The following is a 288358-nucleotide window of genomic DNA, read 5'->3' as shown; positions in this document are numbered from 1 at the left end:
GCCTACCTTCATGCAGCAGAGAGAACCTCATTCAGGTCTTCAACAAGCCAGCCTTTATTTTTATTTTATATTTAAGCCAATTCTTGTCAAGATCAATAACATCTTGGTCAATAGAGTTATTTGAAACCCTTAAGATATATAATTTTGAGTAGTCTTTGGAATAATGCACTTTAGAAACATCTTAAGGGCATTATTCTCACTGGAGCATCATTTCAGGGAGGACATTCAGCAGTTCAGAGTCATTCGGGCGAGCGATTCATTCTCAGCAGACCACAAACATCCCCTAGCCCTTCCCCCCTCTGTGTCCCAAACCTAACAAGCCTGTTCTTCTCTTGGGAAACATTAATCTGACTAATGGCCTCAATCCCTATCTCATACCCTTTCTGGGAAGACTGGATCAGTATTAGCAAACCCCCGGTCTTTCAGAACGCCCCTCTGACCGACGCACACTCATGTCCTGACATATGGACTACTTCCTCACATGCCCGCTAACTCTGTTTCTCCTGCACCCCAACAGATCAGCTCTCCCCTTGGCTGGAGGCAAGTGGATTGTTCAGGGGACAAGGGGAGTGACACCCTCTACAGAAACTTCCCGGCAGCCTCAGCCTTTCTGCTACCCAGATGCCCCTCACACCCTGCAGGGCCATGCTGCCAAAGGTCATGGCCTCCTGTGAAATCAGTAGTCCTGGAAACACTGTAAATCGACCCACGGCCTTTCCCAGCATCTTCCTTGGGCAGAGGAGGAAAGAACCCTGCTGTGAACAGTGTGGTCATGGGCCAGCTGTCCAGGAACAAGAGAAAGCACCCCCATGCCTGCATTCCACAGAGGGCAGCTTCACTGGCCCTGGGCCTGCTTTCTGTCATGCAGATGGCACTGGGTTTCAGAGTTTCTGAGGGGTGTTTTCTTTTGTTCTTATCCCCTCTGAATGCAAATCTACTATGCAGGATCAAATCCGTAGCATCTGTGGACCCCTCAAATTGAGGATTGCCTAAGCTCTTTCTAAAAAACAAAAACATCAAGCGGGCCGAGGCAATGAAAACCACTGCTTCAGAGTGTGTCTGCCTCAGGCCCATCTCCTAGGGTACCGGGCTGTGTAGACAGCATGACCACTGAGCATGGGCAGGAGCTGCGGGGTGGTTCTGCAAGGTGTGTGTCATAGCGGAGGTGAGGAAGGGTACAAAATGAAGGCTGTCTGTGAGTCCCCTGAAACTCACACCATAATTTCAAGTCTTCATATGCACGAAACAACCCATGTGAAAACTTCCAAATTAACTGCAAGGAATCTTTAAGAGGTTGTGGGGGAACTTTTTACAGGAGCGTATGATGGGAAATGCTTTGAGGGCATCTTATTTCCCCCAAGACTGTTAGAATTTTAAATACACAGATCTCTCAGCAGGCTGCCTCCATTCTAAAATGCTGAAAATTCTATAAATTCTCACTGCGCTGTTATGAAGAGATTGTGTCATAGCTCTTTAAAACTACTGAACCTTATTCTGAGGGGCTTAAAAAGTTGAGAGGGAGAGCTTCATGAGGAAAGAGAAAGAAAAAGAGAGAAAAAGAGAAATTGGTTCCTTTTAAGAAGTTTCTGGCGGAAAATCAGTTTTAAAACTAAATTGCTCAATTCAAGAGAACAAAAATCTCTGCAGAATGAACGTCGGTAAGGGGAGAGAGAGAGGTGGGGGGATAGGCAGAATTCCAGGATGGCTCCTGGGGTCTCCCACTGGTGTGTTCCCCCATGTGATCCCTTCTCCTTGATGTGGTAAGGACCTGTGACCCACCCAGTGGGATCTGGCGAGGTGATGGGCCGCCCCTTGCGAGATGAGGCTGCAGTATGTACATATCCTGTATGAGGTTTTGTCTTGCTGTATACACAGGGAGACACTGGCACGGCCCTCGAGGAAGCAAATGCCATTTTGTGACTAAGGACAGGGCCACGCGGTGTGTCTGGGAAACGCAGAAGGCCTTGGGCTTCAATCCTACTGTCACAAGGAACCGCATTTTGCCAGCAGTCCATGAGCTTCGAAGGGAACCCCAAGCTTCAGCTAATGACATGGCCTGATGGACCCCAACCTTATGAGTCCCTGGGCAGAGGACTCAAGTAAGCTATGCCCAGACTTCTGGCTCATGGACACTGTAAGATAATAGATAAGTAGTTGTGTGTGTGTGTGTGTGTGTGTGTGCATGCGCATGTGTGTGTGTATGTGTTTAAAAAATAGCTATATTTTATGCACATACAATTCACCCATTAAAAGTATACAATCCAACATGTTATGTTTTAATATATTCCGAGTTATGCAATCATCAACACTATCTTATTTTAGACCATTTTCACGTCTCTTGAAAACACCCCGCTCCTCACTAGCGAACTCCATATTTCACTCTCTCTCCTGCCCAGCCCTAAGTAACCACTAATCCAGTTTCTGTCACCATAGACTTGTCTATTTTGGACATTTTATATCAATGGAATAATAGATGAGGTCCTTAGTGGCTACATATTTTTACTTACCATATTGTTTTCAGGGTTTATGCATGTTGGAGTATGTATTATGGCTTCATTCCTTTTTTTGTAGATAATATTACAGTGTATAGTATAGCACATTTTATTTATTAATTTATAAGTTGGTGAACATTTGTCTATCTCCTTTGGAGAAATATTTGTTCAAATCATTTGCTCATTTTGAAATGGGGTCATTTATCTTTTTAATATTGAGTTGTAAGAACTCTTTATATATTCTAAAAACAAGTTCCTTGTCAGATACGTAATTTGCAAATGCTTCCACCCATTCTTTTCACTTTCTTGATGCATATTTGGGAGCACAAAAAGCTTTTAGTTTGGATAAAGTCTAATTTATCTGTTTTTCTTTTGTAACATATGCTTTTGGTGTCATTGTCAACTAACAGTTAACTACTGCTGATAGTTAAGAAATTATTGCCTCACCCAACATCAGGAGGATTTACTGTTACATTTTCTTCTAATAGTTTTATAGATTTAGCACTTACATTTAGATAGACAGTCCATTTTCACTTGCCTTTTCTGTACTGTGTGAGGTAGGAGGCCAACTTCATTTTTTTGGTTTGTTTTGCATGCTGATATTCATTTCTCCTAGTACCATTTTCTGAAAAGACAATGTTTTCTCCCATTGAATTGTCTTTGCAGCCTTGTCAAAAACAAGTTGACTGTAAATGTAAAGATTTATTTTTTTAACTCTCAATTCTACTCCTTTGATCTATGTTTATCCATACACCTGTGCCACACAGTCTTGATTACTGCAACTTTGTAGTAAGTTCTGAAATCAGAATGTGAGTTCTTCAACTTAGTTTTTTTTTACTACCAAGATTGTTTTGGTTATTCTGGGTTCCTTGCATTTCTATGTGTATTATAAGATCAGCTTGTCAATTTCTTGGAAAAAAAAAGTCAACTGGGATTTTGATATAGATTGCATTGAATTTGTAGATGATTTGGGGGGAGAACGACAATCTTGCCAATATTAACTCTTACAAGCAATGAACATGGAATAGTTTCCCATGTACTTAGATCTACTGTAATTACTTTCAATAGTATTTTATAGTTTCAGTATAAAAGTTTTGCACTTTTTTGTTAAATTTATTCCTATGTCTCTTATTCTTCTGATGCTGTTAAAAATTGAATTGTTTCCTTTAATTTATTTTTCAAAGGATTCATTGCTAATGTATAGCGATCTAATGTACTTTGTACATTGATCTTGTATTTTGAGATCTTGCTGAACTTATTTAGTAGTTCTCATGGTGGATTTTTATAGCGGATTCCTTAGGACTTTTTTTATATGCAATGTCATGCCATCTGTGAGTGTAGTTTTGCTGCTTCTCCAAACTGGCTTCTTTTTATTCTATTTTCTTGCCTAATTACCCTACCTGGAACTTCCAGTACGAGGTTGAATAGAAGTGATAATAACATTTTTGTCTGTTCTTGATGTTAGGGGAAAAGCGTTCAGTGTTTAATATTAAATATAATGTTAACTGTGATGTTTTCATTGATGGCCTTCAATAGGTTGGAAGAAAAAGATGTCCTTTTTCTTGTTCGTAGAGTGGTTTTATAATGAAAAGATTTTAGATTTTGTCAAGTGATTTTTTTCTTGCATCTATTGATGTGGTCACATTTTTTTTTTTTTGGTCTCTTATTCCATTAATATATTGCATTACCCAAATTGATTTTGAATGATTAAACCAACTTTGCATTCTTGGAATAAATCCCATGTGGTCATGGTATAATACTATTTATATGTTGCCCAATTCAGTTTGCTTGTGTTTTGTTTGGGAGTTCTACATCTGTATTCATAAGGGATACTGCTCTGCAGAACTGTTTCTTTGTGTATCTTTTTGTGGTTTTAGTATTAGGATAATTAATACTGGCCTTTCATTGGCTGTTGACTATGTCTGCTATTTTGCTTTGTTTTCTGGTGTCATGCTTTTTTGTTTTTCTTTCTTTGCTTTCTTTGCATGTAGTGAACATTTTGTGGTGTAACATTTTAATTTCTTTATTTTTAAAAGTTTTTAATATTTGTTGTTCTAGAACTTACAATACACATACTAATGTATTATAATATTTCAGATTAATTCTAAAGTATTGTGAAACTTAACTACAGTAGGATTTATATATTGCCTTTTTCTGTGCAATGATTGTTATATATGGCACATCTGTAGATGTTACAAACCCAATAATACATTGCTATAATTTTTACTTTATATAATTTTTTATCTTTTAAAGAAGTTTGGAGAAAAAAGATTAGTAAGTATAGTATTTTTAGAGTTGATTCAACAACCTCATTTTTGTTGTCATTGTCAAATATATTTTATTTCATGTATTAATAGGACCTGAAATACAGATAGATAATAGATAAAGAATTTTTATACAATTGTTTCTCAAATCAGTTAAGAGAAATAAAGAGAAGAAATATAATATTTTAGTGTCTTTTAAATTATGTGTATAGTTACCTCTACTGGCACACTGTTTTTTCATGTGGATTTGAGTTACTGTCTGGTGCCTTTCAGCATAAAGAACTTCCTTTAGTATGAGGTTGGTCTTCAACCAATACATTTTCTCAGCCATTTTTTTTTTTAAATCTGAGAATCTCCTTCTCTCCTAACGGATAGTTTTTGCCAGATATGATATTCTGATTTGGTAGTTGTTTGTTTTTTCTTTCAGCATTTTGAGTACATTATCCCACAACCTTTGGGCCACCATTATTTCTGCTAAGAAGCCAGCTATTAATTTTGTACATCGTGATTCATTTTTCTTTTTTTTCTTTTTCTTTTTCTTTTTTTTTTTTTTTTTGCTTTTTTGAGACTGAGTCAGACTTTGTTGAGTGCAGTGGTGTGATCAACAAAGTGAGCTGAAGTGCAGTGGTGCAATCACAGCTCACTGCAACCTCCGCCTCCCTGGTTCAAGTGATTCTCCAGCCTCAGCCTCCTGAATATCTGGGATTACAGGTGCCCACCACTATGCCCAGCTAATTTTTTTTTTTAAGTAGAGACAGGGTTTCACCATGTTGGCCAGGTTGGTGTCGAACTCTTGACCTCATGATTTGCCCACTTTGGACCTCCAAAGTCCTGGGATTACAGGCATGAGCCACCATGCCCAGCCACGACTCATTTTTCTTTTGCTGCTTGGAAAATTTTCTCTTCCCTTTGTCTTTCAACATCTTTAGTATGATCTATGTGTCTTGGTGTAGATATCTTTGTGTTTATCAAACTTAGAGTTTGTTGAGCTTCCCGGATATAAAATAAAATGGTTTTCATCAAATATAGCAAGTTTTCAGCAATATTTTTCTTTCATACGGTTTTTCTCCTTCTTTCTCACTCTCCTCTCCTTCTGCTACTCCCTTTGCTTGTGTGTTGGTATGTTTAGTGGTGCCCTGCCTTTTTTACACCTCTGTTCATTTTACTGTGTCTTAGAGCTACCCACCTTCTGCTCTCTACTCACAAACATGTAAACTGTTTCCCCAACATCCCCCAGCCATGGATTCTCTACTTGCTGTTCCAAATAAAGCCAGTCCTCTCCAGCAAGACTGCAGAGATACCTTGTGATCTACTTGTCCCTCAGGACAAAACCCCTGCATCTCTGCACCACAGCCAAAGAGCTTGGTCCTGCTTCTCCAAGAGTGAGCTTCCCACTTTATAAGGGAAGTTATAAAGTGGGGCTGGGGGTACCTTTTGGCCTTCACTGCCTGACCCTCCCAGCATGACACTTCTATCCTACAGGTAAGTTGGGACAGGGAGTGATTGAGACCCCTGCCCACTCGGCCTGTCACATATGGAGTAGAGTTTCTATTGTATAAGTGGAGGTTGAGTAGAGGAAGCAAGACATAGCCCCTTCAGCTCTGCTGGTCTGAAATAGAGCTTCCATAGCATAGGGTTGAGGGCATGAGAAATGCTACTGCCTGCCCATCCAAGGATGGAACTTAACCCTATACTAGGATGTAGGGGACAAGAGACCCCTGACTTCTTGGCTGCATACATCCTGGGTAGAGGTTAACAGAGAAGGCCATAGCTTAAATGCATCCAACTCTCACTGTTCTTACCAAGCATTCATAGATTTCTGAAATAAATGTTTCTCCATTTGCTGTATGGCCTTAGAACAATTTCCAGAGACTTTAAGTGATCTTTTAAAGTGATATCACTGGGTAAATTATTTTGTTAGAGAGAGGGTTTGTGGAGCGCCTTACTCCATCATTTTGGAAGTCTCACTGTCTAGGTTTCTTCACAAAGTTCTTTGATGTGTGGTAATGTGTTACATGATAATAGGAAACTGAACAAATGTAATTTGTGTTCTGGTTGCTATACTACGGATGCATTGACGGAGAGGGGATCAGCCTCTGCAAAGACATGCTGTAGGAGCAACACCTCTCCAGAAGAGTGTCTCATATGTGCCACTGCCCAGGAGCAGGTGGCTGAGGGTGTGCCTCTCTGGAGATGTGAGCACACAAGGACCTGCTCAAAGCACAGGAGCAGTGTGAACCCAGAGTGCTGTAAAGGCCCTCTCTGGTCCTGCCTGGCACCCAGGAGGGTTGAGAAACACCAGGGCGCAATTCCTAAAGCCTAAGTCACCCTAAAGCCCAGCTCCTAAAGTACCTCTAACCAAAGCAGTTTATCTCCAACTTCTGACCAGGAAAAAAATTCAGGGACAAGTGATATTTTAGACAAAGGTAATCTGAGACATCAAATGCAGTTCAGCTTTAACAAAAACTGGATAACAGTTAGATTTTTTTAAATGTTCTTAGTGAATAAGGGAATTTATTTATCACCTGTTTAGGGTGATTGGCAAATCATAATAGCCATGATTAGATTCAGTAAATACTTGTGTCTTATTTTAGAAAAAGGATTACATTTATGGAAGTAAAATTGACTTCTTCCAGTAATCCAACCAGTGGAAAAGACTCATGTAGCCCAGAATCCCGTGCCAACCGGCAGGTCTAGTAATTGTGGTCGTCCAGCTGAAGGGGAGCCTTTAACTTATTCTGGAGAGGTGGTGAGAATCAAAACTTTCAGGTGAAGCAAATGTCACAAAGGATGGAGACAAGCAAAATGAGAGGCACAGGTAAGGCACGGAAGTACATGACATGGGTCTTGCTATGTTGCTCAGCCTACCTCAAACTCCTGGGCTCAAGTAATCCTCCCACCTCACCCTTCCAACCATAGGCATGAACTACTAAAAAGTTAAAACTGTCTTTTAGCAAAAGTTAAAACTCTCTTTTACTGAGTGCCTGTTGTATGTCCTGTCATGCACACTGCTAGGTGCTTTGGAACAAGCATCTCATTTATTTCTTGGGACAACTCTATGAGGAAGGAATATACTAAGTTGAATTGATGTCCCCAAAATTCATGCCTACCGAGATCTGTGACTATGACTTGACTTGGTGTCATAGTCACAGGTCGGGGTAGACATTAATTTTGACCCCTAAATGGGGTCTTTGAAAAAGCAATCAAGTTAAGTTCATGCTGGATTAGAGAACGGGTCCTAACCTGATAACTGGTATGCTTAAAAGAAGAGGGAAATTTGGACACAGGCACATAGGGGACAGGGCCGTGTGAAGATGGAGACATGGTTGGGGTGATGATTCCACAAGACAAGGCACACCAAGCCTTGCTAACAGACACCAGAAGCTAGCAAAGAAGGAAGGCAGGATTCTACCCTAGAGCCTTCAGACCTGTGGACTCTAGAAAGAATAAACTGTGAAAGAATCAACTCCTGTTCTTCTGAGCCACCCAGTTTGTGGTACTTTCTTGCAGCAGCTCTGGAAAACTAATACACAGTATATGTATCCCTGTTTGATACATCAAGACAATTAGGATTAGTAGAATTAAGAAAACTACCTAAGGCCACGCAGTTCCTCACTGAAGAAACACAGTTCGAACACAGCAAGGTGGTCCCCAAGGACACCTGGAACCACAGGCTGTACTACCTCCTGGGTTTTGAAAAATTCCACAGGAAAAAAATTTTTAAGTATTTCAGCATTTATTTTGAGTAGTTGAACAATAGATGACTTTTATATTCTTCATGATTTTTTTTGTTCCTTGTTTTTCATAGTGAACATTAAAACTTGGGGTTATAAGGTTTATAACCCAAAGAAAAATAGCTGTTCTTAAAGAACTATGGCTCCAGTCAAGGTGGGACCATGGTCCCAAGTACGGGCAACCACTACACCTGTCCCTTCCATCAGCTCCCTCAGGACAGTTGGGTTGAACCTAAATCCAAAAAAGAGTAGTAGCTTTCCCTCCTATGAAAGAGCCTTACAGCACAGCAGAGTCAGGTAATGAAACCACTAGTTGCTTAATCATCCAAGACAGTTTGGAATAAGACTGGGTGGAATTTCCAAGAGAGTGGGGACCCTCTTTCAAGACTCAGATTCTCCAGGGGCATTCTTTTATCAGGGTTTCCCCTGCCTCATCGCACACCATCCTGTGACCCAACACCACTGTTGTGTGACTCAAAAAGACAGGGAGCACAAGTAGAATTATTTCCACCAAAATTGATAAACATTTCCATTTACCAGATGGGGCTTTGGAAGGGTCACCCAGCTGAGAACTTGGGCACAGGTCTGTCGATCCTCTTCCTTCTAATTCCACTGGAGTAACCACTGGAGGCAATAGCAGGTGTGGGCTTTTCTTTTCTGGACTTCGTTTTCCTAAAATCTGAGTGTATTAAAGAAGTTATCCTGAGAGCGTTTTTTGGCAACACGAGGAAAGAGAGGGATTTCTCAGAGGCTACATAAGTAGGTGGAGACAGGGAGAAGGGTGGTTGGGACTGAAATCGAAGAGCCCAGAGGTGGAGTGAGAACAGACCATGAATAGAGGGTGAACTCAGCTAAAATTCCTGTATCCCTCTTGGGTCATGGGAGCAGAGAGCTTCCAGGTCCACTGGGTCACTGCCAGCTGAGACAGAGAGGAAGCCTGTAGCCTCCATGATGAATCTCAGTTTAGCAGCCCTTCCTATCACCTGGATGGCCCTCAGGATGTAATCTGGGAGAGCAGGAGATTACAAAACTGCCTGAGATCCAGTTTTCCACCATCCTGAAAGCACAAAGATTTCGTCATATTTCAAGAAAAATAAAGAACTAGGTATGTCTTGCTTAATGGAGGCTGGGGTCTGAAGTTTGCCTCTACTGTTTATCAAAACAAATACAAGTTTTTGTTGTGGTTTCGTCTTTTCTTGACTTCAGGAAACCAAGTCTGAAACAAAAGAAAATGTGAGAAAAATCATTTGTATGAATATATACATATATATTATATAAATATAATACATGTATGTTTACACTCACATACACATATGTGGTATATAAGTGTGTGTGTGTGTGTGTGTGTATAATTTCTAAATCCAACTACAATTTAAATAGACTGATGATGGAATGAAGTGGAAACTTTGGTATGAATTAATGCTTATTTTACTATGGACAGGGATAGACAGATACTGAAATAAATGTCAGTGTGTGGACATTCCAGGGTGACTGCACACACACATGAATGTATTCACTAGCTCTGTCTGCCGAGACGGTCTGGAAGCACAACATTCCAGGGCAGCAAGTGCATCCAGCACCCAGATCTTATTATCTAAAAACCATTTTCCAATAAATGGACCCACAATTCCCCAGAGAACTGGCTGATTCTAGGACAGTGGCAGAGAAACTTCAAAACGAGCCTGGAAAATCTTACAGTGCCAACAATTGAGAAAGTGCTCAAAAAAAAAAAAAAAAAAAGGAACAAAAATAAGTTGGAGGCATTTTGAAAGAGCATAAAGGCCAACCTTAAAAAAAAATCCCAATGGTCAAAATCAGAACAAATTGAGCAACAAAATAAATAAGGAGAGTATTTACAATCCAGGGAGTAAAATAAATGTCTGTGATTACTTATGGATTGGAACAAAATGATCAAAAAATAAAATGATTGAAATCAAAATGATTGAAAAGTAAATAAATGAGAAAATAGAACAAAGATTCCTTAATAATTTCTAAATAATCAATGTAGAAAGAATGAGTGAATAGAAAATCACCATTAGAACAACACAGTAGTAATTGCTTCGGGCAAAAATCCATGGATGGATGCTAAAACTAGGGAGTAAAACTTGAAAAAGAAACAGATTATTGGCATGGCCTCAAAGTATCTGCCCCAAAATAATTCTTAATTACTGTGGTGGTTTTAATATGGATCCACAAATGCTTTGGTCCACTTCCAGAAGTGGATCTTACTTCCCCTCCCCTCAGTATGAGTTGGACTTGGTGACTCTCATCTAATCAATTGGGTGATGAAAAAGAAAAATAACAGCTTCATGGAGGAGGAATCTGGCAGGCACTTCCTCAACCAGGTGGTCCAGGTTTCCATCAACAAGGACGTTATCTGGCATCATGCTCCCACTGATGTAAGGTGGTGAGGATGCTTCGCCTCTGTCCCATTCTCCTGCAAATCCACAATCCCAGTGTAACCAGGAGAAAACATGAGATGGACTCAAATGGAGGGACACGCTTCCAAATGCCTGGCCAGTGCTCTTCAAAACCATCAAAGTCATGACAGCAAGAAAAGGGGTTGAAAACTGCCACAGATGGGAGGAGAGGAAGAAGTCATGAAGACTAAATGCAGTGTGGAAGCCTGGATTGGATTCTGGAACAGAAGGAGTACATTCATAGATAAAACGGGTCACAGCTAGATAGTCTGCAGTTTAATTAATAGTGTAGTGCAAATGCTATTTTGTTTTGCTTTGTTTTGTTTTACCTTGAGACAGGTTCTCACTCTGTCTCCCAGGCTGGAGTGCAGTGGCATGAACTCGGCTCACTGTAGCCTCTGCCTCCTAGGCTCAAGTGATCCTCCTGCCTCAGCCCCCTGAATAGCTGGGACCACAGATGTTGAGGTGCAATGGAATATTGTTCAGCCTTAAAAAGACAGGAAATTCTGACATATGCTACAACATGGGTGAAACCTGAGGACATTCTGCTAAGTGAAATAAGCCAGTCACAAAAAGGGAAATATTGCATGAGTCCACTCATATGAGACACCTAGAGCAGTCCCATTCATAGAGAAAAAAAGTAGAATGGTGGTTGCCAGGGGCAGAGTGAGGGGAAAAGGGAGCTGCTTCACGGGTCTAGTTTCAGATTTGAAAGATAGAGTTCTGGAGATTGTTGGTGGTGATAGCTGTATAATACGAATGCATAATTATTTAAAGCAACTGAACAGTACACTTAAAAATGATAATAGATTTTATTTTATGTGTGTTTCACCACAATAAAAAGAAAGATGTCTAAGAACACAACATTACATGGAAACATGTAATAGTATGCTGTTAAATGGAAAAAGCAAGTTGCAAAAATTACTTAAAATATGCCATTTTGTAAACACACACATTCACACACCCCACAGAGAAAAATGTTGGAAAAAGGAAGATACTAACAAATTCCCAGATCCGGGTAGTGGAAACAAAAGTGATTGCTATTGCGTTCTTTTTGTTCATCCGTATTTTCAAATCTTCCAGTAACTTAGTAGTCTTAAAAATTACCGCAAATGTTGTGTTTGTAAGAGTGACATGGAAGGCTCCTAAGCTATTCTGAGCTTCAGGTTTGAGGTGTCCTGGGAATGGAGAATGAGAAGGCGTATGGACAGGGATGCACAGAGGAAGTCCAGCCTCCCTAGGGGCAGCTCTAGTGAGACGGTGGCAGAGGCTGCGGGGATCCCATGCTACACTTAAACATCAGTCCAAGGGGCCCCTTGCCTTGGGCTGGAAGGAGGAGGCCACCAAGCCCGGAGCCTCCAGGAATTCTCTTTTTCCTTGGTGACTTCATCTCTTACAGACATTTCTGGAGCTTTTCCCTCCCACTTCCTTAACTTTTAGAAATAATTTAATTTAATTTTTTTTCTCCATAGGTTATTGGAGTACAGGTGGTATTTGGTTATATGAGTTCTTTAGCGCTTATTTGTGAGATTTGGGGCACCCATCACCTGAGCAGCACACACTGCACCCTATTTGTTGTCTTTTATCCCTCATACCCCTCCCACTCTTCCCGTCAAGTCTTCAAAGTCCATTGTATCATTTTTACACGTTTATGTCCTTGTAGCTTAGCTCCCACATACCAGTGAGAACATACAATGTTTAGTTTTCCATTTCTGAGTACTTCGTTTAGAATAATAGTCTCCAGTCTCATCCAGGTGGCTGCAAATGCCGTCAGTTTATTTCCTTTTATGCTGAGTAGTATGCCATCATATATACATACCACGTCTTCCTTATCCACTCATTGATTAATGGGCATTTGGGTTGGTTCCACGATTTTGCAATTGTGAATTATTCCACTATAAACATGCATGTACAAGCATCTTTTTCATATAATAACTTCTTTTCCTCTGGTTAGATACCCAGTAGGCAATTGCTGGATCAAATGGTAGTTCTATCTTTAGTTGTTTAAGGAATCTCCACACTGTTTTCCATAGTGGCTATACTAGTTTCCATTCCCACCAGCGGTGTAGAAGTGTTCCCTGTTCACTGCATCCACGTCAAAATCTGCTGTTTCTTAATTTTTTGATTATGCAGCAGTGAGGTGGTATCGCATTGTGGTTTTGATTTGCATTTCCCTGATAGTATGTTTGTTAGCCATTTTTAGATCTTCTTTTGAGAAGTGTCTATTCATGCCCTTAGCCCACTTTTTGATGGGATTATTTGTTTTTTTCTTACTGATTTGAGTTCGTTGTAGATTCTAGATATTAGTCCTTTGTCAGATGTATAGATTGTGAAGATTTTCTACCACTCTGTCAGTTGTCTGTTTACTCTGTTGACTGTTCCTTTTACTGTACAAAAGCTCTTTAGTTTAATTAGGTCCCAGCTACTGATCTTTATTTTTGCTGCATTTGCTTTTGGATTCTTGGTCATGAAATCTTTGCCTAAACCAATGTCTTCAAGGGTTTCTTCAATGTTATCCTCCAGAATTTGAATAGTTTCAGGTCTCCACTTCCTTCACTTTTTAACTGACCCTATGAGAGTTAATCATTGTACCTCACTGAGCATCCTCAGCGTCAGAACATTTGCTCAGAGAAGGTCATAGTGTGAGATTTAACTCACAGTTGCGCCTGCTGCCTAAAACGGTGTCCCCAGAAGAAAGAGCACTCGGTACACAAAGATCTTCGAACTTCTGCTAACGTTATTTTCCATCTCTGCTTTTATTCTTGTTTTTCGTGATGATTTGATCATGCACATAATATGTCAGTCATGTAGTCTCGACATTATAAAAAGATAAATAGACGGTATATAGTGAGAGAGTGTACTCAAAATATTGTTCCAGTGGGATGCTGGATCAAAATCCACTGGGGACCACCGGACAACTGGAAGCTGCCCGTGCCACACATATAAATACTGGAGCCCTCTCCAGTTTGGAACTCACTGCACACCCGCCTTCTATTCTCTGATCAAGTACATTTACTGTTCTATCCATATGTTTCCATTTTTCCCACCTAAGGACCATTGCTCATGGTGGTTCTTCTTACTAGAAATTTCCCCACATTTCTTTCCTTCTTAGATTGCAAGTTTCTGGAGCATGATGTCAACACCTGCTCTGTCATGACTGCCTTCAAAGTTTTACACAGAGTAAATGTGAAATGATTTATAAGATAAGCAACTGAATTATTGAACAAATTGGATGTTAATTATTCCCATAAGCAATTAAACCCACCTGATAACCACTGCAGTCAGGGCAGGAAAGTGAAGCATGCACATCACAAAGTTATAGCAAAAGAACTGACAGGAAATATTGGGATGATGGTGAAATGCTTGGAGCATTTTGTTCGAGTCACTGAGAGAAATTAACCAAAAAATCCTTTGGTTACTTCGTGTATATTGTGTCTATCAGTTACAATCAGCTTTCACTGTGAACTGCTCTGAGACTGAGATGGCTGAGAGCCCCTGCCCTGCCAATACTTTGTCCTGGAGTGGGAGGGGGCTGCTGTGCTTGAGCATGGAGGAGGCTGGCACCTGCTCCCCACAGTGCGGAGTCATGATGGATCCATCGAAGAGTTTACTGGGCACACAAAGGCACTGAGCATTAAGACAAAAAAAAATCTGTCATTAGATTGATTGTTTATTCTGATATGGTGATCTTTGTTTTCTGCCAAAACATACTAAACTAAAACAAAATTATGTTTGATGACAGACTGTAGACACAAATAGAAGCCCACAAGACCAAACAAAAATAGCTGATAAACAATAAAACGTTCCCCAAAAAGAACTCCTTGTGTAAACTTTTGATTATTTGGAGGAGAATAAAACAGGTCAGGGATCATGCAAAGTTATACCCATCATAGTCTTCAGGGAGGTTGTGCTTTTCAAAGAAAATGGAGGTGGGAGTGGACTTAGAGGAAACCTGAAATCGTATGAAATCCTTATTCAAACAGGGGTTGATTGTTCTCTGAAAGTCAAACATAGGTTTCCTAAGAAAATGCTGAAGAAACCACATTGATCTCAGCAAATATTTCCTGTTCATTTCCTTGTGAGAGCTGCCTGGGCAGCTGCCTCTAGTATTCCTTGAAGGACAGGACCTCCATATGCTCAGGGGCTCCTTGACCCACATTGGAAAGCAGGGAAGCCTGAATCACCAGGCACTCCTAAACACAGAGTACAGGGGCATACAGAGCTCTTTCCAGGTAAGTGGGGCCCACTTCACAGTCCAGCTTATTTCTACACTGCCTTGGAATCCTGACATCCCATGGGCCACCTAAGGAATGAAAACCAATCAACTGAAAGGCAAATTCCGGGGATTCACTGTCTGGACAGGAAGAGCATAGGTGAGGCAAACACCACCCTAACACCAGCAATCACCTTCCCTTCCAGCGGGATGACTAGTGAGTCTTCTTTTTTTTTTTCCAGAACATAACATTGTGTTCATTTAACATTCATGACTTGTGTAGAAAAATTAATATTTGTAGTACACGTTGCCTCTTTTGATTTTTAATTATTTATTTATTGTATTTATGGCCATATAACACCATAATTATACATATTTGTTATTATTAAATGTTGCAGGAATATGAAAATGAGTAACAGATAATAAAATTAGCATCCGAACTCCACCTCCCCGGCAGAATCTTTCTCTGTGCTCCACAAAAGTCACTTGTGTCCCCATCATCAGGTTCCTCATTTCCACCCATTTTTTCATGCTGCATTTCCAATGAAATTTCCTAGAAGGTTCTACATGTTTTCTTCGTAAGTCTTCAATGCTTTATAAATTGTGTCATAACATAGGTGTTCCTCAGCAACTTGCTTTTATCCTTGAGCCTTCTGTGTGAGAGACTTATCTACATTATTAGAGGTAAATCTAAGACCTTGTGTTTTTACTTCTTTGCAACCAGACCACCACCTCTTTATCCAGTCCCCTGTTGATGGACATTTGGCTTGTTTCTAACCTTTTGCATTTAAAAATTGCTGCTACAATTCTCCTTGCGCATGTCTCCTGCTTAGTCGTAGACTTTCTCTAGGACGTAGACCTGAGAGGAGAACAAAGGGCTTATATGTTAAGTAAGTTTTTTTTCAAGTTTGTTTATAATAAGAGTTCCCTGGGTGTACCACAGATGAGAAGGCAAAGATGCATTCACAACTCCCAAACTCACCTGCCCCTGCAGTTTTCCCACATGTCCTTAGGAGGGTATTTGAAAAAGCATCATATGAAGATGCAACGACTACAGGGCTCAGAGATTTGCAGCTTTATAACAAATGATGAAAGTCTTACTTGGTTTCAGACAAAATGAGCCCCTCATTAGGCACAGGTCAGCAGGAGTAAGTGAAGGAGGTAGGAGACAGTGGGGCTGGGGGGAACAGTTTCTCCTGGTCCTGAAATCATTATGGGTAGACAGTCATCAACCCTGTCCCATGGGCAGACAGGGCAAGATGAGCAAACAGAACTGTGGAGCTGTTGCCATAAGATGTGTGCTCATGTGTGTGCCTGTGTGTGTGTGTGCATGTGCATGTGTGTCTGTGTGTCTCTGTGTGCATGAGTATGAGCACATGTTTGCAAGCATGTTTGCAGACATGTACATGTGTGTATGTGTGCATACAGGTGTACGGGTGTGCATGTGTGCATATGTGTGCCTGGATATGCGTGCATGTATGCAGACATGTGCATGTGTGTCTGTGTGTGCATGAGTATGAGCACATGTTTGCAAGCATGTTTGCAGACATGTACATGTGCATATGTGTGCATACAGGTGTACAGGTGTGCATGTGTGCATATGTGTGCCTGGGTATGCGTGCATGTATGCAGACACGTGCATGTGTGTCTGTGTGTGCATGAGTATGTGGGCGTGTGTGAAGACATGTACTTGGGGTATGTGTACACATGTGTGTGTGTGTGGGTGTGTGTAGGTGTCCATAGGCATACATGTGTGTGCATGCATATACATGTGGGTCTCTGTGTGTATGTGTCCGTGTCTGTGCCCATGGTGTAGGGGAGGGGCAGGGTGTCATTTGCTGTATCTCTTCCTATCAAAACTTACCTTCTATTTGGCTGAATAGTCTTCTAGCTACCTTTTGCAACATTAAATTTTTTTAAATTTTTGTTAGATTTTGGAAAGGAGGGGACAGGATGTCACTTTGTCACGCAAATGCAGTAGCACAATAATGGCTCACTGCATCATCAAACTCCTGTGCTCAAGCAGTTCTGCCTCGTCAGCCTCCCAACTAGCCGGGACAACAGGCACTTGCCACCATGCCTAGCTATTTAAAAAAATTTTTGGTAGAGATGGGTTCTCACTATATTGCCTACGCCTTACCTTACCTCAAGTGATCCGCCACTTCAGCCTCCCAGAGTGCTGGGATTACAGACGTGAGCCACCACACATGACCTCTTTCAACATTTTTAAGTTACTTTTAAAGTTACTTCTTAAGTTACTTCTTTGTAAAGGGAGAGGAGTGTTAGTTGATTTCCTCTAACTTTGGGTAATCCCTGCTAATCTCAATTCATCAGAAATAATGATCAAAATAGTCTAATGCTATCAAACCCACTGCTACAGAGCTGGCCTCCTCTCAAGCTGTGATATTGTCTCTTCTGGGTGAAGGCTTGGGCGGGGGGGAATAGAATCAGATGATGAATATGAGCATCTCCATAAAATGAAGTTTGCCAGAGAAGAATCCTTGAGTTTATGGAACAGAAAACAAGAGAAGTTACAATGTGGTGCTGACACGACGTTGATGCTGTTTTGAGTGTGAGCCTTCCGCAGTGGAGCCGGGCACAGAATGCCGAGGGTCCCGACGGCCCGACAGCCAGGAGACATGCCTTCTGGAAATGGGCCACCTCCTCAACCAAGACAGAGCATCACTTCCTGAGGGGCTTTTGCTTCAGTCTCCCCCGTGCTGGCAGGTTCTTGTTCGGCATCTGGAATCTGACCCTGGAGACACAGGAACAGTTTATTTTGAGACTCAGCTAATCACCCACCTGACAGAGAAAGTGCGAAGGTGGGAGAGGGAGAGACTGCTCCCAGAATAGAAGCATTTGCTGCTAGTCCTTCCAGCAACGCTGCCAAGTACGGAGCTGAGCGCAGACTAGATTTCCACAGTGGCTTCACCTACACCCCACAAATCGCTTGTCACTTCCTTTCCCAGTGCTCATAAAAATACACCATATTTTATAACGTGTATATGAATTCCCCAGAGAAATCTAGTTCAGACTTTATGTTGCCAACGTGCCTGGCCAACACTTTGGCACCCTGTGCACTCGAGTGTGCTCATGCTAAAATGCCTACTATTAAGGGGTTACTCTGCCCCTTTTTGATCTTACAGATATGCAAACTTGAGTGCTAAGTGGCAGGTCCAAATTAGTGCCAGCTCATTTGGCCAATAAAAGCTGGGAATCAATCTCATTGCTGTGCTTGCCCGGTCCTGAATAAGCTTCCAGCCACCAACCTGGCGGCTCAACCAGCAACTGAGAATCTTCACGCATCATCCACACCCGGTGGGGCTGTTTCCACGCTCCTGCCTCCACCACAAGGCCCTGCCATCCCAACTTGATCACACTCCAGCAAAACACCCAAACGGAGAGGGTCGCAGACCTCTTTGAAACTTTGATGAAAGCAGCCAAGAGCAAAGCCACTTGCTCACGGAAGCATTTGACATACTTGCCTAGAAAGGTCAGTGGCATCGTTGCAGCTAAGCCTAGCAGCTGCAGCTGCCCCTTCCTTCCCAACCAGAGCGGCTCCATGACCTCACTCTGCTCAGGATATGTGCCCTGTTCCCAGAGAGGCTCAGCCTTTCCAGCAAAGTCCACAGGGCTCCCTGCATCCCCTGCGTGGGGCTGAGCGGGTCCCCTCCTCCACTCACTGCTTCACCCACAGTTATAAGCCACTGGACCATAAAATCTTCTTCGCATGTCTTCATTGTTTATGTCTTTCACAACAGCACGGTTGTGAAACGGTTCTGTGCAAACACATCACAGACAAAGACAAATGAGAAAAAAACAGTTTCAAAAAATTTTGCTTAAATGTGCTTACCATCGTCAGTTTAAAATTATCGAAAACGTGATGAATTTAAAGCCCAGGAAAATAAAGTCTCCTATTACTTTGCCTGCAAGAAACACACATCGGTGAGATCGTGCAGTGAGTCAGAGTATCTCAGGGGTAGCTCTTTGATCACTTCGATGGTGATCCCCATTGTTTTTAAGAATAGAGAGAAATGGATTGTGGTAAAAAGACGTCACTGTCCGCTCAAGGGCAAAATACCGCATTTAAACTCCTCACGGCAGGCACAGATTACTTAGAATAACTTCTGTGAGGTAAACACCATGGCGAAAAAATTAATGAGTCATACCAACTAGGGATGATAAACATGGCTAGATTAGCTGCAGATACTGAGAATTTCATTCCTCATAAATTAAGGGCCTAGAGACGAGGGTCAAACAGAAACCAGTAAAAGTCCTTGGGTTGGGAGTTACAGACCTGGCATCTGGGTGATGGGCTGTGGGCAGATGCAGAGTGGCTTTTGACCTGCTTTGTGTTGCATAGAAATGTCTCCCACTAAACCCTCTCCAGATAGTCGCACCGTTGCGCTGCTCCCGCGGTATCACTGATGTGACGGTTAACTTTAGGTGGTGGCTGGGCTAGGCTATGGTGCCCACATGTTTGGTCAAACACACGCGGTATTTTTAAGCGTTGATTAACATTTCAATCAGTAGACTTCCAGTGAAGCAGGCTCCCTTCTGTAATGTGGGTGGATCTCATGCAGTCTGCTGAAGGCCTAAGGTGAAAAGCTGACCTTACCAGAGGAGGAGGGAATTCTGCCCGCAGACTGCCTTCGCCTTTGGACTCCAGCTACCACATCGAGCCTTCTACTGTTCCCTGGTTCCCAATCTGCTGGCCTGCTCTGCAGATTTTGGACTTATCAGCTTCATGATCACGTGACCCAATTCTTTAAAATAAATCAGTATCTCTGTCTACACACACACACACACACACACACACACACACACACACACACCCTATTAGTTCTGCTCCTCTGGAGGACCCTAATATACCTTTCCATGGGTGGAAGTCAAGCAGTGCTGCTGGCGGTGATGTTTAGCCAGCTTCATGGTCATCGTGAAGACCGTCATGGGAGGGTCATCCCCTTGATCCCCCGCCTGTGCTGTGATGCACGAGGCTTGCTCTCAGGGGTCTGCTAGTGAAAGAAGGAGCCCTGGGAGCTGAGACAAGGCATTTCTCAACCAGCCTTGGAGAAGGAGGTCAGAGAAAGTTTCTGGCAGGAGACAAGCCAGCTTGGAAAGAGACAGAGAGAGGGGATGGCTTCTGGTTTCCCTGGAAAACGGGCATCAACATGATGGTGGAACAAGGCCACCAGTTCTGGTGTTGGCAAACATGAGCTTTACTTTCCCTCAGGTGGTCTGTATTGATGCAAAACATATTGTTCTTCATTGCAGTGGTTCCCATACAGCTGAATCCCCTGGAGGACTTTTAAAAATGTCTTAACCCAGACACCCTGACTCAGCAGATCTAGGGTGGGGTTCCAGAATTTGCATTTCTCAACTGATGCTGGCCCTGCTGATCCTGAGGCCACACTTTGAGAGCCACTGTCCTATCAGGGTAGATTTTTAAGGACGCATGGTCCTCATAGATTGAGGGTTGGGTGAACCATCACAGGCCATTGGAAGGCCAGAGCATTGCCTTGATAGTACCCAGAACCCAAAAGAGAGGTGCCCAAAAAAGACTGGGTTGTTAGTACCAGCCTTTCATAGAGGAGAGCAGTAAGCCACAAGCAAGCTCTTTCTCATTTCCCGCGGCCTTCACCGCCACACCAGGATGGAGTGGGCAGACAGGGCAAAGGAATCCCTCAGTTATCACACCAGGGTGAGGCTGCTCAGTTAAGCATTAAGCATCCATTCCTTTGTCCACCCTCCGCCCAAAACTTAAGAAGCTCTTGCTTCTCAGGGCATTGTGCATACACCGCCTGGGAGTATTAATGTAAAACACAAATAAAAAGCTAAGAGCACCAAATGCAAAGTTTGGGAACCAGAGCCTGAGAACCTACATTTACAGTGTCCCATTCACATCAAGCAGGCTGAAGTTGCGATCCAGCCCTACTCAGCCTTTGTAAGTTTGGTGCCCACAGCTCCCCACCACTCTGCACCAGGCTGCTACACACATCCCTTCAATTCTCCAGCCACACTCTGCTCAGCGCACCTCTCACCTCACCCAGCCCACCTCTCACGTCACCCAGTTCCTTTAAGGGACACACTGTAAGCCCACAGTCCTGAGTTAGTGGGATCATTGGGCATCAGGAGATTGGGACCTGCCTGCAGGGGACAGAGGTGCCCTGGCCAGTGAAGTCGGGGCCGCACAAGAGCAGCCCCTGAGGGTAGAAACACCACCCAATTTCACACTCACAATTAACCATGTTCATCTGGTGATTTGGGAAGAGTGGGAGCAAATTACGTCTCTCAGTGTTCAGCTTCAACCACAGATTCGCCACAGCATGAGGGACCCACAGTCCCTCATTTGCTACATATCAGAGGGAAGGAGGGGTGTGAGTCCTGCCCAGCGATGTCCCATTCTGACTTCCTGGGATTTCTGGCCTCTGTCAGAACAGGAAACCGGCTTGTGTTGTGTTGAGGATGCCGCCCTTGCTGTGTGGACTCTTTAGGAAGGAAGGAAAAGAATTTCCCCAGAGGATCGGCAGTTCCACATCTGACCCTCGTTTCTCCCAGGGGCGGGAATCGGCCTCTGTGCTTAGGGAAAATGAACACTGGGCCTTGTGTTTGGAGCATCTACTAAACTCATCCGAGAACTAAACTCTGCCCAGAAAGTTGAACGATAGAGCCTCTGTGTTAGAGAGTTTGGAAGTGAAAGTGGTCATGGCGTTGAACTTTTGGAGACAAGATTCTGGTTTCCTGGGAGTCAGGGATTAAAGCCTGGGTGGCACACCACCCTCAGGGGCCTTGCCAAGGTAGCTGGGTCCCAGGGCTGCCATTCAAGAAGTTGAGGTCTGGGGAGGGAGAGTTCCCCTCATCCATCTCCACCGGGACAGAGAGCTGGATGCACGGGAGAGTCCAGCTCATGCAGGTGCCAGCCGTGGAGAGCCACAGCCTGTGGCCCCCCAGGAAGCAGCCACAACAGCTGCAACCTGGCTGAGTCAGCAGGGCTTTTCCCAGTGGAGAGCAAAAACATGGTAGACACATCTTCAGGACTGCAGAGAGATGCTCTTGACGTATGAGCATCTTCCACAGGAAGGGACCACAGCCCTTCAAAGTTAGTGCTAATGGCTTCCTACCAAGTTTGGCTAGTAGTGCCTCAAGCCAACTCTAATTAAATCCAAGCAAAGAAAGAAATGTGGCATTGCTCTCAGGCTGCTGGGTAGCATGCCACAGATTCTGTGGGATTCAGCTTTCTCAACCACACACAGCAAGACAAGGCTCTGAGAAGCTGGTGGGAGTCCAGAGGTAAGGATGCTGGCAGGCAGGTGGGTTCGTGGCCTGGAGTTGTTGTAATGAATGACCACAGAGAGGGCACCGAAAACAACTAGTCTCATACCTCGGGAGGCCAAAAGTGCAAAATCAAGGAGTCAGCAATGTTGGCTTCCCCTGGAGGCTCAGAGTGAAATCTGTTCCATGCTTCTCTCCTCCAGTCAGTCCCTGGTGCCGCCAGCAACCCTTGGCTTGGAGGCGCCTCACTCCCATTGCTGCCTGCATGGTCACATGCCTTCTTTCTCTGGGTCTCTCCTTGTCTCATAAGGACACCAGTCATATTAGATCAGGGCCCACCCTACTCAACTCTAATTAATTCCAAGAAAAGAAGGAAATATGCCATTACCTCACATGAGCACCCCACGCTTCAGGGATGTTTGGGAAAGATGACGTTACCTTAAAACTTTTGCAGGTCTACATCAATCCAACCAGAGGTGGTTTTTGCCTCCTGGGGACACATGGCAATCTCTGGAGACATTTTTGTTTGTCACGAGTGGAAGAGTCTCTACTGGTAACTAAAGGATCCAGGCCAGGGATGCTGCCCAACCTCCCACAGCACCCAGGACAGCCCCACAGGAGAGAATTCTCCAGCCCAAAATGTCAATAGTGCCAGGGATAGAAAACCCCACTCTAGATGATTTTTTAAAACTGGGATTTTTTTTCTTAATTCAACTAAGAAGATTTCCCAAAAATGCCGTGCTTCCTCCTGTCTCCACATTTTTGGAAGCTCTAGCCCAGCACGAGTGACATTTCCCTGCTCTAGGCTACGGAGGCTTGTCTTAGTTTGGATTTTTCCAACAGCAGACACTAAGACAAAGTTCTGTTGCACTGGTTTATTTGGAAGATGATTCCAGGAAGTACGTCTAGGGGAGAAAGGAAGTGAACCAGGGAAGGGAGGAGAACAGGGAAGCGTGTGCTGATGAGATGCTGTGGACATGCGGGGCTCAGGGCTCAGTCCTGCTGAGGACCTCTGTAGGTCACCTGGCCTCCCAAGGAGCAAGGACACCTCAGGTCGTCACTGTCAGTCCCTCTTTGATGAAAGCTGATCCCGGGCATTGACTCCCCAGCTGTTCTGCGGCCCAGAGAGACCCTGAGGTTACAGACTGGGCCTTTTCAGGGGCTGTTTGGGGGAGGCCACTGGAGAGGCCTTGGGGTAAAGGCTGGAAGCAGTTGACAGCGGCCCCAGCTGACCTACCTGAGCAATGTGAGCTCGAAGCACCCTGAGCAAACCTCTATGTCACAGGGTCATGTCACACTGCAATGATCACTGTTCTCTCTAAATTCCTTATAAGCAGTGTTCTTGTCATTAAGCTCTGTATTCCCAGACCCTGACGCCTGGTAAGCCTCAAAAAATACCTGTTACTGACAAAGATGTCAGTTACTCAGTTTTCACTGCCCCTCATTGTTTGCCAACATAGTGAGAAATATACCCACACAATAGACAATTAGCCAGAGCACTCAAAAAGTAGTATTTGAAAATGCCCTCTGTGCTCAGCATTGATCCAGACAGACAGGAAGACAAAAAAGAAAAGAGCTTGACCCCTGCCCAAGAGCGTGGGTATCAACTGAGAAGACTCAACCACACAACTGCCAGCTTGAGAAAGCAGCCAGCTCTGGCCAGAGCAGTGAGCATTCTCTGGCTCAGTGGTCCCCAACTTTTTTGGCACCAGGAACCAGTTTCACAGAAGACAGTCTTCCCACAGAGGCTGTGTGAGGTGGGGGCGTTTGGTTTTTGGATGAAACTGTTTCACCTCGGATCATCAGGCATTAGATTTTCAGAGGAAGCTCACAATCTAGACTTCTCGCATGTGCAGTTCGTAATAGGATTCCTGCTTCTGTGAGAATCTAATGCTGCTGCTTATGTGAAGGAGCTGAAGCTCAGGGGGTAATGCTTCCTTACCCGCTGCTCACCTCCTGCTGTGCAGCCCAGTTCCTAACACGCCATGGACCAGTACCAGTTTGTGGCGCAGGGGCTGGGGACCACTGCTTCAGCTGAACTTGGTTGCTCTTTGCACGGAAGTCACCAGCAGGAAATCAGAATCATAGGGATTCCAAAGATCTTGAGCCATCATCCCATCTACCTCTGTCTCCCCACCACCCCCCACTGTAACATTTTATTGTATTTTCAAACATACAGAAAAGCCAAAAGAATTTTACAGTGAGCACCAACAGACACAACCCCCAGATCCTACCATCCAGATTTTCCTCTGGTTGCCTTCCCTACACACACCTGCCATCCACCCAGCTACCCCCCACTTTGGGTTCCACCACAGATGTCAAAGGCGGTGAAAGCAGGCAAAGAGACTTGAAGAAAACTGGCCTTTTTTGATAAAGATACTAATGTATAAAGTTATAAATTGCTTAAAACGTTTTCTAGAGCCAACCACAGTCAAGCCTTCCTCATGTCCCTGCTCAAAGCCTTGAGGGTCGGTCCTACCAGTGAGAACAATGTAGGCAGTGTGGTTCTAGCAGAACCCTGTTTCACGACTTTCAGGCTTATACAGGTTGGTGGGAAAACAAGGTGCGTCCCTGCTGTGGACTTCCGGGCAAAGCCTGCTGTCCCATGCATCAGGAGGCAATGCCCACAAAAGCGGTACTGAAAACTCACCAGTGTGGACATCTTCTGGGAATTTACTTGCTTGCTATTTTGGAAGTTCAACTTTTCATTTCTGTAGGTATTATTAAACATGTATCACTATTTTGAACACAGTAAGATGATTAAGGCTGTATAAACAGCTTGTGCTTTTTGAACATTTCTTAAATAAGTTTGTGAATATTTAGCAATTGTTTAGCTAATCAAAGGTCTGAAAGTGGAATGCCTGAAATGCAAAAGATTAAAACGGGAAGAAAATAGTGGAGGACAAATACACAAGACCAACATGACATTTTAAAATGACAGAAGTAGATGAATAAATAAATAAAAATAAAAAGAACCATTTAAAACCAGAAGAACATAGGTCAAAAGTAAAACAAGGCTGGGCGCGGTGGCTCAAGCCTGTAATCCCAGCACTTTGGGAGGCCGAGGCGGGCGGATCACGAGGTCAAGAGATGGAGACCATCCTGGTCAACATGGTGAAACCCCGTCTCTACTAAAAATACAAAAAATTAGCTGGGCATGGTGGCGCGTGCCTGTAATCCCAGCTACTCAGGAGGCTGAGGCAGGAGAATTGCCTGAAACCGGGAGGCGGAGGTTGCGGTGAGCCGAGATCGCGCCATTGCACTCCAGCCTGGGTAACAAGCGAAACTCCGTCTCAAAAAAAAAAAAAAAAGAAAGAAAGAAAAAGTAAAACAAAAATGTAAATCGGCAGCAAATTATCAGTCATGCAAAAGAGCAGAACAAAGGAAATGTGTATTAAACTATCAGCGCTGCAAACGTAAATGGGTAGAGAAGAGTAAAGATATTTTATTATTCATCTTTGCAGTCAGCAGGTGAGACCTCCTCTTCCAATTTAACAAACAGTAATTCCTGTTTATTTCCATCGTGACGACATAAAACCAAGGCCCCAGGAGGGCTTGCTGTGAGCATTGTTGCCAGGGAGAAGCGAGAATCCCAAATCACAGCCCCAAACCTCTCCCCTTTTGCACTGTCCTTGAGGCATCATGACTGTCTGACACCGTGAGCCCCCAGGGTGGTCCGCCCACTGCTGGTGTCTGAGGGGAGTCCTGTCCACAGTTGCTCCACTATCTGCCACTTGGCGCATAATCAGAATAAATTTGTCTCTTGAGAGACCAGTCTATTACAATGCTCAAGGAATACACATTAGGCCAGGTGTGGTGGCTCATGCCTGTAATCCCAGCGTTTTGGAAGACTGAGTCAGGCAAATTACCTGAGGTCAGAAGTTCAAGACCAGCCTGCTCAACAGAATGAAACCCTATCTCTACTAAAAATATAAAAACTAGCCGGGGTGGTGGTAGGCGCCTATAATCCCAGCTACTCGGGAGGCTGAGGCACAGAATCACTTGAACCCAGGAAGTAGAGGTTGCAGTGAGCCGAGATCGCACCATTGCACTCCAGCCTGGGCAACAGACTGAGACTCTGTCTAAACAAACAAACAAACAAAGAAATACACATTAGTGAGTGTTTTCAGGTGTGTCCAAACCAGCAAGTTTATCTTCCACTCCTGAAAACACTGAAGAGATATTCACTAGGGTTAACGCTCCATCTCAAGCCCCTGGCCACTTGGGAAGAGCCCTGCTTCCCTCACTCTTCCTGGTCTGAAGTGGCTGTCAAGTGCTGTAATCGCTTCTACAGAATAAATCGGGCAGTCTTGTAGGTAACTGGAAGCAAACTGTTAAAGAGCTAATTTTCAGGCTTTCATGAAGTTTATCCATGAAACAAAGATTTTCTAATTTCACCAGTTTTACTAACTTGTGCTAATTTACACAATTTACTATGATTATAGTCATTTCCTGGCACTTTCTATGCTAGCCTACATAAACAGTTAAATAGGACGGCATCTCCACTTCCCTCCTAAAGATTGTTATGTAAGAATGTTGATCACAGCACGTAGATCACTTACCATGAATGATTAAAAAACTTAGGGATGACATTGCAGATGACTATTTAAATGAGCGGGAAAGCAAGTGAGACAGACAGGGTTATCAAAAATAAAGATGGGAGTCTCAAAACTACTGTTTCTCTCTTTCGATATGAAGGGGGCTTAACTCCTAATCACTTCTAAGGTACTTTGGTTTCTCTTCTTATTTAAAAATCCCCAAAAGGTGGACATTTCACTACATCACTTTCTTGTCGAACAAATAACTCAGATACTCTGGAATGCAGGCGAGGCTGAATCAGGGAGAGGCCTTGGCCAGGAGCAGCTGGATGACAGACAGCAGCCTCTCAACTCTCCTTCCCCACGTGGAGGGACACATAGGGGGCAGCCGTGGCTTGAGATGAGCCCCAGGGAGGGTCTGGCACCCAAGGGGCTGCTCCTGTGACAGGAGCCATGGCAGGCACTAGGATCACCCTGAGGGTCCCCTGAATACTTTCCTATGTAAATCTCTTCAATAGCATCTTGCCACACAGAGGATAAAAACCTACACTCCTGACTGGGCTAGCAATGGCAAAATAAGGGCTCCTCAAAGATGTCTACATCCTAAGCCCCAGAAGCCATGAATATGTTCTCTTATATAGCAAAGGTTGCAGATGGAATTAAGGTCGCTCATCAACTGACTTTAAAAAAGGATGATCATCCCAGATTATCCATGTAGGCCCTGGGTCCTCACAGAGTCATTGAAGGCGAAGGGGAAACAGGAGAGATGGCAGCCTGAGAAAGGCTTGGACTGACATGGACATCGCTGGTTTGGAGCTGGAGGATGGAGGAAGGGGCTATAAGCTGCAGAAGGCGGGAGTCCTCCGGTAACTGGGGAAGGCAAGGAACACAAAGCCTGCCTAAGAGCCTCCAGAAAGGACCCAGCGCTGCAGACACCTTGGTCCTCGTCCAGTGAGACCTGTGTCAGACATTTGGTCTACAGAACTATAAGGTAACACATTTGTATTGTTTTATTCACTAAGTTTGTGGTCATCTGTTACAGCAGCCCTAGGAAGTCCATACAAAGCATATAGGATTTGCTTCTGACCTTGGCTTGAGCCCTTCTCACCCTGGCTTCCCCTGCTCTGGACAGACTGATTTTCTCACTTTTCCTCAATATGCCAGGCTGGTTGCTCTCTCAGGACCCTTGCACTGGCTGTTCTTTCTGCCTGCACCACTTAACCATCCCTCATCTTTGCATGGCCCAACCTCCTAGCCAATCCACCAATCGCAGGTGAACACATCTTCAGACATGTCTTCCTTGACCTCCCAGCTAAGGCGCCACCCAATTGCTTTCTTCATGCCATGATGATCTGTTCGACAAGCTGGCAGGGGGAGAAGAATGGAGGCAGCAGTGGCTTAAGACTGGCATCAGTACATTTCAGGTGCTTTTCTCTGTCTCCCTCACCTGGATGTGCTCTTGTTGATTCCATCTTTTATTTGGTTTCTATTTTGTTTGTTCTTCCCTGACAGTCTGTACACAACCTTATGTACAGACTGGTGGAGAGGCACTTAATAAATGGTTATGGAATAAATGGATCATCCTGCCAGAATTAAGTGAAAAGGCAGAACAGACTCAGGGTGACTTCTAGCTCTACAGGTGCACGATTCATGTCATGAGCAGTCATATACTTTCATCTCCCTTTGCTTGTGAAAAAAAATACCTACCGCCCTTGGGAACCAATGGCTTAAAATAACGTCTCTGCTGAGGCAGGGTTTTGTCCTGCAGGAGTGAGGTAAGGTGTGGAAGAAGAAGGTAGGGAGGGAAGGACTGCGGGTCTCAGAGCTCCAGTTCTGACTTGATATGACTTTGGGGAAAGGCACCTGCCCAGGCACACCCACTCCACATGTCACACAGACATGAGCATGCACAGATATAAACACTGTCATTCCTGGTTACTTTTATTTCTATCTTCCATCCTTGTTGCCATAGTCACTATTTTCTTCTTTGTATATTTTCCTTTTTACTCTGATGGTTTGAAACTCAAGCCTAAGCATAGTTTCATCAGCTCCCTCACACCTGAGGCTGATAAACACAGAAGCCCCTCAGCTCCCAGGTACATTGTAACATGCCAAGTATTCAGCATGGCTGCAACATGGGCTGAGAGAAACCCTCCAGGACAACGTCCAAGACAATGGATCCCTGGAGGTCCCCAGTGGTCCCCACAGACCTCACTTTACCAGAAGCAGAAGGGCAGTAAACATCTCAAGGGTATAGTTTTAGAAACACAATCGTTTTACTGCCCAGAGATGGTTACTCTTGTAACAACCATATTTGAGATTGCTGTCTTGCCATTAATGCTTTAAAAATGCATTTAACAATATTAATTCTTCCAATTCATTAAGAAAGGATATCTTCCCATTTGTGTGTGTCTTCTTCAATTTCTTTAGTCAATGTCTTATAGTTTTTAGTTATAGATCTTTCACCTCCTTGGTTAAATTCGTTCCAAAGTATTTTTTGTTGCTGTTGCTATTGTAAATGCGATTGTTTTCTTGATTTCTTTTTTGAATGATTTATTCTTAGTGTGTAAGAAATGGTACCGATTTTTGTATGCTGATTTTTTAAATTCTAAGCTTTTAGATGGCATCTTTATGGTTTTCTATATGCAAGATCATGTCATCTGCAAGCAAAAACAATTTTATTTCTTTATATTTCTAGTTTGGATGCCTTTTTCCTTGTCTAATTGCTCTGGTTAGGACTTCCAGTACTATATCGAATAGAAGTGATGAGAATGAGCATCCTTGTCTTATTTCTGATCTTATAAGAGATTCAATGCAATCCCTATCAAAATTCTAATAGCATTTTTTCACAGAAATAAAAAAAAAATTCTATAACTTGTATGGAACTATAAAACACTTCAAATAGCCAAAGCAATCTTGAGCAAAAAGAATGAAGCTGTAAGCATCATACTACCTAGTTGTAAAATACACTGCAAAGCTGTTGAGGAGTAAAGAATATTGCACCCCAAAATATGCTGCTCTGGCCTGTCGACTATGTAGACGCAAAGACACTTTTTAAAACAGGAGGTACTAGAAGATCATTCTGACCTCCTTTCTGTTTCTGAAAAGCAGGAGATAGAATTTCTACATAAAAATATCCTCCCTATACCAAAAGGAAAGTAAAATTCTTCTCATCTAAGACAGGAAGTTGAAGCCAAGGAATTCTGTACAAACAAATCTTTTTAAACTAACCCTTATCTTTCTAGTCACTTCTCTACCCAATTGACTCAATTTACCATCCTTTGTCCAATTCAGTAGATAAGTGTTTGACTCTAACTGCTTCTTTCAGTCTTCATTTCTTTATGAAGTTTCCTCATATGCTTGTATGCTTTTCTCCTGTTAGTCTGTCTTGTGTCAATTTAATTCTAAGACCTAGCCAAAAATAAAATCCTAAATGGGAAAAGGTAAAATTTTGTCTCCCCTAACCTCTCATAATCAAAGCAGCATGGTACCGACCTAAAGACAGACACATAGACCAGCGAAACAGAATAGAGAGCCCAGGAATAAATCCACAGATTGATAGTCGATTCTCTTCAACAGAAGTCCCAAGAACACACAATGGGAAGGAATCGTCTCTTCTGTATATGGTGTTGGGACAACTGGGCATCCACATGCAGAGAGATGAAATTGGACCCTTATCTCACAACATGTTCAAAATCAACTGAAAATGGATTAAAGACTGATATGGTTTGGCTCTGTGTTTCCCCACCCAAATCTCATTTCAAATTGTAATCCCCATGTGTTGAGAAAGGGACCCCGTGGGAGGGGATTAGATCGTGAGGGAAGTTTCCCCCATGCTGTTCTCGTGATACTGAGGAAGTTCTCACGAGACCTGATGGCTTTACAGTGAGGCTCTTCCTTGCTGTCTCTCTCTCTCACCATCATGTAAAATATGCCTTGCCTCCCCTTTCCCTTTTCCCCTGATTGTGAGTTTCCTGAGGCCTCCTCAGCCATATGAAAGTGTGAGTCAATTAAACCTCTTCATAAATTTCTCAGTCTCCGATAGTATCTTTATAACAACTTGAGAAGAGACTAATACAGAGATTTAAAGACAAGACCCAAAACCATGAAATTACTAGAAGAAAATACAGGTTAATAGGCTGGGTGCAGTGGCTCATGCCTTTAATCCCAGCACTTTGGGAGGCCGAGGCAGGCAGATCACGAGGTCAAGAGACGGAGACCATCCTGGCCAACATGGTGGAACACCGTCTCTACTAAAAATACAAAAATTAGCTGGGCATGGTGGTGCATGCCTGTAGTCCCAGCTACTCGGGAGGCTGAGGCAGGAGAAATGCTTGAACCCAGGAGGCGGAGGTTGCAGTGAGCCAAGATTGTGCCACTGCACTGCAGCCTTGCACCTGGTGATGGAGCGAGACTCTGAAAAAAGAAAATACAGGGGAAAAGCTTCTTTACATTGGGTGGCAATGAGCTTTTGGATGACTCCAAAAGCACAAAGACGTATCACCTCACACCTATTACAGAGGCTACAATCAAACAGACAAAAGATAACAAGCGTTTGTTGGAATGTGGAGAGTAGGCAGCCCTCGACCACTCTCGATGGGATTGTAAATTAGTATGGCCAGTGTGGAAAATAGCCTGGAAGTTCCTCAGAAAATCAAAGCTAGAACTGCCATACAATCCAGCAATTCTAATTCTGAGTGTATATTGAAAGGAAATGAAATCAGCACCTCAAAGACGTATCTGCACTTCCATCTTCATGGCACCTTCATTCACAACAGCCAAGATAAGGAATCAACTTAATTGTCCACTACCGGATGAATGGATAAAGAAATGTGGCACCTGCATAAAAGGAAATACGATTTCACCTTAAAAAAGGCAACATGGCCGAGCGCGGTGTCTCAAGCCTGTAATCCCAGCACTTTGGGAGGCCAAGGCGGGTGGATCACGAGGTCAAGAGATCGAGACCATCCTGGTCAACATGGTGAAATCCCGTCTCTACTAAAGGTGCAAAAAATTAGCGGGGCATGGTGGTGCGTGCCTGTAATCCCAGCTACTCAGGAGGCTGAGGCAGGAGAATTGCCTGAACCCAGGAGGCGGAGGTTGCGGTGAGCCGAGATTGCGCCATTGCACTTCAGCCTGGGCAACAACAGCAAAACTCCATCTCAAAAAAAAAAAAAAAAGACAACATGAACGAACCTGGAGGACATTATGGTAAGTGAAATAAGTCAGTCACAGAAAGACAAATACTACATGATCTCACTGATATGTGGAATCTAAAAAAGTTAAACTCGTAGAAGTAGAGAGTCAAGTGGAGATACCAGGGTCTGGGGAGTGAGGAAAATGGGGAGATGTTGGTCAAAGGGTACACAGTTTCAGTTAGACAAGAGGAGTAAGTTGTGAGGATTTATCATATAGCGTGGTGGCCATAGTGTATATTAATGTAGCATATACCTGAAAATTTCTAAGACATTAGATCTTAAGTGTTCTCACCACAAAAATGCGATAAGTAGATGAGGTGATAGATATAGTCATTAGCTAGATTTGATTGTTTCACAATGTATAAATATACCCAAACATCATGTTGTATACCATAAATATATACAATTTTTATTTGACTGTTATTTCTTAATAAAGCTGGGAGCAAAATATGTTATGAAGTTAACACCAATCCTGGATGTTAGAGCTTCTCTGTTGGGCTCAGTTACACCTGGCTCGGGAATACTGTCCCCTTCAGTCCCAGAGATGGGGAAGCCCTGGCTTCAACCCAGGCAAGTGACAGGTCGAACTTCCCCACCCGACCCTCCAAAGCATTTGGCACTAATGTCTTTTTTTTTTTTTTCGAGACAGAGTTTTTGCTCTGTTGCCCAGACTGGAGTGCAATGGCAGGATCTCAGCCCACTGCAAACTCCGCCTACTGGGTTCAAATAATTCTCCTGCCTCAGCCTCCTGAGTAGCTGGGATTATAGGTGCCCACCACCATGCCCGGCTAATTTCTGCATTTTTAGTAGAGATGAGGTTTCACCATGTTGGTCAGGCTGGTCTCGAACTCTTGACCTCAGGTGATCCACTTCCTGAAGTGCTAGAATTACAGGTGTGAGCCACCGTAGCCCGGCCCCACTGATGTCTTTAGTCAAAAGCAGAATCAACCTAAAAAAAAAAAAAAAAAACCCAAGGAAAGAAGCCCAAGGCCCCGTAGTAACAATGAGAAATGTTTTACAAAATCAAGTTGGATTATAAATATGAGTCTCTGGAATACAATGGGGAAATGGAAAGGACTTTCATAAATAATGAGTGATAAACTGTAGCCTACCAGAGGTCTTTCAGCTGGCAAGATCAAATTAGACCAGAACGTGTTCCCCTTCTGCAGTGGGCTTCAGGAACTCTGCCTTTCTAAGGAGCTCCCAGGTGCTGTCTGCTGTGGGTACTTTGAGAAGCAAGGCCTTAGAGAGCGTGTTCTTTTTTTTTTTTTAATTTTGAACTCTCATTTATTAGTGTATCTCTCAATCTTTAAAAAAAAATAATTAAATAAATAAAGCTGCTTCCAAAATGTCTTAGACCATTTTTGTTGTTGTTTGTTTTGACACAGAGTTTCAGCAGCACCTACTCTCTACGGCATCTACTGTCTACAGCATCTACTGTCTACAGCATCCACTGTCTATAGAGTGTCGCTCTGTCACCCAGACCGGAATGCAATGGTGTGATCTCAGCTCTCTGCAACCTCCACCTCCTGGGTTCAAGTGATTCTCCTGTCTCAGCCTCCCTAGTAGTTGGGATTACAGGCACCTGCCAGCACGTCTGGCTAATTTTTGTATTTTTTGTAGAGATGGGGTTTTGCCATGTCAGGCAGGCTGGTCTCGAACTCCTGGCCTCAAGTGATTTGCCCACCTTGGCCTCCCACAGTGCTGGGATTGCAGGTGGCTCACGCCTATAAGCGTGCTGGGAGGCCAAGGCGGGTGGATCACCTCATGTCAGGAGGTTTAGACCAGCCTGGCCAACATGGTGAAACCCCATCTCTACTGAAAATACAAAAACTAGCTGGGTACAATGATGGGTGCCTGTAGCCCCAGCTACCAGGGAGGCTGAGGCAGAAGAATCACTTGAACCCGGGAAGTGGAGGTTGTAGTAAGCCAAGATTGCACCACTGCACTCCAGCCTGGGCGACAGAGTGAGACCCTGTCTCAAACAAAAAAAAAGCAAATTGTCCTCTGCAGTCCCAGGGGCACCGAGGGGCCTTTGTTGCTGCCACTTTCAGGTAAGAAGCAGGACCCCAGGGCCCAGTGGGCTATTGTGTGTCCTGGAACGTCCTGGCCAATCGAATGACGGTTTTCTCCTCAGCGGATCTTCCCTGACCAGCCAGCTCTTTCCTCTCCAGCTCTTGTCCTGCAGACACTCTGCAAGTTTGTTGTTCCGTTTACTGTTGACACTCATTTTATTTCATAGAGGAAAAGGTGTCAAAGCTACGTTTTTGCTGGTTGCCATCAGCTACCCCTGTATTCTCTCACCATGCCTTCGGCATGGAGAAGCCGGAAACTAAACTAAACATGGGAAGTGAACATCAAAATACATTCCAAGTGTTTGGACTTTGAAAAGTCATTAGCGCCCATGGTGAAGGCTCTGTTTATTTGCTTTGAAAATGATAATCATCCGTTCACATGTCTGCAAAGAATCATGGGCAGGAAAAAATCGTTATAAATACAGCTGGGTTTTAATAAAATAAACAAAAGAATTCCTACAATCTTCACTCAGTAAGCAGAATTTTTAGGACTGAAATAGACAGATGTATGTACCTATGTATGAAGCTTATTTACCTAAGTAAATTGATACATATTTGGTTTGAGAGGACCGTGTTGAATTTACAAGTATGTACTCATGCATACCTGTGTCATATGGGTGTGCTGAATGCATATGCTGTGGTCTGTTCAGTTTGGGATGCCCATTGGACATGTAGAGCCTAGAGTTCAGGGAGGGTTGAGGCTGGGGGTCTCCAGGCAGCATTTGGCAGGACACAGGTGGGCTTTAAGGCCCGAGGATGAAAGTGGAGGAGAGAAATGTGGAGGTTGAGCCCTGGGGGCTGCAGGGTGGAATAGCCAGATGAGGGATGGATCCCGCCAAGGAGTCCAGAAGCAGCTGCAGTGAGGCAGGGCAGGGGAGGGAGGGCCCCTTCATCCATGAGGAGTTTTTCCAGAAGCAGGACGTGGCCACCCATGTTAAACCCTCTGACAGGTCAGATAGTCTAGTAGGATGGTGGGAGCCAAAGCCTGACCCCAGCGGGTCCCAGGGAGAATGGAGGAGAAGCAGCAGGAGTTTCGGCAGCATCTACTGTCTACAGACGGTCGGAGGGACAACCCCCCGCATGCTGAGCACTGATGGGATTCCAGCCAGGAGAAAGGGAGCCGGCGACCTTGCCTGGGAGGAGGGGTTGTGCAGCAGCCAGGCCATTGACCAGGAGTGATGGATGGTTCGGGAGTCCATGGTGAGCCTGGCCAAGGAAGCTTTGGGAGAGTTTCTCCACTTGAGCAGGGAGGAAGGTAACGTTTGGGACAGAGCCAGCGGTGGGTGGACAAGATGTGGGAGCCTGGTCCCTTTTGTCATCTTCTAAAGGAGTCAGGCTCTCAGCTGCAAGTGATAAGAAGGGCGAGGACATAGGGCATTCGAGTACAACAGAGGTGCGAAGTGATTGTGTCTGGGTGGGATGAACAAAGGGACCGGGGAAAGTCGCCACCTCTCAGGGCTATACCAACTTGGGAGCACAACACAAGACTAATTAGCAAGAATTCTGGAATTTCCTCCACTGCACTGGGCTGCCTGGAGGCAGGAATGAAGTAAGCACAGAGTTTGATTAAACCAAGCTCAAATGTTTGCCAAACACCCCACAGGTGACACGAGAAGGGAGGGTGAAAGTTGTCACAGGGACAGGCAACAGGGGTTTATAATAATGCACAATGCACTCTTCCCTGGAAAGAAGGCAGGTGAGGATGTGTGGGGAGGTGGACGGCACTGGCTGGTGCACGTGGAGTGGCCTGAGCGTGGTATATGCAGGAGAGTTTCAAGATGCAGCCCTGTTGAGAGTTGCAGAGGCCATGCAGGAGAGTGAGGGCAGAGTGGAAGGTTCTGGATCCACAAGGTCCAGAGATAAAGGTCAGGCAAGGACCATGATTAGCAGCGATGCAGGTAGATAGATGGAGAGGCAGGCTCAGGTGAGCTAAAGCTGGGGGTAAGCCTGGAGCAGATGCTCAGCCCTGGCTGCCTAGAGAAAAATGAACAGATGCCCATGCAACCCGTCTGCCCCTACACCCCCGGGCACACTGGCTCCACTGCTCTAGGCTGTGTCCTGGACCTGGGATCGTGAAAAGTTCGCCAGGTGTTTCTGCACACAGGCTGAGGACAGCTCCAGCTCATAGCTTCTTGCCTCAACGTTCCCGGGACACTCCTGTGGGTCTCCTTAAAATGTCGATTCTGGTGCAGGAGGTCCAGGTGCATGGGTTCAGGGACTCTGCCTTTCTAAGGAGCTCCCAAGTGCTGTCTGCTGTGGGTACTTTGACGAGCAAGACCTTAGAGAGAGTGTTCTTTTTTTTTTTTTTAATTTTGAACTCTCATTTATTAGTGTACCTCTCAATCTTTAAAAAAAAAAAAGATAATTAAATAAATAAAGCTGCATCCAAAATGTCTTAGACCATTTTTTTGTTGTTTGCTTTGACATAGAGTTTCAGCAGCACCTACTGTCTACAGCATCTACTGTCTACAGCATCCACTGTCTATAGAGTGTCGCTCTGTCACCCAGACCGGAATGCAATGGTGTGATCTCAGCTCTCTGCAACCTCCACCTCCTGGGTTCAAGTGATTCTCCTGTCTCAGCCTCCCTAGTAGTTGGGATTACAGGCACCTGCCAGCATGTCTGGCTAATTTTTGTATTTTTTGTAGAGATGGGGTTTTACCATGTCAGGCAGGCTGGTCTCGAACTCCTGGCCTCAAGTGATTTGCCCACCTTGGCCTCCCACAGTGCTGGGATTGCAGGTGTGAGCCACCATGCCTGGCCTTATACTATTCTTTAAAAAAGGAAACTGTTTATTTTAACTTTACACTCACCCCCATCCCAATTTCAAAACACATTATTTAATTGTCTTATTCACAGACATTTTCATGATGAGATGTTATATTTTGCTCCCATGACTTCTGGTTATCGGAAAACCCATGCTCTCCTTTACTGAAGGAGTTTGATCCGGCTGATGTTGGTGTATCCGCTCCAAAATTCTTCACCCTAATTTTTGCTTCTGGAGGCATTTCCTCTGGTCCATTCCCTGACTCAGATGTGACGGCCACGGCTGATGCTTCTTTGTCATCTGACCACCTGTGGCGAATCCAGCGTGGAGATCTTCGCAGGCTTCGTTAGGTCTGCAGCTTCTTCAGCTGACCCTTCTCAGTGCTGCGACTGGAACTTTCCCCTCCATCACGAGAAGAAACAGGCTTCGTTTTCACAGGTTTTTCTGCGGCTTCTTCAGGTGCTCTGGCGGCTCCAGCTCGCTGTGACTTTTCAGGCTTCTCCTCTCCCACCCTTCCCTCCACCATTTCCCCACGGTGTCCCCCCACTTCTGTGTTCCTGACAAAGCTTGTTTCTGCCTGACCGCCTGTGCCAGCCCACACAAATCGGCCTCCATGTATGCTTGCCATTGATGGACAACATACACGTTTATAGAGAGCTACGATTTCTAACACGTTACCCACGAGCAGGCACAGTGTTGTCCACCCATCATGGTCTGCCTCCCTTCCCGGCTCAGGCTCCAGCGACCCAGAGGGTGGCGTTTCTTGCAGCCTCAGTGATCAGCCCAGGCCAGGCCTCCCCAGACCTCTGCCTTCCTTCCCTTTGGAGGCTGTGGAGGAAGCACCTCTTCACTGTGGGCATGACGGGGTCCCAGGGAGAGGCTGCCTGGTAACATCAGAGTGAAGTAACTGACCAAACTCAGCAGAGAGGCAACAGGAAGCCCAGAACTAACCCGTGCCTGCCATTCCTGACTCCCCGCGGCTCTCACACAGCTCCTTCGCTTCTGAACCCCTGAAGTCAGCTTCTGGGACATTAGTTTGCTTTGCGGGAAGCTCTGGTGGGGACCAGGCTTCTGCATGGAGGGTGCTAAGGGCCAGAGGTAGCAGCAACAGCTTTTCCCCAGAGCGTCTCTCTGGATGTCACTGGTGGTTTCAGGGCTCCTTGATTCCTGGCTGGGCAGTGTCCAGGCTGGGTCTCTGTTTCAGAACTTGTGGAAGCCACCTAATACAATTTAATTTACTAATTTAATTTAGTGATATAATTTACTAAGACCCATACAGCTTTTTTCTTTTTTTTTTTTTTTTAAAGTGGATTATGTTGTCAGCAGCCGAGAACTCTGACCCATGTTTTCATCCTTCAGGTTCTGAGACATCACTACACTTGGGAGATGCCAGCACATACATCAGTGCCAGGGCTCAATGCCATGAAGCATCTGCACCCGGCATGGCACATGCAGCATTTACACCCTGCATCACACACGCAGCAGGTACACACTGCATTTCACTGGCATCACTCACACCCGGGGTGATACACCCTGCAGCACGCATGTACCATTTCCCCCTGCACTGCACAGGCAGCGTTTCTGCACAGGCAGTACACACGTTGTTGTACGTGTTCGTTAGGCTGTCTGCCTCCCACGTGTGTTTGACAGCAGAGCCCGCTCTTTTCACGCTGTACCCCACAGGGCCAGGCTTATGCCTGCCACGTGTTTCATGCTTATTGCGGCCACCTGTCTTTACTTTTCCCTTGCCCACTCTGGTTTGACCGGGATATAACCAAGTATCTCCTGGTAAATGCATTGTCATACAGGTTCCCAGGCCCGTCCCACAGCCTAGACCTCAAGTCTGGGTTAGGTCTGAGAATATAGATCTGTAACTAGGACAGTCTAGACACAGGTGATCCCAGGACCACTAGGAACCAGGCAGATCCAGGTCTTCAACCTTGATCACAAACCTAATTACCTGGGGATCAAAACCACAAAGCCTGAAATTCAAGTTCCTTTGGGCTGAGTGTGGTCCAGTGCTGCTTTAAGTTCCTCTGGATTTCAATGTGCAGCCACATTGAACCACTGCGTGGCTTCCAGAGGTCTCACTGCTCCCCGCAGCCCCTCCTCAGCCGCCTACCCAGGGGAGCCTCCAAGATCAGCAGTCAGCCTCCAGCCTCTCTTCTCAGCCTCCTCAGATACCTATTAGGTCCTGTTTGGCCTTTTCTTAGGCCATGGGCGCTTGGAAAATGAGGACGCTGCAACAGCATCAAGGCAGGGACACTTTCCAATAAATGCAGAAGTGGAGGTGATTGGGCTGTTTCCAACAAGCTCCCTGTGCCTGCCTAGGAACCTTAACCACCCGCCTTAAAGAAACTGTCCACTTGGGATCCTCCCGCCTGCTCCTTCCAGGTGCCACTGCTCAGGGTGAGCTAAGTCTCACAGAGCCACCTTAGGAAGCTAGGGTCCCCAGCTTCCCTGATTCCACGTGGTCCGATGCTCCAGCCTCATCATTGCAGCCTTGCCGGTCTGATGCCCCCAGCCAGGACATCCACCAGCTGTGAAGCCTGCAAAGGCTGGGATACCTCCAGGAGCCAGGCGGAGATCCTCAGAATCTCTGCCTTCCCACTCCTTGCCCCTGCGACACAGACACACACTCATGCTCTCACATGCCACACAGTCACACACACCACACACACAAATGTAGACAACACAACACATTCACACACACCACACACAAACACATGCACACAACACATCATACACAGCACACAAACACGTACAGATTACACAACACAGAGCACACACACACCAGGCAAACACATGCAGACTATACAACACACACTACACAATGCACACACCACGCAAGCACATGCAGACTACATAATACACACTACACACACTACACAACACACACAACACACAAGCAGACTATACAACACACACACACCACACACAAACACATGCATACTAAGCAATACACAACAAACACACCACACAAACACATGCAGACTACACAATACACACACCACATACACTACATACCACATACACACACCCTGCACACCACACAAGCACATGTATACTACATGACACACAACACACACACTACAAAACTACACACACACACCAGACAACACTACACTATACATACCACACACAGTACATGCCATATACACACACCACACAAACAGACACTACACAACAAAAAACCACACACACCCCATAGAAACACACACACAATACACACACTACACAACACATACATACATGCACTGCACACACACATTACATACCACCATACATGTACCACACACACACTACACACCACACAAAAAGTACACACATTTTACACACATTCTTACTATGCCCACACATACTCACATATGCACAAACATGCACACACGTGTAAATACAGAGAGAGACATCCAAGCATACGCACTCTCACACACACACACGGATGGCAATGCTCAGAGAGCTGGAGCTCTCCAGGCTGGCTCCATTTCCCAGCTCCCCTGAGCCAGGGGCTGGGGGTCTGTGCAGGCACACATGTGTGTGTGTGTGTGCGTGTGTCCTGCAAGCTGGAGGGTGAGCCCCTCCCTGTCAGGCGGCCTTTGCCCCACCCTGCATGCTTGCAGTCGTGCTGCCCCTCTGTGACAGCAGCTATCATACTTTTCACCACTTCTATCTTCTGTTCTTCCCTCTCTCCTAGATTATAGGCTTTCTAAGGACAGACATTTGGTCCCATTCATCACTGTGCCCCTGGTGGCAGTTCCGGGCCTGGCACAGCAACGTTTGTTAATGGAATAAGTAAAGAAAGGAATGAATGATAGATGGGAGGAACAGAGACAGGGCGAAACAGCAGAAAGTACTTCCTTGCCCAAACCCTGCAGTATAGTTTCTTTTTAAAGGACCCTAGAATTTATTCTCTGTATGACAGAGTGCATGGCAGAAGGAACTGATAAACATAGCAAATTTATGTTGAAAATTTCGTTAAAAGTGACAAGAATATCAAGGACCTAGAAATAGAAATACCATTTGACCCAGCAGTCCCCGTTACTGGGTATATACCCAAAGAATTAAAATTGTTCTATTATAAAGACACATGCACACGTGTGTTCACAGCAGCACTGTTTACAATAGCAAAGACCTGGAACCAACCCAAATGTCCATCAGCGATAGACTGGACAAAGAAAATGTGGCACATATACACCATGGAATACTATGCAGCCATAAAAAACGATGAGTTCGTGTCCTTCATAGGGACGTGGATGAATCTGGAAACCATCATTCTCAGCAAACTGACACAAGAACAGAAAGCCAAACACCACATGTTATCACTCATAGGCAAGCGTTGAACAATTAGAACACATAGACACAGGGAGGGGAGCATCACACACTGCGGTCAGTTGTGGGGGCCCTAGGGGAGGGACAGCAGAGGTTGGGGAGAGTGGGGAGGGGTAAGGAGGGGAGAAATGCCAGATATAGGTGATGGGGGATGAAGGCAGCAAACCACCTTGCCATGTATGTATCTATGCAACAACCCTGCATGATCTGCACATGTACCCCAGAACCTAAAGTACAATTAAAAAATGAAGATTAATTCGTTGGAAATGACAAAATTAATGGATAATGAAAATTTGATTTTATTTCTGGATTCTCTATTTTGATTTGCTAATATATTTTTCTATCTTTAGGAGATATATATATATTGCTTGAATAATGAATGGATCTAATCTTCTACTTTGTGGAGGCTCACAGCATGGCTACTATCCTGCAAATTTAGGTGCGAATAATATAATACCAGCAGCAATATTTTTAAATCCTAGGTTAACACAGAAAACACCTTGCTTTCTTGTCATCTGAATCGAATAAGATTGACAGTGGGAGAAAAATAAGAGTGTTTTTATCTTAAATTTTCTTCCAACATAGTAGAAAATGGTTTGAAAATACTAGTAACTGCCAGGTGTGGTGGCTTACACCTGTAATCCCAGCACTTTGGGAGGCTGCGGTGGATGGGTGGGTAGATAACCTGAGGTCAGGAGTTCAAGACCAGCCTGACCAACATGGTAAAAACCCATATCTACTAAAAATAAAAAAATTAGCTGGGCATGGTGGCAGGCACCTGTAATCCCAGCTACTCGGGAGGCTGAAGCGGGAGAATTGCTTGACCCCGGGAGGTGGAGGTTGTAATGAGCATTCCAGCCCGGACAGCAAAGTGAGACTGTCTCAAAAAGAAAAGAAAAGAAATATTAGTAACCAAAGTGGTTAATTGGAGTAAAACATACTAAATATGTTGTCAGCTCCCCCAGGCATCAGAAACAGCTGACCAGCAAGGAACCTGAGGGAGGTAAACAGGGCAACCACTTCAAATCATCCTGTCCTGGCTGCGGAAAACTGCCTTGTGAGGCTCTGAGACCCCTGCTGCATGGCTCGTGTACACACACACACACACACACACACACACACACACACACAGAGTCTCTCTCTCTCTCTCTCTCTCTCTCTCTCTCTCTCTCTCTCTCTCTCTCTCTCTTTTTCTCCATCCTTTTCTCAGGGGCCTGCTGAGCTTCAGGACCACAGAACTGCTGAGCCTACATTTCTACTGTCTCTGGGTTTTGGAATCTACCCGAAGTGGCTGTCTATTCTCCCAGGGCCCTGGTCCCTCCTGCCTGCTTATATTAAGCAACCAGCAATCAAACACTGTAATTTGGTGAATAAAAACCTCTTGGTCTTGGAAGACTGTAAGTTAGATGAAATCTTGTTCTTTCTCTGCATTGTGGCTCTGCTGGACACTTCTGGCCACCTCCGCGTCTCCGGCCCCGACCAGGAGGGTCATCAAGCTGATACCCCCAGATAAGCAGGCAGGTCTGGATTTGGACTCTCCAGGAGACCTTCTAGGGCTCTTGAGTGCCAGGTCCTGGCATGGGGGTATCTGTGGCATGCCAGGGTGAAACTGAAAATAGTCTACACATCCTGAATGTTCATGGCTTTACATGTGAATTTTAATTACCTGAATTTTAAAAATAAAAAGATCAGTTTATGTAAGTAACTGGAAAAAAGATAAACTGCCGTCATTTCAAAGCAGGCAGAATGAATACAAATTATGTTTTTACCATTTCATATTGCTCCATATTACCTCCAGCCCACTGAAGCATTTACCTCTTCAATGGCCTGGAGGTAACATAGAGCAAATCAGACATATCACAGAAGGCTTCCTGCAGGAAGGGCCACTTGTCTGGAACATGTGTGGGATTTAATGTGGTAAGCGAGGAGGCAAACACTTGAGGTGAGGGGGACAGCAAAGGCCCTGGGGCAGGAGGCAACATGACAAGAATGAAGGTGGGGAGGAGACAGTCGAGAGAGTACAGATGCGACAAGGGAGAGGTGGCTGGAGCCAGGATACACAGGGCACTAGGCTGTGCAAGAGTGTGGACTGCACCGAAGACCTGGGGAGCTATGGAGGGGCATTTTGTAAAGATCCCTTTGGCTACAGTGTGAGGCGTGAATTGGGAGGAGTGAAATTGTGAACAATACATGACTCTTAGGGAAATTAAAAAGAATATTAAAAATGAGAAGGCCCTGGGTACAGCCCTGAATAAAACCAGAGGCATCTGCAAAGTAGAGTAAAGGAGTAGCAGACAGGAGAGTCAAGAGAGGATCTAGGGAAGAGGAACTGCCCAAAGAAGGACCCATGCCGGCAGTCGGCTGGACGGTCACAACGGAGGAGGTGGCACTGGCAATAGGCACGGAGGAACTTGGGCAGCGGCAGCAGGAGGGGCTGCTCTTGCAGCAATACATTCAAGCTAAATGGGAGAGAGCTGAGGAGAAAGAGAGGAAATAGTAATTTTCTAGGAAGGAGAGGAAAGAGGCAGGATAGTAGCTGTGGGCAGGAGGAAGTTGTCTAGTGAAGGGTTCTGCTGTTGTTATTATTGTTTAGAATGAGCTGATTTCCTTGTGCTTAAAACCCAACGGGCTTTCCACCTGAGTATATTGCGTCCACCAGACTTATCTTCTCGCACTCCTGAAACGCCACTCTAGTGGCGATAGATTTATCAGATCTGAAGTCCAAAGGGATGAAGAAAGCTGGACCAGAGACATCAGGGAGAAAGACAGCTCAGCAAACGTTTGGGAGAGGAGAAGTGGATGAAGGGATGGAACCCGGCTTAGCGAAGTGGAAGAGGCTGAGCTGGACCTGGAGAGGAGGATGCTGACAATGAGCTTGCCGGATTATCCTCCAGAGCCAAAACAGAACTGCATGGGCCCTGGGTGCAAGAAACCTGACTCAGGAGCACAGGAGAGCCAATCCCTGGGTGTCTGAGCTGGAATCTCAGGATGAAGCTGTGCAGGAGGCTCATTCATGGTCATCTCCCCTTCTCCTCCTCCTTTTACTGCTACTGGGAAGCCTGAAGGTTCACACCAGGAGACTTATCTCCCATCAGCTTCTGGTGGAGTCCATTCCTACTTGGTCTACAATACTGACGTTTGCAAACCACGTCAAATACTGTTGTCTCCTGGGAACCGGTAAATATTGTGGTTGGTTAGAATGGAAGCACTGGGATGAGAGGAGGCTTGTTGGAAGAGGGCATGGAGGGACAAGAAGTGGAAAGACGTCTGTGTGTTTTCGGTAGGGAAAGGCTGTTTCCCAGGAGAATGTGTTACGTTGAACCATGCGAAATGACCACCTGCACCACCATGTTGAACCATTAAAATGGAATTTTATAGTCACACTAATAAGAATTTTACTTAAGAAACATTAAATCTCTCCTGTATAAATGCCCTCAGTCTTTCATAAACCAAGCACACAAACCCATCAACACCATCTCAGCCTCCCTTCCTCCCTGACTCTCTTATCTCTGGCTGTCCCAAACAATAAGGGAAGAAACAAAATGACCAGAGTCCTTCGACTCCAGGAGTCTAAGACAGCTTCTGATCATTGCTTTAGGACTGCAATCTCTCATTAGACAGGCCTCCAGATGCAAGATCCTACTTGTAGCCTTAGGATCTTACAAAACCAGAGGTAAATCATAAACCCCAAAAAACTGCCTGCCTGCAGGACCTAACCTGTTGTCTGAAGCCCCACAGGTAATTTTCAGAATCCTCTATAATCACTTGAAAATAGATGCCACTGTGCTAGAAAGAATCATCTGTAATTCATAAAGGATAGAGTTAATTTCATTCAATAAAAGTTGTGGGAGCTGTGGGATGTACTAGGTTTTCATTGAGTGTAATGGGTATGTAGGCATTTAAGGATAAATAAAAGGGAAGAAAGGAAGGAAAAAATGTTGGAGCATTATGCTTTTAAGTTGAGATCCTCTGGCTAACTGAGAGGAGATAAGTGGATATATTCAGGAAAAATCAAGACTCTAGCTGGGAGCCATGCGGTCATCTAAAAGTCAGAGTTAAGGGCGATGAGCCACTTGAGAAATGGCAAGAAGGGCTGGAGCCAAGCTTAGGTCCATGAAGCAGGAAATGGCCAAGGCAGCGGCCAGAATCGAGCACGTCTCTCCAGGCGCAGAGAGCCTGCAGCCCCCAGCCTTCCTCCAGCTTCCCCAGACACCACCATGGGATCCTGAGATTTGTGGCTGAGGGTTTTGAGTTCCATGTGCTCTACTGCATTGTCTGGAAAAAGAATAGTTTAGGAAAAAACACATTCCTCCTTGAGACCGCAAGCTCCAGGAACAGCAACATGACTCGAAACCAAGTCCGTGGTATTTCTATGTGCAGTTTTCTGCCACCCGACCTGCCTCCTGAGAGGATAACCTGCTTCCTTCTCACGGAGGGGTCTGCACTCCAATTCCTGGGTACGGTCTTTAGAACACATTTACCCTTCACGTTGCCTAGTGGACCATCTCTTGTTAAAGCTTTCACACCCATACACACAAAAGTGGGTTTTCTGATTTTTAATTATTTAAAATTTTAATTTTTTATTTAGAAAGAATTGTAGAATCATGGGAATTTGCAAGTACAAGTACAGAGAGTGCAGAGAGCTCCATGGACCCTTCACTCAGTTCCTCCAATGGTGACATCTTACATAATTGTAATATCAGTACCAGGAAATTGACATTGTGCAGCATGTGTATGTGTGTGTGATGTGTGTAGTTCTGTGCCATTTATCACATGTATAGATTCATGTCACCACTACTGTGAAATTGTTCCCGGATCAAGCTGAGGGTTGGGCTGCTATTTCTCGTGGCCCAATAACAAGATGCCGATGAACTGGGAAGGAAGAGAGTTTTTATTTCTGTAACCAGTTACAGGGAGAAGGCCTGGAAATTATCACCAGACCAACTCAAAATTACAAAGTTTTTCAGAGCTTATGTATCTTCCAAGCTGTATGTCTATGTGTAAGTACTTTCATCTAAAGACATAAGTGATTAACTTCTTTTAATCTGTAACTAAGGTCTGAGTTCTGAAGACCTTCCTCTGGAGCCGCAGTAAATTTACTTCATCTAAATGGGTCCAGGTGCTGGGGTGATTACCCTTTTTTTTGTCTCCTGCTAAATCATGGAGGTTTGAGTAGTTCCTTCAGACCCCCAGTAAACTTGTTTGTGGAGGCCTGGGGAGTTTCTTCAGACCCACAGTAAAACTTGTTTAATCCTGAGTTTGTCCTGTTAAGAATTCCTTCATTATTTTGTCATGCTTTAAGGCCCAGGAAAGGCCTGGGCAAAACTCCTGACGGGCTTTTGTTACATCCCAGCCTTTGTACAAGGGCACTGGCTTTTAATATTTAACTTAACCACCCAGTCAGTTCTGAAACAGTTGTTAGTGAGATCCAGCCTGCCACAAAAATCATACAGCATGTGACCCTTACAGATGGGGTTTTGTCACTCAGTGTAATAATCTTGAGATCCAATAAATTGCTGCATGTATCAACAGTAGATTCTTTTTATTGCTGAGTGAAACTCCTTGGTCGATGTACCACCATTCATTGAATGATTTGTCAAGTGAGAATGTTTTGGCTGTTTCTAGTTTTTGGCTATTAGAAGTAAAGCTGCCTGATCAATCATGTGCAGGTTTACTGTGGACATTCCACGAAATTCCACAGGGATGAATTTATTCTTAATTCCACTGGGATGCGTGTTCAGGAGTGTAATTGCTGGGTTGTTTGGTACTGTATGTTTAATTTTTTTACTTAACTGCTCAACTCTTTTCCAGAGTGGCTGTAGCATTTCACATTCCCACTAGAGTAATCCAGTTTCTTCACATCCTTAGAGACATTTGGCATTGACAGTAGCTTTTGTTCTAGCTATTCTCATAGATCTGTAGTGAAATTTCATCATGACCTTTTTTGCATTTCCCTAGTGGCTGGTCATGTGCCATTATCCACGTGACCTCCTCATATCTTTAGCCCATATTCTATTTGAATTGTCTGATTTTCCTACTGTTAAGTTTTTAATATATTCTTTACAAACTCTAGTTATGAACCCTTTTGTCAGATCTGCACTTTGCCATTGCTTTCTTCCAGTCTACGGCTTGTCTTTTGTCTGCAAAAGACTCTTCATAGTGTCTTTTGCAGGGCTAGGTTTCATTTTAATAAGGTCCTGTTTATTGATTTTTTTTCTTTTATAGATCATGCCTCGCTATCATTTTAAATTACTTTTCACCAAGCCCTAGACCCCAAAGATATTCTCCTATGTTATCCTGTAAAAGTTTTATTTAAATGTAAAGGGATATTTCATTTAAATATAAAAGCTTCATTTAAATGTATAAGGGGTAGAAACCCTTTATATTTAAATGTATGATCCACTTTGAGTTAGCTTTTGTATTAAGCGTAAGGTTTAGGTCAAGGTATATTTTTCTGCTTATGGATAGCCAATTGACCCAGCACCATTCGTTGACAAGACTATCATTTTTTCACTGGACTGCTTTTGCACCTCTGTCAAAAATCTGTTGACCACACCTGTGTGGGGCTATTTCTGGGCTCTCTGTTCTATTCTATTGATAAATGTATCTCTTCCTCTGCCAGTATCACAGAGTCTTCAGTAAAGTACCTGGATATTAAGTATTGGAGTCTGATAAAGTGACAGGTCTCATTTTATCTTCAGAATTGTTTTAGACATTCTGGTTTCTTTGCTTTCAGAATAATCTTATCTATATTCACAAAAAAATCTTAGTGAAATTGTGACAGTAATTATGATAAGCCTGTTGACCAATTTGGAAGAATTGGCACCTTTCTTATTTTGAGTATTCCAATCCACAAACGTGGTATGTCTGTCTTTATTTTTGTTTTTGATTTTTCTTTTCAGCACTTTGTCTTTTTCAGCATACACATCCTGTAAGTATTTTGTTGGATTTACAGGTGAGAATTTTATTTTGTTTTACTGATTGTATGAGATATTAGATTTTCAATTTCAGTTTCCATATGTTCATTGCTAGTATATAAAAATACTATTTATTTGTAGGTGTTGGCCTTGTATCTTGCAACCTTGCTTATTAGTTCTAGGAGGTTTTTGTTCTGGTGTTTGCTTGTTTTGTCTTGTCTTGTTTTATTTTGTTTTGTTTTTATAAATGCCTTGAGATTTTCCATGCAGACTATCATGTCATCTGCAAAGGTGACAACTTTATATCTTTCATTTAGATCTACATGCCTTTATTTTTCTTTAATTCCTTGGCCAGAACTGCCAGTACTATGTTGAATAGAAGCAGTGAAAGGGGACATCTTGTTTTTTCCCAGATCTCAGAGAAATGCATTCAGTCTTTTACCTTTAACTGTGATGATAGCTGTGGCTTTTTGCAGATGCTCTTTACTGTATTAAGAAAGGCCCTTTCTATTTTCAATTTCCTGAGAGTTTTATCATAAATGGGCCTTGCATTTTGTCAAATGTTTTTTCTGTATAAGTTGGTATAATCACATAATTATTTTTCATTAAGCCTGTTAGTATTGTGGACTATAAGGCTTGATTTTTAAAGTTTTAACCCAGCCTTTTATCTTTGGAATAAACCCAACTTGATCATAGTACATAATTATTTTTGTATATTGCTGAATTAGATTTGCTCTATTTTCTTAAGAACATTTGTTTCTCTATTTATGAGGGCTATTGGTCTGTGACATGTTTTGGTACTGTCTCTGTTTGGTTTTAGAGTAAGTATCCTACTTGCTTCATAAAATGAGTTGAGAAGCATCTCTACTTGTTTTCTAGAAGAGCCTGTGTAGAATTGATGTTCAATTTTTACGCGTTTGGTAGCCTTTTTTAGTGACACAATTTGGACCTTGAGTTTTTTTGAGAGTTTATAAATTCTAGTTTCTTGGCAGTTATAGGGTTATTCAAATTGCTTCTTTCACATTGCAAGGACTGTGGTAGCTATGCTTGTCAATGAGTTGGTTCATTTCACCTACATTGTAAAATGTATGTGTGTCAAGTTGTTCACTGTATTCCTTTAGTATCTTTCTGATATCTAGGGGTGTGTAGTGATAGCCTCTGTTCACTCCTTACATTGGTAATCTCGGCCTTCTCTCTTGTTTTTTGTTAGTCTTGCTAGAATGTGACAATTGTTTGATCTTTTCAAAGATGTACCTTTTGTTTTACTGATTTTTTTCTGTTTTAATTTAATTTCTACTTTTGTCTTTATTGTGTCCTTCTCTGCTTGCTCGAAATTTATTTTGCGCTTCTTTTTCAAGTTTCTTGAGGTGAGAGCTTAGATTACTAAGACATTTTCTCTCTTAAACCTCAGCTTTAATTTTTTCTTAATCAAGAAGTAAGGTTTTGCATGGTTTCAATTCAACTAATACGCAAGAAAAAACTTTTCACACATGTGGGTATTGTGTAAAGTTGTAGAATCCTACTATTCTTTTAAATGCCCCCATATTTAACATTGTACCAATGGCTAGAATGCACCATTTTCAGATGAGAACAAATCTAGAGGCTGAGTAGTTGCTTTATGAACCAAACGTCATGGTGAAAGCAAGACAAGAAGCAAGCCTTCTTACCCTCTTCCCACCCCCACAGCAGCATCCGGCTTGTAATAGCTGTCCTGAGGGTCTGCAGCGGGGGCAGTCCAAAAGGGACCGGGTGGGCTCTATCCAGTCTTATCCAAACCAGCACGTGATAGTCCAGCTTTGAGAGTACATGTAAGTAAGGAGTGGCAAGATTGAGGGTCTTTGATGGCATCTGTCATCCCCACTCTGCCCTTGGGTGCCAGTCAGGCCCCCCGGCTCTCCACAGGAGCCCTGGGTGGTGGTCATCCACACAGAAAGTCAGCCTAGTGTCTTTCAGGGGTTGCAACCTCCAAAGGGCTAATATACAGCAAACGTCCACAGAACAAGGCATCCCAGCCGTCTTTACAGTACCCAGGGTCAAACCAGAACTCTGCCACTTACCAGCTGTGTGACTCTGGGCAAATGTATAAAGGTCTCTGTACTTTGGTTTTCCCATCTGAAAAATAGGATGATATTGGTATTGATCTCACAGGGTTGCTATGAGGAGTAGTGAGTCTCTGTGTGTAGAGCTCTCTGAACAGTGCCCAGTATGGCATAAGCTCTAGGTCAGCAGTATTAGCTGGCATTTGCCCTTATTGCCCCATCAAAACTCCTTCAGTCCTCTCTGCTTAAAATCCACTGCCTTTGATGCCAGAAGAGTAAGGAAATTGGCAATGACCCTTTGTATTCATTTCCACCCTCTGTCTTCATTCCCACCATAAAGTAAACCTTTTGGTAGCCAAGAAGAAGAAAAGTTATTCAACAACATTGTTGACACTTGTTCAAAAAGCCAGCGGCAGGGGAGGAATACGCTGAACCAGTCTATGCAGAATGCAAACAGGTTTGTGCGTAACCTCCCCATCCACTGCAGGCCATCGAATGAATGGTTCAAACACAACTGGGCACTTCTGTTGAATTACAGTTTACAGTGTGTATAAACAGTTTGTAAGTGAGGAGCTCTGCTCTGGTAAGCCAGCCCCACTACACCCCCCAGGGGCAATATCCACAGAGACAAGGAAGTTTTTTGGACTAATGTCACTCAGAGCATCAGAGCTGCTAACGATGGCCCTGCCTGTTCGTGGAATTCAGACGCAGGCTTCACTATGAGCCTCCAGTAAGCCTGTTAAAATAGTAGAGAGGGAATCAAGAGGGCTTCCCCCAGCAGTGTGTCTTCCAACCTGTCTTTCTCTGGGCTCTCAGAATGTGAGGCTCTTAACGAAAACATATGCGCAAGAATATATTAGGTCCTCGTCACCTCTGCCAGCTGAGTTCTTATTTCCCTGCCTGCTCCCACTGCATCTGAAAACCCTACATCCTACCCAATGGAAGTCTAGTTCCTCATACCAGAATAATTTGTTAATTTTTGTCTAAATTCTAAAGCGACGCTGCAGGTAGCAAACTCTGAGTTTGACCTGTGTTCTCCGAGAATGCACGGGAGATAGCAATGCCCAGTTCGTAGTGACAAGGCATCGCCGAGCTGGCAGGAGTGCCAGCTATTCGCTGCAGTCTTTTGGATGTTTGCGCCTGTGCCTTTCATGTTGTGGTTAAGCAGCATATTTCCCATCAGGATCACTGGCAAGAGGCTGGGAACAGAATGGAGAGAGGAGACAGGGTGTGGTTCTGTAAGAATCAGTGGCTTTCCTCCTCATGGGCTGTGTAGACTTGAACGAGGTCCCCTCTCCAAGCCTTTGTTTGCTCATGGCTGCAAATGACAGCAGCCTCTCTGCTTCACAAAAGGGCGCATGAAGCAACCCTCGCATGGTCTCCAACAGGCTCAGCGGGCATTCCTCCTCTGCCCCCACCATATCCATATGGCCATTCTGCAACAATTTCTATGTCTGAAAGAGCGAAACCTGCCTGTTTTCACATGTACTATGATTCTTTCACTCATAGGTCTACCTGCACGTTGAGTCCTCACAATTCAGATGGAAAGAGTGAAGGCTTTTCAGAACAGCAACTGATTAAGTGAGGCCCACCCACACTCAAAAGGGCCATCTGCTTTCATCACATGGATATGCTGAAGACAGATTGTTGAAATATTCTTTGTTTTTTATTTAAACTTGTTGCATAATGTTGGTTCTTTTGAGGTGATTTTTAACTCATTTTCAGGTCATTTGAATGTTTCATCTTAAAGATATAATGGTTGAAAATGGAAAGGAAGTCATCACTTATCCAAAGTGGTGGTGAATTCCCATTCTGTTATCAGCCAAGGGAAGGGATGGTGGGGAAATATTTCACCCAGAAAAGTGCTGTGGTTGGTTGACTTTGCCTTTTGGTTGTTAAGGGTATGAATATATTTTTCATCAGCAATGACTTAAGGCCCCTAGAAGTTCATGAACCTGGAGGGGGTGTGTGCTTCCCACTCGGATGTGCCGTTTAACTTGCACCTGAGGGTAACATGAACTCTCCCTGGGCAAGATGTAATCAGGGAAAGGATGGAGAAGGCAGAGCTCAGAGCAAGCAGAAAGCCAAGCAGGAGATCAAAAGAGGCCTCGGGGGCCATGTTTGCATCTTCCACAGAGGGGCAGACACGTTCCCCCTTCTTCAGTAAACACACGCTTGCAAACATGCAGACACACACATGCACACCCAGAGACAGGCACACACATATAGACCATACACACACCACACACACACACACACACACACACACACACACACCATACACACACATCCCACACATACACCAGACACCCCCCCACACACACACACACACGCACACACCCCACACACGTACACACACAACTAGTTATGTTTCTGAATATTACAAACATCCTTATAAAATGTGAAATGTACAAAGAACAGTTCCTGGAGCTTCTGATGGTCCCTGGCTGACCGTGAGGTTGGAGGTGAAGACACATTAAGGGCTAAATGATGGGGAGATGGTGACATAATCACTGTAGAGCCACAGTGGAGGAACTGAGACTCAGCACTGGTAGACATCTCTGTCACCAAATGAACGCACCTCCCTAAAGAGCTCTGGCTATGAGTCCAAGGCTTCATTTGGGTCAAGACAGGGTTACTGTACAAAAGGCCAAGTTTCATTCCGCAAATCCACATCCACGTCAATATTTTAAGGTGATTTCTTCCGAGTTCTGTGTAGAGCAAGCCAACAGAGAGAAAATGGCTCTGGGATATCTGGTGAGGTGCAGACAGACTGACCACAAGCCGCTTGTCCCCAATGTGGCCCCGGGCTCCCTTCTATCACAGTAGCCATATCTGTGAGGTTCTGCTTTTGCCCTGGGGCCATTGCATCAGTCAGAGTTCTTCAGAAAAACAGAACCCATGGGAGGCATTCTTGTAGCACACACAAAGTCTTTATTATATGGAATTGGCTCATGCAATTATGGAGGCTGACACATCCAACATCTGTAGATCCAAGGTCCCAGCTCTAGTCCTGTGAGGATTCTCCTGGTTAGAGATTTTTCTCTAACTAAGGAGAGTGTTGGCTTTTTGTCTTCAGTAACAGTCTACTCATGCCCTCCACTACTTGGGTGAGGCCCAACCCCACCAGGAAGGGCCATCTGCTATCCTCAGTCTACTGACTCACATGTCAATCTCATCCAGAAACTCCCTCACAGACACATTCGGAATAATGTCTGACCACATATGCTCCAGTCAAGTGGACATATACAATTAACCATCATAACTGTCTGCTAGATCCCACTCCTCCTCTGGAAACCTTCAGGGCTTGAGGGGTCAAGCTCATGTGTGCAAACTATGACCAACACACATTTTCCTGAGAAGAGGCCTTAGACTAACAAACAAACAAAAAAAATAGCACGCATGCACATTTACTCAGATATTGACAGCCTGTTGCAGCCTTTGCACTAAATAGAGCTAAGAGTTGAGATAGTGCAGATTAACTCAGACCCAGAAACTTGGGGAGGCACCCTGGGATCCTGGAAGCCGAGGCTGGGAGGGCAGGAGGGAGGGAGAAAGGAGATGCATTTGCTCTGTTCTTCCGAGACAACGCTACTCTTCAGCAGTACACTGGTTCTGCTGGACAAAGGGCTCGCTTTGAGTTAGAATCTTAAAACTGCATGTTCTTTAACTATGTTGCACCTGCTCACCAGGCTGTGGACACTAATTTGTTGGGAAAGTAGAATGCATTTCATTTTTTAAGTTAAAAAAGCTTGTAAGCTCGTATTACATAATTATGATATGTAATACATTGATTCAAATATTTAAGTTTAAGCCACATGATTTTCAAAAGTATACAAATATAACTCATAGTATCTTTTAATTTTATTCCCATAAGCCTAGATTTGATTTAAAGTCTGAGCGCACAGGTAGAGAAATGTTTTAGTTGTTTAGTACCTGCCATTTTATCTTTCTCCAAATTTTCATGATGGAAAAAGTACAGATACAAAGAAGAACAGATTGTACAATCCCTTTCCTGTATCCACCTAGAACCAATCATCACCAACATTTTGTCCTACCAGCTGATGTGCGCGTACTGTGTTGAACCATTTAAAATAAGTTTTAGACATCAAGACATTTTACCCTTTAATACTTCAGCACCTCCTAAAATTAAAGCCATTCTCCTAAATAAACATTGTGCCATTATCACACCTAAAGACATTGCCAAAAATTCTATAATATCATTCAATATCCCCTTTAATTTGTAATTTCCTCCAAAATGTTTGTGTGTGTGTGTGTGTGTGTGTGTGTGTGTGTGTGTGTGTGTGTGTTTGTGCTGGTTTGTCCAGCTGGGAGTCAATCTGGATTTGTGCTTATTATTATGCTTCTTTTCAACTGTTCCCATACCAGAAGAATCCCTCACTCTTTTTCTTGACATTGATTTTTTGGAAGAGGTCAGGCAACTGACTGTAGAACGCCCACACTCTCTAAGAGTCGAGTTGTTTCCCATGGTGTCATTTAACTTGTTGCTCAAGCTCTTCTTTCCTGTAAACTGGAAGTAAAGCCTAGAGGCTTTGCGATTGATTCTGTGGAAACCTCTTTGGCAAGCACACAGTACCAATGATGTTGTGTGTTTCTTTTTGTATCACATAATGCTAGGTTAAGTCAGTACTAGTAACAATGAGTTTGATCTTCCTTTAAGGTACAACCAGATGTCTCCATAAAAAAATGAAAAATGGAAAACCTTTTTTTTTTTTTTTTCTAATTAGCACCAGTTCACCTGCACACTTTCGCCTAAGGGTTTGACACCCACTAGTACACACTGGCTAGCTTAATTATTTCACTAAGCGTTACAAAATAGGGGTTTCCTCATTCTCCCATTTCTAAGTTTATGAGCTGGCATTCTTCTGTGAAATTGCTTTCCCTTGTGAACCAGAATGCAGAGGGGGAGACTTATTCAACAGAATTGTAGAGAGGGCTGTTTCTCTCGAAAGGAGTCATGAGAGGAGATGGTCTCTACGAGGCATGGAGGGCTCCTTGTCAGGGTCTAGTGACTGACCTTTAAGGCTCAGGGAAGGGGCAGTGGATGGGGTGGGGCAGTGGGTAAGTGAAAGGCCTGTGTGTGGGGAGACCCACTGAGGACAGGGATCTTTAGGGAAAGGGCGCCTCAGTGGCTATATTGGGAGGAGACAATGGCAAGAAGAGGGAGCAAGCAGGGTTCTATGGCCCTGGTCAGTTTCTATTTTTGACTGAGGAACTGATTCCTGGGTGTGTTTAGTTCCTGAAAACTAGAAAAGCAGGAAACTGAGGATTTGAGCACTTTTTCTACGTATGTTATACTTCCATAAATGTTTAAGAAATGCATGGCAGGAATTTCTCAGAAATATCAGTCACATTACAGAATGACGCAGGACCCACCTGGAACATTTTGCCAAGCATCTCTTTCGTCAGAATTAGATTTCTATTGATGCTCATAGGTTCATATAAACCATCAAGGATATTCAGAAGCATCAACGTCACTGAGAGAGGAATTTCAGTTGATGCCGTGGTCAGATCCTGGGTCTCTCCTGGGTTTCTCTTTATGGCAGAGAAACCTGCCATAAAGCATGAGAGCCACATTTACTCCTCAGGGCGTCTGGAGGCCAATTTCGGAGACTAGTTTTGGAGGCATGACCACGCCTCAAGGTTACTCTATTATATCAGGTTTATAGACGTTTTCCAGGAACAGAGACCTGGGTGCCAGTTAAAACAACCCTCAACCAGTACCCTAGCAGTGAATTTTTCATCATGGGAAGCAATGAATTGAACAGATTTGTTGATGAACTCACTGACCGTTTGGGTAACTACACACACAGTGGCCACAGTATGCTGTGCTGTTACCTCGACTGTGAGGATGCCACGTGTTCCCTTCTTTTGCTCCCTTCTTCTGTTGACTTGATGCTGTAGGAGTCCAACAAAGGGAAGCACACGTAGGCTCATATGCAACTTGGGACAGAAGTGGCTTCTCAGAGCCGCGCACCGACACTCTGAACACGTTGGAAGGCTACAGTGCCGGAGGGCTCCACAGTAGCACCTGCAACGTGGATTAGGTGAAAACGCTGGGAAGTCCCCCACCTCCCGGGGCCACAGCCTCCACGGGAAGGGTCGCTTGCCTCCTTCAGCTCAGTTGCTGAGGGCTTGCATTTCTCAGCAGGGAACAGGAGCGCAGCCAACTTCCACTCTTGCCTTAGTATGTGAGGGGCCCTTCACGGCTCAAACTGCACGCCAAGTAAGCATATGCACCCTGCTCCAAGGGAAGGATGCGCTGGGTTCCTCCTCTGGAGGCCGGAGGGCAAAAGACAAAAAGTAACCAGCCGCCTTTGTGCGAAGCATCCCCACCTCTGTGCGGCTGAGCTACGGCCCCAATTCTGCCGGCCCAGGAACACGCAGTCCAAAACAGGCCTCTCCTTCCTCCTTCCTTTTGCGTCGTCTTCCTCCACGTCTCTCCTCTCTCCTTTTCCTCCTTCTCCTTTTTCTTTCTTTTTCGTCTTTCTCCCCAAGCTTCTACGGTTGCTTCTGTGTTCGCTCAATCATGGCCTTTGCCATTGACTGAAAATTTGGCAGTTTCCTCCCTGGGATTCTTCTGTTTGAAACCTTCACATGGATTTTTCTTTTTTCCTTTTTTTTTTTTTTTTTTTTTTTTTTTTTTTTTTTTTTTTCCCACACAAAAGAGGCAGATCCGTATGAGGATGGGTGTCGCATGGGGGTCTGCTGAGATCCGCCGGCTGCCGGTCTAGGAGGGACGCTGCTCTGTGCCCGGGTGGGCGCTGGTGCACCAGCAGGGGCTGGGGGGAGAGTGCCGCCCCCGCCTGGAGCCCAAGCGTTTGCGTGCCTGGGGGTCGAGCGCAGAGAGGGACCAGGCAGGCGCCGGAGGGGACCAGGGCCGAGAAGCCCAAACAAAAACACTGTCCGGCGCCAGACGCCCACCTACAACCCCAAGCCGGTGGTCGGACAGTTCCAGAAGGAAATGGTCAGGATCGGGACAACGGTAATGATAGTATTAATCCTATTAAGAATCGGCCCAAACCCTCGCCGTCAGCGCGGCAGGCGCCCGCCCAAGCCCAGTCCTCGGACCCGGTTCGCCGCCTGTTCCTGCTGGGTCTCGGGGCGCCCGGGGTGGGCACCTGGAGCTCGCCGGATGAGGACAGGGTCTGGAGGCCGACCTGAAGACAGGGGGCGAAGGGCGAGCCGGACCCTAGGGGATTGGCGGGGGGCGGGGGAGAAGGGGTGCAGGGTGGCGGCTGGCGGGGCGCGGGAGACCAGGCTGCTTGGGCGGGAGGTGGAGAGCGGGAGGATCGGGGGCGGGAGGCGGGGATGACGGGGGCGGGGACAGGGGCGGGAGTCGGGGACGCTCGGGGGAGGGGCGGGGCGCGGGTCCCGCCCCGGCGGGCCGCTGGAAAAGTTTGGTCTCTGACTCGCTCAGGCAGAGGCCGAGGAAGCCGGTTCTGGGGACAGGGGACGGGGACCCGGGAACCCGAAGGCGGCGGCAGGACGTGTCGGAGCAGGACCCCAGGCCCGGGGACGACTTCGTCGCGAGCCCCGAGATTGCCGAACCTCCAAGCCCAGCGGGCATCCGAGCGCAGGACCGGGCGCCCAGGCACCGCCGCGCGCCCCCCGCCAGGATGCCGGTGGCCCCAGCGCCCTCAGCCGACGGAGGTGAGCGGCGGGCCCGAGCGGGGAGCGCGGACGCAGAACCGGGGTGGGGGGCTGGGGGCCGACGGACCCTGTCCTCATTTCTGACAAAATCCCCACCGATCCCCGGCGCGACAGGCACCTGGGCGCGCCGCGGCGGCCGGAGCGCTCCACATCAGCACCCCTCCCCCAGAGCCGCTGCGGGAACGCGAAGGCGGCCTTTCCGCTGCACCGGCAGCGTCCACACTGGCTGGAGCTGAATACCTGGATGAAAGTGGAGAGGCTGTTGGTGGAGAAATTACATCAGTCGTTTTCCTTGGACCATTAAAAAGTTAGGCGCCCTCAGTGCCAAGGCCTGGGGACGATGGACGTGAGAGAGGGTTGTGGTCGTTCGCCTGAGAAAAATCACTCTTTCAAACAATTTTCGCCAGAAAATTAGTTTTTTACTAACATTTCTCAAACAAGGCAATTAGGGCCGTCAGAATCGATGCTGGAAGACAAGTCCCCACAATGCAACAATGAAGTTCCATGGAAAGTCAGAACGTTGTGTTCAGAACTGAGATAATGGCTAGAGAAGGGGCTTTGGGCTTTTTGAGTCTCTGAATAGTCAGTCTCTCTCTCTCTCTCTCTCTCTCTCTCTCTCTCTCTCTTTCTCTCTCTCTCTCTCTCTTCTCTCTGTCTTTGTGTGTCTCTTCCTCTGACTTTCTGGCTTTGGACACTCCCAATTTCTTTGTGGTGTTTTTATATTTAGAAATAAGAGAGGAACTTCTTGTTGGATTTTTTAAGGGAACACACTTCGTTTTGACCCTTACAATAAGGAAAGGGGAGTTACGGGAACAGAGAGAGCTCTTTGGAAGGTTATTTTAAAGTGGAGACTCACCCTGTACATAGTACCCACTCCTTGCTGTACCTCTGAGACCTCCAGAATTAGGCGTCATTCTAAAATCTGGACATTAGAAGTCACAGACTTTGTATATAACCACATACTCATAATTTATCTTTTCAATATTTTTTATTCATAGACAAAAATCTTGCAAGCATGGTTAAGAAAAATGTAATTCCTAGAAAGTACAAGGGAAGGATTATGTGCTGCAGATATATGGCTAACAAGGATAGCTGGCTATTCCCAGGGCTGATGTTGGTTGAGGAGGTGGTGATGGTGTGGTATGTGTGTGTGCATGTGTGTGTGTCTGGGGGTGGGGGGTGCTTGAGGAGTTGTGGAAGTGTTCATATCTGTAAAGTATTGTTTCATGGATGCAGAGCTCTGGGCTGGGATGAATGACTTTGTTGCCACAGAAGAATCGCACATCAGGCTTTTTTCATCAACAAACCAGTAAACATTCACTCTAGGCCTCCAGAGTCACTCTGTCACCTCACACCAGAGATCCAAACTGAAGCTAGCCCTTAAGAGCCTCCCCTAAGATTTAGAGAGAATGATTTCTCAACCAGTTTTCATTTTTGAAAATGTGATTTTCCTTTTTACCATTGTGCATTTTTGTCAAATGCATGAGTCCCTGATTTTCTACCATATGCAAAGGGTAGAAACTATGGTTTCCTATAGGAGAAACTTTACATAGTTTCTTGTTCCTAAAGATCTTATTTCTCAAAATTCAGGACAGGTTTTCCTCTTTCTGGAAATTATGACACTAATTTGATTTCGTGATATCTCTTTCATCTTCCTCAATACCTATACTGTATGTATATATTTTTATTACCAAACAAAAGAGAGAGAGAGAGAGAATTTGAGCATGCCACAATCTTGGAATATCTGAGGTTGCCCTGTTGTAGAACCGTTCAACTGCCAGGACTTTGTACTGTTTCCCAAATGTTACCAGAGCTGGGCCACCAGCCTTCTGCAGTCTGTTTACCTTAGCCAGAACAAGGGTGCTGCGGGTTCATATTTGACTTCCTAATTCCTCTCTTATCAGTTTTAAAGCCATTTCCTATTATTCCTCTGCCGTATGTTTTCTGCCAAATTAATTGCCTCAAGATTTTCCTTAAGCTTTTGGAGATAATATAATGTTTGAAAGAAAAGGAAAAGAATAGACTGAGTGGAATCGCATCTAGTTTGAGTTAATAACACGTTTCAGCTGTTGTTACTGTTATAGCTACTAGGCATAAAATCTTCTTCTCTTTTTTGAATCTTATTTTTGAGGAATTGAAGCTGTGTCTATAAGGGACATGATGATAGGCCAGTTGGGTCAAATCGTGAAGAGATTGTCCAGTGCAGACTGGTGCCCAGTGAGTGGATCTTCACTGCCCGAAGGCCGGGCTGGGGTCAGCTCACACAGCGACATGAGGGTCTACTCCTCAGGAGGTAGATGGTGATCTTTGGCCTTGAAGATGCCACTCCATTTTCCTGGCTTCAGAATTTTCTAGATATTTCAGTGCCCCTAGAATGGCATTCTAAGATTGTGATGGCATGGGAGCATGAGGCAGTTTGTCTCTAAAACATGCTAGAGAATCTCCTGTCACCATCTAGGCAAAGAACCAGTGTCAAGGTGGCAGCTTCCCAAAGAGCTCATCCCTAATGTGACGTCCTGGAATCAGATGGCAAGGACACCCGCCAGCTCAGTCTCTTCCAAGTTCTGTGACTAAGGACAAGGAATGGACCCCCAACCCCCAGCCTCAGTCTCCTCCTGTGTACATTCAGAAGGCAGATGCTGTTATGGGGGCTATGTGTGCCATGTCCATGGTGCAAGGTGGCACACATGTCGAGTCACCAGGTAAGACTGCCACTTTGGAAAGGGATAGGAAGGATCTCAGATAGACTTTGTGGACAGGATGCCTCTTACTTGAAGGTGCCTTTAGCTGTCTGACAGAACCTGTTTCCACAGCCCTGTGGATTCATCCCTGTGGAAATCTTAAGAGCCATTTAATCCTATGCCATCATGAAGAAACAGCGGAACGGAGAACGTTTAAAAAGAGTCATGGACAGACAAGGGGGTCAGACACCTCCTGGATCAGACGCACTGGCCTCTCCACACACGTCTGGAAGCTCAGGACGGCGTTCACGGAGACAGATACTTGGGGACAGGGACTGAGTTTTCTGGGGCACAGTCTCCATCTCTAGGGTTACCTGGACTGTGCCCATAATGTCCCAGCTTTGTTTGTGACAAAGAAGGACTTATGAAAAAGCCACCGGGAAAAAGTAGGTCTAACCGGAGAAGTGCATTGACTTCCATGCTCTGAAGAAGAAAAGGGAGAAAAGATATGAAGCCCTTACCTGGTTTGTCTGTACAGTTGTTATTTCTCAGGGAAGCTGCATTAATGGGCCGGGCATGTGTGGCAGGGTGTGTGAAGCACGCATTCTGCAGTGGACTATCTCCAAAAGCAGAGTGAGGTCACCCAAGAAATACAGAGCAAGGGAAAATACTCATTAGCAAAGGAATTGCTGGAGCCGTGAACGGCCGACTCACTACTTCCTTTCTAAGTTATTTTAAATGAAATTTTTAAAAATCTTGCTTTCCAAGAAATTTTGCTTGTTGGCGTATGTTTGGTGTCTTAATTCAGTTTGGAGGATGAACTAGTTAATTTCCCTGGGAATACATGCCTATTAAAAACACAGCATCCTGCATCTGACCAAGAGAAGTTTCTAACTATCTTATTGTGCTTTTCTTTTATGTGGAGAGAGAAAGCGGGGGAGGAGGGGGGGTGTTGGGAAGGAGACCAGACTGTGGAAACATTTTCTTCATTTTTTCTCTTTTTCTTCCTTTTATAGTTTGTTTATTTTTCGACTTGACATGGGTAGAGAAAGTGAATCGCTAGTATAGAAAGCACATCTGGAATCCATCCGGCCTCTCTCTGGCTCACGCTCCCCCCAGCCGTGCTTTTCCTTGGAAATGAGGGGAAGGTAGGCACCTCTGATCCTTGGCAGGGTCTGACTCGGGGTCATCCACAGCAGACTCATCTTTCAGAAGTTGTGTTATTCCTTCTCAACAAAAAGAAAACATGTTGGTATGAGAATGCTTTGAGGTAGTCTGGATGATCCCAGCTTAGTGAGGACGACACGGAAACCCTTAGGCAATGGGGTCTTTACTGAGTAGAGCTCAGGGAAGCTCACATGTGAGTGGTGTCTCTCAGTAAGATGCAGAAGATGCAGACAATCAAATACTTAAGTCTCTTGAAGAGCTGGGTGGTGGGCGGGGTCTGCCCAGGTGGTCAGGGAAACGTGTTAGTGCAGCACTTGAAAGAGAGTGGAACGTCCAGGCAAGGATCTGCCGTGGAGACAGGCAGTGGGGGCAGCCCAGCATCCGTGTCTGTATTAGAAGACCACCACTAATGAGGAGGAGCGTCTCTACCCTGCAGCTGTCCACACTCCTGTGTCTTCTGTAATGTGCCCAGCTTTCTGAACATATACAAAACTAGCCTGCAGAGAGCCACAGGTCTCAGCATCTGAGTGTTGTAACTGTTCATGTGGAATTTAAGCAGCAATCAAATTGACAATGTCACGGCCAGCTCTGGACACTTACCTTTTGGAATAAAGCAAAAAGTGAAGACTCATACTGGATCAGTCTTGCCCTCTGTTGGGGGCCACCCTTCCTCCCCACACCAGTTTCACAGGATGGGGTGGCCACGGTCTGGAAAGCTCAGTGCCTCCGAGTCCCAGACACCAACACACCGCTCACAGATCGACGTTGGCCCTGTGGAAACATGGACACGTGTTCACCGAGAGAACACCCTCAGTCAATCCCAGCAGTGCTACCTAATGATAACACATGGGACGTGGAAGAAATTACCCCATGTCCATAAACAAGAATGAAGAGAGGGTAGTGTATCTGCCCACACCATGAGAGCAAGAAGGAAAATTCAGCATGCACGTGCATCTATGTGCATGACTCATGCAAGCATCATGGGGAGGGGACAGCAGCGGACACAATTGTATCCTGCAGGGTTCTGTTCATGTGACGTCAGAAGCGGGCTAAACTCACCTAGGGGAGAGTCCTATCCCAGGGAGGGGTCATGCCTGGGGGCAGGTGGTGACTAGGAGGGGCACAAGGGAGGCTGTAGCCCCATCCTATTGCTGGCCTGGGTGCTGGTCTCACTCATCTCTGTGTGGTGGGGCAGGCCAGCCTCCCAGGCCTGCTGGTGCCTGCAGTGCCTGGCAATGTTAGTACCGACACGCCAGAGTGACTGACTCCCCTCTTGCCCTGAGCAGGGCTCGCTGACTCCAGGAGCCTCAGGCCGCAATCAGCTTTGAGGTTTCTTCTAGCAAACTTGAGATCTGTGGCTGGTACCCCTCAGGAGCAGAGAGGAGATCTTATCCATGAGATGCTTTTAACTGTGTACAATAATGTGTAGACACATCCAAAATCAATCTGGCCTTTAGCCCAGCACTTAACTCGGGATGAGGACTGCTTTGTAAATGCTGATAATCCAGAGAAAATGAGCTTTTAGATTCCAAAGCGAATCAGATATCTTCCACTTATGCAAAATGCGGAGAATCGTATTTAACAAAAGATGTTCTGGACAAAGATGCTTCTTGAGGGATGAATATTTAATTATAAGGGAAATGATAAATCAAACGTTAATGGGAAAATATGTTTGCCCTCAAGATTCATGGTTTTGATGGGTCTCTGGCACATCTTTTTCTGTGTTTCTTGGGGTTATTTTATTGCTGGTTATTAGTTTTTAATTGTTTGCTTGCTTTTCTGCTCTGCGCAATTTTGTATGAGCCTGTGGAGCTGGGGGGTCTGTTCACCCTCTGCTTTCCACTCCCGGGAGCATGGCAAGAGCAAAGGTGTGGAGAAGGTTCAGAGGAGGCAGGACATGTATAAAATGGTAGTGTCAGGTTGTCATGGGGGAAACTGAGACACAGGAGGCAAGCTGAGTTAGTACAAGAACAGTCTGAATTATAACCATATGCCAGTGTTACCTAAAAGGATGAGGAACACGGAGCTGTGCTTGAATCCCTGAGCTGGGGAAAGGGGCCTCAGGCATCTCTGACATTGGAATCAGGGTTTGTCTGCAGCGTGTCAGTTTCTGATACAGAAACCCCACAGAGTGGAGTGGGTATCCCAGCAACGCTGTTGGATAAACCTGGACACTGTGGTGTCATGGACAACTGGCTGCCTGCCAGGTGAAGGCCCCTCCGGTTGCTGTATAAACCGGGCACGTCATCCGTTCAGCAGCATGGCGAGGGCTCTGGCCCCGGCTGCTATGGGAGGGAGGCTGCTGACACAGGGCACTGCTCACAGACTGCCTCTGCTCCATGCCTTTGCCATGAACATGAGTGGCTGTTCATACAGAAAATGGCAGAGCCCACGTGGCGCCGGTGGGCACCGTGCTCTGGTACTGGAGGTGACAGGCGACGGCCAGGGGGCCCCAGGTTGTCCTCACACCTGGCTTCATGCCAGGGTGCATGCCAGGCACAGCACATGTGGCCCTGAGAGGCCCCTGATCAGGGGTGGAAACCAAGCAAACTGAGAATCAGAAATAGTGATTTTCCAGTCTCTGTTCACAGATAAATAAATAAATAAGCAATACAAGGTCGGACGTGGTAGCTCACCTCTGTAATCCCAGCACTTGGGAGGCTGAGGCAGCAGATTACTTGAGGTCAGGAGTTCAAGACCAACCTGGCCAACATGGTAAAACCCCATCTCTACCAAAAATATGAAAATTAGCTGGACGTAGTGGCAGGCGCCTGTAAGGAGAATGGCTTGAACTGTGCACGGAGGTTGCAGTGAGCCGGGATCGCACCACTGCACTCCAGCCTGGGTGCCAGAATGAGACTCCTTCTCAAAAAAAAAACAAAAAACAAAAATACGAAAGGGACAGCATCTTTGGAGCACCCGTCAGTGTACAGAATGCTGGGGAGGGTACCATGAACTTATCCAGGTGAAAGTCCTCCCGTTAATGGATAAGCTCAATGCTCAGAAAATGCTGCTCTCTATGGTATTGTTCCTCTTAAAGGGACAGTTTGCAGTGGTTTTTCCAAAGTGGCATGCAGCCTCAGAGAAAAGTCACCAGGGGCTGGAATGATTCCAAAATGTTACGGAGCAAGTGGAATTTGACTTGAGGCTTGAAGGATGGGCAAGATTTAAATAAAAATCAGAAACAGTAGAGAGGAAAGGTCTGGGGGGAAGGCTGCCCACTGAACTGTCCTGTTCACCTCCAGGAGAATCTTCAGGCAAGCATGGTCTCTGCTCAGGTGAACGGTGAGCCAGGTAGGGCTGGCCGCTGGCGTGAGTGAGCCACAGCTTGTGGAGGCAGGCCCAGGGCCCTGCGCTGCCTGCCACGGCTCGTGAGTGATGGGGAAGACCTGCACAGGCAACCCCTTCTTGTCCTGCATCATCAGCCGGATGTGGAGCTTGACTTCTTCTTTCTGCAGTTAGCAGAGGGCCTTGGCCAACACATCAGCTTTCTGCCAGGACTTGGCATTCCAACTGACCTCACGCCTCTGTGACTTCAGGAGGTGGCAGCTGGGAAGGGTCGGGGCAGTTTTAGGCAGAGCACAGACATCAGCTCAGACATCCCCTCCCGAGGTTTCCAGAACAACCAGCACCTCTACGCTCCAGGACACTGGAAAAAGTCTTTGCAAAGTAGCAAGGGGCCATCTCTGGAAATCCAGGACCCCCAAATTGATGTAGGGAGAGAAGGGCTTTGACAGCTTCCACTACTGTAGAGGGTCACAAGGATATGGAAATCATTTGGAGCCACCTCTGCTTCTCAGCACCAGACAGGCAAGCCCCCGATCTTCAAGGGACTGAACCTGATAATAAACTCATGGCTGGATGAGATTCAGAGTCTATCACACCTTAAAATGAAGAGCCCATAGTATTGGTGAGTGGTTCATGTGTCTCTGAAGCAAATTTAGGGCTGTGGCTTAAACATTGTGAAAGTTAAAAAAAAAAAATTCACTGGATATACACAGTGGGCTATTTTAAATTAGCCTCATTTGAACTTAATTAGCTATTTAAAAACTCAAATAATAAATGATGACTGGGCATGGTGGCTTACACCTGTAATCCTAGCACTTTGGGAGGCCAAAGTGGGCAGATCACAAGGTCAGGAGATTGAGACCATCCTGGCTAACACAGTGAAACCCTGTCTCTACTAAAAATACAGAAAAAAAAAAAAAATAGCCAGGCATGGTGGCACGCACCTGTAGTCCCAGCTACTTGGGATGCTGAGGCAGGAGAATCGCTTGAACGTGGGAGGCAGAGGTTGCAGTGAGCAGAGATGGAGCCACTGCACTTCAGCCTGGGTGACAGAGCAACACTCCATCTCAAAAAAATAATCATAATTAAATAATAATAAAATAAAATAAATGAGTCCACTGAAAGCGGCTTCTACCTTGGTGGTTGGGTGTGCAGCCTCACCGACATCACAGAAGGCTGATCAATATTATCAGTGTGGTTGAATGCAAGTGTTGGAGTTCTGGAGGGGGAAGAGTTGGAATTCAGAACCCACCAAGGCCTTTGCTCACCACTTTCCCTTTCTTGCAGGGAGCACCCTCACCACCGTGCTCTTCTTGGTCATCTGCAGCTTCCCAAATGTGGTGCTTCTGTTGGCTGACATGCACCCATGTGGTTCTCTCTGTACGTAGGGCTCTGAATTTTAAGCCAAACTCAGAGTCGGTGTGACTGGCGTGGCTTTCCTGTCCCTCCTTTATCCTCTGTAGACTTGGGTCCCGTTTTCGCAGGTTGGTGTTCCTTCTTCGCCAGGCTCTGGACTTGTTGCTCACAAGTACAGTGTTCACATGGGCTCTGCCCAGGCTTGCACTGCTAGTCCCTCGGTGGCTGCATCGTCAGGCCTCTGGGCTCTCTCCCAGGCAGACCTACAGCCCATTTCAGACCTGATTTCTGGGCCTGGCTCCAGGGGACGCTATCTGGGAAGTACAGGAACCTCCCACAGTGTCACTGGGAAACTCACTAAGGAGGTCTTAGAAATTGAGCAGGCATCCATCCTTGAGATTCCATCCTGCTTTTTTGTCCTGGGAAAATCCTGTTTCTCCCTGGATGACTCCGATAATTGATCACCAGCTCCCAGGTCCTAGATGAGGATTAATTAGCATTTTCTAGTGCTTGGAGATTTCCAGATGGAAGCTGTATTTGGGTCTGTGTATCTTCGTTACAGGATTCAATAATTCATGCACTAAATTTCCCTTCCCAGCAACTCCAGACACCAAATCACTTCCCATGGTCTCCCTCAATCACTTAGGAACTTAGCCTGTGTCTAAAGACCCTCTCTGCAGCCTGTGGCCAGTCATCCCAATATTTCCACATTTTCCATACCTTTCTCGAACAGTATTGCCGTGCCCCTTGGGCTGCAATGATTTTATCAACGGTCACTCCCTCTTTTTGTCTGTTGGCAGGAGCCCTCCCTGGAGTCTGGCCTGCACGCCTTGCTGAATGAAGCTGGAGCCTTGGCCCTGCTTCTCTTTGAAATGAATGTTCCTCGGGCGCCCTCTCCTGGATTTTGGAGCTAATCGTCTGTGAATGCCAAGTGATGGCTAGTGCCCTCCCGCCACGCCCCCAGCCCGCGCGGGGCAACGAGACCCTGCAGGAGCATTATCAGTACGTGGGGAAGCTGGCAGGCAGGCTGAAGGAGGCCTCCGAGGGCAGCACGCTCACCACTGTGCTCTTCTTGGTCATCTGCAGCTTCATCGTCTTGGAGAACTTGATGGTTTTGATTGCCATTTGGAAAAACAATAAATTTCACAACCGCATGTACTTTTTCATCGGCAACCTGGCTCTCTGCGACCTGCTGGCTGGCATCGCTTACAAGGTCAACATCCTGATGTCTGGCAAGAGGACGTTCAGCTTGTCTCCCACGGTCTGGTTCCTCAGGGAGGGCAGTATGTTCGTGGCCCTCGGGGCGTCCACCTGCAGCTTACTGGCCATCGCTATTGAGCGGCACTTGACCATGATCAAGATGAGGCCTTATGACGCCAACAAGAAGCACCGCGTCTTCCTCCTGATCGGGATGTGCTGGCTCATTGCCTTCACTCTGGGCTCCCTGCCCATTCTGGGCTGGAATTGCCTGCACAACCTCCCCGACTGCTCTACCATCCTGCCCCTCTACTCCAAGAAGTACATCGCCTTCTGCATCAGCATCTTCACGGCCATCCTGGTGACCATCGTGATCCTCTACGCACGCATCTACTTCCTGGTGAAGTCCAGCAGCCGTAAGGTGGCCAACCACAAGAACTCGGAGAGGTCCATGGCGCTGCTGCGGACCGTGGTGATCGTGGTGAGCGTGTTCATCGCCTGCTGGTCCCCACTCTTCATCCTCTTCCTCATTGACGTGGCCTGCAGGGTGCAGGCCTGTCCTGTCCTCTTTAAGGCTCAGTGGTTCATCATGCTGGCTGTGCTCAACTCGGCCATGAACCCGGTCATCTACACGCTGGCCAGCAAGGAGATGCGGCGGGCCTTCTTCCGTCTGATCTGCAACTGCCTGGTCAGGGGACGGGGGGCCCGCGCCTCACCCATCCAGCCAGCACTCGACCCAAGCAGAAGTAAATCGAGCAGCAGCAACAACAGCAGTCACTCCCCGAAGGTCAAGGAAGACCTCCGCCACACAGCCCCCTCATCCTGCATCATGGACAAGAACGCAGCCCTTCAGAACGGGATCCTCTGCAAGTGAACATCTCCATGCGCCCTGCTCTGCAGCTGTGTTCTTATTTATTGCATGCATCGCTTCCACAGGGGCCCCTCGAGACTGTGACTCAGGAGAGCTACCTTACTTTGACCAACAGCCTGCCCGGTGTGGATGTCCCTTACAGAGAAGGCCCGAGGAATCACCACCGCATTTCAGTGTAGACAACGTGCCTTGTCCGCTTTGAGCTCCAGAGTCTTTCAGATGTACTAAGCTGCTGACACCATCCACAGCCTTCTGCTGAATCCTAGACAACCTCCCTGGTGTTCACAGAGAGGGAAGGTCATGGGCCGCACAATGCTGTGTGATTCTCCGTGTGCCTCTGAATGGTGTTTCGATGATTTTACACTACATTTCCTGCGCATAGAATGGATGCTTGTATCTTTGTACCTCTCTATGTTACGCAGAATTTGTGTTCCAGTTGTTTGCCATGTGATACCTACATAGAATCTGCATACAACACACAGGTAACAGGTTATACAGGTGGATTTGGACTGAACCCTTGGTACAAGGACATGGTTGTGAACTAAGTAGACATGCCATCCCTGGTCTCCTTAGACTGACATGAAGTCTCATGTTAATCAAGCTTTTAAAGTTCAAATTCCCAAAAAGGGGCTTGTCCAAGGCTGGCCCCAGATGTGTGGGTCTGACTACACAAGCCCTGTGTCCCTTCAGTCATTTGTCCCTGCATAATTTTAAGCATATCCCAAAGCAAAATTATATGATGGTTTTCAGGTTTCTGCAAATCACAGGAAAGCCAGCCAAGATCACCCAGGAGCTTGTGCCCCAAGACAGGCCAAAGAAAGAGCCCATGAGGGAGCAGCAGAAGCAGATAGCTGGTCTCACCTACCTTCCCATGCCACCTGGGCGGGGCTCTGCCTCAGGAAACGGAAGGTGTCCAGGAAATGAACAGAGATTCACACGACAGCACTTTAATTCCATGTTGAGTTTGTTTCTATATGCAAAAAGCACTAAGTCAGTAATCCCCCGTGGCATCACAGCTGAGTAGCTGTGGCCACCAGTAGTTTCACAGCTTCCTGAAAGCTGGCACTGATCATGACTATCAGTGAAAGAAGTTTAATTGTCAGGTTAGAAAATGTGATCCGGCAGTCTATGCATTCTTCAGAGTGATGTAATAAGAACTACAGGATACTGTAATTTTACTTTTCTACGTAAGTTGAACCCATAGCAGTCTGTTTACCTTGTAAAGGGATTACTTAGAAGACATTTTTGTACATCCTCTTCCCCAAGGATTGCAGGTGTTAAACAAATAAATGGAAAGAAAAGTGAACACGTTTGTAGAACTACCATAAGCACACAGTTGCCTTGTTGAGTTCCCTGTAAAAACAAGGACAAAACCAACCAGCCCTCAAAAGCAGCTCACATCTGAGTCGCCTAAAGTGTTTTATTTAGGTTCAGTGAGGATTTGCCTGAATAAAACCTAAAAGAGTGGTCTTAACGCATTAATTTTTTCTAAGAGAAATTGATTCCTGTTCATCATCTGATGCAAATTGCTCTTGTAAAAAGACATTTTCATGGGTTCAGGGTAACTCACCTCCATGGACTGACCAAAGACTTTTCTAACTTTTGTTACTGATGAGATGAAACCTATCTGTAAAGAGATCTTCCCCAGGAGCATTTCTGTTGCCTCCTTGACATCACTGAAAAGTAGCTTATTCTCTTATCAAACAGCATGAGAAAATCCAGGGCATTTCTAGGAAAGTAAAACATTAAGGTTCTAGATTAAGAAAATGACAATAGGCCGGTTGCAATGGCTTATGCCTTTAATCCCAGCACTTTGGGAGGCCAAGGCCGGTGGATCATCTGAAGTTAGGAGTTCGTGACCAGCCTGGCCAACATGGCGAAACCCCGTCTCTACTAAAAATACAAAAATTAGCCAGACGCAGTGGCACGCACTTGTAGTCCCAGTTACTCAGGAGGCTGAGGCTGGAGAATTGCTTGAACCCAGGAGGCAGAGGTTGCGGTGAGCCGAGGTTGCACCACTGCACTCCAGCCTGGGCAATAGAAAGAGACTCTGTCTCAAAAAATAATCATTATAAATAAAATAAAACAACAACAAAATGCATCGGAGAGCCAAAACTTCAGTATCGCATTTTCACATTGGTAATGAAATGACTTTAGAACTTTATGTTATAGCTGTGAGTTGCTTTGGGAGCTGTGGAGCTCTCTGTAGCTACTGTTCATAACACTTTGTTCCATAACCCTGATGCCCCCGGTCTCTAAGTGTCTCAGCCTTCATCCATTAACTCTACTAGGGAGCCTGCAGCCATCATTCTCACTTGGAGGTATCAATGTCTGTGGTGTGACATGAGGCCCCCTTGAAATAACAAGACTTTTGAGCAATCGGAATTAAAAATACAGCAAAAAAGTAATTGTGCTCGTTTGCTAAATGCAAAAAATAATCATCTTTGATACCAATATGCCTAAGCAGCTAGCCAGCTGGAGGTAATTTAGCAGCTGAATGTTTCAAAGCCCTAACCCTGGAGTTTGGAAACAGGTGGTCTTCTATGCTGCAGAGAAACTATGCATTAGATCTCTTTTCCGTTAGAAACCTTTATTATTTCCAATGTATGGTTGTTAAAAAATAAAACCAAAGGCCTTTGGGTAGACCTGCTCTTGGGAGTCCGTGTGACAGGATTGTTTGACTGTGTTCACCAGGCGCCCTCCCCACTGCAACGATGTGCAGTGTTGCAGGCTTGGTTCTCACCTGTGTTTCTCAGCATTTCAGGAATTAAACCACATTCAGAACCCGGAAGAACCTTCCCCCTTTCTTCTTCCCCATGATCAGAGGTGGTATTTTAGTGAAGCTTCAGTGCACTGGGTACTATTTACACCAATTGTGGTAGGTCATACTGTTCTGCGGATGGCTCTTTTGATAGGGAGAAACTCGTAAGACCCATCGCGATGAAAGCACAGCTCAAGGACATGGGACCTCTGGTCCTGCCCCATTTGCTGTCGTCTGCCCAGCAGGAGAGAGCAGGTGAGAGCCAACCCTTGCACACTAGCTTTCTCCCGTACGCATGGTCCATTTTAGCCTCTGTCCCGCGTCCTCTGTAAAGAGGAAGCCAGTGCTTGGCATAACTGTTCTGGCGGCGATGCTTGTTACAACTCATGATGCAATGCCCCAACACAAGTGAGGATGTAGCTGCCCACCCCCGGCTCTGTCCAAGGCCGACAAGGTGCTAGAAGGTAACATGAGGCCTCTAGAAATACCTCTGCCAGGATACATTTTTATTCCACGGCCTTGATGGATGGGGCAATGCTTTGTTGTGACTGTTTTTTAAGAAGTCTCCCAGGGAGCCACTGAAAATACATCCTTCCTAGATACAAGTTTCAAGCTCCCCTCCTCTCTTTTGTGAGGCAATACAAAATCCATCATCCAAATGAAAGAGACTTTTCACAATAGCCTTTATTGCCCAGACGTACGTGTACAGTCCTTTAAACAATCAACTGTTTAGAAAATGGTTGTTACTCTCAACCCTTGAGCCAGTTATTCCATGCTGGTAAGAGCCTTTCACAGAAATGTAACAAGGTGCATTTTATAGAAAACATCTAATTAAATCACCAATTTCATGCTTTTAAATCGTATCCACAAGTGCAAAACCGAAACACCCAAATGTTTTTAGTATCTAAGTCAGATATCCAAAGGTTAGCTACATAATCAGAAATGCACACACCACTGTTCTGATAATAAAGGCACATTTTCCAATAACCAATTATAACAAGAAGTGCGGCATTACCTAAATTGGGTGTGTCATCTTCCCCTCCTGGGTCACAGGATGACACCGGGGGACGTGATGCCGCGCCTGCACGTGGCGATCCCAGGAGCGCAGAGATGCACCAGACAGCGCATGAAGGGCTCACACCTGGAAACCATTTCCGGACAGAGTGAAGGAATCCCCGCGGATCCGTGGAAAGTGAGGAGGGAATTTAAGCTCATTCTCTTCACCTGCGGTGTTGTCAAATCTCCAAAAGATTGACCAGATAACTTAGGTTTTACCATTTGTCACAGAACAAAGATTAGAGAACTCGACATTCATTTTGGATTTCCACTCCTCAGGGATGTCCAAAAAGCCAATTCTGTTTCAGTACAAAGTAGAAAGTGGTGAACTGGCAAGACGCCGACACGTAGACCCTTACAGTAATTCTTTTTGCTTCACGAAAGTTAATGGAAACAGAACAATTTTCAAATAATGCTCATCTGTCAATATGTCTAATTTGCCATCCAAATGCTTTTTAAAAAGTAACTATCTTATTATTACACATTAAATTTACATGGAGTTGTCTCCTAATCCTGGGATTTTTAACACCAAATGTTTAATTCTGAATACAAAGAAACATTCACATACTTAATTTTACAATATTCTGGAACAAGTTATATTCAAAAGTCAGATGAACAGAGAACATTCCACTTGCAACCAACACATAGTTGTTAAAAAAAAATCAACCCCATTAATATTTAAAGACGGATTTACCTATTAATGTCTTTTAATTGTCACTTGATTTGGTGGTTAGAAACTTTGGTTACGGTAAAAATGTCCACGTGAGTGCCAATTCATTACCTCAAAGCTCAGGACCGCAGCGTTCCTTCCCCACGTGTGTATTTTTCTGTCTGCAATATTTCAAGGTAAGACAAAAAAATAGACACTTAAAATTGTATGAGATTTTATTCCTGGTGCTTTTCAGCAAGAACCATTTTTTCTAGCCCTAGGGAAGGAGCCTGTGTGTTTTCGGCCTGAGGGATTCATCGACTCAGAGCATCTGTGACAGCCAAGAGGGAGGAAAGAAGGAAGGCTGGGGTTGCCTCCGCCTCTTCTAGCATCTCTACCGAGAGTGGCAACTCCAGGCTGTCCCTCCCCATCCGGAGCCTTCCATGCTCTCCTCCATGCCACTAACACTCAATCGCCTGCAGTGCAAAGCCTCCAGAGTCCCCAAACTGACCTGGGCGCTCTGCCCTTGCTGGTTCTAGTGAACCTGGACACACTGGTACCTAAGGCTTGTCACACTCCAACATCGTGTGTGTGTGTGTGTGTGTGTGTGTGTGTGTGTGTGTGTGTCTTCATTTCTTTCTAGGTTATAAACTCAGGCAGAGTTATAATCTCATACATTTGCTTCTCTGTCTCTCGGTCCCAGTACACGGCCAGCCACATATTAACTAATGCATGAATGAGGCCAAGAAGCTGGCTAGAAATGCCAAGAAACGGTGCCAAGTATATGCAGCTGCACCTGGGAATACCCCAAAGCATGACATCACGAGCGCAGCTTCCTCCACCACACCTTCCCTTTCTGCTCCTTCCCCACTGGCCTCGTGGCTATGCATGGCTGCATGAACAAAGATCTAAATCTAGACTTGTTTTATCCTCCCCTTCCCTTCCCACATTTATCTTGCCTCCACCCTCTTCTTTCCCTGTCATTTCCCACAGTGGGTTCCCCCAACCCCTGTCCTCACGTCCTGTTCCTGTTCCCTTTGTACTGGGTCCCACATCTGGCGGCATCCAGGATCGTCTTCCATGGCCAAGAACACAACCTGCCAATTCCCAAATTCTTCACGTTTGTTTGACTTCCTAGTTGTCCTTGTTAGTTATAAAACCAAAGCCCAGGGAGGAGTCCCGAGGTGCACAGCACAGAGCCAGTCAGCATGTGTACACAGAGCTGCAGATCCGTTTTTAATCAATCTAAGTATATGCATGTATGTATATACATATGCAATTCACATTCACAAGTCTTGGTATAAAGTTGCAATTTTTCTGGCTGCTATAAAATGTGCCAGTTTTAAAACTGTGCATTTGTTGCTTGCAAACTTATAAATATGTATAAACCCCATTATAAATAAATTGTGGCTGGCAGATGGCATTTAAGCTGCCAGCAATGGTTGCATGGAGTTATAAATGCTTATTAATTCTCCACTTCTAAATTCACAGCACGGATCCTGGGATCTGTGACATGAAGCGGAGTGAAAACATAATTATAAATTAGAGGGGGGAACCATCAATAGGAGACAGGTAAGGGCTGGAAACTCTCACCAGTGAGTGGTTCTCAAAGTCAAGACTTCAGACCAGCTGCACCAACATCGCTGTGAGATGTTTTTTTGAAATGCAAATTCTCGGGCCCCACTCCAGACCTAGGGAGTCAGGAACTTGGCACGGGCAAGGGCAGGGAGGGGGTTGGGGCTGGGGGTTTGGGAGGTGGGGGGGTAGCAGGCCTGCGGTCTGTGTCTGAACCGGCTCACGAGCTAGTTGTGATGCCTGCCTTCCACTCCAGGTCTGCTTCTCATGCACGCCTGTCTCTCGGCCCAAGGACTTCCCCGGCTTGGGAAGTATGCTCAGGTGTGTGCAGGGCCACTCAGAAATTGTCTCCAGAAACAGCCTTCCATCAGTGATAGACTCGGTGAATAAATACCCCAGCTGTCTCCCCATTTTGCTGGATTAACTCTGGGGTGTCAGCTCTGTGTCTCGGGGTTCCCCGGTGGGATTCAGCTCCAGCTGTGCACATGGCGGTAACTTACTCGATAACGCACGCCTTCCTCGTCAGCTTCCTTCTCACCCTACTCCTGGGATCTTCACTCAAATAAACTACGTGATCCTCAAGTCCTCTCTCAGGATCTCCTTCTGGAGGAAACCCCAACTAAGACAGAGGAAACAGAGACACTGCGTCTCGCATCCGAATAACTCAGGCTTTTATGCATTTTGAGAGGGAGCACAGATGTAGAACCCGGGGAAGGAAGCACTCCTTGCCGTTTGCCCGGGGGGTGAGCTTTACATGCAGGCCCAGGACGCTTTGAGTGCTGGGCTCTTTCCTAAGTCGATCCCCAGCCCCTTGCATGGCTCCAGTTTCACCCGAAAAGTGGGGCCCCAGCTGTGCCGTCTTACCAAGCTCCCTTCCCTGTGATCCTGAGTCAGGGTCAAGAATCAAAGCTGACTTCAACCACAATGAGCACCCCCGTGAGAGGCCCAGCCGGCCTCCGCAGGACAGTTCTAGGAGCTGACAGTTCTAGGTTGGCACTGTGTCCAGGAGTGGGTTTATCCACTTGGTCTTTCTTGGAACCAGCTTTGAAAGTTCCACCGGAGAACCTGAGTGTTACTCTGAAACCCACTGCGAAGGCCTGTCTGGGTCCTGCAATGACCTCTTCGCAATCTTTCCACAATCCTCCCGCCCACCCCCAATCCTATGATCACCGTCCACAGAAAGGGATTTATGGACGGCACGCAAACTTGGACCAGTGAGAGAGAGCCGAGGGGCGCGTTGGGAATGCAGAATTTTAGAAAGTCATTGCGCTTTATAGGTTTCATATACTTGTCAATCCCCAGCACTCTCTCAAGCTGGGAACATGTGTAGCCCTGCGGCGTAGAGCACGCCAAGGCTCAGAGAAATCCAGCAACCAGCCTGAGTCAATGCCACCTGGGTGTGCCAGGGTGGAGGCTGCAGGGAGGTATCTCGTGGCCAGCGCTGCCCCTGTTCCAGGAAGGCCTACAGTCTGAGGCTTCTGCCCAGCTCAGTCCAACGGAACGGACATGTGTGGCAGCCAATAGGGAGGAAACAGGGACCCCGACGTCCATCTTAAAGCACTCCTGATAGAAAGAAGCTAGCCAAGTGTCGGATGTTCCTGAAAAGGAAAGCTTCATTTCGGGAGCTGGGGGCCGTCCTCAGAATGCCAGCACCAGGCATGGAGGCGGGGCTGGACACAGATGTCCACTGTGCCCCCAGCACACGGACCGTGTAGGGTCCATGTTCCCCTGGGCCTGCCTTTCCTTCTAAGTTAGGCCTTTACCGGCACACATGGCTTGTCATTTTCTGTCTTCATTAGAAATTACTCGTGAGCTCCTCCACCTCCAGGAAGCCCTAAAAAGGCCATATGTGGCCCAGTCAGGCCTTTGTCCACTACCCCAACATTAGAGATGGCCTGAGAAAATGGCCACTCGCTCATCAAGGCTGAGTGGACACACAGTCTTTAGACCCCTCAAATACAAAAGCAGCAACGGTGGTGTCCTAAGGACCGGATTTAAGATTGAGTCATTTGACTGTGGTGTTTATCACCTGCCCATCCGATTCTCCAGTGAGCTACTCAGAGGCTACCTTGGAGGGTCAAGAATTAAAGCTGACTTCAACCACAGTGAGCACCCCCATGAGAGGCCCAGCCGGCCTCTGTGGGACAGAGATGTCATTGGAAGCATAGCTGATTCATTCATAGGGAGAGGAAAGCTGGATAGGGGTCTCCGGGGCCACTCTGTAAGGGCAGAGGGGCCGTTTTAGGACTGCCACCCCCCATCTTGTACTCCCAGAAGACACAGAGTTCTGGGTTAAGTGTTGGGGTGCCCGTTGGAGGGGCAGCAGGGCCCAGGTGCACTCTGCAGGCTCAGGGTGGCCCAGCACAGCAGCAGCAACTGTGTCCTGGAAGCCTGAGGCCCTGGAAGGCAGGGCATAGTGCCGCTCCCCTGCGTTCATTGTTCAGCTTCCTGCCTTGCCCAGGCAGAGATGTGGTCTGAGAAAGCAGGGGGAAGAGGGACCCAGGCTACACAAGGAGGAGGCTCCATTGCCTTTACCTTGGAATCCTGAGCTCAAAGCACAGGCTGGCACACAGCAGAGCTCAGGAAATGCTGAGTGAGCAGAAGAGCGCTGCAGCCAGATGACAACATGGCCTCCAGCAAGGTGCAGCATCAGCTCCTGCCTCAGTTTCCCCATGTGTCAATGAGGCTCACAGGAATGGCCCAGCACACGACGCTGGAGGAAAGAGTCGGGATAACTAATGTGCGCTCTAACACACTTTACAAATGGAAGGGAACAAAGATTAGAAAATCGCTGCCATCTGCTATGTCTGAAGCCTGTTCGCTTCACTGGCACTATTCTAGTGTAATCAACCTTATAATCCAAGCTTAAAAATATATATTTTGAATTAATATTAAAAAGAAAAAAATTTGACTCCAATACTTTTTATTTTCTAAATTGATTCTCATGCAAAAAAAAATTATATATATTTTCTGTCACCATTGAACTAGACACTGACTTCACATCAAGAGCTACTAAAGCTGCAGATTACCATTCAAGTCCCCCCAAGAGAAAAATAAAGTAAATGAAATGCTACAGCATTCACAGCTCCTGACTCGTATTTCCTGTTCTGCTATTCTCTCTGAACATTGTAATAGCATTTTGACCTATCACAAGAGGGGAATGCACGAGTGTTAAAAGAAGGTCATTTTGCACATTTTTCTATGTGGTGCACATTTACACGCAGGTGGATCAGAGCTGCGTGTGTGTCTCCAGGGCTCCAGGCCTTCCAGAGGACAGATGCCCAGGGTAGATCTCAGAGCAGCCAAGTCTGCGCCATCTTGGGGCAGGAGGCCGATGCAGCTGCTGCAGGCATCCCCTGCAGCCCTCTGCTTCTGGACCACTGAGCAGAACGTCCACATGACGCCTGAAGCCAAAACCATTTCAGGAAGCAGCAGGGCAGTCTAGATTATGCCAGACTCTCCAGAGTTTCTATCCACTGCAGAACATTCTAGAACACTGACTTCACTGTCATCTCTAACTCATTAGACCCTCAAAGGGCAAAAATCCCCAGCGAAGGCTGGGGCCTGCCCTGACTCATCCTCACTGGCTAGCTGTAACGGGTCCTTCCATCTGGCCACACACACACTCCAGGGCAGAAACGGGGCGCACGCCGAGGGCATTAGAACTTAGCAGTATTATTCTCTGCCAGACTGTTCAGCCTCCTCGTAACTCTCCTTACGGGATCAGATCTATCACTGTCCAGCTCTAAGTGTGTTCGGGGTGTCTTTCTGTTCCACTGACCCATACCGTACAGGGTGCTATACCCTGTGGGGTCTCACCAGAAAGAGAGCCAAGCTGCCAACGAGCAAATGGATCCATCTGTTTTTTAAAGGATATCTGTCAGAATCACGGGTCGGTTTCAGCCCAGATAATATTTAAAAGCTATAAACATTGCCAGCTTTCTAACACCAAATGACTTCTCAGGAAATGACAGTATTTTACCTGGAAGGAAGGGAATCAAGACAAAGAGTGGGCTGGGACGCATGCCCTTCCCTGCAGCGACTGGGAAACCTTGTCTAGGGACAGCAGGCTTTTCCCCCATCCCTCACCCCAGAGGCGGAACGGCAAATGGATTCCAGTGACTCCTGGGGCTGGGTCAGGCCTCTGGCACACACAGCCCCAGAAGCCCCCTTACCTGAGTCTCCGGGACTGAGCTCTGGAATGGGACCTGCTCTTGCTCTCATGCAGCCTTCTCCCGGGCTGAATATAAGGCATGAGGGGAACTTTGCTTGCAACTACCACAAGCAGCCTATAGTCAACCAGCGACCAGAAGGAGACACAGACCAGAAATTCGCCCCGACCACCCCTTCTACAAATACCCATTTTAGCATTAGATGCATGAGAACAGGGAAGCATTTGTCAATCGAGCTTTTGATTGGCGAGGTTTTTTTTGTGCCATTTTTGGCATGAAATGAATTCCCAAGTACTCCTCACATAACTGGGATCAAGGGTGACAAGGTCCTGTGCTCAGCAGGACCCAGAGGAGCTGGAGTGCCACCTGCTCTTTAGTGAAGCGGCAGTGAGCCGTCTGTGGTGTGCAGTGCAGGGGGCACAGGAGGTGTCCTGGGGAGGCCAAGGGAGGATGCCCGCTCCCTCCAGCAAGCACAGCCATGCCTCAGAACCAGTAACTCACAGCTTTCAGTGCTGGGCTAAGCACTTTCTGGGCAGCACGCCTCACGATTCCATCACAATTCTGCGTTTCTAGTCCCCTCCAGTTGTGCTTATCAGGTAAAACTGCAGGCTACACCTTTCTAGTGACATTTCCCAGCAGAATGGGTCAGTTGAATGAAATTTTTGCCTGGACAACTACAGTCAAACTTTTTTCCATTAAAAACATACAGCACAGAACATTAGTCTTACATCTTTCTTAGTCTTAAAAAATATAAATATAGAGGGATAATTTGTACAGGATGTATAAGTATGTACACCTTTAATATGCATATGAGAAATTCAGAACCAAGTTTATGAAACTTGACCTTAGAAGCAGCCTTCCTTCTGGAGCTTTTGAAGAAGACTCTGAGCCACAGGCAGCTGCCCCAGTTCCTACAGCCGCGATTGCAGCCCACTCCGGGTCCTCCTGACCTGGTGCGCAGTGCTGGGAGCAGCGCTGGCCAGGTCACTGCTTCCTCTCCACTGGCTGCTGGAGGCACAGCTCGCTCCCTGCAGAGACGATGGGCAGGCTACTCTCTAGATGGTGGTTGATGAGGTGGCTGATACTGTCGAAGACTCTGTCCTTTGTCCGGATCTATGAAGGAAGCAAAGGAAGTTTAAGCATATCCCACAGGCAGCAAAAAGAGAACACGCTTTGCTCAGAATCAGCCAGACCATCAGAACTGGCCCAGAAGGAGAGGGCGAGGGGACAAGGGGCTTCCCCCACTTTAGAGATGCTGTCTGCAAAAAGACCCTGGTCACTATCAATGGCCAGTCCATTTCATTGGCTGAGCTTACCTCCAAACCACCTGAACACCTTTCAGTAACCATAAGCGTAGGCCTCTGGGACTGAGCTCTGGAATGTCCCAGCCCACTGTCCCATAGGCATGGCCTCCCCAACCTTCACCACTAGGGCCACCTCACCTCCCTCTCCTGCTCCCTCCCTGGCCCTCTCAGGATAGCCCAACACTGGGATCTGCTGGCTCCCATGCCCCTCCCACCTCCAGGCCTTTGCCTGGCCATCTCTCAGCCAAGAATGTGTTTCTTCCACATGAGCCCGGCCCCGCCTCGATGCCAACACCTCCAGGCAGCCTTCCTTCCTCCCTAGGCATGCTGGGCACCCACCAGGGACAAGCACCATAGCTCCCCAGAGGAGCCCCTGTTGCCCCTGCCGTCCCCCACCGGAGGGTGAACCAGGCAGGGTCAGAGGTACAGGCTCCATGTTCCTGGGCTTTCAGTTCTCCAGCCTGCCCATAAACTTTTCCTGAAGAAATGGATGCTGGGGGTCGGGGTGGCGGGGAGAGGAGGCTGAACACTCTGCCCTGCTTGCTGGCCTGCATGTGGTCCATCAGCCGTCTCCACCCCGAGCCGGCACATTCACAGATAAAGCTCACACTTGAAAAAGCTGGGGTGGGGCCTGTCAGGAGCAGTCTTTCGAGAAGTTCAGGATGCAATCCCCTGGGACTTGCACCCTTGAGAAGTAGAAGATGGGAGCAGGAAGCAGACACCTGGCTAGGTCCATTCACCCTCACAGGCCACCATCAAGGCTGTGCTTGAGGGTCAGCGGAACTCCCTGGCTTCACTCTCCAGCCTTCGTGGGGGTCCCCTCTCCATCAGTCTGTGCAAACGAGTTTCCAGGAGCCCGTCCTCTCATGGGAGAGCCAGCTCTCCTCACCCTCCTGCAGGGACTCCCGAGGCAATGTTCATCCTCCTCTCTGTTTTCCCCAATGCTCTCTTTCCTCACATTTTTATTGTCACTCCTGCCTCCACTAATGTGGCCACTCTTTCTTCTCCCCCTCCATCAACCTACCAAAGAAACATCAATCTCTGGACTTTCAACCCCCACTCCCACCCCACCCCTAACCTACACCTCAGCTGTGCATATTAGAAATCCCGACCCAAGGCGCTTTGAGAAGCTCACACCGTCTGCTCATGGCTCTACCGATTCGCAGCTGAAGGAACAGAAAAACTCCGAAGTTAGAATGTTTTCCTCCTGCAGGAACCCTTCCCACCATCTCTGTAAGCACCAGAGGGAGAAGAGATCTCTGGATCAGAGAGTCTCCCGATCCTTGGTCACTAAGCCTCACTAAGGGTGTGACCTGTCGGGCGAGTTCAGAAAGGAAGCTTTTTGCAAGACTTTCCAGCCTCTTTTCACTGGGGTTGTTTAATTCTCGTGGGGCTCCTCAGCCCTCCTACCCCAGAAAGGCCCCCTGAGTAACTCCAGCAGCATACTTATTTGGAAGCTGGGGGGCATCAAGGAACCCAGCTTGAGACCGGTAACGTTGGGCTGTTGCCTTAATGCTGACTCCTTATTCTCATTCCTTAATGACTGACACGCATGTAAGTTCTGGGCGAACTGGACTAAGCGAAGACCAGTTTAGGGCAGGGAAGCGTCTCAGACAATAGACTCTACCTGTTCTCACCTCCAAACCTCCTGGGGACCTTTTAGTAGCCACAGCCCAGGCCCCAGGCCAATTTCATAAGGAGCTCCGGGTGGGGCCTGGGCACCAGGGGTCTTAGGCTCCTCCAATGATTCCAACACGCTGCCAAAGCTGAGAACCACCAGTTAGCATATTCAGTATATAGACTGGCCAACATAAACACACGTCTATGAATTTACTGCCTAAGGAAATAGAGAGGGTACTTCACTTCATGGCCATAAATACTCAAGTCTAGCTCCTGCCCGAAGAACTTATAGCCAAGAGCACTGTTTGTGTGGACTCACCTGTTACGCACTAGAAATGCTGATGGCTGATTAACACTACTAGGCAGCCAGGACAAACCTAGACTCCAGACACATCTGCATTAAGACACATGAAATGTTAAACCTAACCCCAGACAGCCGGGGGAGGCTGTGCATAATAAAGAGGAAACAAAAATCCAGATGAAAGCCTTCCTTCTAGTCAGGCTACAAAGAGACTAAACTGTGCACATACTAGAGATTAGGAAGAGTCTAAAATTAATCATCTACGCTTCCACCTTAGGAAACTGGAAAAAGAAGAACAAGTCAATCTGAAGTAAGCTGGAGGAAAGAAAGAATGATAAAAATTAGGGCAAAAATCCATCAAATTGAAAAAAGGAAATCAGTAGAAAAAAATTAATGAAACCAAAAGCTAGTTCTTTGAAAATATCAACAAAATTGATAAGCCTACAGCCAGGTTAAGAGAAAAGAGATAAGACTCAAATTGTCAATATAAGAAAGAAAAAAGGAGGTAACATAACAGATCCCATGAACATTAAAAACACAATAAAGAAATACAGAAATAACAGAATTCAACTTCATGACAGGTTTATGAGGGTCTTATTTGCATTTGACTTACAATATTCCCAACATATGATATGTTTATTGGGATGTAGGCCCATCCCAACTTGAGGAGCACCTATATTATGAATGACTCTATGCTCATAAATTCGATAATCTAAATAAAAAATTTCTTGAAAGACACAATCTGCAAAAACTCACACAAGAAGAAATAAACAATTGGAATAGGCCTATGTCTATTAAAGAAATTGAACCAATAATTAATAACCTTCCAAAAGAGAAAGCACAAGGCCCAGATGTGTTCACTGGTGAATTCCATCAAGCATTTAAGGAATAATTTATTTCAATTCCCTACAATCTTTCTCAGAAGACAGAATCAGAGAACATACTTCCTAATGCTATGAAGCCAACATCACCTTAATACCAAATCCAGACAAGGACATTAAAAGAAAACTATAGCCCAATATCTCTCATAAACAGAGATGCACAAATGCTCAACAAATATTAGCAAATTGAACCCAACAATGTATAAAAAGAAGTATGCACCACAACCAGGCAGAATTTATTTCAGGTATGCAAAGCTGGTTCAATATTCAGAAATCAATTATTTTTATTCATCATGTTAAAGATGAAAAATCACATAATTATATAAATAAACGCAGACAAAGCATTTGACAAAATCCAACACCTCTTAACAAGAGGTCTCTTTTTAAAAAGGTCTTTTTAAAACAAAACAAAACAAAACAAAAAAAGTCTCTTGATAAAGTAGGAAAGGAAATTCCTCAACTTGATAAAGAATATCTATGGGCTGAGCATGGTGGCTTATGCCTGTAATCCCAGCACTTTGGAAGGCTGAGACAGCTGATCATTTGAGGTCAGGAGTTCAAGATCAGCCTGGCTGACACAGTGAAAGCCATCTCCACTAAAAAAAAATTCAGAAATTAGCTGGACGTCATAGTGGGTACCTGTAATCCCACCTACTGGGGAGACTGAGGCAGGAGAATAGTTTGAGCCCAGGAGATAGAGGCTGAAGTGAGCTGAGTCTGCACCACTGCACTCCAGCCTTTTGACTCTGTCTCAAAAAAAAAAAAAAAAGAATCTACCAAAAAACTCTACAGTTAACATTATATCTGATGGCAAGAAACTCAAAGATCAAGAACAAGACAAGGATGTTCCCTCTCACCACTCCAATTCAATATTGTACTAGAAGTTCCAGTATTCCAATGAAAACCTACAGAATTTCTTCTTTTTATTTCATTTTTGTAAACCATTATTGCTAAAAATGTGCTACCATTTTTAGGTTGTGATCCCCCAAACTCACAGCAGCTTAATTAAAATACGCCTCTTCTCCAGGCTAGGGAAGAAGTGCACACTTGACTCTGTGTGGCCTATGGTCAGCAGGCATCATCCCCAGTGTCCAAAAGTGAGACAGTAAGACAGAAAGGAAATACCAGTTGGGAAGGAAGAAATGAAACTGCCTTTGTTCACAGATGGCATGATTGTCTAGAAGAAAATCTGAAAGAATCAGCAAAAAAATCTCCTTGAACTAATCGTGGTTATAGTAAGGCTGCAGGATATAAGGTAAATATACAAAGTCAATTGCGTTCCTATATATCAGCAATGAACACATGGAATTTAAATTTTTAAATGCAGTACCATCACATTAGCACCCCTGAAAATGAAATACTTCGGTATAAATCTAACAAAATACCTACAATATCTGTATGCTGAAAACTACAAAAGTCCTGTAAAAGAAAGCAAAGAACTAAATAAATAAGGAGGCATTTCATGTTTATGGATAGGATTACTCAATACTGTCAAGATGTCAGTTCTTTACAATATTTACTAAATAATATCAAATAAAGTCTATTTAAAAACAAAAATAATAAATGAATATTCAGCTTGAGAGCATTGGGGGGGACTAGGTTTTCATGGGGAGAAGCTGGAGGAGGTGAGGTTTTACAAAGAAATGAAAGCAACATCTCCTACTTCTAAAACAAGGCCACTTAGGAGCCTCTGGAATCATTCATGGTAAGGAATTTCTTCTTTGATTTGATTTTTGCAGACCATTACTGTTAAAAATGTGTACCATTTGTAGGTAGCGATCCCCAAGCTTTCACAGCAGCTTAATCAAAATTTGTCTCTACACTAGGCTAGGGCAGAAAGGCACACTCAGCTCTGTGTGGCCTGTGGGCAGCAGGCATCACCCCCAGTATCCAGAAGTAAAGAGTGGGGGTCGGGTGGGGGCGAAAGATGGGGAGGTGATAGGGGGCTGGAAGGTGGAAGATAGGAAGGGTGGGGGTGAGAGGTGAAGGTGGAGGGTGAGAAGCAGCAGGGCAGGGAGACGGGGAGCCAGTTGTGGGGCAGGTTTCTTTGTGCCACATTGTGGGTGTGGGGACCTCTGTGGTCTGTGGACAACAGCAGGTCTGGCTTGTCCTTTTCATTCTTTCCTCGGGGCCTCCCTCAGGACTCCCCAGGTGGTGGGTGGGAAGGTGAGGGCTCCTGCTCTGACTGTGACCTATGTTGAAGTCAAAACAGGACAAAACAGGGAGAGTTTCTGGTGCCAGGCTCTAGGGGGACACTAAACTATCACCAGCAACAGAATGAGATGGATAAATCATCCTAACAGAAGCCCTTGCAGGGGCTGGCACAAAACTACCCTCATGTGCAGTGGGAGACACAGACCCAGGAGGAGAGCGAAGTTGGGGGGGGGGGCGGTGACCTCACGATGTGGGTGTTGCGAGTGGAATATACAGGCGTGAGGCGGGGGACACAGAGGATTCCCCCTCACCGACTCTCCGTGTCTCCTCCATCAGTAGTGACTAAGCTGGGTACTAACGTCTGTTTGCAGGGCCGTCACTGGGTCCGGGTGGAGCTTTGCCATTAGGTACTGTAGCTTGGTGATCCTCCAAAGTGCCCAGTGGTGGAAGGATGCAGGGGAGAGCCTCCTGCCCTCTGGTGGCACACATAGGTCTCACGAGGACACTCCGGGCTTGGGGAGGTGCCCAGGGGAGTGGTAGGGATCTGCTGAGCTGCAAGCCCAGTTTGACCTCACAGGGACATTTTGCACTGAGCTTCCATGCGCACACAGGAGATACAGGCCAGCTGCACCAGCCTTCTGGAACACTAATATTCCAGCAGAATCAGGTTGGTAACTTTTGTTCTAACTGTATGGAAAGCATACTCGTTGCTAGTGTTGACTATCACTGCCAGTTCTACCTTAAAAATGATTCTTCAGGAGCTCTGCAGCTGGATAGAGGGGTAGTCTCCTACCCCAGGGAAAAGTCCAGGCTACCTTGGGGACTGTGCCATCTCCATGAGACCTACAGGGCGACATGTAATGAGTCACTGCTCAAGAAACTGCAAAGAAGCCTCCACTCAGCTGCCACAGCGGGGACGATGACGATGTCCTCAGTGACCAAAAACAGCACCAGATCTGCTCACAGCGTAGAGGGCCTAGGCCCAGGTCACTTCTGGAAAAGCACAGCTGTCCCACAAAACTAACCTGATGCCTGTGTAAAAACCCACAAACCAGACGCAAAGCAGGTGGAGAGAAGGCAGTACTGCAGGAAAGTGAGCGGTGCCTCCCGCTGAACCCTGCCTGGATGCCGAGGGCTCACCTGCCTTGGGCCATCCCAGGTGAGGCTCCTCTGTCCTGCACCAAATGGAAACTGAGTATTTCCAGCACCCCTTGGGGCCAGTAGAACACAGAGCCAGAAATTTGAAACTCGGAAGCTGGAGGGCTCCTTCCACATTGCCTGGTGTTGCCCTCTTAAGACATTTCTTTCTCAGCCATGAACAACTGCCACACAGAGCCCTACCTGGATGCCCAGGATATCAGACTCAGGAATCAAATGGGAGGAGGCCGGCCCTGGAGCACTCTCAGGACCCTGCCTGCCCCTGGGGGCTTCCAGAGCAGGACTGTGGGGTGGTCTTTCCCACTCAGAACTTCCACTGGCTGGGTAAGTCACATGACTTACCTGAGCCAGAGGTGACTGAATGGGCTGTGTAATTTTTGTATTTCCTTTGCAGTGAACAAAGGCACAATGCCATTAAGAGAAGTCAGCTGGTCCTCCAGCAAGCACAGCAGAGGTCTCGGTTCATTTTGCTGAACAGGGAACTCCACTCCCCACCACACCCCAACAGGTCTGGACCATGATCTTAGTCAAGGCCCAGGGCAGGAACCAGAAAAGCCTCAAGCATTATTTAACCACTTTGAGGGTCCCCTCAGGGCTCCAGGGGCCTAGAAGGAGATGCAAAGACAGGTAAGTGCAGGAAGGGAGGGTTGGGCTACACAGTGGAGAAAGCTCAGACCACCTATGTCCCTCACCATCATCTGTGGCTTTGAGGCAGGATAGGTAGTCAAGGAAGTAACCACGTCCTTGGGATGTGGCGACTGTGGAACACAGTCAACACGATAAGCCTCAGCATTCACACTGTAGCCCAGATAATTCAAGCACAGCTATCTTCAGTAGGGAATTTCCCCTTCTAGAGAGCATGCACACTTTAATTTTACTTGTCCTCAGACTGAGCCTTTGCTCATTATAACGGCAAAAAAACCCCACATCCCTGGGTGGAGATTTAAGATGCTAATGAGATATGTGACATATACAAGCATGCACAACTTCTGCGTGTCTGCACCAGAGCACCACCCTTATAGCAACCCCTCTGTCCACTTCCTTATGAATAATCATGTCAGATCCCCACAAAGGGAGTCTCCCTAGTGCCTGTCTTGGCTGTTTCATCCTTATGAGCAGCCTGACCTGAATCCTCTCACTTAGGGTGTACTGTCTATTCTGCACCTAATTTTCAAAATATTCTTTTTTCTTTGTAATAAATAGCACTGTTCTGCGTCTGCCTTGCTGTATAACCCTTGCTTAAATTCTTCTAAATCAAGAAGATAAGAACTGAGGTCTCACAATAGCCGTAAAGAGCTTGGAAGGTTTTTGCAGGCATGTGATGGGTTTGAGCAAGTCAGCCACTCCTGGTTTTGTCTTCTTTGGAAGGAAGGGCAGGCACAGGCTTCCTCTCTGAGAAGCAAAAACTTAGGAAAAGAGGTCAGCTGGGGGGCCTCAGGTCCACCCTGATCTTAGCGTGGGAGCTGACTGCCCTTCAGGAGTCAGGAGCCCAGAATAAACTCTGAGGCCAGCTTGATAAGTCTTATCAACGAGGTCTCTTTGAATTGCTTACAATACTTTTAATCATCTGAGAAACTCTAAGAGTAGAATAAAATCAGATCCCATAGATCAAAGCTTCCAGCAGCTCAGTGGGAAGGAATCAAGCTCCATGCCTTCAGAAAGGCTGGGTTTATTTAGGCCCAAGGATGCTCAGGAGCTCCAAAAAGCAACTCAAAATGTGGGAAATTAAAACCATTAAGAAATATGCAGTGTATGCTGATTTCCCAAATCTGCCATTGAGACCATAACCAATCTCATTGTTTCTCTTCTTGGCCACAACCTCCAGAAAACCGCTTGGCTTGGGGGGAGGTGGAAATTCTTCCTGGCTACTTCTTTTACTTCTATTCTTACTTACTTTCCAGAAATTCAGTAGAATATACTTTTTCAAATTTTATTCATCCAAGCATCTAGATGATCCACTTCTGTGTTTAACTGGCCGTAGACAGCGCGACAGAATCAGAAGGTATGACCATCTGGAGGACAAACCACTGATCAAGATATCAAAAGTCATCAGTTCAAATCCTGTTTCTACTGCTAACGTGCTGTGTTCACTTGACAAATTACCTAAGACATCCTTCCTCGTTTTTAAAAGGGTCTGTTGCCTAGACCTGTGGCTCTCAACTCTAGCCCCTGAAGGGCTCGTAAAAGCTCAGACTACTGCCTCATCTCCATCCCACACCCCCAGGCCCCAGACCAAGTTCCTGACCCAGCAGGCCTGGGGTAGGAGCTAAGGATCTCATTTCTAAGGAAGCTCTCTGATGCTGACGCTGCTGGACTAACAACCGGCCTAGAACAGCAGTTTGAGCTGTGGGTCTGATTTGTAGTTCCCTGCAATGCAACAATGCCTTTCCAGTTCACTCAGCTCCCTCTCACTGTCCAATCAGAAACACAGAGCCCTTCTCAGGATGCTCCCCTGATGTGTAAATGGCATGGTCATCCCAAGCCAGTACCCTTGAAGCCCCTTCTCTCCTGGGTACACAAGCAGCATCCTGTGCAACTTATTTATTTCTTTTTATTTATTTATTTATTTAGAGACAGGGTCTTGCTCTGTCACCCAGGCTGGAGGGCAATGGTATGATCATAGCTCACCGTAGCCTCAACCTCCTGGCTTAAGCCTTCCTCCTGCCTCAGCCTCCTGAGTAGCTGAGACGACAGTTGTGCTCTACCACTCTCTGCATGCCTTATTAAGTACTGCCTGTCCTGCCCAGTCCAGTGCAGTGACAAGGGAGGATAAGACAGTTTTGAGCACCTGCCACAACGTGGCCTGTCACCTGCTAATGATACTCCTTAGAGCAAGTTACTGAAAAATGGCTGTCGTGAGTCCTGCTTCAAAGGACTGTTTTCAGAATGAAAGGATTAATACAAGTGAAGTAGTTAGTATAGTGCATGGCATCAAGGACATGCTGAGGAACGTTTGCTCTTCCTGTTTTCTTACCATGCTGCATAGTTTAACCTTACACTCGAGGTGATGTCATCCCAGAAGGATTCTGAGCAGGGAATGGACATCAGCAGAGCCTCCTGCAGGGTGGGCTGGCTGTCACTGGGAGCCCAGGTGGGTCCGGAGGAAGACGCAGCTTGCAGGGATATTTAGGGGGACTTGTTCAGCATCTGAATGCAGAGTATGAGAAGAGAGGTGTGGTGTGGAGGGAAACCCGGGCGGAGGGGGACAGCTGAGGCTGAGGAGGTGGAGACAATGCCTTCCACCGCACACACCATGGGCTTCGATTGCTTGGGAAATGTGTAAGTCGAGTTGCCCTGCGGGCAGTTAGAAATACTGCCCACATGGATCACAAGGTCAAGAGATCAAGACCATCCTGGTCAACATGGTGAAACCCCGTCTCTACTAAAAATACAAAAAATTAGCTGGGCATGGTGGTGCGTGCCTGTAATCCCAGCTATTCAGGAGGCTGAAGCAGACGAATTGGCTGAACCCAGGAGGCGGAGGTTGTGGTGGGCCGAGATCGTGCCATTGCACTCCAGCCTGGGTAACAAGAGCGAAACTCCGTCTCAAAAAAACAAAAAAGAAAAGAAATACTGCCCTTCCCTCCTGAGGCAGAAGGATGGCTGCAGCCCAGGACTTTGAAACTGCAATTTTTTTTTAAAAGTGTTTAAAATTTTTCTATTAGTGAGGACACTTCATCAATGACAAGATGACTACATCTGCCCCTTCTAAAGGGTCACATTCCTAGAAGGGGCAAAGCCATCAGATGGGGGGGACATCTTGTGATTAAAACACAAGTTACCCTGGAACAGGTCAACACACATGCACACACAGAGCAGCTACCCTTTGCCCACTTTCTCAGCTTCTGCTGGATCCACTGAGAGACCCCACCCCACCCCCAGGCTGGTAGGCTCCTGACTGGATCTAGCCTAACCCAGGTGTGACATAGACCTCCCCCAGACACAGACATGCTGCCCAAGCCTCTCCTACGTTTGAAATTAAGATGTGGTCCAGCTCCATCCCAAGCCTGAAGGCAGAGCTACAGAGCTGAGCCCACATCAGTCCCCAGGGCTGCAATGTGTAAACTAAAAATAAAATTTGAAGTTTCCTAACCATCAGAATGAACCCATCCTCTCAGCCAAGGCCATTCCAAAGTTAACCTGAAAAACTAGATCAGGCCATGATGGGAAGTGGGGGTCAGACATGCCTCAATATACACTCCTCCCTTTGGAATTCAGCACAACTGACCGGCAGTAACAGTTAAACAAAGATCTTAAGATTTTTGTAGCAATAAGACACCCAATTCCAGGCTGACTCTAGCATAGCATCACATGACAGATAGCAGGTCCTGAAAGGGACTGAAGTATTTTACCCTAAAAATATATGTCTTTGGCATATTTTGAAATGGCCCTGCAAAGCGGTCTCTTGTGGGGAAAATCTACATTCTGTAGAGAATCCCCTTCCCTTTCCAGGTCATTTCCTTCATCCAGAAGAGAATTAAATAAGAGTCCGGCATCTTTTTTAGTTTGATGAGAAACATCAAACATCAAACTGTGTACAGTGGCTCATGCCCGTAATCCCAGAACTTTTGGGAGGCCAAGGTGTGCAGACCACCTGAGGTCAAAAGTTCAAGACCAGTGTGGCCAACATGGTGAAACCCCATCTCTACTAAAAGCACAAAAAAAAGTTAGCTGGGCATGGTGGTGCATGCCTGTAATCCAGCTACTCAAGAGGCTGAGGCAGGAGAATTGCTTGAACTCAAGAGGCTGAGGTTGCGGTGAGCTGAGACCATGACACTGCATTCTTGCCTGGGTGACAGCAGTGAAATTACATTAAAAAAAAAAAAAGAAAGAAAGAAAGAAAAAGAAACATCTATTATCTTTTATCTCTGAAGCCTGTTACCTGGAGGTTTCATCTGCATGATATAACCTTGGTTTCCACAACCCCTTATCTTAACCCAGACACTGCCTTCTATTGATTCCAGGTCTTTAGATAAATTCTTTCAACCAACTGCCAATAAGAAAATCTTTAAACCTGCCTATGACCTGGAAGCCCACTACTTCACATTGTCCTGCCTTTCCAGACCAAACCAATGTACATCTTACATATATGATTAATGTCTTATGTCTCCTTAAAATATATAAAATCAAGTTTAGATTGACCACCCTGGAGACACATGGTCTCAGGATCTCCTGGGGCTGTGTCCCTCGCATGTCCTTAACCTTGGCTAAATAAACTTCTGAAATGATTGAGATATGTCTCCATTGTTTTTTGGTTTACAAATGCCAAGAGCCCAGCTTGGGATCCTGTTCTCCTAGGGCTTACCCACCCACAAGCAACCCCTTTGCCCAGGCGAGCACTCACTTTCCACCTGAGGAGTGAACCTGACCTTGAGTTCCTGCACACCCGGGGCTTTCGACAAGTCCTCCCTTCTCTGCTCCTGTGGTTTTCTGGACCAGCCTTGTCCAGGGAAAGAAGGAGACTCCCAGTCTTCCCTGGCCCTGTTGCTTCTGGATCTTACTTTCTTTGCTAGTTCTGAGTTACTGAGAAGCTTCTCGTCACCTCCAAGGTTGCTCAAGAGTCAGCAAAGTCTGTTCTTGACAATAGAAATTAAAAAATGGTAGAGAACTGACAATGGTGACCAAACAGGATATGTGTAAGATATTGTTCCTACTCAGGATTTCTTTAGAGCCTTATCGGAGAAGAGTTGAGAAGCTGTGGACACAGCTCTAAGTTCCCCTGGAGCTAGACTCATTGTCCTGGTCATCTGCATATTTACACAGAAAAGAAAGGAAACTTCCTTACCAATTATTAAGTGAACCTGATGCTAAATTTTATCCATGTGTTTTTATTTCTTTAATTTTGCTTGATTTTGAAATTTTTGACAGTAGACAACCAGAGATGGGTGAAGTGCTGATTTTTTATAGCAGTTAGGATGAGTCCAGGAATTGCCCTATTCCACCTTCCCCAAACCCAGAGAAAAGACAGTGCAGGAATTCACTTTTAAAAACAGAAGAGAACGGTATAGTGATCTCAACACATTACAGACTAACAGAAAAGGCGGAAGTGTGTCGAAGGATAAAGACAGTGAGGAGAAAGGCAGCCTGGAACTCATGGCAGGGGGGTCTTGCAGTGGAGGAGAGGTACCCCTGCAACAGTGGGAGGGGGACAGCCAGGCTGCAGAAAGACCACTCCTTAGTAACTGAGCCTGCAGCTCCCACTGCTCCCAACTCCTTATAGCCAAACTAGCATTTCGCCTTCAAGGAAGAATTCCAGGGAATATCTATCCAAAGAAATTAAACACACTGCCTGGGGAGAATTAAGGCAGTAGGAGAAGGATGGTGACCCTAAACAAAGGACCCTTGGGAGGCACCCAGCCTAAAAGTCCAAGCCCCTCCCCTTCTCAACCTAAAGTCTAACCTTCAGATGACAAAACCCCGCCCACACATCATTCCTCTATCCTTTGCCCACACTAACTCCATGCACACTACCTCCATGCACACAATTCACACATGATCTCAGTCAGTCTTCTGATACTGGGAACAGACTACAGGGAAAAAGAACTATATGTATCAAGCAGAAGAGAACAACCCCAGGAAAATACATCCAGCCTCTTGTTCTGAAATGTCATGGTGTAAGAATGCCAGACATCTTAAAAACACCAGCACCATGAAGAGAAAGACCATGATGAGCAAACCAACATCTGCTTCAGAAAATAATCTGGAAAATAGAAAACAAAGTTAAAAAATTTACATTAGTAACATCAAAAAGTCAAAAAGATACTGACTGCATCTATTGAAAAGAATATGTGTGAAAAATAAGACAATTGGAGGACAAGAATCTTTTAGAAATTAAATATATAATTTTTAAAATTATATCTATCTCTATACCTATATCTATATTTATATCTATATCTGTCTAATCTATATCTATAGATTATATCTATCTAATCTATAGGTATATAGGTTAGATATATTGCAGATATAATCTATAAAGTTAGATATAGATATCTATATGTAGATATATAATCTATATATTTATATATAGATTAAATATATATTATACACACATAAGTTTGTATGATAGTCAAGAAAAGCTCCCAGAACATAGAGCATAATTTCAAAGAACTGGAAACTTTTTGGAGAGACAAGAGACAGAAAGTCAATCCAGAAGGCCTATGTCCTTAACCAGGAGTTCCGAGATGAAAAAAATATAGAAGGCAGGAAATTATCAAAAAAAATTACATAAGAAAATTGTTCTGATTTAAAACACAAGTCTTCAGAATGAAAGGGTACATCAAGTCCCCAGAACAATGTATAGAAAAAGGCACACATGTAGATTCATGAGTATGTCATTACAGAACATAAAGATAAAAGAAAAAATTAAAAATTTATAGAAAAAACCACAAGGGATGAAGAATCACACCAGTCATACTACAACTAACCATACTTTTAATCAAATGTGACTGAAAAATGTATTTTCAGACAGGTAAGATGAGAAAATTTATGCTCAAGCACCTCTTCTGAGAGACTTGAGGAAGCAGTCTGGTAAAAGTGAGTAAAAACCAAGAAAGAGGAAGTTATAGGACACAAGTCCAAGAGTTAAATGAAAATATGTCCCTGGGGTGATGAGTTTGCTCTGCAAATGTATTAGTTCACCTTAGAAAAGTAAGTCCATCTGTCCATGTGTCCTAAATAACAGATGAAATGAGCAAGGCACTGGTTAAGGGTAAAGACATTGTGAAGAAAACATAGCTCTCTTCTCTCAAGAATAGGGTAATTTAAAACATAAAGATTAATTGATTTTAAAAGCATTTGTATAAAAAAGTACATATGAAATGTAACGTTGTGCCTAACATATAGAAGTATAATACACATATTACATAAAAAACAAAAAGTCAGATAACAGCTATAAATCATACTACATCATAAATAACATTAAATATGAATGGATTAAAAATGCAATTAAAAGGTAGAGATTTTCAGAGTGGCTAAAATAAAACAAATAGGTTGAAAATAAAGGAAAGAAAAGAATGTGTCATGTACATAGCAAGCATGACACGAAAGCTGGAGTACATATACTAATACCAGACAAAATAGATTTTAAAACAAAAGAAGCAAAAAATGTTACTAGAGATAAAGCAGGACATGTCATACTAATAAAAGATATCTCCCTCAGGAAGATACAACAGTTATAAACACATATGTACTTAATAACAGAACACCAAACTACATGAAACAAAACTGATAGAGAGAAATAGACAATTCAACAATAATAGAGATTTCAATACCTCACTTTTAATAGTGCATAGAACAACTAGACAAAAGACCAACAAGGAAACAGAAGACTTGAGTACCACCACACACCAACTAGACCTAACAGATATCTATAAAGAACTCCGCCCAACTCATTCTTTATACATACTAACCAATTTGAGACTTAGGTAAAATGGACAAATTCCTAGAAAGACACAAAATATCAACACTGACTCATGAAGCAATAGTTAATCTGAACAGACCTATAACAAGTAAAGACAATTAGTAATTTTAAAAACTTATTAAAGAGGGACATTTCACACTAATAAAGGGTCACTCTATCAGGCAGATACAACAGTTATAAATACATACGCACTTAATAACAGAACACCAAATTTTTCTAATTGTCTCAAGGGCATTCTTTTTATTGCCTGTTTGTTGGAATCAGAGCTCAAATAGATGTAGTCTGCATCTACATTTCGTTATTTCTCTTAACATTCTTCTATTCTATTTTCCTTCCATTTTTCCTCCATACCAGTGATTTGTTTAAAAAACTAGATATTTGTCTGTGGCATATCCCACCTTATGATTTGGCTGTTTCTTGTGGCATTGTTTAAGTTGTTCTTCTGTCCCCTGTAATTTTTTTTGAGACAGGGAACAGAGGAACAAGTTAAACCTGTCACCCAAGATGGAGTGCACCTGTATTATCATAGCTCACTGCAGCCTTGAACTCTGCCTCAACCTCTCAGGTAACTGGGATTACAGGTGCATGCCACCATGCCCAGCTAATTTTTTATTTTAGAGATGGGGTCTTACTATGTTGCCCAGGCTGGTCTTGAACCTCCAGGCTCAAGTGATCCTCCCACCTCAGCTTCCCAAAATGCTAGGATTACAAATGTGAACCACCACACCTGACCTGTATTTTCTATAAACTGACAGACGCAGATTCGTTTTATACAGGTATCATCTAGACACCACAGTCATTTAAAGTATACAATTGAGGTATCATCTAGACACCACAGTCATTTAAAGTATACAATTCAATGGGTTACAGTGTAATCACAGACAATGCATCAACACCACTGTCAATCCTAGAACATTTTCATTACCATAAAAAGAAATGCGACATCTTTCAGCTATCACCTCCCTGTCCTCCTATTCTTCTCTCTCACCCAGCCCTTAGGAATCACTCATTTATTTTCTGTCCGTAAATTTTTCCATCCTGGACTTTACCATGAGTAGAATAATATGGGGTCGCTTGTCAGTAGCTTCTTTCACTTAGCATAATGCTTTCAAGGATCAGCCAAGTTGTGGTATATATCAATACTTCACTCCTTTGTATAGCTGAATTATGCTCTATTGTATAGATATACCACATTTTACTTGCTTATTTATCTGTTGATGACACTTGAGTTGTTTCTACCTTTTGACTATTATGAATAATACTACTGTAACTTTGTGTGCACAAGTTTTCATGTGGGAATGGGGTGAGGGCGGAAATGGTTTATGGGAGATCGGTGTTTTTCTTTAAAAGCCTTTCTGTTGTATCTCCTGTGTTTATATTTTTTAGTGTTACTCTGACAAAAATGTAGAAGGCATGTTGCTGAGACAGGCTCTGGAATCGAATGCTCCATATTCCTCAGCATTTCTCAGTCTCCTTGCAGTGAGCCTGGGACTCATGGACTAGAGGGAGCTGATGTGAGTACCCCCCACCCCCGCCACCCACAGCACAGCCATTGAGAGCCCATGGGTTTCCTCCAGCCTCTCTTCCCTTCGAGCTCCCGTGTTGAGAAGGTGGGCCCAGGAGATGGACACCACCTGGATCCCAAGTCACCCAAGGACCTGAAGGACCTGGAGAGCCACGCAACACACACGGGACTTGCCATGACAGGGACTGAGCACGTGTTGGGTGAAGCCACTGAGAATTCAGATTTTATTTGTTATTGCAAAACAGCCTAAACTGGCTGATATGAAGCGAATTTCAAAATAACAACAGGGCATTATAAAGTGAGGATTGGGGACATTTTAAAATTACTCTCCGGATAAAAGAAAAAAACAGTTAATGTCGGGGTGTTGGACTGTCACCAATGTTTTGTGATTTTATAAACAAAATCCCCAGCATGTGCTCTTAAACGTGCAATGACCAAAGACCATGTGAATCACGCCCACAGGAAACCCACCCACTGGCGTGATAGCAGCACATTCAAATGTGAGCGCAGTGCCCACTTCACTTAGCTGGTCCTTCAAGACCAAAGAGATGAATCAATGATAAATGACTCAGGGAATAATTTTAGACACAAGAGGGCTGACTAAACAATTCTGAAGATGTTGAAAAGTAAAGACTCCATCTCTGAGGCTTCTCCTAGAGATCCAGCCACTGGCACTTTCCAGATGCTATTTTAGAGTCAATATTCTTGACACCTTACTAACAAGGCTTGGAAGATGCCCAGGCAGCTTCTCACTATGTTTCCAGTGATCTCAGTGAACGGTAGGAAGGCACAAAGGTTGGTATACTCTGGAGTAAATTTAGATGCAAAACTGTTTTGCATCCTTATTTCTCTGAGTAATCTGTTCCCTGCCAAGTTTTCTCCTTTATAGTCAGGGACCAACCAATTACCATGAAAATCAGATGAATAAATATTGAAGAGAATGTGTTCATTGCCTATTTTGGTGTCCTCACAGAAAGAATGTGATGTTACATTTTTAATTAAGTCTTTCATTTCCATTTTCTTTTTCAGCTAAAGCTGTCCTCCATAGGATCAATTTAACTAAATAATTAGATCCAACAAAAAAGCACCCCCCACCGAAGAAAAGTCATTAGTAGTTATGACTTGACAGATTTTCTCAACAATGCTACAAGTTTCTCCTCCAAAATTAAAATTGTATGGTGCACACAGCTTTGGGCATTGGCTCACTTGGAAACCTGGTTTAATCATATTTCTACCAATTTATACTCTCTTTATCTGCTACAGTATGATACTGATTTTTAATGTATAATAAATGTTATAGTAGTACACAGCTCTTTTTTAAGTCATTCTTTGATCTAAATTTTAGATACAGACTAAGTGATCATACAAACTCAATCATCTTTTCTATAAGATTACATATTTAGCTAGATTTTAGCTTTTTGGTTTTTTAAAAATCTAAAATTTTGAAGTGAAATATTTGTATTCTCATAGAATTGCTTGGGTATCTTCTCCCCAATTTCCTTTTAGATAACCACAACTGAACTATTAGTTTATGCAAACAGGAAGAAGTCTGAGCTGATTCTACCTCGAAAAACCTGTTTCTCATTCTATGTATGCTAGTAGCATGTGACCTTTAGCACCCTGTCACCTCCACAGGCTCTCAACTATGAACCTGTAAAAATGCAGGCCAATCTTGGTGTTCGTTCATCAAATGCTTGTGAAACACCTGCTATGTGCCAGGCAGTATTCCACATGTTGGGCGTGTGGCACTAAACAAATTTGCTACCCTCATGGAAAGTACAGTCTAGTGGAAGAAAGGAGCCAAAGGATGAACAAATTAACAAAGAAACAATGTTTGTTTGTGGTAAGTGCTTTAAGGCAAAAATAAATCAGAACACAGAAACAGGGAGGGTAGAGGGGATCCTATTTGAGATAAAAAGTTTAGGGAAGGCTTCTCTGAAAAGACTTCTCTAATGTGTAGGAAGCACAGCTCCTCTTAAGAGATGAGTATAAACCCCATGAATATATACAAGCAAAGTTAGCAAAGACAATGAAGACGGGTTTTACTCTGAACAGAGACGCAACAAAATCCTAAATAAAACATTCGGTGAAGAAATCCAATCATGTATTTCACAAGAACCAAGGCAAGGAGAAGCAGAGTTTATGAGTATATGACAGGATCACAGCATCAGAAAAATCTAGCTGTGTAATTCTCCATATTAAAAATGTAAACACAACTGTTATCTCAAAAGATGCTGAAGAAGCAGTTGATAAAGTTCAACACCTATATATAATCAAAGTAATTAAATAATGCCTGTAAGTTCCATGAGAGCAGAGATTTTCTTTTTAAACCAATTCATAAACATATTCCAGCTGCCAAAACACAACATCTGGATGTAGCAGGCATCCAGTACATATTTACTGAATGAATGAATAAACGATGAATGAAATCCTTTAGGATAATCACCCAAAAGATAATCTCCCCAAAGTCTACTGCAGCCAGTACAATCATTCCATTTCAGGTTTGGAGTGGACAAGGACACACTCCCCTGGTCAGCCTCTGTAGGCAGCCCTAGTTGGAGCAATGGGCTGAGAATGCCATGTACGGGTGAGGCTTGGAGAGAAGGAGGTGAAACTGTCCATGTCTGCAATGGCAGGACCAACGTTCCAGTAAAACTACTGGAAGAAGTAAAATGTCCAGGCACAAGGTCATACCACATTCCTCTGTCTCTAGCAATAATCACTGAGAAAAAGAAACTCAAAATAATATGTCACTTACAACAGGGACTAAAACTAGGTACTGTAGGAAATAATCTAACAAAGGAGGCAGAAGAACTTTCTGGGAAGAATTTGAAAACTCTACCAAAAGACATCTTAAAAACTGAGTTACTGGAGACTTATGCCATGTTCATGGCTGTGCTGATCTAATACAGAAAAATGTCTGTTCTTCCTCAAATTAATATATATACATTGAATGCAAGCCCTATCAAAATCCCAGTACCTACTGTTGCTGACTTGAAAACTTGATTCTAAAATCAGTATAAAGAATAATATATATCTGAAGCTAGGTAAAAGAGTTTAGAAAAAGGAGAATCAAGAGGAAGGACTCATACCACCAGAGGTTAAGAGAGTTTCAAAGCCATAAGGATGGGAACAGCATGGTACTTACACAAGAACTAAACAGTCAGATCAGTAAAACAGAATCCAGCATCCAGAAACGGACCATGATGCAGGGAACTCAGTATGTTTTAGAGGGAACATCAGGACAGCAGAGAAGAGGTGAATGCTTTAGTAAATGGTGACAGAAAAACTGGCTTACTATCTGGAGATTTAAAAACATGTTGGGTCTTGGCAAAGCGTGGTGGCTTACGCCTGTAATCCCAGCACTTTGGGAGGCCGAGATGGGTGGATCACTGGGGGTCAGGATTTCAAAACCAGCCTGGCCAACATGGTGAAATCCAGTCTCTATTAAAAATACAAAAACAAACATACATATTTAAGTATATATATGTATATATATGTATGTGTGTGTATATATACATGTATATATATATATATATATATATATATATATACACACACACACAGACATATATATATATATTGGGTCTTGATCTCATTTCATATTCAAAAGTACCTTCAGTTGGAATTCAAGCCTACATGTGAAAGATAAAACCATAAAGCTAACAGAAGAAAATATATATTCAAATACAGTATATTTGTGATTTGTGGGGGATAGAAACTTTAGAAGTCAAAACCATCAACCACAAAGGGGAAAACTGATGGATTCAGGTGCATTCCATGAAAGACTTCTATTAGATGAAGAATATCACAGACAAAATTATCAGATAGATGAAAAAAGCAAGAGAATACATATGAAAATTCTATTGCTGGAAACCTCAACAAGAAAGCACAATCAGAAAGTCAAAAGAAAAACATGGAGAAAAGGTAAGAACATAAAATTTACAGGAAGAATCTGCTAATTTGCTAATGAAGTGCAACCAAAGAATTGCAAATCAAACAATGAGATATTCCCTTTCTCCTTACTCCCACAAACTAGCAAAACTAGAGACTCTCTCAAGGAAGATCAAGGATGTCGCTGGTGTGCGTCTCAGTAGCCCAGCCATTCTGAAAGCAAACGCAAGCCCTAGTGAAATTCAGTGTATGTGTACCTTGTGACCAAAAGTCCACTCTTGGCTCCTGTCCCAGAGAGACCATCCCCAGGTACAGATAAAAATCTGCAGGAGAGTTTGTAGCAGCTTAGTCATCCTTCTCAAGAGCACTCAGTGACTGACACGTGGACTGCGTAGGTGTTGGCCCCAGGCAGCCCACTGCAGTAATGAGCTGATAAACAGAAAGCACCATGGACAGATCTCAACAACCTACACGGTGGTAGAAAAGGAAGAAACAAAATGGGATTTGTTGAACAATATCATGTTTGCAAACTTCGTTTTTCTTTTTTTACTTTTCTTTCCTTTTTTTTTTTTTTTTTTTTTAAACAGGGTCTTGCTCCATCACCCAGGCTGGAGTGCAGTGGTGCAATCACAGCTCAGGGCAGCCTTGACCTACTGGACTCAAGTGATCCTCCCACTTCTGCCTCCTGAGTAGCTGGGACCACAGGCAGTCAGCACCGTGTCTGGCTAATTTGCAAATTTCTAAAAGGCACACACACAAAACATATGTTTTCTCAGAAGTATATATATGTTTAAAAAGACACTAAAGAAGGTGGATTGGAAGGATAATCATTACAGTTATGGGGAAGTGGCTGCCTCCGTGGAAAGGGAAGAGGACCTAGCTCCTGGCTGGAGGTGGGAGGTGACTGCTTCCACAGAGACAGAAAGAGGAACTGTTCAGAGTGCCAGGAGTTGAGACGTTCAGGCAACTAAATCTTGGCACCTGAGGTAATAAACCATCTCAGGTAACACCCCCACACCCGACACATGCAGTTTAATTGTGTTCTAGTCCAACTGAAGACAAAGGCTTCATCCCTCTGTCAATCAGAAAATGCCACGTTCTTAACTCCTATTAAATAACTCTACCCCCCTTTGTTGTTTTCACTGAATAAAAGGTTTTAAACAATCCTGGAATTTCACTAAATTGTTAGGTTGATTCAACTGCATGTATTAAACTTAGCAATTCCTGGGCTATGCCCCAGGTAAAGTCGAATGTGTTTATTGACAGGAAGTTGGAAAATTCAGCCAAACCTATAGGATTATTCAGATAGAGCTGTAGTGCCAGGGATGGCCAACATCACTAGGCGTTACTTTTCTAAATGGGAAAAGAGACTAAGCGATGGGGATTCATTTACTGATCATCACATTTTACAGCCTTAGAACAAAATCCTCAGTGATTCAACTTTTCGAGTTAAGTATTTGAGATAAATATTAAAAGCCTAGGAGCGTGTACTTCCTTGTCTACTAGGAATTTGTTTGGAGAGAAAATCCTCTCAGTTTCTATATTTATTTACTTTAAAGGACATAAAAAGGCTGTCAGCCTAGGCCATAAATCTAAAAGTGCCAAAATTCTAAAACAAATCTGGGGCCCTGACTATTGGCTCCTGGCTCCTGGCTCTGGCCTGAAGACAGGAGTCATCTGACCCTGGGCTCCCCTGGATGACTCAGTAGGCACTTGTGGATAGAGGTGGGAATGTGGAGGGCAATTGACAAAGTGGAGGCTGTTTAAGGCAGGTCTGCACCCATCGGCAGGTCCAGCCCCACCACCCTCGGTGCTCACCGTGCCTTCCGGGTCCACGAGCAGCAGGTGCTTGGCCTGGCCGTTGTGCATGCCCGTGAGGACGAAGGAGCCTGGATTAGTGGTGCTCTTCCTGACCAGGAAGTCTCCATCTTTCTCCAGCAGCCCCTCTGCCTCCTTCCTGCTCATCTCTCCTTGGTACCAAGTCTCGGCTCCCAGCTCCTCCAGCATCTTGGCATCCGGGGCTCTGGGTGACACAGGGCTGATACACTCCACAGAGGCTGCCTTGCTCAACATGGGCCCCAAGGGTTGGTTCTTGAGAGCATCTTCAAAAGGTTCTGTCATCAACAACATTGACCAGCAACAAGTCAATCCCAAGAAGAGCAAATGATAAAAATAAAATACAATGAGAGAGATAGAAATGCAAAGGCAACTCCTCTGGAACAGGAAAACAAAGACCACTGGAGAAAAGTAACTGGCTGGTAATATAACAAGAGCCATCATAACAAGCATTGAAAAGCACAGCCCAAATTTTGGCATGACTTTCTGATGAGTCTGCCTTCCCAGGACAGCTGGGAGTTGTGCTGTGTGCCAAGGAGTCAAGCACACCCTTTGTATAGCTGGTTGGACTGACTTCATTTTTGCATGCTGCAAGAGGCCATGAATATCACATGCCGTGTACTTTCTCTGGAACTTCAGCCAGCCTCTTTAACCGATTCTGAACAAAAACCTGCCAATACCAAAGGGAAAGACAAGCTACAAAGCTTTGATTTTATGCAAAACCTGAGCCCAATCCACCAAACATTTATTTCAAAATCTTTACATCAGGCAAATTTTTTAAAGAGAAAACGGACGTGCATTGGGTGCCTCTTGTGTGACTAGCTCCAGGCTAGGAGCTCCCCTTCCCCTTAACCTTCGCTTGTTTCCTTGTGGAATGAGGCTCTCACATGAGTGCCTGAGACCACACCTGATTTCATCCCCTTCGGAGCACACTTTTCAGTGCAAGGCATGCGTGCATTGTGAGACTGCTGCTCTAACAATAAATACCGGCAGCAAAAGAAGTAGCCAGGCATGTCTAATTAAATCTCGATGTTCGATTTTCACATGAGGTGGTGTGTATGCAAGAACTCTGAAAAACGCACACAGTGCTATGCAATGGAAGGTAGTGTGATGATTATTTCAGACTACATTGTCTACCCAGGACAACATAAGCAGCCCAAGAACAGAAATGGTTCTTTCCTGAGCATAGCTACACCCTCAGAGCCCAGCATTGCTCCTGGGACATAGTTCGTTCACCGTAGTCAACAAACGCTGTAAAGTAAGCCAAACTTGTTCAATGTTAATAGAGGGTGGGCAGAAGTGAGGTAAATAAATGAAACTAAAATTAGCTCTTTTTAATGCTCATTAATCTTTGACAGATTTGGAGATAAAAGTAAGTTAGAACCATTAGCAAAAATTAGGTCTGTGGATGTTATTTTTCATCTGAAAAATTTCCTGCTTACCTGGAATTGTCATTTGTATTGTGCTGTTTCTGTACCATCACCACCTTTGCTGTCATCTACCTTAGCAGCAGCAACCTCACCATCCTCACCATCCCCACATTCACTTTTATTGGCACCAACACCACCATCAGCATCCCCACCATCGTCACCATCATCATCATCACCATTATCACCATCATCCCCATTGTTACCAGCATAAGCATCATTATCACCATCACTGTCACCAGCATCACTGTCACCAGCAGCAGCAGCAACAGCAATACCATCAACACCAGCAGCATCATCACTATTAACCCCATTGTCACATCACCATCATCACCATCATCATCACCATCACTGTCACCAGCAGCAGCAGCAGCAGCATCACCACCATCTGCACATCATCACTATCACCACCATCACCACCACCACCACCATTGGCATCACCACCATCATCATTATCACCATCACAACCACCACCTTCACCACCAGCACAATCATCCGTGTCATCACCATGACCATCATCGCCATCACCATCGTCACCACCACCGGGACCATTAGTAGCATTATCACCACTACCATCATCAACATCATCATCGTCACCACCACCACTACCATCAGCAGGATTATCACCACCACCATCATCACCATACCATCACACCATCATGATCACTGTCACCACCACCACCATTATCATCATCAGCAGCAGCAGCAGCATCACCAACACAATCACCACCACCACCATCACCATCAGTACCATCATCACCATCATTACACCACCATCATCATCACCATCACCTCACCATCATCATCACCATCACCACCATCAGCACCATCATCACCTCACCACTATCATCACCATCAGCACCATCATCACTATCTGTACCATCACCATCATTATCATCACCCCCACCATCAAAATCAGCAGCAGCGGCGGCACCATCATTGCCAGCACCATCATCACATCAGCACCAATATTATTTAGATCTACTGTTCAAAATAAAGAACACAGAGTGCTGGCTTTATTTAATTCAATACTTTTCAATAGGCACCAGTCTTTCTAAGGCTCTTTTCACATTCTGTTTCCCCTCCTTAGGTTTTGAAAACAGGAGTAGAAATTAACTGATGAAAAAAGGGTAGCTCTGGTTCTCATTTTTCATCCGAAACACCAGCCAATCTAATCTTCCTTAGGCTCTGGGTCAAGGGGTCGTTGGTAAATTGATTAAGTTAAACAGTAAAAATGCTCTAACGAAATATGCAACTACTAAACGCAGTTCGGAGGTACTATAACAACCCCAGCAGAAGCTGGGAGAGCCATCACTGGGCTTTGCATCTTGAAAAAGTGGCTTCACATTTCTCAAGCTGTTTGAGATTCTATAGTTCCTACTTTTTTTTTTTTTTTTTTTTTGAGACAGTCTCTCGCTGTCACCCAGGCTGGAGTGCAGTGGCGCGATCTTGGCTCAACCTCCACCTCCAGGGTTCAAGCAATTCTCTTGCCTCAGCCTCCTGAGTAGCTGGGATTATAGGTGCCTGCCACCATGCCTGGCTAATTTTTGTATTTTTAGTAGAGATGGAGTTTCACCATGTTAATTAGGCTGGTCTCGAACTCCTGACCTTGTGTTCTACCCTCCTAGGCTTCCCAGTGTGCTGGGATTACAGGCTTTAGCCACCGAGTCCAGTCACTTAGATTATTTTTTTTAAAGTCACAATGGGGGTCCAGGGTGTCTGGGAAGTCAGATTTGCTGGAGAGAAACTAGTGTTGTCATGAGGCTGCCTAATTATAAAGACACTTAACCCTGTCCTTGCTGATACAAAATACCACAAATCACAGGTATTGGACCATCAAGGCTGCCTTTCACAAATGATAAAGTTAGTTGACTTCTAGGATTCTTTATTTCCTCCTCTGTAAAATAAACATAACTCTAGTTATCATAATACTTACCTGTAGAAGTTTAAAAATAGGTGTTTAGCACATGGTAGAAACTCATTCAAAACTCATTCAAAAAACAGGTGTTTAGCACATGGTAGAAACTCATTCAAACTCCATTCCCTCCCTCTTCAGCCTATAAAAATTTCAAGAAATTAACTGACGGGAAAAGGGAAGCTCTGGTTCTCATTTTCTCTCATGAAAAGCAAATTTTAGGATATAAAGCTCTTGTGAGCTCGTGACACTCTTTCAAAATTCTTTAATAAAAATTTTCACTTTCCTTAATCAGTTCATGAATGATTTCATTTCCTCAGCCTGTATGACACACAGAAAGTCTGTGGTACACATCCCACTATATTGCTATCCGTAACAGATTCCCATCGCTGTCTTTATCCTGTTTAGTTTCCATCACTGAGGAGCACTTACCACTATCTGGTAATAAATACAGTTGTTTATTTAAGGTCCACAAGGTACAGCCTTTGCTGGTTTTCTCTTCCTGTGTATCTCCATCAAGTAGAACGGTATTAACAAATGGTAAGTGTTCAGTAAATATTTAGAGAAGGGTAAGAGGTGAGCAAGGGAAGAAAAATCAGAGAAAAAAATGAAAGCAAGTGGGAGAGGGGAGAAAGAGAGAGAAAACCCTCCTAAGAGAGAGGTGTGTTGCAATTTCTTGCCTGTAAGTTACATGTTGGTCTGCCTTATAGACCGAGAGTTCTGTGGAATCACAGGCCATGTCATTTCTTCTTTGCATCCTTAGCAACGAATACAGTAGCTGGCACTTAACAGCCAGTTACTATTAAAATGAATAAATAAACATGTGTGTATGTATGTCATTTGTCTCTATATATTTGCAGGTCTTCAAGAGGAATGTCAGTTCCAAAAAGGGTGGGGAGAAATTGCTCTGTCTCTTGACTACAGAGAGGGCTATAATCCCAAAACCTTAAACAAGCCCAATCGCCACCCAGAAAAGTACAGCTAATCATCACCATTAACCAAAACCCTGCTATCAAAAAATTCAATAATTACACAGATTTCAAATAAAAGGCAGGGTAAAAAGCAACCTCAAAAGAGAAGAAAACCAGGGACAAACGGAAACCCACTCATGTCAAAGAGGTCTTTCCTCGGGCTGCTCTCAGCGCTGCTGACCACAGCTGGCCAGGCCTGCAGTGGGATCTGCTGGGTGTTGACGTAGGTGGGTGCTTCTCCCGTGGAGGCCACGTGCAGTTTTCCTTCTGGCATGCTGTAGATGTCCAAGGACCCTGCAACAGGAAAGTGAACCCATTTTCTTTTATGAGGGTGACACGATTCGAGCCGCCCAGCACTTCACAGAGAAGCTCTTCAGTCTGCAAATGGGAAAACTCCTGCAGATTCCCATCGGTGACATTCTCCTCTTCTGAGCTTGTCACCACACACTGCTGTGACCTGGCTAGGATGTTTTCCAGCCCTGCTTATCAACATGGGATCTGCCAGCCAATGTCAGTGTAGACACCTTGATGGCGTCACTGTGATGGCCTTAGCAAAGATTCTGGCCCTCGCTGCCCCAAGACAGCAGGAGTCTGGCAGGCAGAACATGCCTGGTCTCCTCCTCTCCTTGACAAATGGTCCAAGATCAAATAACCAAGCAGAAGGACCACAAGCCTTATTTTAATTGCTCTTTTTTTTTAATATAAGCAAATGCTTTATAAATTAACTTCATTCAAGCAATACAATAGAAGCTCTGTACATTTGAAGAACAGAGAGAGACTCCTTCCTTACAAAACAGAGCTGCAGCTACTGTCCCTGCATCTGTGAAGGAAGCCTAGGGTGGGTGTGCAAGTGAAAAGGCCCCTCCGCTGCGGCAGTGATGCTGCCTGGATGGGACTTCACAGCTAGGTAATGGGTGTGCTGAGGCTGGGCCCAGGCTGTCTGTCACCCAGACCCTGGGTGAAAGTGTCACCCAGACCTAGTTGCCTGAGAAAGCCTGCTCAGATCCCTCTGGGAGTCTTTTTGCGTGTGTGCCCTGTCTCCAATCCTCTTACGTAATCACGTTCACAAGAACACCCTGTGGTGTTCACATTTCTGGAAAGAGGGTGTCTTTCATAACCTATGGGCGGTGGTGTGTTGAAGCCAGCTCAATCCAGCTGGCAGGAGTTGGTTCAGGGCCTTTTAAAAATCGTTCCCAAGAGCCTGTGGCTGGACGTTTGCCAGCACACCACTGTCTCCCAGCCTGGAGGTGTGAGAATGAAGTGTCGTGCTAATGTTCCCTCACTGGGGAACACCGCCTGCAACATCACGCACTGTGTTTCTGCTCTCCTGTTTCTCAACATGCTTTCTCTGTTGAAGAGTCGATTCAGATTAGGCGTCCTTGCTTAGTGACAGCTATTTGCAGTTTACACCTTTGTGTACATTGCAAACAAATCAGCCTTTAGAAAAGAATTTCACAAACAAAATTTTTAAAGGAGAAGATCAAAAGCCCAAAGGGCATAATCTTCCTGACTGCCCTTTCCCAGGGTGCTAAGCTGGGGCAGAAGGACACGTGCCTTGGTGACACCTGGAGTTCATGTCCACCGGGAAGAGTATCTGCCAGCAAATTAATAAGTGGCATGCGAATTTGTTCTATGAGAAAAGGTCTTTATTTATTTTATTTTTTGAGACAGAGTCTTGCTCTGTCACCCAGGCTGGAATGCAGTGGCACGATCTCAGCTCACAGCCATCTCCACTTCCCAGGTTGAAGTGATTCTCCTTCCTCGGCCGTCCGAGTAGCTAGGATCACAGGTATGTGCCAACATGCCTGGCTAACTTTTTGTGTTTTTAGTAGAGACAGGGTTTCACCATGTTGGCCAGGCTGGCCTTAAACTCCTGACCTCAGGTAATTCATCCGCCTTGGTCCCCCAAAGTGCTGGGGTTATCGGCATGAGCCACCATGCATGGCCTATTTATTGTTTTCAAAGAAAAATTGGAAATTTATCGAGAGCTTGGAGTCTCAAATTCCAGGCCAGGAGCTCATTCTGCTATATCATCTGTTCTCGATCTGGCTGGAATCACTTGAATATACGAAAAACAAGACCTATTTTAAAATAAACCTGACATATTTTACAATAGAGTAAATATCTAACAGAAATAATGTGTCCCCTTTATTCCTTAGCAATTATTGTATGTCTATGTCTTAGCACACATGTTATGGAAGTACACTTTAAATGTATATAGAAAAAAGGATAAATAGCCCATAGTGAAAATGTCCCTCTGGCAAAGTTATGACTCTGATTTGCTATTTCCAGCCTATTCTAAGGCAGAGCATGTGGTGGCTTCTGCCAGGCCTTATGTTTTATTGACTGGGCCAACACTGTGGGTCTTCCTGCATCTGGGGTAGGCGAGACATGAAATTCTCTTACATAGAGGAAATTTTTTAAATGTATTGTCATTTGCTTCCTGGCATAAATAGCTATAATAAAGGAATAGCCATAACATTAAACCAATAAATGTTTAAATTTAGATACATAGAAGCATCAGTTGCATCCCCCTTCAGACTTTGTAGACTTAGTAACCAGTATCCCAGAGCTATTAAAATAGTTATAATTTTTTTTTTGAGAAAGGAAGAAGTTTAAAATTAAAAGACATTCTTAAAGGATTGATAGATTAGGTAGATTGAGAGATGAATACATTCATACATAGTTGTATGTGTATATATAACTGTCTAGAGAATAAAGGCTTATGTGAGCAATTAGCAATTGCTTCCTAGATAGTTGTATCTAAATTATTATAGCTGTACCTGAATATATTTGAACTAGCTATCTGACTTATAGACAGTAATATGGACATGCATGTTTTTTATGTATTTTTTATTTTTTTCATCATCAGGTGGAACATGATGGACAATAATGTATGATGTAGGTGCATGTTATTCCATTTTTAAGATACAGAAGTGTTCTCTAAGAGTATTCAGGGCCTGTGAGAGACTTATATCCCCGATATCACCTCTGCCTCAATCCCCAGCTTAGAGTAGGGGACTTCACAGTTCCCCCAAAGCAGACCCTGAGTAAAGGGAACGAGAACAAGATAAGGAAGGAAAGGCAACAATTTGCTGTAAGAGTCACTGAGGGTCAACCTCAACCTTCGAGTTGCCTCATGAGTTCCTGTGGGAAACTGGCGTGAAGGTGCACCCGAGAAGTCAACTTCTCAGTGCCCTTGGGCACAAAAGCTCTCCCAGCATGGAGGTGTACAGTCTCAGGCACATGAGACAGTAAGCACAGGCACGGTGTGAATTTCCTGAAGTTGCAGGGAGGCACCACCTGATTGGTGCCAGGAGATCAACACCATCGCTTCTTTTTTTAATTTTTAATGAGATGGGGTTTTGGTCTTGTTACCAGGCTGGTGTACAATGGTGCGATCTCAGCTCACTGCAACCTCCACCTCTTGGATTCAAGCAAGTCTCCTGCCTCAGCCTCCCGAGCAGCTGCGATTACAGGCACTTGCGACCACACACAGCTGATTTTTTGTATTTAGTGGAGTTGGGGTTTTAGCATGTTAGTCAAGCTGGTCTCGAACTCCTGACCTCAGGTGATCCTCCTGCTTCAGCCTCCCAAAGTGCTGGGATTACAGGCATGTGCCACTGCGCCCGACCGCATCATTGCTTCCGTTTCTATGGTCTAATCAGGATTCTATAGCAACACACACAGCAACTATTTCCAGGGCTCACTCTGTCAGTCCACAGGAAATAGGTGACCCAGTGGTGAGCATGTTACTTTTGACAAGTGTCTTTTGTGTTTCTCAATCATCTCACCTTGCCTCTCACTTTGCCTGAAAGGCGTTTGCTGCCAGTCTTCGCCAAAGGTGTCTCCTAAGTGTCTTCCCTGGTAATAAGTCTGCTCTTTTCCTGCAAACTATAGACACATGTAAATACAGAGAATGAAAAACTTCTTCTCTTCTCATTTCCCCACTTTTGAAAGCCACAGGACAGTTGGCAGATTGGACCCTCAAGGGGATCACATCCTTTGTTAACACCGAGTTTTCCCTTCATGCCTCATGGTTGGCATTAAGGTTTAGGAAATAAGTTTGTGTGGGTGTGAGGAAAAGGCTGCATCTCCATCAAAACTACACATGCCCTCCCCCCCGTTTTCATTACCCCCACCACCCCTCCCAAAGTGTGACTGCAAATCAAGCTCTTCCATATGTATGTCCTAAAATAAATCTCAATTACAGAGTATCTATGTGTCAGAACACACTTCCCACATAACACATACGCCCATGATCATTCACACTTGGGCAAGTCCACTCTGTAAACCAGGAAATTTCCTCCAAAAAACCGGGAAATTCCCTCTCAGTGTCAGATTCCTGAGCTCAATGTTATTTTGCCATTTTTAGTGGTGTCATTATCATTCCCATAAGGTAGTAATGTTAAAAATTTCCTAGAACAAAACAGAAAAATCATAAGTCCAGAAAGCAATTGGCTTACTATAATTTTGAGTTGGACATAAAACAAGAGAATGAATAAAATAGAAAACTCATAAAATTCTCATCATTTTAGGGGTCTATATTCACTCTCTTTTTAAAGAACCCAATGCCTCCCAAGCCTTTTTAAAATCTTAAATTCTCTCTTTTCCTCACTGAGGTCACAGTATGATGGAATATGTCTGAGGGAAAATATCCCGAGACCCATATCCCAGGAATCGCAACACAGTTCCTAAGCGTTTGGCTAATGCTTTGTGATGTCAACACAAAGCTTTTTCTCATCTGCATGCTTTATGAAATCCAATGAGAGAAAACTCATGATTTTCAAAAATGGGACAGAACATCAGCCTGAAATAAAACCAAAGAAAACAAAAGGAAATAGAGTTGAGTTAGCCTCCAGCCTCCATTCCTTATAAAAGGAAAAAAACCTGTAAGACTTACCTGAGCTGTGTCAGAAGTGTGGGGTCTGGGTTTCAGTCGAGCATCAAGAAAGCCCCCTGGAGGAGGCATCTTGCTTGGGATGCTGTTGTAATACGGGTGGTCTGAGCCATCTCCCTCCTCTTCCGTCCATGGTTCATCCAGACTCTGCATTCTGTTAAAAGAAGATTTCCAAGGGCTTTAGCCAAAAGTTGAGCTTACAGCCAAGACCAACAAATCTAATGTTAGTGCCTGTTATCAAGAAAAGAAAGTTTAGGCAGTGCCTCCTCAACCATCTAGGTCTCGTGCATAGATGAAAAGCAGATGAGTGGTTCAGCAAACTCTCTCTGCCATATTCAGAGTTTCACTCGCTGGAACATTACAGTCATGTTTGAAAGAAGTCCTTTTGTAAGAGTACATTTTACTTAAGAAAGAAATTATGCCTAAGGATAGCCAGCTCCTCAGAGGACAGCCTACATTTTAGTAAGCCATGAAATTTATCCAAAACAAAACCAAGCGCAAAATGGAAATTTAGTGATATGAGGAAAAAATGGTAGAACACAAACTTCTCAGAATTCTCCCTTCTGCTATTTGAAAAAAAAAAAAAAAACTGTTGTGATTCAAAAAACATTATCAAGAAAGTAAAAATACAAACTACAAAATGGGAGAAAATATTTGCTAACATATATCTTAAAAGAGACAAAGAGACATATATCTAGAAAATATAAAGTACTCCTACAACTCAACCATAAAAAGACAAACCGATCTTAAAAGTGAGCTAAGGATTTGAGCAGACGTTTCTCCAACGATACACAAAAGGCCAATAACCGCATGAAAAGATGATCGACATCATTAGTCATCAGGAAAATGCACATCAAAACCACGACCAGAGACCACTTTGTTCCCACTAGGGAAGCTATAATCAAAGAGATGGACGAGAAAAAGTGTTGATGAGAACATGGGGGCATTAGAACCCTCATACATGGCTGATGGGTCTGTAAAATGGTGCAGCCACTTTGGAAAATAGCTTTGCAGTTTCAGCATGAACATGTGACCACAGAATTTCACTCCCAGGTATATACATAAGCATATTGAAACATATGTCCCCAAAGAAACTTGTGTACATCTTCACAACAGCGTTGTTCATAAGAGCTAAAAGGTAGAAGCACCCAATTGTCTATAAACTAATGAATGGATGAACAAAGGGTGATCTATCTATACACTCAAATATTATTAACAGCTCTAAAAAGAAAGAAAACTGACAGATCCGATAACATGAGCGAATCTGGAAAACATTCTAAGTGAAAGAAGCCAGACACATACAGTATGATTCCATTTCTATGAAATGTCCAGAATGGGCAAATCCATAGAGGCAGAAAGCAGATCAGTAGCTGCCTGGAAAGCCGGCGGTGGAGAATGGGGAGTATTGCTGATGGATGTAGTTTCTTTGGGGGGGTAATGAAAATGTTCTGGAATTAATGGTGATAATTGTACAACTTTTGCATATACCAAATCTACTGAATTGTAAACTTTAAAAGGGCAATTTATTATATATGAATTAATGATCAATTTTAAAAATAATAACAAATGGAGTCAGTGGCATTTGATTTGCTTTTCAATGTCTTTTTTGTTTTTGTGTTGAAATGCCCTTGGAATTTCGCAAGGAAAATCCTCCAAGAAAAATCAGACTATACTAAAAAATCCACTGACTGACTGATTGATTGATTGATTTTTTGAGACGGGGTCTCGCTCTGTCATCCAGGCTGGAGTGCAGTGGTGTAATCATGGCTCACTGCAACCTCTGCCTCCCAGGCAAGCCATATTTCCACTTCAGCCTCCTGAGTAGCTGGTACTAGAGGCACACACCACTGAGCCCCGCTAATTTTTGTATTTTTAGTAGAGGTGGGGTTTTGCCATGTTGCCCGGGATGGTCTCACACTCCTGGGCTCAAACATCCACCCACCTCGGCCTCCCAAAATGCTAGGATTATAGGCCTAATCTTGTAATCCACACCTGGGCAAAAATCCATTTATATAAAAGTACTATTTTTTCTGGGCGTGGTGACTCACGCCTGTAATCCCAGCACTTTGGGAAGCCAAGCCGGGCAGATCACCTGAGGTCCAGAGTTCGAGACCAGCCTAACCAACATGGAGAAACCCCGTTTCTACTAAAAATACAGAATTAGTCAGGCGTGGTGGCGCACACCTGTAGTCCCAGCTACATGGGAGGCTGAGGCAGGAGAATTGCTTGACCTGGGGAGGCTGCGGTTGCAGTGAGCCGAGATCACGCCACTGCACTCCAGCCTGGGCAACAAGAGAGAAACTCCATCTCAAAAAAATTTTTTTTAAAAAAGGTGCAGCCGGGCGCGGTGGCTCACGCCTGTAATCCCAACACTTTGGGAAGCCGAGGTGGGCGGATCATGAGGTCAAGAGATCGAGACCATCCTGCACGACACAGTGAAACCCTGTCTCTACTAAAAATACAAAAAAATCAGCCGGACTGGTGGCGCGGGCCTGTGGTCCCAGCTACGAGGGAGGCTGAGGCAGAAGAATCGCTTGCACCCGGGAGGCGGAGGTTGCAGCGGGCCCAGATTGCGCCACTGCACTCCAGCCTGGCGACAGAGCAAGACTCCGTCTCAAAAAAAAAAAAAAAAAAAAGTGCTATTTTTAATTTCCAGTTGGAGCTGGGCAATGGATCTCTCCCCCAAAGCAACAAAGCTGAATGTATCAAATCCTAATACCGCCAGGAAATGTTTTCCACTTTGGAGACTCATGGCCTGAGAGATTGAGTAGAAAACCCAAGAACTTTTCCGAAACAGAAGCTCCTGCCTTGCTGGCCCCTGAGATCCCAGCATCCCAGGAGGAAAACCTGCCAGCTCCGCCACAGATCAGGTCCGCAGAGAACTGGGCTGGAAAGGCTACATGCAAGGCGGGTTCTCATGCTCCCAGGCTGCCCCCAGCTGGAGGAGAGGGGCTGGAATGGAAGGCAGAGCAAGTCCAAGAGATCCCCGTTGCCCCACTGTCAGATAGCAGGCTGCGGACACCAGAGGCCACTGCAGGATAAGGTGAAGGAGGTGTCGGGTCACCGATAGTATGAAGCTACAGGCAGGGCCCCTTGTCACGGTTCTGCTTTAGAAATGATATGCCAATACTTGCATTTGGAGGTGACGTTTTTCTCAGTGCATAAGATCCTGTCTATTACATTTTCTTTCCCCCAAAGACCTTCAAACTTCACTATATAAAAACACATACAGAATTTCATACTTCACGTACACTGCCAGAGGAGTACGGCAGTTTATCTCCCTCCATTCATTTTTTGATGTATTATCTTAATAGCATTTATCTGGCTTTTATGCAACAGTTCAGAAATAAAGGAAAGCACAGTAATTAATATGAAACATGCATTCTCCGTGGAGATTAAGTAAGTGTTAACCTTTTGAACTATTATGTTAAGTCAAGTTTAGCCTAAAGCTGCCTCCTTACGTATTTAAGTTTGGCCTAAAGGTGTCTCTGTGCATCTTGAACGATAACAAGTGGAGGTGTAGACAGACGTTAGTCTACTCGTGTCAATCACCAAGTTTTGGCCAATCAAATGTAACCAGCTGTTTGAGCTGTGTTCAAATAAGGCAAATGCGGAGCTGTAACCAATCCAGCTGTTTCTCAACCCCACTTCAATTTTCTGTAAGTCACTTTCCTTTTGCAATTCATGAATCTTCTTCCACCACGTGGCTGGACTGGAGTCCCCGAGTCTACCCTGGCTGGGAAGGCTGCCCAATGCACTAATTGTTCATTGCTCAATAAAACTCCTTTAAATTCAACCCAGCTGAAATTTTTCTTTTATTATCAATTACACGTTTCCTTTTTAAATAAAATTTGTCACAATTGGATGGATACATAGATATGTGATATTAAAAGTAAAATGTTAATGGTAGATGCTAGATAGTGGCTACACAGTTCTTTGTGTATATTGGAACATTTGTATTATAAATGTTGCTGGGGGTGGGGGATATGCTTGACAAATACAATGAAACACAACCCATACACCTGGACCCCTGCCCTGTCCTCAGATATCCTGGAGATGTGTATAATATTTGTGCATTTTTTGTTGTTGTTTGTGTGTTTGATTTTTTGAAATGGAGTCTCGCTTTGTCGCCCAGGCTGGAGTGCAGTGGCACAATCTTGGTTTACTGCAACCTCTGTCTCCCAAGTTCAAGTGATTCTCCTGCCTCAGCTTCCCAAGTACCTAGGACTACAGACGTGTACCACCATGCCCAACTAATTTTTGTATTTTTAGTAGAGACAGGATTTCATCATGTTGACCAGGCTGGTCTCGAACTTCTGACCTCAGGTGATCCACCCATCTCGGCCTCCCAAAGTGTTAGGATTACAGGCGTAAGCCACTGTGCCCGGCCTTGTGCATGTTTTCATACTGTTCCCACACATGTATTTATCCATATAGTATATGTGCCATCATTTATGTTTTTAAATTTTTCATAAATGGTTTGTATCCTTTTGTAACTTGCTCTTTTTTATTCCATTATAAATTTTAAGATTTACACTGGTAGCACATGTATATTGGTGAATTCTTATTAACTACTATGTCCCATTATACACAAAATAAAACATTTGTTTCCCCTCTCTCCTACCTACTTTTGAGTTGCTGCCACTGTCTGCCTCTAATTCTTCTGTACGCCTCGCCCTGTCCCAGCTTGCTGAAGTTTCTTTCTTCTTATTTTTTCAAATGTGATGGCCATAAGGGAGAATTGAATTCTAGCATTTTCAGCCTCTGGAGTGAAGTTTCTAGCAACGTGAAAAAAGTGGGTCCTTTAGAGGCGCCTCCAAAATGAATGTCTTAAGGGGAATTTTCCAGGGAAACAGGAAAAGAAATGAAAAGTCTCTCTGAAGAAAGGCAAAGATTGAGAAGGGCATGAAAGAAGCCTTCATAATGACAAAAGCAAAGGTAGAGTCTGCCTGTAGGACTAAGGGCATAGATTGTGGCTTTAGAAGTTTGAAAAAAAGTATAGAGTAAATTTAGGTACAGTAAAGTTTTATTTATAGTGAACATACCATTAGAATAGATTTTCATTATGCAAGTTCGATCAAGGACAGAATATTGAACGACCACTATCCCCCATATTACTTTTCTTTTAATGCTTGATGCTGTGTGGAACATTCTTACAACCTAAGACAACTCAGTGATAGAACCTGAACATTTTTATAATAAACTAAACATCTCCCAGTTCCTGTTCACAGTCACTGTTTTGTTGAACACTTAAAACAAACAAACAAACAAACAAAAAAACCTATGATGCCACTCTTATTCCCATTTCACAGATAAAGCTGCGGAGATGCAGAGCGTTTGCAGAACTTGCTCAGGGCCACAGGGAAGGTAAACAAACTACCAAGCTGTTAAGCTGCAAAGGCCAGTGAAGTGGAAACGATGCTGGTAGCCAGCACAGTGCCTCATGGAGGGGACTTCTTGTAGCACGACTTTGGCTAATCATGACGACAAGGACAATGGGACACATAGAACCGGTGGTGACATAGACCCAAAGAGGTAACATATGGAAGCATCACATGGCTGCAGAGGAAACAGAACAAAAAAAATTATAATGAAGTCGCTTTTCGGTAACCTTGGCGACTGTCACTATAGTTTCAAGAAAATGTTTTTCTACACATTCAAAGCATCATCCATATGTTGGCTTCCATCTGTTGGTTTTCTGTGCCATATCCCGGCACCGACCAGGTGTCTCCAAGCCCAGGAAGCCCTGTGATTAATTGTGCCTGTCCAGAGCACGGCTCAGGGACGCGGATTTAAGAGGAAAGGTCATAAAACCCACAGAGGCTATTGCAAATGGTGTCACAGCACTACTCACCGGTCATGGAGAGCAGGAATCTTGGTAGGACACTGCAAATACTGCTTAAATCGGAGCTCAAAGGCTTGTCCTATGGAGCCGATGACATCCTGGGCCAGCCCATCGCAGCATTCCAAAATGTGACAAGCTGGGAAAGGAAGTGACATGGGCCTATTAGAGATAGACACTGGTGCTCCCTGGGCTCCTCTACAAAGAGCCATTGCTGAGGACACAGGGACAGCGAGGTGCATGCTTCTTCCATTATAGGTCCTAGCAGATCCAAGTGCAGCTTTATCCCTGGGTAGAGAATCCTACAGCTAAAACATTTCACAGTAGGCATGCATTTCTTAATAGCTTATGGTCTACAACATTATAGGCTTCATTGTTAAAAAAAAATTAAAGAATTTTCAAGTTTAATTTGATGGCCTTCAATTTCTTTAGAGTCTATTAAGCATCAATTCTGACGTCAATAGAGAAAAATTGTTTAGGAGACTTTAGCATGACAAAGAGCCTAATCTTGGCATGAACCAGGTCCCTTTAAACCCATGAGGCCTTAAAAAATGGGCTGAACCCAGCATCTGTTGAATGAATCTTGATTTATTCAGTGGACTTAGAGCAAGTTGTTCACTTACTTCTTAGTGGGGATAAAGTGTTGACCCCCATATGTGGCCGCTCAAAACAATAAGCAAATCTTCGAAGATGGATATAAAGAGATATTAATGATCAGTTTGCCCATCCCAACAGCATAACACACGCATCTACATAAATTTGAGACTGGACATTCATGCAGATTCTCAGAAAAGTGGTTTGTGTCAAGAGTAGATAGAAGTTAGGGGTGGCGGTGGGTCAAAATGAGGCCACTCCGAGGCCGGGGGTGAGGCCTGGAGCAGTCCTCATGCTGGAAGCAGGCACCAGCTGTTATCACAAGGACATGCTGTCCTAGTGGCGAGGCTGTGGGGTTATCTACGAGAAATCTTCAGAGAGAAGAGGGCCAGCCTCTGCCTCATAACAAAGTAGTACTTTTTCTCCAGGGTACTGGAAAATATCTCTGCTCTCCAGACCCACGTCCCCAGTGCCCTACACAGGCATCCACAGTGCCCTACACAGGCATCCCCAGTGCCCTACACAGGCATCCCCAGTGCCCTACACAGGCGTCCCAGTGCCCTACACAGGCGTCCACATGTCCCTCCTGAAGGAGCCACAGGGCTGTCGCCATGACGAGGCTCGCATGATCTTTTTACTACTGGGATGACGGAATTCTCCCTGGGAAGGATGACAGCTGTCTCTCTCACACCCCACCTTTCTCCTGCGGACAGTCGTATGCCAAGAAGCGTTCCTCCAAGAGCTGCGTGGATCCCTGCGGTGAGGAGGATGCATGGCTAGTTGTTTCCCAGCCCTGGCAGTAATTAGGGAGACACTGAACTGTGCCCTCCCTCTAGGAGAAGCCAGTATATACTGGAAAGAGGAAAGCTGCCAGGGAGGGGACAGAGAGACAGATACTGCTGCCTCTGCAGAGCGTGGAGCCTCTCAGCGGAACACTGCGCTGGGACCTCACCCAGAAGGCAGCCAGCCAGGCCCTGGGGCCTCAGCTTCTTCTCCTCCAGACTCCAGGGCAGGGTGACTTCTGTGGACACACGAAATGGAGTCCCTTGGAAGAGCAAGTACGAATGGATCGCTGCTTTGGGTGGTAATGCAGCTCTGTGGATACAGCAGTCCTATTTCAGATACAGCCAAAAGATTTGTCTGCAAAGTTTCAGGTGTCCTGGTTGTCTTTTGATTATTGATATTATTTTAGTATTGACATTATTATTTAATAAGCATTGGCCCAGGTAGTCACAAAGCAATACTAAGCAGCTGTTACAGCTGTGCGGGTCATCGACTGATAAAAACACAACGTCTTTCCAGCTAAGAAGGAAGGAGTCATCCAGGCCTGAGCGAGGGAAAGCCAGTGACACTTCATCTCCAAGACCCGTCCTGTGGTTCCCAGCCACACCCTCCCGGGCCTGCCATCCAGCATCAGTACCAGCCAATCAGACTGGCTGGTCAGTGTTTTGGAGAACCAGAGGAAAGACTGGAAAAGTGTCGAAAGGGTAGCCTTATTTTTATTTATTTATTTATTTATTTATTTTTGAGGAGAGAGTAGGTACTCTAGCCTTTAAGACGGAGAATGAAGAATATGATTTATTGAGAATGGCTGTAGCATCTCATCCACATGCCACTAGTCTTCTACACAGCTGAGAGCACAAAGCCTGGGTAAGAGGCGTCTGTGGGAAGGGTCCAGAACAATTGGAGCAGGTCAGGGCTCAAGGAAAAAGTGCCGTAGCATGCTGAGAAATGGGCATGTTGCTCTAGGTGACGAATAGGGAAGCAGGCCCTGCAGATTGTGAGCAGACCCATGGATTCTCAGGAATTAACTCACACCTGCAGCTCCTGGAACCTGCCAGAGTCCTCAATGAATGGAGAAAACAAGTCACCTATTGCTTTGGTTTAAGGATTCCTTCTGTAAAATGACGTCTACATGTTCCAGAAACTCACTCCAAATCCAAAATTAAACCTGGACTTCATCTTTCTGGGCCTGGTATTTCTTCTGAGAGTATTGGCCCTTAGCTGAAAGCCACTGTCTTCTAGCCTGCTCTGTGTGATTTGATGTGTGCACCAAATAATGAGGCCTTCCCCAGTGGCAGTCATCAAGGCTGCTGGGCTCTGCTGGGCTTCGCCTCTCCCTGAGGACATAACAGAACCAAAGATATCATTCACAAGAAATGGAGAAGAAACCAACAAGAGAGACGTGCCATGGGTTGGTGCACAGAATCAAGATCCCAAATGATGCAAAGTCTAAAACATAGCTCAATGCAAACAAAGGTTAGCAAAACAGAGAATTCCACCGTCCTCATCCGGGGAAACTGCCCTTTGGAAAAACTCACCGCGACGGCCTGCAATAGTTCGTTTACTTAAAAACAGGGCTCCTTTCCCAACACTACTTTCTCTCTTGCTTAGCACCAACCAATAAAAAAAAAAAAAAAAAAAAAAAAAAAAAAAAAAAAGCTGAAGCCACTCTCTAAGAGGACTAGCCCAAGCTGCCCTGGAGCAGCCACCTGAGCAGTGACATCAGCAAGGGACTCTCAGCAGGTCATGTTGCAAGGACTACTCCATACCCGAGATGGGCAACTTGAGAGCAAACCAATCCCTTAGGAATGTGTTATGGCCCTTCGGTCACACAGTAGGAGCCAGGGACACGGTGGCCTTCTACCATATGGTAGCTCCTGGCCTGTCAACTCACATCTCCCACTCCCTGAAGAACGGCCGACAGTGGTGGATGAGAAGGCGGTGCTTAGCTGCATGCCAATCTGCCAGACTGCCAGTTCTCAGCTTCCTCCTCTCCCCGAATAAGTCCAGAGGCTAGCAGCTGCTCCCAGCTTCTTACTCAGGGCTGCCCCCTTGCCATCTGCCAGCCACAACAGGGCCTCTAGTAACCTGGTGCCAATCTCGTTCATCTGAGCATGCTCTCAACACCCTCCCTGTGACACCTATCCTGTGAGTAGGGGTGGGCAAGTTATGCCCAGCGTTTTTAGCTGAAAACAACTATTTCATTCTGGCTCTCTCATTTCTGGACACCTCTCTAAGGCTGACATCCTCTTGTGGTACCTCAGTGGCCCAGGCTGCTTTGATCCTTTGATCCTGGATTTCAACACAAGGTCTTTCCCACAACCTGGAGGAGAAAGAGACACCAGGGCCTTGCACCAGGACCAAATACACCTTCTGTTCTGCTGTCAGCCCATCACACAGAACTGTCATGGGTTTCTCCCAAGCAGAAGGGGGATGGCAGGTGCTATCTTTTTTTTTTTTTTTTTTTGATAGGGTCTCGCTTTGTTGCCCAGGCTGGAGTGCAGTGGTGCAATCTCGGCTCACTGCAACCTCCGCCTCCTGGGTTCAAACAATTCTGTGCCTCAGTCTCCCAAGTAGCTGGGATTACAGATGCCCACCACTATGCTCGGCTAATTTTTTGTATGTTTAGTAGAGATGGGGTTTCACCATCTTGGCCGGGGTGATCTTGAACTCCTGACCTCATGATCCACCCACCTTGGCCTCCCAAAGTGCTGAGATTACAGGAGTCAGCCATTGCGCCCAGCCTGGCAGGTGCCATCTTCTGCAAGTTTGGAAGGATAAGAGAGCAGGATAGTAGGAATGCCCATCACACCCACTGAACCCCTCTGTAAGTCATAGGTATGCATGTTGCTTCTCACTCATACCCACCACAAAGAACTTTCCAACCATGCATCCCCAATTAGTATCTATTTATAAATTATGAATGTACATTCCTGTATTAATATTATGTGTATTATAAAAATGTCTTTTAAAAGATATCCTTTTATCTTCAAAAAGGATAAAATAAAGAGAATAAAAGTTTAAGCTGTCTCTTTAGCCCTGAAAGCGTTACACTGTCAGTCAGTATCTCAAGATACAAGCACATTAGGTGTGATCCATCATTATTACAGTGTATAAAAATTCATCTTTCCATCTTAGAAATCCATTTCTTAATTGTCTTCAATGGAAGGGCTGATTTCTTACCTTACATGAGTAATGATCAGAGTTTTTACTGTGAAATCAGCCTGTGAAGTTTTTAAAGTGGACGTAAATGTTATCAGCTCTTCCATTCATTTCTTTCTTCTTTCTTGCTTTTTTTTTTCTTTTTTTTTTTTTTTTTTTTTTTACAGAGTTTCAGTCTTGTCATTCAGGCTGCAGTGCAATGGCACGATCTCGGCTCACCGCAACCTTTGCCTCCCAGGTCCAAGCGATTCTCCTGCCTCAGCCTCTCTAGTAGCTGGGATTACAGGCACCCACCACCACACCCAGCTAATTTTTAGTAAAGACAGAGTTTCACCATGTTGGTCAGGCTGGTTTCAAACTCCTGACCTCAAGTGATCTGAAAACCTCGGCCTCCCAAAGGGCTGGGATTGGAGACATGAACCACCATGCCCAGCCAGCTCTTCCGTTTCTTTCCTATTTGTTTGAGTTGCCATGATGAGTAAAATCCCTAATGTACAGTTTCTCTCTGAGAGGTTTAGTTCAGTTAAAACTATTTCACACAAGCTGAGAAACTTCACTTCGCCACTGCACCCTACGTTCCAGCCCATGGGCTGAAAGCAGAGCACCCTGCCCGCTGCGCAGCCATCCTGCCCCTCCTCTGCTATTACGGGCTAAGGACATCCTCAGTTTCCAGATTAGAACTGTGAGCCGATGCTCCAGCCTTCCTGTCCCTCACAGTGGGCTGTTTCCACACGTCTGGCATAGGCCACTGCCTTGGCAAGCTTTGCGTGAACAGCGGGACCCTGCCTGAGCCGGGGCATGCTCCACTTCTCGGTATCCATGCTCCACTTTCAGGAAGCCACACCCCGGCCCCGCGCGTCACTGGTCCCAGGTGCTGTCCATCGGCCTCCCCAGAGTGGCTCGGTTCCTGCAGGAGCCCATCTGGGGTTCTCCAGCAGCCGCTCATCCAGAAACCAGTACCCTCTGATCCAGCCACAGTCCAGAGCAGCTGGCCAGGGCACAGGGAGCCTTGGAGACAGTCGAAGTCACTACTCAGATGAGGAAAAGTCCTGCTGAACAAGGTCGGCTATCTTTTCATCTTAGTGATCTGATAACCCTTCAAAGGAAGACTGAAAACTAATGAATTCTACTGGAGAAGTGAGGGCTCCTCAATCTCAGACTGCTCAGCCAGCCGTAGTCTGTTTATTCAATGTAGCCATGCACTCTGAACTGATACAGTTTTCTTTTCTTTTCTTTTCTTTTCTTTTCTTTTCTTTTCTTTTAATCTGAGATGAGTAAGAAAGCCAACGTTCCACCACCCCGCTATGAAGAGTTCTTTAGTACTTGTCCTAGTCCCAGATAGGGCAAATCACATTAATAAGGATATAACATTTTGTACCCATCAGATTTGTGGGAATCGAAAAGTCTGAAAGTGCCAGTTTGTGAACAAAAAGAGCCCTCGTATACTACTCATAGGATTATAAAGTAACTTGACCATTTCAGAAAAGTTGAAGGTGTCCAAAACAGTGACTTGGCCTCCAGGTACATACCCTAGGGAAATTCTCCCAGGAGAGTACAAAATAAAATGTACAAAATATTTACTGAAGACTTACTTAGCAGACATTGTTTGAGCATCTACTGTGCACAAGGCTCTGCCTCAGGATCTAGGGAGAGTTTCGGTGGACACTGGAAGTAAATAAATAACAATATACCTCTGTAGTGGCTTGAAGGGTGGCCCCCCAAAAGTCATGTCCTTGAGCATCTGGAACCTGTGAAAAGGGCTTTTACAGGTGTGGATCTTGAGATGAGGTCATCCTGGAGTAGAGGATGGTGGTGGAGGATGTGGTGGAGGATGTGGTGGAGGATGTGGTGGAGGACGGTGGTGGAGGACAGTCATGGAGGACGTGGTGGAGGACAGTGGTGGAGGACGGTGGTGGAGGATGTGGAGGAGGATGTGGTGGAGGATGTGGTGGAGGATGTGGTGGAGGACGGTGGTGGAGGACGTGGTGGAGGATGTGGTGGAGGATGTGGTGGAGGACGGTTGGTATAGGATGGTACTCGAGATGACCATGGGAGGTGGCACCAGAGGTGGCACTGGAGAAGATTCTTGAAGGGAGTCAGAGAGAGAAGTCCAGGATGGTTAGTGGGAGAAGGCCCAGGCCCAGGGCCCAGGACGCAAGAGCTTGCTTGGCACAGTCAGGGTCAAGGAAGACCAGGAAGCCAGTGTAGCTGGAGTGGCAGGGAGAGGGGATCACAGGATGAGAGATGAGATGGAGTGGGAGTGAGCTCACAGAGTCCTGTGTGCATTGGGGAAATGGGACATTTTATTTGGAGTGAGCAGAGGAGGAACAAGATTGCACCATTTTAAAAGGATCCTCTGGCTCCTGTGTGAACAAAACACTTTAGAGAGGAAGAGTGGGCACAGAGTGACTTGCTAATGAACTATGGAGCCTGTCAGGGGGCAGCAGGGCAGTAGCAAGGACTGGTAAGATGGAAGCCTTTGCCAGCAGGTGCAGGTGAACAAAAGAAGGCCGAGAACTGGGGAAGTCAGGGAGTGGGTGCTGTTGATAGCGACCAGCGGGTGCCCTGCAGGAGGAAAGTGCTGGACTTATCTGTGACTGCCTACATTTGAGAGGCCTGGGAGACTCCCGAGTGGAGATCCAGAGCTGGCTTTCAGGTAGAGGCCAGGGCTGGAAAAATGTGTTCAGCAGTCTCAGCTCAGGTATGGTATGTACAGCACAGAGCCTGGCTTTGTTTGTAAAAGCACTGCTCATCATAGCCGAATGTGGGAAATATCCATCCATCAGGAAATTCACCTGCTACCATGTCATTTGATGGAATATTTAACCACCTGGTTAAAACACATAATTCATTGCTTTCACCTGTTATACACTTGAGGCTTTCGTGCCAAGGAAAAGAAAAGTTAGAATTAGTGCTGTGTTACTTCCACCAATGAGTTCATGATATGTACGGCCTCTTCAGCAAGTCACCTCTTGGGGGTTACAGCAGTCCAGGGCCAAAGGAAACAGAAATTCCTTTTGTGGAAACCACTGTATTTGAGAAGCCCAGGATAAGTAAGTTTCACTGTGGGAAGCATCGTCTTACCCATGTCGGCTCCTCACTCAAGTCCACTCACTCCTAAGACCTCCTGTTCTTCAGAAAATCTTGGGAAAAGAGCGTCAAGATGTCTTAGGAGCTGGTGTTCAGGCTGGACACGTGGGCTTCTCTCCCACTGGGTCAGCCATCACAGTTTATCAGAGGTTTTTGCCTTCCACAGTTTCAGTTACGCATGGTCAACCTCAGTCAAGACATACTACATGGAAACTTTCTGAAATTTACAATTCATACGTTTTAAATTACGCACCATTCTGAGTAGTGTGATAGAATCTCATGCCATCTTGCCTAATCCCTCTCAGGACATGAATCCTCCCTCTGTCCTGAGCATTTGCACTGCATATGCTATCTGCCTGCCACTCACTTAGCATGTGACTCAGTTATCAGATCAAGAAAACATAGTATGTGTAGGAATCAGTGTTGTTTGTGGTTCCAGGCATCCACTGGGGGGTTTGGATTGAACATACCCCCTCCCAGATAAGGGGGACTAACTGTATAGAAAAGGACTTTCCATATCTCGGTCCAGGGAGTACCAGAGAGCACCTGATCAGGGACACTATTACGATGATAAATTATACGCATTACATGCCTTCTGTAGGTAGTCATATGCCTGATTTCAGCATCATCTATGCCTAATTTGAGCATCATTTGGTAGCTGCTTTTGTGACCCAAACAGTCCATTTGGAACTGTCTAATATATACATAAGGTTGTAGGGGATGGGAGTCACCCAGTAGTAATGAAAGTTCCAATGTAAAAAGAAAATGGTATGTTAGAATGCAGCAAAGCCTGACTTGTTGACAGCTGCATCCCAACAGGTAGCAGTAGTCATCACCTAGGTCTCCCACCGGTCCTGACTGTTAGCTGTAATTTACCAGCTTCATGAAACATGGATCATCTTCCACCCTTATCTCTTTGAGATGGTGGTGGTGGTGGTGGTGACCACCCCACTTAATGACTTGGGTCAGAGAGCTTTTGTCCTTTGATTGGATTAACTATAGAAGCTACGGATTCTTGACACCAGAGAGACAAATATGGATTCTCATTAGAATTATTCTAGATTAAGCACACATACATGCAAGAATGGAGAAGCAGGAATCAGCATAGAAAAAGACAAACAGTAACAGCAGTGAAGGACTCGAACCCGTTACTGTAAAACTTTATAGAAGACTTTCTGGGATGGGTTCTGTCCCTGATGGGCCCCAGGGGCTGTGCCTGCAGCCACAACACTACAAGGCCTGCTCATACACATACATCTAGGATCCTCTGTGTGGGGATTTGGACGTTTAACCGCCCAAATAAGAACATTCGCATCCAGAATTTCTTGCTACTGTGCGCAGTGGTAGAGGCCAATCTTCCTAAATTAACCCCTCTACATGGCCTAGGGGAGGAAGAAGGAAAACAGAGCAGGTGGGAGAAAGCCCTGCCACTGGCTCCTTCGTGGAGAAAGTCGTCCCAGTAGGGACACTAATGAGATGGAGCAGAGCATGCTCACAGCTGGGCTGCTGGAGGGAAGCAGCTTAGACCCTCCATCCCTGCCCACGCTGCCATCCGAGAGGCGGGACCTACTCGCATGTGGTGAAAGGAGGGCTGAGGGATAAAGATGGCTGCAAATTCCTTAACACTCTTTCTTTGATGGGTACATGTGGCTTCCTTCCCCTTGAGTCTGAGCAGGCTGTGACAGCTTTTTTTTTTTTTGAGATAGAGTCTCACTCTGTCACCAGGCTGGAGTGAAGTAGTGCAATCTCCACTCACTGCAACCTCCGCCTCCCGGGTTCAAGTGATTCTCCTGCCTCAGCCTCCTGGGTAGCTAGGATTACAGGTGTGTACCATCACACCCAGCTAATTTTTGTATTTTTAGTAGAGACGGGGTTTCACCGTGTCGGCCAGGCTGTTCTCGATCTCCTCATCATGTGATCTGCCTGCCTTGGCCTCTCAAAGTGCTGGGATTACAGGCATGAGCCACCATGCCTGGCTGACAGCTGGGACTAGCAAATCTATGGTGGAAGCGAAGCTGAGCCTGGTCTTTCAGAGCTCTGGAAGCATCTACTCTGGGTCTCATGGAACCTAAAGCTGCCATGTAGAAAGCCCTACTTCCCTGAGGGATGAAAGGGCCAGTTGGAGAGTCTCTGAGATTCCATGGAGAGGCCTGAGCCTCCAGACATCCTTGCCAAGGTCCGAGGTGTGGCAGCGAAGCCAATTTAAACCTTCTAGGCCAGCCCAGACTCTAGCTAAAAACCACTCGACGACCCTTGCCAGTGCCACTTGGGCAGATGAACTGACAAGCCGAGACTTGCCTGAATTCCTGATCCACATTCTATTACCATAAAATCATGGTTGTTAAGCTGCTAAGCTTGAAGCAGTTTGTTACAGGCAACAGACAGGTGGAAGTAGAGAGCGAGCATCTCCCACTATCTCAAACAAAGGGCTTTAGTCAGCCCAGACTGCTGTAACAACACCACAGGCTGGTGACTTCAACAACAGACATTTGTTTCTCACAGTTCTGGAGACTGGAAGGTGCCAGCAGATTCGGTGTCTATTGAGGGCCCTCTTCCTGGTTTGCAGACGGCGCTTTCTTGCGGCGTCCTCACGTGAGTGGAAGGAGGGTGAGGGAGCTCTCTGAGGTCTCTTTTACAAGAGCACCAAACCCATTCATAAGGCTTCCCCCTCATGACCTAATGACCTCCCAAAGACACCACCTTTCACTGGGGCCTTTAAATTAATGCAATACCATCATATTGTGGGTTTCTATTTGAACATGTACACTTGGGGGTGATGTAGACATTCAGTCCATAAGACGGCCCCTGCGTTGGTGGGACCCTCGAGCACCAAAAGCAGGGCAGAGCCTCTTCTGCATCATAGGTCGGCACTTGTCTTCACAATATCACCGCATGCAGACCTGAGAGAGCCCGGTGCAGCAGCCACGGGACATGTGGAATCCATCCTCATCCCAGGATGCGGGACAGGGACTGTATCGTAGGCAGAAAGCACTCTAGGTTTGCCCCTGAGAAATGAAGTCAAATGGCCCAGGGCTAACCTCCTTCAGGATCTGGACCTAAGTCTTATTTCTCAGATTTGGCGATGCCTTGGAATCACCTGAAGAGCTCTTAGAAAATATTGTTGCCTGGGCCGCATTCTCTGAGGGCTGAGCATTGAGATTTTTTTAAGGTCCCTGGACGGTGATGGGGGGACGGTTCTCCGTGGAGCCACATCATGGAGTGGTTCATCTGCTCTATATGGGCTATCTTAAAAAATATGTCCAAGATACGGCATTGCAGGGTAAGGTAGCAAAACAGAATATTAGAATGTCATTTGTATTAAAATGTTAAAAAGAGAGCGTATGTATATGGATAAAAATTATGCAAAGCAAACTAGAAAATCTTGGTACCTAGGGTAGCAGGGTAGTGTTGTTATTAATTCTGTTTGTTATTTCACCAATGAGTTTTAAATTGCAGCTGTGGTGTGGCGCATCAACAGCTGCCTGGAACCTCAGGGTAGGGCGCCTTGGTCAGTCCCACCCACCCCAGGCATGCTACCATCCAATGGGCTTTGGTTTTATAAATGACTCCTCCCATCCAGCCTGTGCCTGAGGACTCAGCAGCTGGGAGTATAAGCAGACACTGGCCTCCAGGGCTGCCAGGGCAGAGTGAAGTAGCTCAGGGTGGCTTAGTGGGCACTGAGCACACCAGGAGCTGAAGTGGGGCAGGAGGACAGGCAGCAGGCGGAGTGTTCCAGGTGTAACTGAGGCCACTGTGAGAGTATGGGTAGGGGGGCTGCTTGTGTGTAAATCGATTCTGGCAAACTAGCAATCTGGATACAAGTGTGTGTTTGGTGGTCAGAGATGCCCAGGAGATCTACAACCCTTGCAAACCTCATTCATCCTTAGCAATACAAGATAGCACTGCCCATTTGTGGGGAGGAGGCTGAGATCACGAGGACCAGCTCGTATATAATGTGAAGCCTGGCTGTACACAAATGAGAGATGACAGGGGTCAAGCATCACTTACCTCTGCGATTAACAGGGTCCTTAGCCACGTATGCGACATAATCAGTTGTGTCCTGTTAAAGAAAAAAGAAATGTCTATATCACTAATCACAAGTGAAACACCACACAGTTAGGGACACAGGGCACGAACCAGAGACTTTAGAGGGACTCAACTACCACACAGCTAAAGAATCAAATGCTGCCTAAGGAACTGCCCACAAAAGACCCAAGCTATATAATGTGAGTAGCAACCACCCAGAGGCCTTACATTGTAGACTTTGACTCAGCAGGTCTAGGTAGGGTCTGAGGCCCTGCCCTTCTACCCAGCTCCCCTGTATACTGAAGCTGCAGTGTCTCAGTATCCACGGGAGCTGGTTAGAAGGGCATTCACACTTTGAGCAGCAAGGAGAAAAGGCATGTTGGATCGCCTGAGACACTTTAGAAACACGGATACCTGTGTCCCAATGTGCAGATAATCTGATTTAATTGGTTTGGATGTGAGGCCTTTGCATTAGTTTTTAGATACTCCCTAGATGACTGTAATGTGAACCAAAGCAGAGAAGCACTGCTTTCAGCTTTGTCTACACCAGTGGTTCTCCAATTTGAGCTGGTATCAGTATCCCCTGCAGGGCTTGTTCAAATAGAACGCTGAGCCATACCCGAGTTTCCAATTTGGTAGGAGTTCTGGGGTAAGGGCTCAAAATGTGCATTTCTGACAAGTTTCTAGCTGCTGTTGGTCTGGGGGGCCACACTTTGAGAACCACTAGGCTAGAAGAAAACCAGAGTGAATATTTAAAGGCTGACTGCCACCGCTGCCTTCGTGGAGGATGAGATGTGATGGTTCTTTTCTTCTTGGACATAAATCGTGATCTTCATCCTTTAATATGTTTTTAAAATATGAGCCCTATTTAGAAGTCTCATCCTTCTCTATGAAATATGAGTTTCTTTGCCTGCCTTCGCATGTAATCAGTGCGTAGGGGACACCATGACCCCAAAAGCAGAGCAAGGCAGCCATGTCCGCTTTAATTCCTAAACAAATAAGCAGAGGAAACTATAATTCTCTTGAAAGCAGAAAGGACTCCTCTGCAAAGCTGATATTTTCAACATTCAAGTCTCCATGGGGCAGCTGGTAAATGTCTCCCCCATTTAGGCAGGCATTTCCCAGATGCCATTGCTTTGAAGGGTTTTCAGGTTACTGACACACTCCCGATATTGCCAGAACCGAAAAGCCTCTGTCATGACTTCCTCCATTGTTTTTTTCTGTGGGCAAAGGAGACATCCCTTTCTCGCTAAACCGCGCCCTACAAAGCTCTCCAAGGAGAGAGGGATGAGGGAGAGAGTGAGTATGGGATGGGCATGTCACTGTTGTGGGACATCTGCCGTAGGATCAGGTGGGTGGTGCTGGGCACTTCACACACACCATCCTGCTGGATCTTACACAGCCCAAGACCACACCAGTGTAGAATTCTTCCAGTGGTTCTTGAAATAACAGTGCTGTTTCCCGGTCACTCAATAGGGTGTGGCTCAGCTGAGCTGTTTTCTTTTCTGCTCAGGACACTGTTCCCTGGTGTATTCACAGACTCACTAGGGAAAGGAAGTAAAAGATCATCCCCCTGGTCAAACTGGCTTCTGGTCATTTCTGTCAAAGAGAGTCTGGTCAGAATCTGAAGTTATCGGCAAAAACAGGGGTGACAGCTTGTATTCATAGACACTTCCTGAACTCGTGAGATGTGAATGTCAGAAGGATCCTTGGAGGGCATCTAAGAGAGCACCAGCGTTTCTCAAGCTGAAATCCCTGAAACCCTAGGGTTGGACAGGTGTCTTCTCCAGTGTTTGAGATGCTACCAGCATTTTTTAAATTTTTATTTTAATTTCCGTGATTATCTTAAAAGTTAACACAAGAGTATCTGGAACCATTTAGATGATCCCTGTGTTATCAAGTTCTGCACGCAATTTCAATGCCAGGATTTGCAGTCGAGCTTCCAACATTATGAGTGCTAGGTTTCCAAAGAATTTAAAGGAAAAAGACACAGGGAGATTCCTTTGCCCACACAAAGCAAATTGACATTACATTTGTACATGATGTACAACTGAGGTTTTTGCTTGAATAGAAGAACTTAGTGGAAAAATTGAGTCATCCAGGTGCCCATGGTAATGCGGAGACGTTGAACTTAAAAAATTCTGCCCCTTCGTGGCCGGGCCAGCATCACATTGAGAATGGAGACTTAGTTTCAGCGATCTTTGTCCACGATAGCAAAGTAATATTACATTGAATGTCATTGGCCTTTACAATGTTTACTTCTATTTAACTTTCATTTTAAGTAGGGTTTAGAGTTAAATAAAAAGTATAAACATAAGAAGTTTATTTTTAATTTATTTTTGCACATATTCAGGTAATAAAATTAGAGTCAGCATTAGTAACGAGTACAAGGAAATTTTTTTTACATCCTTACTCTGGCTCAAAGTGGGGAAGGAGGGACAATAGAGAGATATAATATGTCTCTGTCTCTCAGATGGTCAACGGCCAAGCTTTTTTGATGCCAATATTCATCTTTTTCTGGCAAAGCAGGCAAATATATTACCATTCAAAACAATGCGTTTGTCATCTTAGCACTCTAATTTCCAAAGACAGAGCGGCAAAGTGCTGTTCTGATCTGTGCTATCCCTGTTCCCACTCCCCAAGACCCTCTGAGCCTGGCCGTTGTTCTGGCATTCCTGTGGTGGTCTTTTAACACTGCCAATTACAGTAGGTTCTAACTACACCATGCCCTTTTTAGAGGGGAATTAATAACATTTTCTCGTCTATCTTGTTTGCCATTTCAAAATACCATTTTCCTGCTGGGTAAACGGAAGCGTTAAGCAGTAAGTGACATGTACACTTAGCAAGAGAACAAAGACTAGAACATAGAATTGTCAGCTTTATTAAAATGTCTACCGGTTATGTGCTAAATTCGTGGTTACAAATCAATTTGGAATGGAATCTCATACACAATACAAAATGCATTTGAATTTGTTTAAATGGAAAGTAACTAAGCTTCCTGTCCTGTGTTATGACATTTTATAAATCAGAAAAAAGAAATCACAGAAAATATAAAAGGCTGTGGATTCTTTAAAGATTACTAAATGTTTCCAATTTTTTTTTAAATAAGAGGTGATGAGGAAATAAAAAAAAAATGTATAGTCCTGTGTACATCCTGAAAATAAAATAGTTTTGATACAAACCAGTGTATTTGGCTTCCAGCAATCTAGATATTTGTGTCTTCACCCATAATATCAACATTAAAACAGGTTTAAGAAAAGCTCTTGAAGGAAGCTATTAATGCAGATATATAAGACGATGTGCCTTTTATCTGTCACACTGGGTTATCCTCCAAATTTAAGAAACAATGGTTCCAAACATCGCAAGGGGCAAGCAATTACACAACCACTGCAAATTAGGTAGCAGACAGGCGGACAAATACATATAGACAGCATCTGAAGAAATGCTCCTTGGGTCAGGTACCGTGGCTCATGCCTATAATCCCAGCACTTTGGGAGGCGGAGGCAGGTGGATCACTTGAGCCCAGGAGTTTGAGACCAGCCTGGGCAACATGGCGAAACCCTATCTCTACTAAAAATACAAAAAATTAGATAAGCGTAGAAGCATATGCCTGTAGTCACAGCTACCCATGAGGCTGAGGTGGAAGATCACTTGAATCCAGGAAGTCAAGGCTGCAGTGAGCTGTGATGATGTCACTGCATTCCAGCCTGGGCAACAGAGTGAGACCTTGTTGGATAAGTTCAACTGAGGGAAGACTTCCACTTTCTAAATATGCATCTCAATGAGGACTTTCATCTTACAATACAATGTAAGAAATTATACAGATTAGAAAGAAAGGAAAGGTATAACAAGGGAAGAGAAGAAAAAAAGAAGGGAAAGGCATTGTGGCTGACTTTTGACAAGAAGACCCTAAGTATGAAAAAGGGCCCAAGTCACTTGACCCTACGGAATGGCACAACTTCAGAGCTAAACAGTGCTCTGACCATCCTTTGACAATTTAGCAGAGATATAAGGGTAAAGAACTGTCTGTTGGGTGGGTAAATCCTTTCCCTGCAGAGGGCCCTTGGCTTAAGGGTCTGAGATGGGATTGCCGGAAAGCCACGGGGCCCCAGCCTCTCATGGCAGCTCATACCGGCCCAGGCAGGAGTGACGCCCAGCATGGCCGTGCTATTCGCCTCTGGCAGCTGCCCCAGCAGAGCAGGGAGAAGTACGGCTTCCCTGGTGCTGAGATTGGTGGCCTGATTGTACTGTTCTTTGGAAATGTCAAGGCTCTGGAGTCTACCTTTGAAGTAGCTCCTTCAATTTGGCTTCCAATATGCCAAGAGCAATTTTCTAATCCAGTTTCCAAAATAGAAGGGATATGAAAAGAAAGGTAGAAAAGTTACAGGGAAAAGCCTCTTCTCGGGCTAGAAAATGACAGGGTCCCCAACACTGAGATGAAGAGATCTTGGACCAGTAAACTTTTATGTAACATCTGAAGATTGTCTACTCATAATCTGGCTAAAGAATGCAAAACACCAGGACATCATTTTATATTAAAAGCCTATTTAACACTAAAAAAGTAAAAAGGATGTCTTCTTAGGATATAAGATAATTTTTCAGTTGAATACATTCAGCTCCAGGAAAAACTCACTCTATTATCTTAATTTTAAAACTTTTCTCCAGACTGGTGGAAACTTTACCTAGACGCATGAAAATTCAGATGAGAACATTCTGGAGGGTGAGCCTTCCTCTCCCTCACTTCTGGAAAGGGCTGACTTTGTTTTCTTCCCTTTCCTTCTGTGCCTCACTCCTTTGTGACCAATTTCCTGCCTGGCTTCTTCGCAGGCCTGGGCTGTCCACAGTGATGGATACCGCCCTGCCCAGGGAGCAGGAGGTGGCTTTCTGAGTTCACCTTCCTAACAGTACAGTTTGTTTGGATGACATGGCCACTCGGAAGCTGAATGCCGATATCCTATTGTCGCGTTCCTGCCCAAACGTGGGAAATGAGTTCCCTTGTTACTCCACCTTCTTCTTTAAAGACATGAAGCAAAAATGGAACATTCACATTCTGTTCTCAAGGCTCCCTCGTACTCTCACTCTGCAACTCCCTCCTTGTTGGCAAAGCAAACTGTCAAAGGCTACGGGATTACACTTGGAAAGAAAAACGCTGATTTTCAGTGGCTGTGAATAAAGCAGACTAAGTAAATTCACGTTCTTCAGGCAGACTTAAAATATTACTGTGGAGGTCAAATAAGCAAAAAAATAGGGCGAGGGCAGAGTGACAGCGTGAGAAGCCCGTGGCAACTCTCAGGCCTGGGGGGGCTGTTTCATCACCTCGTAAGAATGCCAGTGCTTCCAGGATTTTCAATGGCTTTTGGCTAACGAAATGAAAACTAATGTAGGGTCCTTGTCCCAGGTTACCCCTAAAAATAAAATGATGGCCAAGAAGACCATTTATGGAAATCAGGAAGGGGATATTAGTTGGCATCACAATTAACTTTTTTTTTTACAGTGTCTTGCAAGGCACATTTTTGAAGCAGGCAGGGATCCCTTCTCAGAAATTCTCAACAAGAGCAAGCGTATCCCAAGGGTACTTACCGGGTCTCCCCCAGAGGCGAAGGAGATGGACCGCATGTGGTGATTTGCTATGATCTGCCAGGCCCAAAACAAGAAACGAGAATGTGCTGTTATCGCCCTTGCCATATTTTGGAAAAGCAACTGTCTGTTGGCAGGCATTACAAATTGACATGTTTTCCCGAAAATTGGTACCTATATAAAAATAACAATTATAAAAGTAATAACAGTCGATCCCCTTTCACAAGCTGATGGCTGCTGTCCAGCCGTTTTGTCAGAACAGTGCCCGTGAAGCCTCGCTGCAGCCTGGGAGGCGGGAACTCTCGTCCCCCCACTTTACAGGTGAGGAGCCAGAGCCCAGAGGGGCCAGGTGGTTTGCTCAAATTAAGACAGCTGGTGATGAGCAGAGCTATGATCTAACACAGGAGGCACATAGAGCATCCTTAACACAAGTGACTCCATCTTAGAAAAAGACTCCATCTCATATTTTAAAAGGCAACATCCCAACAGGTACCAGATGTTTACCTAACTTATAAAGACAGCACCCAACAAGAGAAGGACAGGAAAAGGCATATTCTTATAATCAGTCCACACCAGAGGACTCTGGTCATAAAAAGCAGGACTTCACCAGCTTGAAACAGTCTTCTTAAGAGACACCACCATGCTGTCACTGTGGTGAGCACCCAGCACCTGCCAACGAAGGCTCTGCCCACATCAAAGACTCTTTTTTGAAAGACATTGTTGTCCATCTGGCTCAAGCCAGGACATTCTCTTTGTCCATGTCATTTGCGTGGATTGGTTTATTAATCCCTGCTCCTATCCCTTTCTCTTGATGTTAAATGTTACGTGGTTTGATGTGGAATGTCCAACCTGCAACATTTATATACTGACTGAGTATACTCTTATGTATGGTTTACAGTATTGACTGACCTGTGGAGTGGCTTGAGCCTATGTATCCACAGCACTGATACGGAGCGAACTCCATGTAGCTCATGGTTTTTACGATTAAAATAGCAGTAATAAAAGTCTGACCTTGTGGAAAGACACAAATGTGCATGGACCTGGTTATGTCTAACCTTGAGTCGCTTATGAGACGGAGGTCCAAGCCGAGGCCAGGGCCTTAACAACCATGCCTCTTCCAGAAGGACACTGTCTCACTCACACACCAAAACATCACACCTTATCAATTCTGTTTCCAAAAACACGCTGGGGTCTCCGATACAGAAACCGCAGCTAGAATGGGAGGAAATGTGGCCCATGTTCCATTTTATCCTATCTGTACCACGTGCATATGAATTGGAAAGCTGGCATCCAAGATTCCAACCCGGCACCATCTAAAGCGCTCTTGTAATTTACCAATTTAAAAACCAGAGCGGACAATCTATGTTAATTTTAAAATGGGAAATTTCCATTAGCTTTATAAACTGCAGAGTACAGTGGAATTCAGTAGACACGGAGTAAATTAGAAGCTGCCCTAAATTTAAAAAGCTACGTAAGTCTGCTGTGCTAATTTTATCTTTTTAAAGACAATGAAATGACATTGAAGTCAATTTTCGGGGGTGGGAACAGAGCTCATTTCTATCCCATCATAACCAGGTTTAGCAGAGCAGAGTTCCCTCGGGCCCTTGTCCTCGGGTAGGCAGTCAGAATGTACACAGCTGTAATCAAACATCCCAGGGATTTGTCCAAACATGCTGCTGTGAAACTTGAAATAAAATATAACTGAATTGTAACAGAAAATAGGACAGTTTTAAATGCCTACTTTGGTTATTGGCACTTACAAAACCTCAGGATCTGAGTTTTTAGAAAACCCTGAATACATAAGTGAATAGAAAATGAGGCTGGCCGCATAGGCTGCACCCAAGCCCCAGCTGAGTTAAACTAAAAATAGTGGCCTTTGCGGCTCTCTGGAATCTTCCCTCTGGCACAAAGGTAAAGGGCTCCTAAGACAGCAATCACCAGAAAATGATAAACTATGGCTCCCAAAGTTTTACATTTTTGCTTATAAGGCAGGTCTAAAACTGGGAGTTTGGAAATTAAATTGGAAACTCTGATTTGGGGAAAAAAAAATAAAAGTCATATTAGGTCGACGTGATGCATGAGCCTTATTGTGTGATGGTATGTTGTCTCGTTGGGTAAGACAGAAATTAGAAGTCAGAGTAAGAAAATTAGAGCTAATTGACCTAAATCACGTGCTTTGCCCTGAGAGCGCTGCGTCTCATTTCAACTCTGCAGAGGGAAGTGGCCGTTGTCTGGCTGCTATCTCTCTGGATGGAGAAGGTATTGTAACCCAGTGAGCGCAAAATCACCACCAAGACAAAGACTAGGCCAAATCACAGGGTCTTTACTGCTGGCGGCCAAGGAGGACTCATGTCTCTCTAACCCATGGCCCCGAAAGGAGGGTGTCAAGACCCTTTATGCCCATAAACCACTTCCTGGGTGAGGGTAAGGGGCTTCAGACATTCCGAGAGCCAGCGGACTTTAGACATTCCATAAACCACCTCCTGGGCAGGAGTGAGGGTGAGGGGCTTTGGACATTCCGATTGTTACTTAAGTGGTTCACAGAAGTCAAGATAAGTGTTAGTTTACACATTGTCTGGGTAGAGTGGGAATTACAGACCTTTGTCACTTATTACAAGTCGCAGGGGCCAAGATGGCGTGGGTTTGGACTGCTTGCCTGTCACATTAGGGTTACAGAGAGCAGTTTCAAAGGAAAGCTGAGGTATGGTCGAGGTATGCAGTTTATGGGGCAATTACCGTGTCACAAAGGGAGTGTCTAGCCAGGCTGTTCTCAATTTGCTACAGTTGGACCAAGAGTCAGCCAGAAGGGAGAGCCGAAACCTTGTGTGCTTGCCCCTCACCTAACCTTCACACACTCATCAACAAAACTTCAAGTCACCTGGGTGTCCCAAACCTGCCACATTGCCCCATCCACCCAAACCAAGGGCAAAAAACAAACTGGACTCTCGCTTCGCCTGCCACGTTCCAGGACAGAGAGGGCCAGCCCAGTGCCTCACCCGACTGCTCTCAGTTTGCTTTCTATTTTACTGAGTGGGGAAAGGCAAGTTCAGGGAGATGATCCCACAGATCTAAGGAGTCTGAGGACCAAACAAAAGGTCCAGGAGACGCAGGAAAGGAACAGCTCGGGGCACGAAGGAGAATGCAGAGGTGAGCCGAGCCCACAGGCCTTCACGAACAGCTCAGCCTCAAACTGTGCCAGAGAAAAGAATCCACAACCTCCAGAGCTGGTGAGCTAGACAAGTTAAGATAAAAAGACAAAAGGAATTACCTATCAGTCCTGTGAAGACAAAAGGAGCCAGAGAGAAGTGGTATCTAGTTATGTCAACCCAAAGCCTGGGTTTTGCTTCCCATTTCTGTGCTAAAGCTAGGATTTATTTCAACATCTTGGGTGGCAAGTGGGGGAACAAATTAAGCTGGAGATGCTGCTCACTAACCTGGGGAATATGGAAGTCAATCGACAGAAATATGTATACTAACATAAAGGTCACTGCAGGCATCCCTGGTGACAGTGTCAGAATCAGGTGGAGTATCATAGAGAGAGGTCCCGTCTGAGCTCCAGCTCCTACTGCCAGCCCCAGAAACTGAGCCAGAGCAGAGCAAGGGAGGGGAGTTCACACTCTACACCCTCCCGGATACTGCACAAGCACAAATGAGATACTCCTATACCTCATTTGACCTTCAAACGTGCCTTTTTGGTAGCTAGAATAGCGACTCAAACACTCATTTTTCCAGCTAAAGAAATTAATGATGACTAGATAAACCTAAAAGATAGACACTATGCAGGAATGAAACCATCCTTAGTAAAATTAGCCTTCATTTAACACTGTGGCTGTGGTGCCTCAGTCAGCCCCAGATGAATTCCACACTGGCTATTCCACAGACAACATCACTTCTCATCACACCCACAACACTGTGTGCCACAAGATTCTCCAAAACGATGAGCCACTAAAGGAGGAAAAACATCATCAGTTAGACCACGACATGCCGTCCATTTCAAAGGTTATAAATAAAATGTGGCCTGTCAGACCGATTCAATATGGTATAAAAGAAAAAAATAAGGGCAAGGACATTAAGAAGAGACTTTGCACAGACAGAATTTTTTTTTACATTGCAAGTACGTCAATTACTTCACGCATTATCCTCCCAAAAAATAAAGAGCAGAGTTAAAGAGAGCCTATTTTATTTATGCTTCTTTTTGGTGACCCTTCAAGTGGCAGAAGTTCATAGACTAGTAAAAATTTGAGGCAAACATATGCTATGTGAGCTCACTAAAGCTACAAGGAGGACACCTGCAAAACACTTATCACCGAGGCTGTGGGCAGGGTCCCTACAGGAGATCTGAGCACCCACGTACCTGTTTGGAGTCCGGAGTTCGCAGGTTCAGACTGGCAGTGGAGATGGTCAGAGAGATGCTCATTCCCGCAAACTGGAGATTGCTCTTTCCCAAGATGCTGGACAGCATTTTGCTTGGAGGCTGTGAAATTAAAGAGCATTATTTTAGCTGTTTGCTTTCCATCTCAGAGGGTGGGTATGCATCACAGAGGATGTAGATGCTTGCCATACCCACAAACTCTCACTGACTGTTCCTCCCTCCTTAGGCACAGGAAGGCAAAATGTGAAATGAGTAAGCGGGGAGTGTCCGAAGCTAATACGCACATTTTAGAATATGCAATATACACATTGTAAATCATATAATATGCAAATGCTGAGGTGAGAACTCTTGCAGGCAGGCAGAGGTATCAGTCTCCCAGGCCTTTTCTCTGACCCTGTTGGGAAGTGTCTCACGGGGAAGCCCTTGTATGTAAACCTGGGGAAAGCCCACTCACATTTTGCAGGCTCAGCAACCTGGTTTTATCACACCTACTTTAGAGGCAGAGTCAAACTAACTTAGAGGAAGATTAAAGCAGGCCAGCTCTAGGGGATTACAGGCATCCCAGAGAGTTGCAAGGTTGTTCCTGGCCGAAGGGAATGGACCACACATTTTTTGCTGCAAATACTCTCCCTGGTCAAGATTCTCAATGGACTGTCCTGTTAGAAACTCATGAGCCTGGAGCCGCCATGAGGATAGATAGACATGGCCTGTCTGCCTGGTGTATCTGTTGCCCTGTCAGAAATGTCCTGGCAGGGAACTGTCAGCTGTGTTTTCGGGCCAGGGACCTTCTTCCCTGGTACCTGGATGGCACTGCCCTTTGGAACCAACCCATCCTTTCTTTCTGGATTAGAACACTCTCTCTTTGGGTATGCTAATTCGCTCCTAACCAGGTTCATACCCTTTTTAATCTCCTAAAGGAGCTATTTAAAAACAGAGATGCTTAGGCCCATGAGATTCTGGGTGGAGTCGGGAAATCGGCATTGTTCCCACCAAAAGAACCACGAGTGTGTCCCAGGATGAGCTGGGACCCGGAAGATGAGACTCCCCATCTCTGTTCTCAGTCGCCGCCCTTGTTCCTGTAGTGGAGACTCTGGAGCCTTGCTTGTTTCCCCATGGACTGGCCAGAACACAAGCTGGCACGTCTGAGTCTTCATTCAGTGTTCTCTGCCAGAAACCCAGCTGCCCTGTGGGTGCATGAAAGTCCCCAAGCTCTGAAGACAGAAACAAGATAGAGCTCTAGGGTCAGCAGAGTCAAGCATGCAGCTACCCAGATGATCTGGAATCAGGAACGTGCAGCCTCAGGGCAGATTCGGAGGGTCTTTGAAGGACATTTTCTCCCCAATTCAGGTTAGGCATAGAAAAGCCTTGCGGATATTTAGTTGAGTATTCACCAGACGCTTAACTGAAGAGGTTTTCATGGTTTCTCCAAATCCAGGCATTTTTCTCCTAATCCCATCTGGCTCAAGTATCTTCAGGATGGGCCGGGCGCGGTGGCTCAAGCCTGTAATCCCAGCACTTTGGGAGGCCGAGGCGGGTGGATCACGAGGTCAAGAGATCGAGACCATCCTGGTCAACATGGTGAAACCCCGTCTCTACTAAAAATACTAAAAATCAGCTGGGCATGGTGGCGCGTGCCTGTAATTCCAGCTACTCAGGAGGCTGAGGCAGGAGAATTGCCTGAACCCAGGAGGCGGAGGTTGCGGTGAGCTGAGGTCGCGCCATTGCACTCCAGCCTGGGTAACAAGAGCGAAACTCTGTCTCAAAAAAAAAAAAAATATCTTCAGGATGCAAAGTCCTGTGCAGTGTTTGAACATGCAGCCTGTGCTCTCAGACACCACCCACCTGCATGTCGCCCTGTCCCCTCCATGACACAGTTGTCCTCATCTGTAACACGGGGATATGCAGTGGTATTCTAGTGCTGGCTTGGCCCAGCTGATGGGAGCCAATTATCAAATGTTTCAGAATTTTATATTCTAGCCATTAATCACAGCTATTATTAAAAATAAATATATCTAAACTTACAATTAAATAAATTACCTTTAAAAAACAGACAATAAATACTCAACACGCATCCATTCCTAATTCTTTTGCTGCATTAACTACTAACTGCTTATCAAGTTATCTGTGCCCATAGTACCTGCGTGGTGGAAACATTTTACAACCATGAGCTACTACACATCTCTTCCCGACTCCATTTTCAAGGGTTATCATTTTGAGAAATTGAAATCGGCCACAATAGAAGTATTGACATCACAGAAATCAGAAAATGTTACAAACTCTATTTCTCATTCCCCTGCCCAACCTGGAGAGCTGGTTGTTAAACATTTACCAGCACACCACTGGGGACATCTACCTCCGTTGTTGTAATTAAGTGAATTGATGTATTGAAAGTGCTTAAAGGAAAGGCTGACCCTGTTTTAAGTGTCTGTTGTTACCATTGTCTTCGGAGTTTAAGCCACAGTGAGTGAGTAACCAGGGTGTCTACTTCTGGGACAGGGACAGCCAACCGTTCTCAACCAAGGGAGCGAGAAAACAATCTAAGCCCTTTCTGCTCTTAGAAGTAGCAAGAGCCAGGCCACAGAAGGAGGACAATGAACAATTCTGTGTGACTGAAAACACGGAGTGTTGAAAAAGAGCAAGTAAAGGAGGAGGCACGGTTAGACACAGAGCGTCGAGGACAGTACCTTTCTCTTCTTGAAGGCTCCCTTGGCACCAGGCACAGCTTCACAGACACGGCTGATGGCTTCCCTTAGGACAGGAAGAAAAAGCCATTTTATCATGTGTCAGTCGGGATTATGGAACCCAGAGATGCTACACTTGCACATCCAAAGAAAATAACTGCCTGTTGATTGCAATATAGAAAAAACACCTGCCAGTTTGGGAGTCAATTAATTTTTTTTCTAAAACACAAAACTAAACAAAACGCAGACAGGGCATCGTAAAACCTCTCCTAGCATTATTCTAGTTCCCTTTGTTGTGGTGGCTGGATGCTAACAGAGTTATCTGTGTCAATCCTACACTTTTTTTTACATTTTGCTAAGATTCTATTTTTGTGAGGCAGCACCCTAAAATGTACTCTTCCTGACATCATGGCGCTCTCTCTATCTCCTTAGCTTTGATCGGGACATCAGGCCCAAACCTAATCAACCACCTTGATTGATCAAGATCCGTCTTAAGTGAGTTAGAATGTAATTAAAAGAAATCTGGTCATCTGAGTTTTATTCCCAGTTTCTGCCGTTAGTGAATCTTACAAAATCAGGAGGGGTTGGAAGGAGAAGAGGAACTGCAGGCTGTATAAAGGAGCCAGCAATGAGGTGAGGTGCAGGACAGTTCCATGGAACAGCACTGGTGAGGCTGCTGGGGTGTGCAGGTGTGGTGTGCAGGTGTGGTCCTGGTGGAGGAGGCAGAGTGCCCTGGTGCTGAGGGGCCAGGGGGCAGGGGTCGAACACCTGGTTCTGCATGGGGGCAGGAGGGCCCCAGAGGGTGAGGAAGCAAGACAGGACGGTAGCAGCTGAGGGCTAGGGGTGGCAGGAAGGGGATGCTGGAGAGGAAACACAGCTCAACCTCATGAACCAGCCTAAGTGAGAAATGCCTGGGAGGTGGGCAAAGGCGGCTCCAAGTCAGGGGTCCAGAAAGGAGCTGGTGACCTTTCCCACTCACACATGGAGGGGAAAATACTAGTGCATGGAGAAAGATCAACAGGGACTTGGAGACACGGTGAATTAGAGAAGAGAACAGGTCCTCAAAACATTCTAGAAACTTTCTAAGCTCTATACTTCAAATTAATTTCTCACATGTGGATGAAAAATAATCACCATAACAACACAGTGTTTTCAGAAGAAATATGTCCATATCAGTTAGTCGAGAGACTATTAGGACAAGCTTCCCATTTGCCACGCAATTCATTGTAGAGAGCAGGGAAGGAAACATTTTCCTAAAAGCTCAGATGCCAGGAAAACCGTAGGCAATGAATCATCATGACATGGAAAAATTGAAGCAAGAAACAAATGTTTTTGATGTTTACGCTTACTCCTATTTATTTTATAATAATATTCTAACTGTGGTTCTATCAAAGTGACCAATCACGTATCATCTAACGTACTTTCTCAAAGCTAATTGCTTATTAAAGAAGCTCAAATTGTTTCTTTACGGAACTATATAAACCCATTATCTAGGTTTTATCTGTTTAATTTTTAGAAAACCAGTTCAGTGAATCTCTGCATTGTATTTCTTATATTAAATGACATACTTAATTGATCAAGGCAGCTAAGCCTCTGATGGTCCCAGCAGGGTACAAAGATACTATACGGGGAAGTGTCTCCCTTTAATCACTCCTTAAAAATCCCTGATAAGCACCATATTTATTTTACATTCCACTAACGTGAAGTCTAAAAGAAAAAATCAGACTCTGAGGACAGTTCTCCAAAAAGACACACAGTTATCAAATGTCTCATCCAGTCAGGCCCCGGAGCTTACAGCAGGACTCTGGGCCTCCTGTGCTCCTTCTGGGGAAGAGAGGTGGAAACTATGCACCCCCAGTTAGAAGGGACTACAAAGCTCTGAAAACAGTCAACATTTCTTCCCAATACCTCCTCACACAAAACAGAATGCACAGGACTCAGGGCACACTTGCAGATAGAAGAAGTTCCACATATTTCTCAGAGCTTGTGTACTCAGGGGAAATCCTAATAATCCCACTTGTGAGCCTTTAGAATCCCCAAAGGAGTTTTCAAATCAAACTGCTTTTTAGAAAAATGTTCTCTTTTCATCACTGGCATAAATTCCTTCCTAATGCTCATATGATAACACATGTGTGTGAATTCTCATTTCAACCACGGTGATGGTATCTATTTCTGTTTGAAATAGAAATGCAGCATAACTATTAATAACTGCAATATTTAGATGCCTGGAATGAGTTACTTTAACTCTAAAATCTAATTTTAAATGTAACTATTCTCAACTCCCCTTCTTGCTGTTTAAGTGCAGTACATTTTGGTAAGCAGTGAAGTTTAAATTTGTTCGTTTAGCAATCATTATTTAGTTTTATGTAATTCCACTTAATCCCTATTTGAATCTCAGGTACCAATTTTGCCCTGTTTTTAATCAGAGGCATTGCTTCTCAACATCCTGTTCAGTACGACCCTGTTTCTGTGAGCCAAATCATGACCTCAGAGCTCAGCTAATATGAAAATGGGACATTTGGCAACTCTCTGGTCACTGAAAGTCACGGAAGCCAGCCCAACACTAGATGTGAACCGTAACTGTCCTCATGATGTCACCATCTTCCCTTCTGAACTGGACCCTTTGAAGGCACATAGTGGCATCTTTCTCGCTCCTCATCCATCTCACTACAGCCATTCCGAGGCCCCACAAGGAAGGACCTATGTGACAGGCGTGGATCAACACATATCAGTAGAGAAGGAGTTACCCACAAAGCAGCATTTGAGTGAGTGGGCAGCTACCCAGGAAAAGAATTCCGTTTGGGCTCCTATCTCTTGCCTCATATGCAAATAAATTATAAATGGGTCACAAATTCAATTCATTTGTAATGAAACAATGAAAGGAGTAAAGAAAACTGGGAAGAATATGTTTTAATTATCTTAATGGAAAAGTAACTAAAGTTATCTTTAAAATGATACAAAATCCAGAAGCCATAAAAGAAAAACATTGACACACTCAGGAGCATAAAAAAATTATGCACAAGCAAATATGTAACATTTCGCAGTCATCAAGGTAATTGTCTTAATAAAAGTCAGCAAGGAAACCATCAAAAGCCCAACAGAGGCTGGATAAAGAAAGGAAAGGCAATACACACGGCTCTGAAACATACAAAGACATGCCCAAGTTTACTTGTAACAAGAATGTAGATTAAAGCCTATACTGAAATTCAATTTTCACAGCCAAAGATTGAAGCTTTACAGCCCTTTGCAGGAAAACAGGCACCCTCCTCCGTGCGCCATAATGCCCTCCCGCCCCCACGCCCTGTGTGAGTTTCTAGCCTTTTCTGAGAACCCTGACACTCTAAAGTGCCAGCCTGTAAGCCTCCCCTGCTTGTATTCTCTTCTGGCCACTGTGTGACCGGGACCCTGAGTGAGTGTGCTGGTGCCATAAGAATATCCCACGCCCCTGCTTCTTTCTCATTCCATCCACTCAGTGGGCCCTGCTCCTGCCTGGGCTGGATGGAGCCTTGAATGTAATCCACTCACCTCCACACAAGAAAAAGTCTCCCATCACGTATGTGTCACCCCATGTATTTATTTTTAGTAATAAACATGTCCAGGCCCAGTAGAACAGTAAAAATCCTAAACTTCATGGAAACCTCTCCTCTTCCCTCCCTAAGGCCTGCCTAGGGAACCTCCAGGTGGCCACGGAAGAAAAGTGCCTCCTAACATTCCAGCTGCAGCTCCTGACCCCTTGGTGGGATAGGAATGACTGTAGGGGGTGATTGTCACAGAGAGGTCAGGTGTGGAAAGGTAACACTGACAGCCTCAATGCTGAACCCTCTGGCCAGGCTGATAGTACCCTGCAGGGAAAGAGGCGACCCCCTTGGTGCTCCTGGATGTCCTCCTGCCCTCATGCCCTGCGTGAGTTACTTGTCTCCTCTGAGACTCTCTTTGTGTGTGTGTGTGTGTGTGTGTGTGTGTGTGTCTGGCTCTGTTGCCAGACTGGAGTGCAGTGGTGCAGTCTCGGTTCACTGCAACCTCTGCCTCCCCAGTTCAAGCAATTATCCTGCCTCAGCCTTCTGAGTAGGTGGGGCCACAGGCGCACGCCACCATGTCCAGCTAATTTTTGTATTTTTAGTAGAGACAGGGTTTCACCATGTTGGCTAGGATGGTCTCGATCTCCTGACCTCATGATCCACCCTCCTCGGTCTCCCAAAGTGCTCGGATTACAGGCATGAACAACTGCGCCTGGCCTCCACTGAGACTCTTGAGACTAAATCTCCAGCCTCTAAGCTGTGGCGAGCACCTCCCCTCCAGGGCTCCATCCAACCTGTCTCCTCTCAGGGACACTTTCCTTTTTTCTTTGAAGACTCCTCCCCAGGAGCAGGGGGGCATCCGTGGGTGAAATGAACATTGTCTGTTCTTCACTCCACACACGCACTTCCTCCCAGCATCCACACCAGTGGGAAGCTTCTTGCTGTGAACATGGCTCCTGTCATCGGCAGAGAGCTGACCGGGTCGCATAGGTACCCCTCCCTGGACCGGCACCTCTGCCAGGCTGCAGCTGGAGGGCAGTTTCTCCTCAAACACAGCCACTCCCTCTGCATGCTTCCCTGTGTGAGTCGGACATCGGTCCATGGGGCCACCCAGGCCCTGGTGGCACGTGTCAAAGTCCTAGTCATCTAAGCCCCTCACGGACTCTGAAGTCAGAGGGACCCATCGCCCTCCTCCACGAGGACTTAGAGGGCACTAAGAACTTGCTCTCACTCTCTCTATATCTTTGGGATGAGGACTGGGCAAAGTGCAGCAAAACAGATGCTCACCCCTCTTCCCAAACCCTTCATAGGAGGGCCACCCCTCCCTTGAACTGTCGGAGTCCTGTGCCCCATGGCCTCCAGGCAAACATAACCAGAGTCCCATTTTACCCTGAGGTTGCCTCTCGCCCTCCTGTTTGAAGGGACCTCATGATCTCTGGGCTCCGAGTGCTTCAGGAGCAGGCGGCTCGCCCACCTTCCCCACTGGCCCACTGATCTCTAAGTATCAGAATTTTATACATAGATACCACACCCAATGGCTAGCTCCGCTTCAATGTCTTAAAATCATCAAACACTTGATGTTCTCAAACCCAGCCTTAATTTTCCCCACCAAATATATTTCTCTCTAGTCTTCTAAAAAAATATTTCTCTTTAGGGCAGAAAACAGCACCATGGTCTACCCGGCAGCTCACACCCCACACAAGGGAGCAGACCTGGGTCTCTCCCTTACCAGCCACACACCAAACCCATCTCAGCTCTGCCTCCATGGGGAAGGCAAGCCAGTCTGCACTCCCCAGAAGCCTTCAGAGTAGTGGAGGAGACAGGGTAACACAGCCATGTGTGTACTGTGAAGGACCAGAGTGTGCCATCCTACCTTTCAGAGGAGCAAGAGGTCAGTTACCTGGTCAGCAAAGAAGGCTCAATGCCAAAGAAGCAGGTGCTGAAAGAGGCAGTGGAGGAAGATCTTGTAAAAATACAAATCGGAGCCCAGACCAGGAAGGAGCACAGTGGACCTGCAGGAGCCCCAGCTAGCTGGGGCCAGGTGTGCAGAGTCCTGGGAGACAGGCAGAGCCATGGAGTTTTCTGATTCAGGTCTTAGAGGAATTTCAGGATACGCCAAGGAACAGGAAGCAACCAATGCCTTTTTAGTAGTCCCTGATGCGTTAGAAATAGACGCGGTGTGCAGACAGGAGGAAAGGGCTGAGAAGCTGCGGGCAGGGAGATGAGCTGGGAAGTTACTGATGTTGTGACGGCCAGACTTGGATGGTGAGAGTGAAAATGCATAGAGGACCATTTGGAGAAGAAGCCCACAGACGTGCTTTATTACGAAGACTGATGCTGAGGGCGGGCCCACAGATGACTCACTCTTTCATCTTGAGGACGGCCTCTCTCTTTTCCCAGTGGGTCATCTCCTCCATCCTGAAGCTGTTGACACCAGGTGGGCCATGTCTGAAAGCCAGATCTGCAGCAGGGACAGAGCTGGGAAGCTGCCAGGCCAGGCCGAGGGCACGTAGGAGCCCAGGCACCAGGAGTGAGAGTTCAAGGGCAGAGGGACACAGAACCAATGGCTTCTTCACAGTTGCATCCACAGCCAAGCGGATTAGTTTCCCAGCTCCGGCACACTTAGCATCCAGCCATAACCAAACCATTTGGAAAAACTGAGAGTCAGAAATCGTAGGCATCAAAAATACCATACACCTGACTTTAAAAAGCCATTCGACCAAGATGTGTTAAAACCACTTCCATCTTGTATGTTGCAAACACGACGAAAGAGCCGTGGATTTCCGAATCTGCACACCACTGGAGAAATTGACTTCCCTTACACCTTAGCCGTTGGCCTGTGCCATTATCATCCCAAGCACTCCCCTGAGACCTTGTGCTGTGCCTCAGCCTTTGGTTTACCCAAGAATGGTGTTTAAATATACACAGTAGGTATATATAACTACTGGTTGGTAATTATTAAATAGATGCCAAACAAGTATCCTACACATCCACATAAAAGCCCAAATAACGAAACTAGGAAAGAGATTCCTAAACTATGCTGAAAGAGATCTCACAGAGTGAAACATAAGCTCTTGGGATTACTAAGAATGTATTGACCAAAAAAGTAAAGCCCAACAGAGACAAAATTGAGGCTAATATTTCTTCTCTGGTTTCAGTAAATAATTAATAAAGTTCACTTGAGGTCACCAGTCACGTCAGAGGCATCATCACTGGACAGATCAGAGACTTGCTTTATTCTTATAAACACTTTCACTGATTGTTTTTTGTTTTCCTCCTTTAGAATTCTAACAGTTGGGTTAGAAAAAGCCTTCTGCTCTCAAATTGACTGCTTCTTGATGCTGATGTGCCAGTCAAGGGGAGAAATCCATACTCCGCAGCTTTCCCACAATTTCATAAATGGGCCAAGTTCTCAGGCAATGAGGAAGGAGCCTCCCATCTGTGCTACTCTCTGAGGGAGATGATGCCGTGTCCCTCATGTGAGCCATCGAGAAGTTGGGCCTCCAAGGCTCTGGAGCCGCGAGGGGCTGAACTGGGCTGGATGGGGCTGCCTAACACAGCGTGGAATCCAGAGACCCATGAAAACCCTGCACACACATATCTTCACTGCCAGTTTTTAGGAACTACTTATCTTTTGGGAAAGATGCATCTTGTGTGATCAAATGCCATGGGCTTTAAAGATCTTGGTTCCACTGACATCTGCTTCCTTAGTCATAAAGCATGAACAGGTGAAGTGAACAGTCTTGGCCCCAAAGCTTCTGCCCTTTAGAAACACACACACAAAAGAAAAGGGGACTGCTGTGGGGCCTGACATCATCCTGGGCCTTGTTCTGAGTGCTCTGAAGGCATTCTGCGTGCGTCCCATGAAGCTCAGGGCAAGTCTCCGTCACAGCGTCTCCCTTTTGCACCAGTCTTGACCACATAAACCTGGGGTGAATCCCTGGTCTCTTCCCTCAGCCTTCTGTTCACTTTTCCTTGTAAAGTGGCAGCTGAATCATTTCAGGTGCCTTCTTCAGCCAAGGCAATCAGACGGCTCTAGAATGGAGGGGCCAGTCTGCCTCCCATGCTCTCGCAGCTCCCCGTGCCAGATCCCTGAGGCGGTGAAGAAATATGCCAATGAAACCTGCCCAATAAAATCTTTATCCATAGGATTCTTCAGTGGACAGACACAGGTCTCAGAGGCCACTAAAAATAGGCCGAGACAACAGGATTCGAATGCAGCCCTGATGGGCAGTCCTGTGCCACGCAGACGTGATGTCCATAATCATTCCACTCAGGGGCTGAATTTTCTCCAGTTTCTGTTTAATTCAGCTTCATACAAGGCTCTCCTGGGGTGCAAACCTGCAGGAGGTAACACTGAACCCACCTCCCAAAGACACAGACTGGCTCTCCAAATAAAGATACAGGGCTCATCAATGCTCAAGGTATTAGAGTTCTAGAAATGCTTCCCAAACGGCTCCTCATCAGCCTGGCGAGGACTGCCCAGTGAGCAGCCACGCAAGTTTCTTCCTCAATAAAACCCTCAGGACCCCACATTTCCAGATTTACAGCACAGTGGCTTCTGCCCAGGCCACCAGCCCTGGATCTCTATGGGTGATGAACAATCAAACCTGCACTGGGGGCTTTCAGTGAGGGTTAAATGGCGTATCTATGAATCTATAAAACTTAGCATTAATAGAGCCTGGCATAGGGCACACACAAATTAACTATTAATGTTATCATCATCAATATCTCCATGGAAGAAACAGAATTGTTTTCCTCTGCTGTCACACCACCACTTGAATGAGACATCAATTCTGCTGCAGACACCAGTTAGGTTTCCTCTAATTTAGATCCCCAGGCTGAGGGCTCAGTCCCCAAGACTGTGCCCCATTTCCAACACCAATCTCAATCCCACTGGGGTAAAATAAAGTTCTAGTTCATTTTACCTCTCCTTCTGACTAACTGACTACACAGATAAGGGTTCCCATCACCCCTAGGTTGGGTTCAATTAATTTGCTAGAATGGCTCACAGAACTCAGGGAAACATAATTACTGGTTCATTCTGAAGGATATTGCAAAGGACGCAGATGAACAGATGCATAGGATAAAGGATGGGGGAAGAAGCGTGGAGCTTCCATGCCCTCCCAGGACATGACACCCTACAGAGGATCCTCTGCCTGTTCGGCTGTCTGGCAGTTCACGGAACTCAGTCTTATCGGGTTTTTACAGAGGCTTTGATCATACAGGCATGATTAATTAAATCATTAACCATTGGTGATCACTTCTTCTTCAGCCCTTCTCTCCTCTCCAGAGACTGGGGATGGAGCTGGAAGTCCCAAGCCTCTAACCCTGCCTTGGACTTTCCTGTGACCAACCCCCAGCCACCAGTCACCTCATTAGCATACAAAAAGATACATTACTTTGAAAATTCAAGGATTTTAGAATCTGTTCTTCGTATGCCAGCAAACAGGACAAAGACCAAACATGTATTTCACAGTACACAGTATCCAAATCAAAGCTGCTTGTGCATGTTATCTTTCAGTTGTTGAAGGCACATACCCTGATCGTAAGATAGATTTTACGTGCAAATAAATATATATACATATACACAATCAGCATATACACATGCACATTCGTGGCCCATGGGGTGATTGCACACCCTCCTCACCACGATGGGTTCCACCGTGCATGTGCACACCCATCCACCCACATGACACGAATGTGCGCATCCAGGGGCTCCAGACGTCCTTGGCTATGAGGCACAAACCCTCAGGAAGTCCACAGGAGAACTGGAATTAAAACTAATTTTCCTATTTTCCAACCAAGGAAACTGATGGCAATGAAATCAAACACATAATAGTAATCAGCAAATACCAGAAGTCCTTTCATCCAAGGAGCCTGACTTACGTTTCCCTGATTCCTAGGGTGAAGACCACCTTGTCATGGCGTAATTTCTCCAGCACTGGCCCCTACATTAGGAGGAACTAATGTGGACATACTCTGTGAGACTAACCAGAGCAAATCAGAACTTTCCCCTCCCCTCTCCAAGCAGTGCTTAGAGGAAAACACAAGTGTGATGTCAGATGGCCTCTCTGCAGCCTGGAAGCCCTTTTAAAGAGCTCCTCTCTCTACTCTTGGGGTGACTGTGGGGGCGATCAGGGCCACCGAAGAGCCCAGACAATCAGTGTAGGAGGGAGGACCAGGGGATCCCACGTGCCTGCTTCTTGCGGTGATCCACTTTGCTCATTCAAAAAGTTCCTCCCTTGTTGACATTTTATTTTAGGCATTTACAAAACAATGACAGATTATGATTATTATGAACTAATTCTAGACGATGTAAATCAAATATAAAATTCTAAGCCCACCAATCAACCGAATTGACCTCTCCTGTTAGCCAAAAGGATTCCAAAGTTAACCTGAAAAACTAGTTCAGGTCTTGATGGGAAGAGGGGGTCAGACATCCTTCATTATATGTTCCTCCTTAGAATTCAGGCCCAGCAGACCAGCATTAAGATGAGAACAGAGACCTTAAGATTCATAGATCAGACTCTTTGGAGCATAAGATACCAACATGACAGATAGTAAGCCCTGAAGGAAATCGATGTATTTTACCTCAAAATACATTTCTTTGACATTTTCGAAATGGCCCTGCAAAGCTGTCTCTTGTGGGGAAAATCTACATCTGTAGAAAATCTCCTTCCCTTTCCAGGTGTTTTCCTGACCCAGGAGAGATTTAACTATGAGTCTGGTACCTTTCAGGGTTGGATAGGAGACATTTCCCACCCATTTTCTCTGAAGCCTACTACCTGGAGCCTCCATCTACATACTAAAAACCTTGGTTTCCACAACCCCTTATCTTGACTCTGACACTCCTTTCAGTTGATTCCAGGTCTTCGGATAAGATAAATTTCAACCAATTGCCAATCAGGAAAATCTTTGAAACCACCTGTGGTCTGGAAGCTTCACGTTGTCCTTCCTTTCTGGACTGAACCGGTGTACAGCTTTACTCGTATTGATTGATGTTTGCCTGTAACTTCTGTTACCCTAAAACGTATAAAATCAAGCTTTAACCCAATGACCTTGGATACATATTCTCAGGACTTCTTGAAACTCTGTCTCTGGCCTTGGTCACTCATATTTGGCTAAGGAAAAAATCTCTTTAAACATTTTACAGAGTTTGACTGTTTTTGTCAACAAAAATAAACAACACAGAATACGAGAAACCAATGTAAAACTTTGAGAAATAAAGACTCCATGGACATAATGGATCTGTTGTTTTTGAAAGCATCTTTAATACCAGGGAAAGAGGTACAATGCAATCAGTAGAAAGGTCACCAGAAAAGAAGAGGGAGGCACAATGAGGTGTGGGGAAATGCTGATGGGACAGCCGGACGGAGAGGGGTCCGCACGGACAGCAGGCACAGGACGGTGTAGGGCAGAGGCGTAGGGTCATCGTCATGGCAAAGGGATGGGAACAGAGAGCACAAAAATTCCAGCAGGCACAATGCATCCACGGCGCCCAGGGGAGGACCCAGCAGAGGCTGCGAGAAAAGCCTGGGCACCACGGAAGCAGCAGAAACCGTTCTGGGTGAGAGCACACCTGCAAGGCAAGAGAGAAGATGCTGGTTTATTCTTCGTGAACTGTGAATGGTGTCCCTCATCTGGAAAGCTTCCTCTGGGAGGTGCACGTCTTATGTAGACAGTGCTATCGGCTCAGTGGCACTGTTCCGTGGCAGCAGCTGCCTCCAAGAGGGACTTCCCCTTTCTCATCACTGGACAGAGCCTGTCCATTCCAGGGCAGTTTTACCGGAGGGTGCACCAGAAGCTGTCTGTCCCATCTCGGTCCTTATCTCTGACCTCTTTCTGTCCGTATTTCTGTATTTCTATGCACATGTGAAAACAAGCCCCGCTGACAGAATTGGAGGAGGAGTGAAGGCAAAAGGGAACCTTAGAAAGGGCCCGAGTGAGACAGAGTAAAATTTCTAGGAAGTACATCTGGGAGGTGCTGTGTACAATGCTGATCTTGGAGTTAGGAGGCAGAGCCTGGGGGTGGGTAAGGCAGGAGGGAACTGGGACCTGAGGCAGAGTGTCCGGCTCTTTGAGAACCAGCCTCAGACCCCAAAGCTCACATACCACCAGAAGCCAGCACTGCCCTTAAGCAAGGAAGCAGCTGCTGAGTTTTATGCCCCTCGAACGGAACCACCATATCTAAGACAAAGGAGTGATCCTTCCCATTTGGGAAAAATAAACTAAAATAAAAGGAAATAAACTCGGAGAAAGTTTGTAACTCTTCCCAGATCACACGATATTGTTGGAGTCAAAATCTGAATTGAGCTCTTCCAGACTTCAGAGCCACTTTTTCCCGGGTCCCAGGTCTTCTTGGGGGTATGAGGACAGGGAGGGGTCAGAGCCTGCCAGGAGCCCCTGACTGCTTTGACTTCAGCAGTCCACACAGCGACCCAGGAGGTCATACCATAACCAGCCCCTTCTTGGAGTGAGGAGTAGGAAGCCCTCAAGAGCCATGGCTTAGGAGAGGCAGAGCATGTCACCCAGAGGCCTGCCGGGCAGGGCCCCAGCTCTTAAAAAAGAACACTAAACTAAACATACTTGCCCTGCCTTTAAAAATCACCCATGCGGCCGGGCATGGTGGCTCACACCTGTAATCCCAGCACTTTGGTAGGCTGAGGTGGGTGGATCATGAAGTCAAGAGATCAAGACCATCCTGATCAACATGGTGAAACCCCATCTCTACTAAAAAATACAAAAATTAGCTGGGCATAGTGGCGTGCGCCTGTGGTCCCAGCTACTTGGGAGGCTGAGGCAGGAGAATTGCTTGAACCCAGGAGTCAGAGATTTCAGTGAGCCAAGATTGTGCCACCACACTCCAGCCTGGTGCCTGGCGCCTGGTGCCTGGCAACAGAGTGAGACTCTGTCTCAAAAAAAAAGAAAAAATCACCCATGCACATACACAGGCCCACAGGCAAACACACAGAGCCTCAAGTGCCAGCATGGATGAACCATGGTCAGTGAGGCCCTGCAGACAGCATCTCACTTGATTTCTATGACAGGAGATGTGGACGTTGCCCTTATTCCAAGGTGGAGATAAAATATACCTCCACCCATATATTGTATATAAAATTTTATCTCCACCTATTTCTCTCTCCTCCAGAGGCAAAGAGAGTCCAGGACATTGGCCAAGACCACAAAGCTCTTGAACTGGGCTCTCTGTGACATGAGAACATGAGACTAGATGCATGGAGTGGAGAGAAGTGACAAAGATTTTCCAGTCAAAGAGTAGTCTACCTGATGTGGCAGTGGCTTTGGAGAAAGGCAAGACCATGGTCTCTCAGTGTAAGGTTATGGTTGGGACGTAATTCTGCACCTGACCCCCCTCCCCAGTAGTTTTGGCTGGGTGCTCTTTTAAGAAGAATGCTGAGGTCAGTGTGATCAATACCTGCCACTTTTCTGTCACTCCAGAGGACTGGGGTTTATGGGAGGCTTCCCCCAAGAGGTGAGGCCGCACAGGGTCTTAGAGGCTGAGGAGGTTTCAGAGAGGAGAGTGTGAGCTGAGCACACAGAAATGATGAATAGAGAGGTCAACTGGGCCCATGTGGATTAGGGGTGCACCAGGGTGCAGCCACAGAGAAAGGGGAGTGAGTGACTTGCAGAAGGACCCACAGCAGGGAACCCAAGAAAACAGGCAAGAAACCGACATGGGTGATATTGTGAACACTGGGTAAGATGACCTTCCTAAAGATTTCAGGAGTGAAAACTACAAGGGAACAAATATGAGAGTTTGGTGATGCAGAATGAAAGGAGGAAGAATCTTTTTCCTCTAATAGAAATGGAAATGATGAGGGGAGGGTGAGGATCCCCCAAGCACATCTAGGACAAAATTGTGCAAGACATAGCATAACAAGTCAGATATAGCCTGCATGAAGAAAAGCATAGCACTGTATTGGGAGACATAAAGCAAGATCGGGATACATGAAAGCTCAGGCTATGTCTCCAGATATAAGAATGAAATATTATTACAAAGTAATTTCTCCCCAAATTAATATATTAATTTAATTTGATTATAATTGTCATCCTAATTAAGATATTTTTTGTACTGAACAATATGTTAGAGTGCATTTCAAAAATTTTGAAAATAATTTTTTTTTTTTTTTCAGACCGAGTTTCGCTCTTGTTACCCAGGCTGGAGTGCAATGGCGCAATCTTGGCTCACCGCAACCTCTGCCTCCTGGGTTCAGGCAATTCTCCTGCCTCAGCCTCCTGAGTAGCTGGGATTACAGGCACGCGCCACCATGCCCAGCTAATTTTTTGTATTTTTAGTAGAGACGGGGTTTCACCATGTTGACCAGGATGGTCTCAATTTCTTGACCTCGTGATCCACCCGCCTCGGCCTCCCAAAGTGCTAGGATTACAGCTTGAGCCACCGCGCCCGGCCCGAAAATAATTTTAAAACAACAAGAAAGAATAGCAAGAAGTAATATGTTCTGCTAGATAAAAAGCATGACCATAACACAACCAAAATCAGAACCAGAATTAATGGCACACAAACAAACGCATCAGTGGAAAACAAATGTCACCAGTAGACTGAAATCAAGTGTTCAGAAACAGAGTATGTGGTAGTTTAACATACAATCCAATGGCATTTCAACACAGTGGGGAGTCTTGGGACTAACTGGTTATCTTATTATGGGTGAACTAAAAATTCATATATAAAAAGTAAAAGTAAATGAAAACATTAAAAGATCAGTTTGATCTACAGTGAAGGAGATAGTCAAGACAAGAAAACTACAAGCCATAAAGGAATGGCTGATAGACACATTCTAATAAACATTTTTAATATAAAATTTACCATTTCCACCATTTTTAAGTGTACAGTTCAGTGGCATTAGGTACATTCACATTGTTGTGCAACCATCACCATTATCTATTTCCAGAACTATTTCATCTTTCCCAACTTAAATTCTGTACCTATTAAATAATAATTTCACATAACTCCCCTCTGCCTCATCTGGCCAGCCCCTGGAGACCCTGCTATTCTACTTTCTGTCTTCATGAATTTGGCTACTGTCTAATAAGCATTCTTTAAATGATATGGCAAGATATTTCCAGCACATACGAAATATGCAAAAACTCACAAATTGATAAGAAAGTAAAGAGACTCCAGTAACAAAAATGAACAAGTTATGTGAACAGGTAATTCATAAGCAAGAAAATGAAACGAGATGTGAAAAAGTGTTCTCATTTCTGGTATGCAAAATGCTCAAAGGAAAGCAATAGCAATTATTGTTTTGATGATAAAACTGGTAAAACTTGATAGCATTATTAGCACTCAGTGCTGCAAAGTTGTGAAGAAAGGGCCACTTTCCTAAACTGCATGTGATATTTGAACTTCAGGAGTCATCTGCAGTGGCCCACCTGTGAAGTCTGGTTCATCACAGAAGGGTGTAGGGACATTGAGGGTTCTCACAGCATTGTTTTGCCTAGCAAAACAAAACAAAACCAGGAATTGTTGACTATATTATCATTTAGCCGTATGATTTGCAACTATAAAAATCAGGTTTTAGACCCTGATCTACTGATCCATTTAAGGAAAAAAAAAGTCAATTGTGGAATAATGGGGATGGTATGATTCAATTTCTAACAGAAAAGAAGGAAAAGGGGGGTGTGTGTGTGTGTCTCTGCGTGTGTGTGTGTGTGCATGTGTGTGTGTGTATCAAAAAATCTGGAAAGCTATTAACACTGGTTATCATTATCTTTTCTTTCTATACCTTTATCTTGTTTGACTCATTATGAAAAGCATCTATTGCTTTAATAAAGAAAGAAATTAGTTCATGTTGTTGTATGTATCAGTAGTTCATGTAGTTCATTCCTTTTTATTGCTGGGTAGTGTTTAAAGCAAGCACATATCAAAATTTGTTTATCTGCTCACTAGTCAATGGATAAATGGTCTGTAGTTTGAGACTATTATAAAGAATGCTGCTATGAACATGGACATACTGTGGACATACATTTTTATTGCCGAATAGCATGGTAGATTTATCTTTAACTTTATAATAAACTGTCCACCTGTTTTCATAAGCACCTGTACCATTTTGCATTCCTACCAGCAATAACACACAACAACATGGGTAGCTCTCAAAGAATTAAGCTAAGTGAAAGAAGCCAGACACAAAAGATCTTGTACAGAATAATTCCATTTGTACAGAACTGCACAGAATGATTCCATTTATATCAAACTCTAGAAAAGGCAGAATAATAGTGCCAGAAATGTGGTTGCCTCGGGGAGGTTTTGAAAAGGCTGCTGATTCAAAAAGGGCACAAGAGATTTTTGGGAGTGGTAGAAACATTCTTGACTGCATGGATGAAGCGATCAAGAATCAAAAATTTGGCTACTCTCTAGTAAACATCTTTAAAATGATAAGGCAAGGTATTTCCAGCACACATAAAATATGCAAAAAACTCCCACAAATTGATAAGAAAGAGACTCCAATTTTAAAAAATGGGTAAGTGATGTGAACAGGTAATTCAAAAGAAAGGAAATTAATCCAGCCAGCACATAAATGTGAAAAAGTGTTCACATTTGTGGTACACAAAAACACTCAAAGGAAGTGACAGGGGCTTCAGGGAGGGGTTCATTACTGATGGGGTGGGGAAGAGGGGCTTTCTTTGGTCTGGGGTATTCTGATCTGGGTGACTATTACTTGGTGAATGTATACATTAAAAAACCCAATGAACAACACACTTAATATTTGTGCAATTAAATCCCAAAATAAAAACAAAAACACCAGGCAGCAGGCTTGTGATATAATTTACTGTGTCATTAGGAGTCATTGTAGTTTTTGAAGCTGGAGAAAAATATGTTGAATATGTTGAAAGTGATTTCAGAACAGGAATTGGCCATTTTTTCAGAAAGCCCTGGTCAGGGAAGAAGAGTTGGCCACGTTCTCAAGGGATGAATATGAGCATTAGCCCCTGGGTGAAGTGACAAGGCCCGGGAAGGTCTAAGGTGTGGTGGAAGGAAGGCAGGGCCCCAAGAAGCGTTTCAAAGAAGAATTCACACAATTTGAAGATGATGACTCTAAGCCTGGTGATCCAGCAGTAATGACATGCCAATGGTAGGAAGATGGTAGAAGTAATAGTAATAACAGCCACAACTGACATATACAGAGTGTTTACTAAGTGTCTGGCCCTTTTCGACAACTTTGCATGTACTAATCTTTTAATATTGTAAGAATCATTGTGATTTCCATTTCATTAGTGGAACCGGAGACCACAGAGAGTAAGCAGCCACTTTGAAGCCACACAGTAGGTATGTAGGGGTGAGAGGAGATCTACTTTGCAACGGAAGCACTGCATGCTGGAAGGGAGATGGTGAGGTCAGTTTGGGACAGCTGGCATTACAGTCATGAGCAAACACCCACCACTCAAGAGGAGAGCCAATGTCAACTTGCATGCCCAGGGACTTTGAGATATAAAGCAAAACATGATTCAAATGCAAAAGATCATTCCTGCTAAAGCCACAGTGAGATACCAACTTACACCCATCAGACTGGCCACTAACAACAACAACAACAAAAAAAAAAAAAAAAAAAAAAACAACTAGAAAACACAAGCAAGTGTTGGCAAGGATATGGAGAAATAGAAACTGATTGGGGTGTAAAACTGTGCAGCCCCTGTGGAAAATGGTATGGTGGTTACTCAAAACGTTAAACATACAATCACCATATGATCCAGCAACCCCACTTCTGAGTACCTATCCAAAATAAGTGATAGCAGAGACTCAGACACATATATGTACACCATGTTCATGGAAGCATTATTCACGCTGACTGAAAGGTAGAAACAACCCAAATATCCTTAACTGATGAATGAACCAACAAACTGTGGTCCGTACAGACAATGGAATATTATTCAGCCTTAAAAAGGTAGGAAATTTTGACACATGCTATAAAATGAATAAATCTTGAGGATATTATGCTGACGGAAATAAGTCATCACAAAAAGACAAATACTGTATGACTGCACTCAGATGAGGATGCTAGAGTAGTCAAATTCATAGAGACAGAAAGCAGAATGGGAGTTGCTGGGTTGGGGGAGGGGGAAGTAGGGAGTGGTTGTCTAACAGGGACAGAGTTTCAGTTTTGCAAAATGAAAAGTTCTGGAGATGGAGGGTGGTGATGGTCACACAACAATGTGAACGTTCCTAATGCCACTGTGAAAAATAGTTACAACAGTAAACTTTATGTGGTATATATTTCACCACAACTTAAAAAATAAGGAGCAACTAAATAAAAGCCAAAAAAAAAAAAAAGTCCCCATGAAAGACACACATCAAGAGCTGTGGACACACTCACAGGGCTCAGTTGCAGCCCAACACTCTCACCTCCAGGGCAAGGACAGAGAGACTGAGTTTCGTATTGATTTTCCTCTCTTCCTTCATTCTGAGCAAAATTAGACCTCCAGTATTCCAAATTCATCATCACTTTGCTATGCATTTTCATGCCTGTAATGATAGAATTCCTGCCTGAGGCTATAAATAATTGAGCTAAGACACTTCCAAACCTGGATGATAACATGTTCCTCGTGGGACATCCGAGGCAGCATCCCTCAGCACTCCCTGTCCTCCGCAGCTATTAAAAGTCTCTGTGGGTGTCTGGCCACATGTCAGAAAGTGCTGCCTCAGATGTAAACAAACCACAGCTAAAAAATAATAAATAACACATAAAGAGCTATGCACATAGATTTCCAAGGAGCCAGTTCTATTCAACTACCCGCACAAACGTTGAATACACATGAGAGAGGCTTGTTTAGATAAAACAAGAATTCAACCAAACATATAAAAATGTTGCCTGCTACTCAGTAGGCACAAGATGATTGGAGATTCCTAGAAAGCCAGGAAATCCTTACTTGCTTTGGTCTGCTGGGTTCCAGGAGCCTAGAGATGTGAGGCAAGCTTCATCCAGTGCACCCCCAAGGGAGATCCGTGATTTGACTCAGCTCCCACTAAATGTACAAGGGTTCACAAGCTAATTTCCATGAACACTAAGCAAATGGTTTGGAGTGCTAGAGAATGATAATATTAATATATGCATACAACATACAATTAAATTAATGTATTGACATGATTACTTAACATTACAAGTAACAGAAAAATGAAGGGCACGAGATTTTGTATAAAGTGTGACTGCAAATATGTAGAAAATTAACTGTAAACCCCAAGTCCTCTTTTTGTACATTTCTTTGTTTTCTAAAATTTCTCTAGTGCATATATATTACTTTTATAATGCAATACAATTTATTTCTAAAGAATGTAGGTTAATGTGGTAGAATGTAGGTCAGTGTGGTACAGCCATTTTAACCCCCAGTGAACATCTGGCAAAGTCTGAAGGTTGTCACAATGTTAGGGAAGATGTGCTATTGACATCTAGCGAGTGAAGGTGAGAGGGGCTGCTCATCATCCTAAAATGCACACGACTGCCAGTTCCAAAGGTTGACCACGCCAAGGTGGGAAAGTGAAGATTGCTTTGTTGAAACAGAGGAGAGCAAGACAGAATGGCCAGAACCTCATAAAAATACCAGAGACAATGTGTAATGGTGACAGGAAGGGACTCAATCCATGCAGGTGTTCAACCACATGGACCAGACAGGGTCCACCAGAGAGGACACTACAGATACCCCCGGGTGAGGAGAGGATCTCCACGGTGAGGAGGCCACCAGCCAGCCCTGGACACCAATAGGCAGCGCCCAGAAAGAGCTCGCTCTCTTGAAAAGAAAACTGGCCACAAGCCACCTCCCCATCGGAGGCAGGATCAGACTCATCATCCAACAAAGTCCATCTCTTTTAGCAGATATTTTACGTATTAAAGCGCATTTAACTAAATTACAGGAAATTACAGATTGGCCAATTTAATTTAATTTTCAGTGCTCAAAGGCTTTACTTCAAAAGAATTCTAAGTTCCTAATCTTTACCTAACAAGTTCGTGTTTCAAGGTTATAAGGAGTAAAACGAAAACACGAAGAGAAAGAACTTTATCCCAAAGCACCATGCCAAACAAAGGAAGCTGTGTTTTCTAAAATAAGTGACTTCCATCCTGCTAAGCAGATGCAGATGTACTAATCTTCATTTTTAAAAGGCCCTGGGGGGAGAAAGGAAGGAGGAATTCTCGAATATAACTTTTTCTCATGGAGTTTGTCTCATGAGTCACATCTTCTGAGCTGGTGCTCTTAGCAGCTTGCTTCATTTTTAGTCACTCCCCTGGACTCCTGAAAATTTAAGATTTTGACAAACAGTAATTGAGCACCTGCTATGTGCTGGGCCAGGAGTTCCCACAGGGCCTTTTCCAAGGGCCGTCTGTCTCCTCTGTGGGCCACCCGAGGATGCCCCTCAGTGGGTTCGTCAAGGAATCTCAAATCCAAGTTTGCAAAATAATGGGGTTCGATCTCCATTGCTTTCAGATACTTTAGATTTTGTGCTTTTTCAATAATGAAAAAAATCTATTAATAGCATTTAATGATGAGAAAATGCTTATGATTCTAAAGAAGGAAAGATGAATCCAACATTTTCTGTACAGTTGGAACACTATCACAACAAAAGTGCACATAAAAATATACCATCTTAATTAAATCATCAAAGTTGGCATCATCAACACTGGGCCACAGTGACATCATGTACCTCCATGATAATGCACTGGGAAGGATACAACAATTTACATCGTCTCCTGCCAGGAATGCATAACCCGAAACTAATGAGACAGCAACAGGAGAATTGAAATTGATAGAAATTCTGTAAAATAACTGGCATGCACTCTCAAAAACTGTCAATGTCAAGAGAGACAAAGAAAGGCTAAAGAACGGTTCCAGATTCAAGGAAACCTAAGAGACGTGACAACAAAATACAATGTGTGACTCTAAACTTAATCCTGGAATGAGGGAAAAAACCATCAGTGGAGGACATTATTGGGACAATGGATGGAATTTGGATTTAGACTATTAAATTAGGTAATTGTGTTCTGTCACCGTTAAAATTCTGAATTTGATCATTGTGCTGTGAATATGTAGGAAAATAACATTGTCCTCAGGAAACATGCACTTAACTAGTTAGAGCTATGACATCTCCAACTTATTCTCAAACAGTTCAGAAAAAAATTTAGGCTGGCACAGTGGCTCAAGCCTGTAATCCCGGCACTTTGGGAAGCTGAGGTGGGCGGATCACTTGAGGTCAGGAGTTTGAAATCAGCCTGACCAACATGGTAAAACCCCATCTTTACTAAACATACAAAAATTAACCAGGCATGATGGTGGGCTCCCGTAATCTCAGCTACTCGAAAGGCTGAGGCAGAAGAATTGCTTGAACCTGGGAGGCAGAGGTTGCAGTGGGCTGAGACTGCGCCATTACACTCCAGAGCCGAGATCGCACGACTGTGCTCTAACCTGGGCAACAAAGCAAGACTTGGTCTCAAAAAAAAAAAAAAAAAAAAAAAGGAGGATTCCTTCATCGTATTCTTATATCTTTTCTATTAGTATAAATCATATAGAAAGTTTGAAAATACACAGAAAAAAAATGAAGAAATTACAAGCTCTATTTAAGAGAATTGAAGGAGCAAGTGATTGTAAAATAGATCATATTTTATGTTTCACAAGTAAAGAAAAAGATATAGCCAATTAAAACTATGACACAACACTTTCCTATCACTTAGACTTTTTCTTTTACACTTTTAGAGAACTCTTTTAGACTTGCTAATGATCGATTTTTATTCTTTATCACTCTTATATATATATAAACAAATAGGTAAGTGAAATAAATTAAAGTTCTCCAACTTCTTCACTTTCCCATTTTAACACTTCTGAACCCTTTGATTCAGAATTGTTCACATTTGTGCTTTTCTATGCAGTATCATCCTCTGATCCATCAAGAATGTAGGTGATACAGCAGCTTTTCAGAAAATATTCCGTGATTATTTTCAGTATTTTCTTCCAAACCACTGAAGCCCATCCTGCAAGCTTTCATGCTTGACCTTTCCAGAGGGTTCAGGGAAAGGACTTTGCCAACAGTGAGGATTGTCATTCCCTGAAATGCTGGTGTACCAATCATTGACCTAATTCCGCTAATACAAACAGCTCCAAGCGTGCCCACTCCCAGAACCAACAGCAACCACACAATTGCCATGGCCCTGGCAGAAGCAGCTGTGAAGACACGTGAATATAAAATGCATCCAGATCTCAGAGATATTAACATGTGAAAGGGGTGCATCTTGGAATTAAAATGTGATATTTTAAAATCTTAACAGTGTTGAGTTTGTGGATGGGAGGTTATTCCAATTTCATATCAATAAGCACATATTAATTTGTTGGTGTGATTTTTATAATCAGAAAAAATGAAAACATTTTGATCCACAAGGCATAGTTATTTTCTCTAAATTTCATGCCTGATTTTTATCTATGCATTCCCTACGTCTCCCATGGCACATTACCCATCTATTAGTTCAAGTCTAAGGAGCTTCTCTGCTGTAGAATTCATTCATTGACCCAATAAATGTTCATTAAAAGCCCATGAGATATAAGGAAAAGCCAAACTCAGATGGTACCATCAAGGGTCTTAAAGTACAGTTGGAAAGAGAAGATGAGTACTTTTTTCTAATTTTAACATTAGAATTGATCCAAGATGAGTGGGTTTTTTTTTTTTTTCTAATTTTAACATTTCTGAAATTGCTGTGGGCCAAGCAACAGTCATGATATAGTTATCATTTCCTGCACATATGCGTCAAAGCTTGCAGAATGGGTACGATTAATTTGAAAGAGAATTCCAAAGAAGTTGAGAGCTTTTTTAGGAGTCAGGTTTGTCGAGGTATAATAAACTGTTTTTAGATGTTCAGTTCTGAGGGGGTTTTTTGTTAATTTTTTGTAGAGATGGGGGTCTCACTATGTTGCCCAGGTTGGTCTCCAATTCCTGGCCTCAAGTGATGCTCCTGCCTCAGCCTCCCAAAGTGCTGGGAGCTACCATGCCCAGCCTCAGTTCTATAAATTTTGAAAAACATGAATAGACACATAACTATCATCAAATCAAGAGATAGAACAGTTCTTTCATCCCCAAAGGTTTCTCCATGCCCCTTTTGTAAGCAATATCCCTTTTCCCCACCACTAGATCCTAGCAACCAGTGATCTAATTTATTTCTCTATAGTTTTAGCTCTTCTAGAATGTCATATACAGGGAATCATATAGTATGAAGCTTTTTGTATCTGGCTTATTTTAATTAGCGGAGTGTTTTTGAGAGCCATCACATTGTTAGGCATATTGAGATCTTGTTTTTTATTACTCAGAATTATTTCATTTAAATCTGTTCTTAACGCTAATTCCACACTGTCTTGATGACTTTTTGAATTATTGATGACTAGTGTGAATTATCTTTGAACTGATTTTTCAAAATTATTTTGGTTATTCTAGATTTAATAATCAGCTTGTCAATTTCTATAAAAAGCCTGCTGGGACTTTTACTGAAACTATGTTAAATCTATAAATCAGTTTGGAAAGGTTTTGATATTTTAACAACACTGAGTCTTCGGTCTATGAACATAGTATATCTGTCCATTTATTTAGATCTTTAATTTTTCCTCATTAATGTTCAATCATACTTAGCATATAAATCTTCCACATATTTTGTTAAATGTAACACTAAAATATTTTATGTTTTTATGCTATTGTAAACAGTCATTTTTTGAATTTTATTTTCCAACTGACCTTTGCTAGTATATAGAAATACAATTGATATTTGTATTTTGACATTGTATCCTACAACCTTGCTAAACTCACTTGTTGGTTCTAATAGTTTTCATGTAGATTTGTCAGGATTTCTATGTAGATGTTTATGTTATTTGCAAAAAAAAAAAATGCTTTTACTTCTTATCCAATTTGAATGGCTTTTATTTTTTCTTGCCTTACTGCACTGACTTGCCTTGTTCCTGATCTTAGAGGGAAAGTATTCATTTTTCACTATTAACTATGATATTGGCTGTAGATTTGCAGTGGATGCCCTGTTATCAGATTGAGGAACTTGCCTTCTATTCCTGGTGTGCTGACAGTTTTTATGATGAATGTATGTTGAATTCTGTCAAAGCCTTTTCTGTATCTGCTGAGCTTTGTGTTGAATTTTGTCAAAGGTTTTTCTGTATCTGTTGAGATTTTCATGTACACACACACACACACACACACACACATATATATATATGTATACACATGTATATATATGAATATATATTTAGTCTGCCTATATAGGAAATTACACTGATTTTTTTAATGTTGACTCAACTTTACAATTCTTGGAAAACCCCTACAGGGCATAGTGCATTACTTTCTTTTGGACATACTGCTTGATCCAATTTGTTTATATGTTGTTCGGGTTTGTGTCTAGATCCGTAAGTTTTCTTTTCTTGTAATGTCTTTTTCTGGTGTAGGTATTGGGATAATACTGCCTCTAAAATGAATTGAAAAGTGTTCACTCCTATCTTCTGGAAAAGATTGTGGATAGTTGATGTTATTTTTTCCTAAATGTTCGGTAGCATTCATTAGTGGTCCTGACCCTGGTGTTTTCTCTCTGAAAAATATTTTACAATCATTTAATTTATTTAATAGATATAGGACTATTCAGATTATCTATTTTTCTTTAGCAAACATTGGTTGTTGTATCATTCAAATATTTGTTTATTTTATCTAAGTTGTCAAATTCATTGGCATCAAGTTTTCCCTAATGCCCTTATCATTCTCTCAGTGTCCACAGTCTGTGCAAGGATGATGGCCGGTCCTTTGTTCTTGATATTGATCATTTGAATTTCTCTCTCGTTTTCAATCTATCTAACTAGAAGTTTATCAATGGCATTAATCTTTTTGAAAACCGCCTTTGGTTTTAAATATTTCCCCATCTGTTTTCAGATTCCAATTTTATTGATTTCCAATGCTCTTCAAATGACCTCATAGACAATAAAACTTAGGGAAAAAAATGGTGGTAATGAATCTGGGACAAGAAATGATTCTGTATATTCAGACTCTGAATTTGAGGAAGACTTTAGGAATTTTTTTTTTTTTTTTTTTTTTTGATGGAGTCTTGCTCTGTCACTGGGCTGGAGTGCAGCAGCGCATCTCAGCTCACTGCAGCCTCCACCTCCCGGTTCAAGTGATTGAACCTCAGCCTCCCAAGTAGCTGAGACTACAGGCACGCATTACCATACATGGCTAATTTTTTGTATTTTAGTAGAGACAGGTTCCACCGTGTTGGTCAGGATGGTATCAATCTCCTGACCTCGTGATCTGCCTGCCTCAGCCTCCCAAACTGCTGGGATTAAAGGCGTAAGCCACCACACCCGGCCAGGAATAACTTTTTTATATTGCTTATTTTTTCTTTTAGGAGATGTATAAGTGTTATAATGATGTAAGTCTGTGCCTGCAAAAACCCCAAATAGTGTTTCCAATATATATAAACTGATTCTAAGTGATATGAAAGCATTGTGTCATATTTTAATGGACAGTGTTTCTTTTTTTAGTGGTTACACAATAATGAAGTGTTTTACAGCAGATGATACAGTAAGTCCTCATTTAATATCATGTATAGTTTCTTGGAAATTTTGGCTTTAAGCAAAACAATGTACGGCAAAGTCATTTCATTATACCATTGGAGAGAAAAAAAAAATTGGTTTTGTTATACACCATTTCACTTAAAGTTGCAGTTTCCAAAACCCCATTGATGATGTTAAGTGAGGGCTTTCTGTCTTTAAGAGTAGATGAAAAGTAGTCTGTGTCTTTAAAAGTTCAATATGACGTGCAATGAAATCAAAGTCTCTAGATGAATGTGGACACAGTGGCCTTGCAGCTCAGGACAAAGGTAAATACATCCTGTGGCTGAATATTTAGCCTGGTGGGGCATGGACTGTGGACCAGGAGAGTGGACAGCAGGCATGCAGTGTGGAGGACACACTGAATGGGCACTAGAACTGCTTGGAAAGGCGTGCTGCAGCCAGGCGAGTGGAGCTTAACACTGAATGCTGAGTCAAGAACGTTTTCATTGTGTTCAGCACAGAATGGATAAACAACGATGTTTAATAGGGAGTTATCTGTTTGAGGCGCATTAACCTATTAGGAGGAACAAAGGAAATTAAAGCAGAGAGATGGGAGAGAGAAATGACAAGGGAGTTTCTGAGGGAGAATAAGCAGGTATTCGTAATTGGACAGAGAGAAAGATGAGCTGAAACCAGCTCCAAGCTTTTGAGTTTGGGAGACCACATGGATTGTGGTTACAAGAATTCGGAGATGTGAGCCGAGCCTGACCTGAGTAATGGAGGGGAGAATGGGGGAAATTATAAGAAATACGTTTGCTCGGGATTCGGCAGCTGCTTGGCTTCCTCCAAAAAGACATGTCCAGCAGGCTAGGCTACTATAACCTAGGCCTGAACCTCAAGAGAAATTCGGAGGTAGAGGTAGAGATTTGTGACTTACGTACCTGGAAGTGTTTGAAGCAATGAGATTACCAATATGAGGAGGATAAAATAAAAATGAGAATATCAATATTTGTCCACATGTTTGAGCCCTTGCGTGTCCCAGGCAGCCTGTAAAATGCTTTTCAGATATTAGCTCAATTAATTCTCAGCCCTAGGATGGAGGTGCCATTGTGATTCCCATTTTAAAGATGGGACAACTGAAAAACAGAGGGCTTAAGTCACGTGCTGGAAAGTTGTGGAGACTAGACAAAAACCCAGATGGTCAGACTCTAAACCTACTACCAGAGGCTGCCTCTGTCAAGAGCAAAGGGATCCTTATGGAATGATGTGTCTGGGGGATAAGTGAACTCGGAGGAAGAGACAGAAAAGGAGCAGTCAGAGAGGTACATTGTGACACAAATGTGCTTCTGGCATGAGGATTATAAATATGCACCATGCCAGATGGTTCTTAAGGAGAGTGGGGGAATGAACACCACAGATTCATTTTATGGATTCTATTTAAACCATTCTCAGTCACCAAGTCATCTATGTTCTCCATTTTTAAAATTTCTGGATGAGTGGGATCAATTGAAAAAAAAATAAACAGACTCATTTTCAAAGCTGTGGTTTCATAGATGGTAGTCGCAAATGGTTCTGAAGTTAAAAATAGAACTCTAAAATACTGGTTCTCGAACTGGGTTACCTGGACCAGCAGCATCAGCAACCCCTGAAAACTTGTTGGAAGTTCACATCCTCACACTCTACCTCTGACCTACTGAGTCACAAAACTCTGTGGGGTCGGCTCAGTAATGTGTTGTAACTAATTCCGCAGGTGATGTTGATGTATTTATGCTCCAGTCCGAGAACCACTATTTTAACAAATGAAATGATTTAAGTATGTATAGCAAATCCTTGAGGGCCCCATTCCAAGTCAGAGTGCCCACAGAACACAAACCAGCCCCATGACCCCTCTGCAACCAACCTGATGGATTCTTAAAGGAATTGCTGCTGCAGGGGAGCCCACACTAAGTGAGAAGTGCTTCCCCTCTGCTGTGATCCAGAGATTTTCTGTACTGTGCTGTCGCCACCTCGAGCTGGGGAGCAGGACCACCCTGGGGGTTCCCCATTCCATCCCCACACCAAGGCCATCCTCTCCCGACCCCATCCCACCCTTCATTTGCTATCTGAGGTAGTGAGGGCCTTATCTTTTCTAAAATTATTGCTATTAAATTTTTAAAGACTTCTATGTTGTTAAGTATCCTTTTATTCTTTGGGGAAATTCAACTACGAGTTTCTGAAGCACAGAAAGGAGGGACATCGCCATGCCCGGGATGAGCACAGTCAGGTGAAGGCGGGCAGTGCAGTCTTCGCCGAGGCCATGCTGGCCCCACGGCTGACCCTTCTCTTTCCATGCACTGCCCGCTGCTTCCCAGCCAGCTGCAAGTGCCTCGCACAGACTCTACACTTACACTCATTTTCTTTGCACCCTGCTCGAGACCATCACACCACGGTGGTCAGCAAATGCATCTTGATGGTCTTGTAATTACTGGATAATTTTCATCCTCCAAATCAGGCGTCCCCAAACTACGGCCCGCGGGCCCCATGCGGCCCCCTGAGGCCATTTATCCGGCCCCCCGCCGCACTTCAGGAAGGGGCACCTCTTCCATTGGTGGTCAGTGAGAGGAGCACAGTATGTGGCGGCCCTCCAACGGTCTGAGGGACAGTGAACTGGCCCCCTGTGTAAAAAGTTTGGGGACCCCTGCTCCAAATGATGCCCCTCTGCACTGCGTACTCGTGGGGTTTGCAAGTGCTTCTGCCTTTCTGAAGGATGCAAGCCCCCTCACTAAAGCAACAGTATAATGGCTGTTCCTGACTGTAGTCTCTGGCTTCAGACTGTTCTAGCTCAAATCTTTGCCTTTTCCTAGCTATCTAGTTTTAGACAATTTGCATAAACTTTCTGATCCCGCATCCTCAACCATAAAATACACACAATCTGCCTCCCAAGGTTCCTGAAAAAAGACCGCACACACCCTCATCGCTATCTGAAATTACTGTGCTATTGGATCATTTCATCTATAAAAATGGCGTGTTCACATGGTTCCCCTTAATATCCTACTTATGAATGTTTGCATATTTCCCTCCCCCCACAACAGAAGGTAAGCACTTACTTGGTGGTTTATCTTCAATATCTAAACAGTGACTAGACATGGTACATGCTCGATAAATACTTGTTGAATGTATGAATGACATCTTAGCACAGCGTCTGGAGCAGGTTAAGTATTCAATTCTAGCATCATCCTCATCCTTGTCATTGGAATTAGCAAAACAGGAACACAGAGTGAAATACTAGACAACATCAGCTCAAGGGAAAATTAATGCCACATCACCACAAATTTTCAATAAGTTCGGTTTGTTGCATCAAACCAATCTTTCTCTTCAGTTAGAAAAAAAAAAAAAAAAACACCCTGGATTGAATTGGTTCATAATAATAGCAATACCAATCAGCAATTGATGTTATTATACACAGCATTTTATCAGGAGTGAGTAGCAAAAGGAGATTTGTGGTAACAACCCCATGCAGATTTACTGAACGTCTACTATGTGTCAGGTACAGCCCCAGCACGTTCAGGTCTCATTTCTATGTCTCTCAACAAGCCTCGAAGTGAGGGTGTTATCTCTTTTCTCTGGATGAGGACCGCAGTCTTCGTGAGGTCAATCTCATTGGTGGAATGAGTGTCTCTGCTGAGTGGTAGTGTGGGCTGGTACCCAGGAACCCTTTCTTCATCTACTAGAGTAGGAAGCTCACCCTACATCAATAGGCTCTGCTCCAAGGGATCAGGAGTCTGCTGTCCAAAGACTGAACCAGGTAGCTCTTTAAAGGCACCTGAACTGAAAATTCTAATTTAGAGAGTCAGACATAGGAGCTGAGTCCTCAGTGCTGTTGCTTGGCAGGTCCTGACACTCTGAGCTGCATGGACACTCCCATAAATGCTGCCATGCTTCCTGGAATGCCTACACCTGGTCTCTGCTGCTCCAGTGGTGGCTTCTCCAGCTTTCTCAGCCCACACAAGCATTCTGGAGGAGCAGGGAACTGTCCTTCAATAGTGAAGGGAGGCAGTCAGTAAGCAGACATCCCAGCTTCCCCCGTTCTCACACAATTCCTCAAAGGGCCCAGCGCCCACAGCGGGACCCTGCTCCGAATGGTCCCAGGGACAGGTCTCCCTTCCTACTGGCTGTGCCCACCCCCGCCACTGCTCCCTAGGTATCCTCCCAAATAGTCTCCTCACACCAAATCTCAGGGGCTGCTGGGGGAATGCAACTTAAGATACTTTCGGTCTAACCAAGAAAACAGCTCGTGGGTCCCTTCCCCGCACCACAACTGGAGCAGACATTTCTGCAGTGATGTCTGTTTAACCACACAAATGAAAATAAGCCTACTAGATCCATTATGGTTGAGGAACTGAACATGAAAACAGAACAGAATGAGACCTGGAGGAAGTAGAGCCCCAATCCCTCTGTCCCAGGGCTCTGCCGATGTTTTAATAGCAGGAAGGCTGGAGCCTGATGGGTGCAGACTGTCTCCATGGTCCTTCACTGAGCCCAACTCAGGTCCCTACTATTTGGCAAACATTAGAACTGCTGCACAGCTGGACCAGCTAAGAAACTGCCAGGAGTGACCACCTACATTCCAGTCACCCTGATGAGCTGGCTGGAGAACTCAGCCCAAGTCAAAGCAATTGCTTCAGTCCTACAGCTGCCATATTGTTGGGGGAGAAATTTACTCTGACTTAAATGCTCCCTCCCTTTTCTGGGAAGTCTCCCTGGCCTGCAGGGACCCTCTTTCATGTTTCTGGGGTAGTATCCCATGCCTGCAATGAGTACATGGCCCTTCACCCTGTGACTCTGGGCTTCTTTCCTGGGTTGTGGTCCCTGAGGACTAATAATACCTGCACTCCTGTGTCTAATGCATTTTTGCACACAGATGCCCATGAAGGAGATACGAGGATACAATATTATCCTAGCTAGTATTAAAACCAGAGGAACAGTGCAGAAGTGAAGTGGAGGCATCCAGCTTACTTTATTCCAAAGGCAGGATGCATGCACACACAGGCAATCTGGTATTTTCAAAAAGGACTCTAAACCAAGACAGCACCAACCCCTTCCTGCCAGGCCTCACCCTTCTGCAAGTACAGGCTGAGAGAGGCTTGGCCAGGAAACATGTTCAGAATAAGCACATTTAGAAAGAGCCCGTAAGGCTAAAATCCAAAAGCTAGCCATTGTGCACCACCCAAATGCACAGGGATCAGGGCTGGGGTGGAGTGGGGTGGTGGGTAATTCACACCACTGCTCTCTGTTCTAATTCTGAGATTCAACCAGCCTCAGAGAATCTATAAAAATAGATTTACTCCTTTCCCTCTCCCTGGCACATTTAACTTAAATCAACATTAAAAGTGTTTATTTTGCAGAGAAAAAGGAATTCGGAAATATTATAATCAAGTACACATACCACATAAACATTTCAGTCAATGATGAGCCGACTATATCAAGGTGGTCCCATAAGATTATAATAATGTATTTTTACTATACCTTTTCTGTGCTTAGATATGACAGATACACAAATACTTACCACTGTGTTTCGATTGCCTACAGAATTCGGCACAGTCACGTGCTGTGCAGGATTGTAGCCTAGGAGCAACGGGTTGGTTATGCCATGTAGCCTAGGTGTGTAGTAGGTTAGAGCATCTAGCCTAAGTGCTAGATGTTGGCACAATGGCAAAATTGCCTAACGACTCATCTCTCAGAACCTATCCCTGCCCAGGCATGGTGGCTGGACACGGTGGCTAGGCACAGTGGCTCATGCCTATAATCCCAGCACACTGGGAGGCCGAGGCAAATGGATTGCTTGACGCCAAGAGCTGGAGACCAGCCTGGCCAACATGGCAAAACCCTACCGCTACAAAAAAAAATACAAAAATTAGCTGGGCATGGTGGCATGCACCTGTGGTCCCAGCTACTTAGGAGGCTGAGGTGGGAGGATCACTTGAGCCTGGGAGGCAGAGGTTGCAGTGAGCTGAGATCGCATCATTGCATTCCAGGCTAGACAACAGGAGTAAAACTCTGTCTCAAAAAAAAAAAAAAAAAAGAAAAAGAAAAAAGAAAAAAAAAGAAATGCGTATATCCCTGATGCATGACTGAAGTCAAATTGTAAAGATCTAATCTATAGATAAGATTTCTTACCAGATCTAAGGAAGCCCATGAGCAAAAGTCCACTTTGTTTTCTATATCCTGTGCCAGGTATAAAAATATCTTAGCATGGTTCCTATAATGGATTTCCAAATATGGGACTCTTCAAAGTTACATCCCAGTGTTTGCAAAAATGAGAAAGTCACCCTAACACTAACAGAATGACCTTCATTAACATAGAACAGCTGCAGCCAATTCATGCTCACTTAGTAGAGTTCATGCTACCCACTCTCAAAGAAGAAATTATTACCACAAAATCTGAACAAAAATATTCAGATCCCATTGACCTGCATATGGGAATACACTTCATTCAACTGGGCAGATATAATGGAACCTTCAAAGCATTCCTCAACTACTGACATTCTCTGAGGTTCCAAGGAGGCCTGACCTTACCTGCCATTCTTCCTCAGTGTCCATTTTCCACTCCACATAGCTTCTCCTAGCCTGGACCAGGTCCTGAAGACAGGAAATTCTCTACAAACCACACAAATATCTTGTTAGTAAATGCAGCCTGTCTTAAAACAATAGGCATTGTTTCCATCCCCAAATGAACTTGTGATTAAACATCCACACAACACAGAAATGTCTGAAGAGAGAGGTAGAGGTCACAGTGGATGCATGGGTGAAGGAGGTCCTTCCCTCGGGTCATGGTGCCCAGCATGTAGTCTGGTTGGCTCCTCCATTGCAGAAAGTCCAATGAGGGTGCACACCCAGCTCATGCACACAATACATACATAGAGTTGGAATGGAATGCACATGGGTAAGGATGCTCAGAGACACGATGGAATGGAAAGATTGTGAGGTGAAAGTTTTTACCTTGGACTTTTGTTTTCTGAGAGCATTTATAGAATGTTGGAAGCTGGAAGTGACCCGAGAGTAGAGTTGTGCTAAGTCTTCCAAGTGAACTCTTAGAAGAGAAGAGAGGGTGGACAGAGTTGCAAAGCTGTGCTGTGGTCTTGTCTGGCCTGCTCTTCTTCAAGCTGAAGATGAAACCCACCATGCAGAGGGCTGGCAAGCAGACCATCCCCATGCCTGCCAGGTTGTGATTCTCACCAACATCCGCAATTCAGCCATCTCCAGTCTCCTGTTCCCTTCTTCATCTCACCAGGGTTTGTTTGCTTGTTTGTGTAGACTCAAAGCCCTACTGAATGCTTAACACTTTTAGATCAAGATCACATGATTACTCAGCTAACTTCTAAGCAAAGTCTCTCCCATGAAATATCCAACAGAAAATTATGCAATTTCATAGCATTCAGTTCACTCATGCACTGATGGCTGATCCACATGTTCCTTCATTTATACCTATGCTTTGTTGTTTATGTAGCAGGCCACACTCCGAATGAACTACAGTACACACACACTGACATCAGTGATAAATGTCTCCTCAGAATCCAGCCAATACACTGAAAAAGAACAAAAAGGAAATACCTTTCCAAAAAGAAAGATATTTTTCTTTCATATGTTTCCAACTAAGAAGATTTTATGCATATTCCTGGGTAGTTTTCAAAACACCTCAATTCTGAAGTGGAGTCCCCACATTTGTGTATACAAAGTGAAATGCTGGGAGTGAAGCTCTGCTGTAGGAGCAAAATTTTTAATTGAACAGATAAGTAGGTGTTAATTATCTCTTTATAAAATATTTTTTAATAAGAGGTGTAACTGGAATGCCTTTGGAAACCAGTTTTCCTGATGCCTGTATAATATAACTTAGTTAGAACATTAGACTTTCCTATAACCTTCCAAGAATCTCTTTAGTATATAAAGTAAACCATGGCAGTGGAGTTTAATCACAGGTTTGTTTAACACTTAGTTACCACAGAGACCTTAAAAGCTCCACTGTGTGCTACATCTACAAGACATTGCTGTATATTCTTCAACTGGATGCAAAGGGCTTCGTTCCGAAGTTGATTTGTCAAATTGTTTCCTTCGTGTGACCTCCAGCTATTAGCTAAAGTAAGAAACATGTCACGTGCTAAAAATGATGGAAGAGACAGGAAGCATCATGGAGACAAGCAAACGTAGCTCTCAAGAAGTCTAATAAAACCCAAGGCAATTCTGGCACAAACAGAATTCGACACCAAGTTTCTTAAGTACAAGAATCATTCTCTACTTGCCACATTATGCTGTGTCACCTTCCCAAAAATCTAAATGGAACGGGTTTGAAGAGAGACATCAAAACCTCCAAATCCATCAATGCCTGTTGCAACTGCTTTCTTCTACAATGTTATTACTTCTGCCCATCTGAGTTCTACCCTGGAGAGTCCCAGGAGTTGTATCTTCATCAAAGAGAAAATTGGAATTATTCACTTGTTCTTCCACCCCACCACTACCCCAAGGAGCAGAACTTGTTCGATGCCCCTCAGATGCCCCTCAATCATTTGTGTATATACCTTTCTCCAACACTGAGAGGCCTAGCAAAGCAGGATAGCCATGTTGTCCAGCATGTTACGTGTGCACAATCAGCCATAGATGCTTAAGATGACATGAAATCACCTCAGAAATCCTAGCATCTAGAAAGGGAACCCAGTAGGAATGGTTGACACTTTTCTCCCAGTTGACTGTAATTCCTTTAAAAACAACTACCACACAGGAGAACATGACCAATGTCACACATTCCTCCAGGCACTGGCACGGTGCTCTGCCCATCATGATGCCACTGCCATACCTTTTCATGAGTAAGGTGAAGAAATGACTAAGCAAACACTCAAGCTTTTTCTTTTAACCACAGTACTCTTGTATTCAAAATATCATTCCATTGTCTTTGAAATTTTCATAAACCATTTTTCTACAAATATGTGGAAGTGGATTCCTTCCTTCATGTAGATTACTGATACATTCACAATCTGTATGTTTCAAGGTACTTAGGAAAGAGGAAAAAAAATAACTATTTAACTATGAATTTCTTCAGTGAGGAAGAAGAGGTATTATGGTACTTAGAACAGAATCGAGGTGTGTATGTTTCTTAGCAGCTAATGACTACAACCAATTGCTTTCTAAAGCTCAGTCTTTACACTTGGCTTGCTGATCCAAGTATACACAATAGAATGATTTGAATAAAGTAAATATGAGGTATTTTTCTGAGGTTACTATTTAAATTAAGTGACTGCATAAGTGCCAAAGCAACCTAAGCTCCTGGCCACAGAAATGTAGCAGTTTCACAGACTCTGTCCTAGATTTCCAGTTCTCCTCTTCAAGCTGGCTTGAAACTGGCATTTTCCTAAAGATGTAAGCTCTACTAGGAACTATACTAGAGCATAACATCTTATTTTTTAAAAACCAGTGCTTAAATACTGGCCCTCAGGAAGCTTCAATTCTACTTGGTGGTGGAGAATATATATAACCTGTTGGAAGTCACAGACACCTTAAAGAATTGGTCTGCTTGCTGAATGACCTACTCCCATGGCTGTTTCTACTTCCAATTCTATGCATTTTACTCTCTGTGTATATTGTTGGAAAGCCTCTCTTGACATCTTGATTTTCTTTTTTAAAAAGAACATGGCTCAGTACATTCTTAAATACCAATCTTGTATTCGAGTTTCACACATTAAAGAAACAAACATAAATACTCAGCTGCTCCATATGTCTGCAGCTAAATTATAAAAAGAGCGTGCAAGGGCAAAGTGTCCTTCAAGGTACTTTGGTTGAGAGAGACGCAAACATGGATGAACAACCACATGTCTTGAGACAAGGATAGTCCTGACTCACTGTCACTAGCCACCAACCCTCCAAGGGTCAGTTTTTACTTCTAAAAATGTCTGAGCTGTTAACCTCTGAGATATTTCCTTCTGAGGTAAAATCCCAGAAGCCCATTTTCAAGAAGGCTTACCTGGTAATTTGTGTTCTTGTACTGAAGTCAAGAGACCTCATTGAGCGCAGAACTTCAATGCACCCCAGGTACTGCAGGGGGAAAAAAATGTAAATAGTGAGCCCTGAGAACTGAGATAAAGAGACAACTCCTAACGACACAAGGGCATTTTTGGGAGCCATACACATTTCTTAAATCACACTTTAACTTTAAATTCTATGGTGAGGCTTTGTTTTGTTTCTATAAAAGCAATAACTCACAGCCACAGAAAATATCATGAGTGGTTAGATTGGCACTACACTGGACTTTTTCTAAAACCTATTCGTATTTTCATCTTATTTGGATGTACACTTTTTAAAGCTTTTGTTGAGGTATAACGTATATACTGTGAAATGCAAGCATATTAAATGTTTAATTCAATGATTGGTTAAACATATATTTGCCATGAAACCACCACCCAGACTTCAACATTGTATTTCTAGTCTTTTACAAGGCTTCTACAGGTTTATAATTTTTAGAGAAACAATGAAAACATAATATGGCCAACATTTTCATCAACATCAAATGTCATTGTCTAATAAACATATTTTGGGTTCTATGAACTACAGATTACTCTCAAAGGTGATTTACTTTGGTTTACCAGAAGGTTCTCTTCTGCATGATCATAAAATTTTAGCAGCTCAGATTTATACATCTAAATTTATAGCTAAATTTTGATCAGTTTCACACATGAAAATGTGTATGTGTAAGTATACGGACATAACTAAAGTTATGGATAAATAACTAGATACAATTTTTATGTTCCAAAGCCTTTGGGGAGTTTGAAGATATAAATTTTTTAGATAAAGGCCTTAGATTTAGCAGGAATAGATCTCACGGTATGGTACAGAAAAATCTGCATTTGAATTATTTAGAAAATATAAATTGGAGGCTGGCTTTGTCATATCTTCTTATAAACTTTAAATTTTCCTGAGCCTGTCTCTACACCCATAAATGTCATTATTATTCTCACCATTGCACCAGCGCCAATATCACCATTGTCACCAAGATATGTGAAGACCATAACAAACTTTGCAGACTCACGGGATTACCACTCCTAACACCATCAGAGTTATATGACTACCACTACAACCATCGTCACAGAATTACTTGAATACCTCAACTACTCTGGCAGTATTAAGAGAATACCACTACCAAGACAGATATTTGAATAGCACCACCATCGTTATGTGAGTTTCATGATTAATGTCACAGAGAAATATTAATTAGGCTACCATCAACATTGCAGTTATGTGATTATGACAACCAACATCACAGGTTCTTGTGAATAATAGGACCAATGTCACAGAGGTATGTGAATACCACCAGCATCAAAGCCACAGAATTACCCAAATACCACAGCCACCATTGCAGAGTTACATGAAAACCGTGACTTATGTCACAAAGTTATATGAATATCATGACTCGAACAGAGTTAAGTGAATACCCTGAACGCCAATGTCACAGAATTATGGGAATACCACCACCACCATGCTGTCCCAGATTTATGAGAATTGTGAAAATACCACCAAAAAAGTGTGGTAGAGTTACACAAATACCACCACAATCACCGTGGAATTACATAAATATCACAACAATGCCATAGAGTTTTGTGAAAACTGTGAACAATTCAGAGTTATGTTAACACTACCACTACCATTACAGAGTTGTATAACTACATGCCCCACCATGGACATATACAGTCAGTCTACATGTGTGCATGTCCCCCATTCACAGATTCAACAAACCGTGGATTGAAAATAGTAAAATAGATAAAAGTAATGCAAATAAACAATTCAGTTCAACAACTATTTACATAGCACTTATATTAGGTATCATAGAGAATTCAAAGTATATAGGAGCATATATATAGGCTACATATAATACTATACCATATTATATAAGGAATCTGAGCATCTATTAATTGTGATATCCTAGAGGGTCCTGAAACCACTCCGTGGATGCTAGGGAATGAGTATATTTATATAAATAACATGACTAGAGTCACAGAATTATGCAAATACTCCATCCATTATCACAAAGTTAAGTAAAAACTATGACCAGTGTTGCAGAGTTATATGAATGCCACCACCATTGCTGCAGAGTGATGATTTGCAACCTCATCCAACATTACATGTTTATAAGAATACCACCAGGAGCAACACTGCAGTTATGTGAATATAAACCCCACCACTATCATACCATAAAGTTAGGTGAATACCACTACTACTGATGTCACAACATGATGTGAATACCACGTTCAACGTGACAGAGCTATGTGAATAGGCAACCAATGATATAGTTATGGGAATACCACCAACACTACCATCACAGGGTTATGTGAATAACATGACCAAGTTGCAGGGTTATTTGAATACCACAACCACCATCACAGTTATATGAATATCGTGACCACCAGAGTAGAGTACCACCTGCATCAACTTCATGGAATTTGTCAATGACATGACCAGCATCTCAGAGTTAGATGAGTACTGCCTCCTCTGTCATTGCAGAGTCATGTCAATGCCACCATTAATAACTTACAGATTTATTAGAATAACACAGCCAATTTTGCTGTTATCCACATATGATCATGACCACTATCAAAGAATATTGTGAATAGTACCATGACTAACACCACGGAGCTACATAAATACCAACAACAATGATGCAAAATTACATGAATCCCATCACTGGCAAGAGAGTTATGTGAACACCGCATTCACTGTCAGAGACATTATGAATACCCCAGCAGCCAATGCTGCAAAATTGTGTGACTATCATGGCAAATGTCATGGATTCATGTGAATACCACTGCCACCAATAGAGAAGCATATAAATACCACCATCAGCAATGTCACAGTGCCATTTGAATACCACCAGCAGCCCCAATGCACAATTATGTTAACACCATGATGAATCAGTTCTGTGAATACCATGGCAGTCATCTCAGAGTTGCAGGCACATCATGATGAACTGCACAGAGCATGTCAATCCTACTACCACCAACCTTACAGAGTCACACAAATACCAGGACCACTTTCAAAAGATTGTGTGAACACCATGAGTAATGTCATTGATTTATATGATGACCAGCAACAACACTGCAGTGTCACATGAACAATGACAATGTCACAGATTTACCTGTATACAGCCACCACTCTTGCACTTTGAGTAACACAACCACCACCATCATCACAGAATTATGTAAATGCAATGATCAATATCACAGTTATGTGAATAGCACCACAAACATTGTAGAAACATGTAAATACCACCAGCACCAATGTCACAGTGTTAGGCAAGTACCAAAATCAATGTCACAGTTGTGTGATTATCAGCAGCAGAACCATAGCACAGTTATATGTGTACCACCATCAATGTTTTGATGTGTACCACATCAAAATCATGTGATACTGTGATGAAGGTTGCAGTATGGGACTTTTTGATGAATTTCACAGTTATGTGAACCCCACTACCAATTTCAATACTGCAATCATGTGAATACCACAACCACAAGTGGAGAATTACATAAACATCACCAACAACATCACCATGTTATGAGACTAACATTACTACAGTGCTGTACAATTATGTCGACACCATAACAAATGTTCCAGAGTTATGTAAACACCATGATAAACTTTGCAATCTGTGACCACCATCGTGGTGTTATATGAATACAATCAACATCACAGAGTGATGTGGCTACAACACCACACTATCACAGAGTTATGTGAATACAACCACCACCACTACCACGGAGTTTATGGATACTGTGGCTAATGTCACAGATTTGTGTGGCTACCACAATCAAAGCTGCAGAAATATATTAATATCATCAACACCAACACTACAGCATGACGTGAAACCACAACTGGCATCACAGTTATGCAAACATCATAAACAATGATGCAAAACTATGTCAATACCAACACTCAGAGTTATATGAATACCGTGACCTCCCATGTCACAGTTATGTGAATACCATGAACAGTATCACTGAGTTACGTAAATACCGCCACCAACATCACAGAATTATGTGAATGACTCCATCAACATCATGAGGTGAAATGAATACCATGAACAACATGGCAGAATGATGTGGCTGCCATGACAATACTGCAGTTACGTAAGTACCACCGACACCATGACAGAGTGCTGTTTGTACCACATCCAATGGCACAGAATCATGGGAATGCCACTGTCACCACTATCATGTGAATGACAACCAGCATCGCAGAGTTATGTAAATATGACCATAATCAGCACCACAGATTTTTGGGACGATGCCCTGCTCCTCTGTCATAGGGTCAAGATCACAACGGAGGTTGTAGATTTCTGTAAATATCACAATGTACATCGAAGAGTGATGTGGTTACCACCACTAACATATAGTCACAGAATTATGTAAATAATGCCACCACTTCTTTTACAGAGTTATGTGTAGCCTGGACCTAATGTTTTGGAGGTACATGATTAGCACCAACATCACCTTTGCAGTGCATGTGAATACCAGCACCAATGCTACAGACCTGAACTGCCCTTTCAAGGATGTGCAGCAATTTCTCCTCTCAGCACCCATGCATAACCAAGCATAGTGGTCTCTATCCTTCCCAACACTGCACAGTGTCATTTTTTTTCGATCTTTGCCAAAGATGAGCAAAAGTACTTATTCTGTCATTTCCCTCAAATCTGAGAAGGTAATTTGTCTCACATGTTTATTGAGCACTTGTCTTTCTTTTTCTGTTACTTGACTGTTCATATCTTTCTGCCCAGTTTTCAGTTCAGTTATTTAGCTTTCCTTATAGATTAATGGATATTAACTTCTTATTCAATCATTTTTCTTTTGGAGGCATTACGTTTTATCTAACAAACATTATTGCTTTCAGTCGCTACAGGTATTTGGGGAAAAAAGAAAATTATTACGGTAGTAATTAGTATAATCATATATGTTGGTCATTTTCTGAATGGCCTCTGAGAGTGCTGTTTTGCTTAAGAAGGTCTTCCTGACCTTAAGTTCTTACTAATATTCTTCTGACTTTTACTTTGATAATATTTATTATTTTTGCATTCATTTATTTGTTTGATTTAATGTTTTTCATTTAGCTTTTCAATTCATTTAGAATGTGTTTTTCTACATAGGATATGAGAAGAGCTATGATATTTTGCCTCCAGATGGACTGTCACTTATGTTTATGCCACTTATTTAATAAGCCATTCATTTCTTCCTGAACCGAGGTGCCAACTTGCCAGTATATTAAATTCCTATTTCTGTGTGGACTTTTACCTGAATTCGATTCTGTTCATTTGTCAACTGCTGTCTCTTGTACATATTTTTCTTAAGAGATTTAAAATCATTTTGTGAAGTTTCCTTACCCCTCAAAAACAATTTACTCTGATTGAAATTTCCTATTACAGTCTATACTTTTCTTCTTCAATGTAATCCAAGGGGCTTTTTTTTTTTTTTTTTTTCAAGATTTAGTCACTACTGGGAGTGAAAGTTTCATTTTTTTTCATTCCATCTCCATTTTTTTTTTTTTTTTTTTTTTTTGCTAACAGAGACAAAAATCTATTGACTTAGGGTAAAAAGAGAAAACTCAAGCAATGGGCTCCAGAGATGTACAAAACTGGATTATGAAAGCTGAACAATGGAGCCCAGGAAATCTCCTGGTGCCAAAAAGACTGAAACACAAATGGAAAATGAAAGTGTTAGAGTTTACATCCATCTGCCTCGTAGGAACTCCAGAAAAAGACAATTTTAAAAAGAAGAAAAGAAATATTCAAATATCAGCAAAACAAAATGTTTATTTTTAGAGAGAGACAGGTTGATTGCATTTTCCTGGCTCCCAAAAGAAATGTGAAGAAAGATGCACTCATGGACCCACAGTAGCCTAATTTCAGGACACACAGACCAAGAGAGAAACATTCTAAAAGTTTTCCAGGAGTAGAAAAAAAAAAAGACAGGTTACTTAAAAACGAAGGTGGCATAGAATAATTTTAATGTTCTCTTTCAGCACCAAATACATGAAGACAAATAACATCATCAAAAGTCTAAAGAATAGAAATATTGAGCCAAGAATCTTACATGCACCCAAACTAGCATTCCAGTAGGAGAGCAAAGCGAGGATTCTGAAAGTTAACCACCTACAGACACTCTGAAGGAATTATTCCAGAAAAACAATGAATACAAAGAAGAGGAGGATGTGGGCTGTAAGAAACAACGACGATAAAAAAAATCAGCAAAAGTTACAGATACGCCTTATGCCTTAATAACTATTGATGCATAACTTTAAATATGTATTTTTTACAATGATCAGGAACTAATATCTCAGGAGATCTAAATATAAAAGGTATGAAACCGATGTCAAGTAGAGGCGGGAGAAGAAAAGGAAAAGCATGCCAAGGGCTGTTCAGTTTTGTGTAAGTAGATCCAGAACTGCTTAGTTCCAGGTAGCAGTAAAAAAATATGTTTACATATGTATATACAAAATTATATACTGCTGTAAAAATAGAATGGAATAAGAGACTTTCAAACTACTACAGAACAAAAGGAAGAAACAAAAATAGTCTAACCAGTAAAAAGAAGGGATACAAATAGAATACACACAGATGAAAGGCAAAAATAAAATGTAAACATCAGTAATAGTTCCCAATACCTCAGTAATCACAATAACCATAAATGCATCAAACCTGCCAATTAAAAGTCAAAGCCCTTCACACTGATTAAAAATATATCTGTGTTAAATAAAGTGATGAAGAAAAGACAAAGAAAATACTAAATACATAAAACATATTCTGTATCAGACAAATGCTAGCAAAAGAAAACAGGGCTTAATATGGGCAAATATCTTGTTTACAATAGCAAGAAAGAAAAAGCATAAAATGAATTTAATGAGAAATGTACACAATCAAATTGAAGAAAACTTTAATGAAAGATGGATGAATAAAAGAAAACCCACTTATGTGGAAAGACATGCCATGCTTTCTGGATTGGAAAATTCAATAGAAAAATATGCCAATTCTTCCTCAAATTAATCTACAATTTGACTGTGATGACAATTAAGTCCCAACAGCACTTTTCCCCCAGAACCTGGGAAAATAATTCCAAAGTATATTTAATAAAAGAAGATCCTTAAGAACACCAAAAAAATTCTGAAGGAGATAAAAAGGAACTTGTGAAAATAATGTGGGAGCAGGCAAGTCATACGAAGAATTAGAAGACAGTCCAGGAGAAGGAGCACCCGTGTCCATGGGAACCACTGAAGAAAAGATGAGCTATAAAGTGATGCTGTGAGTAGCTAGTACATTAAGGAGAGAATCCACAGAGCAGCCCAGCCTAGTGCCATTATGCAAGGGTGTGTAAGGCGTGTGTTACTGTGGTGTAGAATGGAATATTCTCCCCAGCATGTCCAGCATACCCCATACACAAAAATGAAGGTGAAAATGGTTAGAGAGCCAAACCTAAGAAACAAGATACAAAAGCATTAATAAGAAACTAGAGAATAACATTTTTATAACAAGACCTAAAACTCAAAGGCCATAAGTAAACTCATGAAAATCAATAGTTTTTGTAGAACAAAACAAATGGCATAGGTAGCACAAAAAGGCAAGTGAAAGATCGAGAAAAATGTCATAAATTAAACAAAAGCTTCAATATCCAGGGTACTCAAAGAGTTTCTGTGAGTCATTAAGTCAGTCCATCAACTCCATAGGAAAAAATAAGCAAAGGGTACAAACAGGAAATTCACAGAAGAAAGGCAATTGGCCAATATATATCTGTAAAGACTAGTAATCTGGGAAATTCAAATTAACACTGAAAAAGCTGTAAGTTTTCACCCAGCAGAATGGTCAAATTTGGTGAGAACACAAAAGAATGGGCCTTCTCACATATTCTTCCAGCAAATGAAATTTGGTGAAGTCTTCTTGGAAGACTATTTGGAAGTATCTATGGATATACAAAATACATATGCCTTTTGATCCACTAACTTTATTTGTAGAACTCTATACATGTGTAAGTGTGTAAAACTGTGTAAAGATATTTATCACTTTCTTTCCTATCTAGAGTGAAATTTTAGAGTCTGGGCCATAATTCTGAGAGACACAATCTGGAATGCCACAATCCCAAATGTGGAAATCCCAGAAAGATCAAAATCCAAGAGATATAATTCTGGAAAAAAAATTATTTAAAATAGAATAAAAATGCAATTATTTTAAAATAAATATTATTTAAAATAAAAATTTTAAATTTAAAAGAAATTTATTTACATTTTCAAAGGGGATTTATTAGAGAAACATATAAAAACACAACTAAACACTTCATAAGCCACTTTACACAATAAACTAGGCAATAATAACATATTTTTGCAACATATACTTTGGTATGCTAATGACAGTCACATGGGTATAAGTTACAGGCCTACAAACCATATTCATAACCTTAAAGCTTATATAAATGCTATCAACTGAACTATTGTGATGGACAACCTAAGTCTTTGAATGAAATCAAACTGTGATGGGTCACTACCACATATGCAGTCACCCAAAGAAATAAGACCAAGAAATTGTGTCTTTCACCAGTGCAAATGTACGAAAAGAAAGAAGTTTCCATTTTTATTATTTTTATTTTTTTATTTTTTATTTTTTGAGATGGAGTTTTACTGTTCTTGCCCTGTTTGGAGTACAATGGCATGAACTTGGCTCACCACCATCCCTGCCTCCCAGGTTCAAGCAATTCTCCTGCCTCAGCCTCCCAGGTAGCTGGGATTACAGGCATGCACCATCACGCCCCAGCTAATTTTGTGTTTTTAGTAGAGACGGGGTTTCTCCATGTTGGTCAGGTTGGTCTCCAACTCCCGACCTCAGGTGATCCACCCACCTTGGCCTCCCAAAGTGTTGGGATTACAGGCATGAGCCACCTCGCCCCGCTGAAGTTTCAATGTTTTTAAGTATACACACAATGCTTACACACAGAGTCAATGTTGTGATAATATACTTGTGTGGTGTCAAATCTGCATGAAAACGCATAAAACAAATTAGAACTCTCTAAAAGTCTTGACACAATTTATACTTCCAGTATTGGAAATGATGCAAAGATGAAATGCCTACATGGTAAACTATAAACAAATAATACTAACAATTTAAAGTAGCGGGGGAAAAGATTTTAAAGACTTTAGAAACCTAAAAAATTCGACGTGAAGAAGTATATTATAAAGACAAATTACAGCAATTGCATAGAGGTGGTCCACAACAGCTGGCCAACTTTCACAATCATTAACTATATTTTGAAGTCTTGCATCATGATAAACTACTGCTTTTTTCTTTTAGGTCATGTCTTTCCTTGGAGAATACATTCACATTCATTTTCTACATGGCAATGCAATTGAAATTCTTCCATAATTCAATATACCCCAACACAAGCATTCCCTATTAAAATTTTCCATCTGATGTGCCATGCTTCTGTGTTGTTTTGGACACTTGGAAATCCATTTCATATGCAATCATATACAGACCACAAATTTGGTGAAAATAATACCAGTGATAGAACAGCAACACTATTGCACAAATGTCCTCTTATCCTGTCATGAACATAATTATTTCTGAAGCAGTCAGTAACTTTGCTACCTTCTTCAGGCAAATGAAGCTTTAATTCACTAAAAGTCCTGGAATGTCACTAGCTGGCAGGAATGCCAATGCAGACAAACGATGCATTTTTAAAGTTTTAATCACTGCCATATTACGTGGCCAATCTACTCATCTGAATTGTCTGCCAAATGCATTGGGCTGAATGGAAAAAAACAACCTTTAATGGCAATACGTTGAAATGTACTTTTAGAAGGCTTGACAATACCTAATTCCAAATCTGCCATTATGGCTTAGGGATTCAATTAAATGTTAGGAATTTTAGACCAAAGGCAGCCATTTTTAAAACAATGCACACTTAGATTCTCCAAAAGATACCAGCACTCCCTCCACATTCTATTAGTTAAAGCAAGTCACGGGGTCAACCAGGTTCGTTGGGAGAGGATGACCTAAGGGTATGAACCTGAGAAGACTTGGCTCAGTGTGTCAACCTTTGGAGACATGCAGGCACAGAGAGGAGAGTTGTATGGAGCAGGTGCTACCAGGGTGGGGGAGTAGCAGTTGTGGGAAGGAGGCCTTTTACCTCTAAATACTTCTGTTACCAACCGATGGACTTGCTTCCTGATAAGCATAGAAATCAATACTATGGCGCCAGCTTTTGTGAAAAGAAAGGCTTTATGGTAAGTCAATTGGCAAGGAGACAGGAAGCAAGGCTCAAATCTGACTCCCTAGACTAGGATTGGGTCAAGCTTTCATGGCATTTCTAACTAGTCCCAGGTGATGCCAATGCAGCTGATCTGCTAGGTGGGTGGTGTTACCAATTAGGGGTTTAAAGCTTTTTCCCATTGCGCATGCCAGGGCTATAAGAGGCAATTTTGGCTCTGCACCATCTGTAACAACTTAAGCAATGGTTAATCGGCTTCAGCTGGTCCTGTGGTTATACTTCTGTTTAAACATGTAACAAGAATGTGTTTACTAATTACTTGCACAACTTCAAAATAATAAAAAAACTAAAAATATTTTCCACCAAAAAAGAAGATCATGCTTAATAAAATTAGACCTCCATAGTGTGAACAGAACTGCTCACAAGGTAACCAACAGATGTCTGTGACTCCAATTAGAATCTATCTAAAACCTCCCTCCTCAATGATCCTCTCGAGGGTCATCTCATTCTGATGAGGGATGAAAGAGGGAAGTGGAGGCAGTGAGACCAGACCGACCTCCAACAAGTCTCAGCTGGGCTTGTCCATCTTCATCATTGAAATCCATCCTCCTGAATTCAGGAATTGGTCAGGGATGGGTGTGTGATCCCAGCCAAGCCAGAGATCTGGAGGTGTTGCTGGAACTGCCTGGAGCACCTATTGCTTTTTGTTTTTGACAAAGTCAAACCTAGCTTTGGAGAGCTACACATCATTCTATCCTCCTGTTTCATGGCCACCAAACTTTCCTGGTCAGAGGTAAGAAGAATTCATGGATAACTAACCCTGGTGACTTCTACCTTTGGTGACTAATAGAGGCATCTTCTAAAGTCCGTTTGGAATTATGGTGTCTCAGGCCTGTTGTTTCCAAGTAGTGCTCATAAATGGGAATATCATCCATGCTAGACCTGATGGCAAATCTATTATAATGTGAAAATTTTATTGTAGTATGCTGACTAATTTGCCTTTTAGGCATCTAGTACTGGGCAAAAAGGAATTTCTTAAATGACTTTAAAATACTTAAGCAATCATTCAGTCATTCAATTGTAGCTAATGATAATAGAAGCAATTGTTTCCTAATTACATATAAAAACTCCCACATTGGCAACAAACATGAGGAAAAGCTCATCATCACTGATCATTAGAGAAATGCAAGTCAAAACCACAATGAGATGCCATTTCACACCAGTTAGAATGGCAATCATTAAAAAGTCAGGAAACAACAGATACTGGAGAGAATGTGAAGAAATAGGAATGCTTTTACACTGTTGGTGGGAGTGTAAATTAGTTCAACAATTGTGGAAGATAGTGTAGCAATACCTCAAGGATCTAGAACAAGAAATACCATTTGACCCAGCAATCCCATTACTGGGTATGTACCCAAAAGATTATAAATCATTCTACTATAAAGACACATACATACGTGTGTTTATTGCAGCACTATTTACAATAGCAAAGACTTGGAACCAACCCAAATGCCCATCAATGATAAACTGGACAAGGAAAATGCGACATATATACACCATGAAATACTATGCAGCCATAAAAAAAATGAGTTCATCTCCTTTGCAGGGACATGGATAAGGCTGGAAACCATCGTCCTCAGCAGACTAACACAGGAACAGAAAACCAAACACCACGTGTTCTCACTCATAAGTGGGATTTGAACAATGAGAACACATGGAAACAGGGAGAAGAATATCACAACCTGGGCCTGTTGGGGAGTGGGGGAAAGGGGAGGAAGAGCATTAAGACAAATCCCTAATGCATGCGGAGCTTAAAACCTAGATGACGGGTAGATGGGTGCAGCAAACCACCATGGCACCGGTATACCTATGTAACAAACCTGCACATTCAGTGTATGCATTCCAGAACTTAAAGTAAAATAAGTAAGTAAGAAATCTGGAAAAAAAAAAATCTCCTGCATCACTCTATTAATAAATGTGTATCTGCACCTGTTAGGATGTTCTGGTAGGGAGAAACTAAATCTTGCATTGCATTCAAAGACCTTAGAATTTACTAGTCACACCCGAGAAAGTCATCATGTGAGCAGCAGAAGAAATCTGCAGCAGCCAGAATTAGAGATAAACTGCTGGAACTCAAGGAAGGGGACCATGAAACAACATACATGGGAGCTGTGGGTCTGCAGCAGTGGGTCTAAGTATGGTCCTCAGGCCGGCAGCATCAACATCAACCAGGAGCTTGTTACCAACACAAATCCCAAACCTCCCGCAAACTTCCCAGGAAATTCTGATGTCCAGTTAAGTGTGAGATTTGCCTGTGTGAGTCACCTAAATTTCCAAGCTTGCTTTGTCTTATCAATGTTTTGTTCAGGCCAGATAAATCCAAATCTTTGTTCTCTAATTGTTTCATGTTAGTTTTTTTTTTTCAATTAAGTCTCCTTGAGCCTCCATTTTCTTAAATGAAAACTGATGATGGTGTCTACTTCCTGGGTTTATTGTAAGTATAAGTATCTCACACAGCTCCTGGCACACCATATTGTCAGAGGCGTTTGAACCAGAGCAACTCCATCTTGAATAGGAGCTGGGTAAAATGACTCTGAGACCTAAGGGGCTACATTCCCAGAAGGTTAAGATAGTCTTAGTCACAGGATGAGATAGGAAGTCAGCATGAGACACAGGTCATAAAGACCTTGCTGATAAAAACAGGTTACAGTACAGAAGACCCACCAAAACCAAGATGATGATGAGAGTGACCTCTGGTTATTCTCACTGCTACACTCCCACCAGTACCATGACAAATCCCAGGCAACATCAGAAAGTTTTCTTATATGGTCTGAAGAGGGAAGGAACACTCAGTTCCAAGAATTGCCCATCTACTTCCTGGAAAATTCATGAATTATCTATCCTTTGTTTAGCATGTAATCAAAAAATAACCATAAAAATGGGCAACCAGCATCCCTTGGGGCTGCTCTGCCTATGGAATCTCCATTCTTTTATTCCTTCACTTTCTTAATAAACTTGCTTTCATTTTACTCTACGGATTTGCTTCAAATTATTTCTTGTGTGAGATCCAAGAACCCTCTCTTGGGGTCTAGATTGGGACCACTTTCAGGTAACATCCTTTTAGGGAATTATGGAAGGGATTACACTGCAGAGACCCCTGACCCAAAGGAAAATCATCTGCACACAACAGCAATTGGCTAATTTCGAGTAAGTAGGGTGCATATACCAGAGTAAAGGATGAGATTGGGTTAGATACCCAACTTAGGGGAGTTAGAGACTCTCCTAAGACAAAGTGGGTTAAAGGCCCCTCTTAATAAAAGGCAAGGATGCTTGACCAAACTTGGGTTCAAGGCCCAACTTAGGAAAGTTAGAGTCCTTCCTAATAGTTAGCAGGTTAGAGGTCCCATTCAGTAAAGTCTCTCTGCTAAGAATGGATTTGGCACCACAGAATGTCAACTGCTTTTCTCTCTGAATTAATCTGCCTTGCACATTTTGCTGACAGCTGTGGGTGAAGGGATTAGGCATGTACAGAATCATGGGACATGGGGAGCTTTTTTCTCCCCAAAAGGGGAACCGTGAGAGCCAGTGGAAATGCTGGAAAAGATCCCTTCGCTACAGACAAGTTGCCTCCTGAACTTTTGATTCAGCATTTCTGAGGTGGGTGGATCTTTCTCTGGCCTTCCTGAGGTCTTCACCTTCCCCACCCTGATGCAGGCACTGTTTTTCTCTCTTTTCATTTTTTCTCTCTCTGTGCAAACTAGCTGAATTAATAGTATAAATCACTGTTTATCTCTTCTGTAAAATTTTGATTCATCGAAAAAAGGATTTGCAAGGCTAGTCTTAAGCGACAGTGAATCTGTTGTACTTTGTGCTATAAATTTGCCTTTCTGTATCTTTCTATCAGAAAGAGGGGTACCTTAGCGTAGAACAGGGGCTTAGGACCCCATAAGCCTACTGTTCAAGATGGCCCAGCAAACTGGTCAGTTATGTCCTTGTGAGTTTGACCTTGTAACCACGTGGCGGTACTTTCTCTTAGTCTCTGCCATCCAGTGAACAGGAATTTTGGAATTCATGTCATAGCCCTAAAAATTGTCTTAAGCAGTTAAAAGCCTTTGCAAGCTCAAAATTGATTTCTTTAGGCTCCTTCTGGGAAGAGCAATGAAGACTATCCAGCGCTATAGCTCAGTAGCTAAGGCTTTCTTTTCACAGTGGTGGTCTGGGTTCAGGGTTCAATCCCTGGCTTAAGGAATGAGTCCTTTCTGGTTTGATAGCTGTGTGACCTTTGCCATTTTAAAATTATCTTCCCCTCCATGATGAACAACTTCTGGCTTCCCTTCTTGAATTTTTCCTTTCTCTATGCACCTGGGAGGTTACTTTTGGTAAATTTCAAAAGCCAGAAATATTGGCCATTTGGCATGTCTAAAGTCAGGTAATAAGAGATTTTAAACAATTTTTTTTTTAAAACAGTGCTATGGTAAAAAGTCAGCTTAATTGAAAGTGGATATTCAATCACTAAACGCCTGGGCCACCTTGAGAAAAACAGAGGAGGTGCCGCAGACCCTGTTCTGGAAAAATCCTGTTTTCCTCATGAAACCCCAGGAATTAAAAGTGGATAGATCTCTCTCAAAATCTGAGGCTGTGTTCTGTTGTGCATTGTGTTTTCTGATATTTTTTACTTTGGGAGGTATCAGAAATTATGGGAGGTAAATTATTATGGGAGGTATCTTTCCATTATGAAAGAGCTTTGGTATGTAATAACGAGGTAGGAAATATACTTTGGGGGATAGCTAATGGCAGTTATGGGGGAATACTTGCCTATTTGCATGTTTGTATCAGAAAAGTATGCTCTTAGTCACCTAGAATGTATGACAATGTCCCCACCCCACCCTCTCATTGAGAAATAAAACTCCCACAGGAGATGGGCTAATTCCCTCTTCTGGGGGATATACAACCCAGTATAAAAATGGAACACTTAATTTTTGATGTCTGTTTTGCCTTCTAGCTGTGCCTGCTTTTTAGGCTATAGAAACTTCACGCTTTCTTGGCCCTGTTCCTCCAAGGGCTCCATGCTGAAATGAGTAATCCAATTAAGAAACATGAATAAAAAAATCATACAACTACTGGATCGTCTTCTGTCTGTCAGTGTATTTATGTATGTTGTCTATGTGATGTTTATATATTAAAGGACTTTGATTAATTGGTTTAAAAATAAGACCTTAAATAAAATATTTTGTCAGAAAAAGAAAAACTATAATGCATTTTGGTTCATGTGACTTTAGTGAGCTTTGAGAAAATAAAGCCAGTTTTAAAGATTATTGGTAAAATAAAAATGTCTTCAAAGTTTAGACATTTAGTCTAAATTACACAGATATTAAGTTGGGTATCTAAATGCTTTAAGGTCATAAACTGCTTCTTTGTCTTTTAAAAATTGTTCAGATTCTCTACTCTGAAGCATTAGATTCTAGATAAGGCCTGGGGACATGTGAAGAGCCATGCCCCCTAGCCATTCTGGAAAAAGTCAGCTCTTATCTGCACTTCTGTCTGGTGTCCTTGGCTTCACACCTGGTACATAACTATGATCACTTATGAACCAGGTTTTTCACCAAGAGTAAAAGTTGCTAAACGTTAGCAGTGTAACATGTGTTTAAGACTACTAAAGAAACTGTTCTACATGCAAGGAGTATAAGGAAAATAGAATATTCTTTTGGTAAAAGACTATAAGAAGGCCTGGGAATGTGGATTTCTTACCTAAGTTTAAAGGGTAAAAGGATTGTTTTAAATGAGACAGAAAAAATTTAAAGGTTTGAACAAGTTAAGGAAAGTTTATAAAAAGTTGCTAAAGAGATTCTGTGTGTGAACATATTATCTAGAGTTAAAGGGGGTATTATTCAGTGTTTCTGCAAGTTGAACATTAAAACAAAAGTACAACAGGATTTTCTCAGAGCACTAATCTGCTCTTTAATAAAAATTGTAAGGAGTTATAAAAGGTTTGTAAGTATCTTACCCTTGCAGTTGAACTGATTAAGATTGGTTAGATTTATCTAATAATTATAATTGTTATGTTAAATTATTGTGTACCACAGATGTAACCAAAATTTCCTTGTGAATTGTTACTTTAAGAGTGGCTGTCTTAAAACATTTTGTCATCCACAGACAATTGTTCTCTTGTTTTGATCCTCTTCAAAAGGTGGTTTAGAGTCAGCTACAGAATTTGACAGATATTATTAAGTGCAAATTTCTGATAACTTTGGGGAGTGTAACATTAGAATAGAGGAAAAAACTTTAAGGGCTCTCATGGAGAGCTGAAATGTTCATTAATATTAAGCAAAACAGAAATTAATGGGCTGAACTAATAGAAGACTGAAGTAATCTAGTTTACTTTTACTTAAAATGTGGCTGATCCTTTGTTTTTGTTTTTGTTTTTTCAGAGTTAAGGAAACTTTTCTTTTGAGCTATTTAAAGCCGTTAGCAATTGAGTAAAATATACTTCTGTAAACAAAATTTGGAGTATATTTGTTTTTCTTTACATGATTTCTCCAGAATTTAGAAATTATTTGCGTGTAATCTTAATTTATGGCAGTAAAAATATTTGTGTAAGTACAATAATGTTTTCTTTTGCAACAGGAAACAACTGGAGAAACTGGTTATTTTACTGGGGTTTTGATTGGAACGGTGTGCTTTCCTATAAGAAATCAAACTTGACTTGTAGAGCCAATAAAAGCCCCTCGGGAAAACTGGCCTCATACTTTGTCTACAACAGTTCCTGTGCAGGGTTCCTCACCTGTGGTAAATAAAGAATGCCACTTTCTGACAGGCCAAGAAGCTCCAAATTGTCTTGAGACCTCAAAAGGAGAGGAATTTACTCAACTTAGGTATTTGAGGGTACAAACCCATGGCTGGGTTCAGCTTTGAAAAGTCTTATCTAGGATTCCTTTTATGGAAAGGAATTCCACCAAAGCCAATTTAAAAAGCCTATATAAAAAAATTATTTTTGCTGCACTCTATACAAATAATCTGGTCAGGTGTAAGACTAAGGCTTATTTTTGCAAACAAATTAGTCCTATTATGATTTATCTTTAATAAAAATGGGACACTGGAGAGAGAAAAAAATATATTTCAAGCACTACAGTACACCAGTTACAAAATTCTGGTCTTATCAGTTGTTTTTGAGGGTTGTTTTCCTGCAATTTAGAATGACTCTGCTTATTCCTGTGAATCAATCAGTGATCTCTGGCTGCAGCACAGAAGAAATGAGATGGACAGGTAATGTAAGAACAATCTATATCAATATTCTAATTCTCGGCACATATTGGAATCAGCTAGCAACCCGATATCAGCTTGGTTTCAACAGTTGCCCAGTTCATAGAAAGCCTTCTTGTTTAGCCTACTTGGGATAATTTTGCCTAGTTGGCTTTTCTGTAGTAGAATATATTGCTGTTGAACTTCTTCTGCAGGAAGGCAGGATAAGCTTACTCAATGTTCTCTTAAATTGAGCAGTTATTAGTCTTTCAGATATCACATTTCGTCAGAACTCTAGAGTCATGGGTGACCCTCTCCAAACTGATACTTTCTGACTGAACTTCTCTCTACCCTGAGGAGACCCAATAGTTAGGCAGGAATATCATCACCCCTTTTCAGCCTAAAGAAATTACAAAAGATGGATCTTTGTCCCTCTAAAACCCTTAGGATTAAAGGTTCTCTTAGAAAAAGGAGGGGAGAAACATGTCAGAGGCATTTGAACCAGATCAACTCCATTTTGAATGGTGGTTGGATAAAATTAGGTTGAGACCTACTGGGCTGCATTCCCAGGAGGTTAAGGCATTCTAAGTCACAGGATGAGATAGGAGGTCAGCACAAAATACAGGTCATAAAGACCTTGCTAATAAAACAGCTTATAGCAAAGAAACTCACTAAAACCCACCAAAACCAAGATGGCAACAAGACTGACCTCTGATCCTCCTCACTGCTACATTCCCACCAGAGCCATGACAGTTTACAAATGCCAGGCAATGTCAGAAAGTTATCCTATATGGTCTAAAAAGGGAAGGAATGCTCAGTTTCTGGTATTACCCACCCCTTTCCCAGAAAACTCATGAATAATCTACCCCTTGTTTAGTATATTATCAAGAAATAACCATAGAAATGGGCAACCAAGAGCCATTGGAGCTGCTCTGCCTGTGGAGTAGCCATTCACTTATTCTTTCCCTTTCTTAATAAATTTGCTTTCATTTTACTCTATAGATTTGCCTCGAATTCTTTCTTGTGTAAGATCCAAGAACTCACTCTTGGGGTCTGGATTAGGACCCCTTTCCGGTAACAATATGGCTGCACTGTATTAGTCCATTCTGCACTGCTATAAAGGACTACCTGAGACTGGGTAATTTATGAATAAAGAAGGTTTAATTTACTCACACTTCCATAGGTTGTACAGGAAGCATGGTTGGGGAGGCCTCAGGAAACTTACAATCATGGCAGAAGGGCAAAGGGGAAGTAGGCACGTCTTACATGATTGAAGCAGGACAGAGAGAGAGTGATGGGGGAGGTGCTACATACTTTTGAACAACCAGATCTTATGGGCACATACTCACTGTCATGAGAACAGCAAAGAGAAAATCCACCCCAAAGAGCCAATCACCTTGCACCAGGTCCCCCTGCCCCCAACATTGGGGATTACAATTCAACATGAGATTTGGGTAAGGACACAGAGCTAAACCATGTCATGGAGATACCATTATTATTTTTCACTTTAGTCCAAGTTCTCAGAAGCACCTTTATATACATGGCTGAGGCTCAGTGACAATTCACACTTAGCTAAAAATGGCTTAAGTTTCAGTGTGTTTTATTTTTCAAACTTAAGACTACCTTGAGGATCTCAACACATTATGGCTTTTTGGCTCTTCCAGTTTTCCTGCAATAAGCCCTAGATACAAAGCTTCCAGTTAGGGCATCCAAAAAATCTCAAATCTTAAGAAATTGATGGTACAATGGTGGCAGACAGACTTTGTGAAAACTCAAGTTCATGATAAAAAAAAAAAAAAAGTAAATTCCAGTCAAGTTTCTGAAACTTTTTATTGGGAAACAGGAATATTAGCAAACTGCACTATTATTAAAAATAATAACTCAAGGGTACAGAATAAAATTAGCTTTCTGAATGAAGAATGTTAAAAGCAAAAACATCTAGGGGTGGAGACAGAGTTCCTGTAACAGAAATGAGAATGTCACTGATAGAATAAACTGAGCTAGCTTGCTAAAGAATTCAAAGAAATAATGGGAGTGTGTAGGCAAGAAATCAGAGCTATCAGAAGAGCTGCAACTCACAAAGACCCCAAAAGCAAACTCAATTCATCAGGAGCAAGAGGAAAATAAATGAAACACATTGCTTGTTCAATCCATAAGAAAAGAGTGATAACAGCCCATAGCACAAAGACAAAGCCATTATTTTGTAACAGAGAGCCTGACAAAGAACTTCCCCTGCAACTATGAGTCTGAGCAGGCTGCAAACGCACTGAAAGGGCAGGAAGCCAAACCAGAGTTGGGAAAGATTAGTCATAGATGTCACCCTTTGTAGACTCTGATGCCTCTCGCTTTGCCCTGGAAAGCTGTGAGCTGTCAGCTACAGAGACCTGGGAGAAACAGACCATGCATATTCTGAGGGCAAGAGTGACAGCAGATCTGTCCTATTACTGGAGAGAAGTCCCAATCCAGACCCTAAGAGAGGTTTCTTGAATCTCACATAAGAAAGAATTTGAGATGAGTCCATAGAACTACGTGGAAGCAAATCTATTTAAAAAGTAAAGGAATAAGAGAATGGCTAATCCATGACCATTTTTATGGTCATTTCTCAATTATATGCTAAATAAGGGGCAAATTATTCATGCAGCCCATTTTAAGATCATATAGTGTAACTTTCTGACATTGGCATGGCATTTGTAAACTGTCATACAGCTGGAGGGAGTATAGTAGGGAGGAAACCAGAGGTCACTCTTATTGCCACCTTGGTTTTGGTGTGATTTAACCAGCTTCTTGATTACAATTTGTTTTATCAGCCAGGTGTTTATGATCTGTATCTTGTGCTGACCTCATATCTCATCCTGTGACTTAGAATGTCTAACCATCTGGGAATGCAGCCCAGTAGGTTTCAATCTCATTTTATTCAGCCCCTATTCAAGATGGAGTTGATCTGGTTCAAATGCCTCTGACATTTTCCCCCTCCCTTTTATAAGAGAACCCTTAATCCTAAGGGCTGCAGAGAGACAAAGATTCATCTTCTGTAACTTCGTCAGGATGAATAGAGGTGATGATGTTTCTGCCTATTAGAGTCTCTTATATTAGGGGTAGAAAGGAGCTCTTCCAGGAAGCATCAGCATGGTGAGGGTCATTCATGACTCTTGAGTTCTGAGAAAAGGTGGTATCTGGAAGATTAATAAGCATTCAATTTAAGAAAATACTTAGTAAACTTATCCTGCATTCCTATACAAAGAGTACAACAGCAATATATTCCACAACAGTAAAGCAAAATAAGTAATATTATTCCAAGCAAACTAAATTAGAAATCTTTCCATGAATTGGGCACCTGTTGAAACCTAGCTGATATGGGGTGGCTAGCTGATTTTAATGCACCCAGAATTAGAATATTGATTTTATCCAATTTTTTTTGGATAAAAAATGTTACCCATCCCTTTTGTTTCATCTGAGCAGAAGTCAGAGATTACTGGTTGGTCCACAGGAATGAACCAGGTCAGCCTAAGTTGCAGAAAACTCAAAACAACCAATAAAACTGGACTCTAATAACAAGTGTACCATAGTTCTTGAAACATAATCTTTCTCTCTCCAGTTTACCATTTTTACTAAGGACAAGTCATGACTAATTTGCTTTATTATACTTGTCCTGATTATTTGTGTAAAGTGCAGCAAGAATAATTATTTTTCATATAACCTCTTTTTAAACTGACTTTGATAAAACTCTGTTCTATAGAAGGAATCTCAGGTAAGACTTTTTAAAATCTGAGCCTTGCCATGGATGTGTACCCTCAAATACCTATGCATTGGGTAAATTCCTCTCCTCTTGAGATCCCAAGATAACTTGGGGCTCCTGGGCCTGTCAGAATGTGACATTCTTTACTTATCACACAGATCAGGAATCCTGTATGGAGAATATTGTAGACTAGGCATGAGGCCAGTTTTTTCAAGGGGCTTTTATTAGCTTTACAAATCAAGTGTGATTCCTTGAAGAAAAGCACACCATTCCAGTCAAAGCCTTGGTAAAATTACCAATTTCTCTAATTCCGTTTTATTGCAAAAGGAAATAGATTCTTATTGCACTTATACAAATAACTATATTGCCATAAATTAAGAATACTCTCAAATCGTTTCCAAATTCTGGAGAGATCAGGTAGAGAAAAGCAAATATGCTCCAAATTTGTTCACAGAAGTACACTTTACTCAATTGTTAAAAGAAAAGTTTCAAAAGCTCAAAAGAAAAGTTTCATTGATGCTGAAAACCAAAACAAAGGTTCAGCAATATTTTAAACAAAGTCAAAAAGATTACTTCAGTCCTCTATTAGTTCAGTCCCTGCAGTTAACTCCTGTTCTGCTTGATAGTCATGAACATTTCTGCTCTCTGTGAGTAATGAAAGCCTTTTTTCCCCTCTATTCTAATGTTGAAATGTCCAATGTTACTAGAAACCTGTATTGACGAATACCTGTCAAAGTCCTATAGCTGATTATCAACCACCTTATGAAGAGGATTAAAATAAGACTATTGTCTATGAATGACAAAATGTCTTAGAGTAGCTACAATTGGCAAAGAAACTTTGATTACCTCCACTGCATGCAACAATTTTATATAACAATTCATTATTAATAACATATGCTACGTCATGTCAGGGTTATATGAGTTTCCATAATTTTGGAACACATACCAATAACATACTTATACAAATCCAGTCCCAAAAAAGCCAAATACCATTTCACATTTCACAACGCTTCCTTTATGATTTTTATACCAAATAAGCCAAATGCCACTGTTGAATTAGTGCATTATTGATATCAAACCCAATTCTTAATAAAACTTTTATAAAAATAAAACCTTCTTTATAGACAAATTTGCTCAATCTCATCTTGACCATATGGCAAGATTCTTATAAACTTTTTATAACTACGATTTATGTTTAAAAGAAGATCAGTGCTCAAAGAAAAATCTGTTGTGCTTTTATTTCAATGTTCAATTTATGGAAAAACTGAATAATACCCCTTTAACTTTAGCCACTATGTTCACAGACAGATTTTCTTTTACAGGATTAATTTTTCACAGGATAAACCTTTGTTTTACAGGATAACCCTTCCACAACTTCTTTAAGCCTTCAGCTTTATCCTATCTAACTTAATCCTTTAACCCTCTAAATTTAGGCAAGAAAACCACATTACCATGCCTTCTTATAAACTTTTACCAAAAACACTTTTCTTACACACCATGCATGTAAAAACAGTTTCTTCAGTAGTCTTAATTACATGTTACAATGTTAACTCTCAGCAACTTTTACTTTTGGTGAAAACCTTGGTAAGTAAGAAATTTTAATTATGTACTAGGTGTGGAGCTGAAGCAAAGTTAAAAAAATTACTTCAGTCCTCTATTAGTTCAGTCAATGCAGTTAACTCCTGCTCTGCTTGATATTCATGAACATTTCTGTCTCCATGAGTACTGAAAGGATTTTTTTCCCTCTATTCTAATTTTGCAATGTTCAGTGTTCCAGCCTAGCTAGGAAACATGACTCTCCACACATCCCTAGGCCTTAGTTAGAATCTAATGCTCTAAAGTGGGTAAATTGAAAAATTTTCAAGACTTAAAGAAACAGTTTATTACCTTAAAGCATTTAGCAAGCCTAATATCTGACCTGAGTAATTTAGACCAAATGTCTAAATTTTGAAGACATTCTAATTTTACCAATAATCTTTAAAAGTGTCATTTCTTAAAGAGTACTAAACTTACATAACCTAAAAGGCATTTACCTTTTTACTTTTCTGACAAAATGCTTGATTTAAGCACTTATTATTTTTAAACCAATTAAAGCTCTTTTTTATATCACACACACAACACACATAAATACACAGATGGAAAAAGACCCAGTAGCTGTAATATTTTTCATTTACCAGTTTCTTAATTGGATTACTGGCTTCAGGATGGAGCCCAGAGCCAGGAAAGCATGCATCTTCTAGAGCCTAATAAGCAGACACAGCTGAAAGGCAAAACAGATCCCCCCAAATTAAGGGTCCCACTTTTATACCAGATTGTGGATCCCAAAAAGAAGAAATCAGTCCCTCCCCATGGGAATCTTATCTCTCAATGAGGAGTGAGGATATCTTCATACTTAGTAGATGGCCAAGAGCATGTATTTCTGATCCAAGCATGCAGAGCTGAGTACTTTTCAATAACTGCCATTAGCCATTCCCAAAAGTATATTTCCTACCTGGTTATTATACACCAAGTTCTCTCATAATGCAAAGTAATTTCTGTTACCTGCAAAAGTCAAAAACATCAGATAAAACAATGAAAAACAGAACAAAGCCTTAGCATTTTGAGAGGAAACTAACTGCTTTTAATTCCTGGGGTTTCATGAGGAAAAAAGAGGACTTTCCCAAAAAGGGGTCCATGGTATTTCCTCTGTTTTTCCCCAGGAGTTCCAGGCCATTAGTAATTACCTTAGGTTCTCTCATCTAGGCATTAACGGTGGCAAGAAGACAAAAATGGAGAAAAACAGTTCAGTTGACTGAGAAGAAAAACTTTTTTCATAAAAACAAGATTCAAGAAGAGGAAAAAGATAAAGGCCTTTTAAATACATATAGCTTGGATATCCATTTTTTAAATTAATTAAGCTGATTTTCAACCATATCACCCTTTTAAAAAGTCATTTCTATTTCTTATTACCAGACTTCAGCCAGGCCAAATAGCCAGTATTTCTGGCTCAGAGAAAGGAAAATTCAAGACAGTTCCTGAAGGAGAAGAGAATAAACAAATGGTAATGGTCACACAGATATCAAAGAAAGTACTCATTCACTAAGCTGGGAATTGAACCCTGAAGTTGGGATGTCATTGAAATGGCAGAGACCAAGAGAAAGTACTGCCATGTGGTTACAAAGTCAAGCTCCCAAGGACATAACTGACCAGTTTTCTGGGCTTACGGAGTCCTAGGGCCATGTTGTATCCTAAGGTACCCTTTTTTGTGACAGAAAAATACAGAAAGACGAACAAAGCACACCAGACTCACCACAGCTTAAGGCTAGCTTCACAAACCTGTTTTCCATTAATAAAAACTTTACAGGAGATAAACAGTGATTTTTACCATTTATTCAATTGGTTTGCACAGAGAGAGAAGCCAAAAACCTTACTGGTAAGAAATTTTTACCCTTTTGCCAGCATGCCAGGCTTCTGGGTTCCCTTTCCCTAGTGAGTGGCCCTAGTGACCTGTTGACTGCACCACAGCCCTGAGGGCCAAGTCACATCATAAAGGAAAATTATATTTTTCTGTTTGGGCCAGAGAAATATACATGTGACTAAACAAACTAGCCGCCCTGCTTAGCACCCAATATCCAACTGCTGTGGCTCACACTTGCTCCCAATTGGGCCTCATCAACGTTAATTCAACCTCCAACCAGGAGTTTCAACTTGTGGTCTCAGGGCCAGATGACCACCCTGAGTAACCGAAAAGAGGAAAGGGAAAGGAGAGAGGAAAATGCATTGCCTGCAGCAGGCAGGGGGAAGGCGAAGAGCTGAGGGAGGCCAGAGAAATACCCACCTATTGCAGCAACACTGAAAAATTCAGGTGGCCATTTGTCAGTCATGTAGGGATATTTTCCAGCAGTTCCATCAGCTCTCAAGTTTCCCCTTTAGGAAGAAAAAAGCTCCCCGTGTCCCCTGATCCTGTACATGCCTAATTCTGTCACCCATGGCTGTCAGCCAAGAGTGTAAGGCAGATTAATTCAAAAAGAATAGCATTTAACATCCCGTGGTCCCAAACTCTTAGCCCAGAGGGAGTTTACTGAATGGAGCCTCTAATCCCCTAAATCTTAGGAAAGACTCTAACCTCCCTAAGTTGGGCCTTGAACCCAAGTTCAGTCAAGTGTTTTTGCCTTTTATTAAGAGGGGTCTTTAAGGCTGGATGTGGTGGCTCACACTTGTAATAAGAGCACTTTGGGAGGCTAAGGTGGGTCGATCGCTTGAGGTCCAGGAATTTGAAACCAGCCTAGCCAACATGGTGAAACCCCATCTCTATAAAAAACACAAAAGTTAGCCAGACATGGTGGTGGGCGCCTATAATCCCAGCTATTTGGGAGGCGGAAGCAGGAGAATCACTTGAACCTGAGAGGCAGAGGTTGCAATGAGATCACGCCACTGCACTCCAGCCTGGGCGACAGAGTGAGACTCAGTGTCAAAAAAATAAAAATAAAAAATAATAAGAGGAGGGGCCTTTAACCCACTCTGTCTTAGAAGAGATTCTAACTCCCCTACATTGGCCTCTAACCCGATCCCATTCTCTACTCAGGTTTATGTACCCCACCCAAAGTCAGCCAATTGGTATGTGCAGATAATTTTCCTTTGGTCCCAGGGTCTCCTCAGTATCATGCCTTTAGGGTTCACCAGAAAGATGTTACCAGACCCCACCACTTACCCAAAATTAGCCTTTGTGTCAAGGGTTTCCTCAGAATTGTTCTTTGCATGTTCGCCAGAAAGATGTTACCAGAAATGGGTCCTAATCCAGACCCAAGAAAGGGGTCTTGGATCTCGCACAAGAAATAATTCAAGGTGAGTCCATGGAGCAAAGTGAAAGCAAGTTAAGAAAGTAAAAGAATAAGAAAATGGCTACTCCCTAGACAGAGCAGCCGAGAGGGCTGCTGGTTGGACATTTTTATGGTTATTTCTCGACTGTATGCTAAACAAGGGGTGGATTATTCGCGCCTCCCCTTTTTAGACCACATAGGGTGACTCCCTGATATTGCCATGGCATTTGTAAACTGTCATGGTGCTGGTGGGAGTGCAGCAGTGAGGAGGGCCTGAGGTCACTCTAGTTGCCATCTTGATTTTAGTGGGATTTAGCTGACTTCTTGACTGCAAAGTCTTTATGACCTGTATCTTGTCATGACCTCCTATCTCATCCTGTGACTTAGAATGCCTAATCATCTGGGGATGTAACTCAGTAGGTTTCAGGCTCATTTTACCCAACCCCTGTGGAGTTGCTGTGGTTCAAATGCCTCTGAGATTTCCACCCAGGAGTTTCAGAAGGTGAAGGGAGTTGGTAAACAGATGATTGGAGGCAGAACTTCAGAAGCTTCCATAGAATCTTTAAAATTAGAGACAGAGGGACAGGGGTCCAAGTGTAACAGATTTTTTTTCATGTTCATGAGTCATAGGAGAACTGGTCAGTCAGAGATGGCTTTTAGAGCTGGATGAATTCTGCTGCTTTGAAATTGATCTTGCTCTTGCCTGTTGCTTGGAACCTCCAGGGACCCAAGGGGCAGACTAGCATTTTTCAGGGTTAGTTAGTGTGTCAGTGTGCTTTGTAAACTACAAGGTCATACTCAAAATATATATCCCTCATTTTCAGACGAGAGGGAAGTACCACTAAACCGTTAGGCCACTGATACGTGTCTGGACTCCATCGAAGTGTGCTGCACCCTTCTTGGGGGACTTAGGGTGATGGTGTGGTTTATCTCTTGAGCTCTAGTGCTCACTCTTTAATATCAGGGCCTGATTCTGAGTTTTCACAAGGATCCATTCATGAAAGTTCTTATTTAAAGAAAGGATGTACAGTTTGAAGTTCTCATGAACTTGAGAAATAGTAGAGTAAGTCATAATAAAATATGTGTGCATATGCACAGAAAAGTCTACAAGGACAGGGACCAGGCTGGGAGCTGCACTGACCATCAGATGGACTCATGCCTGGTGTGGTGAAGAGCGACTTTTGTTTTTTTGCTTTATGTATGTCTTACAGTGTTAAATTATTACAACATTCATGTGTTACTTATGCAATTGGAAAGAACAAGTGAAAGAAACTGATGCCTAACAGAATGGTTCTCAAACTGGAGCATGCGTTGGAATCCACAGTAGGGCGTGTTAAATGCAGACTGCTGGGACCCACCCCAGAATTTCTAACTCAGCAGGTCTGGGTGGAGCCTAATGCTAACGATCTGGTCAAAGGCCACACCTTGAGAACCAGTAGTATCTTAAGAAAGGTAGAGTTCTAAGCTTCAGTCTTCACTGGAGGAGCCAGGATTTGAGCCCAGTCTACATAATGTTAGACCTAATGCTCGATCTCAGCCATCTGCTGGCCAGGGCTACCTCTGTGTGATGGAATTAAGGGGAATTTGATTTTTGATCATTTTCTTAAAATATATTATTAATGTATTTATTGGATTTTTAAATATAATGGCAACTCATCCTGAAAGTCTTACAACTATGCTTTCTGTAGTTTTTCAAAGTTGTTAAGTACTTGTTGCTTTGGTAATTTTTGTTAATTATGTAATGAGCCCTTTTTTTGGTCTCAATGCAGTGTCTCCCTGAGATGACAACTCTGATGGAATCCAAACAGGACTCTAGGATGTGGGGATGCCCTCTCACTCCACACCATACAGAGCTGGCGAGGATATATCTTTTCTCTGACAAAAGGCAGTATTCTAAAATACAAATAGGTTTCACCAACTCAAAAATATCGAGAAGGAAATACATGTATGTCGTGATGAAGAGAAATTTTTTTTTCCATTTAAAAATCAACCAAAGGTATCCGGATGATGTTGGCAGTCTGCATGCACACAGCAGCCTCTCCCTTCCACCCACATTCCCAGGAGTACAGAAGAGTTGTAAAGAATAAGCAAATCCCTAAAACAGAAGAAGAAGCGTGTTGGTGGACCAGCTATATTAAGGCATCCCTGAAAAAGGGAAAGCCAATCAGGATAAGACAGAATACGAAATTCACAAACACCATGCATACATCAGAGGACTGATGCATTAGCACAGAGAGCACCAAGAAACCAAAAATAAAAGTTGCCAAGAGAATGCCTTGTACAGATGGACTTTATTCTGCTTCCTGAACCAATTATTTACAAGAGGAAAGTGATTACAATGTTTTTGCTTAATCAAGACCACTCCTAGAGACAGTGCACAACTCCAAAAATATATTACTGCTACATAATGGGAAACGGACCTTGAGGAATCAACCACAGTGAACACTAAACAGCACAAATATACAAAAAGATAAGGTGAGTAAAAGAAAATGTAAGAAATATGGAAGATAGATTCAGCTGTTCCGTCTTCCATTGAATACAAGGTAAAGAAGTAAGAATACATAAAAGAATTAATAGGACAAATTTGCCTAGAACTGAAAACCCAAGTCCTCACTGGAAAAGTTGCACTAAATGCTTAACAAGATTTTTTAAATAGATGAAAATAATCTTACATTTTTGGTGCAATGTCAGAACAATGATAAAGGGAACCTCCTAAAATGTTCAGAGATAGGGGAGGAATATCAGATAAAGTAAGAAAGAACAAGCCAACGACGTGAACATACTTAATGCCACTGAACTTACATTTAATATGGTTAAACTGGTAAAATTTTACATGTATATTTTACTACAGTTTTTTAAAATATATTAATTTTTTTAAAAAAGAATGAGTACATGGACAAGAAACTCATCAGCAACTTTAGGCACGAAAGACAATGAAGTAACACCCTCAAAATTCTGAGGAAAAACAAATTTTGAACTTGGACTTCAGCATGCAGCTACAGTATACTGCAGCTAAGTAGTGAACATTTTCAGATTCAAAAAGCTGACCTTGGGAGGCTGAGGTGGGCAGATCACAAGGTCAGGAGTTTGAGACCAGCCTGGCCAATATTTTTAGTAGAAAACCTGTCTCTACTAAAAATTCAAAAATTAGCCTGGCATGGTGGCTGGTACCCATAGTTCCAGCTACTTGGGAGGCTGAGACAGGAGAATCACTTGAACCTGGGAGGTGGAAGTTGCAGTGAGCAGAGATCATACCACTGCATTCCAGCCTGGACGACAGAACAAGACACTGTCTTTAAAAAAAAAAAAAAAAGCTGACCACCCAGAACCACTCCCTGAAAGAATTAACTGAGGCTGTACACTCAAGCAAGAATGAATATATATATATATATATATATATATATATATATATATATATACACACACACACACACATCCAACCAATGAAAAGAAATGGAAAGCAAGAATCAATGAAATTAATTAGGTCTAAATAAGTGCTATGGTTGTGTTTTAATACAGGAATAGTCTGAAAGTAAAATCCCATGTTAACCTGGAAGGTGGGGTGAGTATGGGAGAGGGAAAATGGAAATGAGTGGAAGGGCAAGAAGGCAGAGGCCCCCATCTTCTTTGGGATGGAGTCCTGTCTTCCTTCAGATGTCAGAACTAGTGTTAGAAAAATACTAGTTTAAATATGAGCATTAAAACTTAAGGTCATTTGATGTGGCAAAAATACACATGAATGGTAAAGTGAAAAACACAGTATCAAGTGTGGGTGAGTACTTGGAGTAACAGGAACCCTCATTCACTGCTAACGTGGGTATAAATTGGGGTAAACACTTTGGAAAGCATTTTCCAAATGTTTGGCATTTTCTTCCAATGCTGAACATGTAGGTGCACGTCCTATGACCCAGCAGCTCCACTCCAAGAGAAATGAACCCCTATGTCTACCGAAAGAAATGTACAAAAATATTCGTAGTAGCAGCCTCAAACTGAAAAATAAGCAAATATCCATCAGCAGAGTAATGAATGAACAAATTGTGATATGTTAAATATGATATATTAAATATATCACAAAGAAATGAGCCTCAACAGCATGCAACAGCCTTTCTGTAACTGACACACACACACAAAAGGCTCTTCAACCCGCACCATTCATTCAGTAAATGTTGACTGAGCCCCACTCTGTGCCAGACGCTCATCTTGGTGCTAAGTAGTGTATCAGTGAACAAAATAAGTGAGGTTCTGCACTCACTGAGAATTGACTCTGCTCAGGCAAGTAGGTAATAAACATGAATATATAATTGGCCTGGCTTCACCCACCTTCTGCCCTTCTTGTGCCAATCCTCCTGCCACCCATCCTCCTGCCAAACTGAATTTTCAGCAACATCGTGCCCCCTCACACATTTCTATTTCTACATATGTGATTCCTCCTTCCTGGAATCCCTTTTTTCCTTCCCTCCGTCCCTCCCGCTTTCCCCTTCTCCACTTCTCTCACCTTTTCCATCCTTAATGATCCATATCAAATACCATGTTGCCAAGAAAGCCCTCCTCGCTCCTCGCTCCTCAAGTAAAAACCTTTCTACTCTCAGAAGAGAATGCTCTGTGTCCTGTTAACAGACTTCGTTGCCAGTTCACACCATGTCTTTTTCCTCTTTTATTATGCCGGAAAGCTAGGCACAGAGAATGTAAGAAAATCACCCTGCTGAAACTCAAAACAGCGGAAATCTACGTCTTTAAGGCTCCCTGGTGTTGACATTCCCTTCCTCCCCAATGATATCCTGACACCCAGCTCACCTCCAAAATGCTGAGTCGGTGTTAGCCTTGCACCATCACCCGGACTCCTAGCACAGGCTCCAGAACCCAGGCGGACATTCTGCCACTCACAATTGGCGGGTTGTGCCTTCACTCCTCTGCCTATGACTAAGGCCTCACGTGGAATGGGTACAAAATAAATGTCGTTGAATGTATTCACTAAGGGCTAACGAAGCGAAAGATGTTTTTGATAAACCTCCAGTGAGTAGCACGAGAAAGCTGACAGTACTTCATTTGATGATGCAGGAATCTCATGAATCATAATTTCTTCATTAACTTTTTATTTCACATATTAGCACCAATTTGTACTGGTTTGCAATTTGTAATGAAATTGAATGTTGTCTGATTGTGTTTCTGTGAAATTAGTCTGGAATTCCGATATTTCATGATTAAATAGGCCTTCCCCTCAGTTATCTGAATCCACGTGGATGTCTGAGAACTTGAACATTGTAGTTCAAGAGCAATGAAAGTAAATTTTAAAATGGCACCTGCTCTCAGCAAAGGAAGAAAAAAGTTAAAAGTACATTCTATTTAGAATCTCCTGTAAGTCTGTAATTATTTCAAAAGAAATTGTTGAAAAAATCCCCACAGATTTTGGCAGAGAAGACTACTATATCACCATTGCTATAAATTTCAACTTTTCCTCTCAGTTTACCTGGGTGCCCATTTATTCCTGTCCAGAGCAGTATGCTGAAAAGGATACAAGTTACATTTAATTGGGGCTCAGGTGTATTTCCTAAAAGATCAATAAGTTGACATTTTCCAAACTGAATCACAGGTTACTTAAGATGAATGTACAGTAATTGAGTTCATTACCCAATCTTTAAGTCCAAATATTATCTGGTAGTACACTTTTAAGCTGAATTTACCACAATTACACCATTCAACATTGATTAACTGTTTCTGTGTGGCAAGCACTGACATAGAAGAAGAAAAAGTCACTGACCAAATTTCACTCCATCTTCTGTTCCTTTAAAAGCCTGAGGCTATAGATTTATGAAAGACATATGTTACTTTCCCTGGGCTGGCAAATGACAAAACCCTATAAAGCTTGCATGTATTTCTGTGTTCTGCTTTTTAGTAAGACAAGAATGGAATTCGGAGTCATACAGCCCTCAGTTAAAGGCCCACTTCATGGAATGTTATGTGTGAACATTCAGCAAATTACTTGAGCTTGTGGAGCCTCTGTTTACTCATCTGAAGAATGGGTTATGGTGAGAATTAAATGAGAGGGCATGGACTTTGGACAAGCAGCATCGCTCTGTGAATAATCAAAGCAATTTAGACATGCTGCATTCTGGACAATGATGAGCTCCCAACACACACAGACGTGGTAAGGCTTTTCAGTGCACTGTTCCTAAAACTTGCCCAATTTACACATCCAGTCATGGTGCACGAGGGCTCCTTCTCCTCCCTCTGCCAGCTCTGCAGGGTGTGATCACAGGTGACTTCTGTTTATTTTGTTACTTCTCTGAATATTATATTTTTTGCAATGAACTTCATTGCAAAATAAAGCATTGTAAAATGCTTCAGAAGTAGATTTCATTTAAATTTTAATGTCCCATCCCTTTCACCTAATCTAGGGAAATAATCAGAAATGCCAGAAGAAGAGGCATGATTGATCTCTCTGCGCCCCTTTTTCTCAGACCTTGTCACACTAGGCTCCTGTCATCTAAAGTACTTTTTCCTCCCCTCTTCTTCTAGATAACTGCTACTTACCTTTAGACCCCAGAACACTGATGACGTCAAATCCCCATGTATCTCGGGTTCATTTTACTTAATATGGCTGTATTTTTTTCACAAGTATTTTATATTGAGGTGTAATTCACATGCCATAAAAATTCATCTTTTAAGAGTGTACAATTCAGTGATTTTGAGTAGGTAGTACTTCCCCCCTTATTGTAGTTTCACATTCTGTGGTTTCCGTTCCCCACAATCAACTGTAGTCCAAAAATATTAAATGGAAAAGTACAGAAATAAACAATTAATAAGTTTTTTCCACTACATATTGTTCTGATCAGTGAGATGAAGCCCCAGGCGCTCCACCCACAGCATGAATCATCCCTTTGTCCAGCAACTCCAGGCTGCCTGTGCTACCTACCCATTAGTCACTTAGTAACAATCCCAGTTATCAGGCTGACTGTCATGGTGCCGCAGTGCTGGTGTTCAAGGAACCTTTATTCTACCGAATAACGGCCCTAAAGTGCAAGAGTAGTAGTGCTGACTTGTCGTCATAATCGTTCTAATGTATTATTAGTTATTGCTGTTAATCTCTTACTGTGACTAAATTAAACTTTATCAAAATTACGTATGTATAGGAAAAATCATAGTATATATGGGGATCAGTATTATCCATGATTACAGACATCCACTGGGGTCCTGGAACATTGCCACCAGGGTTAAGAGGAGACTCCTGTATTCACAATGCCATACGACCATCACCATTTAATTCTAGAACCTTTTTTCGTACTCCCAAAAAGAAACCCCATGCCCATTAACGACTACTCCCCATCCTCTCCCACACCTAGTTCCGGGTAATCACTAATCTACTTTCTATCTCTATGGGTTTACCAGCTCTGTATAATCCACGTAAATTGAATTGTACACTCTGTGCCCTTTTGTGTCTGTCTTCTTTGCTTAGCATAATGTTTTTGAGATTCGCCACGCTATAGCATGGTCAGTACTTCACTCCTTTTTATAGTTGAATATTGCTCTGTTGCATGTATGTACCACTTTCTGTTCCTCTATTCAGCAATTGATGGGCATTTGGGTTGTTCCTATACGGGAGCTATTGTAAATCATGCTTGTACACAAATGCTTGTACAAATATACATTGTCAGTCCTCTTGGATATATACCTGTGAGTAGAATTGCAGGGTCTTATGGTAATTCTGTACTTAACTTGAGGAGCTGCCAACATGTTTTCCAAAGTAGCTGCACTATTTTACATTCTCACCTGCTGTGTATTTTAAGTTGGGTTTTAATTTCTCAATTCCACCAATACTTGTTATTGTCCATCTTTTTAATTACAGCTATTATTTTTTATTAGACCCTAAAGGATATAAAGTGGTGTTTCATCTTGGTTTGATTCACATTTCCCTATTAAGTAAAGATGTTGAGCATCTTTTCATGTGATTATTGGCCATCTGCACGTCTTACTATTTTTTTTTAAGACATGTTCTTACTCTGTTTCCCAGGCTGGAGTGCAGTGCTGTGGTCATTGCTGACTGCAGCCTCGATCTCTTGGGATCAAGCAATCCTCCCACCTCAGCCTCCTGAGTATCTGAGACTACAGGCATGTGGCATCATGTCTGTCTATTTTTTAAAAAAAAAAATTTGCAGACATGAGGTCTCACTATGTTGCCCAGGCTGGTGTATGTCTTTTCTGAAGAAATGTCTATTCAAATCCTCATGTGGTCTGAATGCTGGTGTCCCCCACAAATTCATACATTGAGACCTGCCGCTGAAGGTGATAATATAAAGAGGTTGGGCCTTTTGGTAAGTGATAAAGTCATGAGGACTCTGTCCTTATGAATGATAGTAGTGACCTCATAAATGAGGTTCAAGGGATCACTTGCCCCTTCTGCCATGTGCAAATGTCATGAGAAGGAGCCATTAATGAAGCAGAAAGCCCTCATCAGGCATTGAATCCACTGGTGTTTTGATCTTGGACTTCAGGCCTCTGTTGTTTGTAAATTGCCCAGTTTAAGGTATTTTTGTTATAGCAGCAGGAACAGACTAAGACCAATTTTGGGCTGTTTTTAAATTCTGTTATTTTTCTGTTTTTAAATTCTGTTCTTTTCTTTTTATTGTTGAGTTGTAAGTATTCTTTATATAGTCTAAGAATATTATGCAGCTATTAAAAACTGTATCTGCCAATAATAATTAATAATTTGGGGAATCTTTGAGCCTGATCTCAAGTTTGCATAAATAAAAATAAGGACAAAAATAATTCATGGAAATTTTAAGAAGTCATCATGGAGGATTATGATTATAGATTATTTTAATTTTCTTCTTTATGTTTTTCTCTATGTCCTACTTTTTCTGCAATTAGCATATATCACCCTAATAAAAGAAAGTTAAATATTATTAACTAAAAGTATTCATATTCAGTAAGGTTGTGCCCAGACTTCTGGATTTGCAATAATGTTTGATGATTCCTTTTCTAGGATTATATCATTAGTGGAGCCAGCACCTAGTGATTTGAATAGCTTCAGATTGTATTAGGGGAAGTGGCCATATGTTACAAATTACTCTCTGGAAAATTAGAGTTAAAGATATGGGGTATAAACTGACACTGTAATCAAGCTCCTAAGTCTTAACTCTGACTTAGTGAACTGTCACTTATAAACGGGAGAATCCACAGCCCCGTGAACTAGGCATCTCTTTAACCCGAATCCTGTGCGTTCCTCTTCCTTTCCCCAGTGGTAGCCAGTTTGCCTGGGCATAGATCAATTATCATGTACTGTAAAAAATAGAAGTCAAATAAAATCAATTTACAGGACCATTTGAAATTCCAGCAAAATTCTGCTCCAGAATATTTATGTTTTGCTAAAGTTAGTTGTGGCTTGGCCATCTTAGTGGGTCCACCAGGGACATCCTCAACATCTATGCCCAACTGTCTTAGCAAGTTCACCACACATGTTCTAGACATGTGCACCTGTGTGCAATAGCACCTTCTCACAATTCTTTAAAGTCAACCACTGCCCACTCTCCAGCTTATGTAACATGGCACATCTGTCTGATATTGGCATTGGAATAATGTGAAGTTCCAAAATGACTTGATTTAGTCATGTTAAAATTAAGATGATTTATTATAAGCATTTATATGTATTGGAGCAAAGGAAAACTCTACTTTTCATCAAATAATTTGTCTAATGTACTTTATACAGGATTTTGTACCATCAAAGGTACGTATTTATGAAATCGCTTCTAAATCATACCTTGAATTGATTTAAAAGTAACAATTCATACCTAGAAAATATGGGCTATGCTTAATAGTACTAATTTGACCAAATATTATTAGTATTGTTTCATTTAAAAGATAACTGCCATAAAGTAATCAATGGTGACAGAAGTCAGAATAGTAAATACCCCTACGACTATCAAATACAAAAGAAATACAAAAGAACTCAGTGGGTGGGACTGGGAACTTGCTGCAGATCTTAATCTGTTGGTGTTTGCATGGGCGTGATTCTAGGAAGGATTTTATAGAAAAGGAGAGGTGGGCAGAGGTTATCCAGTCAAATCTGCATTCATAGGGGCTGGACTTTTATATATAAATATTTAATTGTGGAAGCCACAATGTAATTATTATTAATAATAGGGCCATTAAGGTGTCAGTTACTAGGGCTAACGTTAGGTTAATTACTCTCTTTCTAACATTAATATAAATGTGTCCTCATTGAGGTGATTATTTAAGGTTTTTGGTCTACTGTGTATGTTGTGTTCAAAAAAAAAAGAATAAAACATCGTTTATTTTAAGGGGTCCCTTGAAATTATTTTATTTCTAACCCTCACCTTTTTCTGATAAATAACGTATGTTCATTGAAGAAAATTTTGGAAAATACAAACAAGCATTAAAAAAATTAAATCATTCATAATTGATCCCCCCAGAATAACTTGGTATTATGAGAATGTTGTCTGATGCCCTGCTTACAAGGCAGCGGGAGCACTGGGAGCTGTTTATGAATGCCATCAACTTCAACACTAACACCACAGACATCACCCACCCCAACATCCATGCTGCTCTCACTCAAAGTGTTTCAAAACTCCTCGCTGATTATCACCTTGTCCCTTGCTTTATGTGATTGGCTCATGCTGTTACTGCTGTGGCCCGAAAAGTCATTTCCTGAAGCTGTGAAGCTGAGAACCCTCATTCTGGCCAGGGAGGGCCCTCAGTCACTCCACCTTTCACCCTAGCAAGTCTCAACCTCCTGTCCACCTCAGGGGCTGCAAGAAAGGTGCTGTGACATCACCTTCAGCAGAACAAATTTCAAGGAGCTAAGAGGCTGAGCTGACACACAGCTGGAGTCACTATCTTATGATATCACAGTACTCTCTCTTGAATAAAGGAAATATGACTAAAGGCAAGATTGGCCCTGACTCATCGGGCTTTAGGGAAGTGAGCTCTGGATTTCACAATAGGACAGGGGATGGCTCAGACTGTGGACCCTCAGTGGGACTCTTCCACCTGCCAGGTGCTCCTCAGAGCCTTTCACAGACATTCCCTTCATTCCTCCTGACAACCCCATAAAGACAGTGCTGCTGTTACGCCCATTTTACAGATAAAGAACTCGAGGCTCATGTGCACCTCCATATGACAGGCAGCATCCAAGGGAAATGGAAGGTTCAGAGCAAGCAGGTCCAACCCTTGGCCTGTGGGCTACTTGCAGCCCAGGACACCTTTGAATAGCGGATACCCCTGGGAGGTTACTGACTGGTTGGAATTTGTTCTGTTTCTTAAAACATTATGAGACTTTTTTGTGATTTTTTTTTTTTTTTTTTTTTTTTTTAGCTCACCAGCTATCCTTAGTGTTAGTGTATTTAATGTGTGGCCCAAGACAATTCTTCTTCCACTGTGGCCCTGGGAAGCCAAAAGATTGGACACCCCTGATTTGGAGTTAAGTAAAATCATCCAGGTGTCCACAGAGTCCCTGTACCCACTGCTAAGGGTGAAGCCAACTCGGACCCGGAATGCATGTCAGCGCAGCTCGGCACACAGGCCCTGTGAGGAGGGGATGCCCCATGGTGCTTTGGGCATGGAAAGAGGGTTGGGCATGAAAAGTGGTGCCCCCCCCCACTTTCAGTTTTCCAGCCTCCTTTGCCAGACGTTTCTCAACTTCCATACAGTTACTTCAGGCAAGAAATCAGCTATTCCCCTAATCATGTGTCTGTTTCCTCAACCACTAAGACGGCTCTCTTTTAAATCTCTCCTCTCACAGAAAAAGTTATGGTAATATAAGTGCTATATAGGTGTTCATCAAAAGACCTAGGATGCCTTTGTAAATGTGAACTGGTGATGCGTGTCATCGGTCTCATGTACGACACGGAAGCTGAGTCAGAGAGAGGAAGTATGACTGGGGTTTGGTTAAAAGTAAACCACTGTGCTTGATTTCATCTGAAAATCACAGCAATGCAATAGACCACATCTGCTATCCAAAGTCAAAGGAAAAGAGCAAAGAAATATTCCAAAAATACATATTGGTATTATGGCTAAAGCCACATTCTGGCTGGTGGGTGAAGCAGATAGAACTAAGCCGCCGTCTTCATTCCAGTGCCCTTCCACTTCTAGCTGGCTGCTTTAGTCTTAGAAAATTCATTATCTCCCCTTGAGCCTTGCTTTTCTTCACCATACCCCATGAAAAAACCTGCCTGTCAGGATGACCCTTTGTGGCCTGCTGAGCCCCTCTCTATGCAGCTGAAGCCGGTGCTACCAGCCAGGTTCTCAGTGCTGTTTCTGGTTGGACGGAGCCAGCCTTCTCTCAGCCTTGGGCCCCAGTCTCAATACAAGCCTCCATTTCACTGGCTCAGATCATTTCTCAATGTCTGGCTTGCATTCTACCTAGTGCCATAGGCCCTTAACCCTGGAGCCAGCTTCTCTCTCCTTGCTCTTAGGGAACAACCATTCGGCCATCTTTGCTCTGGCGTGAATGACCAAGAAGAGACCTAGTTGTCTCTGAAGCCTGGGCAAGAACGATGGTCTTGGGGGTCTCAGCTCCCTAGTCCCTTGCTTCATCTTTACAGGATGTGCGAGTGTCACCCACACCTCACAGGGCTGCTTCTGGCTCCCTTCCCTATGGAATGTCAGTAAGGTCTTACTACCACCAGCCAATATGCTGGACTTGTTCCTGTGTGCCACTGAGCCCAAAACGCCACCCTAAGTAGCCCACTGGAGAAGGGCTGCTGACTCTGGCCTCAACTCAGCCCCTGAGCCATGTGAGCCACGTGAGCCACATGTAGTTGCCAAATCATCATCTACCTGCTTCTCCACCTGGTCACCTCACAAGGACTCCCCTTGCCTTGGATTTTTCCCTCCTAAATCCGTACTGTCAACCCAGCTCTAGTTAACTGACTTGGTACCTGAGGGTCCATCTGTTAAAACTGTCTCTAGCATAAGAAATTCATGCCACCCCATCTACCTCTTTGCAGAAGAAAATTATTCCTATTAAGCTATTAAATTCCATCTTTTCTCATCAATGGGAATGATTCTTACTGTCATCCAGGGTCTCTTTATGGTGTCTTCCACCTTAAAACCCACATTTATGTTTCTGAGGCCTCCTGGCATTTGTGCCCTTATAGAGTGCCCTCCCCCACTGAATGGGGCTGACCCATGTGACCAATAAAATATTGTGAAGGAGACAGTGTGTGCCTTCCAAGGCTAGGTCATAAAAGATATTACTGCCTTGATTGCTGCACACTCTGGGGGAAGCCATCCATCATGTCATATAGACACTCAAGCATCCCTATGGGAAGGATATGGAGAGGGCCATGCAGAAAGGAACTGAGCCCTCCTGAATATAGCCAGATACCACCTGCCAGCCCTAGGAGTTCACCAGCCTGAAGTGGACCCTTCAGCCCCCATCAAGCCTTCTGACAATTATAATCCCAGCTGACCTCTAATAACTTCATGGAAGACCCTGAACTGACACATCATAAATATGACTAAGTTAAGGATCCTTAAAATAGAGCAGGAACCCTTCTTAGGAGCCTGTGGGTGCCCCCAAACATAATTTTTTTTAATCTTAAGTGCCTTCCAGAAATTCTAGACACTAGCTAGTCCTAAAAAAGTAAATAAAAACGTAACAAACCACAGCAACAAAATTAATAGCTAAACAAACTAAAGTCACAAAATGTTTGGTTTCCTGCAAAACCAAAAACAGCATCTTAATATATGTCCCTGGGTTGTTTTCCAGAAACCTAGACTCCACCAATGGAGCTACTGGCACAGAGACCTCAGATAAGGAGAAGCTGAGGACTCAACTGATTGTTATTCTGTGTTCTAAATTTCCTCCTGAGGGGCCTGGAGGAGGTCATGCCCACAAACCAGAGCTCACCTTCTTTTCTGCTGATCGCACATTCTTAGACAAAGCTTTGCATCCTTAATCAATCACAGATCAGGAAATCTTTGAATCCACCTGTGACCTGTGGGCTTCTGCTTGGAGATGTCCTGTCTTGTTAGGTCAAAACAATGTATAGCCTACCTATGTTGATTTATGACTTTGCCTATAACTTTTGCCTCCCTGCCTCCATAAACCCTTACCTTTAAGCCATCTGGGAGGTCGGGTCTCATGCATAAGCTACCCAATTCTCCTTACTTGGTACCCTACAAGTAAGGATTAGACTTAAATACGCTCCCACTATCACTGTCCTTTCTCCCACTACAAATCTCAATCAATATTTGGCCCTACTGCACCGGTCAAGTGGACCCCAGTTCAGTTCAGTAACATCCTGAGATAGATCATTCTGGATTATCTGGTGGCCTGTACGTGTAACCACAGGGTCCTTATAAGAGATAAGCAAAGGAAAATCTGACCACAGATGAGAGGAAGGCAAAGTGACAATGGAAGCAGAGATGAACGTGGCCACAAGTCAAAGAATTCTCACAGCTAGAAACCTTAGAAGCTGGCAGAGACAAGATGCAGACTCTTATCCCAGAGCCTCCAGAACAAATGAACAAATGAGCCCTGCAGATACCCTGATTGTGGTCCTGTAAGTCTCAGGGCAAACTTCTCACCTCCAGAACTGTAAGATGCGTTTCTCTTGTTTTAAGCCAGTAAATTTGTGGTCATGTGTTAGATTGGCAACAAGAAAACGAATATATTGCGAAACTGTTTTTTCGATTTTTGTCAATCTTGCTAAGTTTAACAATTTTTTTAACTTTCAGGATCTTGCTCTGTTGCCCAGGATATGCAGCGGTGCAATCGTAGCGCACTACAACCCCCAACTTCTAGTTTCAAATGCTCTTTCTCCCTCAGCCTCCTGGGTAGCTGGGACAGGTACTCTGCCACCACACTAGGCTAATTTTTTAAAACTTTTTTTGCAGAAATAGCATCTGGTTCTGTTTCCCAGGCTGGCCTCGAACTCCCAGCCTCAAGTGATCCTTCCAACTTGGCCTACCAAAGTGCTTGGAATATGTATAGGTGTGAGCCACCATCCTCAGGCTGTTTAATCTATTTTGTCAACTTTTTTTTTCCAAAAAAAATCTGATTGTGGTTTCATTGATTTTTTAATTGATTTCCTATATTTATTTTTATTGATTTCTGCTTTTATCTCTCATTTACTTCCTTCTGCTTGCTTTAACTCTTTGTTTTAGTTTCTTGAGGTCATTGGATTATTGTTTGAAGAACTTTTTTCTAAGGTGAGCATTTGGTGCTATAAATTTTCTGCTTTGCACTGTTGTTACATCTCACATATTTTGACATATGGTAGCTTCATTTTCATTCAATTATATGTACTTTTTGTATTTCCTTTGAAGCTTCTCCTTTGTCTCATTAATTATTTGCAGCCATGCTGTTTAATTTCAAAGTATGGAGATTTTATTACTGTTTTTCTATTATCAATTTAGTTCCATTTTAAATTTAATTCCATTGCAATCAGAGAACATGCTCTGTATAACTTTAATTCATTTAGATTTGGTTATATTTGTTTTATGGCCTAAGACATGGTCTATCTTGGTAAATGTTTCATGGATACTTGAAAAGAATGTTTATTCCACTGTGATTTTGTGGAAGGCTCTATGTATGTCTATTAGATCCTGTTGGTTGATTATTTTGTTCAGCTTTTGTCCATCCTTGTTGATTTTCTGTCTAGTAGTTCTGTCAATTGCTAGTAGTATCAGTTACTAAATTATTCTGTCTAGTAGGCTGTTGAAGTCTCCCACTGTAATTTGGATGTATACATGCTTTCTTGTTATTGCTTCTGTTACAAGGATGGGTTCATATATATGTTTGTTTCACCACGCTCTTCTGACTCAACAATTCCTTGTAAATATCTTTTTAAATCAACTGTAATAGGACTCTAGCTCGCTTTTAAAAATGGCTACATAGTATCCCATAGTGTAAATGTGCCAGAATTTGCTCTACCATTCTATAGTGTGACATTTACATTGTTGGGTGAGTGACATAATTCCTAAAGACAATGCCACTGGCTTTCTAAATTACAAGTCTGAATTTTGATGACAGAGGCTGAAAATCAGAAACTCATAGCAGTTAAGTGAACCATAGCAAATAGTAGTGAATAGGAGGGTAGAGGATAGACATGAGTCTGTATTGAGCCTTTTGAGAAAAGAATGTGTGACTTTGAAAACCATCAATAATTCCACTTGTAGGTTATCATAAGCCATAAAGAAAGCTCTACCATCCTTTCTTTAAAAAAGAATAGTGGTATCTTAGACAAAGATTAAATTATCTCTTAGTGATGTAGGCATATGAACTGAAGACCCAAATTATTCTTAGGATAGGACAAAACTCTACAGATAGAATATACACCAACTCTGGACAACACAGTAACTCAACCTGATTCCTTACTATGAGCAGGGTGTCCTAAATTTAATTTACAAACCAGAATGTAAAAAGTAAGAGAATCTAAAGATAGTGAGGTTACAACTGTTGAGGAAGTGAGAAATGTTTGGCTTGGAGAAGGGGAGGCTAAGGAAAAACACCCCTTCAGCTACATGAAGGACTGTCACCCGGTAAGGAAGGGGCTCCATTCGGCAGGATTTGAGAGGCCAAATGTCAGCCAGATGGAGGGAGATTGTATTAGTCAGGGTTCTCTAGAGGGACAGAACTAATAGAATAGAAATATATATATATAAAGAGGGTTTTATTAAGCATTAACTCACATGATCACAAGGTCCCACAATAGGCCATCTGCAAGCTGAGGAGCATGGAGAGCCAGTCTGAGTCCCAAAACGGAGGAACTTGGAGTTGGATGTTCATGGGCAGGAAGCATCCATCACGGGAGAAAGATGTAGGCTGGGAGACTATGCTAGTCTAGTCTTTTCACATTTTACTGCCTGCTTTATAGTCTAGCCACACTGGCAGCTGATTAGATGGTGTCCACCCAGATTAAGGGTGGGTCTGCCTTTCCCAGCCCACTGACTCAGATGTTCATCTCTTAGGGAAACACCCTTGCAGACACACCCAGGATCGATACTTTGCATGCTTCAATTCAATCAAGTTGACAATCAGTATTAACCGTCACAGAGGTCATGGAGTGCAAGGCATGGTGGCCAGCAACGTGCTGGTCACTTCATTCAGTAGGGAGCTCCTGGCCATGGGAGGACCTCACACAGAATCTGCTTCCCAAAGATTTTAACCCTGAATGAGTGCATTCCAACTCTAAGGTGCTACAGTCCATGTTACAGATAAATGACAGCTAATATGCAGTGGCAGGTGTCCCTGACTACAGCCAGTCTTCAGTAGCACATCTTTCCTAGCCCCTTGGCAAACACTGTGCACTCTCCCACCTCCAAAGAGCTTCTCACTATGATTTTCCTGCTGTGAGCACCCTCCACTCCTCCACCTACCCAGATCTGAATAGTCCTTCCAGACCCATAATAAATTCCACCTCCTCTGTGAGGCCTTTTCTGATAACCCCCGCCCACCACTGATCTCTTACTACATAATTAACACCTATTTGGAACATAGATTTTTTTTTTTTCCTGTTCTACTGAATAAAAAGTTCCTTTTAGGCAATCACCCTACACCTCTTTAACAACCTGCAATACCCTCCACAGAATAAGACGTGTAATTGAGCCTTCAAAGAATACTTGTTGACCCATGCATTTGCCCCTTTCTTTTTCATAAATCCATGTAATTTTAATCAGAGGTGAGGGCAAGTGAACGTGTTAAGGGGTTCAGCTTTCTGTTGGGAAATGTGCTGGTAAAATTTGGCTATACAATGTTTTAACTTAATAATGATCTCTCATGGCTATCATTAAAGTCGAGTCTCTTACCGAAACCTTCCTGTAATTAGGTGTCAAGAGAAAGGACAGAAGAACACAGAATTCAAGGGTCTGCTAATAATGCTTTCCAACTATCGAATAGCTTTTAAAGATTTTGGATGGGCTGTGGCATACATATTAGAAGGATCAATTACCAAGGAATTTACAAATAGAACAGAGTTCAAAATGTGCCTCCATGGAATTATGTTCTTAATCCCCAGCAGTATACAAATAGGCCCCAGGTCACCTTCTGGTCCAGCTACTGTTGATCAGGCACATCCTCCAGTGCCCTGGAGCCACTCTCATTCCTCTGTCATAGGTCACATATTAAGGATTCATCACTGCTCTTTCTCAGAGAAGCCTTGGGAGAGGCTGGATCTGGTCCCCACTCAAATCTCATGTTGAAATACAATCCCCATTGTTGGAGGTGGGGCCTGGTGGGAGCGGATAGGCATACGGGAGCGGGTTTCTCATGACTGGTTTAGCACTCTCCCCTTCATGTGTCCCCGCTGTGCTGTCCTCGTAAGAGTGAGTGAACTCTCGTGAGATCTGGTCATTTAGAAGTGTCGGTACCCTCCCTCTCTCTCTCTTGCTCCTGCTTCTGCCGTGTGCCTGCTCCCTGCTTCACCTTCTGCTGTGAAGCCTCCCCAGAAGCCGAGACAACATCACGCTTCCTGTACAGCCTGCAGAACCCTGAGCAAGTTACACCTCTTTTCTTAAAAATTACCCAGTATTGAGTATTTATTCAGAGCAATTTGAGAATGGGCTAATACATCGACTGAACACCCATCCAAAAATCCATGGCCTTACATCATGTCCTCATCAGCTCAGTCTGCCATAACAAATATGCCACAGACTGGATGGCTTAAATTACAAAGATTTATTTCTTATTCTCGAGTCTGGACATCCTAGATCAAGGTATTGACAGATTCAGTGTCTGATGAGGGCTGGCTCACCTGGTTGCAGAAGACTGTCTTCTTGCTGCCTCTTTACATAGTAGAAAAAAGGCGAGCAAGCTCTCTGGGATCTCTTTTAGAAGGGCACCAATACCCCAATTCATGAAAGCCCCACCCATATGACCTAATCACCTCCCAAAGACGTCACCTCCTAACACCATTGAATTGGGGGTTAGGATTTCAACAGAGGAATTCTGGGAGGACACAGACACTCAGGTTCATAACACATCACATACCACAATTCATGGTCTGATGCCACACATGGTAAGCCCATTTCGATTATGGTTTCCCTGACAGTGGGGACAATTCATCCAATTCATCTTGAATTCTAAGGGGCTCCGGCACTGGGCATCTGGTAGAGTCTCACTTCATAGGGATTGACTTGAAGGCTACAGAGCTCTGGAGACCCTGAGCAGAGGGCACCAGCTGCCCAAATGGGAGACACAGGAGAGACCAGTTGCTTATATGAGTTGAGTCTTGAAAGCTAAAGAGCATTAATTGGGGCCAAGATGAGGAGAGAAGGGTCCCAGAGGAGAAAAATTTGAACTATCCCCAAGGTGCAACTGGTTTGGGAGAAAACAAGTTTCTCCATATGGTTGGAGGATCAGGGTAGGAGCACAGAAGATGAGACTCCAGAAGTAAAATGAGGCCAAACTGAAAGTTTTTACACTCATAATAAGGAATTTGGATTGAATTCTGTAAGCAAGGCAAGCAAGCAGCAGAGAGATTTTAATTAGGCAGATGAGATGACAGACATGTATTTTAGAAAGATAAATAATTCACCACATTTACAGAAAAAGGTGAAAATGCATATTTATCTTACTAGATGCTGAAAAAAAACCCTGATATAATTCAGCAACCATTTCAGATTTCTCAAAAACAGGGATCATAGGAAAATTTTCTTAACTTGTAAAAATGTATATAATAATAAATGTTCTTGATATTTGAATGCAGAAGAGCTCACTTCGTAGCCAGGAGCAAGAAAGCAGCCTTCGCCAATAAAACTGATGACTGGACTCAAGACCCCAGCCAAGGCAATAAGAGAAAGAAAGGGTTAAACTTATGATACACACAGTGAAAAATATCTCCCCAAATGGGAAGATGAATATAGAAGAATATTTACTATTTTATAATTTGTGAGAAAGTAGAAACCGCCTCCCTATCTAACAACAGGGAACTGTTGGAATAAATTTTAGTTCACCAATAATTTGAGTGCCAAGTAAATGCCCAAAAAAATGAGACACAATTATAGGTACTAATATTGCAAGATCGTCAAAGCAGCTAAAATGAGGAAAGCAAGTCACAGAGCAATATATGTAGAATGTTTTGTGTTGTGTAAAAGAAAAGATGAAAAAAAGAAAAGAAAAAGACGTGTGTGTGTGTGTGTGTGTGTGTGTGTGTGTGTGTTTACACACCCTGGAAATACGCATAGCAGGTCCTTGTTGGGAATTATCTCTGAGAGGCATAAAGTTAGAAGTGTCAGGAAGATAGCTCAGAGGAATCTTTCACTTTTCACCCCAAACATTTGTGTATTGTTCAAAACATTTCAGAGAGACCGTATCATTTTTTTTCTCTGATTTAATAAGAAGAGTCTTTCCCAAAGCAATTTTCTGGCAAGAACAGTAGTTTATTGCAATCATCAAGGCAAAAAACAAACAAACAAACAAAAAATGGTGAGGGCATGAATCAGGATAAAGGGAAGGAAAAAGAAGGAAAACTTGAAACCTTTGGAGGCGGAGATGAGGTTGGTGACCCAACAGATGTGAGAGGCGCAGGAAAAGGAGATGTTCAGGAAGGACTTGGGGGCTCGGATTTGAGGAGAGGGTGAATAGTAACACATGAACCAGAAACAGATGCCAGAGAGAAAGAACGTGAATTTATTTTGAGACATGCCACGCTTAAGAGGCCCCCAAAATGGTGGATGGGCAGGTTGCACTGCCATTAGCGACGCAGACCTGGGTAGATGTTTCAGTAGCCTTTATCCCATGACGCTTGTCTCAGCTTCCCTCATCACACCTGACTGTCTTCCAATTGCCCCTACTTTCATTCTTAGCTCTGCAATCATTTCTCCGCACAGAAGAAAGAATGATCTTTCGGAAAATTGCCAGTGGCTTCCCACCACGCTTGTCAAAGTCCAGTGAGCTGCAGGTCTGACCCCACGACCTCTCTGGTTCCACTCGCTCCAGCCACACAGGCACACGCTGCTTCTGTCACCTCCTCTAGATGGGCTCACACACTCATGCCCTGACACCTACACACACGTGTCCCGCCCCCCTGCCAGATAATCCCACTCATTATTTAGGGCTCCATTTCAGAATCAACTGAGAGAAGCCGTCCTTGATTTCCACGTCACCACGACTAGTGTGACCCCTGGTGTTTTCTCTCCTCCATCTCCCCCACTGGCACTGAAGGAGCAGGAAACAAACAATTCGCCCCTTTATCCCCAACCCTAGCTCAGGCCTAGCACAGGATGGGGGCTCAATAGATACCCATTGAGTGAAACGATTAAAAAATTGATGAGCCGGGCGCGGTGGCTCACGCCTGTAATCCCAGCACTTTGGGAGGCCGAGGCGGGTGGATCACGAGGTCAAGAGATCGAGACCATCCTGGCCAACAGGGTGAAACCCCATCTCTACTAAAAATACAAAAAATTAGCTGGGCATGGTGGCATGTGCCTGTAATCCCAGCTACTCAGGAGGCTGAGGCAGGAGAATTGCCTGAACCCAGGAGGTGGAGGTTGTGGTGAGCCGAGATCGTGCCATTGCACTCCAGCCTGGGTAACAAGAGCGAAACTCTGTCTCAAAAAAAAAAAAAAAAAAAAAAAATTGATGAAGGAATGCACTAATGAATGAATGGACAGATGGATGAATGGGGAGGGCAAGACCGGAAATAATTCAGAAACAAAAATGGGAAGACAGGAGGATTGCATAAGAACCAAAGGAGAAGACGCATCAGGGCCAAGACTGGGAGTCCTCCGGGGAAATGCTGTGAGCCAACAGCACCGGGGTCTGCGTGGAGGGCCGTCAGGCTGCAGAAGAATCAAAAAGGGGTTCAGCTTTTGTACAAGGGGGCACTGATGAACCTTTTCAAGATCACTATCCATGGATGGGGAGAAGCCAATCACTGCATGTTGATGTGAATAAGAGAGGGAGCCAAGGGAGAAGGAAAGGAAACGCAGGAAAGAGAGAGGGCTTCGAGTGGAGGCAGGATGGAGGGAAGGCCGATGGAGGGTGGAGCAGACCTCAGGAGTGTGTCCCTCTCTCTGTATATGCAATTATAAGAAAAGCAAAGGTAGTAAGTACTAAAAATGCAGCACCTCCTAATTATTGTGTTACACATTGTTGTCATCTACATGGCGAGCTTGAGTCCACTGCACCATGTGGTGTAGACTCTACCAACTGAGCTACTGCACCCCTCTTCGCGTTTCCCAGTGCCAGTCGGGTAGTCACTGTTCACAGCACAGAAACTGGAGAAACTTCAAATCATGACTTCTTTGTCCCACCCACCGTTAGCCAGCACACCCAGCCCTGGGGGTCCAGCAGGAGGGAGGAAGGGAGAAAAGGAGAGAAAGGGAGGGAAGGAGGGAGAGAAGGAGGGGCGAGGGAGAGCAATGAGGGGGGCAGAGGTTGTGGTCAACACCTGGTCATCAGAACGCTCCCCACTGGCTGTGATTTGTGAGTCTTATTTTCTCCTCTCACCTGAGTTAATAAGTCACTCTGCAAATGAGGTTCTTATCTATTACAGGAGTTGCTACTTCCAGTGAAAAGTCACAGCTCAGTTCTCGAGATAGTGCAGTCATCTCCTCCTTACAAACAACAATCCTTAAAGAAGCAGTTTCTCTATCCCAGAGACCAGAGGAGACCCTGGAGAATGCAGCCCTAGGAAGGGGTGAGGTGAGCTGACCAAGCAAGGGGTACAGTGATTCCATCAGTCATACGCACGTGGAAAGTCAGAGGATGGAGTGAGGCTTCTTAGCATGTGGGGAGCAGGAGGGACTCGGGGGGCACCTGCCCGGCCCCGGGCCCTGCCAGCTCACCCACCTGACCAGTGACCTTCCATTCTCAGCCCAGCTTCCCGAAAGAGGCGCCACCGTGCCTAGTTCCACTTTCTAATAGTACTTGTTTGCTATTTGTTCAAATTGGGTCAAAGCCAAATAGAAACATGCACTGACATACTTTATAGAACTTCCATGACAGCAAATCTTAAATTGGGAAAAATCACATCAATAAATTATTGTTATTGTTTGCAAATTAGGGGGAAAACCCACGGCTCTTTTATTTTACTGGTGAAACACCTTGATACAAAAACATGTTTCCCCTCCTGGGGGAACTCTGTCTCCAGCTGTGACTCAAAAGCATCAATGTAAAGGTGCCTGTGTGTCCTGCTGCCGGGCTTGGTCCCACCTCGAGGGACCATGTCAGGTGTGATTCCAGGGGCAGGTGGCCACCCGGGCCCCTACACCCTGAGCCAGCCATGGGCTCTTGCAGCTTAGCCCCATAAAGACCTATTCGCAGCTTCCATTGTGAACAGAGTCACAGTTTATCCATCTTATAGCTGAGCCCCATACTCAGGCATCTATCCATAGTAAACCCTCAACAAACATCTGAGGAATTTTTAAATGTTTCTCTGTTTGATGCCCACATCAGTAATGAATCCAAATAGTAATAAAATCTGAGACTCTTTCAGGCAAGTTTATTTGATCATTTCTTATCCCAAATTTCCATATTTTTAGGAAATAGAAATCCCTACAAGTGGTTCAGGTCCGCTAGTGGTCACTCTAGAAAAAACCTCAGGAGTTTATGCATGTTTCAGAGGGTGAATTGTGTATGTCCACTTGACTAAGCCAAGAGATGCCCAGATATTTGGTTAAACATTATTCTGGTGTGTCTGCGAGGGTTTTTCCTTTTTGATAAAATTAACATTTGAATTCGTAATAAACTGAATAAACAGATGGCCCTCCCCAATTTGGGTGGCCCTTGTCCAATCAGTTGAGGGCCTGAATAAAGCAAAAAGGCTGACCCCTCCCCTGGATAAGACAGAATTCCTCTTGTGGGGTTGTCTTCAAGCTGGGACACTATTTTTTTCCCACCTTCAGATCAAACTGAAGCACTGGCTTTTCCTGGATGTCAAGCCGGCCAGCATCAGAACTGGAACTGACACCATCAGCTTTCCTGGGTCTGGCTCAACCTGCAGATCTTGGGACTTGCCTGCCTCCAAAATTATGCAAACCAATTCCTTGTAATAAATCTCTTTTATCATAAGAAACTCTTGGTTCTTTTTCTCTGAAGAACCCTGACTAATACATTAAAAACAACTTGGGAGAACAGCCAATTCCAGAAGGCTCCTCTGACGCTGAAAGAAGCCCTGCCAGACACTCAGCAGAGGAGGCTGGGAGGTGTGACTCCCACCTCCCCACCTGAGAGCTAGGAGGCCTGCCCCTCCTCACAGCTCACAGTGCTTCCCAGGGAATACAGAGTCAAATGCAGGATGTCTGAGCATGTGGACCACTTGGCCATATTTGGGCTTAATCACTGTTAAGCCCAAGCTGCAAGCTGTTAGTCAAGAAGACGATGTGCCCTCCAGGCACTGAGATGGAGGCGCCACCCAGACCTGTAAAATTCTAGAGCCCCACTAACACCACCTGTACATTCATTCCTGTAGGACAATCACCATGTGCCAGCTTGAGGCCCTCATTCCCACTGCATGAGGAGTGCCTTCATGTCTAGAAGGAATTTGGACATCCAGGCCACTGCTTGATCCACACCAGGGCAAAGACAGGCCCACACAAGTCTGCAGAGGAGCAACAGGCAGAGCCTGCAAGTCTGGAAACGGCTCCTAAATAGAGCAGGGTGGGGTGGGGTGCAAATGGCATTGATCTGGTGACTGTTAAAATTGGGTGGTGGGGGATGCGTACCTGGGGCTTCATGTTACCATTCTCTTTATTTTGTTGTGTTTATATGCTTTGTATGTTGACGTATGTTTTAAAATCCTCGGAATAAATGCTTAAATTTTATAAAAGGGTGGTTTACAAGGCATGTTACAAGGTTGGCAAGTGACCTTGCAAGGTAGGCAGGGCTGTAAGCAGAGGAGGTGAAGATCGGCGTGAGGTGGGTTGGGCTCCCTCACCCCTCCCGTCAGGTCAAGGATGGGCAGGGCAGGACGAATGGGCTCAAGGCTCTTTCTCCTGCTGCCAGTTTTCAGGGGCCTTTCCTGATGAGTGGGTTGTGGAGGCCTTCTCCTTGGGAAGACCAGAGGCATCCAAACCAAGACTCAAGGAGGGAGAGGCAGCACTAAACCCTGGGTGGTGAGGGTCTCTTTGGGATTCGACATGGTACAGCCCAGGGGCACATTCAGGAACTAAACCATGTGCCTGGCATGGGCCAACCTGTATTTCTGCCAGCCTGAAGCACAGCACACGCAGTCAAAATCAGCAGGAAGGGCCCACCAGGGCCAGAAGAGACATCTGCACAGCTCACTTTAATCCTAGAAAGATGCATGTGCAGTCCAGGCACGGTGGCTCATGACTGTAATCCCAGCACTTTGGGAGGCTGAGGCAAGCAGATCACTTGAGGCCAGGTGTTCAAGACCAGTCTGGGCAACATAGGGAAGCCAACAAAAAGTAAAACAATTAGCCAAGCATGGTGGTGTGTGCCTGTGTCCCAGCTATTCGGGAGGCTAGGGTGGGAGGATCACTTGAGCCTAAAAGGTCAGTGTCATGATCACGCCCCTGGACTCCAGTGTGGGTGACAGAGTGAGACTCCATCTCAAAAAAAATGCATATGCTAGGGAATAATGAAATACAGTTGGCCCTGCAAATTCATGAAAATATTTTTTCAAAATACTTGATAAAAATAAGAATACGAAAATAAAAATAACATAAATAAAACAATGCAGTATAACGAATATTTGTATAGCATTTACATTATAATAGGTACTCGTAATCTAGAGATACTGTATTTAAAGTATACAGCAGATATGCATAAGTTGTACCCAGAATCTGCAAACACTGCACCAGTTTATATCAGGGACTTGAACATGCTCAAATATTGGTATCCATGGGAGTCCTGGAACCAATCCCCCTCAGATCCCAAGGGCTGACTGTATAAAAACCCCTCATAAGTCACTTACATTTTGTTCATCTTCAGGAGGGGCAATAAGTCTTTGTGTGGAGCTGGGTCTCCCAGGCAAAGAATACTCAAAACAATCAGGTTTTCATTGTTTTATCTTAAGCAATAAAAGCCTTCTGTGACTCCTTCTTTGGTAAAAACCGTTAAGAAGCCTAGAATATACAGTACCTCTGCTAAATATCACCTTAAGGGAAAATTCCTTGTCAAAGGAGTTAGAATCATGTTTCAATTTTTTTGTTTGTTTAGGAAAAAAACAGAAAGTTTCTGTTTGGGCGGGTGGCACTGGAAATTTTTAATGTTTGCAAAGCAAAAGCAATATTGTCAGTAGACTGCCAAGCAATTATATTTAATGGAATTTGATAAAATGAAGTTTGTCAGCATGACCTCAGAGTAGAGAGCACTTCTGATGTGAGGCTGGGTGAAGGCCAAGTTCCAAAGTTTGAAGGGTTCATACAGGTTTAAATTCTTGAAATTTGGAATGGACTCTTTGCTTCTTTTTCTGCCTATTCAGCAGACAAAAGTGAGCAAACCCTGTTTTGGGGGGTTCTCCACTTTGGGAAAACCATGCATTTCAGATGATGTCCAAGGATGGCTTCAAGTCGGAAGTAAGTAGCATTAAAACAATAAGCTCTTTGAACATTTTTCTTCTTGGTTTTGAGGAGATTCAGATATCCAGACAGCTGCCGGGGTGCCAGTCGGCTAGAAACTCCAAGGAGGACGGGGTCAGGCACCTGTTCAAGCTGTCTCCTCGACTTCCCTTTTCTGCAGCTTCTCCCTCCAGCATCTAGGCTTCACTGCAGATCCTCACAAGCACCTGGGCTCATGGCTAGAAACCCAAATCTTCACTAGATGGCAGTGGCATTTGCCAGGCCAGCTGTGGAGCAGAGCAAGGCATGTCTGAACCCAGAATCCATAGATCAAAGAATCCTTGGATCTAACTTAGCTGCTGCCACCTGCCTTAAAAAGAGACCCCAGCCAGAGCTTCCATCCAGATCTGGTTAGATGCTCGCCTACCAAGAAGAGCAGTGGTGGTCCCCTCTTCCAGGCATGTCGGGTGGTACAGAACGGCTGGGGTATATCCGGCACCTTCTCACCTACCCACTTCACAAAGATGAAGAAGACCAGCATGGCCTGTAACCACGGAAACACAGCCATTTGGCCCCTGGTATCTTGCTGGGGGTCAAGTGGTCCAAACAGGGATGCCTAATCCCTCCCACCGCAGCGTAACTGGTGCCACTCAGCTTGTTTTATAAGCATGACTGCCCTGCAACTCTGAAGTGGTCATTCAGGAAAAAGTCACCAATTCGGGCACTGGGAGACACAGACTAATGATACTTCAGTGGACTCCTGTCACATTGCTGTTGTTTTGGTGGGGAGGGGAGAGGCGAAATCATAATGTGGTCAAAATGGTTGGTTTGTTTTTCTTAACTTAATGCAAAATGAGTAATTATAAACTTGTAAGACCAAAACCAACTTGTAAGGCATATTGTGCAGATGCACACTCCCCCACACTCATCATACGTACACACACACACCACACACACACATCACACATACACACACACACAGGTATCACACACACATCACACACACATCACACATACATCACACATACACACGCATCACACATACATACCACACACACATCACACACACATCACACATATACACACACATACACACACAGATATCACACACACACACATACACACACATCACACACACACATACCACACACACATCACACATACACACACAGATATCACACACACACACACACACGACGGTCAACATCCACCCACTCAGTAGGCCTTTCCTCTGCTCATTGCCTTCCACCTTAAAGATATTATTTATCCACCACACATTGTAGAACTTTTATGATAAACTGCAAAATTGTTTTCTTGTCCTTTACCCAGGAAATACACATAACTGTTCATTCCTTTCTATTGCATCTGCAACCATTTATTTATGAAATAAATAATTCACTAACTCTATTACCCTTGGGTATTTTCATTGAACAGCCGGCTCCCCCCTGTTGCTTCCCTCTGAGCCCCACCATGGACTTCGGTCCTTGCACTACAGGGTCTGGCCCTGGCCCCCAGGATCCAGCAGGTATTCACCAGGTGAGCATGCTCCTGATACCACAGTGTGCTTCCCTGGTCTCATCTCTTCCAATTACATTAGATGTTGGAGCAACAAACGATATCAGTCCTGATGCCATTATTTCCACCTCGGCCAGGCCCCCAACCCATAGAGGCCAACCCAACCCTAGCACAACCCTGCCATCAACTTGCTGCGGGCAGGGACAGCCAGGTCCAGAGAGGTGAGCTGACTGCTCAAGCCCCACACTAAGGTGGCGGTGAAGCTGCAGCCCAGTGTCCTGCCTCTCACCAGTCCAGGACCTTCACCAGGCCAGGTGTCTGCTCTAATGGCCCCTATCCTGAGCCAAGCACTGCAGGCCAGCAGCACTGGTACATCCTGCAGGGCAGGCCTGTTGGCTGGAAAACCAGTCTTGCAAGTGGGTTCACGTGTTTGCAGTCAAGGCTTTCTGTTCCTAGGACTCTGCTTTAGTGATATTGATCACATATTCCTCAAAACTACGACATACACTCAAAGGTAAGACACCATGCGGAGGCAGAGGAGCAGCCATCTGTTCTTTATAGGACAAAATTTTCATTGTACCTTATCTTTTTCTTAAACACAAATATAAAAGATGACTGAGATAATTGGGTATTTCTAGAAATATGACATTTCCTATTTTCTGACAAGAAAGAAAATGGCCCCCATCCAAAGTCATCACAAGTCATCTACCTGTGAGCTGTGGGATGTGCGTGTTGTATGTGTATGTGGTGTCTGTGTGGTCATGTGTGAGTGTGTGGTGTGCATGTACATATGTCTGGTGTGTATATGTGATGTGTGTGAGGTATGCATGTGGTTTGTGTGCATGTGTGGGATGTGTATGTGCCTTTAAAACATCTATGCTGTGTAACATAAAAAGGGAGAATTCACTATCCAGATCAAATTAATAACTTTATCTATAACGTCAAATGAAATTCTTAAACTGTTTTTCAAACCAGTTAGACATTTACATGTGAGCCAGCCATATTATATGATTTTTAAACAATTTTGAGAAAAAATCAACTTCTAAAATTCAACTCCATCCACATCAAAAAATAATTTTTCAGTCTAGATGTAAAATAAAATTCTACTCTATTGTAGTATAATTGATTATAGTTATTTTAATATAGTTAAAATAACTTTTGTATGGTCTTTGCTCACAGTTACCAAAAGAATATAGCTCTGAGAAAATGAAAATTTAAGATATTTTTATACACTTGGTCAACTGAAAAAAATTAAGAATAAATTTTGAGCGAGTGTAATTTTTAAAGACCACCTATAAAAAGCAGTAGAGCATTTAAAAATGAAGCAAATTATTTAAAGCACCCCAAATATCACTAGATGCACAAATGGGAGAAATAAAACAGTTTTTAAAGAGTCTTTGTAAAAACAAAGCTTTGTTCCAAAAGGGGAACATATCATCGGGAAGGGTCCAGCAAATCAGGAAATAACGCAGTACTTTTCTGATCGTGAAATGTCCTATAAACAGCTCGCCGTTTTCACTGTCAGTAAATGTACAACACTCCACAAGCTGAAACCTATATAACTTTGCTGGAGCCCTCACAGGTGTTTATGAATGGCGTAATCTGCTGGCTCACTGAAGCTGACGCTGTTAGAATAGCTCTGAGCAGCGGGCACCTAAAACCATTGCTTTTAAATTGGGCCTCCTGATTCTTGCCGTTGGCTCTTGGGTCAGTCCTAAATATGGTCGCTTCTTATCCTTTTGAAGTCTGTGCTGTGATGTGCTCTAAAAGGGGGCCCTTCTTTAGGGGACCACACTGGGGCTAAAGGCAAACCCGGTGCAGCCCACACAGCATTGCCTCCTGCTCCAGCCTCACCCCCCTAGCAGGCAGTTTCAAAGCTGAATGTCAAGGCTATGCTTGTCTTCAGATGGCCCAGTGGTTCTTTAAAAACTGAACCCCCGCCTCCTGTCCCCTGCACTGTTCGTGTTCCGCCCTACAGTTTCCCCACTGTGGATCTGAAGATGGGGAAGGTAGAAGACCAGGATATTGCCTTTTGAACCCGCTAAAGACCAGCCGCCCCCTTGAGTGACTGGGGTCCTACCCAGTTTTGACTTTAGAATAAGATCATCTAAAGGTGGACAGCACAATAATCAATACTCATTTGTGTTTCTATCAGCCTTTAGGGACTATCGAATATTTTTTAAATGGAAATTTAATGAAAATATTCATTGCTCTTTGCTTTTGGATTTTTCTTTTCTTTCAAGGGCATAGTTTCTTATTCTTTCTCTTATGTCACCAAAAGAAAAAAAAAGGAAATGTCAGGTACACATAGGGGAGTAAAAAGGTGCTGCCAGTGAGGCCCACCTGAAAGAAATACCAGCCTCCAGGTAGTACAAGCTGCAGCCTTCGCGTGTGCACGGCGCTTCCTGATATTTAGCAGCAAACTCAATGATGGACCAATTAGACGTGCTTTGAGCTTTGAATTCTAGTGTTGCTCAGGAATTTCTTCCATTTTTAAATTTTAGGTTCTTCATTAATTCACATTATAAGCTGTTGCTCAAAGAGTTTAATGTTTCTTAGATGATCAAAATTTACCAGACATCTGTATGCACAGTCCCTGTTCTCCGATTAGGTTGAAATATTTTTCAACTATAATTCGTTTGTGTCATATCCTAATATCACCTGTAAGTAGGTATTTCTTTGAGAAGGGAAAATCTATTATACAGTATATAAATTTTCCAGGAAACTAGAAAACATTTGAGGGCTTTATTTTTAATTTAGAAAAAAAATTACATTGAAGAGAATAATTCATCCTTTCCCAAACCCTAAACCTTTAGATTTTACGACTGGTATCTACTCATATGATAAAGGCCCCTTTCTATCTACCAGAAATCTTTTAAAGTAAAGATACCGGTAGCACTATTCAAAAATTCTAAATAATGCCAATTTTTTTTCCAGTTTAATAATCTTTCAATAAAATAAGTTCATGGTTTTAAACTCAACATGGGCAATGTGGGAATTTGCACATGTGCACCAACAGAGGGCCATGTGATCATTTGAATCAAACATGCACATAAGAAACGGTCCTTTAGTGTCTGGTTTTCTCTCTGCAGGATTTCAAACTTCTTCAGAAAAGTGAAGGACACTGACTGAGTTTATGTTCACGTCACACCACCATTCACAGCGGCCAGTGAACAACGAAGCAAACCAGGACGGTACAGAGCCCTAATTAATCACGCCATGCACCACCATCCATGACTGCAACCCCTTAAATATGACAACACAAAGTGATCCCAAGACACAGATAAGCTCTCTGCAGATCCAGCCCTTTGACTATGAATACTGCTGCTGATGCTGCCGTTAAGTCACAAACTTACAGCAACAGATTGTCGGTGGAGAGCTGTCTTATTTTAGTACATTCATCATGATTTTGCCACTCTTGACCTTTCAAACTGGATGCCTGCCTTCTTTCTTTACAAAGTCAAAGCAGAGCTCTAAGCAAAGTGATTAAAGCAAAAATTTAAAGGCAAGTTTGAGAATTCTCCCTCAATTTGAAAACTACTCTGTTTAATATGACAGGTACAAAAAGCTTTGCCAAGCTCTATTTGTCTATTTGAAATGTAATCTTTTTAAAACAGCAATTATACTCACAGTCTAGAAGTCAACACAACCTCGAAGCTATCAGGGGTTTTTGTTTGTTTGCTCGCTTGCTTTGGTTTTTTTCTTTTTGGTTTTGGGCCCCGGGTTACATAATTTAAATAATCAAAACAAGAAGAACCTTCAGTTTCTCTTAAAATAAACTCAACCAAATATGTATATTTTATGCTCATTTATATCCCTTTGGTAAAATAAAATAATTATACTTAGAAGTTAAAATCAAGATTAAATTAAAAGGCAGACTGAAAAGGTGAAGAGGCCCTCTTCTAAGACCAATGGTCACATTCGTCTGTAAGTACTTTTCACATAGTTAAAGGCAACCCATAAACTTAAGTATTTCTGTTAATGTTTTGGCTTCAAAATTACCAGATATTGCGTTTTATCTGAGGATATGTTCTGTTGGATTTTTAAACTGCAATCTGCAGCATTTACGGAATAGACATTCTGCGGGTTTCTCAGTGTTATTGAGGACACCGAGGGGATAGAGTTTGTGCCTCATTTCTTTTTCAATACAAAGCCATGCCTTGGAGTGGCAGGATTGTAATACTGCAACTTCCAACCTTAACCCCTTGTGCAGGGGATGTCTGCTCGGCTGTGGAGGCTGGTAAAGCTCGGGGCTGCCCAACGGACAGAAGGAAATAACCGCGTGGCAGATTACTTGAACTGTGCTGAGAATTTTTCCTTAAATATCATAGCACGCTTGCATAAGGATGGAATTTTATGGACTGCATCGTGATTTTATCATCTTTGTGTTGGAGGAAAAAAACTCCTTTCCAGCCTGTGGCTCCTAGCTCAGCGCCCTCGTTCCTTTTTAGCACATTTAAATGGAAGGCTACAGTCACCAGAAAAGTAGTCCCAGAATTCTTGTTTCGCTGCTGTAAACCAGAACCTTTCCTTAAGGAATGAAAGACAAACCCAAAGAAAACCTGGCCTGGGTGAGAAAGTAGAGCCCGTCGAAGAGAAAGCAACACAGCATTTGGCCTGCTCTGCAAGGAGCTGGCAATTCTTGCTGCGGGGGGAAGAAGATGCCCACCCTCCCGCCGGGGAAGACACAGCAGGAGTAGGGCCACTCCGTGCTCTCTCCTCCCCGGGGCTGCCCAGGTCTCCCCAGCGCGTTTCCTAGATACTAGGCAGGCCGGACCCCCGCTGTCCAGGACTGGGCGCCCACGACACTGGCTGGACATCTGGTAAGCCAGGTGGCAAAGGCGTGCCAAAAAAGTGGAGCCCAGGGAAAATCGGGACGGAGCGGGTCACCCGAGTGGTAAACCTTTTCCCAAAGGATGCGAGAAAAGCGCATTTGTAGTTCCCTCCTCACCGCTGTCAAGCTAGCTGATTACTAAGGAGTGCGCATTTTCTTGCCTCTAACGTGACAGTCGCGGGTGCGCCCAGCACCCCGGGCTTCAGAGAAGGAAGGGGTCTGCCCCGAACTGGCCTCCACCCAGGCCTGGGGACCCCCGACCCGCAGGGCGGCCCGCGCCAGCACCCACCTTGACCACGTAGGTGACTCCGGGCCCCAGCACCTGGTCGCTGGCGTGCGGCGCCCCCCGAGGGGGCCTGGGCAGCGGCTCGTCGCCTGGCCGGCCTTTCCTGGCGGCGTTCATGGCCTGGGCGCGGGGCGCCGGGGGCGCGCTGCCGTCCGGGGCGGCCAGGCTGGGCGCGCTGCAGCTGCCGGAGAGCCGCGCGCCCGCCCGCTCCCGGGCGGCCGACGACAGGCCGCGGAGGCCGGAGCTGGAGAGTTTCAGGTGGGACACCTTGTGGAGCAGGTGGCCCAGGCTGCCGGGCCCATCGTCGGGCGCCTTGCGCAGCGCCTCGCCGGACACCAAGTAGGGAGCCGCCGCCGGGGTCGCGCGCGCCGCCGAGACCTTGCCTCCGCCGCCGCTCACCGACAGACTGTGGAGAAGGTCATCGACCGATGTCACCGAGTCATTCCTGAAGCGGTTGTACTTGGTGCGTGGAAGCATGCCCCTCCGTGGGCTCGCTGCATCCGCCCGGGCGCTGCTGGTGCCGGCCCCGGCGCGGGCTGCCGCGCATATCAGGCGAGCCACTGTCCCCGGAGCGGGACGGAGAGTGGGGGCCCCGGGACAGCCTTCTAGAGAGGGAGAGCAGAGCACGAGGATGGTGCCCTCCCACCATTAAAAACCAGCACAGCAGCGGCCGCGCAGCCCCGGCCCGGGAGACCGCTGCTTGGGGTTGCACGTTTGCTTTGCAAAAGTCATAGTTGCCTCTGATGGAGCGCCCAGCTGCTTGGGGCTGCTCACAGCAAAAGCATGACTCACTCTGAGAGGAGACCCTTCTCAACAAAGGCTCGGTGAGCACTGCAAATCACTTCCTGTAGCAGGAAAAAAAAAAAAAAAAAGGAAAAAAAGAAGAAAAAACGACATCCACCCGCTGACAGCACACTAGAGCCAATCAATTCTCAAATTTCCTTTTTCTACCTTCCCAGAGATTTCCTTCCAACCTTTGATTTTTCACCTTCCCATCCCCCGCACTCTGCATTTGTGCCAAAGGTAAATCCAATCCAGTTCCTTCTAATCGTCAAATGAACTTTCTGAAACCCATTATTCTGTTAGGTTTTGCTCGTCCCTGCTCAGCCCATCTGTGTGAGCCTGTAAAAGTGTCTAACAGCGATGCGTTAAAATGTGACGAAGGCTTTTTAAGAATCAGATCTTCAGCGAATCCTGATGAATCCTGACTTGGAAGGCAGCAAGAATTTTTAAATAGAAAAAACAAAAAGGATATTCACCCCCAGGTGAACATAAAATACCAGTTTCCTGGGTTTTTCTTTTTCTTTTCAAATGAACAGAGCAGCGATGACAAGTGTCTTTGTGGCAATGCAGTTCCTCAAAACAACAAAATCTGCATATGAACTTCTGCACAGTGCCAATCAAGGGGTCTTCCCTGCTAATTTACAGCAGTCTTTCTCAGCCAGGGTTAAGTTGAATATCCACTTCCAAAAAAGAAGAGTGATGCTTTGACGAGTGGCTACCGGCTCCAGAAATCCATTCCAAAAAGGGGGCTGCATTTGAAGCTTTATCCCTACTGAATGTGTTTAAGGTCTGGAAAAACGCCTAAGAGATGCTGCAAATACATTTCAGTGTTCCTTCGGTTGCTGCTTGCAACCCTGCAGTCAGGAAGGAAAAAATGCAGCTGTTCTCATTGCACATGAAATCCACAGAGGGGGAAATATGCCTTCTTTTCAGGAGTCAGGCTCGGGCTTGCAAGTAAAATGCACAGGCCTTCTTCCTCTCAGTTAGGTGAGCAAGGCTTTCGCCGTCCCCAAAGGTCTGCCCGAGACTGAAGCTGACTCTTGACCTCAGTGGGCTCTGCCAGGCTTCCTCACGCATTAAGATCACCTGCTCCACAATGAAACACTCACTATCAAAGTTTCCCCGCAACTTCCGAGAAAGAGAATAAATTCACCTCTAGCGCACTCTCAGGTCACCCTGAGTCCTCTCACGCCCATGACCGAACATGTGGGGCACGTGAGGTCCCCAGTCTTGAACCCTGCTCTACGGAGCAGCGTTTAGTGAGCACCGCTCATGGCGGGCGAGCGGATGAAGCCAACCACTAGGACGCAGGAGCGCAGAGGAGCCGCGGCGTCCCCGGCACAGGAAGCGCGTCCCCACGGCTCGCCTCCTGTGCCGCAGCCCTAGCAGAACAGCCACACGGCACTCATTTGTTCCCTTCCCCTGGCTTGCATAGCAACAGCAATTGCACACCCCATAGAAGATTTTGATGGTTATCAGAGTCCTCCCCAGATCTGAAGCGAAACAGCCCTATCATTCCCAAAGCGAGATCTTCATTAGATGCAGACAAAAACAGCAAAATGTGAATGAAATGCTGTTTGTGTGAATGAAAAGGCTAGCGAGCGAGCCAGCGTTTCTGTGAATGAAGCAGGGCCTTGCAGCCGATGCCAGGCAATCCCCTGGGCTCCAGCGGCCTCAGCCAATGAGCGGCCGCCCCGATGACTCATTCAACAAAGGCTTGCTCAATAGTGGAAGATTCCATTTCAATCAAAGGCGGGATCTTTTATCCAACGGCAGTGTGGGGGAAAAAAAAGAAAAAGAAAAAACCACCCAGCGGATTACAAAGATACCGGGAGGAAGAGGCCAGCTGCTATGGAGAGGAAAAGCTAGTTTTACAAGGGAATTCGAGATCCCTTAGTCAGGTCTGAGTGTGAAAAGGGTCTCTCTCTTGGAGGTGAGCTGTGCCCCTAAACTTTTCATTCAGCCGTTCATTTACATCAAGGAGCAACCATGAATGTACCACTCGTTCAGCTTTTATTATGAATGCACATTGAATGCACGTTCAAAACCTGGGTTCCTAGCCCTTGATTCGTTTTTGTGAAAGGCATGTAGAACACCTGTGCACGTTCTGAGGCTCCAGGGAGGAAAAAAAAATCCGAAGCTACGCTCTTAACCCTTTAGCCAACAGGAGACTTTCATTTCTTTAATTATGAGGCCAGTGGAGGGAAATTGGCCATTTTAAAACATAAATAGCAATATAAATGTACTATATGTGAAAAGATATATAATCGGAGAGGGAAATTAATATTCCAGGAACACAATAGTACGGTAAAACCTCGCTTACCTGGAAAATAGTATCAATGTTTGGGAACGTAGCAGAAAGGTGGAAAAAGAAAAACCCGAAGGCCTCTCAGCATCAGAAGGAGGCTGTGCTCCCCACACAGAAACTCACACACACTCCGCATGAGAAAGTCCTTTGCCCTTTCTGGGAGCTGTTTGTGTTTATTTTAGACCCTGTACTAGAAAGCCCACATATCTGCTTGATCAACATAAAGACAGATGACAGGAGATGGCTGGCACAGAAAACGCTAAATGTAAATGACATTTTCTGATGCTGGCTTGCTGGATAGCTTTCTGACAACACGGAAGGAAGCAGGAAAAAAAAACTCCATTTTCAAGTCAGCCTTGAGATTCACCAAAGCTACGCAGTCATTTACAGTGAGAGCTTTTCCCTCCTGTTGTGGTTTTTCTTTTTTAAATCAGTGCTCAAAAACGTATTTGCTTTCTATGGCTGCCATAACAGATTACCACAAAATCAATGGCTTAAAATAACACAATTTATTATCTTCCAGTTTGTCGGTAAGAAGTCCAAATGGGTCATGCTGGGATCCAGCAAGGGGGTGGACAGAGCTGGTTCCTCTAGAGCAGGCATCCCCAAACTTTTTACACAGGGGGCCAGTTCACTGTCCCTCAGACCGTTGGAGGGCAGCCACATACTGTGCTCCTCTCACTGACCACCAATGAAAGAGGTACCCCTTCCTGGAGTGCGGCGGGGGGGCCAGATAAATGGCCTCAGGGGGCTGCATGCGGCCCGCGGGCTGTAGTTTGGGGACGCCTGCTCTAGAGGCTCCAAGGGAGAATCCACAAATTTCTGAGAATGTGCCATGAGCTGGGCCCTGGGGAAGGTGGTTTTGCCTTCTGGAAGACAGAAAATCTGAAATTAATGTTATAACCTAGTTGAGGCTATGTGAATTTTTAAATATGTGTAAGATACAAAAACTGACCGAAGGAGCAAGATCAACCTGAGGATGCAGAGGTGACCCCTGACCTCCGAGGGACTCCTCCAGGTGGACTTCACAGGAGGAGACTGTGTGGGTAAGGGTCCCAGGCCTGAGCAGCCAAAAGTCTCCCAGAATCCCTGGTAGGTTGGTTGGGCTGGAGGAGGAGGTCAGGAGGCTGGACACTCAAAGAGGCTTAGAGGGGTGACGTGGTTTAGATGTGTGTCCCCTCCACATCTCATGTTGAAATGTGACCCTTGGTGTTGGAGTTGGGGCCTGATAGGAGATGATTGAATTATGGGGTGGGTGGATCTCTCATGAGTGGATCAACACCATTCCCTTGGTGATGAGTGAGTTCTCTCTTGGAGCTTACATGAGATTTGCTTGTATAAAAGAATGTGGCGACTCCCCTCTCACTGTCTTTATTGCTTCTGTTCACACCAGGTGAGACTCCTGCTCCCCCTTCACCTCCTGCCACAATTGAGGCCCTAACCGGAAGCCAAGCAGATGCCAGCACCATATTTCTTGTACAGCCTGCAGAGCCACGAGCCAATTAAACCTGTTTTCTTTATAAATTAGCGTCTGGCCAGGCACAGTGGCTCAAGCCTGTAATCCCAGCACTTTGGGAGGCCGAGGCGTGTGGATCACGAGGTCAAGAGATGGAGACCATCCTGGTCAACATGGTGAAACCCCGTCTCTACTAAAAATACAAAAAATTAGCTGGGCATGGTGGCACGTGCCTGTAATCCCACCTATTCAGGAGGCTGAGGCAGGAAAATTGCCTGAACCCAGGAGGCAGAGGTTGCGGTGAGCCGAGATCGTGCCATTGCACTCCAGCCTGGGTAACAAGAGTGAAACTCCATCTCAAAAAAAAATAGCCTCTGGCATTTCTTCATAGCAATGCAAGAACAGATGGACATAGGGGCTTGAACAGGGGTCACCCAGTCAGGTTTGCCTTTATGGAGACCACTTTGATAGTGACTTGGGATGGCTCTGGGAAGTTGAAAGGAGTGGGAGATAACAAGACAAGTTAAAAAGAATGAGGGCTTGAATAAAAGCAAGAGCAGTGGAGCTGGAAAGAGAGGGACAGATTCAAGACAGCTGGGACAGTAAAGGATCTGTCTCCGTGATGAGGAAGTGTGAGAGAGAGTGAGGCTAGGTAGGCTGTCTGCAGCCAGAAGCTGACACAGAGTTTGGGGTGCAAGATGCTTATTAGGGATCAAGCTCCATGGAAAGCAGGGCAGGCTGCAGGTGGAGCAGAGGCAGAAACGGGCTATGATCCAGGTCCCACACACCTCGGTCCTGCTGAGAGATCTGGACAAAGAGTGCCATCCACAGAGAGTGTCCCCTGGCCTGCAGGGCCCCTCATTCACTCTCACGCACCCCCTCACCCTCTCCTCCATTCACCTCCTTAGTGTGAGCTGCCCAGGAAGAAACAGGCTCCAGCAGGTGGCACCCTGCAGCTGAGCCCCCAAGAAAAAGTTGACGTGAAGGCTGCTTGCCCCTGCACCCCAAAGCCCAGCCTCTTCCAAGGAGAGGAATGCCAAGCAAAGCCCCATGTTTCTAACTTGGACCATTGGGCTGAGTTGAGTGTTAGCCATGAGGATGAAGAGCACAGGCGGGTCATGGGGAAACATGAGGGCTGGGCTTTGAATGTGTGTGAGAGTTGAGGATCTTCCGTGTCGCGATGGCCAGTGCTAAAGAACAGTCAGAGCTGTAAGTGGAAACTTGGAAACGCCAGACTTTCCAGATGGGAGCTAAGAAAAAATGGTCAGAATTTGGAGGATACATGAGATTTGCTTGTATAAAAGAATGTGGCGACTCCCCTCTCACTGTCTTTATTGCTTCTGTTCACACCATGTGAGACTCCTGCTACCCCTGGTTTGATGGATGCGATGGAAGAGACTTTCAAGAAAAAAACAGTGATAGTTAACAAGTACAGTGATGACAGTCATAACCACCTTGACTGAGTGTCCCTAGGCACGAAAGCACACCTGTTCTGATAGATACAGATAAGTGATTTACAGCCTATTTTGGATGATAAGAAACCGAGGGTCAGAGAGTCACAAAATGTGCCAGAGCCACACTGGGTGAGTGATATGGTTTAGATGTGTGTCTCTGCCTAAATCTCAGGTTGAATTGTAATCCCCAGTGTTGGAGGTAGAACCTAACAGGAGGTGACGGATCATGGGGTCAGTTTCCAATGGTTTAGCTATCCCCCAGTGCTGTCTTGTAATAGGATCCTCACCAGATCTGGTTGTTTAAGAGTGTGCAGCACCTCCCCACTTTGCTCTCTCTTCATCCTGCCCCTGCCACATGGATATACCTGCTTCCCCTTCACCTTCCACCACGACTGTAAGTTTCCTGAGGACTCCCCAGCCATGCTTCCTGAACAGCCTGCAGAATTGTGAGCCAATTAAACCTCTTTTCTTTATAAATTACTCAGTCTCAGGTATTTCTTTATAGCAGCATGAGAACAGACTAATACAATGAGGAACTGACAGAGCAGTCTTACTCCAGCATCACTTCGATTCACACAGCCTGTAGAAGGTACCTGCTGAGCCCCATCCTCGGTAGGTGTTGGTCGGCCATTGCTGGACGTCTTAGCAATGGGGATGGAGGGGCTTCCACTAAGGTAGCAGGACAGTGCGAGCTGAATGAGATAAGAAATGAATGAAAAGATCATACTTTCCAGAAGATGGAAGGAACTGAAAGGTAGGGCATAGGCCAATAGCCAGCAGTACAGCAGAGAGTCCAAAGCAGGGGATGGAAGAGTTAGGAGTGTGTTTAGGGCCAGGGAGCAGAGCAGAGTAGGGAAATCAATGCAGGAAGGAGACAGGTCAAGAGCATGGGTGACTCTTGCCCTGTGGGAGTGGTGGGACATCTCATCCTCTGGAGGAAGGGAGGACTTGATGAGCAGATTATTCAGGGTCCAAAGTAGGAAACAGGAGTCCCTTCCCTTTGAAGTGGTTCAAAGGTGAAGACTTTAATATAAGAGACATAAAAACGGGGTCAATATAGCCCAAAAGGATGGTGATATACCAGGGATTCACAAGACTCAGAGGCCATCTCCAGCTTTAGGACCAAAGGAACAGAAAGGAAATTGAGTCACTGGAGCCAGTAGAATTCCAGCTGGAATTTTGGAGTGGAGGCCGTCAGGGGCAGCTCAAGTTTCAGAGGGCAAAAGATACTGACAGAGAGGAGCACAAGGAAGGGAAATACTCAGCCTGTCTTTTTCCCCAGTCTTATCTCCTGTCAGTGCCTCCCATTGGCCACACCCATGGGAAGCCAGAGGTCCAGGGAGCTTGGTGACGGGACCATGGGGAGGGGAAGCCCCTAGGCACAAAGCAGACTGGGAAGGCTGAGGGGAAGTGCATGCTGAGTGTGCCTGCACGTCAGTTTGTCTGTGGCCATGGTAGGAAGCGCAAAGGTTTTATGTCTGATTTGGATGTTACACCTGATTTTCACCATGAATAAAAGGGAGAGGCGTACTTAAAAAGTGAGAGAATTTCATTTCTGTAAGGCATTTGAGTTGCAGGTGAAGGTACAGAATGGCTGCTGAGGGTGACGAACGGTGCTGCCGATGCGTCAGGATGAGCAAAGGATTGCTGCATGGCACCACGAACCAGCCGCAGAGAGGAGCGCAGACGGGAGCATCCATCTGCCCATTATGAAATGGAAGATAGTGAATTGTTAGCTACACGGTCCATTCCAGGACGAAGGCACAGGAGGGAGGGCATGGAGGATACAGCCAGCAGAAATCAGGAATGGATATGGGGCAGAGAATGACAGGATGGCCACTGAAGGAAGATCAGATGCAGGCACAATGCTCTCAAAGCCCTGAGAAGACTGCAGCCTGGGGCCTTGGGGTGCACATCACAGAAAGGTGCATGGGAGCAGGTCCCTAATGGTGCCTCTTGAGGTGCAGGTGGGGAGAAGGACCAGCCTCACCACAGTGCTGGGGGCTTGGGAGTCCCAGTTTTGTTGAAGCCAGAGATTGGGACCATCCGGAGAGGAGGCTGAAACAGAAGAGAGCTTCTCCAGAACCATGTGGGAAGAGTGAGATAGCTGGGCACTCAGGGAAGAGCAAATGAGGGCACAGGTTGTTTAGAAGACAGAAGAGTCACACCTCGTACTGACAGTAGAGGGAGGTTCCCAGGCAGAGAGGCAGATGTATGCTTTACAGGGACCCTCAGGTGACCACATGCCCATTCTCCACTGTGGGAGTAGGAAAGCAGGACTAGATGTAGGAATACCTGAAGTTAAGAATATCCTAGAATGGGCCGGGCGCGGTGGCTCAAGCCTGTAATCCCAGCACTTTGGGAGGCCGAGGCGGGTGGATCACGAGGTCAAGAGATCAAGACCATCCCGGACAACATGGTGAAACCTCGTCTCTACTAAAAATACAAAAAATTAGCTGGGCATGGTGGCGCGTGCCTGTAAACCCAGCTACTCAGGAGGCTGAGGCAGGAGAATTGCCTGAACCCAGGAGGCAGAGGTTGCTGTGAGCCAAGATCGCGCCATTGCACTCCAGCCTGCGTAACAAAAGTGAAACTCCATCTCAAAAAAAAAAAAAAAAAAAAAAAAAAAAAGAATATCCTAGAAGAGGGCTTTCAACAGTGCAACACAATGCTTCAGCACCAAGGAGAGCTTCTCACAACTGGAGGCCAGGGCCTGGCTCCCTGGCCTCAGAGAAGGGCTTTGAGTCTCAGCCAGCTCCAAGGATGGGTCAGAGTGCTGGCTCATCAGGCTCCAGTGCCCTCCATATTCTGTATTTCTAAGGTTCCAATGATCTAAGTTTCAAATTACCATTCCTCCCTCCAAACAGCTTTAACTCCCCACATACATGTGAGAGTTGGGATGAGGGCTACAGTTCCTCAAAGGCTGCTGCTCACTGGGCCTGGCACCATGCCGAGTGCTTCCTGTGGGTCTGTTATTCCGCATGACCCTACCATGACAGTCCTATTATCACCCCATTTTCCAGATGAAAACAATGAAGCCAGTAGAGGCCAGGTGACTTTCTAGGGTGACAGGGCTAGCAGGCAACAGAGCAGGGTGTCACAGCAAAGCCAGCCTGACCCAGTGCTCCCATAAAGGCGATCATACAAAGAGGGTCTTCTTTCCAGCTCTGCCACCACTCAGTTCCCACCCTTAGGGAGGGAGAAAAAAACACAGCCTTACACTGTTGCCATGGTTATCACACAGCATAACACAAGGACCATGCGGGCTCAGTATGAGGTATTTTATTGGGGAAAGATCAACATATCACTGCCTGCTTTTACCGTAAAGTAACACTTTACAATCGTATATGTGTAAGGGCCACAAAGAGATGCTATGAGTTACGAGTACAATGTAGAATATTTCAATCAAGCTAGACAACGTATCCCCTACCTCAAATATTTCACATTTAAGTCACTGCCTACTTCACATACAGAAAGGAGACAAAGTAAATCTTGGGAGAAGTCTATCCCCAGGCCCATGCTGGCCTAGTTAGTGGAGATAAGAGGGGGGAGGAAGAAAACAGAAGCACTCTAAAGCAGACAATGCTAGGAAATCAATTCTTGTTTGAACAGGAAGAATCCCAAGGGACGATGCCTCAGAAAAAGAAGGGGGAATGGCAAGAATTTGCACTGTACAGTATAGCTAGGAGGCCACTGTGTGCTCAGAAAAAGTTGCTAGGTTGAAATATGTAAGAACCTTATTTCATTTGTAAAACAATGAGTTACAGCTTTTCCTGAAGAAAAAAATGTTCATTTAGAAAAATTTAAATGAGACTCTATTCCTTTCAGTTCCTTGACTATATGCGTACTTACTATATGCATCTGAGGAAACAATTTTATGTTTCTCATTTTCCATCTAAATGACCTATTTTAGATACTTCTCATTTTATAATATAATCTCCACAAATATATTTCACAGCTGAACAGTAGTCTGGGGCGTCAAGGATGATCGTTCTCTTAGACCCTCTGCTGTCAAGGGACACTTAGTTGTTTCTGACTTACCAATACTGCAAATGTTGACATAAGAGAGCCTTTGCACATGCAGCTTGTATTTTATCCACTGAAAGATTTCTGAACCTAATTCACAAGGAAATGAGCATTTCTACAACTCTGGATCGATGTTGCTAAATGTTTGATCGGTTTTCACCACTGGCAGTAATCACTAGGAGCATATTAACTTTCTTGCAACCTCAGCAGCTTTGGTTTTTGCTATCTTTCCTGTCTTCATAGTTGCAAATGGTGTTTCATATTGAATAGTTGTAATATGATTATTCAAGAGTTTGTGGCTTCTGATTGGTGGAAGGAATGTCAAATTTCTGACAACATTCAACTGGTTGGCTCCAAATAATAGTGCTGAGATTTACCAGACCTCAGTGGGAGACAGTCTGCCTGTTCCCTTGAACCTTGCTTAACTTTACTTACACCTTTCATCAACAGACGGCCTGGCAGTTCAAGGCTTCAGCAAGCTGTGATTGCCCCACTGCAGTCTAGCTTGGGTGAGTGAGAGCCTGCCTCTAAATATATGTATGCATTTATATAATACTATATATGAATAAATATATTAATTTATAATTATAGAAACATTTATTTATAATTATATAATTTATTTTTAAAATTATTTCAACTAAAAAAAATTTTTAGTGGCCTGCTCTAAACTTGAGTCTCAGTTCTGGAGGCACAGTAATGTTTAAGCTACTTTTAATCAGATCATTTCTGCCGGACTCCGTGTGAGTTTTCCCTATAGCTGTCAAATGTTTACCATTTTTATCTTTCTTGATAAATATTTTTGTACATATAATTATGTATAATATCGTTACCTTGTGTGATATAATTTAAACATATTATATAAGATGCTATTCTTTAGAATATATACATAATTATATATCCTTATATGTAACCTACATTGGTATAATATTTATGTATATTAATTACATGAATTATTTCACTTTCATGTGGTTAATTTATGTGCATTATACATTCCTATGCATAGAAAGCCTACATTGGTGTAATATTTACATGTGTTCTATTTGTCTTTCATATGAGAATCCGTAACAGCGACACAGGGGCATCAGTCTGTAGACAGCAGACACTCCAGAAGGGCCTTCCCCACCTGAAGAACTTAGAGAAGCAGAGACCATCCAGGCTTTGTGTTTCCCACTACCAGCCATGAGCAGCCATTCCATATTCTGTGGTTCTCAAACCTAAGCAAGCTTCCAAATGCCCCTGCAAGCTCTTTACCCACAGACTACTGGGTCCACCCCAAGGTTCCTGACTCAGTAGGTGTGGGGTGGCTCCCAGGTGATGGCCGTGAGATTCAGTTGATTCCCACCAAAACAAGTCCTTCTGAATGCTCAGCCGCTGTGCAATTCTGTAATTTCAAGCCGAAAACAAAGTTTCTGGACACATTCCAAGCAAAGGGTAGAAGAGACTGAACATACGTGCCTGCCCAGAATCTGGGGAACAGCAAGACGGTCAGCCTTGAGAGGGCTAGCAAGACAAAATCCTGGCGAAGCTGCTGACATGGCAGCTTTGTGGAGCTCAGGAGAACCCTGTGACGCAAAGTCCCTCTGCAAAAAGAGTTCCCCACCCTGGCCACATCCTAATTTAAAAAGCCAAGAATTTAAACCAAGAACCCCTCAAAATAATAGGAATAGCCAAAAATATGTGCCAGATACTCTTGTAAGTACTTTAAATGTGTTTTCATCCTAACGATGTTGGTACTAACATCACCCCTGTTTTACAAATCAGAAGACGGGGGCATGGAGCAGCTAAGCAACCTGCCAAGGTCACAGCCAGTTAAGGCTATGGCCAGGACTCAGCTCCAGGCTGAGCTGTGAATGATTCTGACTCCAGGCTGAGCTGTGAATGGCTGACCTCTGCAGCTTTAGAAATGAGCAACACCAGGTATCTATCTGGGAAGTGAGTGCAAAGGCAGGGGAGGTGCTAAAATGAGGAGGCTTGGATGGAAGTCTGTTTAATAAACAGTTTGATCTCCCTGGCCCTCTTCCCACTCTACACATCCAGGCCACAGGTGCCCACCAGTATGATTCCATTTATTTCTATGAAACGTTTATACAAGGCAAATCCATTGAGACAGAAAGCAGATCAGTACATACCTGAGGTTTGGGTCAGGGCAGGATCAGGAGGGGAAATTTTGGGGTGATGGACACATTTTAAACTGGATTGTGGTGGTGGTTTTATAATCCTGTAAGTTTACTAAAAAATATTGAATTGTACACTTTGAATGAGTCAATTTTATAGCATGAACTCATGCATGAAAAAAAACCTGCTTTAAGAAAAGGTGTGTGAAAATGCATTTAGCAAAAATAGAAACTAAGATGTTACTTTATGTAAAGCCATTTCCATTGTGTTTCTTCCAGTGATATTATGGGCTGGGCCTTCTAATCATTTGTTTCTCATGCAAGATGTTACATCGAGTCAGCTGCCCTGCACCTTGCTAGCCACATAGCTGTTGGGGTGGAGTGGCGTGAGACAGGAAGGAAGAGAGCTGACAAAATAAAGGATCTGCAACTTTAGAAAAAGAGAGATAATTATTAAGTTGTTAAAATGAAATGTACTATACTTTGAGGTTTCTCTGAAGGAAATGTACCCATGACATTAAATTTCTCAGTAAACGTTATTCCCTTAGGGTACTTCTCAACATTAAAGGTTAGTCAGTGGTGGTGTGACTGGCTCCCATCTGGAGAGAGTGTTGGAGTGTTCAAATGTGGAATGACAGTCACAAAGATAAAATGTTGAGAGAATAATTCACACAAAAACTAATGAAGATTGGCGACTAATATGAATCCATGATCTAATCTAAAAAGTCATTTTAAAATTTTGTTTAAAAACTTGAATAATTTTTGTGTGACCTTCTTGTGGGGTTTGCTGATTGGTTTTCCTGGCAGTTTTTTATCAAACCAGAAAAGCATAATATGTTTAAAGAGTTAGGATGGATTCCAAAGGAGATGACTGCATTTACCTTCACCTGAAATCTCCCTTTTAAGGGCAGAGACTAGCAGAGAACTTATTGATAATAATCTGTAATGCTATATATGAATAATATAATAATACATAAATGATAATGATCTATAATACCACAGTAATCTGTAATGCTATTTATGAATAATATACAAGTGATATATAATCTGTAATATATATGTGAACATTTTCCTGCCCTCAGCCTGCTGGCTACTTTTTGATAATATTTAGTTGTGATTATAGGTTAGCATTGCCTTGTATTTCCCTCCCTGAGTCAGACACTTGCTCTAGGGTTGTGTTCCAGAAGGAAACAGCCTTTCAAATCCAAATGTTTCAAATGGGGGGTTTAGAACCACCATTACTTGATACTACCTAGTGTCCACACCACCTGTAATGATTGTGTTAACTGACAGAAGCATCGAGCTATAGGTCAACATGTGATTGGCTTGGTGTTTTTAGAATAGACTAGATTATACTATGGTAACAAAAGACTTCGACTCTCCATGGCTCATTTACTGCTCTTTCCACACATTCGTCCCTGGTCAGATGGGGCTCTCTCCCTGTTGTCTACTCTCAGGAGTGAAGCACACAAAGTAACCTCTATCTGGACTTTGTGCACACAATTGTGTGCAGAAGAAAGAGTGCTGGCAATGCTCCAGCAGCCCTTCTGGCTTCCACCAGGAAGTAACACAAATCACTGTTGCTTATATTTCACTGGCCATGGCAAGTCATATATGGCCATGCCTGAGTACAGCAGGGTGGAGTTGCACAATCCTTACAGGGAGGGAGAGCAACGATTGGTGAATGGCAGTACAGTGTTCCACAGCCACATGTATGTACTGGCTAGGCTGCCCTAAGCATCTCTGTATCTTCAGCATCTCAACTCTGCCTGGAACACACTACAGACTCATTCACATCTCATACCACATCCAAATGTATGGTAATGAATTAAGAACAATAAATCCTAAAGTCACATAGTCCAGAGCTTGACCAGAGAAAGGCCCAGAGCCTTCACCATGAAGGAATGCCACCTACAATGCTCAAGAGCAACAGGGCCTGCCCACATGGCCCCATGACCAAGTGAGAAGGTAAATGTAGAACAGGTAATCATGAGATTGTTATAAAACGGGAAGAACAGGGCTTCTGGGGTCATTTAAATAGAAACCTAAGATACAAGCATACATAAAGAAGAAAATTAAACCATGGCTAACATTGTCTGCTCTTTTATTCTCTGAGTGTATTTTTACACATGAATAAAATCATGTGGCTTCATTTCCTATTTTTTTCATTTTTTCATTGTGAGTATTTGACCTTACCAATGAACATTCTTCTAAGAAAGCTATCTTCTTAACCTGAGGTCCATGGAATCCCAATGGGGGGAAAATGAGTCATTAACTGTAATTTAGCATTTCAATGATATATGGATGCAGGAAGTAGCCACAGTAGTTGGTTGTCATAGTATAGCTGCTACATATCTTTTAAAATATCATTTATGTTTCTTACTCCCTCAGAATTACAGTAGTAATCATTACCACCACTATATCAGGATATTTTATGAATTAATAAAGAAGCATCTATATTAGTGTAAGACATATGTTTTTTAATACTGATAATTGCATTTCATATACAGTCAGCCCTCCATGTCTGCAAGTTCTACATCCTCAAAGTTAACAAATCACAAATCAAAAACACACTATTTGAGGGATGCAGAACTGAGAGATAAGGGAGGCCAACTCTTAATATCCACAGGTTCATCAGGACAGACTGTGGGACTTGAGCATCTGTGGATTTTGGTATCCATGAGGTGGTGAGGGGAGGTGTCTTGGAACCAAGCACCCATGAATCCTGAGGGACAACTGTAATTTGTTGCCTTTGAAATTCTATAAATTTTATTTTAAGATGGTATTCTGTCTAAATATATGCTGTCTAAAGGAGACTTTAGGTCTAAGGATGCACATAGGTTGAAAGTGAAGTGGTGGAAAAAGATATTTCATCCAAATAGCAACCAAAGAAAGAAGATGTGGCTACACCAACATCAGAAAAATATATACTTTAAATGAAAAGCCTGTTACAAGAGACAAAAAGGGACATTATATAATGATAAAAGGGTCAATTCATCAAAAATGTACAAAAATTATGAACATACATTCACCAAACATCAAAACTCCTAAATAAATGAAGCAAATATTGACAGAATTGAAGGAAGAAATTACTCTAAAATAATAGTAGGAGACTTCAATGCCCCACTATCAAAAATAGATAAAACTAGACAGAAGATTAATAAAGAATGAGAGTAAATGAACAACACTACAGACTAAATCAACTAACACACAAATATAGAATGTTCCAATTAACAACAGGATAATACACATTTTTCTTAAGTACACATGGATAGAAAATATGTAATACCACAAGACAAGTCTTAATAAATTTTAAAAGATCGAAATCACACAAAATGTCTTTTCCAATTATAATTGGATATAACTAGAAATCAATAACAGAAGAAAAACTGAAAAATCCACAAATAGGAAGAAATCAACCCATACCCTCTGAGATAACAAATAGGTCAAAGAAGAAACTATAAGGAAAATAAGAAAATATCTTGAACCAAATGAAAATGAAAACAGCGTATTAAAGTTTGTGGGGTCCAGCAAAAATAGTACTAGAGGAAAATGTATATCTGTAAAGGATTACATTTGAAAAGGCAAAGAGTAATAAGGCAAGAGAAAAAAATGAAAGGCATCCAAATGGAAAAGAAATAAGTTAAATTGTTTGTTTGCAGGCAACATGATCCTGCATATAAAAAACCCTAAAGACTCCACTAAAATACAGTTTGAATTAATGTAGAAATTCAGCAAAATTGTGGAATACAAAATCAACATACAAAAAATCAGTAGTATTCCTATACAGTAATAGCAAATTATCTGAAAAAGAAATCAATAAAACAATCCGATTTACAAGAGCTACAAAACACACACACACACACACATGCACACACACAAAACCTAGAAATAAATTAACCAAGAAGGTAGAAGATCTTCATATTGAAAACCACAAAAACACTGATGAAGGGAATTGAAGAAGACACAAATAAATGGAAAGGTATTCCATACTCATAGACTAGAATAATTAATATTGTTAAAATGTCCATACTTCCCAAAGTGATCCAGAGATTGAATATAATCTTTGTAAAAATACCAATTATAGTCTTCACAGAAACACAAAAAAACAGCCCTCAAATTCTTGTGAAAATACAAAATACCTCAAATAAAGCAATACTGATCAAAATGAAAACAGCTAGAGACATCATATTACCTGACTTCAAAATATACTACAAAACTACAGTAACCAAAACAGTATGGTGCTAGCATAAAAATCGACATATAAACCAATAGAATAGAACGGAGAATACAGAAAGAAATTCATATACTACTAGCCAACCAATTTTTAACAAAGGCAGCCAACACATAATGAAGAAAGAATAATCTCTTTAGTAAGTGGTGCTGGGAAAAGTGGACATCCACAGAAGGACATAGGAGTTCAGAACCAGCCTTGGAAACATAGAAAGACCCTCTCCCTACAAAATATAAAAGAATAGAATTAAAGAAAGCAATTTGATCCTCAATAGTAGGGCTAGGGACTAATGAAAGGTGTTGAATGGCTCATGAATAGAGAAGAAGGAAGAAGAGAAAAGGTATACCTCTATCTCTCCTCATACACAAAAATCACCTAAACGTGGATTAAAGACTTAAAACAATAAGACCTGAAACAATAAAAGTACTAGAAGAAAACGTAGGGAAAATCCTTAATAAGACTAGTCTGGGCAAGAGATTACATTTAACTAGAAATCTTCTGCACAGCAAAGGAAACAATCCGTAGAGTAAAAAGACAATCTATAAAATGGGAGAAAATGTTTATGAACTGCATCTAACATGAGGTTAATATCCAGAACATATAAGGAACAACTCAATAGCAAAAAAAATCAGTAAGCCAATTTAAAAATTGGTAAAAGATTTTTCTTACCAGTTTGTGTTACTATAAAGGAATACCTGAGCCTGGGTAATTTATAAAGAAAAGAGATTTATTTGGCTCACACTTCTGCAGGCTGTACAAGAATCAAGGCTACAACATCTGTTTCTGATAAAGGCCTCAAACTGCTTCCACTTAAGGCCAAAGGCAATGCGGAGCTGGCATAAGCAGAGATTACATGGCACGAGAAAAAGTAAGAGAGAGAGAAAGGAGGTGCCAGGCTCTTTTTAAGAACCAGCAATCATGGGAACTAATAGATCAAGGACTCACTTATTACCTCAAGAACAGCACCAAAACCATTCATGAGCTATTCAACGCCTTTCATTAGGCCCCACCTCTAATATTGAGGATCAAATTGCTTTCTTTAATTTTTTTTATTTATTTTGTAAAGAGAGGGTCTTTCTATGTTTCCCAGGCTGGTCTTGAACTTCTACCTCCTGCTTTAGCATCCCACAGTGCTGGGATTACAGGTGTGAGCCAACATGCCTGGCCAAAGATCAAATTTCACCATCAGGTTTCGGGGGTCCAAACATCCTAAGTATAGCAAAACCTAAGTGGACATTTTTTCAAAAGAAGATATACAAATAACCAACAGATATATGAAAAAATGCTCAACACCATGAATCATCAGAGAAATGCAAATGAAAAACTGCAATGAGATATCACCTCACTCCAATTAGAATGGCAATTATCAAAAAGACAAAAAATAACAAATGCTGGCATGGATATGAAGAAAAGAAAATTCTTATCTACTGTTAGTGGAAATGTAAATTAGCACAGCCATTATGGAAAACAGTAGAGACGCTCTTCAAAATTTAAAAATAGAACTACATATGATTCAGCAATCCAACTACTGGGTATATATCCAAAGTAAATGAAATCAGTATGTCAAAAAGATATCTGCACTCCTATGTTTATTGTAGCATTATTCACAATACCAAGATATGGAATCAATCTGTGTCCACCAACAGATGAGTGGATAAGTAAAAGGTGGTACGTACACACAATAGAATACTACTCGGCCATTAAAAAAAATAAAATCCTGTCATTTGTAGCAATGTGGATGAATCTGGAAAAACTTATGTTAAGTTAAATAAGCAGAAACAGAAAGAAAAATAGCACGTGATCTCACTCATATGTGGAATCTAAAGAAGTTGATCTCATAGAAGTAGAAAGTAGAATAGTGGTTATCAGAGGCTGGAAAGGGGGAGAGGGAGATAAGGTGAGATTGGCCAGTGGGTACTATGTTATGGTTTGATAGGAGGAAAATGTCCTGGTGTTTCACACAGAGTAGGGTGACTATGGTTAACAATATTGCATTGTATATTTCAAAATAGCTATAAGAGGGGATTTGGGGGCTGGGCACGTTGGCTCATGCCTGTAATCCCAGCACTTTGGGAGGCCGAGGCAGGAGGATCACGACGTCAAGAGATCAAGACCATCCTGGCCAACATGGAGAAACCCCGTCTCTACTAAAAATACAAAAATTATCTGGGCGTGGTGGCGTGCACCTGTAGTCCCAGCTCCTCGAGAGGCTAAGGCAGGAGAATCGCTTGAACCCGGAGGTTGCAGTGAGCCGAAATCCCGCCACTGCACTCCAGCCTGGCGCAAGACTCTGTCTCAAAAAAAAAGAGGGGATCTTGAATGTTCTCACCACAAAGAAATAATAAACGTATGAGATGATAGATATGCTAAATACTCAAATTTGATTTTTACACAATGTATATATGTATCAAAACATCACACTGTGCCTCATAAATATGTATAACTGTTAGGTGTCAATTAAAAATAAATTTTTTTAAATTATCACTGTTTCTTTAAAAATCAAAATAGATTACAAATCAACATTCTAACTTTCTACCTTAAGGAACTAGAGAAAGAAACAAAAGACTAAGCCCAAGTCTAACACAAGAAAGAAAACAAAAAAAGATTAGAGCAGCAGTTAAACAAAATAGAGACCAGAAAAACCATAGAGAAACACGAGCAAAACCAAGAGTTGTTTCTTGAAACACATTAACAAAACAGACAAATTAAGATAAAAAGAAAAGAGAGAGAGGAGACTAAAATAACTTAGTGTTTAGCTACAGTAAGGTTTTTTCTTTTTAGAAAAGAGAGACAGAAGACTAGAATAACTAAAATCAGAAATAAAAGACATTACAACCAATTTTACAGACACAAAAAGGATTATACATAATTGGTAGACAATTATAGATCAACAAATTAGATAGCCTAGATTAAATTGATAAATTCCTAGAAACACACTATCTACTTATACTGGATCATAAAGAAATAGACAATCTGCACAAAAACTAGTTATCAGATTGAATCAGCAATCAAAGGCATCCCAGTGAAGAAAAGCCCAGAGCCAGATGGCTTTACCAAGAATTCTACCACACATCTAAAAAAGAATTAACACCAGTCCTTCTAAAACTCTCAAAAATTCCAGGAGGAAGAATACTTCCAAACTCTTCTATGAGGCAGCATTGCTCTGTGTGTTCATCTGTTCTTGCATTGCTGTAAAGAAATACCTGAAACTGGGTAATTTACAAAGAAAAGAAGCTTAACTGGCTCATGGTTCCCAAGGCTGTACAGAAACCGGAGGCAGGCATCTGCTCAGAGAAGCCTCAGGGAACATGCAATTTTGCCAGAAGGTCAAGGGAAAGGATGTATGTCTTACATGGCCAGAGCAGGAGGAAGAGAGAGTGGAGAAGGTGCCACACACTTTTAAACAACCAGATCTCATGATAACACTCTTGCCATGACAACACCCAGGCAGACGGTGTTAAATCATGAAAAACTGGCCCCATGATCCAATCACCTCTCACCAAGCCCCACTTCCAACATTGGGGATTACAGTTTGACATGAAATTTGGATGTTAACACAAATCCAAACCATATCAAAGACAAAATACGATAAAGCTAAAGACACATATAAGAAAAAGACACTACAGATAAATATATCCAAGAAATATTGATGAAAAATATCCTCAACAAAATACCAGCACAGAGAAATCAACAGCATATTAAAGAATTATGCACCATGACCAGGTGGGATTTATTCCTATAATGCAAGAATGGTTCAATATATGAAAAGCAATCAACATAATACACACATAAACAAAATGAAAAGAAAAAACCCAACATGGTCATCTGATTTGATGCATAGAAAGCTTCAAAAAATTTTAATACCTTTTATGATTAAAAAAAGAAAACACTCAACAAACTAGAAGAAAACAATCTCAACATAATAATTCCATATATGAGGAGCCCATGCCTAGCATTTTATTCAATGCTAAAAGATTAAAAGCTTTTCTTCTAAGATCAGAAACAAGACAAGAATACCAGCTTTCACCACTTCTATTCAATATAGTGCCAGAAGTTCTAGCCAGAGAAATTAGGCAAGAAAAAGAAATAAAAGGCACAAACATAGGAAAGAAAGTAGTGCAATTAACTCTGTTTGCAGATAATGTGATCTTATATGTAGAAAATCTTAAGGATTACACACACACAGACACACACACACACACACACACTTGTTAGAACTACTAATCAAATTCAGAAAAGTTACAGGATACAAAGTTAACATCCAAAAATCAGTGGTGTTTCTGTACACTAAAAATAAACAATCCAAAAAAAATTCAGAAAACAAATTCATTTATAATAGTATCAAAAATAATAAAATACTTAGGAGGAAACTTAACCAAGAAAGTGATAGGCTTGTACACTAGAACCTACAAAGTGTTACTAAAATAAAAAGAACACGAATAAATAAAAAGACATCTATGTTCATGGATTGGAAGGCTTCATATTGTTAAGATGTCAGCATACCCAAAGCAATCTACAGATTTAAAGCAATCTCATCAAACTCTCAATGGTGCTTTTGTTCTGCTTTTTATCGCAGAAATAGAAAAACACATCCTAAAACTCATATGGAATATCAAGAGATCTGATAGTCAAAGCATTCTTGAAAAAGAACATTATGTTTTAAAAGATACCTGTACTCATATGTTTATTGCAGCATAATTCACAATTGCAAAGATACGGAATGAACCTAAGTGCCCATCAACAGATGAATGGATAAAGAAAATGTGACTTGATATTCACATGCAAAAGAATAAAGTTGGGCCCTTACTTTACACCATATAAAAAAATTAACTCAAAATGAATCAAAGACCTATATAGGACCTCAAACTATTAAACTCTTAGAAGAAAACAGGGGAAAATCTTCAGGACACTGAATTTGGCAATGATTTCCTGGATATGACACCGAAACTACAGTCAATGAAATAAAAAATGGATAAATTGGGCTGCATCTAAATTAGAAACTTGGGTGCATCAAAGGACATAATCAACATAGTAAAAGGGCAACCCATGGAATGGGAGAAAATATTTGCAAATGATATGCCTGGTAAGGGATTAATATCTAGATTATTTTTCTACAAAAAAAAAAAAAACTGTAACTCAACAGCAAAACAGCAACAAAAATAAGCAACCTGATTTAAAAATGGGGAAAGGAATTGAAAAGCCTTTCTCCAAAGACATACAAATGTCTACTGAGCACATGAAAGGGTATGCAACATCACTAATCATTAGGGAAATACAAATCAAAACCACAATGAAATACCACCTCATACCAATTAGGACAGCTACTATTAAAACAAAACAAAACAAAACAAACTCAGAAAATAAGTGTTGACAAAGATATAGAGAAACTGGATTCTTTGTTGTTGGGAATTTAAAATGACATGGCCACTATGAAAAACAAGGCAGTTTCTCCAAAAATTAACCATAGAATCACCATATGACCTAGGGATTTCTCTCCTTGGTATTATACCCAAAGGAATTGAAAGGAGGGACTTGAAAAGATATTTGTACACCCATGTTCATAGCTGCATTATTCACAGTCTCCCAAAGTGAAGGTAACCCAAGTGTCCTTCAGTGTATGAATGGACAACAAAATGATCAGAACGCAGATTCTTTGTCACTGTGCCATTTCCAATAGGGGGAGGATGTGCCGGCCTGGGGAACCCTGCACTGGTAGAACCCTGCACAGCATGTGGTAGTTCTCAGTAAATTACCTGGTCAGGATTCTGACCTATAGGTGTCTTGCCTTCAATCCCCATCGGGCACCACACTATGTATGGGGAACTGCACAGCCTGTCCTCACACAGGGAGCCTGGGTACACATGGGGAGATTGGTAAGGCATGGTGAGGGCCTGCAGAGAGTGGGCATCTGCATCAGAGCTTCACAGAGCACAGGGAATGGAGGAAGGGAAGCAGCTGTGCTGGGCGGGGTAAGGTCAGGCCCAGAAGAGGCCTCAAGGGGATGTGACAAGAAGGTCACCAGACTGGAGGCTGAGCAAGCCTATGAGTTAGATGTTGATTCAGAGTCATGGGGATGTCTATCTGCTGGAAGAGAGTCGGAGAAAGCTGGAGAGCCCCTCAGGCAAAGCTAAGGGTCTGTACTAACTCTTTGGTTTAGGAGAAACCTCTAGAAGTATGATAAACCACCAGGTCACAGGATGAAGGTTTATAGCATTGGAAAGTAGGATGGAGAATAAACTGGACAGGTGAGACTGGAAGCAGAATGACCACTCTGGAAATGTCTGTCCCCCTGCCGCCTCCCGTGATGAGAGGTGGTGACTGCATGGACAGAAGAGCTTGGGTGTCATCAGCACGTGAAACTCCTGGTCTGCAGACCAAAGGCCAGACACCTTGTCATGATACATTCCCCAAGTCAGAGCCTCCTGGGCATCCCACCCCATCAGGGGCCTCAGTCTCCCGTAACTTTCTCCATCCACCCACTCCAACCCCCAGTTTCCACTCTGAAAATTTTCAAACCTAGAGAAGGGTTGGAAGAATAGATCAAAGAGGAATGTGTCCTTCTCATGATTCACAATTGTTTACATTCTGCAACATTCACTTGCTCTTTTCCTATTTGAGCACATTTCTGAACCCACTGAAAGCACACTGCAAACTTCATGGCACTTCGCCCCCAACTCTCTCCATGTGCATTTCCCAATAACAAGGGTGCCATGTCCTCCTCAGAGCATTTCATCATGTTTGTTTGATCCAGTATTGGTTAAGTTCAAGCTTTTGGTGAAAGATGTGCCCACCATATTTCTCCACCAGGACACCCTTCACTTTTAAGAAATCATACTTGTAACGTGAGATTCTTTTTGGAAAGCATTTTCAGTGCTGATTTCATACATTAAATTTGCCTAAAGAGGACTGGACTATTGCATTATCTCATCCTGATATTTGGCTTGCTTAAAGGAGGAAAAAGCACCAAATGGTACATTTTACACACTGTGACACAAAAGATTTCGTTTAAAACTTTATTCCTGTAAGAAAGCTTCCTAGTGCTTCCATCACAGCTTCCTAGTGCTTCCATCACGTGCCCTGCAGTATGCTAATCAATGACAATGGTAACGAAAGCAGGCACCTTCCTGATATGGTTTGGCTGTGTTCTCACTCAAGCCTCGTCTCGAATTCCCTTGTGTTGTAGGAGGACCCCTGTAGGAGGTAATTGAATCATGGGGGCAGGTTTTCCCCTGCTGTTCTTGTGATAGTGAATAAGTCTCTCATAAGCTGATGATGATTTTAAAAAGTGGAGTTTCCCTGTACAAGCTCTCTTCTCTTGTCTGCCACCATGTGAGATGTGCCTTTCACCTTCAGCCATGATCGTGAGGTCTCCCCAGCTATGTGGAACTGTACGTTCATTAAACCTCTTTCTGTTGTCATTTGCCCCATCTTGGGTACGTCTTTGTCAGCAGTGTGAAAATTGACTAATACCCTTTCCTTCAATCTAAACGGGAAGCCCACGTATACAGTCAGCTTAGCACAATGTAATAAGTGATAAGAATTAAGAGATGACGAGTACAAGCAGAGTAATTATGCTGCCTAAGAGTTGGGGTTGGCAGGCTGGTTTGGGGCTTCTTAGAGTTTGGGGCCTTGGAGGAGCAGAAGAGAGGGTGTCTTAGTCCAGCTGCTATAGCAAAATTCCATAAACTGGGGGGTTTACAAACAACAGAAATTTATTTCTCACAGTTCTGGAGGCTGAAAGTCCAAGATCCAAGGCACTAGCAGATTTGGTGTCTGGGGAAGCCTCTCTTCCTGGTTTATAGGTAGCACCTTCTCACTGTGTCCTCACATGGAGGAAGGGGTGAGGGAGTTCTCCAGGATTTCAACATAAGGGGACTAAGCCCATTCCTGAGGGCTTCAGTTAATTGCTTTCACAGTGCTTCTTGTGATTTTCTCTCATTCTATTTTCTCATTCATATACGGCCACCATCAGAATTGCATTGCATCTTTCAGTTGCAGGGAGGAGAGTGGCCATCTCATTGATGCATGAGGCTAGTGCAGAACAAGAATGTTGGCAGAGTGAGAAAAGACAATAGAATCGGCCAGCAAAGTGGAACACAAGTCCATCCTTTCTGTGTTGTATATTGTATTACTTGTATAATTTTAAAAGACAAAAAAGTTCCAGGTGGAATGGGGTAACCAGGGACAAGTGGCAGGGCAGGGGAGATACTGATGAAAAGGTGCAAAGCTGCAGTTACGTAGGATGAATAGTCTAGAGACTGAACGTACGGCATGGTGACTGGAGTTAATAATAATGTATCATGCATTTGAAATTTGCTGAGAGAGGTATTAAGTGTTCTAATCGCACACAAACACAAAAACTATGTGAGGTGATGTATATGCTAATTAGCTTGACTATAGTAATTGTTTTACATTGTTTAGGTATATCAAGTCATCACGTTGGACACCTTAGATACACACAATTTTTAGTTTAAAAATAAATATATAAGAGAAAAAAAATTAACAATTTCCTAAAAAAACATTAAAAATTAAAAAAAAAAAAACAGTGAATCTATTTAGGGTTATACTACTAACTTAATCAGAGTTAAAGACTTTCATTCAGTCCCTCCACCAAATTCTGATCCCTCATTCTCCCACACTAAAATGGAAAAATGAGAAAAGTTCTAAGGACTTTTTCAAGTCCTGAATAAGATCCAAAAATACCAACGATGTGAGCATGAGCATGGCAGGTGTATTCTTTTCCAATGTAGAATGGTACTATTTTGCACACTCTTACAGAGCTTGTTCAGCAAATGGGGGTACTATCAATCATCAATTGAAAACAGAGAGGGAAACGTGAATCACAACTTGGGATCTAAAGGAATCACTTGGGTGCGTAGCAGCCCCTGGTTCAAGTCTGGGCCAGGATTGGGAGACGAGAGTGAGAGTCCACTCTCTAAGGTCCATCATGTTCTAACAGACAGTCACACTTCATTAGGGGCGGTTATTCTCATGCCCCACCAACATTTGCCACAGTGATCCCAACGTGAGAAAACAGAAAAGGTGCCTTTGAGCTACTGAGAAAATTATTTCCAGGTGTGCCTGGGAAGGTGTTTCTGGAGGAGGTTAGCATTTGACTTGGTAGACTGAGTGAAGGAGGTCTACCCGCACCAGGATGGCCATCCTCGAATCACCTGAGGGCCTGAATAGAAGAAAGAGGTGGAGGGAGAGTGAATTCTCTCTCTCCTAGAGCAGCTGGGACATTCATCTTCTCCTGCCCTCAGACTTTGGAGCTCCACACCTCCATGAGCCTCAGCCTCCGACTGAAATTATACCATGGGCTTTCCTGGGCCTCCAGCTTGCTGATGACATGTCACGGGACTTCTCAGCCTTCGTAATCATGAGCCAGTTCCTATAATCGATCCCCTCACATATTGCAGGACCTCTCGGTTTTCTGCTACTTTCTCTCCTTGTGTTGACTAAGAAATGCAGGCCTGACCACTTTGTGACCCAGTCGGCTGCATGTTTTCTCTTGCAGGCTCAAACTCATGCAGACCCTGAACTTTCCCAGGCACTGATAAAGTCGTTAAGGTTGTGCCCAAAACACGAAATGATCAAACATGTTGCTAAGCCTGAAAAACGAACCCCCTACCCTGAATCGGATTCCTTAAGTTCTCATATAAACTTCATAACCCAAGTCCCTCATTGTTTATGTACCTAGGTAAAGCATCTCTTTTCTTGCTGTACATTGTGAGGATCGTGGAAGTGCTTTGTATGTAGGTTCCCCCAATTCATGCTTTGGACTCATCACCCTGGCATTTAGTGCTTCTTTCTGTTTTTTTTTTTTTTTTTTAGTTGAGATGGGATTTCACCATGGTCTCAATCTCTTGACCTTGTGATCTGCCCGCCTCGGCCTTCCAAAGTGCTGGGATTACAGGCGTGAGCTACCACGCCCAGCATAGTGCTTCTTTCTTAGAAATCCCAATCAGTTCCATCACAGGACAGTTTGGGGCAGTTGCTTGTGGGTACTCCCCTGACACTGTTTTTGGGGTGACTCCATCAGGAGTTCAGTCAGACAGAACACACACACACACACACATACACACATGCACATACACACCAACAGACACATACATACATACCCTATTAGTTCTATGTCTCCAAAAACCCTAACTAATACAGCTACCGTGTTTGCACAACACTCTAACTCTGGGGTGAGTCTATTTTGCCAGAAAGGCTGAAAAAACTATTTTTCCAACAGAATTGCATGCTTTTGTGTAGCCTATAGTCAGGAAGCCAAACTCTGCATCCAGGTAAACTGCAAATGTCAATGTTAGTAATAACTACCTCTGTCTTCCTAAAAGGGCATAAGTGGGATTGAGATGACTTTAAAATACCAAAATATGTTTCTAAGGGTCAAAGCCCTGAAGAGACAGCCCAGTGAATTTCCCACAGTGAGGATGGGAGACTTCCCTGGTACAGCATCTGGCGTAGCCTCATCTCAGCCATGCAGCAGGGTCATCATGATCACAGCGGTGGGCCACTTGCCACTTGTGCTGGCAATACCTCCTGCTTCATCATCAGGCCGCAGAGACACTGCATTTGCAGGATGTGCAGCCATCCCTAGCCATGACACTCTGCAGAATGACTCCCACTGGGTCCCTCCCTGAAAGGCTATCTCCTTAGCAACATGCTCCCATGCATTTCATAAACCCAAACACAATGAACAGCAGCTCAACACATACAGAAAACCGACCACAGGAGCCTCACAAGAGGTCCAGCCTCTCCCCTCCCACCTGTGAAGGCTGTGAGGCGCTTGCAGAAATGTGAGAAATACAGCTGTGCTGATAAAAAACCAAGGTCTACCACAAAACCAGTAGATACAGTGACTGTGTTATCGTCACACTAAGGGAAGAACAACACAGCTCAAGTAAATGAACTGATTCTCAGCCTTAGAATGCAAGTAGAAAGAATTCTGCATCCAAAGGTTCAGGAAATATGTTACAGCCTGATGGGTTCTGCTTGCCCACTGCCCTTAAAAAGCAATGCACTGAGAACAGCAGGTGTTGCAAGAAAGAAAGAGTTTAATAATTTCAGGGCCAGCCAAGCAAGGAGACCAGAGATAGTTCTCAAATCCACTTCCCCAAGAATTCAGAGGCTAGGGATTTTCAAGGATAGTTTGGCAGGCAGGGGGGCTGGGGAATAGGGAGTGCTGATTGGTCTAGTTTGGGATTATGTCACAGAGGTATCAAGCTGTCATCTTGTGCTGAGTCAATTCCTGGTTGGGAGCATCACAGGACTAGTTGGGTCAGTTCCTGGGATTACCTGTTCAGGTGGCCCCAGCTGGCCCATCAAAATGCAAGGTCTGAAAAATCCCTCAAACACCAGCCTTAGGTTTTAGGAGCAACTGGGGTGGTTGCAAATCTTGTGACCTCTAGCTACATGACCCCTGAACCATAATTCGAACCTTGTGGCCAATGTATTCGTTTTACAAAGGCTGTTTCAGTCCCTGAGCAAGGAGGGGGTTAGTTCTGGGAAGCGACTGTTAGCTTTGTTTTAATGTTAAACTATAAACTAAATTCCTCCTACAGTTAGCTTGGCCTACACCCAGGAATGAGCAAAGACAGCTTGTGATATTAGAAGCAAGATGGAGTCAGCTGTGTCAGGTTTCTCTCATTGTCATAATTTTTGCAAAAGTGGTCTCAAATACTGGTTCATGCAATACCGTATGTCATGTAAAATTTCCAATCAATTTTAAGCACTTCCTCATTCTTCCTCTGGATACAAATTATTACTCTTAACTTTCCCCTGGCAATGAGGTATCACCGGAAGCATTTGGGACAAAGAGAGACATGCATGAACTCAAGCTCTTTGCCAAGAAGTGGCATAAGGTGGCCAGCCTGTACCAGCTCATTAGAGCCAATTGTTAGATTTTCACTGATGGCGTGAGCCTCAGGTTGAATCATCAGTGGTTTGAAATTGGCCACAGTACAGCATTTATACAGAAATCAGCAAACACTACTGATCATGGCTGGTTGGTTTGCTTTCCAGAAAAGTAGTTATTAAGCATTTACCAGCATCCACTGGCCATCTGCCACTGCTGAGGTGGGCTTCCCAGTTTTGTCACCTTTCTAAACTTCATTTTTTTCTATTTATGCAATGAGAATCACAATTCGTTCCACACAACCATTTTTTTTTTCTAAATGAGGCCAATGAGTATAAAAGTTCTTTGTAAATTACAAAGCAATTGACAATAACTGCATTTTTAATCCGATAACCTTATCAATAAAATATATGAGAATCTTCCTGCTTTCCTGTGCCTCCGGGAAACAAAGAGGCTCATATTGCCCTTTCTTTTTTTTCTTTTTTAATGCTTACACCCCTAGTTTTACATTTAAATGGAGGATTGCAAAGTTTCTTCTCTTTTTTCAAGAAGAATGCCCATGTTAGGGATAGTGACATTTTCAAAGTGCAGGAAAGGCTGAAGAACTCCTTCCATTTGCTGGGTTTTTGGCAAATGTGAACTGACTGCCTGCTAGGAATCACCTTGGGCTATTTGGAAGATGTCTGGCATCCAGGTGGCAAAGGCCAGAGCAGTAGGGGTAAGCTTGGGTCCACCCTGTGAAGTGGAAGCCACTGTCATCTCCTCCCCATGGTCACCCCATACCTTGCTCTGGAACGGGCTTCTCTCCATTTTTCACAGGTTCAAATTCACTCTTATCAGATGACTTCCACCAAAGGGGGTGATCCCTCAAAAATACTAAACTTTCATTCTCTTTTCTGAAACAAGGACTACTCTTTCACTTTCAAAACAGATGTACTGTCTACCTAGAGAATGTCCTGAGAAGATGATCCCATCCGTGGCAATCTTTGTGAACACTGGCAGCTGCTCAATTTCCTCCCTCCTCTGTCACAGTGCTGCTGCGCAAATCCCCATAGCCTCCAACCCTTGGGACAGAGGTTTCCACAGAAGCACTTTTATCTCTTGGTCTTTGCTGGCTTCAATATTTTCCCGAATTTCTCCAGAGCACTGGGCTGAAATGGTCACTACTGATGAAGACTTTGAGCCGCAGAAGGCTCTCCTCAGTCACCTGTCTTCCAGTCTTGCTGAGTACAAGGGAGGACCACATGATATTGTTTGGGTTTGTGTACCCACCCAAATCTCATATTGAATTGTAATCTCCAGGTATTGAGGGAGGGACTTGGTGGAAGGTGATTGGATCATAGGGGTGGTTTCTCCCCCGGTGTTCTCCCAATGGTGAGTTCTCATGAGATCTGATGGTTTCATAGGGAACTCTCTCCCCTTTACTTCCTTCACACACTCTCACTTGCTGCCATGTAAAACATGCCTGCTTCCCCTTCCTCCATGATTGTAAGTTTCCTGAGGCCTCCCCAGCCATGCAGAACTGTGAGCTAATTAAACTTATTTTCTCCAGAAATTACCCAGTTTGGGGCAGTTCTTTGTTGCAGTGTGAGAATGGATTAATCCACCACGTTACTGTGGCTCTCACCTGGCAGGGTTTGCACCTTTTCCTGGTTCAGAATTCTTTCTACTATCAAGTAGATGATGCATCTGCTATGTTTCCTAACTTCTTGGAAATGCAGTTTAGCAAAAGCAAGAATGAGTGTGTCCAATCAACAATAGCTTCTGTTTGAGGCAAGCAGAGTCTGTAGCTGTCTTCTCTATTTGAGAAATTTGATTTCTCTTAACTATGCAAATATGTATTATTGGTTATCAGATTGTCTCAATTCATTCAGACTGCTATGCCAAAATACCACAGACTCGGGGGCTTATAAGCAACAGACATTTCTTTCTCATAGTTCTGAAGGCTGGAAGTCCAACATCAAGGTTCTGAGAGATTCTGTGACTGGTGAGGACTCTCTTCTTTGTTTACAGATGGTATCTTCTCACTGTGTCCTCACATGGTCAAAGGAAAGCGCTCTGGTTTCTTTAGCCTATGAGGGTCCTCATCCCCTCATGAATCTCTGCCTTCATGACCTAATCACCTCCCAACAACCCTGCCTCCTAAGGCCATCACACTGTGATTAGGATTTCAACAGATGAAATTAAAAGGACACAAATATTCAGTCCATAGCACAGAAACTGAGCTAAGAATTTACAAAGACGATTGCTTTTAAGCCTCACACCAGACGTATAGAAATTGTTACCCCCACTTTGCAGATGAGAAAATAGACTCAGAAGGGGTTAAAACCATAGCTAAGGCCACACAGCTGTAAGCAGTGGCCATATTCCAACACATGTGTCTTCAACTCCAGACCTAGTGCTCTTAACCTCCAACCCATCCTGTCTCATTAACAACCCCAAAGTAAGATAGATCTTCTCAGCTAGTTCCTATTCTAAAATCATATTATGATTAAGAAATTTTTTATATAAAAATTTTATTGTCAATTTAAACATACAATAGAAATTCATTTAAATGAACTACAGTGGACTCATTTGCAATAATATTATGTAATCTTTAAAAATTATACATTATTTTAACATATTTTGTTAAATAAACAAGCATGTCAGAAAACATCAGGTACTCTGATCACAAATATTTAAAGTGATATATACATAGACGTGTACATGTAATGTATGTTATAGGTATATGTATTTATATAAAACATTAATATATTTTTCTACATGGAAAACAATCTTGTTACAAAACATTTTGAGCTATGCTCCTGAATATGCAAAACAGTTATATGACACCTATGTGCTGAGAGAGACAGTCCTCTATGCATCTCTGATGCTTCTACAGATCTCACCAGGTATGAAAAGAATAGGAGGCCCCAGGCCAGGTACAGAGGCTCACACCTGTAATCCCAGCACTTTGGAAGGCCAAGGCAGGTGGATCACCTGAGGTCAGGAGTTTGAGACCAGCCTGGCCAACATGGTGAAATTCCATCTTGACTAAAATTACAAAAATTAGCCAGGTGGGGTGGCAGGAGCCTGTAATCCCAGCTGTTCGGGAGGCTGAGGCAGGAGTATCACTTGAACTTGGGAGGCAGAGGTTGCAGTTAGCTGAGATTACACTGCTGCACTCCATCTGGTGACAGAGTGAGACTCCATTTCAAAAAAAGAACAGGAGGCCCCAGCTGCTCTTTGCTAAGACCACTTCTCAAAGTTGTATTTGCAGCAAGCTGCACTGAAAGATGAGATCATGTTTCCCTCTGGAAGAATGAGCAGTCTTGCTTACTGCTTGCTATAAAAGCAACAGATTCCTGCAAGCTTGCATTCTTCTCCTGTGTGCAGCTCACTGCCTGTGCAGGTGCTGCGTGGGTGCACTGTGTCAGTCCCATGGGACTTCGGAGCAAGAGGATCTGACACAAACATGCTGATGGTCAGGCTGCTTGCTGTGCTGTGAGTAATAATGTTGTTTATCTCTGACCTAGGAGTCTTATGGTGTCTGTCAGAATACACAAAAGACTAACAGGAATAAAAAAATTAAATGCCAGAAAACCATCTATTTATGTGATGTTTGTATATATATGCATAGATCCCAATACATATATTTGTTGTACATTAGCATATGCATACAAACAGACATCGTTATCTCTGATGATCGTGTCACAAGAAATCATTTCTTTGTCTTATGCCCACATTCCACATTTCTATAACTGATATGTATTATTTGCAATCAGAAACAAAGCAATAAAAATACTTTTAAAACTACTTGTACAATGATTTCAACTAAATAAAATTCATTAGAGGCCTGTCACCATTTTTACATTCACTCCTCACTCTCCATTTAATCTGCATGTCTCTGGTGACTGAGATATTGTAGTAACTAAGGTAACATGAGTCTATCTCATGAAATCCCCTGGAATCTCATAGAATTTACATTGAAATGAGGAGACGTTTAGAAAAATGAGAGATGAAAAGGCAAGTTTGGAAGAGAACATTTGCAAACGACATATCCAACAAAGGACTAGTATCTCAAATATAGAAAGATCTCACAAAACTCAACAGTAAAAACCCAACAATCCAATTAGAACAGGGGCCAGAGACATAAACAGACATTCCACTAAGTAGACACACAGATAGCAAATGAGCACATAAAATTATTCAGCATTATTAACCATTAGAAAATGCAAATTAAAACCACAGAGAGAAACCAGATCACTCAGACACTGCTGGTGAGAATATGAAATGTACAGCCACTCCAGAAAACAGCCTGGCAGTTCCCTAAAATACAACATATGTAACTACCACATGACCCAGCAACTGCATTCCTGGGCATTTATCCCAGAGAAATTAAAACTTATGTGCACACAAAAACCTATGCACCAATGTTTATAACAGCTTTATTTGTAACAGCCAAAAATTGGAAACATCCCAGGTGTCCTTCAACCGGTGAATGGTTAAACAAATTTGGTGTGTCCATATTCTGGAATATGACTCAACAATAAAAATAACAAACTGTTGATATACACAACAACCTGGATGGAATCGCTGGATAATTATACTACGTGAAAAAGTCCATCTCAGAACATTACATACTGTATGATTTCACTTATATAACACTCTCGAAATGACAAAATCATAGAAACGGAGAGCAGATTAGCGATCACCCCAGGGCTAAAGAGAGGGCAAGGGTGGAAGGAAGTAGGCGTGGCTATGAAAAGGCAGCATGAGAGATCCTTGTGGTGATGGAAATGTTCTGCATCATTATCAACATTCTGGCTGTGATATTCCATTACAGTTTTGCGGGATGTGGCCTTTGGGTAAATCGGGTAGAGGGTACATGGGATGTCTCAGTATTATTTCTTACAACTGTATGCGAATCCACAATTATCACAAAATTAAAAGTACAATCAAAAATTTGAAAATTAGATACAGACAAAAATACAAAGTAATTCCTGAAAAAATGCAAAGTATAGAAGAATATATTTAGCATGCGACATTTAGGTTAGTAGAATGGAGGAAGTAAAAATTATTATTATTTATTTATTTATTTATTTATTTATTTTTTGAGACAGAGTTTCACTCTTGTTACCCAGGCTGGAGTGCAATGGCGCGATCTTGGCTCACCGCAACCTCCGCCTCCTGGGTTCAGGCGATTCTCCTGCCTCAGCCTCCCGAGTGGCTGGGATTACAGGCACGTGCCACCATGCCCAGCTAATTTTTTGTATTTTCAGTAGAGATGGGGTTTCGTCATGTTGACCAGGCTGGTCTCGATCTCCTGACCTCGTGATCCACCTGCCTCGCCCTCCCAAAGTGCTGGGATTACAGGCTTGAGCCACCGCGCCCGGCCAAAAATTTTTTGCATCTGCATATAATTCCACATTGTGGTAGGGAATGCTGAGGAACCCCGTGAGAGTAAGAAGTGGTTTTGGAGAATAGCAGGGGAGGCTCAGGTTTTACCACCTGAGCCCGGGGGGCTTCCCAGCAGCCATGATGTGCCGTTCTAATTCCCAGCAAGCCCCTCAGGCAGGGGAGAAAGGTGTCCCCAGCAGCTCCTGGAGGCAGGGGAGTTGGGTGCTCTGCTGGATCTGGTGGCGAGTGAGTGTGCAGGTGACCAGGAGGCCAGAGACTAGATCGAGCACGACCTCCTCCCAGGCAGGGGCACTGAGAGGCAATGGAAGCGTTCAAAGCCTGGCACTGCCATGTCGCCATTTGCATTCCCGAACGCCCCTCTGAGTGCTGGCTCAAGACTCGACTGAGGCATGCAGCGGCAGCCAGGTGACAGGGAGGGAGGGCCTGGATTCAGTGGTGAAGATGGAGAGAGGGACCCGTTCAGAGTGTGAGTGGGGCAGACGTTTCGCGTGCCAAGAGAAACGATACAGAAGAGCCCAACAGGGAGAGAAGGTCAAGAGTAGGACTTGAGCTTTCCCGAGAGTGGGAGACAGGAACTTTCCGTAGCAAAATGCTGCAGAAATGTTGAGCATCACCTCAGAGTTCTGGAGCAAAACGGAAAGGGGGCCCTAATCCCTGAACCTGAGGCATTTCACCTAGTGAAGCAGGAAGATAAGCCGACCTGCTTCACCCTAGTAAAATTTGTGAAGCCTCTATTTCTTCCAGGCTTTCAAAAGGGTAAAAGGCAAATAATATTTCTACTGACACCATGAAAGCACGTCCAACAAGGGCTTTTTCCTCTCGGTCTAGACCGTATTAACCCCACATGTCACTGCGTACACAGCAGCCAGTCCCCAAAAGCGACTGTGATTTCTGAAACAAAACAGGGTTTTACAACCCTAGAGGTTCTGGATGAAACAAATTCCTCCTAGGCGTTTTCAGGACAATCCCCCTTAGGTGGCATCTTAGGGGAGGGGAGGGGAGGGGAGGGGAAGGGAAGGAGAGGGGGAGATGGGAGAGGGAAGAGGGGAGAGGGGAAAGAGGAAGGGAAGGGAAGGGCGGGGAGGGGAGGGGAGGGAAGGGAAGGGAAGGGAAGGGGAGGGAAGGGGGCTTTATTCCTGGGAAACCTGCCCCAGCAAATCTGAGCTGAGCTGGTCACTATAAACCACTGTTCTGGGGGCTGAGTTGCTAGAAAATCACCTTAATAAGTTAATATCACATATACCATATATTTTAAAATACTGTTGCTACCGTGAACATAGTAATAAATTTCTGCAAAGAACCCCCAAAATGTCAACAAATTACAAAATCTAATTGGCATTTATTATCAATTCATGCATCAGGCAGCAACCTACATAAAGATTAAGAAAGGCATTCAGATGGGCTGAGCAGAGGAGATAAACTTTATAGGCAGAAAAATGCCACACACACACACACACACACACACACACACACACACAAAGCAGACACAAGGAACAAAAGGTGAATTGGTCATTACCAAGTTACTTTCCTTCTAGGGTTAAAGCAGAGGTGACTTCCTTATCTTGCCTGCTCAGATAAACTGGATGTCTTCTGATTAGTCGCCATGAATCTCCTGTCTAGGGGAAGATTGGCCTATTTTAAAGTTCAGTTTGATTACATGCCATCTAGCCTGAGTGACTTCATTCTGACGTGGTCTCATCTGTTGGGGCCCTGGGCAGGAGCTCAGTCCCAAACAATGGTCTCCCATAATTTTTTTAAACGTCATAGAATACCATCTTCTTCCATTAAAAAACCAACCTCTTTTTATGTCAAATTTGCTGCAGTTTGTGCTTCAATTTTTCTTCTTAGCTGAAGTTACTTACCATTTTTTACTTTGCATGTTAAATATATGTCTCCTAAATGCTGATCTGACCACAATGATTAAAATGAAGAACAATGCAAACACCTAAAATAGAAAGTGAAGGGAAACTGCCGAAGTCTTCATGGTGGTGATCCCTCAGAGGTGAGACTTCTGGACAATCTTCATATTTGCCTTTATGCTTTAATGAAACGTTAAAAGTTCTGACCAGGAAGACATCTACATTTTTCTACCAGAATCAAACATTACTTTTTAAGAGACAAATTGAGTTCTCCCGGCAAAGAATTAGGAACAATTCGCTTAGTGCCATTTCATTATTGTCTTAGTTCTGATTCAGACAACCACCTGCTTTCTAAATATAAACAAAATATCTCATAGCAACCATAAAATTTCCTAAAAGACCAGACATTTAGACGGTTAACCCTAGTTCCAGCACTGACGTGATCCGCCTATGCGGGATAAATGGGCTCAACCACAGAAAGTGGTCATTTCATTATAAATAGTGTTTAAGCAAGCAGAAGTACAAATGGCACATAGCGGTTCAATGAACACATAATGGAGTTAGCTCTTTGACAAACCTGTTATAAAAACAGCACCACACACCTCCTTCCTGTGTGCACATACACAACCAGTCCCTTCCGCGGGATTTTCATATCTAGATAAACATTTAAAACACACATGTCTCCTTGTAGTCTAGAAAAAAAATAATTGCCCCCCCATTACTTCTCAATCGTGCTTTTCAAAAAATACATTATGATTTGGATTTAAAATACTAAGCATTTGAGCAAAACTCTTTGGACGATGCACCACTGTCACAAACAGGCTTTGAAAAAAAAAATTTTTTTTTAAACATGCGACATTCATTTCTTAAACACACCGAGAACTACTGTAATTATTTCAATGAGAAATTCCTGCGAACTCCTCCTGCCTCCTCATGCGAGTCACAATGTGTTTCCATGGCAACTCTGTTGCTAAGGGGGGACCCCGTAAGTACATCAGCGTGTTATCTGCAGCACTGAGATGGTGTTAGCCTGAGAGGCTGGGTTGGCTGGAATATTTCGATTTAATTTAGTGCCATTTTCTTTCATCTACTCACAATGAATTCACCAGAAACTGTTAGAGGTTGTCCATGTAAGAAAGAGAACTATGGCCATTTCCTAGATTATCCTCCGAGCTTTCATGCCGTTTTCATTACATCGACCTTCCTTTTAGAACCTATTCATCATCCTCCCCTGACTTAGACACTAGAATCACGGGATAAAACAATGATAGCAATTGCAAACAGTACCAAAACGCCACATGAGACTGCTTCTGTTGGATGTTTATACATGGTAAGTATAAACCAAACATAAGTTGTCAGAAATAAATAACATTTGAATCATTAATCTGAAAGATATTAAACAGTAAATGTTTAGAAAACCCCAAATGAAGCAAATCAAAATATTTTTGAAGTCTCCCTCTCAGTGTCTCTGAAATCATATTCTGGCAAACAGATTGTGTAACATTTCATCAGAAACCCTGATTGGAATCCAGATTCTTCCACCCAGTCAACTTCCATGGACTGTTATTTGTTGGGGACAAGCTTTATTATCATAAGGGATAATTCCTTAAAGTGGCTCATTTCCTGATTGCATTTTCTTTAGCTCCTGACTGTGTATAATGAAAGAGGACCTTCCTGATCGTACTAAGGTGGTTGTCTTTGATCAGAAAACCCCTGAAAACCTTATGCAGGCCTCACCCAGTGCAAACTGGGAAAATGCACTTCGTCAGAGACAGGCCTTCCTGGCTGCCTTGGGCATGCACTGCTGTCGAAGAGCCCTGCTGAAGCCAAATCTGCAACCCTTCAGTTACATCCAGGTGAGAAAAGGGAGGTACCAGCCAGATGCAATTCTCAATGCCTCAGCAATTCCCACCCGGGGGCCTGTTACGGGGCCACATGGTGAAATCAGTGAAATGAAGAATCCAGGATGCTGAAGCGCCAGGAGAGGCAGCCACAGCTGGCCAGGGCAAGCCAAGCTAATGAGGAACTCTCTGGCCAGTGTAAGCTTGGGGCTTCATCCAGCCCAGCATGAATGCCCGCTCCTGGGGGGCGGGGGGGGGCCTTGCTCTGCCCCACTTCCTTCCCAGCTGCCTCAGACCCATTCTTGCCCTCTCAACACACACCTGGACAGGGACAGGTGTGGAGAAGAGAGTTGATGGTCAGGGCATCTGCTTCCGGGTGACCAGCCATCTCAGTGCAACTGAAATTCCCCATTCCAAACCCCCTACGGCCTCCGAGGGTCTGACAGTTTTATTAGGTCCCAGCCTTCCTTCTTGGCTCAGTCCAGGCTATTCCTGTGCAGTCGCCCTTCGGTGTCACTCAGAAACTGTATCTCGACATTCAGATTCAATTTGATACAAAAATATCTACAAAATGAAAAACAAATGCGGAAAAGAGTGAAAATGAAATTGCCCAAGTGTTTCTCTTTTAATTCACTGGCCCCGTCTTCTTTTGTGAAAGAAAACCCGTTTCAGTTCGTGACTGTGGAAACCCTGTCACACTGACAAGCGCCTTGCAAGGCCTAAGTTGGGTGAACATCTGGCCCTGGCCTGCATGCCTGGTCAGGTCAGCTTTTGAAAACCCCGGAGGAAGCCCCGCACTTGGCCCCAGCAGCTGCTGTGTGTGAACTTTGGTGAGGACAGTTGAAAAACCACCAATGAACTTTTCCTGCAGAAAAAGTAGAGCAATGAAAAGCCAGAGGGACTGGGCTTCACAGAAACAGGTTTGAGGCTGTCCTGTCTCGACGGGGAATGAGGGCTGGTGATGGGGAGTGTGCGTGCGTCTTAGGACCTGGCCCTCGATGTCTCTCGCGGTTTCTACATCCCCAAGCCTGGAAAACAAAAACTCAAATCAGCAGCCACTTGCCGAGCACTGATCACATGGCAGGTGGGCTGCCAAGCCCTTCACACGCCTGCCCCCACAACATTCTCATAAACCCAGAGTCAACCATCACCCCATCCAGTGGCTTATGGAAAGGCCATGAACACTTCCTGATGAGAGACAGATGAGGGGACGCCAAGAGGTGAACTTGCTGGCTCTGACGCACTGAGTCGGTGACTCCAGGAGACACCCCAACCCCAAGCGACCACCCTCCTTATAACTCCACTCCAAAATATGAAGATTGGTTCTTGAGGAACCTACTAGCTCCCGAGGCCTGACTCATCCTGAGGAGGCACAATGCTATAGGAGTCCATCTCTACCACGATGCGTGCCACATAACCCAAGGTGAGAAACCTACCCACCGTTATTCACCTTCTCCATGTTCAGTCAGTGTGCCCTTCCTTCTCTAGAGAGAGATAGCCGAGGAACATGTCCATCTTCTGTGTCCAGGGATGATGTGTTCAGGCCACGTGCATGACTCCATGTCATGCAGACACACAAATACACACACACGTAGAGACTCTACATACCACACTCACATCATACATACCACAGACACACACCACACACTACACACACACCTGCTCACAACATGCAAACACACCGACACACATACACACACACACACACACCACACACTACACACACACCTGCTCACAACATGCAAACACACCAACACACATCACACACACACACACACACACACACAGTCCACCCTACCCCACACCAGGATCAACCCCAATACCTCAGAATGTGGCTGTATTTGGAGTCAGAGCCTTTAAAGAGGTGATTCTGGTTAAATGAGACCATTAGGATGGGCCTCATTTGACCTCAGTATGACCCATGTCCTCATAAGAAGAGGAGGTGAGGACACAGACACCCACAGAGGGATGACCAGTTGAGGACACAAGGGAAGGTGCCATCTACAAGCTGGGGAGCGAGGCCTTGGGAGAGACCATCCCTGCTGACACCTGGATCTGAGACTTCCAGCCCAGAGAATAAACGTCTGTGGTGCTTTGTCCTGACAGCCCCAGCAAAGGCACACAGGGATCATCTGGACGCCTCACTCAATCATTTGCAGAGCCATGCAATAAAACTATAAAACTTTTTACAATTCTTTCTCATGAAAAACTTTCCTAAATGTGTTTCAAACACCCTTGCCTTAATAAACAAAAGTTCCAGTATAATTAAACGTTATTGTGATAAATGATTTCCTCCAGCCATCATCGTAATTAATTCTTCTGATGTGTACAGTAGATGACATGGGAAATTGCTGTAAATATGAATGCCATTCAAGACACAGTCTGGAGTTTCCCTTGTCTTTTAAGCTCTATACATTAGCTTTATTTTGCTCTTATTCCACCTTTTATCCTAAAATTAAGATGAAGACGTGCCATTGTAATGACTTGCCTCCAGTGTAAGATCACTGCCCTTTCAGGAGAGCTAAGTTGTAACTTGCAGAACAAAAAGGTTCTCCTGTAGGCACCGTCTTTCCCACTCACTGGAGTACCGTATCATAGCCAGCTGCATCAGCTTCAGAAACACAGTTCACCTGTTCCTGTCAGGCCATTGCATTTCCAGATGTCAACATCTCCCTGAGGACAGAAAGGAGCACTGCAGATTGTCATTATCACACTCTGTTTTCCCCGGGGAAAACATTGTCCTCTGCGGTTTCTCTAGGCTACTGAAGACTCTGAAAGCTACAGAGCATCTTTTTGCATTCCTTACATTGATGCTAGGGACTAGAGAGCAGCTGACTTCAGAAAAGCAGACAATGGCAGCAGCCGGCAGGCAACTAGAGTTCAGTCAGGCTCTAAAGAAGACTTCCATATTGTCCTGTGTCCACCAAAAATATTACTGAGGAATTTATTTGGAGCTGTAAGAGAAAACCTAGCAAAACCAAGGCATACACTAATTAGGAGTTATGTTTTCATTATACAAAAAGCTATCTGGAGTCAAGTAGTCCTAGCACTAAATCAGTAGATCTAGAAGCAGAAGAGTATGTATTATCTTGGCCTTTTTCTCAAGTCAACGGTGAAAGGTGGCTGCTGCAGCTCCAGCCATCACTTCCACATTCCATTCAGAAAGGAGAAGGAAGCAACAAGGAAGAAAGGCTAGCAAAATTTTCCCAGAAGCCCACAGCAGGTTTATGTCTCAAGGACCAGAACTATGCCATGGAGCCACCTCCGGCACAAGGGAGTCTGCAAAATTTAGCATGCTGGTTGCACAATGCTACCTCAGATGGTGAGTGCTGGTGATAAACAAGATGAGGAAATAGATGGTAAATAGATCATTAACGCTACCACACAATAGTCACTTACAAAAATCTTTTCGAGTCATATATCCTTATAAAGTTAAAACATATATTTCATAAGCTATATCAGTTTCATCACTTTCTAGTCATGTGTTAATTATGATCATTTTGCACATAGAGTATTTCAATAAAACTCACCGGAATTTTGAGGGGAAGATGGTAGATTAAACGCATTCCTTTAATTCCACCCCCTCCCAAGACTATGCTAAAGCAATAATAAATAGATTTTTTAAGGCACAAATCTACAAGAAAAAAGAATGGGAAAGAGACAACAGCAAGAAAACTAGGGGCATTGGCAAGCACCTGGTTTTGCAGGCCCAGGAGAGCTGGATTCTAAGCCGGTTGTGCAGAGCTGAGCAGCAGCCCGAGTTTCACTATGGAGCGCCCAACAGGCTCAGAAACTGGAGGCCCCCAGGCCCTCTGGAAGTGAAGAAACAGGTAGCCTGAAGAGGAAGACGGCTTAGCAGGCCAGGACCCACTAGATCCCAGCTGTCCTTCTCCCCAACCCAGCGCAAGACTGAAGGGTGTTTCTCTGGAGGCTTCTGGGCTGGTGTGTGCCAGGCTTGGTTGAGGGTGGGGAGAGTCTTAGGGAAAACGGGGGTCTAAGGACCGCTTGCATCATAACTGTGGGGAACTTGCCAGCTTTCTTCTTCCACTTTGCTCCCAGAAACTGGAAGCCAGGCTGGGACCCTCTGGAAGAAAACTAACCTTGTGTGCACTCTGTCCAACCCAAGAGGAAACCGAAGGGTGCTGACCTTGGGGATTCCCCTGTGAAGGCCCCCTTAATCCCCACATGGCAAAATACGCAAGTGACATGCCCAGAACAAGATCCAGAGCTCCCAACCGCCTCTGCAATGCCCTTCCCCAAGAAGTGAGCAGTGGCCACGTGCACTTGGGGCAAGTCCCTTCGCAAAGAAAAATCGACAGACCAACAGGAAGAAGCAACTTGAAGGAAATGACCAAAACTAAGAGAAGCCATCACACAGTGGTTCCTACCTTTTTACATGGTTGAGAAAAATATCAAAAGAATACCATTCAATGACACATGAAAATTCTATGAAAATCAAATTAATAAATAAAGCCAGCTGGGCACAGAGCCTCAGCCACGTGTTCACATTCTGTCTGCATACCGTCCACACTGCAGCAGCAGAGCTGAGTGGTTTTGACAGCACTGTATGGCCTGCCAAGACTGAAATATTACCATCTGCCTTTTTACCAAAAAAAAAAAGGTTGTTGGTCTCTTCTCTAGCCCAAGCAAACAGGGTAGACACTGATTCTCTATCTCAAGTGGAGGGACGTCTCCATGGAGAACATGAAAGATCCCCAAGTCAGCCCTGAACATGGACTGTTCCCAGCGCAATTCACAGCCCAAAGGTACACTATAGACTCAGGAAGTTTGGGTGAGCTCCTCCAGCGTAGGAAGGCAGAGGTTCTCATCTCTGGAGAACCCCGGGGCCTCGTCATTTGATAGAAGTCACCGGCTGTTCTCCACTAGTCCGGCTCTTTCCCTCCCTCCCTCCCTCCGCAGTGTTCCAAGTGCCTCTTGATGGTGCTGGCTCCTGCCTCCTCCTCCCTCTGTCTTCAGGAAGAAAAACACAAAGAAGACAAGGGAAGGGAATGGTTAGGAGGTGAAGCTTAACAAGGAATGGCTCACGCCACTGCACTAAAGTTATATTCCATCTGAAGGAAGCCCTCCCTCTGAAGTGTGGGGCTACACTTCCCAAGGAAAGGATTTAGTGCATTGAGAGTGGCCAGTTCCCACTCCCGGGGCTTCTCTAAGTTTCTTGTCTCAGTCTTCTCAGGCTGCTATAACAAAACACCATAGGCTGTGGGGCATCAACAACAGACATTTATTTCTCACCGTCCTGGAGGCTGGAAGTCCGAGATCAGGGTGCCAGCATAGTCAGGTTCTGGTGAGGGCTCTCTCCCTGGCTTACAGACACCTTCTTGATGTAGGGGAAGGAAAGAGACCTGTCTCTTCTTATAAGAACACTCATCCCATCATGGAGATTCTACCCTTCGACTTCATCTAGATATAGTTATCTCCTGAAGGCTCCACCTCCAAACACCAACATGCTGGAGGTGAGGGCTTCAATATATAAATTGTGGGAAACACAATTCAGTGTGCTGCACCCCACTATTTAGGCTTCAGGCAGTAGCCCTCTTGCTGCTAGCTGGTGATCAGAGCCATCTTGACTCTAGTTAGCCAACTAAGCAGCTATTAAGAATCTTATGAGGCCTCCATGAAAGGTTTGTGTGTTTAGTCTAACAATGGAATCCATTTAGGGGCAACCCAGCTGAGAATACCAGACCACTCTGGCACAACAGTTATATTTTACACTAACAGTATTCATCAGGATTCATTCATTTATAAGTGACAGACACCCAATTCAAATAAGCTTTTTTAAAAAGGGAAATGTGTTGACTTGTGTGGCTGGGAAATCCAAAGCGAGTGTATCTAGCATCAGGCACAGCAGGATCCAGGTGTTCAAGTGATGTCATCACTCATCTCTCTCTCTCCTCTGTCTCTCCCTCCCTGCTGGCCTCATTCTCAGGTAGGTCCTCTCTCCCCATGCGGAAGCAAGATTCCCCTTTGGCTCCTGACTCTTGGAATTCTTTTGGTCATCACCATCCAGAAAGAGTGAGGGATTTTCTGAGCTAAACTCCCAGGGAAAAAAAAAATGATGATTTGTCTGGTGTGAGTGACAGGCCAGACCTTGAGCCCATCATTGTGGCCAAAGGAGGCATCTGCTTGGCCAGGGGTGGGCCAGTGTCACATAAACCGCATGATCTGAGCAGGACTATTCCAGAATGGCAAAGAGGGACTCCCCCACCCTCCAAAAAACCACGTGACTCTGGGCCATTTTGCTCTTCCGGCCCTCTCCAGGACAGCCGCCTTGATGAATAGAGTCCACATTCTCACACTGACTAAGCACGTGGCATTTTTGATGGTTCCAGGAACATTTCTGCTATGAATTCATCATTGATTTGTCAGACTGTCAGCAGAGGAAATGGACACATTTTATTCATTTACCCCAAAAGGCCACATAATGGGAGAAAAGGTATGAAGCATGAATCCTGGGTTCCACTTTTGTATGTATCTTTGAAGATGGGAATCTCTCTTAAATATATTAAAGAGCCGGCCGGGCGCAGTGGCTCACGCCTGTAATCCCAGCACTGTGGGAGGCCGAGGCGGGCGGATCACGAGGTCAAGAGATCGAGACCATCCTGGTCAACATGGTGAAACCCCGTCTCTACTAAAGATACAAAAAAAAATTAGCTGGGCATGGTGGCGCGTGCCTGTAATCCCAGCTACTCAGGAGGCTGAGGCAGGAGAATTGCCTGAACCCAGGAGGCGGAGGTTGCGGTGAGCCGAGATCGCGCCATTGCACTCCAGCCTGGGTAACAAGAGCGAAACTCCGTCTCAAAAAAAAAAAAAAAAAAAAAAAAAAAAAAAAATATATATATATATATATATATATATTAAAGAGCCAACCATCTTCTGTAACAGCATCCAGAGCACTTTCCATGTTCTCTGACATCACAGTACTTCACAATTTATACACAACGTTGTTATGCAATGATGTTTCTGACCTCCTCTTGGAGGAATCCCTCCTGGATGCCTGCTTCCTGAAGCCCCGGCCTCCTCCCTTGCTTTTAATCCATGCAATCTAAGACAGCCCTCAACTGCCCAAGCTGGACTTCTCTGCAGCAGGAAAGAAAATACTCGGAATGAAGAATTCAGGGTCATGCCTTCAGAGCGGAATGCAAATGTGCTCGGGATTCAGGCTATGCTTTCTCTCTTTGTCTGTTTCTCTTCCTGGGTCACCATTTTCCAGAGGAAGGTAGCCCCACACATTCTGGAAGACACCGTGTCCCGCCACTGGCTGGCTGGGCAGCCTTGTGCAGGTGTCCTGTCTTGGCTGACTCTTCTTCAGCAAGTGAGAATGGCAGTCCCTGCTTTGCAGGGTGACTTCCAGTTCTCAGCCCTGCTAAGCCAGGCAAAGCGGCTTCACAAACTCCCAATCTGTGTACATCAACACACTTGAGCCAAAGGAGCTTCAGCAGGCATGCAGGACCCAGTGGACCCCCAGCCTCCCTGTCGTCTATCTCCCCAAGTCCTCCTGCATGGGTGCCTTCCTGAAATGCTGCTTCCCAGGCCCCTTTCTGAGGAGCCGGCTGATCCAGCCATGCTCTTCTATCACTAGGTAGCTTTATCTGCCTGTAGCCTTTCAGAGCCCAATAGACAGCCAGAAGGGAGGGGCCTGTTGCCCAGGAAACCTAGCAAGTGTTTGCTCTATCCAGCCCTAGACTCTCTCTTACCACTCCTGTGGTCATGAAAATGTGACCCTTTTTCCTCCCGCCAGGCAGCTCCTGCCACTTCCCTCTGCTCCTCTCTAAAACCTGCCAACCAGCCAGCCTTTTTCTAAGTCTGCTGATGACCCTTTCTTGTTAACTTAGGAGCTCTCTTTCCCTCCATCCATGCAGTGAACCTCCTTCTGATTTATACTGACTGATTTAAACTGGCCCAGAACTTCTCACAGGGTACAAGTTCAATTAGTTTTGTTCTCCGCCTTTCTAACTAATGAAAGTTACTGGAATTTGACCTCTCGGTATGTAGGCTGTTGTCATAAAAATCAAAAACTGCTAATAATAGAGGGAAAAGTTCAAAAATAAAATACCTACAAGTGAGGAGTATGTGTGTATGCACCACTGACTCTTTTTTTTTTTTTTTTTTTTTTTTTTTGAAAGGAGAAAAAGCCTTTCTACTGCTATTCATTGGGTGTCAGGAAACAGTGGAGCACCAGAATCAGGCCATGCATCCCACCCAGAGGAATTTCCCTGCAGCTCCAGGCATCCCGCCTACCTGGACCTCTGGCCTACGTTGAGCCTAGAAGTAAGCTCTGGAAACGATTCAGAGAAATCTGCTGTTTTGCAATGATCTTTTTCCTTGGGAAAAACAAAACAAAACAAAACAAAAACCCTGAGCTCGATTGGATATATATTATCAAAATTAATAATCTAGGCTTTAAAAATGTCGGTTGCAGACTTCTGGCTTCAGAAGAAGATATCGTAGACTCAGTTTTCCCTGCTCCTCCCCTGTAAACATAACTAAAAACCCTGGAAATAACTTAGCACATAATGATAAAGGGAATTTGAAAGCAGGAATAAAGAAGGCAACTGACTATGGACTTCAGGACTTGAGGAATGACAATACAGTGAGCTCCCTGGGTTTTCTTTTCAACTCTTGTATATCTCATAGCGGGCCTTGAAAAAATCTGCACACTGGAAGCAACATATATAGGTAAAAAGAAAAACACATAAACAAAATCAAATGAGAAAGAAAATACAACCTACCACCATTTGCAGGATGCAACTAAACATAGTGTCAAGAGTTAAATTCGTACTCCTAAATAGTTTTATTAGAAAACAAGAAAGGTCTCTAATCAGATATCTATGTTTCTACCTCAAGGAACTAGAAAAAGAAGAGCAAAACACATCTAAGGAAAACAACAAAGTGAACAGACAAAAATCAATGAAATTAAAAACAGGAAAACAATAGAGGAAATCAACAAAACAATCAATCAAATTGATATACCTCTAGCAAATGACAAAGATAAGAAAGAGAAAATATAAATCACCAATATCGGAAATGAAATGGAGGCTATCACAACAGATCTCATAGTCATTAAAAGAAAAATAAGGGAATATTACTATGAACAACTTTACATTCATATAGTCAACAACTTAGAAGAAATGTACCAATTCCTCAAAAACCACAAAATAACACTAAAACCCAGCCAAGATAATATCATTATCTAAGTAGTCCTACAACCACTAGAAATTTAATTTGTAGTTTAAGAGCTCCCACAGAAGAAATCTCAAAGTCAGATGTTTTACTGGAGTAATTTACCAACATTTAAAGAAAGAATGCCAACTCTACACACTCTCTTTCAGAAAATAGAAGAGGAAGGTATAGTTCTCAACTCATTTTATGAGGCCAGTATTACCCATTAGGGTAATACTGCATCTACAACTAATATCACACTTAACATTGAAAGACTGAGGTCAGTGATAAGACAAGGATATCTACTCTCACCACTCTTATTCAACAGAACATTGGAAGTTCTAGCCATTACAGTCAGGCAAGAAAAATAAATAAAAGGCAATCAGATTGAAAAGGAAGAAATAAATTACCATTAGAGTAATATGGGGTTGTAGCCAAACCCCGACAAAAACAGCATAGAAAAAGAAAACCAGTATCTCTCATGCATCTCATTAATATTCCATGAATTAAAATCCCTTGTTTGGGATCCAACCCAAATCGGATCCAACAATGTATAAAAAGGCTGGTTTAATATCAATAATATCTGCCAATTAAAACCAATCTAATCTACCATGTTAAGAGGTTACAAAAGAAAAACATATGATTATATCAATGAATGCAATTAAAACATTTGGAAATCTCCAACATTCATTCATAATTAAAAACTCTCAGCTCATCAGAAACAAGATAAAAATAAAATAAAACTTTCTCATGCAAAATCTGCAACTAATATCACACTTAACCTTGAAAGAGGTCAGTAATAAGACAAGGATATCTACTCTCACCACTCTTATTCAACAGAGCACTGGAAGTTCTAGCCATTGCAATCAGGCAAGAAAAATAAAATGCAATTAGATTAGAAAGGAAGAAATAAAATGATTTCAATTTTTAAATGGCATAATTGTCAACCTAGAAAATCCCAAAGAATTTGCAAAAAAAAAAAACTTCTTAAATTAATAAATCCTTAATATCACAGGATATAAGACCTATGTGTGACACACAAAAGTCACTTGCATTTTTACTCATAGATTTATGATAAAAATTTTTTAAATCCTAGTGAAAGAAATCAAAGAAGACCTAAGTATTTGGAGCTGAGTATGATGACTCACACCTGTAATCCCGGCACTTAGGGAGAACAAGGCAGGTGGATCACCTGAGATCAGGACTTTGTGACCAGCCTGATCAACATGGTGAATCCTTGTCTCTACTAAAAATACAAAATTCGCTGGGCATTGTGATGCATGCCTGTAATCCCAGCTACTTGGGAGGCTGAGGCAGAGACTTGCTTGAACCCAAGAGGTGGAGGTTGTAATGAACTGAGATTGTGCCATTGCACTCCAGCCTGGAAATCAAGAGTGAAACTTCATCTCAAAATTAAAAATAAAAAATAAAAAGAAGACCTAAGTATTCGGAGAGACATACTGTTGTTCACAAATCAGAAGACTCATCATAGAAAATATGTCAGTTCTTCCTAAACTGATCTATAGACTTAACACAATTCTTATCAGTAAGGTATATAATCTTATTTTAAAATTTCTACGGAAAGGGAATGATGCTAGAATTGCCAAAATAATTCTAAAAAGAAGAATAAGGAGGCAAGAATCACTCTTTCTGATGTTCAGGATTACTCTATAGCTACAAAACAGTGTAGTACTACTAGAGGGATAGACACATAGCTGAATGAAACAGAATAGAGAATTCCAAAATATGTCTGTACAAAGAAGCTAAAGCAATTCAATGGTGGAGGGACAGTCTTTTCAAAAGCGATACTGGGGTAATTGAAGACCCAAGGAGTGGGCAGAGGAATGCAGATAACTGATGCCTTATTTTTAAAAATTAACTCATATTGGATCATTAACTTAAACTGTAAAATTATAAAACTTCTAGAAAAAAAAAGAAAAAGAGGAGAAAATCTGGGACTAGCACTAGACAAAGAGTACTTAGATTTGACCTGAAAACCACGATGCATGAATGGGAAAATTGATTTTAAAAAAAACAGAACCTCTTCAAAATGAAAAATGTTTCTCTGCAAAGGCTCTGTTAACAAGATGAAAAGACAAGTCACAATTGGGGAAATATTTGCAAGTCTCATATCTGACAAAGGATTCATATCAGGAATATATAAAGGACTCTCAAAACTTGGCATTAAAAAGTGTGAACAATCCAATTAGAACATGGACAAAAGATATAAAGACATATGTTGTTGGAAAGAATATACAAGTGACAAGCACATGGAAAGATGTTCAACTTTATTAGCTATTAGGAAAATGTAATTCAAACCATAAAGAACTATCACTACATTCCTAAAATAAAATATAGTGGTAATACCAAATGCTGATAAGGATGCTGAGAAACTGGATCATTCAAATGTTCCGTGGTGTGAATATAACATGGTACAACCATTCTGGAAAGTAGTCTGGCCTTTCCTTTGGAAACCAAAAATAGGCTTACCATGTAACTCTGCAGTTACACTCTTGGGTATTTACCCCAGAGAAAAGAAAACTTATTCCCATGCAGAAACCTGTACACAAATGTTCACAGCAGCTTCGTTTGCAATAACCAAAAGGGGGAAACTAACAAAGTGTCTTTCGGTGTGCGGAAAGACATCCATGCAATACATCCATATTAAGTAGTACATCCCTGCTAAGTAGTAACTCAGCAATCAAAAGGAATGCGATACTGAGTCAAGCAGCACCTTGGACGAGCCTCAGGGACGAGCCTCCTCACAACAATCTGGGGGACAGTTACTTTTGTTGTCTGCATTTTAGAATGAGGCGATTAAGGCTTAGGGAGGCTATGTTACCTGCCAAGGTCTCCTGCTAGTTAAATGGGATTCACTCTGAAACCCGAGTCTGAAGCCGCTTGGCCTCTTTGCTATCCCAGACTCAGATTTTACATCCTTCTTTTCTGCTCTTGCACACAGGCTGGCTTCTCTATGTCCCAGCCCCCTCCACTCTGAAAAGTTATTCATCCTTCAATTCTCACCTCGGATATCTCTGCTTTGTCTTCTTTCCCATGTCTAGCTAATTTTGAGAGAGTTATAGACTTCACCTCGGATATCTCTGCTTTGTCTTCTTTCCCATGTCTAGCTAATTTTGAGAGAGTTATAGACTTTGCCATTAAATTTTTAAAAATTAAATGTTTTCCATAATATACTTAAATACATTAAAAATACTTTTATCCATATTTTAGAAAATGATCTGTTATCATATTTGGACATTTTTTTCAATGTGAAAACCTTCTAAATCAGCAAAAAAAAAGTCATAAAAAGAGGAAAGAATAAAATTTCCACTCAATAGAGATTAGTCTTAAACATAGATTGAGGGATCAGACAAGGGAAGTCATGTGACTTCATATAGTCTATATATTTACACAGGTTAAATTTTATGTAAACTATACTTATTTTTATTTAACTACCTTTCATTCCACCACATTAAACCATACTGATTTTAATGTATCGCTTGGGGTTTTTTTCCTTTTTTTTTTCTTCTCTTTTTCACTTGTTTTTTCTTAATGAACAAGGTAACCTCTGGATTAAAATGAAAATGTCTTTTGAAATTATGAATCATTCAAAAAGCTGTTTGTATCACTATATGTGAACACTGTGACATTCCACATGTATTTTAAAATACATTTACGAAACATGTCAATTTTTAAATCATTGTTGAGTATGGTTTCACTAACCTCATTTTTTAAAAAGATACTTGAGAATGAAAAATAGGCAAATTGCTTGCCGGAAATTTGAACTGTTTAGTCCTGCATATAGCAGCAATATATTTTACGTATGAATATACATCGGTTACAGTGCACTAATTACATTTTGGTAGAAGGCAACAATGAAAAAGGAAGCCAATTTCTAAGTCTGTGCTGCTTTTTTTGGTGGTTGCTAATACACACCATCCATGGCAGCCAATTAAGGACATATTGCAATGGGAAGATCTGACTGCTTCCCCCCGTCCCAATTGCTGCACCATTATCTCTTGAAATGTCACTACTCATATCAGCACGCAAAGCAGGCTATGAATTGTTTCAGCATTATCGTTTCTAAGTTCTCATTTGTAAGAGGATTTAATCCATTTTAATTTCACCGAGAAGCTCATCGGATTCACGAGCGATTCCGATTCGGCCCTGGGTCTTTGTCATTTTAATGGCGAACGTGTACCACTTAGACCGTCACCCTGCACTCCAGGAGCGGTTTAACTTGGGTGGTTATGGAAACGGAGCCCGATCTGCATAGGGTTAATCCACCGAGTCGTGACTATTTCTGTCAAATCCTCCCCAAGGGTAAACCCTGAGGGCTGAGAAGGCAGCGGAGGAGGCAGCGCGCACGTGGGTGCTGCAGGCGCCGGCGGACGCCCAGGGCGCACGGGGGCGCACGGAGAGACTTCACCGAACCCGAAGGGCGTGCGCTTGCTCTCGCCCAAAACCACAGCGCTGGCTACTGAAACCCCTGAAGTCAGAAATACTCTAACCAAAGGTACTGACGACAGATCTCATCTTTCCCACCGGGGAAAGTAGATGTTATTGACACAGCATAGAAGTGTGACACAGCGAAATCTGTTCTGTCATGTCGTTATCGCGTCTCCCAGGAAAGAACGATCATCTAGCAAGGACCTTTCCGCAATCAAAGAGCTCAAGCTAGGGCTTCCCAAGGCGTGAATCCAAATCTGCCTTTTCTTTTTTAAAGGATGAAACAGGGAGAAGAGAGGCGGTGCTGGGGAGGGAATCTACTTCTAAGTTGTCCGTGGGCTTCCATTGTTCAGTGTTCCTCCTGGGAAAAAAATGACTCCATATTCCACACTCCTTCTTCTACTTCATGCCCCTTTTAAACAGCCCTGATATAGCTGGTTCATTTATTCATATGTTCTGTTACGGGGAACTGCAAATATAGAATAGAATTCCCCCAAATTACTATACAGTCAAGCACTGCAAAAGAACATCTTGGGTAATAATGGACTGCCTGTATGACTATGGTCCCGTAAGATTATACTACTACATTTTTTACTATGCCTTTTCTGTGTTTACATAACGAAATACCTAGCATTGTGTTCCAGTTGCCTACAGTGTTCAGTACAGTCACATGCTGCACAGGTTTGTAGCCCAGGAGCAAACCATATACCCTAGGTGTGTAATCGGCTAGACCATCTAGGTTTGTGTAGGCACGCTCTATGATGTATCCATAACAAAACGCCTAATGAGGCATTTCTGAGATCGTATACCACCTAGAGAACAACACCCCATCCCTCATCTGGTAAAGCAGAATTTTCGGGGCAGAGTGACTATAGAGGAAGGAGGCTGCCACCAGGTGAAGTGTGGGAAAATCCGTCTCACGTCTTTATCATCGTACTTGGGGTCGTCCCTCTGGATTTCCCACAAGGCAAGAGACTGAAAATGCAAATTCCTCCACCAGACTTTTTCTTCCGCAGAAACATGAGTTGTGCATGCTCATTTACCAGCGAAGTTATTTGAAACATTCCGGTGTTGTCATAGGAATCTCTGGTACCATAAACTCTATTAATTTTAAACACCTGAATACTTGATATATAAACATTCAGCGCTGGAGGAAATAGCAACACAGCACAAAACTAAGTAGATGGATGCTGAGGGAAAAAAAAAAAAAAAAGGCATTTTTCCCTTTGAGATTCTCCAAATTCCAAAGGTAGGAAGTGGATGCCAGAGCGAAGAGGACAGGATGGACACCGCTAACATTTTTCCCCCTTGTGGAGTTTTCCTTGATTTCTGGTCCCCACCATTGTTTGTCTTTGCCTTTTTCACCTTAATTCTCTGAAGACAGTATCTGGCTTTCTTTAAAGGAATGGTGTTAGGAAACATGACGCGAGTATGTGCAACGTGGTTTCAAAGCTTAGCTTCAGGCGCACCGACTTGTTTCAGCTCTGGATCCCATTCCTGGCCCTGGGTGCTTGGAACTGCCCTCCCTCACCTAGACTAACTACCCCATGGCTAAGCTTTGCCACCTAGTATCCAGGCTTCCACCTGACTGCAGCATGTGGGGTCCAGGCCCCCAGGGAAGACACCATTTTCCCAGGAGCCTACCTGGATGGCTCATTCTCCCAGCCTTCCCTCCCACTTCCTCTGAAGACTCCTGCAATCTTCACTTGTTCCCTCCCTAAGGACATCCTCTCCAGGCTTCCTTTAGTGACTCACTTACACCCGCACTCTCTATCTCTTTACCTCAGTATGAGAGAAGGCAACCAGTATCGCCTCCTACAGGTGTGCAGTATCATATGAAAATAAAGACGCCCTGCATATAAATAGCAATAATAGAGAAATGCCAGAGGAAAAATTATTTTCAACCAGTGGCTGCCTGCTGTGCATTAGTCAGCCAGCCCTAAATAGATAGTAAATGCTTTTCAGTATTCCTTTGCATGTTGGATGTTAGAGATCCTTTAAAAATACATGTGTTGTGCATGTTTATAAAACACATCCAACAGGCTCAACTGGTGTAATGCAACAAAAACACAATTTTGTTTTTGCTTTCCCATTATCCCTTTAAAAAT

The 288358-nt window shown here is 43.5% G+C and overlaps 3 protein-coding genes and 1 pseudogene across 3 annotated transcripts; 2 read left to right on the top strand and 2 right to left on the bottom strand.

The window, feature by feature from the left end:
* Window positions 1–37046: 37046 nt before the first annotated feature.
* LOC120366408 (PEST proteolytic signal-containing nuclear protein pseudogene) lies at window positions 37047–37499 on the bottom strand (annotated as a pseudogene).
* A 20353-nt stretch (window positions 37500–57852) lies between these two features.
* S1PR3 (sphingosine-1-phosphate receptor 3) lies at window positions 57853–69970 on the top strand. The gene is made up of 2 exons (XM_003938189.4): window positions 57853–57932; window positions 67225–69970. Exon 2 carries the CDS (start codon window positions 67359–67361, stop codon window positions 68493–68495), a length of 1137 nt encoding a protein of 378 aa, XP_003938238.1. The 5' UTR covers window positions 57853–57932; window positions 67225–67358; the 3' UTR covers window positions 68496–69970.
* A 100-nt stretch (window positions 69971–70070) lies between these two features.
* Window positions 70071–74335, top strand: LOC120366399 (uncharacterized). Its single transcript, XM_074395549.1, is given in 4 exon segments — window positions 70071–73837; window positions 73839–73933; window positions 73936–74174; window positions 74177–74335. Coding segments are annotated over 4 exon segments (636 nt in total). The 5' UTR covers window positions 70071–73694.
* On the bottom strand, window positions 74047–237692 carry SHC3 (SHC adaptor protein 3). The gene is made up of 12 exons (XM_039475183.2): window positions 235287–237692; window positions 176184–176254; window positions 141141–141204; window positions 138439–138558; window positions 134088–134141; window positions 128490–128541; window positions 116865–116991; window positions 111014–111164; window positions 109905–110004; window positions 106246–106404; window positions 101780–102075; window positions 74047–79818 (listed from the first exon to the last, which is right to left on the bottom strand). The coding sequence occupies exons 1-12, from the start codon at window positions 235758–235760 to the stop codon at window positions 79690–79692; spliced, it is 1797 nt and encodes a 598-aa protein (XP_039331117.1). The 5' UTR covers window positions 235761–237692; the 3' UTR covers window positions 74047–79689.
* Between the last annotated feature and the right edge of the window lie 50666 nt (window positions 237693–288358).

The sequence above is a fragment of the Saimiri boliviensis genome, chromosome 2, assembly GCF_048565385.1.
Source record: "Saimiri boliviensis isolate mSaiBol1 chromosome 2, mSaiBol1.pri, whole genome shotgun sequence".
NCBI classification, from domain to species: Eukaryota; Metazoa; Chordata; class Mammalia; order Primates; family Cebidae; genus Saimiri; species Saimiri boliviensis.
Note: the sequence above shows the minus strand (reverse complement) of the source record. Positions and strands in the feature narration are given on the sequence as shown.

Bases quoted from the DNA above. Each gene is read 5' to 3' on its own strand.
- S1PR3 (XM_003938189.4), top strand. From the start codon at position 67,359: ATGGCTAGTGCCCTCCCGCCACGCCCCCAGCCCGCGCGGGGCAACGAG.
- SHC3 (XM_039475183.2), bottom strand. From the start codon at position 235,760: ATGCTTCCACGCACCAAGTACAACCGCTTCAGGAATGACTCGGTGACA. The intron at 134,142-138,438 runs GTACGTGGGTGC...TGGGCCTGGCAG, and splicing joins GAACTCCGGACTCCAAACAG to ATCATAGCAAATCACCACAT. The intron at 106,405-109,904 runs GTGAGATGATTG...TTCCTGTTGCAG, and splicing joins CAGGCAAAGTGAGAGGCAAG to GGTCCTTGGACATCTACAGC.